This window comes from Apteryx rowi, unplaced genomic scaffold (genome assembly GCF_003343035.1).
Source record: "Apteryx rowi isolate R43461 unplaced genomic scaffold, aptRow1 scaffold_126, whole genome shotgun sequence".
Classification (NCBI taxonomy): Eukaryota; Metazoa; Chordata; class Aves; order Apterygiformes; family Apterygidae; genus Apteryx; species Apteryx rowi.
Window position 1 is genome coordinate 804,098 of NW_020447486.1, and position 212,848 is coordinate 1,016,945.

Genomic DNA, 212,848 nt, shown 5'->3' on the forward strand with positions numbered 1-212,848 from the left:
GGCGCGGCGGCGCCTTCCCCTGCCGCCAGCCGGGGCTCTCGGGGCAGGCGCGCGCCCGTCTCGGCTGGGAGCAGCACCCGGCGGGCTGAGCGGACCTCGGCGCTCCGGCGCGCTCCGTGGACATAAGCGTTTTTTTAAAACTTTTTAAAGAACTTGTTTTCTGGGATTTTTACAAGCTTCCCTTGTTTTTGTGTTGTTTTCCTGCTTCTCCCACTTCAGATAGCAACTACGCTGTTTTTCCTGGTGTTGTACAGGGATCTGAATGGAGTCGAAATTTTAAGTGTTACAGGAGTCCTCAAGTCCATCCACCTGTTAGAGTGAGCAGTTCTGGGTTTTGTTTTGTTTTTTTCCCTCCTTGTCTGTTGGATGTGATGGAACTCATGTTTGCAGAGTGGGAGGACGGGGAGAGGTTTTCATTTGAAGACTCTGATCGCTTTGAAGAAGACTCTCTTTGTTCCTTCATCTCTGAGGCAGAGAGCCTTTGCCAAAACTGGAGAGGATGGAGGAAGCAATCAGCTGGACCCAACTCTCCCACTGTCAAAATGAAAGGTGAGGTCACCTAGTTTCCTGGGGGTGTTCTTGCTATGTAGGAAAGTTCTGGGGCCAGGAGTTGGTGGGTGTAGAGATTTACAGAGGAAGTATCAAAGGTGCGAACGGAAGTCCGATGTATTGAGAAGACAGTTGTTAAACAAAGGTGGCAACTGAGAAATTTACCAGAGAATTTAAGAAAAAGTTGTGTTCTAGGCAAGTTATCATCTGCATGTTTTCCGTACTGTTGTAGTGCTTCTTGTCTGAATATGTTTCTTGAGCTTGTTCTTGAAAATCTGAAACCGGTTGTCTATAAAGAAGCTGCAAACTTGGCTGGGAATAATTATACATAGGTTCCCAGTTGCATTGATTGAATTACACTAAGGTTTCACAGAGGTTTTTACAACTACTACAGTACTAATGGAGAGGCATGCAAGCCTTGTTTGTATAGAGCAGTCTATTTTCCTTGTTTGTTTACATTTCTATKTTTTCTCTTAAAATAACAAACTTTCTTTTGTAGTAGTAGAGCAAGAAGGCCTTAAGAAGTGACCAAGCTACGGTGTGTCTGCTCCGTGAGAGTTGTTTTACTTCCTTTCTCCTGACAGTCATTCATTTCTGATAGCAGGCAGAAAATCATACAGTATTAGCTATTCAGAAACTATTTAAATCTATTGTATAGCTGCTAACTCTTTTTTTTTAATTGAATCATAATTTCTCTTTTATCCCGATGCATCTTGACCCTAGAATTCAGGTGGAATTTACACTGTGCAGAGCTAGGCATATAGTTAGTAGAAATTACACAAGCCCTTTCTCCTGTTCCTTATATCTCCTTTCTTTTCTTTCAGTCCAGTGTCTGTACTTTTCCTGTTACTGCTGACCTTCGTGACCATCAGCTGCTGTGTTAATATCTTCCTATTTGGAACTACAAAACCTCATTCTCTTCTGAATGTTGGCCTTATAAGAACAGAGAACTCAATTTATAATGAATCGTGCTGAAATCTGGCAGTGTTATGATATAGGCAAATACTCATTTGTCACTAGATTAGGACCAGAAAGTACTTTTGCATTAACCATTGGCTTTCCAGAACAGATTACATTTTTAATTATTAAGAAATTTGAGAACTGGTTGTAGTCCAGGATATATAACCTCCTGTGTCTCGGACTAGACACTATTAGACTGAGGGTAGGATGAAAATTAAAAAAAAAAAAGGGGGGGGGGGAAGTGCTGAATAAATGTCCAAGTTGGGTAGCTGTTTTAATATTCTGCTGTCAGGACACGTTGGTTTTCATAGGGAACATTCTAATGGTGTAAAGAAGGTGAACAGTGTTAATATTGTGCGTTTTAAAGCTATGAATCCTGAGATGCAGAAAGAAGGATTGGGCGCAGGGCAAGCATATAAACTATGTGTTTTGCTTTAGGTCATGTTGCATACACTGACTCCCTGGAAGGGAGCTGAAGTATCAAAAACATACTGCTGTGGAAAAGGAGACATCACTAGTTCAGCAGAGGTGTTTGAAACTGGTATGCGCAAGATCTGCAGATCAGATTCATGTTTGAAAAGGTGGTTGTATTTGTTCAACTTTGAGATGCTTTTTGCTGATTGTTCTTCACTGGTTCAGTGTACGATTACATGTTTTGCTGGGTCCTGCTCTAGTTCCTTTAGCCTTCTTGACTGAATTAAAAGCAAGCAGTGATTGCTCTCTCTGCTGTCATCCACTTGTTGCATTAACAGAAAAATGACTTCAGTAGATTGTGCATATTCATAATCCTTGTTGTCTTTCACACCGTATCGAGGTGCGGTTGTTTCAGGTTCTGCAAACTTGCATAGGCAAACTTGTATTTTTGTACTTGGTTCACATTTTTTAGGTATTATTTGCAGAGAGACTTAAGTCCTTTTTTATGAAAGTGCTTATTTTAGAAAACAAGGCAGATATTCCAAAAGGATATTGTTGTCTGCTTTACAGGCGTTTGCTGGCAATTCCCAGGCTCTGGTCAGGGTTATTTTGAGAAGTATGTGAGCAGGGATTCACTTCCTAAATAATTATTTATCCAGTATAAAAAGTCATATATGATATTATCAACATGGAACACTTATAGGTGTTAATATACACAGCATGTTGTCAGTGTGTCTTGCCTGACTAGGGGTCTTTCATCTTCTGGGATGGCTTTAGATTTCAGAACACCTGTACTGATTTAACTATTTTCAACACCTGTAGGTGATAGTGTCTTTGTAATTAGAAGAACAGTTGTTGATAACTTGCTAGATCCTGAGGTGGTCAGTTGTAAGGAGTTTTCTAAAATGTGATAATTCTAAATTCAGCTTGTGTGTTTTTATTTCCACAGTTTTACCATTTTGCGGTGGCCTGTGGTGTGGTTGTAGTAGTGTAGTTGCCTGTGCAAGCCAAAAATTGGGTTAGACACTGATTTCTTCAATTTTGAACACTAAAGGAAAACAAAAGGAATTATGTTCTTTTAGCCTTTTCCTCCAGTTTGGCATTCAGCCTGTGTTTTGATTTGGGATCAGTCAGACAAGTTATGTAATAGAAAGGATTTCTAGCTTTTTCAATTGTTTTGAAATTGTCCTTGTGAGCGTCCAATTCTCGTTAATTAGTTCAAAGAGAATTGTCCTGGGACTGGCAGAAGTGCTGTTGGCTTGGGATTCCTCCTCTTTAATAAAAAATAAAAATAAATAAAAAACAGGACAGAAACAAGAAAACCCCGCCACTACTACTGGATTTCTTACTTTTCACAACTTTTTATTTTCTTCTTGGTTGATTTTTTTAATATTATGATTGTGTTTGATGCAAATTTAAATATAAGGCTTGGGGTAGCTTGTTGCAAATACAGACAGGATTCTCTGCTAAGAGTAACTGAAAAACTGAGTTATTCACTTGCTTGTCAGTCACCCCATCGACTTGATAGAAAGATGATGATAGGTGGAGAAAAATGTCTGAGCTTCTCCAATATGATCCTTGGAACTGATTTATTTATAAAATCAAGTATCCTGAGTAGTTATATCAGAAACCTAGGATTGTAATTGGTTGGGTTTTCTGTCCTGATTTAATTTTCACTACCTGAACTTGTGATAAAGTCCTTGTAGAAGTCCTCCTAGAAAGGAGTTTTCTCTTTAGATGTAGGATCAGTAATGTTAAGGAGGAATGCATTGTGTCCGCTGTATGGATGCTCTTAGCTTTTGAGTCTGCTCTCAGTCTCCACTGATTCATTTATACTGATATCCATGAGGAAGCTTTAGCACGTACATCAGTTTAGATGATGCCTTTAGGAAAAACAGTCCTTTCCAACTTATTTAATAGTTTTGAGCCTTTATTTTAGAAAAACCTTGTTTTCACTTTAGACAGCCTTGATTGCTTGCTTTTCCCCTTTGTTTTTTCATTTTGAATGAGATAATGCTTGTAACTGATATTTGTCCATTGCCGATGTACATCATTGATTAGAAGCTTTCAAATGTACTAGCTGAAAATAAGGAACAGGCAGATAGTGGATTTATCACTGAAGTTACATGATTAGGTGTTTTGAAGAACAATGTCTTTGCAGTGTTTTTAGAACCAGTCGGTTCCCCAGATTGGTTTGTGACTCCTACTCAGCTTCTTCTAGATCAAATTACATTTCACCAATTTATTACTCTTCTACCAATGACTGCCCCCGTTTGCCTTTTCTCCAGTTTTCTATGTGTTTTTTGTTTTCCAGAAAGCATTATGAGAGCCATTATGGTCCCCTGACTTCCTTTTTCACTTCATAAAATACTTGCATTTTTCATTGGCAGTTGAAATAAGTCTAGTGTTTCTGCAAAGGTTTTGTTATCAATTATCTTCATGTAAGGATTTTTGTGACAGAGGTCTTAAAGTCAGAGTAAACATTCAAGTGCATTCATCCTCTCTCCAAACCCACTGTGGCTTTGTTTCTTCTTGAAAGTTCCAAAACTTTTTCCCACCCTTAGTCCCTTCTATTTTACAACTTCTTAAGAACAAATATTTACCAAACACTTCAGAGGTTGCCATAAATAGCTGTTAAGTAGTGCGTTCACAATTTTTTCTGCTCAGTTTGTATTTATTCATTCACACCAGCTTCTACTGGAAGCATGCTGATGAGTTGTGTTAAAACTATTTTCAATAGGTAGCTAGTGAAAAAGCTTGATCTCCTTCCCTCCCCCATCCACCCACCCCAACTGTAAGCTTGAACCATCACAAAGTGTGTGGCAAAACCCCTCAAACTAAACTAAGAATTGCAGGCAGTGATCTCCTAGAAAACATTCTTATTATCCAGACACAAATGGGTTATGGTAGCATTTAGTTGAAAGTTGTATGTTGTAAGATATAGTGCTGTAAGGTGGTAATAAGAAGTGCAAAGCTTCTTCCAAACTGCTAGGAATACTCACTTAGTAAATTTGAGACGCAGCGCCTCAAAAAAATACAAGCTATGGAGATGGACTGTTTGGCATAGAGTACAAAAAGCCTGAGGGGAGGATATGATCAGTTTAGAGAGAAAACCTGATCAAAGTCTGAACAGTATCTACAGTAGTAAAGTGACAGTGACTGATTTTCATTAATTAATAAGGACAAAGAATAAATGGCTTGAAGAGTAAAGCTTCTTCCTCGTGATTGCCAGTAACTACTTAATATATTAAAATTAACTCTAGCGCAAAAAATAATTGCAGAAAGCAGCAGAAATGCGTAGTCTCTTTCAAATTCATACTGTAGTCTTAGACTTTTGTTCTTCTCAGAGAAGAATGTTGGTGTCATCCAAAGTATCCTCTCTTTGAGCCTGATGAAGCTGAAAATGAAGACTCTGTGGTTTGCTGCCATTTTGTTACTGACAATTACTGTGTATTATAAGGCTAGAATTGATTTTTTTTCCTGCTTTATTTGTGCCTCTGATATTGGGAGGGAGATTATGTAATCAACCTATACTTTTGGGAGATACTGATGTAATGCATCTTTTTTAATGTAATATAACACATGACAAATCTGTTTTAGCTCAAGTGTAATTATAATTGTTGTAATATATCCAAATTCACTAATAACATTAAAAACCCCAAAATGATAACTGTTGAGCAAAAGTCATGTATAGCTGCTTAATGACTTTCTTTACAGAAGCAATAGAATTAAGAAGCTAAATGTAAGTGAGAAGATATCAAAAATGCTTAGGAAATGAGCAGAGATGAGGTGTCCAAAGAGAAATGGTCTTTGTGGTAATGTAAAAGAGAAGGCTCAGCTGCTAGCAGGAAATAGATTTCTCTACGTTTTCTTGCCCTAGTAAAGGGATTTCACCTATTTTTGAACTATAACCCAGTTTATATTATAATAGTGGTTGGTGATGCTGTTGGCCCTCTATACAGCAGCGACAAAAGTTCAAGTTGAGGAATGACTTACTGGAGTATCAGTGTTGTAATACAAGGTACAAAGGGGTGTTGTAGGTTCATTAGAGCTGAAGATACTGCAGACAAACTCTAGAGATGGTCACTTATTAAGACTGGCATAATTAAATACATTGCTTCAGAGATGGAATGGAGATTTCAGAAGATGTCTAGAAGTTTCCACTAAGCAAAAGGTTGCTTTACAATGTGGTGATACATCTATCTTTTTGATGAATGATGAGATGAACGGCTCTCACATTTGTCTCCTCATTTGCTTTCTACTGTGCCTTTTTGAGATAGTTGAATGTGTGTACTCCTCTCTCCAAGAATGGATATGGAAGAGACCATATAAAGAACTTATCAAGAAGAAGTTTTTTTTTTCCTACTGAGATTTTAATGGACCAATTCAATTTTAATTCTAATGTTGTCTCCTGGCCTCTTGCTTTAAATAGGTTTCTCTTTCCCCACCAGAAGTTTTGCACGTTCTTTCAGTTTCTTAATGTCACATCTTTTTACTGGGAGGCCTTCCTGGATTCCCTGGATTTTTGTTTTTGTGCTTGTTTTCTCCTTCCTTTCACCTTCAGGAGATCCTCATGTTGCGGGATGACCAGAGATTACAGCTGCTGTATTTGAATCTCAGGCTGCCTGGAGCTGTAGGGGTTATCGTTCTCTGTGGCGTGCCCAGCTCTAGGGAAGCAAGGATAAGGATCCAGGTTTGATCCTAGGCTCTGAGTTGTGCTCTTCCTTTGTTTCCTATCTCTTTTTTTGTCTTCCTCTTTCTTCCTTTGACCTGTTCTTAATTGCTAAAAAGTGGGGTTTATTTTTATCTATTTATTTTTTACCTGTAGATAGTTAGTTCTGTCTTGAGGTAAAAAACAAAGCGAAGATAAGACCCCTCAGTTTTTCTCTCAAGCTAAACTTCAGGATTGAAGTGTGTGGTTATCTGGACAAATGTAATTCTGTAATGAAACACCAGTATCTTTTGTTCATTGAGTATTTTACCTCAGGATAACTCAGGTTAAAACAGAGTCTTTTCTTTTAATGCTCAAAAATGCTTTTATTGCTTATGTTACTTCTTTGAATGCTAACAGCAAAAGTTATTTTCTTTGTTAAATTAATCTGTTTGAATTCATATTTTGTGCTCTAAGCAGGAAGAGCAACAAGAGACTAATTTTGTATATCTGAACCACTACAGAGTGTCTTGTGTCTGGAGCTATGTCCCCACTGCATGCCTGGGGTCACCCATCGAAATAGCAGTGAGAGATAAAACTGAAAAAAACTTGCTGCTGCTTCTGGAGTGTTGCTGATAAAGGGCAAAAGCAAAAGAGATGAGTTTTGTTTTTTGTTGGTTTTTTTTTTTAATGGATAAATTCTAGAAAATGGAGGAGGAGATGTAATTCCTGCCCTGATGAAAACCCTGGAAGATTTTTAAATTAGGGCTTGGTTAGCCATAAAGTGTGTCTTCATCACCAGGCAAATTACTCAATGTCAGAATCTGCATTTTCTGGGTCTGCTTTTGAAGAGTTAAGGTCCTATAACACGAGTGAATCTTTCTGACTCATCGCTTGACCAATAGAGATTTTTGTGCAAGTTGCTGAGGTCCAAAAAGTGATTGGAAGTGTCAGGAACCCAAACCCAAACAGGCTTGTTCAGTATGCGGAGATGGCCTAGTAGCCTCGTAAACTGAACTGAGCTGTTACCAGTTTTGTACGTACCTTGCTCTATATTTGTGTTGCCTCTAGTCTAAATGTAGTGGTGTGGTCTGTATGCTTGAAGAGCCATCAGTTAAATGCAATTTAATATGCAAGTTTAAAACTTTGAAATTCCAGTTCAGTTTGAGGAAGAGCAACAAAGCTATAGCATAACCCATGTACAGAAAAATAGCACCTTTCATACAGTGTATTTTTATTGCATCTTTAGTGAGAAAAGAACTGCAGGTATAAGGAAGTGAACTGATCAGACTTATCAAAATGTATTTTCTAATATAATATACAGAAAGTAAAAATTTTTCTTCACACTAGTCCTGGAAATAAAACTCAGATGTTGACTTGTGACTAGTCGTGTCCTGTCGCATCCCCCCCCCTTTTTTTTCCTCTCTCTCTCCGAAGTGGTACCTACGCAAATCAGTGTCTTATTTTGTAGTGTTGGGATAACTATGGTGAAATTGAAGGGAATTGTGAACGTATTACTGATACTATTCTTATGGACAGGAGAGTGGTTCCTTATCCATGTCAAGCTCTTGATAGTCCATGGCAGTGGAGTAATATCATTTTTACTAATATGCTGAGGAAAGGATAAAACAGTGAATGAAATGTTGAGAACAAGGAATATGAAACCCAGAAATAAGGAGTAAAAGAAAAAAAAAAAGAGAGAATTGAATGGCAAGGGTCATAAGGTATTCTTAAAAAGCAAGCAAATAAACAAAAAAGTTCTCCTCTCTGCTCCCCCCTGCCCTACCCCTAAAGTATACCTTTGGGGGAACTGAAATGGACATCGGTGATTTGGCCAAGATCTCTCAGGCCGGTTGTTAAATCAGGAACAGAAACCATCTCCTCTTAAGTGTCCGTTGTCCTAATTATTATAAATTACTTTGTTCCAGAGGAAGAAAAGAATGCACAGCTTCAAAAGATGTTTTACTTTGAACTTTTGGAGTAAATATTTGGCTATTTAGAATATTCATAATTAATTTTGATATAATACTTCTTGTTTTCATATCTTTAAGTAACATACCCAAAAAGTCAAAAACAATTTATTCCTTAGTTCTTAAAGTGTAGGAATGTCTTTAAGATGTCATTGGTTGGTTTAGACTAACAACTCATTTCTCTCACCTATCTAATTTTAAGTCTAAAATCTAGTAATAAGAGTGTCATGGCTAGAAGTAAATTTTTCAATTTTATTTTAATGTGCTTTATCTGTATTGCTCTCTCTTCCCTCCCTCCTCCTCCTTTGTTTCCCTACCCTACCTCCAAAAGTAAAATTCAAAATACACACATCAACTAGCTAAACTATTAGGCCTAGATTTTTTTTTTTTTTAAGATTAAAATGTCATGATGCATAATATACAAAATATTTAAAATATTAGTTCTAATTTTAAAATTCCATGTCACACCTTTCTAAGTTACCTCCCCTGAGGTTGTGTAGCCTTGGGCAATAACTGTAGGTTTACCAGCCAGAGGGTTCTCATTCTGCTTAAAACCTGTGTGGGTTTGAATACATCCTTTCTTCTTTGTTTCTTTATCTGCAGAAGGGCAATAACATTCTGGCAAGACTGTGGATGTTGTGCCTCTTAATAGTTGTGTAGCATCTTTAGCAGAAAATACTGAAACTGATCTTATCTGACCTTATTTTTTGATGGTGCATTAAACATTGTTGGCAAGGCTTACGAAAGCTCTGCTGTTTTCATTATGCTTAATTCATTTATATCTGCCTCCATACAGCTGGAAACTTATGTTTTTTGAAACGAATGAAACAAAGGAACTCTGTCAGGCTGTGATACACCTATTACTTAAAATCACCTGGAATTGCAGAAATTGAAAAAAGTGATGCTGCAAAAAGTGGTTTTAATAAAATATTGTTGCTATTATGAGTCATTATTAGTGTTTCTAGACTGTTCCAACAAAAAGTGAAAAATGTTAGTATTTAACAGTATAAGTTAGGAGATGGTCAAACATGCTTAATATGTATATATTCAGTTGGCAAATCTGTGTGCTGATTTTTCTGTATTTGTATAAAACTCTACTGGTGTGTGGTCAGCCCTGAAAAATTTCTGATGTTAAGACATTCTCTTTCCGCAGGAGAGAGAAACCTGAAAAGGGTGCAGGGATAGTGCCTCGAAACAAATTCTTAGCATCCCTCGTTCAGCTGCAAGCAGGGGACCTGTGTGTTATTTCTTGATGTCTCAATGTCTTTTATATCTTTCTTTTGTCCACTGGGTTTAGTTCTGTGGCTGTGAGGTATGTAGTAGAGCTTTCAAGCTTCTTTTTGATATAGGATAAGGATTGGTATATACAAGACAGGGAAAGGATAAATGGATAAGTTGGGGTGGGAATTTGTCCTCAGAAGACAGCTTATCCCTTCATGGGAGAGAAGTTGGATGCTGCAGTGCAGGAAAGGGAAGAATAGACTGGAGAGAATGAAAAGGAGGAAGGTCAGAGACAAAAAACGATGTAGGGAAAGATGGCCACTTCGCTTACAAAAATATAGATTGATGGTGTGATAAAAGAAATCTTACCCAGAATCTGTGTGTACGTAATGAAAATCTTTACAGGAAGGCATCCGGCTGTGCTTTTTTCTTGCAAGTCAAGACACTTATGAGGTGACTTGATAAAACAGTGGGCTGGTAAACATGTGGGCCATCAATTCTGTCTTCCTCTTCTGTTTACAGAGGTAAAACATTTAAATAGGCAACGATCACTCTTTGCCATTCAAAAATACTGGTAAAGATTAGTAATTTACTGGTGGAGCTCTGAGAAGAAAATACCAGTTTTCAAAATCATAACTGGTATGGTTCTTTGGGGCTTTTTTGTTTATTTTTTTTTCTCTCTAGATAAACTACTGGAAAAAGTTAATTTCAGCTTTTCTGTTCATTAGATCTAAGATCTTTAAAGATGCTGCTTTGAGCATGTCTCCCCAGCTAGAACTGAAGAATGGGAAAAGTGAAGCAGCCTTAAAGTAAATGTGGCCAAGTTACCATCTGTTTTTTTTTTTTTTTTTTTTTTTTAAGATATATTTATTAAAACAATGCCTACATGTAGCTAAACCATTGTTATTGGTGTCTTGTCAATGTTTGTGACAGAACCAGATTCCTCCTTGAAGTACAGAAAAGTTTGCTAAACCTGTGTATATTGAGTATTGTGTGACCTTATGGAATGTGTCCATGTCTTGTTTCTTGTGCTTGTAGGACTTCAGCTTTTCCTGTTCTCAGTATATGTTCACATTTGCCTGACTTTGTGTATTAACAAATTATGATTCTCAAGAACTTACTCTTTAATCTTTTTTTCTTTATTAAAAACACTGTACTGGAATTCTTAATTTGTAAATTTGCATCTGCCTCATCCTCTAGAGAGGATGCACAAACTTGAATCCTCATTAATCCATGTTAGAGGCTAATCAAATAGTTTGATGATGACTTGAATGCTTAAGCTCCATGCTTTTATGAAGCACTGATTGCTAATGAATAAAACTATTGGTAGCAATTTGACTTCTAAACTTCATGGTAGTCTTGCTGGTGAGTTAAAATGTAACCAACAGCTGTAACAATGAAGTGACAACATCTGCGAGTCTAGTACCTTTATAAAGTCTATAAAAGACATCATTTAATAATTCTCTGGAGTTGTTTACAGTTCCTGCTGCATATTACATGTGATTGCATTTGCTACCTCATATTTAGGTCAGTAAATGCTGAGATGGGAGAAAAAGGGAAATGCAGCAGTAAATCTGTTTAGCAGAGCTAGCTACAGAGGCCAGGTGAAAATATTTGTAGCTTACACCTGTACCTAACTTTCATGCTTGGCTTGAAGGGAGGGTGATCTTACACAGATAAGTTAGTTGTGTATGACCCAGACTGCCTCTGGAAATTTTCCTTGACTAATTGATTGCCTTTAAAGCAGTAGTGAGCAAGGGTCCGCTAAGCTGCTTAGCCTTCTCAAGGGCAGGGAGTTAGTTTTCCCTGGCTGGTTACAAGCAGCAAATGTTTGCAGAGTTCTGGAGATATTTTCAGAGGATGGTTGACTTTGCCTCAGTCTCATGCTGTTGGAGAGGTCTTATGCATCTGACTGAGCAGACTCGTGCAATGGAGTGTATTTAATCAATGCCTCACAGTTTTTGAGGGAGTCTTTCGTTATTATTTTTGTGCACTGAAAATGATAATGTGCTTGTAATTAGTAAATGTTCTGTAGCTCCTTGCTTGTTACATATATTCCTCAATGCTCACTTTTGGGACTTGCACACAGCATCTTCTCCCTTTGTTCCCTCCATAGGGGAGGGGGGGGAAACGGAAGGCAAATGTATTTCTTACTAGAGGAGGAACTTCCTCCAACTACAGGATCCCGAGAAGTGATCAGATGCTCTTAGCATGCGGAAAGGTGATTGTTGCGGCGGGTGAGAGCCCGTGGCAGGCCGAGGGCTGCTGGCTTGGGAAGCCCGCGCGGGTTGTCGGGGGCTGCTGCACTGCACCTCTGAGCTGCAGGGGAGAGCCTGGATCTGAGGGATGCCGCTGAGCGGACTTGTAACTTCTCACAAAGCACTAGACCTGGGGTTGGATTTGGGAAGATGCTTACAAAACTAGAGATTGAAATGGTGAGTTTTTTTCCAAAGCATTTAGGTATCCAACTTCTTTTGACTCCTGTCTATGAAACAGATCTTTAAACCTCCAATGATTTCCTGCTGGTCATATTAACAGACAATATCTTATTTTGCTTGCTGACAGATGTTTAATTTTGTGGGTTTTTTCCCTAGAGGTGAGAATGCCTTTTTACAACTATCAGATCCTTGATTACTCTTTTCAGACAATGGCTTTCCCATAAGGCCCAACAGAATTGGCTTGATCTCATTCTGATATGCTCAGTAATGCGCTGCTTCAGTGTTTGCCTGTGCATTTGTTTGGAGGACAAGTGATACTGCACTGGGATTTAGACACAGGAAAGAAGCTGGTGTAAAGATTAATTTTGCATGTAATTCTTAAGGATGGATACTGATGGTAGAGAGCAGCACAGTGAATAGCTGCATGGTGTTTTGTAAGGCTTCTTTTCAGCATTTGAGCATACCAATATTTCTTGATTGATGCTCAGTTGTGATGCAGTCTGACTTTTTTGATTTATGTTTATGTTCTGTCTCCTGTGTTTAGAAAAAATGCCTGGTTCCTGATGGTCTTTGTAACATATTTTTTTGTCATCAGGTACAATAGAATATTTTGAATTCTAAGACTTTAAAATACCATGCATGGGGCAAGAGTGGGAATAACTGGTAGCACTGAGCCTTCCTATAAATGAGCAGGAGCTGTTTGATCTCTGTGCTCTGAATACACAATCCAGGTTATGCAGTATGCTCTCTGCATGGAGTGAAAGCGAGAGGAGTAACAGTGCAGGGAGAATGACTAGCCTGAAGCTGTTCTGCTTCATCAACTGTAGAGTTATTCTGAATGCAAGCTGCCCAATTTGTCATGAAACCTTGGCCAGCGCTGGCATGAATACAGTGTTTTGTAGCACTGTCTGTCTTGCTTTACAAAAATCTGCTGTTCATTTTAGGATTTCTAACAGCTGTGGGTTGCTTGCCCTGGCTGCTCTTTTTTTTTAAGTGAATTTGTTTTTTAGGGAGGGAAATGGAAGGGCGAGATTGGATTAAGAATTTTCTTGCCTGAATTTCCAGAGGAGGTTATCAAGCTGTGAATGCTGCATTGCCTGCCTAATGTTCGTATTACAGTTTTGGATCTCAATCATGTTAGAGTGGGTGAGAGTTGAGAAAAGAGCTTATCAAAATTTTGCTCTTGAGATTTGGAGCTTATGAGGAGACAAATAGATCTCCTCTGGCTTGCCTGTATCATTCATAAGACATCAACATAATATCAAATACTCCAGTTTCATCAGCACAGCCCTCTGCAAAAGACTTTCACAGTTATTGGACAGGAGAAGCAATAGAGTTACATGGAAAACAGCTTTCCTTTCTGATCTGGATTTGACTTGTGTTTGGAAAAGTTCTGACGCTTGCTCAGAGCAGATGCTTTCTGTAGTTTACTACACATACTTTGCATGTGTTTGCAACAAAATCTTAGGCAGAACTTGTGTACATGACATCATTACACTAGAGTCTTAGGAATTTGAGTTTAGTGATGGAGCAACGTGCAGGTGTTTCTGTCCTGGAGTTCAGAAAACATGGATTTTGGTTTCATCTTTATTTCCCCCTTGGTTATTAAATGTAACATTTAGCTTTCCACCCTTGGCTTGTCCTGAAGTTCTAAAGACTCGATTCAAGTGTTCTTTCTAGAGATCTGGTTTCTAGTACACCAACAGTGTTGTAACTCTGATGCTTTAAGGACATAAGGCAAGGAAGGAAATCTCTTCTTCAACCACGAGACCTTCGGAGTGCAGAAAAAGTTTTCAGATGTGCAAGCCCTTATTCAGTTTACTAATTGCAAGAGGAGCTTTGAGGGAACAATAAAACAGCGAGTTATCTGTTTTGTGATTAAAGTTTACTTGGGCATATCGAAACTCTTTAGCTGTATTCACCAGTGGTGAAAGGAGGAATAACACAACAGGAGTGATTTTCTTATTAACATCTCATACTGCACTGAAGAGAGGATTCCTTCAATTTTTTTTTGTGTCTCAGAGTATTCTTGCTGACACAGGGAAACTGAAAATGAAGTCATGAGGGGTAAAAGCAAACAACTGCTCCAAAAAGTGTATTGAGAAGTGTGCCTCCATCTTCACGTACATTGGAGCTTCTTGTCTTGAAGAGATGTTTCTTGCTTCATTTTCTAAAAAGTGCAGTAGCAGAAAGCATCAGCCTTTTTCTTCTGACTCAGGTCTGTTCGGTAGTCCTAAGTGCCCTGGATATTCCCTGGTAATGCTAGTACTGTGTTACTCAGTTAACTTGTTGCAATTTTGCCGTATTGATTAAGTTGTGACAAGAGTAGCAGTAGCCTCTCTGGCTGCTTTTGCAGTAGGATTGTGGCAAACACTCATATTTTGTGGGTTGAAAGAATGTTTGAGAATCATTTTTTTGGAAGTTCCAAAACAAACTTGTTTTGGGGATGTCTGACAAGGTGATCTTGTGGGTGGCTGGTCTGGCAGTTAGGGTACGTTAAGGTTGCTGTCCGTGTGTCTCAAGTGCTCGCCCTGTGTAGCACAGGGTTAAGAGTTATGATCTCAGGGAAGAATCTAGTTTGGAAAGAGTACAGGAAGAAAAAGGAACCATTTTCTCACAAATCTGTCTAAAAATCAGTGGCAGTAGATATTACTTGTATTACAGTGTAATTTGCAGGCTAATATATGAACCTTTACTGATCATCAGTGCTGCTTCCTCTTTTCAACATTTAGTCTTAAAAGAAGGGGCAATGGAAGGTTTTGCTACTGGTGACATGGGAAGAGGAAGAAATGAAGAATTCCTACAGGGAAACTTGGGACATGGTTGTGGGATTTTTGGCATATTCGTACTGATTTAAACTCACGGTGAGTTTAGGACTCTTGGAGCTTGCACACAGGTCATGCATCTTCTGAGTTTTAATTCTCTGGTTGGGTATTGGGGTAGGATTATTAAGCTTAACCAGCTTTCTTTTCAGAGGTATTTTTTATGCTTCCTGAAGTCTTTTGGATGAGTTATCAAAAGTTGGCATGGTACTTGAACACTCTGCCATTTAAAAGATGTAACTTTAAAAATAATAGTATCTAGCTACAGTACTTTTTAACTCAGTCTAATATTGAAACAGTGGCCAATAAGACTCCACTTTGAGTAGGAGTTGAGCTCAGTATGTAGGATCCTTCCGCTGTTAGTTGCTTGGCTTCTTTAACAAAAATTGGTTTGGGATGCAGTCTCTATGCTTGATCTTAGCATGAAGGTGATGCTGTTTTTCAAAAGGACAGCAAAGTTAGGTCAACATTTTTATATATATATTTTAAAAGCTCTGTCCACATAAAGAGAGTGGGTGTAAGTAACCATCATGAAATGGGTTTGTCAGAAGTATATTTTTTACATAACTCAGAGGACCAGAATGGGAACTGCAAGACTGGACAGGTTTGAATTTACTGACACTTGAAAAAGCAGCCATCCACCCAAATCCACAATGTGATGGTTTTTAGTATTTTATGTTGCAAATTTTCCAGGGCTTGTGTGCAAAATAGAAACTTAATGTTACTCTTTGATGTTTTGATGCATGTTAAGGTTTGCCTTATGGAAAAAGTCATTTTTGCTTCCTCAAGTGTCCTGATCTTGGAGATAGAAGTCAGGATATATTTATACATTTAGCTAAATGATCTACTTACCTGATTTTGAAGGGAAATATAAATACAGCAACCAAAGGATAGTTTGAGCCACCAAATATTTTGTCTATATATGAGTGCTGTTTATGATGCAGTGTTAGGCAATTTTCAGAAGATTTGATTCTGTGCTATGACTTTTGCCGTAGCTGGCAGAGACTTTGGGGATGAATTGGGCACCTTCTTATGATAAAATTAGTCTTTTTTGCATTGGATAAAGCAATAAATAAACATTCTTAAAATCTGATTGTGGTGGTTTTAATGGAATTTGTGTAGTAAAAGGTGCTGCAGTTTGTCAACTAACAGTGAGGTTTCCAATTCTGGACCATAATCTGCACATCTGGGATTTGTATTTTTAACAGTTGTTGGCTATGAATCTCATTTCTCTTATCCAGTACATACTAGTGACAAAGTTTTGTTGCTTATTCATCTTCTCAACTATTTTGTACATAAAAATGCCACTGTGTGGCCTAGGACTGATGTAGGCCCACCCAAATTCTTCTTTTCCCTTTCAAAGTGGTCTTATATACCTCTGTATTTCCTGCCCCACCTCATTCTTCTCAGTATAGTTTCACTGCTGCAGCATGGTTATGGAAACCAGACAGAGCTGTATAACTCCAGGTGGGGAAGTAAGAGGTGTGAGAGTCCTAACACGGATCCCGTTACAATTTTAATACCATTGGTAGCCTTGCGAGGGTGGTGGTAGGGGAAGAGGAGGAGGACGAAAACAGCAAACAAGAGAAGCAGACCTGTTCCTAAACTTAAAAAATGTATTTTGTTGATAGCTTTTCTTCCTGGAAGTTCTGCACTATTTACAGGCACTAATAAAGCCTATGTGAAGGTTTAACAGGTGAATTACAGGAACAGAAAAACACTGATATTCTCTTTCATTCTTCTTTTCAAGAAGCCCTCTTCTTGTGTTCTCTGATCTGCTTCTACTTTCCCATCCCAGCATCTGGAAAACTTGTATAGATGTATTTCGCCAAGGAGTTTCTTCTAGAATCTGCTGCTCTGCATTTGTTATTGCAGCTGGCTTTGTTAATGCTGAGGTGCTTTGCAAAGCACTGCTTTGGAGTGGGTGGATTCCGCGAAGCAAATTGCTGAAACTTTATTCTGATTTGGTAGAGCAAATAATCCAGTAAGTAGTTTAGGAACCAGGAACAAGTATCCTCACCTCCGTTTCCTTAGTCTATAAAATGAAAATAAGCCCCTACATTTTAGTGATACTGTGGTTTGCTTTTTTTTTTTTTTTTTTTAATTTACAAAGAGCTTTGTGACACCCCCCTGCCCCGACACAGGATGGCTTGGAATTCTTAATTCTTAATCTGCAAGAGAGAAACGCTCGCTGAAGACAAGTAGGAGTCAGTACTCGAACATTACACTGTATCTTCAGCTTTTCAGGTTGCTTGGTTCTGTATACAGTCAAGCTAGACCTGGATTTGTTTTGTCTGGGGCAAGTGCTTCTTGTGTGCATTTAACTGTTGGGATCCGACACTGCAGCGTGGTGAATTCAGTTTGGGAGTCCAAATTTTTCCCTTTGTGGAGTGACTATAGCATAGCTTCATCACTCCTCCGCTTGCTAGTCTGGGTTTCTTTGCTTGTATTGCCTTTGGGGCAAGGAATTCATTCTTTGTGCCTATTCCATACTTGGCATCTGTACTGAGCTGTCATAAGAGAATCAGTTAGTTGCGATTGTGTGCGAGCGATTTGTGATGTGTGTGCATGACTGTTATGAACTACACTGGGACCAGCTGTAAGATTCAAAAAGATCATCTGCAACCAGAGTGCGATGATTTTTGGAGGGAAATAAATCTCTATTTTAAGAACCGAAGACAAACCTGGAAAAGTGCATCTTGAGTCAGATTTCCCCTTTGTATCTAGTGTGCTTTCTTAGATAGTCCACTCTAAGCCTATATCAATCGAATCTTTCTTTTACTATATAGTTTAGCTTCATAGCTGCTCCAGTGGTTCACCTGTGAGCCTTTGCAATGAAAGTTTCTCATGCTGTTCAATTTAGATTAAACTCTTTTATTCCAAACTGCTGTCCCCGCAACTTTGGTGCATTTTGGATTGGGTGTTTCAAGATAATTCTTCTGCTGTTTTAAGTGCTTGCCTGTTATCTCTCTCTTCTGTATGTTTAAAGTTACATTAGCTATTTCAGTTGCTTCTTGTATGTTAAGGTACTTAGTTTCTCTTTTGGAGCTTGGTGGTTGTGGTTCAGCACTTCGTATGTTCTGAGTGACGCTTACTGGGACAGAGTAAAGTTGCTGCAGTACCTCTTTGACCTTGATCAAGAACTCTGCCTCTCTGAAAATACAACTGTTCTCTTGGTGCCTGTATCACGAAGCTTGCATTTAATTGTGCTTAGTGCGATTTACTCCCAAGATCATAATGCCATGACTATTCAAGGATGCTCTTAATATTCCACCATTTATATATGTATCCTGTAGTAGCGTGTGTATTGTAGAGGTGTTGTATTTTTTATCATGTGGTATGATGTTTGAGAGTTGTACGGGACAGATAGTAAGCTTCCTTTCTCACAAATTTATGCTTGAAAACCACAAACCAGCAACCTGACAGAAATGTACTCTTACTGCTCACGTAGGCTGGATGGATGTTAGTTCAGCACTTCTGAAGATCTTTGCCTTCTGATCACTTTGTAGGTCTGGGATCTGCCTGGGCGAAATGTTAACATGACAGGAACTGGCTGGTGGTGGTGTGTCCGTGCTCCGTTGAATCAGTTCTGCTCTTAATTGAGCGCCACCTCTTTGACAAAAGAACTAAAGTTAATTGGCCTTGTGGAAGGAGCTTGTGCTGCAAAGTGCTTTTGAAGGAAGAGAAAATATTTTATTTTCAGACATTTGCAACACACTTTTGTTACACACTTTGTGTTTTATTCTCAGTTCAGAGATGGATATTTTTATTTATTTAAAAAATATGTAACTTGCTTTTCATAGGATGTTAATTACACAGAAAAATAGAAGGGGCAAAAAGAGGAGTATAAATAATGGCCTAAATACCCTGATTCTATTTTATTTGAAATTTAAAGTTAACTTTTGATTAAAGAACTTGGGTTTCATTTAGCAGTGTTCATCTTGGGAAACTGGTTCTTTAAGAGCATTCAAAGTATTCATCTTAGAGGAGTTCAGAGTTCAAGACAAAGGTAGAGTTTTCTGATCATTGTTGCAGGGCTTGAGGCTTAAAACATTGCTTTGGCATGTACTACTTAAAGACATCAGCACTGAGATGTCAACATTTTTAGAAAAGAAAAAAGAAAGGAAGAGCAAGAAGTAAAGCCAATAGCAGAATTTTGGAAGGAAATGGGCAAAAAATGGAAAGCAGTAAGAGACAGACCAGTTTTGAAGAGGTTTAATTTGGGTATGTTACTGTTAAATGTAATGCTTGCTCCTCTGGCCCGTATACAACAGTTCTGAGCGCTTTTTGGTTTCAAGGGGTGCTAAAGAGAGAATGTCATTGATTTGTCACTGATAGGCATTTGTCACTGATACGTGTCACTGATAGGCATTTAATGAAAATAAATTGAGTGGAGATACTTAACTTGCATCCTACAGTCACAGATTTATTTTTCTGCATGGCAAATCTTATAAACAGAAAAGTAATATTTACCATTTTTAAGATAAGATTTGCAAAACAGGTTTTTTCAGGTTTTATGCCCCCTCGCCTTCCCCTTATTCCTCCACCTCCCCTTTCACTGGTCAACATTGCATTCTGCTTATTTCCTGTTAGCTTTTCCGTTCTTACCTCTCATTTTGGCTGTTGCTACCAAAAGTGCTTCACTCTATTTTCCCCCACGTCCTTGTTCTATGTGTAGTTGCATTACTTTGTTCCACTCTGTTATGTTCTGGACTGAGGCCAGTGGTAGAGGTGGGGGGAAATGCGAGATGGGGACTAGGGATAGCTATAAAAGCTGTAGAGTCGTCTCTCAAAAGATAGTGCAGTTTAAGATGTCTTACGACATGGATTACTTGTTCTACTAAAAAATGCCATCCAGTTTCCCTTAGGGTATGTATAACAAAACCAAGGAGTCCTGTCTTTGCACTATGTTATCTTGCACTATGAGATTTGTTCACTTGCATTTGTATTCATTTACTTGTACGTATAGTTTATTTTTAGGGATATGTGTCAACCAAAGGTAACCCAATGGAAATAATGCAATTAGGTAACAAGTGCACTCTGTGCTTGGCCTAGTTGGGTTTGTTGCAGTTCCATTTAATAACTCTTTTGTATTCTCATAGCCCCTTTTTTGCTGATTATTCAAGCAGTTTCTTCTCTGTGTATTTGTCTAATATGCGAGCTCTATTATTGTACTGAAGAAATAATAGCTTAGTTTGAACATGATCTGTTTTTATGAATAATTGTTGGCCTCAGCATGTTATGGCCTACCCTATATTAGGAAAGATTAAGTGATGTAGCTACGCTTGCACACACACGTCGTTAAGCCCTGCTGTCATAGAAGTTGCTTTCCCTGGTGAAAATACATGTCTGTGTGCATAGCTTGTATCAGCTGAAGTTTGTGCGTGTTTGTTTTTTCCCTGCAAGAATAGTTCTGTATGCTAAAGTTTTAGCTATTACAAAAGTGTCATAAAAATCAGACCTGTAATTCACATGAAACAGTAGCAAAAAGGGTAAGATAGCCCTTATTTCAGCTCAGTGTTCCACATGGGAGTAAATAGGTGAGACATGACTTACCTGGAATGGTTTAGGTCTGCTTGATCCTGCCTCTTGGGTGTGGGGTGGATAGATTAGATGATCTCAGAAATTCCCTTCCAGCTCTGATTTTTTGTTTTTTTGCTAATCATTTAACCTGTAAGTCTCAATTGCTTGAGGTTACTTAGGCTTTTTCTTTGACTTCATTCTTGCAAGAGGAAACGTTTCCTTTTTTCTGCTTGGGTCATCTTGTCTGCTTCCCAAGAGCAGGCAGTGACCCTTGCTAGTTTTGCTCCACAATTTAAAATTATCTTCTCTGTCAGGTACATCTATCTTGCAGACTTGTCAATTTTTTATTACATCTTTGATTTCATTACTGGATTATTTTTTTTTAATATTAAGATTGTAGTCTTCCTTGCTGTCCTTATCTTTGTTGCATTCTGAGTAGAAGCTGTAATGCTTTTTCCCCTTTTCCTTGTTAGCAGACTTTTGATTTTTGTATTTGCTGAAAATGTGTTTGTGTAGTACTTGAGCCCTCATTTTTGTCTGTTTTTTTGGTAATGCCTTTTGTTACAAGCAGGTATGAGTCCATCAACTATGGCTGATATCCAGAGATAAACATTTGGAATAGATCTCTTTCTTTTTAGGACTCAGAAGAGAGCGTTCACAATCTAATTTTAGGCACTCAACTGGGGCTGTCCAAGTTGGCCAGCTTTAGGGAAGCCTGATGAGAAAAGAACCTCAGCTGTCTCCGAGGAGCCCCTCCGAGCTAAGTGTCTCTCGCTCCCTTTGACTACATAGGGGACTACTGCCTTGAAACCTAGAGAAGTTTAACTTCTTAATCTTGGTATTTACACTGTGTGGCAAGCTAGCTAGTATGAATTCACCCACCCTTAAAGTATCACTGAAAAAATATTTTCTACTTTTCAGTTATCTTCTACCATTTCTTTTCCATGTTTTTTTTTTAACTGAAAATTCAGCATTTTAAAGAGATTTGTGACCTTATAAATACAATTATTGTGTTTTAGATTATTTTTCCCCATCAGGTTTTACTGCTTTCAGCTTATTCTGAAAATGTCTTAGCTATCTGCTGTGAATGTCTGAATATGGCTTAAGGAGACAGCCATGCCAGTTAATTGGCTGCTGTTACTGCCCGTCTTCTGAGCGTTACTGCTGGTGCTGTAGCTGATGAAGCAGTTGATGGGTTCTGTGTGAAATCAGCCTGTTACCTTTGTTCGCTGTGTTAAAATCAAGCTGGCTGACTTGTACTGGAGCAGATGAGGAGGGCTCATGTTATCTGTTCCATTGACTCTCCTGTGAATAGCAGTCTTCACCTCACAAAGCACAGTATTTTTGATTTTTTTTTTTTTTTTTTAAGCTGTACACAAGGCCATCCTGAGAAGAAAAGGGGCTTTCTTTAGTTGTTCTTTTTACTATTGATTTCCATGCCAGTGTTTGAGTTTCTTTTTCCTGATTAGGTTTCTGAAAGATTAATGCTTATGTGTGTTTGGTTTCTGGTTTTATCCAGATTGTCTAATCTGTTTTGGTCTCATGATTTTTGTCCTAATTTACCTATATCTTACAGTGCTAAAAGATTTCTTCCCCATCCTTTCCCTGCAGTGTTTATACATCGTCACATTCCAGCATTACAGTTTGTTCCAAAATGCTCTGATATTCTGTCTTTTCATGCGCAGTTCTAAGGTGCTGTTTTTTATCCTCCACTCTGACTCCTTTTCCCACTTGTCTTTTTAACTTCATTTTGTCAAGGATGAGGAAAACTCTCAAAGTAACACGCCACCAGGTGAAGGGATGTCTTGTACTAGCTGCCCTCAGTGCCTTTCTGAAGGAGTAAATCCTAGAGACTCGGCAAATAGGGCTGGCTTCTGTATACTTTTGGTGGATCTCTTTGTCCCAGGGTCGTTGTCATCCGTGATTAATTTAAGACTGCAATGGCAAGGAGTTTTACAGCCATATAGCTGTATGGTTCTGAGCGAACAAAACATTGCTGATGGGACTTGTCCTCCCCAATAAAACTACCGTTTCCTCTCATAGCATGAAATCTTGGTAGATTATGCAGAAAAGCTAAGGGTCCCTGGCTCAAGGAGATCCTGATAAATTATTTTGTCCCAAGGAGCCCTGCTAATATATCATATGACTGTGAGARGGAGGCATGGGTCTCTGGGGAAAGGGGCAGCTGGAAGCAGCCTCCTGGCACAGCCAGGGCTGTTTATCCAGCCTGCTCCCTGCTGGGGTCTGAAAAGCACTTGGGGACAGATGATGGTGGGGAGTACACTACGCACTAGAGAAATTGTTCTCATGATGGTTATCCGCTTCAGACCTGCCTTTTTTGGGGTGCAGCACTCTGTGGGCAGGCAATGGGCATCTATGGCGCAGGTGGTTAAGCAGCCTGCAGTGGCAGGAAAGGAGTGCAGGGTTCCCATCTGAGGTTGAGCTCTACTGCCCTGTTATTGGCCCAAGAAGTGAGAGCATCTGAAACTCGTTAGATCAGGGGCTGCAAAGTTGCTGTTTGACTCGTCTGAAAGCACATAGGCTTCTTATGTGTAGTAGCACTGTCTCTTTCCCACTTGGAAGACAGATGTTTTTAGGAGAGATAATTTCAGTGATGCTTGTCAGAGTATTTTTCTTGAGTTAGTTTAGTTTAGCTTGCAAGAGAACAGCCACGTTGTGTAACAGAGACTGGAGGGTGATTGCAGCGGTCGTGCTACTGCTCCTCTTGTCACCTAGTAGCTGATTGTATGTGCGTCCTAGTCCATTGCAACTGTAAAGAAAAAGATTTTTAAGGGTAAGGCATCATGATAGAATAATAATCAGAACGCTTTTGCTCTTGCTGCTTTTCTGTCAACACCATCTGTCTCTAGCATTTCTGGCCTTCATACCCAGCACCAAATCCTTGTTTTTTATATAGTATCACTTTTTGGGATACTATCCCCATGCAGTCCAGCTCTTTGAAGAATGTGCAGTGATACTGAAGTTTTTTTCATTTTTTGTGCCTTTGTAAATGCAGGTTGTTTAGGTGTTATTTCTTTCCTAGTATTGTGTAAGGAAAGACATGGATAAAATGTCTCTGTACAAAAAGCACCATGAAAAGTACAAAAAATGTTTTCCCTTTCATCATTCAGTGCAATTTCAAATATCAATGTGTCTCAATTTGCACCTCCTATGGTATTTACTGCTACTGTGGTAACAACCATGGTATTTAAATTGAATGTGTTGCACTAATAAAAATAGGGTTTTTTTAGTGACTTGACAGAAGTTTTACACCTATGCCAATTGTCAAGATTGGGAAGGGGAATGACTTTTCCCCCAAGATCTTGTTTACCTGTTAGCCAAAGAGAAAGGGATGCTCCGTTTTCCATCAGTGTTCATTGTAAAGTCTGCTGCTCTCACATTTGTGGATGGGATTTTAGCGCTGTAAAGAAGAGGCTCCATCTTTAATGCAGATTAAAATTCACTGGTGTTGGAGAAATAATCCTGTGACAGTAAAGGACTGACTACATTAGTTGCCTCTCTATTAGCAGGGAATGCTGCCTAGTGTATCTAATTTCACTGTAATCAAAAATGTGGATGTTTGAAAACTGTATGTTCTTTCCATATTTATGTAACCCTTCCATTTGACAGGTCTGTTCAGTACTGGGGGAGATCTTGGCTGCTTCACTGCATGCATGTGCTTTCAAAGCCCTCTCCCTTCCTATCTGGTTCCCAGCTGTTGGGACTGGCGGGTGTCTCTAGGCAGAGAGTGAGAAAGCGCTTAGTGACATCAGGGCTTAAGTTTTCCTTTGATATGTTGCCTGGAGGCCGGTGGGGAGGGAAAGCTGAGGGCCAGATTGGTTTACATTCTGGCTTCCAGTGGTGTTTTAGAAGCTGGTTAGGGAGGTGAAGAGACATAACATCGAATATCTGAAACCGAGTTAATTAGGCTCTTGGCAACAGGGATTGGAAGGCAAGGGGAACCAAGGCTGCTGTACCGATGGGTCAGGAAGTGATCTCAATGAAGCAGCGAGGTGCTTGCAGATAAGCCAAGTCTGGCATTTGGTTTTAGAGTGTAATCTAGCTCAGAGCAGTCTATTCTCCTCCTTGGCAGAAACATAAAGTTCCCATCGCCTGATGACAAGAAATCGTGATCTGCACTTAAAAACGCACAAAAAGTGGAGTTAGTTTAGTGGAAAGGTGGTGGTTAAATTTGTTTGTGTAAAGCTCGTAGTGCGCTCTGAGGTCCTCAGAGGCTCAGTGCAGTCAGCATTGTATGAACATGTGAATTCCCAATTGCTTCTTTAAAGAACTTGTGATATAGATGTCTTATGAAAGGTGGCTGTGAGAAGAATTAAACAGCAAACGCTATTTTAAATGGAAGTCTTGTAAACTGCAGAATACTGTAAGTTACAAAAAACCCCAACAGTAAGGTTCCTGCATAACCTTTCCATTACTCTTTTGTGCGTGTACCTTGTTATAGTGCTTTATTGCATAATCACCTGGCATTCACATGCCATATTTTAACAGAAATATGTGAAAAATATTTGGTTACCTTAAGTCTTACCAAATGGCTTTAGTTTTGTCAGAAGATAAAGTTTGAGTACTGATGTTTACTAGGCTAGTGCAGCTGTCCTGCTGAATGACTGGGTTTTTAGGAATGTCTAGCCCCTGCCCTGTGGGGCTGAAAACAGACATGAAGTTGGCAGGTGACTATTCAGAAAAGTTCTGTGGTGCCATTCACTGATTGATCCTTGAACTTGGTGAGAGAAGAAAGAAAATGAAAAAGCTTCCTTCTCTGATCTCTCTAACTTCTCGCGAGTTTAGTTCCTCTAGTGGCTAATTGCATTTTGTTTCTTGTCTTGCTAGATGGGCTGGTGATCCCACTGGTGGAACTGTCTGCAAAGCAGGTTGCATTTCACATTCCATTCGAGGTGGTGGAGAAAGTTTATCCGCCAGTGCCTGAGCAACTGCAGCTTCGGATCGCCTTCTGGAGTTTCCCAGAAAATGAGGAAGACATTAGGTAATGTATGCTATTTCTGCTTCATTGATGTTTTTGGAAAAGTTCTGCTCACTAGAAAAGAATTATTGTGCATTTGATGTCCTGTATAGTTGCTGCTCCTAATATTTGTATGTCCAGGTTGTAGTGTGCAGATGGATTACTGTGGGATATGCCATGATGTGGATTTTTACTGAGAGGTAAGCTGCCTTGCATATGTCCCAGGAAGAGCACATGCAGGTTCTCTGTGTAAATTATACAGTATAAATGTACACCTTAGTTTGCCTGGCAGTAACTTGTTTGTATAGGTTTGCCCTTAGGTAAGTCTTACCCAGTATTCTTTCCAGTTCGGATCTGTTTGTTGCATGAGTCAGAACTTAAACTGAGCTCAGAAATTCTTGGGGAGGGCTATCTCGGTATGCTGTGCAAGCTTTTTGTCTGTGCCAGTTTGAGGCTCGAAACAGGCTGAGTACATAGGTGGTCAGACTGGATACAGCCAGAGAGTTGACCGTATTTCTTATGATTCTAAATAAATTGGGTGACTATGTAGTCAAAAATTTTGTGCTTCTAGATCTTTTACCAAAGTGTTTTGCCTGAAGCTTTTCTATACAGCATACCTCTCAAATAACTGTGCATCCAGAATGTTGTAGGAAAGTAGTGATTTTACATTCTTCCAGGAAACATCATCCTGACGATTGTTAGATGCATTCATCTAACATGCTAATACCGGTTGGGGGAGGTGATGCCAGTAGGTGCTGAAATAGTTAGAAAGATCAGTTGTGGAGGAATAGAACAAACCAGTTGGTTGTATATGCTATAGCAGTTATTCCGGTGAGCACAGAAGTGGAAAATCTCGTGTGAGCGTGTGGTAATTCATCTAGAAGTGCAAAGAAGTTCTTACTGTGGCATGCTGACACTGGACCTTGAAGTAATTTTAGTCTTTATATAAAAGTTAAATTTTACACCATGAATGAATTTGTATTCAAGAACATTAGGTTAAAATTCCTAGAAATGCCAATGGCTATACACAAACCCAATTAGAAAGAGACCAATGATTTTTGTGATTTGAAGTGTTATGGAGAAATGGCAAAAAAGAGGTGGACTTCATCTTAAAAGTGAAGATGATAAGGATTTGTCAAAAGCCAGGCCAACAAAGAAGGCAAGAGGATAAGAATGTGCAGTTTCTTGGAACTAGACTGATGTTGATATGTTATGTCTATTTCTTCTAGATTGTACTCGTGTTTGGCAAATGGCAGTGCAGATGAGTTCCAGCGAGGGGAGCAGCTGTTCCGGGTGAGGGCTGTCAAAGACCCTCTCCAGATAGGTAAGACACTGCAGCTCCATGTCTAGGTATTTCAGACTCCCCAAACCATATCTGCAGTGGGACAGCATTGGTGTGACCATGTCTCAAAACTAGCTTTTCTGGCATCCTAGACTAAACTCCCTGCAACGTGTATGCTTTGTAATTTCTTGAGCAAAATACTGTGTTTTCTTTCAGCCTCCATCAGCTGAGCTGTAAAATTGAATGAAAAGCCAAATTTGCAAATTTGATGCTTAATCTGATCTGAGCCTTTTGGAGAAAACTATATAGAATGCTTGTGTCTCCATAACATTTAAATTCTTCAGTGATAAAGAGAACTTGGCTTCCTAGTGATCTGATCAAATTAATGCTTTGCATAAAGTATATGTTATACAAAGCAGAGGTGAAGTTTGCAAAGCTTAGRTATTATTCTTATAGCAGAGGGTTGTATTTATAATACAGTTACTACAAGGGTAACTGTATAAGAGCAGAGGGAAATACCTGTTGCTAGACTGTGGGTTTTATCCCTCCTCTTCTTCACTCATCTTGATCTTTTTACTGTAATGGAAACTAATCTTATCTTAAACAAGAAACTGGACTCTGGATTTTTCATTAAACCCTTCAAGGTAAGGACAAATTCTGAGTTGGTTGTTCCAGTGACAGATGTTAGACAGGAAGGAATTAGGTGAAGACTAGTATGTCAGGTGGACCATGTCAAGCTGATGCGGATGTGTTGGTTTTTCTGCATGACAAGCAAGATCGAGGGAACATTGCTCAAAGTATAAGCTTCAGAATTAGGATGCTAGCTGACGTGGGAACTGAGCCCAGCTGTATAAGAAAATGGTAATGTAAAAAGTTGAACATTGTTCAGGAGAGAAGTTCCTATATTTACCTGTGATGAGGGAAGGAAACTTCTGTGGGCCTGTTCAGTTGCTAGTGCCGGTAACACCTAACTCTTGAGGATCAGTGGAATGAATAAATTCAGGTAAAGGACCCTTAACAAGGAAATGAAAGGAACTCATGCTGTGAAGGCTGGGGAAGAAGGAAAGGAGGAGAACGTGGTCATTGAGACATGCAAATTGCAAGAGATTGAACTGTGTTCTGAACATGAGGTAAAGCATCTGAAAGGACTTTATCTAGTCTGTTGCCTATGGCAGTAACACTAGCAGGAATTCTTGAGAATGGAGGTGAAGTACTTTCTCATACATACATCGTACATTGAGGTGTCTGTGAGACCAGACAGTGATTCTGGATCATCAGCAAAATTGAGCTAAATAGGATTAAACTGCAATCTGAGTGCATATATAAGCCCCTTGATGTCAGGGCTGAAATGCTGGGAGAAGCCTCTAAGGCATCTGCTGAACTTCAGGAAGGCAAATTTAAGAGAGACAAAATGAGTTAAAAGGAAACTGGCTGAAATTCAATAATTCCTGGGACACTAACAGTAGAAAAGAGCAAAGTATTTAACATACAGTGGTGAGGCTGTGGTCAAAACTTGTTCTAGTAATAAATTAAAAGGGCAAGGAAGAGGTGTAGAGCAATGTAAATGAACAAAAGCTAGAAATATTAGTGTAATACCTATGCTTGGGGGAGAAGGAAGGGAACAGGAAAAAAGAGGAGCTCATGAATGACGCCAGAAAAGAACTTCCCCAGTCCGCACACAGCAACTGGACTTCTTGACAAAGGAGTGTCTGTGTGGAAGGGAGGGAAGTAACTTTGCTTCCCTCTTGGTAGAGGAACTTAGAAAACTACCTAATGGCTTGATTTCCCCTCCTCTGCCCCACGAATAGCAGCTGAGAAGCTGGTTAGTATATATGGGGTAGATGTAATATTAGTCGTCTCCTCTAAGTGAATTTAAAGTGCATGGTTGCAATTTTGAGTTTTGTACACTGACAAGTGTCCTATTTATCTTTGCAGTTCTGTTTAAGATTTTTTTTAAAGATAAATATGTAATCTTAGTCATCTTGTTCAAATGCAAATCCATATCTATAGTTTCTGGACAGTAGCACCTCTTCACTTTTCATAGACCCACTTTTGTGTTCCACTGCACATACCAAAAGGATTGGCTTTTATAGACTTTTCCCTGCACATTCCCTTGTAGCAGTCATCCACCTGCCTCCTAGCGTTGAAGACATTGTTCTCAAATAGGTGTGCTGTAGTTGCTGATTTCAGACTTTTGTCTCTTATTCTAATTTTTCTTTTTAGCAATTGAGGAAGGCAGCAGCAGACCCAGTGTAGTTCTTGATTCTAACTTTTGCATCTCCTTGAATAGTGTCTCTAACTTTCCCGCTTTTTAAACTTTCTCCCATCTTGCTTAGAAAAAAGAAAAAAACTCCAGAATTGCCTTGCTTTAMTTCCTGTCTAAAAGCCTTTGTTCAGCTCTTGTTTTGCTGTTTGTTAGTTCTGGGAAAGCCAGAGAAAAAAGTTTTTAAATTGTATGCAGAGGCATGTTTATTATCACTGTTATAGGTGCAGCAGAACTATCTAGTATCAGTGAAGAAAGCTTGTATTGCAAATGTATTGCAGGAAGTATTTAAAATAGAGGCAGTGTTAACTCATAGGTCGCTTAAATGTTTTCATTCCAGTTGCTTACTGAGTGGCTTGTAGTGTTTCCAATTTATGCATTTCCATCTGAAATCATGAGGACTAATAGAATCTCAGCAAAGTGAATAAACAGACCTGAAATATCTCAGTAAATGAATTTCATGATAAAATAAATACTAAATGCAGAATGAATGAGTATACAGCAATGCAGCAGTCCTACAGTCCTAGAAGCTGGAGTTTAACAGTGGGATTCATGCCTACCTTCTAGGTGCTTTTCCTGAAAGGTGATGAAGGGGCTTTTTGTTTGTCTATTTGTAATCATTCTCTTTTTTAGAAAACTGGCATATGATCTTTATATTTACGCACTTTCCCACCCCCATAACTAGCTTTCTGTCAAGGCTGTGACTATTAATTTTTGGGGGGAGGGCAGTGCGAAGGGTAGGTCATGGGCTGAAAAACAAGCCGTCTCCATTTTGTGGGACCTGATTTGGGATGCAGGTTGATTATTTCCAGTTTTTCTGCTTGATCAAACCATGCATCTTAACTGAGTATCACAGAAGACAGCATGCTGCTACCCGTTCTTCAYGACATGATAAAACCTGCTTCCTGGGTGCAGCAGATAACTCCTGGTGCTCTCTGTGAATTATGACCATATTGTACAATGCGTGCTAGGCTTGACACATCCTCTGAAGCGCTGGTACTGTATTGGCGTATACTGGTACTAGGCTGGTACTGCCTGGCGTTTGTTCTGTGTGTGAGCAGAAAACCTGGTACTCGTATGAAGTGTGAGATGCACTTTCTGTGTAGCAAGCCTAAGTGCTTTCACAGAAGCACTAAACTTGCTCTGTGCATGCAATACATTTAAAAAAAAAAAAAAAAAAAAGTAGCCAGGGGAGCATGACTACTGGCAGAGCAATTCCTCTGGCCTGTGGCCTGTTCTCGAGGTCTCCTGGGAGTGGAGCTTGCTGAGAATAGGCTACAGATCTTCATTTTTCTGGTAGGCTGCATGCAGCTGCAGAATGAATGCTGCTGGTACATATGGGCAGTTAGTTTTTTGTAAAGTACTGTTGTGCTTGGGAGTAGATTTGCTGTTGATGACTAGTGGGAGCCAGGATTGAATGGGAGAGAAGCCCATTCTTTGTTCTTGCAGTTTCCAAAAGGTGGCCAGGTCAATTAGGTATGCAGTAGACATGACTCTTGCATTCGTGTTTAAGCAAGAGGACAAGAGCTGTGATCTGCCAGAGCAGGTAATAGTTGCAGTTGCACTGTAAATGAGTACAGTTTGGTGACCATTTCTTTAAGCAGTAGCATTGGGCTAAGCAGTCCAGAACAGTCCCCATTATTGTCACCTTTTCAATTTATGCAGCTTCAGCTGTCTGTAAGCTGTACAGTGAAGTGGATTGTGATATTTATCCTGATAAAAGTAGTCATTAATTTAATCCAGATATTTTCCCTGATGTGGTTTCCTGTGCCATCCCACAGTTGTTCAGTACAGCAAGATTGATGGTGCAAGAGAATTGGGCAGGGCTGCTTGAATTAGCAGTGTCACAGGCAGAAATGTCCATCATGCTACAGGGTGAGTTCAAGCTTGTGATATGTTGTATGGCAGCCCTTAAAAATTTCATCTCTTTGTCTCTTTTTAAAACCATTCTTTCTTCTTTGCATTTAATCAGTTAATTGTCTTCATGTGACTGAGAGGATCTGGATAAGAAGGCATACTTGTGACCCATTCTTCCTTAACACCTTTAGAATGCTGCTTTTTCTCAGTGAAACAGAATTGCTGCAGTTACAGTTTGTGAAATGCTTAATTCTCTTTTGTGAAAATTAGGACATCTTGGCATTAGTCTGAGATGCTTCTAGTGTAGCAGAAGGACTAGCTGAACTGTTTGGGTTGTATTATCCAAGTGTGGAGCATAAATTAGAACTGTAGCTAGTAATAAGCAGTGCAGTAATTCTGTGGTGAATGCCTTCTTTTGTTTTGATTCTGTTCCAATTGCTAAAATAGCTGAAGAATTTGGGTGGCATTATGTGTACTAATCAAAATAATCACCCACATCAGGAAGAGGATTTAAATCCTGGTGCACAGGAGAAATAAAAAGGTTAAACAAGGTAACAGCAAGTTTGTATTGGCATAGGGTTTATATTTTGAGAAAGAATTACTGCACATTGTTTTAAATGGGTTTTAATAGGTCATGTGCGCTACTGAACACCATGGTTATTACAATCTCACAATATCATAATAAAACTTAGTAACCTGGATTTATAACCTACTTGCCCATGCTGATGATGGAGAAACTGTTTCAAACATCTGTCCCAAGCCATATCTTTTTACCTAAGGTAGATTGTTGGACTGAATTCTGATTGTAGCTTTGATGTCCTTCGTGCTGTTTATGTTGCATTAAAACTGAAATTGAATCTACTGAAAAGGTTTTGAGATTGATATTCATTGCTACTGAAGAAAATTAACTGGTGATAGGGGCCTTAGAGACAAGCAGAAAATTTGTGCTCTTAATGGCCTTTTCCTGCTCCCTATGTTGTGCCTCTGGATGACCATTATTTGTAGAAGAAGCTGCATTATGAGTACAACTGGAATGTACTGTACTTGAGTTTACATGAAGCCAAGTCTCATTAAAGTTCTTTGTCATCCTGCCCAAGATGAGATTCATAAATCATTTGTTTGAGCACAGAGGAGTGGGCTGGATTCTTTTAAGTATTGTTGCAGAAATTTCCCTTTCCCATTGATTTTAATTTGAGCAAGAGTGGGTTTTTTTTGTTTGTTTGTTTTTGTTTTCAGAGTACCTGGTTTATAAAAGTTTTTTTTTTTTCAAAATTGCAAGGAGGTACATAATTTACAAGAAATAGTTTTATTAAATTGGTGGCTTCTGAAGCCACAAGGTGATGATAAGAGGTATAAGAGCTGCCTCCTTTAGTTCACTGCAATATTGTGAAAGTTGATTGAGTTGAAAATAGTTCTGAAGAAATGGCATAACCTGTTCTTCTGCACTGTTGCCAGTTAATTAACACACAAGTCATGCCCAAAGTATGTGTAGTCTAGCTGTGACCCCACCATCCAAAAGCCACGCCTTCCAGTGGTGGCTTGATCCATTCCTGCTTTACCTTGTTAAATATAAATTAATATATTAAAAGCTTGTCTTTTTGAACTTCTTAAAACATGTTACATCTCTCTGCTAGTGTGCTATTGTAGCTGATTGGGAAGAGACAGGTGCTGGAGACTAGCTCTAAACTAGTGGCCATTCCCGTGTGGATGTTGTTGCCAGGTTGCTACAAATATTATTGTTTTGCTGTTTACACTGCTCATACATGAATTTCCATGCTAGTTGAATGTGTCCTGTCCTAGGCCTGGCCTACCAGAGCAGTAACTTTGGACTTTTGAATTTTGACAGGCTTCCATCTGAGCGCCACTGTGGTACCGCCCCAGATGGTGCCACCCAAAGGTGCGTACAACGTGGCGGTGATGTTTGACCGATGCAGGATCACGTCATGCAGCTGCACCTGTGGAGCTGGGGCCAAGTGGTGTGCTCACGTCGTGGCTCTCTGTCTCTTCCGGATACACAATGTAGGCATTTAAATATTGTGTTGCTCCTCCCTAGGCATCTTCTCCTCCGAGTCTGTCTGTCATCACAGCTTCATGCATCGTGCACTCTCCTTAGGGAAGCTGTTCTTGGCATTCCTCTTCAGTTACAGATTGTGCAAGTGTGCGCTCACAGTTGCAGTCTGCAGTGTGAAATGACCAAGGCTCTAAGCTGCAGAATGTCCTTTGATAATGTGTGAATTGCTAAGAGTAGGTAAACAATCCTTTTTGGCCCCTTCCTGTTTCTCATTTAAATGCTAGAATAAGTCACTCTTTCTTCAGTTCTGCAAGGAGTGAAAGGTCACCAATAGTTAGTCTTTTATTAAAAGTCTTTGTAAATATGGGATTTAAAAGCTCTTTCTTTAGGCTGTTTGATCACTCAGAGTGCAGAGGCAAAGTCATTTTGATCACTGTTGGCCTTTATGTTTACCCAGTCATTTGTCATTTTGACTTGTGGATTTCAAACAGGTAGTTATGTTTATATTTTTATTTGGCTGTAGCATTGTGTGGCCTTGTATACAGTGAAAATGTATTCCCTATCCCAAGGAACTCCAAGTGAAAAACGGTAGAATCCACATGAGATATACAGGTTGAGCATTCAGTCTTGTGTGCAGATTTATCTCCTTAAATCTTTGAAAGCTGTAAGAAATATGTCTTAAGGAAGGATTAAGCCTGGAAAATTGAAAGGAACAGAAGATTTTCTGCTGTCACACAACATTTTATAGCTAACATGGTTATGATCAACTCCAGCTCCTAAATGAGTGCTAATTACCTGCTGAAACTTGCTAATAGTTTGTCAGTGGTATTTCACAATAGACAACTGTAGTGGACTTAAATTGGTAGTTGTATGAAATCATCAGAATATCAGTATACTTTCTGTCCTTAGTCATGGTAGTAGAGTTGGCAAAGACTTAGGTTCTGCTCTGAAATAGTTGTGGAGAGTGAGACTAGGAAGGAAACTTTAATTTGTAGTATTGGCACCCAGAAAGTTTGGAACCTGTGTAAGATGATCATGCCCCCCCATCCCCATCCTTTCTCCCACCTGAAAGATGATAGTGAAAGGATTTTCATGTTTGTGTATACTGATTGAGAACACCAACAAATTACATTCTAAAGGATATTGCTCTATGTAGACAAATCAATATCAGAAGCATCTGTATCATCAAAGTGCTCTTGCCTGCTTCCAAGTTAAATTTTAGATGTGTGCTGTTTGGACTATTTTTAGTCTGTATGGTAAAAAAGGTGAGGAAACTAGTTTTTATTATCTATGACTTGTTGTTTTGAGATAAGAAATGAGATTGATTTTAAGATTGAAGAGAAAATGTTTAATGGGATAAATGAGGTGGTTGTGATTCTGTGAAACAGCCCCCCACCAAGCTACTTCATTTGCCAGAAGCTTAAAAAATAATGTCCTATTTAAGAGGTTTGTTTGTGAAATCTCTGCCAGTATTTGTGCAATTGCTAGCAACAACAGATCTTAAGCACAGCTGTTAAAGCAGTTTCCTTGACAAGAAACTCTTAAAAACAGTTTTTATAAAACCTAGACAGCTTATTTGCATCTTATCTGCAACACTCTGCTGTACATAATTACAGAAAAAAATTGTGTCCGTCGAGGCCAAGAATGATGTGCTTTGCCACAGCCGTTGTTTGTGATGCTGAATCGTCCAGTGGGCACAGGTTATGTCTGACCTGTTAATGGCAGCATTATGTCTCCTTTTCTTTCCTCAGGCGTCTGCGGTATGCTTACGAGCTCCTGTTTCTGAGTCCTTGTCTCGGCTACAAAGAGATCAGTTGCAAAAATTTGCTCAGTACCTAATCAGTGAACTTCCACAACAGGTAAATGGGGACAATTAATAGGACTGACTTGTTAAATTCTAGTATCTTTATTCTGAGTGGATTTGTTGCAAGATAACCAGTTATACTATTTGATTAGGAGTTTACTGGCTTTCAGTTCTTTTCAAATTTGCCATTCTATTATTTGACAATTGCCTGTTGCCAAGTAAAAGATGAGAGATGTCTTAAAAGGAGAGCAAACAGTGCTGGCTGTTAATATTAGCGTAAATATGTGCTTAGCTTGTGGATATGAAGATCAAACACAAAATAAATGTACAGTGGTGAAAAACTTAGGTCAGAACAAATCATGTTGTTCCTTTTTTGTGAGTTTTGTTAGTTGACAAGACTACCCAGGGGCTGTGTTGTATATGTCTTAGGTGGATAGTCCCTAATGCACCCAATCGGTGATCTTTTGACTTCTCCCATGTAGCTTCTTGGTGATTCCCAAGAATCATTTGGGTTATGAAAAACAATAGAGAAAAACATTTTGTTAGTCAAAGGTAAAATCTTTCTTATTCCTCAAATATCTTTATTTTTCAAGGTCAGGTCATTTCTATCAACTGGTCAAAATGCATGCATCGGTTATTCAAGCATATCGAAGTGACTGTGAAATGTTTGCTTTAAAATTAAAAATATAAGGGCTTGGCAACTTTTTATTCTGATTCAGCCAAATAAAGCAGAGAAGTACTGCCCTGCCTGAATACCTGGCACATTTCAGTACCATGTGCACAATGTCTTAAGTAGAAGTTAGAATACTGTCAGCGTGCGCCTAATATTTATATTGTGATAGTATACTTGGGACACTAAGATATTCTATCTCTGAAACATCCTCTAAATTATCTCCAGAAATATTAAGCTGCTTAGGAGAGGAAATAGAGTCAATAATATGAAAATGATATAAAAACATGGCTTTTCTTGTTGCTGAGAGTTCAGTACCAATAGCGTGTGCATCTTTCTGCAGGACATGAAAAGGAAAAGCTTTTCTTTCCTCCTTAAGGACTCAGAGCTTTATGCCACATAGTTCGGTACTTTGTAAAGGAGAGTTTTAATAGGCTAGTAGTGGTGGTAGTTGTTTCCTGAATAGCATGTGAGTTGTTTGCCTGATATAATGCTTCATATATTCTGTGTCTGCTCCTTTTTGAAGGGTTTGTTTCTACTTCAGTTATTTGTACCAGCTGTGCACCCTGGAACATCTGGATAAATATATTGCTTCTTGCCAGATAATCTGATGGGATGCTGCCCAACAGAAAAGTGTGGATTTTATTGGCAGATGCATCTCAGCCTGTGTAATATAATTCCCTTAAAGGAAGGCGTGCTCCAAACTCTTCCAACAGTCTCTGAGATTTCTGAATGGAGATATTTTGATACCTTGGGTCCCTGTATTTTGACTACATGATGTAGAAACAGAGTGGGCTGCTCACATGATTCTATTTTATGCTTATTTCCAGCTGATGAATTACATTATACTCCAGTAATAGTGGTTGAGTTACTTCCAAGTGTGAAGGGATGGTGGTCTGCAGGAATGCAGCTAGATAAGAGGTGTTTTTCAAAATCTTTGTGGAAAGTGTTTTGCATTTCTATGAAAATGTCAGTGATGTTGAGCAGACGGAAGTTCTCACCCAGTTTTTCTCCCAAGACTGATCTCCCTTCTGGAACCCACTTTTTGTATTCCATTTAGGTATGCGTGTCTTGGCAAAAGTGCCCAAGGGAAAGTCTCTGGAGGTCCCTGGTATTTCAACTTTAAGGTGTGACTTTGCCTCGTCCCATGACTTTTTTGCTTCTTGGTGACTTAAAATATGTAGTAGTGGAAAAAGGTGCAAGAATAGCTTAATGCTGAGCCTGTTTCTTCAGGTGACTCAAATGCAAAATGTCCTTCTGAAGTGTTGTTTTTCTCCATCTGTCTATGAGATGGGTCCGTATTATTTGCAAATATCTGTCTCAAGGTGTATTGAATATTGTTTGCTTTACAGTATGATCTTCAACTGCAGCTGCTGTGCGGAGAGAGGTGGGGGGATATCAGATGTTATGTTGCTAGTCATTTAAATCCTAACCGTATCCCTAGCCTATTGTGAATGTGACTGCTAAAGACTAAATAGATCTAAGGTTGCAGCCCAGACTTAGTTTGAAAGTGAGGGAAAGAAAGAGCTTTTTGGTATTCATTTTCCTCCCAAAAAGGCCAGTTCAATCTACTCAGGGTTTTGCAGTCAGGTGTGAGCCTTCTTTGCTTATGCTCTGAACTGCCAGAAGCTATGACTGCATTAGTTTAGTGTTGAGCCTGAGTTAATGTATGTACTGTCTCTCTGCTATAAGCATGGTAAATGAACTAAAGTCTGCCTGCAGAATTATGTATAGATGTGATTTATAGTTTTCTCCTCCATTCCCATGAACTCGTTTTATAGAGAAATGATTTAGGAACAAGAAACAAAAAGCATTCAGAGTAAGTGCAGGAAAATGGTGACCTTGGCAGCAGTCACTTCCATATCTCTGAAAACCAGCTGCAGTATCACTCTCTGCTGGCAGCTCCTCCTCCTCAAGAAATGAGAAAGGAATGAATAACCTATGATGCTTTTATTTTCTTCTTAGGGTGTGGATGTAGGAAATAAGCTTTGCATAAAGGTTTGCTTTGAGAAAGGAGAGGAGAAAGTGGAACAGCTAGTTCTGCTATTGTATTATCTTTAGCACCCTCTACTGTCCTTTCTGAAAACATGACTATTAAACTTATCGGTGAAGAACTAGGAAAAGAAATTGTAAAAGTAACTGGATGTGTGTGTGTACATATTTATATATTTTATATATATATATGTATATACACACACACACATGCACACAAATAAATAGGCATATAAATATATGCATGTCATATATAAACATGCATGCATATACATATGTACACACAAATACATATCCGATATTTAATACTTGTGATATTATGAGCCCTTCAGTCATGAAAGTCCAGCTGGATCTTTGGCTGGATATAGCAGGACAAGAAATACTATGTATATTGAATATTTCCTTCATGTTTGCAGATTCTTCCAACTGCTCAGCGCTTGCTGGATGAGTTGTTATCTTCTCAGTCCACTGCCATCAACACAGTGTGCGGAGCCCCAGGTAACCTTGTTGAATCTTATTTCAGTAATCTGCGTCAAAGATAGGAAGCAGGTATTTTTCTGTTGCTTTTGAGTTTCTGAATTGATGGGTCACCATATATCTGGGACTGTAGGTAGAGATCAAGGAAAGGGGACAAGTACAGATATATATGTTTATATATGGAACAGCTACAGGAAACTGCTAGTGTGGTGGACTCCTCAGGGTGTGCAGAGGAGAAGGGAGCTTTGAGCACCGCACCCTTTCTAATGGAAAATTTTTCTGCTTAACTTGGTGTTAACCTATTGTAGTGCTGCATTACCCTCTTGATGAAGATTTTTTTCCTAATGACCAGTATGAATCTTCCACTATGGCTGCTGCCCTTTGTTTCATCATCTTCCACTACTGAAAAGAGTTTGGCTCTGTTGTATTTGTGACAGTTGAAGGCTGTTGTTAGATCACCCCTCACCTTCTTCTTGTTAGACAAAACGAGCCCAGCTTTCTCAACTTTTCTTCATCGGTTGTGTGCTCTGTGCCAACTGTCTTGATAGCTCTCTGCCGAGACCTCTGGTTTCTCATTATCATTTTTGAGGCCAAACTAGGGGACCCAAAACTGGATACAATATTCCAGATGCAACCTTACTAGTAGCAAGTAGAGGGGGATAAAATAACTTCCTTACATCTGGCAGCCATGCTTTTCCTAATATAGCCCAGTGTGCAGCTTGATTTATTTGTGATGAAAGTGTGTCATTAATTTGTATTCCACTTGACATTCACCATAATTTTCAAGTCCTTTCAGCTACACAGCCATTTGCTTTTCAACCTGTACTGATGCATGGGGTTTTCTGCCCCGAGTACAAAAGTTTGCATTTTTCCTTGCTGAACTTCATGAGGTTTCTGTTGGCACAATCCCTGAATTTCTTCAGGTCCCTGGTTGTAGCTCTGCCATTCAGCATGCCAACCTCACCTCCCAGTTTAGTGTTGTCAGTGGTTAAGGTAATGCCAGGATAGCATTTTGAAATAGTGAGCAGTTCTGCAACTGATAAAATAAACTGAGTAACATTGTTTATATGCTCCCTATAATCTCTGTGGCTGGGCACACAGAGAACATCTCTTCCAAACCTCCAAACTGTGTATGTGTTCTTTGTTAAGATCCCACTGCTGGACCCTCTGCATCAGATCAAAGCACCTGGTACTTAGATGAGTCTACTCTGAGTGACAACATAAAGAAAACTCTTCATAAATTCTGTGGACCCTCTCCTGTTGTTTTCAGGTAAAGTGTTTCCCATTTAAGGGAAAATGTAATATTCACATAATCTGTAAGCTCGTTCATTTAACCTGATAGTATGTACCCTTATGTGATGCCATGGAATGAAGGATGCTTAGTTTTGATGTCATCCTTCCAGACTGTAGTTTTGCATGCTTTGTCCAATGCTATTTTGGTAGAGAACGCTGTGTATTTGCGCAATACTTTACTTGCGTGGTATTCTCAAGCTTCGCTATGCATCCCCTCTTCTGTTATGCATGGTTGTCCCATTCAGCACACAGACATACTTCTGGATGTAGCATATACCTATGGGATTTTATGTGGCTGTGCTTGAGTTCATTTTTCCTCATCCCTGCACCTCTCTCTTATATGCAGTGATGTGAATTCAATGTATCTCTCTTCCACGGAGCCACCAGCTGCTGCTGAGTGGGCCTGTCTCCTGCGTCCTCTGCGAGGAAGGGAGCCTGAGGGAATCTGGAACCTGCTTTCCATCGTGCGGGAGATGTTTAAGAGACGGGATAGCAATGCAGCTCCTTTGCTGGAGATTTTGACTGACCAGTGTCTCAATTATGAGCAGGTAATTGAACCTCCCTGCTGTGAGGAAAAATGAATGACTTCTGTAAATCAGGCTGATCCCATGTGCCTTTAAATTCATGTCTGAGTTTGTTTATTTAATCAATCTAAATGCATTACAGGCATATGCCTTCCCACACCAAAATTATCTTATAGTTTGCTCTTGTGCTGATTCAGTGATGCCCCAGCAATACTGCATCCCCAGAATACCTAACCATTTTAACATCAGTGTATGAGTCTGAATTCTTTTTTAAGCAAACCTGATTTGATTTCTGCCCAGCCAAGGTGGTTTATTACAATAATTTTTCCAAAACAAAGTATACCACCTATGAGCTTTCATTTTGACATGCATTGAGTGGTAGAATTTCAGACTCTGATTATTTTTATAGAAAGTATCTTTTGGTAGGTTTGAGTCATAATCTGTTGGATAAATTTTTGATTCTCATTATGAAAAAGATGTCCTTTGATAGTTCAGGACACTGATCTCTCTCCATAATATAAGATGCAGTGAGAATTTCCTTATTATGCTATTGTATATCTCAATTTTGAGCAGAGGAAAGAAAATGTTTCACTTATCACATTTATTCACTTTTTTTCTCCAAATGTTAAGGCTTTTAGTAAGCAAACCTGCTGTGATTTTTTTTTTTTTTTTTTTTTTTTTTCTGTGGGGACATATGCCTTCTGGGAATGAAATGAATTTTGAGACCCTTGGTTCTCACAAACTACTACTTCTTTGTTGCTCAGTTATTTTGGAGTGAAATGAAAATGCAGTACTAGCTAGCTGTGGCTGTGGTATACAGATTCAGTAGCCTTGTGGTTAAAAGGTTAAGTGAGAGCACAAGATGGGACGGTAGCCAGAACACAGCTCTACTGAACATCCTTTCTCCTGCAGATAACCGGCTGGTGGTACAGTGTGCGAACGTCTGCATCACACAGCAGTGCTAGCGGGCACACGGGCCGCAGCAACGGCCAGTCAGAAGTAGCTGCTCATGCCTGTGCAAGTATGTGTGACGAGATGGTGGTTCTTTGGAGGCTGGCTGTCCTTGACCCAACTATTAGTCCGCAGAGGTGAGCACCAGAATCAGATAATCTGTAATGGGTGTGGAGTGAGTGCGAGACTCCTTAAAGAGTGGACTTCAGTCTCTCATTTATTTCTGTGATATGCAAGCACACTCAGGGTTTCTTCCTGTAGATGTCCTGTGATTGTATCATTACCTCATTAAACAAACTGTTCAACTGTTAGTCCTTCTGGCCTATGTGCTATGTAAGGTTCGAGAGAACTATAATTGCTTTCAACTTTAACTGATATTGTTGCTTACTTTTAGCAACATCATGTACTGTGAATAGTTAGTTGTTTTCTGAGAGAAAACAACTAATTTTTCTCCCTGTAATGTATGAGCATAATTCTGCATTTCAGCATGCCAGTGGAGAACATTTTCTGTGGATGGTTATACAGGCTACCAATAAATTTTAACACTTTTTAAAGCTTGAGCTATTCAGCAATGTAGTGGATTTTTGTTTAGCCCAGTTATTCACTGTTACCCATTTCAAGATGAACCATTTCTTATTTTCTGTGCTCTTAGGGAGCTTGTTCTCTGCAAAGTATTGTCAAGTAGTATCACAAGTATGTATTTTTCAGTTGCCTGAGGAAAAATTATGAGGCTTCTGTAGGTTTCTAAATCATGTTGTGCCTTGGTAAATCACCACCATTTTATTTGGCATAAGCTGAATAGCATTTCAGGTACTGAGGGCTCACGTTAAACATTGTGCTTGACATTGTAATAATATATATATTTTTTTCTACCAGGTCTACAAAGTGTAGTGTGCAAATTGTACTGTATTAATTTAATGTGCTATAAATAGTCAGAATTTTTTTCAGAACAAAGAAAGGGTGTTATTTTCAGTACAATAGCACGTTAATAATATTTGCTTTCTGTGAATTGCTGCATAACATTAATATAATGCTATATTTTTGTAAGGTACATCAGGAACACTAAAATGGATGCAGTTTCTGTCTTGTACAGTTTACAGTATGAAGTAGCTAAACATAGGTGATGAAAACAAACTGAAGATGGTAGGAAACTGGGAATGAGGCTTAAAATAAACACAAACATCAATCACATCACATAGAAAAACCATAAAAGCTCTTTGGCTTTTAATAAAGTATGAAGTTGTGTTATGTGTATTCACATTCCAGTTATCTGATGCACTTCAAATTTGCTCAAAGCCCCTACTTAAACTCATGCATAATTCAAATGCTCCTGCTTGATTTCCTATTCTCTTAGAGTTTGAATAGTCATCAGGAAGAAACCTCTTCTGCCCATTCTCACTACTCTTCCCAGTGAGCCATAAGGAAACTTGCTGCCTCATTTGTAATTCATTGCAGACTCTCATCCTCATGTTACCTTTTCTCAGTAGTTCCCCCTCCTCCTTTTTCCTTCTGAAAATCCTCTCCTTGACTAAGCCCTGCCAGTCTGCTCCCTTGTTAATTGGTTTCTTTAGTGGTCAAATAGAACCAGTCCATTCTTTTAAGCTCATTTTGTCCTTTTGCACCTAAATTGGGCCACCCTATTTTGATTTACTTTTGTGTTCTTTTGATAGGAAATCTGAGGATTGAAGTGTTGGACTTGTATCCCAGATCCCTGAAATCTGTGGCAGGAATAAGATGGCAGTTGGCTGAGACACTTGGTGCAGTGTCTAGAGATATCTTTTCCTCTTCCTGATTTAGATCAGCTAAACATGTAGTCCATTCAAACTATCTCACTCATATGCTTAGGCTCTAAGTGAGGTTTGGAGCTGGGGAACACAGAAATGCTTTGCTCGTCTCCTGGTAATATAGGGCATGAAACTAACTGCTGTAATAATTATATATAATCCTACCAGCTCCTCAGATTTTTTTTGAACATTAATTATATTTTTGTCTTGCTTGCTCTGTGCCTGTGGGTTGCAATAGTTTAGTCTCCTGAGGACAGCCTGCTACAGCCTAAATCAAATCATTGTGCCTCTAGATAGGCATATTTGGGTAAAACATAAGAACCCAAGAGGTAAATTAGGTGGTTCTGTCTGGCAGTGTGCTTCCATGCACGGGCTGTTTAGATTGCACTTGTGAAAGCCTTGATTAGAGTTGTTTGCAGTGCTGTTTCACCTCTTTGTTTTGTGAATGATTCTGACCCCCAGGGAGGAGCAGTCTGAGACTGCTAAGGCACCTATAATGCCTTTTCTGAGGCTCTTAACAGAGTAGACAGTACTTCATTTTTAACCTTCCTGTTTGTAGCATGCTTTCGTGTTGGTGCTGATGTTGTTTCTATATTCTGGGCCTGTCTAGGACTTGGTCATTAATATACCTGTTCCTTTTTCTAGACTTATCTTCTTACTAATGCTGTGTATATCTATTTTAGCAGAAGAGATTTCTGATCAAGAGGAGGAGGTATTCTGTGGGTTAGGAGGTAGTTTGTTGCTGATGTATGTTGTTTGCTTTCTAACCTGTCCTCTCACTTCTTCCCTTAGGCGCAGGGACCTTTGCTCACAGCTCAGACAGTGGCAGCTGAAAGTCATAGATAATGTCAAGAGGGGTCAGCACAAGAAATCACTGGAGAAGCTCTTCCAGGGTTTCAAGCCAGCTGTGGAAGCCTGTTACTTCAACTGGGAAGAGGCTTATCCCATTCCTGGGATCACATATAGCAGCACTGACAAGAAGAACTCATTCTGTTGGGTAAAGGCCATCCAGCAGAGGAGCTGCCGGTTGCAGTGTGCAGAAACTGCCTGTGAGACTGGTAGAACCCATGGACAGGAGCCCAGCGGATCATGCCTGCAGCCTGGGGACAGGCCACGTCCCTCGCCCCAGGAGCCAGCAGTTCGTCCAAAGGAACTCACTGGAAAACGGAAAGTTGTCTCTGAAACGCCGCAGAGGGTTCTGAGACGACTTTCAGCGGAAGGTGATAAAACTGTGTATAAGACTGGAGTGGGCAAAACCAAGTTGCCAGTGAGCAAAGGCTTGACCAGTAAACATAGTGGGAAACGCCGCATGAGCAGTGAAGACAGCTCTCTGGAGCCGGACTTGGCAGAGATGAGCCTGGATGACAGCAGCTTGGCTCTGGGGGCAGAAGCCAGCAACACGTTTAGTTTTGCAGAAAGCCCACTGAGCAGGAGCTACAGGGACACCTTTGAGGAGGATGGTGGGGTGTATTTCTCTGAGGGACCTGAGCCCAGTGTCAGGAGCAGTTCCACGGCCAAGAAATCGCCTAAGGATCCTGTGGGAGAAATGGGTAGTGGCGATGACGACCTGCCTTCTGCAGATGAGAACAGCGGTGGTGTGAGCCTGAAGCCAGAAGAAGTGGGGGAGAATGGTGCAGCAGGGGGAGGGGATGAGGGAGAAGAGGAAGACGATTACCAGGTATACTATCTGAATCCACAGGAGGTAGCCAAGGAAGATGATGACAAAGCTGAAGGAGGGAATGAAGAGGAGCAGGATATATTTGCTGGTATAAAGCCTCTGGAGCAGGAGAACCGGATGGAGGTGAGCTGGATCTAGTTCAGAACACTGTTTTGCAGTTTTCTTTATGTATTGTACACATCACTGTCTCACCACCCTCTCAGCTGGCACGCTTAACCTTGTATGTTTTTAAGTCAAGTGCTTAACTATAATATCATCATAACCCATTGTATCATAACATATCTACAGTCTTAATGTAGTGATATCACACTTCTGCTTCCCACAAGCTTGACCCCCTCCTGTTGCTCTGCTCCCTTCAAGTGTGTCCCAGTTTTGGCTCATACCATCTCAGATTCCAGGATTTATGAATGTAGGCAAAACAGTGTCTGCTTTTTCCCTAGCCTCACTCCTGGAAATGGCAAAACTGACTGAGCTCAAATTAAAAAAAAAAAAAAAAAAAAAAGACTGAGACATGCCCAGCAGGAAAAATTTAAATCCAACCACATAAACACAAATTCTCTGGAAAGCAAGAAACAGTCTAAATATGCTGTGACACATTCCTGTAATAACCTCAAAATATGTTTAGGGCTTGCTCCTATATAAGCAAGGAGCTGAAATGGATATGCATGGAAACAGTTACAGTAACTCAGCTTTGGTTTTAGTTTATCTTTGAGTAATTATCTGATCATAGCACTTGGAGGGAGGAGGGGACTTTTAATCATGGAAGATAAGAGTTTTGAGAGGAGTACTTAAAGGGATGGTGAGGAAGGTCCAGGCAAGGAGGACTCTCTGAGAAGGCCTGCTGCTGAGTTTAATTGTGAATTGTGTTTGCAGGGGCTTTGCCACAAGTGCTTTGGTCAGGTTACCTCCAGCCTGGGAGAGTGTGGTTCAAATATGACCATCTGTTCTTTCTTGCAGATCCTGTTTGCCTGTGCAGAGGCCCTGTATGCACATGGATACAGTAATGAAGCATGTCGCTTAACTGTGGAGCTGGCCAGGGACCTATTGGCCAACCCTCCAGATCTCAAAGTGGAACAGCCACCAACTAAGGTAGAGAGAGAGCTTGTCTGATATCGGGGGTTAGAGATGAGAAGGAATATGTAGGATGAGTGCAGTAGCAATCACAGGCATTTCTCATTTACTGTGATGCAGGGCCGTTCCTTGATACTCTCTTTGGGTTGGACTCCTCAGGTGTCATTAATGTGCCCAATCACTGGGGGAAGAAGGGGGAGGGAATAGAAGGGAGAAAATAACAGGCTATTCAGCTGGACCTGGTGCTTTTAGAAACTAAGTTTTGTTAAAAGCTCTTTCCCTTTTCCATTTGCTTCAGAGAGATGCTTGGTTTGGCTGTTAAAAGCTACAGGAAACAGCTCCTTTAGGAATATATTTTAAATATGGTGAACAAAACATCCAATTTAACATCAACTTCAAAGGATGTTTTGTTTAAAAGGTACCTTCTGCTGTGTGCTATAAGATTATACACCAGCCACAAAAAAGTCTTGCTTTTTGTGCAGCTCTGTGCATGTGTGACCTGCCCATTTTTTATGATTTTCCCCAAACTCTTAGTCTCCTCTTTTAAAATATGTGCCACTGGAAATGTTAGAAGCTTTGCTATTTCTGGATAGAGAGCTGGGAAGGAAAGAAATAAGCATAAGCTTCCAGAAAATCACTTGTAGTGGCACTAAGTAGTGTTTGCTGTATGGAAGGGTTCCCTGCCTTTGGAAGGGACAGGCATGCAACATCTGCCTGCGCAGCACCAGTCCAATAGTGGACATATGTCTTATCAACAGGCCATATCTTCCCCTGTGTTGTGCTGGAATGAGATGGGGGAAGGAGCGATGGTCATCTGTAACCACTGGGATTTGGAATTCTGCAGCAAAGGGAATGAAGTTTAAGTTTGTTCTCATCTTCCTTCTGTCTCCTGAAAGAGTGGGAGGACAGGCATAGAATCAATCAGGAGAGCTAGAATAAACCTGCTTCTAGACAAATGGGCCAGTCCTTGTCTTGCTGCATTGGTGCATAGGAGTTTCTGCAGACAGTTATTGTTCATACTGTCACAGCTGGGGTGAATTCCTTTCCTAAAATGTCCTGCTACAAACTTCTTCTCAAACAGGGCAAAAAGAACAAGGTATCAACCAGTAAGCAGACCTGGATGGCAACCAACACCTTGTCCAAAGCTGCTTTCCTGCTGACTGTGTTGAGTGAGCGGCTGGAGTACCACAACCTGGCCTTCCGAATAGGAATGTTTGCCCTGGAGCTGCAGAGGCCGCCTGCTTCTACCAAAGCCCTGGAGGTATGAAGTATTGCAAAAAGATGGTATCCATAAGTAACACTGTGCTACTTGAATGCTTATGCTCAGGTAGTTCCCATTTCAGCTTGTGAAGTTTGGTCATGCTTTTATAAGTTTTCTTAAAACTAGTTGCATTGGAACTAAATGGGTTGTGTGCACATCCCAAGCACACATTGATCTTCCTGGAACTTGATTGGAAAGATCGCTTCATTTGAAGTCATCTTCATCAAAAGGAAGCTCAGGCCTCATCTGCCAACAGGCATTTGATTTCACATGAATCTGTGTACTTAAAAATGTTTTAAAAAGTGCCAGCTCCTTTATGAACATTTTTTTCTTTGCAGCAGCTTACTTCATGTTATCTTAAATATGTTTCCAGATTGCTTAGCTAATCTGAAAAAAAAAAAGCCATTTGTAAACTGAATCATCCATATTTGCACTGCTTAAATGGTTTGAAATGTATTCCTTTGGGTGAACTAGTACAATTGTTTCATGTTGGAAAACTGTTGCTCTTGCTGATATTTCATTTGTTGGTGTATGAACACGTGTACAGTTGCAGGCATGTTCCTGTGGATGCTGCTTAATGATTATTAGGCTTCCTTATTTAGAAAAAAGAAGTGGCCAATTAAGATCTTGTCTGTGAGTTGCAGCTGCCTTCCTTTTGACTGCAGGGTTGTGCAGACTCTGGAAATGTGTATTGTTGCTAGGAATTCACCAAGTACACTTGTTATTTGGAGTATCTGTACTTATTAGGGTCTGATGAGATTAAGTGTGAGGTTGGCAGTCACCAGCTGCCTAAGCTGTTCTGGAGAAAACAATCACTTTTGCACGTTAAAATGGAGAAAGTGCAGGAATGGCACAGAGTTGTAAATGTAATGATCTCTCTTCTGGTGGCATGCTTGTTGCCACCCCATGCCCATTCGTCTGCTAGTCAGTCCCTCTTGGTTCAGGCTGATGTATTACTTAATGTAGTATGCTTTTTCCTACAATTAGGAGTGATCTCCTTTTCCGATGACTTATCCAACCAAACACTTCTTCTAATATTCTTATGAAGGCTGAAGTTTTTTCTCTGTATATAGTTTCAGAGAGATAGTTTGAGTTAAAAAGAGGTTGCATATAAATATGAAGCAAGACTTGTATTAGGTTTGAATGTCTGTGTTCAGTGTGGGGGGAGTGGTAAGGGTGGCTTGGGTTCTAAGGGTTGCTGTCATCTAAGAAACCAAGAAAACCTATTGCTATACTTTAACATCTGTATAGGGAAAAACAGTCAGCTGCCCACAGGGCCTATGCTGATGGCTGCTTTTTCTGCTTCCTTGTGGACACTACCAGGTGAAGCTGGCATATCAGGAGTCTGAGATTGTAGCCCTCTTGAAGAAGATTCCCTTGGGCACTAATGAGATGAATACTATTCGAGGAAGAGCTGAAGAACTGCGAGAAGGGACGTTATGTGATTATCGTCCTGTCCTGCCTCTCATGTTGGCTAGCTTTATTTTTGATGTCCTGTGCACTCCAGGTACAGTCTGTATTGACTTGCATGTGCAAACAGCATGTTCTAAGATTCCAGGTCTTGAGAGGTTTTCAGAAAGGAACTGTCTTTGTGTGAGAACAGCCTAAGCTTGATCTTTCCACACCATTACTTGCTTTTCCCTCCGTGTAGCTCTGGAGATATTTTTTATTCCAGTGGAATTGGCTCTGCTTCTGCTTATGTTTGAAAACAATCGGAAACTTATCATACTTCAGCCCTATTGGTGTGTTTGCAAAATAGTTATAAATGACTGAGTCTTCCTCTCTTATGCTGGCTAATATAAACCTAGTATTTAAGAAAGAGTCCAACAACCTGGGATTAGAAGGCTCACTTGATAGTATGCCTGCCTGGTTTGGAGCCTTCTGAGTTCAGAGAGAGAAGGGGAAAAAGACCAAAACCAGAGCTGTGGTCTTGAAACTGATATGAGGGCTGGGAATTAGACCACAGGAAGCTCTGCAAACTCAAAAAGCTGCCAGAAATGCCTTTTGCCCTGAGGTCCTAGTTTTGAAAGCTGAGCACTAATTCTCCTGTCTTTTTTCAGTGGTTTCTCCTACAGGCTCTAGACCCCCAAGCCGTAATTGGAATAATGAAATGCCTGGAGATGAAGAGCTTGGTTTTGAAGCAGCTGTTGCTGCTCTTGGTAAGAATTTTTGTTGTAAGAGAAGGCTTTCCTCATCCACTTTCTGCATGCTGCCTCATTTTGTTGGTGAGAGTTGATGGGTGGTTTCAGTTTGGTGCAGAAATAAAAGCGTTTGCATAGATTGTCAGTACTGTATGCAGTGTCCTGCATGCCAGGTTTGAGGTGCCTTTGCAAGGACGGGAGTAATGGAAGGGGGGGTATGGGGCAGGAACTGAATGTTAAACTAGTACGTTTAGCTGTTCTTGTTATTCTTGGAAGAGGTATTGGCTGGGCTTTAATTGAGATGGACACTTTCAGAGAACAAAAGGCAACCACCTCAGAAGAGGTTAGACAGTGGTAGTAAAAGACTAGCAGAACTACTCCCAGGCATTGTCATGTAATTTGGGATCTTGGTGTACTGCTGGATTACTGCCTCTCATTTATCAGCTTCAGCAACAAAACAGTGGTTATATATATTACTGTTATATACTGTTGACCGTATGCATAGGCCTGTTTTAGAGCAGCACATGAAAAGAAGGAATAGAATGGATTAAACAAGACCTATCCTCTGTTGCCTTGTCTCTGAAAGGAAGAAGATGAGTTCTTTATGGCCTGGGAATGCTTGCTTGTAGCATCTGCAGAAACTGGAAAAGTTTGTTTCAAGATGGAGTTCTGGGCTTGCCTGGACTCTTGTGGCATCTCTGGTTGCTCTGACAGTCATAGCAAGCTTAGTATTCTGGGACAGACAGCAGCTCCTGTTTATTCAACAGCTGTTTCTGAAGTGAACAGAAAAATAGGGAAAATTCTTCTTTCACTTATGACAGTGAGGTGAATAAAACAGTCTGAGGTATAGCTAATGCTCAGGACGTTGTGTAAGCCCCTTGAGCTCACTTGACTTTTCATCCCTCTCTTTTCGGGCTTGCAGGTATGAAGACAACTGTAAGCGAAGCAGAACATCCTCTGTTATGTGAAGGCACCCGAAGGGAGAAGGGGGATCTGGCATTAGCTCTGATGATCACTTACAAGGATGATCAGTCTAAGCTGAAGAAGGTCAGCATCCCTTTAAAAGCAGAGAGGGTGATGCAAAGTAAATTATGTTTGTTTTTTGACAGATTTCACAGTTTTGCCAGTGTGTATAAGTTGCTGTGTCATGTATTGCCTGCTGATTTACAAGCCATGTTGTAGTGCTTATATTCTCCCACTGATGCAAAATCTGACTGCATAGTGTGCATTGCTCTGGAAGAGGCACTCTTTCCATAGGCGGTTTAAGCTCCCCTTTGGAAATGCGTTCTCACTGCATTTAATGCTTTTGCTTACCTGCTGAAACAAGTCCTTTGTCCCAGGGGTTTTTGGTGTGCATTGTGCATGTGGTCTGGGCATTGACTTGGTTTTGCTGCAGGAATGCTGGCATGCAGAACAATATAACTAGCAAAGCCTTTGTCTCTTAATCTCTCTCACCTCTTCTGTATACAAGTTCAATCCACCTATCTCTTAACTGTTCATGCAAGAGAGAGAGTACAACTCTGTGTCCCCCCCTCCCCAATATCAAAAACTGCTAGAGTTTCAGGAAGGGTTTTATTAACCTTTTATATTCAGAAACAGTTCTACCCAGCAAGAGTTTATTTCTGACTTCTACAGGATAAGCTCTTTTACTACACTTTTCTCTGCTACAGGGATTAATAGAGAACGCCTGCAGTATCAGCTGTCTACAAATAAATCCTGTCACACTTGCAGTGTTCATTTCATGTGCAGAATGAACAGTAGAAATGGACAAACCCATAAAATGTTGTTCCCCAATTATGTAATAAACAGGGATGAGAAAGTTTTATTGTAGTCTGGTAGAAGACAATTTCTTTAGTGTCTGAATATCTAAAAGGCTCTACCAGTTTCTCAGTAATTGTAATTTTTAGATAGTGAGCAAATAATTGCAGACTTGAGCAAGAACATCTAATGACTGGCAGAACTAAATATGCAGCCCTGTTCTGTGCTTGATGTAGCAGAATTGCTTTTGTATTGTATGTGTTGGGTGCCTTCCTTGGGAAGCCAGTGGCTTTTTGAACTAAAAATGGGGCCATTACTGAGTACAAATGAATCTATGCTTCCCTAGTAATGCAGACCACATGGCTCTCAACTGTGCTTGACTGATCTTCAGCACAAGAAGGTGCCTGCTTTCTCTAGAAAGTAGACAAATATTTTCTTTATTATCCAGCCAAATGGAATTTATTTTCCATCAGGAAGCTGATTTGGTACTTTCCTTCCTTCCTCTCTCTCTCTCTCTGTGTGTGTGTGTGTGTGTGTGTAATGCCTGTTTTCCCACTCTCCTACTAAGTTCTTTTTTTTTTTTCTTGCTGTTAAAGATTTTAGACAAACTCCTAGACAGAGAGAGTCAAACACACAAACCACAGACTCTGAGTTCCTTCTACTCATCCAGCAAGCCTACAGTAGCAAATCAGAAATCTCCTTCCAAGCACGCTGCCCAGTCCACTGCAGCTATCCAGCAGCTTCCAGGGACTTCTGTCACTCAGCAAGCCAGTGTAAGCACTGCAGTCCAGAGTAGTCCTGAGAACTTTGTGGAGAAAAGTGCGCAGGGTAAGAGGTTCTTTGTAAGGGCTATGTTGAAATCCTTTGGTTATCAGTGCAAAAAGGAAACTTAAGTGCTTGTTTATCTTGGGAAGTGGTTGAAAGTGATTTATATTATTAGCACCTGCCTGCTTGACAGTTACTAGAATGTCATTCTCCCGTTACCTGCTTGGTCAGATCCATTTCTGTTGACCTTGTTGCATAGAAATTCGAACTACTTTTCAGGTTAATCCTGTGTTGGGTTAATTGTTAACTGTTTTTTGGTATACATAAAACTACTGTGACTGCATCTTTTAGCTTTGTATCACAGCATTTCAAAAAGTTTACGCACCAAGTCAGGTGCCTGCTTTTGAGGATAGTAACTATGATGGCTGAAGGGCATCAGTGATAAATGGGGTGTGTTTTCCTTCAAGATATGCCCCTGCTCCAGTGGCAAGCATCACATCTGGTGGAAAGCAGGTGATCTCTTAACTCTTCCCAAAGAGATCAATAGTAGTTTAGGATTAGCACAATAAGGTCGAGGTTGCTGGAGCACTGTTATTCTAAAACTTTGTCCTTAGTTGAAACAAACCTTCCAAAGCTTGAGTTGTTAAGCTTAAATGTTCTTGACCTGGTATCTGATGATATGTTTAATACTGAAAGAGAACTGATACAATCGTGCTTCTGAATAGCACTCACTTTTCAAAGATCCTGTGTCTTTTAATGTTTATACTTCTAAACTGGCACATCTGGTTTTAAAGGTACAGAAACAAATCATGTTTACCTTGTCACTGTCTTGTTTATGCAGAGAGCTCTCAGAGGTCCCCCTGCGAGCCAGTGGGGGAGTCCACTGTCTTGAAACAAGAGGGAAAGGTCCCCAGTCGTCTGGCCCTTGGCAACCGAGGTGGATACAATGGGAGATGCTGGGGTTCGCCCGTCAGGCAGAAGAAGAAGCACACGGGTAGGAATGGGCTAGTTAATACAGCCTGTAGTGCTGTGCTAGCCACCCTGCTGGGGTTTCAGTAATTCACCTGCTCTTTTATTCCACCTGTCAGCCTTTCCTTTATTACAGAAGCAGTTGATCGCTTCTGAGGTCTTTGGCCTGGAGGAATAAGCTTTTCTCCACAGATTTCCTCCTTGCTTCATGCTCATACAGAACTTGACCTTGTATGCATATTTGCTTCTTGTTGTTATACTCTGCCATATAGCTTGGCAGATGGATTGAGGGGTTGGGATGGTGTGAAGGGGGAAATAAAGATACTTACTGCTTGAATACTTCTGCTTTTTATTCAGGGAACTGCAAAATGCCTGCGATATCTGTGGCCAAACTGGCTAATTTAATCTTTTGTAGTTTGCAAAGAAGTTAAATGCCTGGCAGCTGTTAGGCTGACTGTCACTGGCATGACTGTTCTTACACAGGACTGTATGTGACCTGGGTAGGAGCTTGTCTGCTGATGTTGCTCTGTTGGTTTTGGTGTTGTAGGCATGGCTAGTATTGACAGCAGTGCTCCTGAAACCACCTCTGACAGCTCTCCAACACTCAGTCGGCGGCCTCTACGTGGGGGATGGGCAACAACATCCTGGGGCAGAGGACAGGACAGTGACAGTATCAGCAGTTCTTCAAGTGATTCACTGGGCTCTTCCTCCTCCAGTGGCAGTAGGAGAGCCAGTGGGGGAGCCCGTGCAAAGACTGTGGAAGTTGGCAGGTAATGAATAATGCACAGAGGCAACCTCTTGGCGTGATGTGAGGGATGTAGCATCTGTGCACCAGGAAGTACTTCCTTAGGAGAGCTTGTTTTGTTTCCTCTGGATCCTAAAGGCAGAAACTCTGCACCCCAGCTAGTGAACTTGGGGTACCTGTTGCTGTCTGAAAGGTTCCTCTATCTTCTTTTAGGTATAAAGGCAGGCGGCTGGAGAGCCATGCTCCTCATGTCCCAAACCAGCCCTCAGAGGCAGCTGCTCACTTCTACTTTGAATTGGCCAAGACAGTCCTTATCAAAGCAGGTGGAAATAGCAGCACGTCCATCTTCACCCACCCTTCCTCCAGCGGTGGGCACCAGGGACCACACCGCAACCTTCACCTCTGCGCCTTCGAGATCGGGCTCTATGCACTAGGGCTGCACAATTTTGTCTCCCCCAACTGGCTCTCTCGAACTTATTCCTCCCATGTCTCCTGGATCACAGGTTACAGCACAATTTTATTGGGAAGCTTGCTTTTGGACAGGAAGGAGGGGAGGGAGGTGAGCTTGTGCCCAAACATGAAAATGCTGATGTGCTGTGGTAGCCATGTAAGCCAGTGGCACAACCAGTGGTACAAGCTAGGAACTAGTGATTTACACTGTAGTGCTTGTTTTGGCATGGAAGATTCTGGTGACTTGTTTCTTTTTGTTTGTACTGCAATGCGCTTCAGTGCTTGGAGCCATAGACCCTTTCTCAGAAGCTTTTGGGAAAGGGAGGTGGCACTGAGACTGGTCTCCTTTGGGGGTCTGCTGAAGAGATGGACGCTTGTAAAGTTTGAATGTGCTCTTTGGCTGTGTTCAAAATTTCACTTTCCTTCTCCCTCTGTTTGCATCCAGTCCCACTGCCAGCTTTCTCCCTGTGTGGCTTCTAGAGCACAAAAAACACTCTCTGGAAAGTTCATGTTTTCCTGACATGCCAGAAAGCAAGCAACAGTCCAGGCTGTGGTTTTTGGGTACTAAAGCAGTTACAGCAATTTTCTCTCACTGCCTCAGGTGCATCTTTCACTTAGCTTGGTTAATAGTGCCCTCAGTCGCTGCTTGTTTATTCAGCTTATTCAGGGCTCTTGCCTATCCTGTGTTTTGAGAGGAAGAGCCTGAATTTGACTTAAAACCTAAGGGGAGCAACTGGACTCTGTTGCTGGCCCCTGAGGGAAGTTATGAGTGCATCTGCTATAGGGGAGAAGCTAACTGGCTCTGTGTTGGACATGGTCAGCAGTATGACAATCTTCTCTTTTACTCTTAGGGCAGGCTATGGAGATTGGTAGTGCAGCCTTGAACATCTTGGTGGAGTGTTGGGATGGACATCTGACACCTCCAGAGGTGGCATCATTGGCGGACAGGGCCTCACGGGCCAGAGACTCCAACATGGTGCGAGCAGCTGCTGAACTGGCACTCAGCTGCCTGCCCCATGCCCATGCCCTGAACCCAAACGAGATCCAGAGGGCTCTGGTGCAGTGTAAGGAGCAGGTGAGCATCACATGGGGGATGGCTAGCACAAGCTGATTTCCACCATCAAGAACATGCTTTTTTCTGTGGAACTGGCTCCTTTTTGCTGCTGGACAGCCTTAATTGCATTTCTGTGGATTTCTCTTGTCCTTCATGAATAGCTCTGGTTATTCTGCAGCCTTGTTTCTGTCTGTTCCCCATAGCATCAGTCATTTTAGAGTGCCTTTGTAGTTTTTTCCTGTTGTAGTTTTGCCTTCTGGCATTTCTGTTTTTGCACTTTTAACCCTCTGCTTTTCTTCCCCCTGCCCTCAGGATAATCTGATGCTGGAGAAGGCCTGCATGGCAGTAGAAGAGGCAGCCAAAGGAGGCGGCGTGTACCCAGAGGTCCTCTTTGAAGTAGCTCACCAGTGGTACTGGCTTTATGAACAGACTGTTGGTGGGACCCCAGCCCAGAGAGAAGGAGCCACTGGCTGCAGTGCCAGTGGTACACGGGCTGCCTCTGAAGCAGCACGTGGGTTGACGGACAACCGGGTGACCTCTGAGCCAACCACTGTGACAGTGGCAGCTGCAGTAACTGCAGCAGCAACAGTAATGCCAGTGATTTCTGTGGGGTCAACTATGTACCAGCAGCATACGATGGCAGGACCAGCTATGGCGCACACACACACGCAGGGCCTCCACCCCTACACCACCCTCCAGACTCACATCCCCTGTAACCCTCAGTATATTGGACACACCATCCAGCACATGCCGCGCCCAGCAGTCTTCCCGGTGCCTGGCTCAGCCTACCCGCAGGTGAGTTTTGCTTTTGGTTTGTTCATTTACAGGGAGTTGTGTGGCTGCTTCCAGTGGGGGTACATCTGACCGGGGAAAGCATGTGGCTGAGAGCTGCTGTGTCTTGAGTTCTAGCTTCTGCTCTCCCTAAGTGATTTGTGATATCTACCTTCAGCTCTCCAGCTCAGCTTTTTCACTGATAAGGAGCCTTCTGTGGGTATATATAAAGTCTTGAGAGAATATAAAATACAGTATTATGTCAGTAGCTTTTAATTATTATTGCTCTGTAGTTTCTCGGAACATGCAAGGCACCTGACAGAAAGCTTATCTTCTTGAGAACTTTCAGATGAAATAAGAACTACAGGGGGAAAACCAGCAAAGGATATTTTAGCCTCTGCCTGTCTTTGAAAGTTCTTGGAGTGTTTTTGTACAAACTGATTAGATTTAAAAGGATGAGGAACAAGCAGATGTAATAGTCATCTGGTTCAAGATCGTTTCTGTGCTGCTTTTTTCCTGTGCTTTCTCCTCCCTGTCAGATTGGGGTTAGTGTGTGAACATCATGTTTTGGATTTCTTCTAAATGGTCATAGGAAGTAGACATGACTGTTATTCATCTTCTATTTTAGGGTGTCCATCCAGCATTCATAGGAGCGCAGTACCCTTATTCGGTAACAACCCCGTCGTTGGCAGCTACAGCGGTGTCATTCCCTGGTGTGCCGGTTCCATCCATGACGCAGATTGCGGTGCATCCCTATCACAGCGAGACAGGACTGTCACTGTCTTCCAATGTAGCGAGTGAGTGTAACAGGTCCTGGGCTGTACGTAGCGTAGGTATGGTTACTGTGCCTCCTAGTTGTATCCCAGTCACGTCCTCCTCACTAACCACATGTGGGAACAGGGCTCTTGCACTGAAAAGTTCTGACCAAGTTCACCTCAGCCTACAGATGTAGATGTTCAAGGGTACTGGGGTTCCTAATGGGACACCAGGGAAACCTGATTCAGCTAGCGGGGCTTTAATTTCTGGCCAGCTAAATTTCCAGTGTGAGATTATTTTGGCCTCTCAGACTGAAGTGTTTCTAGACCTCCTACCCCTTCTGACCTCTAACGTATTAGTTTTATTCCCCCTCTTATTTTCCTTAGCAGCCTCTCCTTAGGGCAAAGTGAGCATAGATGATCTTGGGTAGGCTGTTGTGATCCCTTTGGGTAAGGATGCAGGAAGCAGGCAGCAGTCAAACTTTTGCTACAGTAGCATTAATAGTTGTCTTTCCTGACCTAAGAGATTGGAGATGCCAGTACCCCAAATGTGGAACTCCTCTACAGAGGACAGATGTTTTGGTAGGATCATGTCAATGGCAGTCTGAGTGATTGCATCCGTGTTGTGTTGGGGCTGTAGTGATGATGAAGACCCATCAGGTAGTGTGCAGCATTGGAACAGCAGATGTGTTGTTGACTGAATTGTGGGCATGTTCCCACTGTATTGGGGTGCTGCACCAGCAGACAGTGGTTGGACTCAGGCTCTCTGGAGATGCTGTGGTTTGCCTTGTTTGTATGTTTGCTTATCAGTGCTTCACACCTGACCACACTCTGGGAAGACTGGCATATGGGAAACCACTTAAGAGATGTGTTGGCCTCCCTCATACCCAGATTTTCAGGAGAAAGGGGCTTCCTTTTCAGTTATTTTTAAGTGCACTTTCTTTCATTCTAATGCTAAAAAGCCAGCCAAAAGCAGAGGAGTCCTGAAGGCCTCAGAATTTGAAGAGCATCCTCTGTTTGCTGACAGCCTCAGTCCTGGCTTGGAGCTGTGAGTCTTATCTGTCAGAAACAATTTTTGCATGCCTCCCAAGAGCTATGAATCCTCCAGAGCTGTTAACTCATCCTAGAGCACTTAAAATAACAAAAGGAAAAAACAACCCCACCCTTTCCAGTTGCCATTGTTTATAACTTGCATAAACTTTTGTTCTCCAGTTCTTAAAATATCGTTTCACTGTTCATGGAGTAGGTAGTCATGTGGTGACGTTCGAGCTTTGGCAACAGTTCAGCCCGTTCTTATGGGTTATTCTCCCTGTCCAACTTCAAATGCAGCACGGATTTTGCCCCAGTTTGTGGGCTGTTTGGCACTGTGTGTCAGCTTTGCTGAGGAGGTCAGGTGGATCTGTCCTTAGAGGTACAATGTTCTCAGGTATTCAGCTATGCACTAGGAAACATATTCTGGGGAAAAAAAATAAAAAACCAACCAACCAACCAACCAACACAGAGGTAGCAGGGAAGAGAAGAAATCAGAACATGGAGCATTGCCCAGACTGGTATAGCAGCACCACAGAGAAGCTGTGAAATAAAGGTCACAATGTTCACACACCTAATGGCATCTCTGCTCTGGAATTCTCAAGCACACCTTGCTTTTTCCTCTGTGTGCCTTTCTTGAGAGGAAATTTAGATAAACTTGAGTCCCTTGTCAGAGTGCAGTTTATTGGCTCAGTGTTAATTGCTTCCTGTAAAAGTTTAGGTAGTACAATGTAATGGATTTCCTGTGATCCCCTTGAATTTGCCCCCGTTAGTGTCTGCAGGTGTCTGAACCTTCTCAAGTTGCCTTGCTGTTTTTACTGTTGATACATGCTGCCAGTATTTGCATTTGCTGTTCCTTCTGAGGATCAACTGGAGGCTACCCTCCAGGAACACCCTTCCTACAGGGTTGTTGGGGTCATTGCTGTTTTACAGCAGAAGTGGAGGAACCTCACAATGTTGGACTTTGAGTGACTTAATACCGTTCTCATTCAATGACTTTTTTCAGCAGTTTCTCATTAGATGGAAACTGACATGCTTATTTCCTTGAACAAGAAGTCAGAATCAGACATGTCATTTAATAATAAGAAAGACGTTTGAGTTAATACATGTATTTACATGTAAATCATGGATGATGTGCATGTCTATGGGATACTGGAAGGAGATGGGCAAACATGTAATTGACCCATTTTAGCCCCTGCTTGCAAACAAAATAGAGATACTCGCAGCCCATTGTATTCGGTTGTAAATCCGTGGTTTTTGGTTGCTGTATTGTTCTGTTTAGGGGAGCAGAACAGTACATTGGCAGTGGGCGGCCAGGTGAGGGAGATGATGGCCCAAGTAAAGCTTCTCATAGGCTTGGTGGTGGGTCCTAATGCTGCTGTTTTGCTCTCTTCAGTAGGAAGTGTCCATGCAGGATCAACGTTCCCAGCGATTCAGGGGGCTTCCTTGACAACTCTGTCCTCACAGCCCAACTCCCTTGTTACAGGGGGTTTTCCTGCCGAGGATGAGCAGCACAGTCAGCCTGTGAGCCCCCAAGGTCTGCACTACCTCCACTCTGCATACCGAGTTGGTAAGGACAGCCAAGTGGGTTCCCATGGCCCCCTCAAAAGGGATTCAGGGCAGGGCTGCAGCAGCTTCTTGTTGTTTGGCAATTTCCTACTGCACCTATTGGGGGTGATGGCATCCTAGCTACGTGGGGAGAGCTGTTTCATGGTCATGTGATCATATGATGAGCATATCATGAAGCTGAAAATGGAGGCGAAGCACTAGAAGGTTGTACAGTTGCTGTTGAGAGCTGTCAGAGTAGAAGAGAAAGCTAAATGGGTAGAGCTGGGAAGAGTCTTGCCTTTCAGCAGGTGCATGTAAGGAAGCCTACATGGGGCTCTGAGGATGTGGTTGTGGAAGTTGTGACCATGTAAGAAAATGGAGTTCAGTTCCTGCTCCTTGTGGACTGTGCAGGCACAGCTCTAGTGTAATGATACCACTTGAGAGTACACCCTCTGTCCCTCCAGCTAGGTTGTGGAAGACTGGTGTGGAAGGAACTTGCATTTCATAGAAGGTGGGTATATAAGTAGTATTCCTTTCCCAGTCATACTGGTTATTAGGAAATAAACAGCCAGAGCCTGGACTGTCATTGGTATAACGTTATCAGAGTCTCAGAGTTTGCAGTTGAGCGTAGATTGCAGTAAGCTACTCATACATAGTGATGGTTAAACCCAGCAGATACTCAGGGAAGGGGGAGGGAGACTTCAAGATAGGCAAAGCCAGCACAGGGCAGCAAAGGAAAAGGAACAGCAAGAAGATGGAGGAAGGCTATCTGGAAGTTGCTTCAGTTTTTTGTTGAAAAGTAGAGGAGAAAGTACTTGTCAGCCAGCAAGGAGGCAGGTGTCATGGGAAACATTATAGTGGTAAGTGATAAGACATGAAAGGCATTTAATAGCCGGAATAACAGAGAAGGGGTGTGGGGTGGAGGGCCTGGAAGATGAAAACAGGCCATTGGGTTACATAGGGCTTGCTGGGCTTTTAAAAATGTTTAAAGGGGAGGATTTGTGTGAAGAACTGTAAAGGAATGAGTGAAATGTTTGCAGATTGGCGTACTGCAGCTTAGTGTGGGCCTGTTGTCTGTGCAGTTGAACTGGTTAATTTGGGTAGCTCCTCTGTTTCTAAATTTGGAGCAAAGGCACTGTATTCAGGGCATCTCTTCCAGTGCATCCTTTAGGTCCATGTGCTGTAGGTGCTCGTGGTCTCTTTGCAGCTCTAGTGAGGTGTGATGGTTGAGCAGATTTCCCAGCCTGGAGCAGATCCAGCTGTCCTTGCAGCTCCTCCGTGTGGTGACAATCTCTAAACTAGGCCTTTTGTTTCTCTGTGGGCTCTTTGCAGCCAGGGAATTTGCTGCTAATGAAGGGCAGGGCAATCAAATGGTGTTGCAGTGAGTAAGAGCTAGACTGAGTCCTACTGGGGCAGAAGTGCTGCTTGACTCTGGCTGCCCCTTTCTCACAGGGATGCTGGCACTGGAGATGCTTGGCCGAAGAGCTCACAACGACCATCCCAACAACTTCTCCCGCAGCCCACCCTACACGGAGGATGTAAAATGGCTCCTTGGGTTAGCTGCAAAGTTAGGTAAGGCTCAGAGCAGTTCTTCAGCAGAAATCTACTTGCTGGGATTTGGATCATGGGGGAAAAGCTCTCTTAAGACTGAAACTTCAAAGATTGGGTGAAGCCAGTGTCCTATTTCTGAGAGTGTTTCAGAAGATCCTTGCTGCTCTTTCATTCAGCCAGCTGTCCCCTTTCTGGGTTCTGTCTGCAAGTTGTTGAATTTTGAGGCTCTGGATGAAGTGCATGGGGTTGGACTGGACTCAGAGCTTGTATATCTTCCATTCTATAACAATAGCTTTTTCTTTTCCCTTTCCACTATCTTGTAGGTATTCCTCTCTTTCTTATGTATATTTATGCCTTCTGTGAAGACCTTTTATAGCAATAGGTGCTCAAACCACCAGTTTTTTTCACTTCTACTTTCATCTTGGGTCTTTTTTCTATCAGCTTTTTTTTTTTTTTTTTAATTCTTTCATCAGCAGTAAGAAGTTACAAAAACAGGTCTACAAACAGCCTGTCTAGTGGCATGGCTTCTCCTGCTATTGCTAGGGGAGGTCCAGTGCAGACAGCAGTGGAGAAATGTGAATATCCCTCCAGCCTCACCAAGGCCTGAGTGCTGGGGGTGCAGATGCTTCCTAGATGGACAGGAAGGAAACGATGGGAGGAGGTGCTGCATACTCTTGTCTCTGTAGTTATCCTGCCACATTACTTTTCTTTCACATCCTTTTTAAAAACAAGTGAACTGGAAATATCAAGAGTGGCTGAGGTAGTACCTGGTCTCTACTCAGCCCTGATGGATTTATGAGAATGGTCTCTTGCCCCCAGGAGTTTGCTAGCCCCTCTCTCCCGAGGCTGGCAGAGGATACATTACACTAGGAAGAAGGTGCTCCAAATCCAGGTTCTTGCTGGGTGGTTGCCTGACTTCTTGTGCGTCTTTAACACTGTGTTGTTCTCACTTCTCCTTCCTGTGCAGGTGTAAACTATGTGCATCAGTTTTGCGTTGGTGCAGCCAAGGGTGTGCTGAGCCCTTTTGTGCTGCAGGAGATCATCATGGAAGCTCTCCAGAGGCTCAACCCGGCTCATGTGCACAACCACCTGCGCACCCCAGCCTTCCACCAGCTGGTGCAGAGATGCCAGCAGGCCTACATGCAGGTAACATGCTGTCTGACTTCCTGCTTGTCAGAGCCTGCCCTGCAGATACTGCACGCATGTGTGGAGGGGAAGGGACCTTGGGGTACTGGTAGCTGAACTGGTCCATTGCCTGATGCATCTGTCTCACTTACAGGGTCTAGAGTAGGCACTGCTTGCCTTTATGGAGGCTGTGTCCAAAGGATGCCATTGTACTGATTCTTTCAAGGCCTCTTGCCCCCTTACTCACCCTGCAAGATGGTGTGGTTTTGTGTTCCCAGTCCTCTTCCTTTCTTGCTCCAAATGCTATCTATGCCTTTTAACGTCTGTACTTTTTTCTTTACCTTGTATGCTCTTGAGCTACCTGTCTGCCTCCTCTTAGCCTGTCTTTCTCTTCTTTCCTTGATTGTGGCCTGTCTTCATCTCCTCACTGAGCCCTGGCATGGCTGTGTAGTGTGCTAGTGCTAGCACTAATAGTGGAAGTGGCTTGGTCAGATACCAGTACAGATGAGATATTTCAGGATTTATTGAAACCAGGACAAGTGTGTTTCAGTGAGCCAGCTGGGATGCCAGAGCCACCTGTTCCTTAAAACAGTGCAAACAGACTGCCCCGCATGTGCCTACTTCTCTTGAATACAGGACAAGAACGGTAATTCTGCAGACTTACTGTCCATGTAGGATCAGCTGTCCTGCCACCTAGATGATATTCTGGGTCATCACAGCTGCATCATGATAATCACGGCTGCTTTGCTTGAGCTGTTTCTCTGAGCTGCATTAGGGAACTAGCTTTCTCAAAGGCTGGACCTGCAGTTTTGGGGCCTTAGCTGGCAAACTGATATAAGTGGCAGATTCTGACTGAGAGTGCTAGGTCTAGGGATGCTTTGTAACAATTTAGTGTAAGCCTTACTCCTGCCATACCCCTTTAGCAAAGGAGATGTCCTGTGAACATGCTGGGTCCCTGTGTATATCCTGCAGAATTAATGGTGTGAGGGTTAGACGCAGGTGGGTGATGGCAAAGACCTTTGGCTGACCCTTTTTGCTCTGGTCTATGCCATGGTCTGATGCTCATGAAGGAGAGAACAGCTGCTTCTGGTGCTGTGAGGGGACAGTCTCCTTAGCTACGTTAGGAAGTAAGATATAGCACTGCTATCAATTGAGCTAGCTCTCCTGTCTGTCAGAGCCTCTGAGTCCTGTGACTGCTGTGGGGTAACAGGATCCTGTGATGTGTCACCTTGGGAGCTCTTGAGCCCTGCTCTGAGTGTCACCAGTGTTAGGGTGGTGAGCAAATACCTTAAGGCTCTCTCCCTGTCCCCATCCAGTACATCCATCACCGGCTGATCCATCTTACTCCAGCTGACTACGATGACTTTGTGAATGCCATCCGCAGCGCCAGAAGCGCCTTCTGCCTGACTCCCATGGGCATGATGCAGTTTAATGATATTCTCCAGAACCTAAAGCGCAGCAAGCAGACAAAGGAGCTGTGGCAAAGGGTCTCTCTGGAAATGACCACCTTCTCGCCATGACGGCAGGCAGAGCTCCATGGACGTGCAGCCCTTCGTCCCGCATAGTTGTAGTTCCATTCACACCATCCTTCCTTCTGGTGTCTTTTTTATTTTAGTTTTAACTTGTTGGAAACCACTGATCTGATGTATTTATTCCATGACATTCCTCTCCAGCACTGTTGCGTGTTGGCACTCTGCTTCGCTCGCTCTTCCTCCTCCTTCCCAGTGGGCTGCAGGCTTCAGAAGCATCAGGAAACGAGAAGGAAGTTGAGCTGGCTGCCCTGTGGTGTAGTCACTGCTTTTCTCCCTGAGCCCCTGGAGGCTGTCCTGCGAGCAGTTTGCAGTGTGATTGCACACGTTTGAGGGGTGGGGGAGTCTGTCTTAAATATTTATTTTGGCATTTATAAATATGTAAACTTTTTTTTTTCCTTCTTTTTTTTGTATGGGCTTTTCTTACTCCACACACCATCTCTTGTTGGGAGAGGCTGGGACTGCTCTGTACAGCCAGTGCTCCCTCCATTCCTTTCAGCACCTCCTGCTGAGAGAAGCTGAGACTGGAGTAGCAGGGCCAGGGCCACCTCTGCGGCTTCCTGCAGCAGCTGCTGAGGGCAGAGGCTGGAGCTTGGGCAGTCGGAATCCATGACTGCACTGAGCTGCCTGGAGACTGCTGGAAGTGCTTGGGCTCTTCCTCAGGAGCGTCCCTCACTGGGCACTGCTGGCTCTTAGGATGTTCTGATCCTGGTCGTTCCAAGTTGTACAATCGTGTTTCTTTTGGCTGGGATATTACTCTCCTGTAATCGGTTTCTTATCCCTTGTCTCTTCTCGTTTCCTGATTAAACACTCGTTTTCTTAGACTGACTCTCTCCTCTATCTGCTATGATGTTGATGATCTGATGGAATGGGCCAGCTGTGTGCCAAGGGGAGCTCCTGTGAGAGCTAGTAGATGGCTGTCCTGCCTCAGGGAATAGCAGGACAGCATGAGGTAGGTGGCCAGAACTTTTAGGCAAGGCGCAAGCCAGAAATTTCTTGCCTGGCACCACTCTGAGAATGACATTCCTCTGCAGAGCCTGAGGTACATGTTGACTGTGTGGTTGATGCGCATGAGGGGAGCTGGTGTAAAAGGTAAGCCTTTCCAAACTTCTGCCAGCCACACCAGGTTCCCTTTCTGTCTTGACGTCAGTGATACCGCTTAGTAATGCAGAGCTTCATATTTCCAAAGTCTTGTACAAAACAGTGGCTGCTCACCCTTGATGTAATTGTTACATGTTATGAAGTAAAGAAGGCTTACGTTCTGCTCCCATCATTTTAGAGATATGCTTGGTGGAGTATGCGAGAGATCCAATGGGGACAATGTTGCAGGAAATTAATTTTAGAAACCTTTTCTTTTTATGCCAAGGAAATTTAAAAGGCTGTTGCCATCTGCAAACATACAAGCACAAAAACATCAAGGCTCTTTTAGTTGAAACTCAAATGATTAATGGATGCTAAGAATCTAATTTCTCTGTAGTAATGTATTTTGCTTTTTATTTGGTTTAGCCAATGACAATAGGGAGCTTCTAGTTCCTCTAAGCTAGAATTATATGCCTGTTTGTATTTGATATTTCCATTGACACTTAAGAAAAAAAAAAACCCAACTTTGTTGATGCCCTTGTTGGGCAAAGCAGATGAATAGGCTCCTTTGGTTTGACTTCTTGCAAGGCACAGGCAACAGAGTGTGATTGAGGTTCCTGTACTTCTGATTGTGCAACAGTAACTATTTAAAGATCTCCTTACAGCCCTTTGCATTGCTTGGTAAGTTGTTCCAGTGTCTAGTTACATGCTAATTATAAATACTGATGTTTGTAAGACTGTGTTAAGTTTTGTGGGTTTTGAACAAACTCCATGTTGATTATGAGCTGCCTGTTATTGGGCAAAACTCCTGACTTTAGAAAGGAGAGCACAGCCTGATCCCTGGGAAGTTTAGGATCCTGAAGCACTTCCTGTGTTCTCTGGTTCTTGCATTTTCAGAACTGGGCAAGGAGTTTGGAGAAAAGTGAGAGTTTTCTAACAAAGCCTAACCTTTTCCTTTCCACTGTTTATAGGAGAACAAATAAGGGAAGAAAGAAGGGAGTATCTTCTAGAAAGAAAGGAGCAGAGGGGAGATGGGCAAAAGCTGAATGTGCTAAATATCAGGAACAGAAGTGGCAGTTATTGCATTGAGGATTTGGACTGATTAGGGAAATAAAAGGACAGAGCCTTATCTATTAGAAGACTATGCTTACTCCCTGCGCAGGCAAGTTTTCAGGTTATTATAACTAAAATACATCAGGAGCCCCAGAGCACTGTCACCAGTATCTTTGGTTTGAGGAGATATAGTGGAGCTGTTTATACTGAGATCAGAATGGAATTTGTCTAGAAGTGCACTTGCTCTCATTCTTTGTAGTCCCCATAATGGCTGTAAGAGAAAAGAAATAGCAATGCACATTATCTTTTTACTGCATTCAAAACTCTCTTTGGTTATTTTACCCAGTCTAGTCCTCATACAGGTTCCATTGCTTTCGTGACAGACCTTATCAGAGTTGTCTTCCAGCAGCTGCAGAGCCCAAGCAGGGGAAGAGCCAGGGAATCTCACCTCAGACTGACATTGGCTGAACAAGCAACTCAGTGGTGTGAAGCACAGGTCAGCAGTTTCAGAAGTTTCCAGTCGTGTTCTCTGACAAAATTCCTCACAGTGAACGGTCAGAAAGAGGAGCTGTGCATAATTTATTCAGGTCTGTCAGAACACACTTTCAGTACTGGCTCTCTGGAACTGTTAATCTTACGTTGTTCCTGAGCCATATTCCAAGGAAGTATATCTGTGCAAGGGCAGGAAAGTTTAATGAGAAAGGAGATGTTTGGTTTTTTTCATGCAGTGTGGCTGGAAGGTTCTTGCGGTATCTTTCCTTTCTAAGGTGCAGAGATGAGATGAGCCCTGGTGGCCCCAGAAGCCCTAATCTATTATTAAATTAAAAAAATTATTACCCAGTGCAGCCTTGTTAGTTTGGTCGCTTTTCTAGGAGTGAAGAAAGTACCTAGGCTCAAAACTTCTGGAAAAAAATGTTTTAGTAGTAGGCAAGCGCAGAGGTCACAGTCACCTAGAGTTCCCTTTTGACTTTCATTTAACCCATGCATTTTTTTCACTTGAGAGTAAATGTTCTCCTGGCCCTTACAGAATATCTGGGTTTGGAAGGGACTTCTAGAGATCATCTGGTCTAACCACCCTGCTCAAGCAGAATGAGCTAGAGCAGGTTGCCAAGGACCATGTCCAGTTGGGTTTTGAATATCTCCAAAGACTGAGACTCCACAACCTCTCTGGGCAACCTGTTCCAGTGTTGAACCATCCTCTCAGTAAATCAGTGTTTTATGTTCAAGTGGAATTTCCTGTGTTTCAGTTCATGTCCATTGCCTCTTGTCCTGTCACTGGGAGAACAGTATGGCCCTGTCTTGTTTACACCCTCCCATCAGGTATTTATAAACATTGATAAGACCCTCTCTGGGCTTTTTCATCTCTAGGCTGAACAGTCCTGGCCCTCTGAGCCTCTCCTTGTAGGAGAGATGTTTCAGTCCCTTAATCATCTTTGTGGCCCTTCACTGCACTTGCTACAGTAAACCCATGTCTGTCTTGCACTGGCGAACCCAGCACTGGACACAGTACTTCAGGTATGGCCTCACCAGGGCTGAGCAGAGGGGAAAGATCACCTCCCTCAACCTGCTGGCAATACGCCTTCCTATGCAGTCCAGGATGCTGTTGGCTGCCTTTGCCGCAAGGGCGCACTGCTGGCCCATGTTTAACTTGTCTGCCAGGACCCCCAGGTGCTTCTCTGCAGAGCTGCTCTCCAGCTGTTTGCTCAGCCCCCCAGCTTGTCCTGATGTGAGGGGTTATTCCTCCCCAGGTGCAGGACTTTGCATTTCCCTTTGTTGAGCTTCATGAAGTTCCTCACTGCCCATTTCTCCAGCCTGTAGAGGTCACTCTAACAGCAGCACAACCATCTGCTGTATCAGCCACTTCTCCCAGTTTTATATCATCTGTGAATTTGCTGAAGGTGCATTTGGTCCCATCATCCAGGCCATTAATGACGATGTTAAACAGGATTGGCCCCAGTAGCTAGCCCTGGGTGACATCACTAGTGACTGACCTCCAGCTGGACTTTGTACTGCTGATCACAACCCTCTGAGCTTGGTGCTTCCGCCAATTTTCAGTCTATCTCACTGACCAGTTGTCTAGCCCATACTTCATCAGCTTGTCTATGAGGATGCTATGGGAGACAGTGTCAAAAGCCTTACTAAAGTCAAGGTAGACAACATTCACTGCTCTTCTCTCATCCACCAAGCCACTTATCTCATCATAGAAGGCTACCAGGTTGGTTAAGCAGGATTCCCCCCCCTTGTAAATCCCTGCTGACTACACGTCTGGAAATTTTTCCGGGATTAGTTGTGCCATCACCTTTCCAGGGATCAAGGTGAGGCTGACTGGTCTGCAGTTCCCCAGAGGAGCATATCTGCATTTGGCATCTTTACAGCCAATAAACCATCTGAATTGGAGTTGTCACCTGATGAAGCAACATGCCTATCAACAGGTAGGGCTAGAATTAGCTGTTTTTATTTTTATTTATTGTCTTTGATATTTATTTGGGATATGTATTTTCCTTCTTTCAGCCTCCATACAGAAATATCCTTTTGGAGAGCTGTTTTTTTTTTTTTTTTTTTTTATGAAAGCGCTTTTTTAGGTTTGTTTTTTGTTTTTTGTTTTTTTTTTAGTTCTCAAACCAGGTAGGGTTTAACTTTTATCAAGTCTAGCACTATTTCAGAGCAGATTACAGGCTTTTTGCTTTCCCAGCTCATTTAGAGCTAGCTTGGCTATCGCTGCACAGTGCTAGAATGGATGAAATAATAGTCTTGCAAGACCCAGAGTCAACAGAAAAAGCAGAAGCAAGATCCATGTCAGTGAAGACTCTTAATACTTCCTCCTGGTATGTTTAGGTTGTAACTTGACACAAATATGAAAAGTTTTCTGTAGGAGTTGGAAAAACCTGCCAATGTCTTACCTAGAAATTAGGCAGGCTATTAAAATGAAATGTCCAAGATGCACCTGGGTAAGAGATTGCCCAGACTGAAAAGGCTCCTCACAGTCTGCTGCTGATTGCATTTTTCTATCTATCTATCTAAATTGAAAAATTAAAAGGGCAGGTTGTACTATCAGGACTTCCTAGGAGTTTTGTTTTTTTTGAGGACCACAACTGTCCTATGACTTTGCTTTTAATCCTTGCTGATAGAGCAAACAGCTCTCAACTACACTTTATGCAGCGTATTTTATCTGCTATCTACCTAAATAATTTTCTCTTTCTTGGCCCTAATTTAAGCTCCATATGGCATGATTATGGAAAAAAATAACAGGAAAGAGGGTCCTCCTTTATATATATAAATATTTTTATATATATTTATATATATTTATAAAATCTCCCCTCCCCAAGTAAAATGTGGCTTTTGAACTTCTTCCTGCTTACTGTTTCCATTTTAAGGGTACTTGAACTTTGGGGGGGGGCATGTCAAAGAGTGGAATTAAGCTGGGAAAGTTGTAAGGGCAGATTGGGAGTATTCTGTGCTACAGTTTGTTTCAGCCTGTGCTTAGTAAATGCTTTTTCTCAGTGGTAACTTCCAAATGCAAGCTTTGCAATCTGTTGCAAGGTAACTTCACAGCTGTATATTGTTAATTGTTGGTATAAAGACAATTATCATGCTCTGTAAGTAGTGGATTTTTTTTTTTTCCTTTTTAGTGTTGCCTTTGTACAGTTATAGTATGACTACTTAAAATAATACTGTACTGCACTGCACAATTACTTTATTGCCATGAAGGAGATGTGAGCTATTGGGGAAAAATGCTACCAAAAAAAAAAAAAAAATCTATTGTATACAGTATACATAGCTGTAGTGAAAGTGGAAGGGTTCTCCACAATCATCTCCTCCAATTTTATACTTTATTTTGCTTCATTTAAGTCAGCCAGGAGAGGTTCATTGTTTGTTTAGAAGTTTGGGAGTTAGTTTGAGGGCAGTACTTTTATGCACTGTGATGGTGGCAACAGTTGTGCAGGGCTTTCAAGGGCAAGATATGGTTGTTATAAGTCCTGAAAAGCACCTTTTCCAGTGGCTTTATATTTGCAGGACTTTGGGAGCATTCCGGTTTATGATCCTGTTACCATAAGAGAAGTAGACTTGAGCTGGATTTCAGACTGCTGGGAGAGGTTTCACAAAATTACAGACATGCTGTTCCACAAGCATTTTGGCGCAACTGGAGAAGTTGATAAAGATATAAAGAAAGATGAGCAGGGGGAATGGAGTCTTGGAAGAAAAGCCCACTCTAAAATAGATTAAATCTATTTCTGCATATTCAAGAGTAGTGGAGACGAACGTGTTGGAGTACTCAATTACACTGTACATGTATTGTAGCAATACCAGCTTGTAAAGCATTTTTCAGAGATGAGAGCTAATGCCTAATCTTAACTCTGCGTTTACTCTTTGGTCTTCCACAAGCTCTTAAGACAAAAAAGAGAAAGAAACACTGTAAGTGAAGTCTTAGTAACTGGAAGGGAGGCAGCAGTACTCACTCAATCCATGTCCTACTGAATGAAGGGAGTTGGGGCAGCCTGCTGAAAACACTTGTGTGTGTTAGCTTCCACTGACTTGGTGGCTTGCTCACAGGTGCATGGTGTCAGCCAGGAGACACTCAAGATGCAGCAAAGGGATAAACATGCATGTTCAGTTCTATTTGTCATTCCTTTACTTGCCCTCTTAATGCTGACATAGCAAAATGACTGGGAAAATTATAGAGGGACTTTGCTTAGTGTGAGATCAAAGTATTCTCTTGCCAGCTGACTGTGATGTATAGTAAACAACAGGGCCAGTTTATTAGATCAGGTTCTTTGTTAGATTAATATAAAAGTTTTTTGTTTCTTTCTGACTTCCAGTATCTGCAAGTTTCTGCCAGGAATGTGTCTTCGCAGTGCTGTCAATTGAAAATTTTAGTTTTCAGGTATCAGGTTTCATGTAGAGTTGGTCCTTGCTGCTGCTTACAAAGAAATTCTCCCCTTTCCCTTAAAATGTCTTTACTCTATAGCTGAGAATCATACCCGTTGCCAGCATAGCCCTGTATTTCCTGTACCTAGTAGGAAGAGGGGGCAGCCTACTTTTAAGCATCTTCCTGCTTGCGTTCCAGAGGCCCTGAGGGCGCAGAATTTTCAGTTTCACGTGCTGAGCTTTCTTTGCTGAGGTTGGTATATATGGTCTGATGGCTTTCTGTAAAAAAAAGTTGTTTCTTACTGTTTTGCCAATTCTTACGTGTCAGGCATACTTCCAGTTCTGACATGTGACCTGCACTGACTATTACTTTATATTAAAACTGCAGGCATTTCTGATACCTGGATTGAATTACTCCTTTTTAAATGGTCAGATTTACTATGCACCAGACAGACAAAAATATTCTTAATACATTACAAAACTAAATTCTCAGGTAATGTTTTGTGCCTGACCCTTTCTTTGTCTTGAATATTAGCTACTTACTTACCACAAAGAAGTGTCTCTTAAATAGTGATGCGAGAAGGCTACAKTTATTTGCAATTTCCGGTATCAAAATGAGGTGTAATGGTCAGAAATATACTGTAAATGACTAATGCTTAGTCTCTGGTAATCTGCTTATCTCACTGGAAAAGATGTCCCTTGTTGGTCTTCAGATGTTTTAGAGCTTCTCTTAAGTTTAGGAGCAGGTGTCTCATTTCCACAGCTTTGAAGGGATGCCTGGCTTTGAAGGGATTGTTCTGCAGCAATGTACTTTAAGAAGGTGTTACCATATTTTAAAATGGCTCTTCATCAGCTAAATCAGATGAGGACATTACACATTTGGACCAGGCCACAGCAACTGATTTGTTTTCCATTATCATAAGCAGTAAGAACTAACATGGCACAGAAATGAAGGAAGGATAAACAGTCACTGAAAATGCACAGCTGCCCTTTGCTGACCTAATTGAAGAACTATCTATCTCTAGTATAGCAGCCCTGACATTTAGTGAGCCCCACCCAGGATTTATTGCTGGTACCTTGATTTTATTTTATTTTTTTGTATCTTTGAATCCAACTCCTCACAGATTTACTATAGGTTGAAGTGAAGCCTCAAGTCATTATGTAAGTGAGTGATAACCTGTAATGGATTAAGAGAAGCAAGGGAGCTTCTGTGCTTAATGGAGTATCATAGCATTGGTCCTGGGAGCCTCCTCCTGTGGCAGCATATAAAAATACCTGCTCTGTTCATGCTGTTTTTGTTTCTGAAATGCTTGGTGAAGTGAGAGCTGTAAGGCTATTTTATAATGCTGTCACAACTGTGACTAGTTAATATTTTACTAACAAACAGTTGAATGTAAAGTTGCTTATTACTGTAGGTCTGCTCCTGGGCTGCTGGCCAAGGCCACATGGTGGAAGCACACCTGGACAGGAGGTGCACAGCAAAGCTCTGTCGCTACTGAGTAGGAAATCCTAGGGCTGCAGTGGCTGGGACTGGCTCAAGAGTCATCATTAGTGCAAATCAGTAAGACTGAGTCTACTCCAGGTTGTGTGTGCTGTGCTGGCTTCTGCAAGCCTGTAGGTACATGTGCAGAGAAAGAAGGCTTAGAACACTGTTTCTGCAGCAGTAATAACATACAATTGTGGTTAAAATACCTTTGTTGCCTTCCCAAATTTTACCTGTAGGGCCTGGATAGGTTCTTCAGTTTTTCTTACCCCTTCTACCAGCCCAGGGTCCATGACATCACTCCAAACCATCACAAAGAAGAAAAATAAGTAGTACATTTATTGAATCCACTTACTACTACTTCTAGCCTTTATTCAGACACTTGTGCTCAGCTTCAAGAGCCAAGAATTTCTTCATTATCATTCAATGTGAATGATGCTATACATGAATCCAGTGCAGGACGTTGGGCTCTTCTCTGTAACAGGAGTGAGAGAGAGTTTTCTATTCTTTCTGTCCTTTTTTTTTTTGGCTGCACAAAATTACCCTTTCCAAGGGCACATGAAATAAAATACTATATTGCATACTATATACATTTACATACAATGGTAAATGCACCATTCAGAAATACACAATACCTAAGGCTCAATGGAAAAGCTTGGTTGAAGCAACCTCTCTCCTCTGATAGGAGAAAAGGAGCCTATGAAAGCTGTGGAAGTTGCCATAATCTTGTGTTTATATGGATCCTGCCCCTCTCTGGAACAGCAGCAGTCTTTAAGAAACATCTGTGCCTGGGGGAGGGAAGATGGCCCAAAGGACTTCAGAAGCCATCACTCAGCAGGAAAAAACATGTACAACCATGTGCTGGAGGAATTATTCTGAGAATAATAATCCAGCAATTGCAGGAGGAGGCAAAGCACCTTAGCATAGTTACTTGACTGTCTGCTGCAGAAGTAGCAAACTGCCCCTTTTGGATACAGGAAACCACTTCTACCTCTAAGCCTTCCCTTTACATCTGAGTGATACTTACTTTTACCTGGTTTTTGCCTTTCTCCTTGGATTGTTGGACTGCAGGGGGATTAAACAGATGCTAGTTATCAGCATACTTGGTAGGGGCCCTGGAGCTGCTGAAAAGAGAAAAATGTTGCAATTTTTTTGAAGCTGATTAGACATGGGGAACTGGCCTGTCTGGCTTCACCTGTATCAGCCTTATTTTACAAGTACCTGAGCTCTGGCCTCCCCCAGCTGCTGTGCTGCACTAACACAGCTTGGAAGTACTCTAAGGGGACAATGTTACTGCTTGGGGTCTCTAGCTTTTGAAATGGTTAAAAATCCCTGCAGAAAAATACCTGTTACCCAGCCATGTTGCCACATATGGCAACCTTTTCCCTAAATTAACAAACAAACACATTTTCTGCATTGATATCTGCGGCTCTGCCTCATCTCCCTCTGCCCCTTGACCAAGCTCACTGGACCCCATATCACACCAGCAATGCTGCAGACCAGGAGAGGTATCTGTTACCTCTGTCTGCAAGCAGGGCAGAGGGCTGGTGCAATTCCCAGGAGCCACGCACCATAGCACTGTAAGTAGTGATCACCACCACTGCACTCTGCAGAGGGAGTCCTCCTTCCATCTGTTGTTGCCAAATTAGACTACTAGGTAAAGCTGGGGTTCACTGGACTAGATTCCCCTCTCATTAAGCTGCTGTGCTTTTCTCAGCAGTGGGCTCACCTCTTAATTCTTTTTTAGTGGACTCAGGGGAGTAAGACATTAACCCTTCAGCTAGTGCCTGTTTCATACACTGAGCATTTTAAACATAAAGCGTTAATGTGCGCTCTCCTCCTGCTCAAAGCGGGGCAGGCATTTTAAATCCTCCCTGTAAGTAAGAGTCAAAGTGTAACACACCATTAATACTCAAGCATGTGATTTGCATTCCCTGCCCCAGGGCAGTGTCAGAGGCAGCAGCCCTTCCCAAAGGTAGGGAAGTGCTCCACATGTATGTATGTTCTCTGCTCCTGCTCATTTGTCCAGTTGTTTTGGCTTGACAAGAGATGGCATCGTAGCACGCATTAGAGCACCACACATCCCAGTGGCACTGGGGACAAGGGAGTCCCTCTCAGCTCCAGCTGGAATTCTGCAGTTCCTCTCGGAGCCAGGTTGGAAGTGGTTGTCCAAGTCTGTTCATCAGCTTGGATAATTCAATGTTGTGTTCCCGATAGAAGTCTCTTAGGAACAGCCGTGACTGTGTGGAAAAGACAGATAATATTAGCATGAAATAAAATGCTACTCTCACCACTTTTTAATCACTGTTCCATAGGTCATCTAGGACTTAGATGATGGTAGGAAAATCCAGGTTTGTTTGCTCATTGCATCTCAAGTTTCTACATCTCTTGCTGCCAACAAATATGAGATGGTTACTCACTGAGACATCCATATCAGGGTATTTTCTTCCTTTACTCTTTCCTAGGCATTTAGTCTTTCCTCCATCTAGCAGCTGGCACCAAAATCCTTTTGCTTCATCAAATCTGAAAAGGACACTTATCTTTAGCAGGTACAGCCACATGCCCAATTAGTAATAGTAGAAATTAACACTCTGTAGGTATTTTCCATTTCAGGGTTTAAAAACTGGGTTTGGTAGGGCTTTTTATGCTACTGGTTCATTTTTTTGGCACTCCAGTGCTTTGACAAGAAATCTTCTATAACCATGACTGTTTCAGCTTTATGCAAAATTTGAAAGGAAACTTGGTGTTATCATCTCTGCCCATTAAGCTTTCAAGAAAAAAAAATAAAAAAAAGCAATGTTTCACTACAAGTAAATTCTTTTAAAGCTCCTCTGTAATTGAGAAGTGTCAGAGAAGCCCCTGCATGCTTAAAGCCTAAGCTTTTCTCCCCTTGCTAAAACATAGGTTTAAAGCAATGTTGGAAACCATGTCTGTCATGCCCCTGAACAGGCTGAAGGTCTGAGCAAATACCTCTACCAAACCCTGAGGCAAGCTGACCAACACTGCCTCTTTTCTGACACTGGCTGAACAGGAGGTGAAACATAACAGCCAGTAATACTACTGTAAATAATCCACCTACCATCACCTCATGTGCTTTGACAAGTTCAGCCTGTAAGAATATTCAGCCATTTCTGTAAATCTGCCCTCCCCTGGGGAGCCTTGTGCCACCCATTTGGAAAACAACTGTAAGAGGAGAACTGACCTGATTCAACTCTCACTTTACTGTTAAAGTAAACATACACGTGCACACATACACATAGCACCCACTACCCTTAGCTAGCATAGGTTGTGATAACAGAAAAGATGTGAAAGCACAGGTTTCAGCTGCCAAGGGCAATATTCAGGATCTCCAGTAGATTTGCAGAGCTTCTACTGAAGCCCAGTATTGCCACAGTTTAGCTTCAGCTAGCACTAAATCTACTCAGACTAACTGCACTGTCGAGAGGCACACAGCAACACCTGAGCAATATGTCCTTCAACTTCAGTGCAGCAAGGTAGTGCATCTTCTAGCACTTCCACAGATAGCTCAGGGCACCTGTCAAGTCCAAGTCTTCTGCAATAAGAATTGACCCTCTACCTCAAAACTGTGGGATGAGTCCTGAATCTCCATCTAGGTAAAGACGTGAGTTGTCACACATTTTATCACACCATCTCTTGCCTTCTGCCAGATTCAAGGTCTAACACAAAGCATAAGGAGCTCTAATAATTCCAAGCACCTGCTCAGAAACCACAAAGACCCAATGGAAAACATAGGAATTACTGTTGTGGACAACTTCATGTTCCTCCACCACAGTGCCAAGAAACATCCACCTTCACTTCTGGAAAGACTAAGTTACAATTCCAGTCTTAAGCCTAGTACCTCATACTATCTGAACACAACTATCTGAACCTAGTTTTAGGGTTAGGCATAACCTCTGAAACCTTTGCAGGTTGTGTGGTCAGAGATAAGAAGTATTCTTCCAGCCAAGTGCTTAGTAGCACCATACTCTGCCAATAAAGCTTCTTTAAAATCTTTACACCCTCTAGTGCAGCTTTCAGTCCCTGCATAAGAGGGGTGAGACAGGGCTAGCAAGAGACAAACGCTTTCTCAGGGGAAGACTGCTGTCAAGCTGACGCTGCAACTGCTAACTAACTGTGCCATCTAGCTTGTAACTATTAGCTGTGTTCACACACACGCACACACAGAGCCACATAATGATTTCCTTACCTGAGGGCCTGGATGTAGTTGAAGAGTGGTGTAACACCCAAGAACTTCTGGATGCTGTCCATTACAGAGACAGGGTTGTGTCTCAGCTCCTGACCATCCACTATGAGAATCTGAAACGAGAACGGCCACCTCAGCCTCTGACAGCAGCTCAGACCTGAGACACTCGGGTGTGTCGTGCTGAAGGACACCCGTGAGCGTCCTGGTTCCTGAAACTGCCATGGCCTCAGCACTGAGTAACAGCTCCTGTAGTATGTACTGTTAGTTCTAGGGCAACATGGTGAGAAGACTGGGGGGGACTTGGCCTGTTTCTCACCAGAGACACAGAAGCTGTGATAAGGGCAACAAGTACCATAAGACAGTAGATCCCAACAAGCTTTCCTTAATAAACTTGTCTTTGGCCAAATTCTTGTAACTGAGCATCGAGGTCCAGCACTAGCATGAATTATAGTTGGTCTTTGGACATTTTATCCGTCCTTTCTAAGATGCCTGTAGTTATTATGCTAAATATTCTTCTGTAATGTATGATTATTCTCCCATTACGTGTATAATAAGCAATAACAGTATTTTGTGCTAATGGCTTACCTACTCCAAAGAACACAGTACAGAAACAGTAACATGAACTGAAGTCTGGGGAAGATGGGACCCTGACCCATAGCAAGTACCAATGCAGGGGATGGTGTGTCAGTGCAAAGGTACCAGGAAGAGTGGCAATGCTTTTTTTTTCCCCTCTATTTTTAAGCAGTGATCACACATTTCTTTGGTTCCATCATTCCTCACAGTAGTAACCTCCAGGAATAGTAAGGCAATGAGGCACAAGCCTTTGCACTTTATGCAGGAACAGTCTATGTTTACTTGCTTGCTCCAACTTCACAAATATAGGAGGAATGCAGTAACTTGCTCCTACCTCTTACTGGTTAATGAAGGAGGCAGGTTGAGCTGTTAGTTAAATTCGTAATTCTCAGTCACACACAAGGCATGAATGGCGGGATTAATACAATAGCTTCTGACTACACATCACACTGTCTTGGAGGAGTTCCTTCCTGCCACTGCTTCTCCTTGTGATGTGGCACCAGTTAGTTGCTCTTTCTGCTAAATATTCCCTGACAAAAAGCTGGTTTGCACTAGCCCTAGTCTGATGGTAACCAGAGGTGTAAGTCTCTGCTTTGTTTTCCCTTCTCTCTTTTAGTCTTGGTAGATCTATCATGTGAAGTTGAGGCTGCTGCTTCTCCAGAGAATAATTGACTAAATATGCGTTCAAGGCTCTGCTGGATTATAGACTGTCTGAGAGCAGCAGAAAGGAACTTGAAAAAATATTTCCAGACTCACAACACATTAGACAGTTTATAAATTTCTTGGGAATTTAGAAACTAAAATGATCTCTAGTGTATATTAATTGACTTTTTGCAAATGTACAAACAAAACACAGAATCCTGACACATCTGCAGTGAAATTTCCCCTCAGCAGAGGGCTAAAGGCTTCACAACATGGGAACTAACAAGTGGCCAAGTGCAAGAGCCTGTCCTTAAAGCAATAAAACCACAGCAAGTAGCTGAATACCCTCTGGGCCTGAAGAGGATCGCAGGGCTGCAGGCTGCCAAGATGAAAGGAAGGGAATGCTAACACTGCTCTTCCTGAACTTCTCAATACCGTGGAGCTGTCTGGGAGATCACAGTCTCCTCTTGCACATGTTTACTTTTACTCAGCAACCTGCAGATTCCGGGTCCCAAATGAGATTTTACAAATGCAATAAAGTACAAAACTGAAGTTTGCAAGCCTGATCCCTTATCGGCTCATACTAGAAGGAAGCAAGTGGTGGTTCTTGTTCCAAAAGACAAGACAAAAGGTGAAATGAAAACAGAATGAGAGAAAGCAATAAAGAGAGTTTTCCTCTCCTCTGCAATCAACACACAAGGGGCTCTGTTCTGTCATCTCAGCTTCAGGCCAGACTGCAGTGTTCAGTCCCTGGGTCCAAGGGTTTTGCATGATTCCATCCAAAGTCAGCAATGTCAGGGCATCATTAACCTGTTTCATCCTATTGCCAAACCTCCTACCTGCCCAGAGGGATAGTATGTTAGCCAACGCTCCAGATGAGTTGAATACCAGCCAGGGAGCAGGCATCGGCTTTGCAGGTTGCGCAGTTCCTGAGGGGCCTGGGATTTTGCAGAGATCACCTGGTAGAAGGTGTAATTGAGCGCCACAGGGTCGTTGCGAGCACGTTGGTGCTGAAAAACATATGCCAAATTAGGGAGCAGAAACACAAAATTCCACCTTTCCCCTGCCAGCATACACATCTCTGTGCAGACCCCACTGACTCTAAGCACAAAGACCTACCAATGCCTTTGTCCATAACTGTCCACACTCAGGGGCAGCCTGTACCACCTCCCTTGGCCTCCCTCTGGAAATGGATTCACAGCCTTCTGCCTCACCCAACTGGGATCTCTCCCTAGCCTTCCCCAGCAGAGTGGTGCAGGGAGCTCACCTGGTACCATGAGTAGGCTCGGTCAGCAGGGTTGATCAGAACAGTAATGATTTTGGCTCGAGGAAGCAGGGCTGCACCACGTTTCGGTACCACCTCTGTGTCAAAGTAATTGGCACTCTTCTCAAACATGAAGTCTGTGCTGGCATTGGAAGGGATGGGGAAGAATTCCATGTACCTGCCAAATGGACGGGATGCTAGTGAGCAGCACGGCCCGACAGAGAAATGGTACACAGCAAAACGATGCCCTCGCACCTCCTTGACAGACGTGGCTCACAGAACAACTGCACCTCCCCAGCAATGCAATGAGTGAGCAAACCAGTGCAAAGTTGGGGCAGAGGAATGACTTGGAAAGGGATGGTGGAGCGCAGGATAGAAAGTAGGAGACAATAAAAGGGATAAGGAATTATCTTCTTGCGAGTGCACTCCCCAAGTCCTGGTGTAGTGGCAGTACAAGGCTGAGGGTAGAGGACTAGTTGCAAGCTCCAGGTTTGCAAAAATATCTTTAAAAGCAGGACAGAAGAAGGTTTGCCCAAGAGTAAGGGTGCTGATCAGGATCAACTGCCTGCCCTGCCACTGACCTCTGGTTTAGACCTGGGTAAATCATTCGTCTCTTTGCACCTCAGTTCACAGCTGAGAAACTGCTCTACCTTACAGGATCTCGTAAAATTAATGAAACAGAAAGTGTAAGGTATTTGAGTAATGGGAGGGGAGAGGGGTAGTGGGGGGACAGAACACTGTAAAGTACCTGACGGCTCTGCTGAAATTTCCATCCTCAACACCAAGATTCTCCCCTTGCACATGATGCTATATTCAACTCAAGTTGGATGACTTTTCCAGGGGATGCACATGAAAGCCTGGGCTTTCAAGGCCTATCAGCTAACACAGCTACTCTGTGGTGCCGATTCACATTAGCTTCACTCAAGTACCACCAGCCCTCCAATATCTTTTCAACTGTCCTCTAAATGCTCAGAGAAGTCAGACAAGTTCTCCTGCAACTGTTGGGGAAACAAATCCCATAGCAGAATGCCTTACTGCCACACCGCCATCCCTCAGAGCTACGCTTTAGGGAGTGCAATGCCAGGGTGGACCCAGAGTTCATACTTCAAGCAAGAAAAGCCTTTAAAATTTCTCTGCCTGGAAACATAGTGGCATAATAGTGCCACAGTGACACTGGTATTACTCCACCAGAGAGAAACACTTACTTTATCATAATTGCATACTTGTACAGGTAAAAATCAGGGTATGCATGTGGCCAAAGAGACTCTGCAGTCGGTGTAAGGAATGCAGTGACATCTCTAAGTCTAAAGGGCCCAGAACAACAGCATGGAGGCTGTCCCCTGTCCTGTGTGTCTTAACTCAGAGACCATGAAGAACTTTTTTTTTTAGAGAGCACACCATTGTCAGTTTTGCATGTCAAAGGAGAGAAAATCTCATGATGGCTGTGGATTCAACAAAGATTCTTTAAATTTTTAAAGCTTGGGAAAAATCAGGCCTAGAATTCTTCTGGCCAACAGTCACTAAGATCAGAAACTACCAGTCCTGATCCTGGGACTAAGCAGATGGGTTAGGAGGAAAACAGAGAACATGCACTGTGTAACAGCAATGCAAACAGCTGGTCAGAAATGGAGAAGCTACTAAGAAGGCTGAAGTGGACAGGGTACATATAGGGAGACTCAGGAGAAGACAACATGAGTGCAACTTACCATAGAAGAGCACAAGAGTCAGGATTCTTACCAATCAATTCCTTTATGATAGTTGGGTCCATTAAAAAACTGGATTTCCTCAAAGGTGGATGGACTTGGAAAGTTACTGGTGACAGCTGGATGCATGGTCAAGAAGAAGTGCACAGCTGTTGTGCCTGCAACAGGAACCAGTTAACAGGACCTGGGTCATACACAACGCTTGGCTGAGCGAAAGGCTTTATCTACACCACAAACATCAGCCCCCCAATGGGCACACTCCTTGCCTGCATGGCTAACCCACCCCTTAACTCATGCAGGTTAAAACAGCAGTGATGCCGAAGCAGTTTGGGATCAGCAGTTCAACCGCAGGCTTCAACTCACACAGCTGATTTAGCTCACCTCCTTACCATGACAGCCATCATCACGTCAGCCATCTTGTGTTCTCTGCTAACAGGCACGTGAACATGGCTGGGCTACCCCCATCTCTTTTTCCTATGTAGCACGGCCACACCACCGTGTGGCAGGACCCACACCTGCCAAATGGGAGACGGCCTGGGTACTGTAGGGCAGTATGCGTTTGGGAAGGAGATGTGTTAGGGACGACATTAGTGCCCTCGGAAGGGAGTTCAGCAAGGGACGGCTTGGCCTGCCTCTGCTGCAGATGTTTTCCCTCAGCCAGCGAAGCCTGATAATTCTGCTCAACGCAGAGCTGCAAGGCTCCAGCAGGCCAATAAACCAGCTGAGAGGAGGGTTTTCTTACTGTGCCACTGCGAGCAGCCCAGGCCATGATTCAGGAGTGCCGGCGCTGCACACATGCCAACAGAGCTTCGCAGTGACGCAGGCAGCAGCTTGGCTGGGACAAGCCTCCTCCCACAGGCCAGGACCACTGTCTCTGTGCATGGCTGGCAGCTGCTTTTTTGCTGCACTACAGAGAAAGCCAAGGTTTGAAGACCTGTCTCTGGCTGAAGAGATTTTGCTCTCTTCAGGCTAGCAGTGACTCCTCGGGACAGTATTTCTGGATAGCCATGTAACTGCCAACCACGATGCCACAGCAGTTAGGAGGTGTTGACAGAGGTCAGACAAAAGAGGATCACTACCTCCTACTGACAGTGACATGGAGCATGTGGCGGGTACACAGATCTGTCGCAAGGAAAGCACTAGGGGGCATTCATCCTAACGTTGCTAGGAGCGCGTGGTTAGTCCTGCTGACAGCTTATGTCTTATGACAAACTAAGAAAGGTCACTGTTTCTCTGAGTTTGTGTGGAAAAGCCAAAACACAGCTCAGCAGGTAGGGCTTTTCCCTGCAAACCAGGACTGATACAAGCAGAGTGCTAAGGTGCAAAGTACCGATGGGCTTGCCAAATCTAGGGTAGAACAAATCTGAGACTCTCTGAAATGTCCTCTGTGGTCATTTGGCAGCTTGCACAAAGAGCAGCCACACAGATCTACAACATGGGCCTTTCCAGCTCTCCTTTCCGGAGGAATGAGATGGAAGCTGCAATCTATCTTTAGATAAAGTATTCACGTTACCAGTTTTCTGAGGTCCCACGATGAGGAACTTCGGAAGCCGATCACATGTTTTCTCTTTGGACCAGATATCCTTGTGCCTCTTATCGTCACATGGATTCTGCAGCACAAGTGATGGGATTAAGTATTACTGCAGGAGCTAATGGAAATGGGAGGAAAAGCTGGAAGGCCAGTCCTCTAGGGAACATGCTATTAGCATATGAAGAACACTTCACAACCACACTGCTCCTTTGGCAGGCATCAAGAAGGCTTAGATAAAAGCACACGGGAACATTTTAAAAAGCTCAGAAGTGACGCAGAAGCCAAAGTCCCTTTGAAAGCATTAACTACAGGCCTTGCCCTGTGCAGCCGTGCTGGGCTGGGCCACCATGGTAGTACAGCTCAGCATCTGTGAACTTCTGGCAGACAGACAACTCTATCACCTTCAGTTAATTTCATCTGCTCATTACCATGCAGAGAGCTCTGCACTGGGATGAAATGAAATAAGCATGTTTTTATTTAATGAACACGAATTCTGTGGTGTGAAATTACTTTAAGATTAATCACATTAACAAGCCTGCAAGCTCCTCCAGCACCAAACAGGGTCCTTCCTCACACACTTAACATTTCACATCAATCTTCAATTATCCAAATGCCTGCAAACCCTGCCAAGGTCCCTTAGGACAGCAATCTCTGTCCCTAAGCCTACTGTTCCCACTTCCCCATCCCTTCCACATTGCAATTTGGCACTTGCAGCCTCAGGCCACAAAGGTTAAACCTAGAAAGCTTATGTGTCACCACTCTGTGCTCTGGATCAGCAGTCTCACCGGACTTAAATGCAGGAAACCACTACCAGAGGTTAAAACTGCCTTCTCACCTGCCATAAGGGATTCTTCTCCTGGGGAAAGATTTCAAAGTACTTCTTTGCGAGTTGGACAGGGGGCAGCGTTTGCAGGCGAAGGTTGGTCCAGCACTGCACAAACTTGACCAGGCTCTCAAAAGTGTACAGTCCCAGACGGTCATTTCCGTAGTTAGACAGGTGGGTCATGAAGATGCTGATCTGCAAATAGGAAGGATGTGGGATACTGATAATTTGGATAATAGTATTGTGTCCTCCTGGCTTGATCCCACTGTCAGCAAGAGGCTGCTCATATCTCACTGTCCTTGCTGACTGGGCTGATGAATGTGCATCTGTCAGAATATGGCACTGCCTTGATGAAAAATGAAAGAAATCTACCTCTTGCAAAGCAGCAAGAACTCAGGAGAGAAGGAAGGACACACACCTCTCAGTAACCCCAGGGTTATCTCAATAAGCCCAGGCCATGAATCCAGCACAGTTTCAAAATCCCATTCAAGTGCCTCTGGGCCATCTAGGGGAAGAAAGGTTACTCAGTGACTCGCTCCTAATCAAAACCTTGCAAAGCTCCCTTCATGAGAAAGTGGAACCTTCCCTTCCTCCCCCTGAGACACGAAGTATATCTAGCTGGAGTGTCTGCTCCAGCTGGGAAGCAGGCCAGGGAGAGGGGCAGCATGCTGCAGACCAGAGCGCAGTGGCAAAAGGTACAGCTTTCACAAGGGACAATTTCCACAGGAGCTATTTCTAGGCCCACAGCTGGTGTCTAAGGGAATCTAGCTTTCATTCAGTTTGGAGCGGATACCTTGAATGTACAGGAACAATTGAAAATTCACACTTTAAAGTACAAAGAAGAGTATCTGGGGAACTGAATATGGCATATAAAGAGACACGACACTAGGACACTGTCCTAGGAAAGGACACCAGCTGGTAAGGTTTTAGCTCTCCAGAGGCCTGCAATGTGCGCAGCCCCTGAAAAATTTCCTGTCAAGCTTGAGGGCATAAGCCCTTAGGCAAAGTGGCACTAAGCACGCATGGAAGTCCCTGCCTGCACTGCAGTGCCCAGGAGTTGATGTTCTATCTTTGCCTTGCCAAGCCATCTCCTCTCTCAAGCAGATTCATTCTCCTCCTGTTTGCTTTTCAACATTTTAACTCTTGGAAAAGAGTGCAAAAGAGTGCCCTCAGCTTGAGTTCAGTGTGTGGCTTTGACGGATCCCATGAAATTGGGCATCCCACTGCCTGCAGCACAACAGCTCTTTGCCAGTCACAAAACCACATCAAGGCTAGAAGTTAGCAAAACAGAAGCAGAACATTAAGGCCAGTGGAAGGACGATTATGTGGATGACTTAGCACTCCCCGCTCCCCAGTGTCTGCTGGTGCAGGGAGGGGAAGAGGTCTCAGTAGCTGAAAGGGCACCTGCTGCTGCACAGCTCAGGGCTGAACCCTCGTGCTGCCAGGGGAGGTCAGGAGGCAACAACAGGCTTCACTGGCAGGGGGCAGCAATGGCCTTCCCACCCGCAGGAGGGAAGGGCAAGAGGGGGAAGCAGGAGACAGACGGTCTTGGGATGAAGTCATTTGCTGGCACTCAGGAGGTCTGAATTCAGTTTTCTGCCCTATGTCACCATGGACTAGTGTCAGTGTGACTAGAGGTATGGACAGATAGCATCTCTTAGTATCTATTTGTGTCAAGACAGTGTGGAGGTGTATTTAGTCCTGTCCATACAGTGCTTGCACACCAGGGTTGCACCACCTGAAGGTAGGCAACAGCAAACAGTTATGCTGGTAGATTATGCTTGGTAGGATGCTGGGACACATGGATGGGAAGCAGAGCTGAAGATTCATCACGTTCATCTGCCTGTAAATTCTTCACTTCTGGTTTCCCACAAAGCTGACAGAGAGGCCCTGCCGGACAGCCCCCGGTACCTACGCGTCAAAGAGCAGCGTGGGCTTGGTACTGTTGTGTAAGAAGGATGTGCTAAATACAACACAGAGCAAAGGACAGAAAGGTTTTCTATATAACCGCAGGGCCATGTCATTGACTACATCAGAAGGCAAGAGGATGCATCTCATGTTGTCTTTGGCTATTTCTGGGAGACGCCAAGAAGGTAGTGTGACAGCTAGCAGCTGGCTCATCCCTTTGACTTGCTGGTGAAACATTCAGAAGAAGCGTTTGCTGTATGAAGTGCCTAACTCACTGGCTTAAACCAAGTACTGCAGGAGGAAGGACACAGGTTGCCACCAAGGACACTTTCAAGATTTCCAGGATGAAAAATGCTGCATGTGACCCAGGTTAGAAACTATGTCTCAAGATTGACTACATTCAGTAAAATCTTCAGGCCAACCATTGCTCACCCAGATAATGCTGTTATCTGCAAACAGTCCCAAGCAATTGGACTTACAAGAAGGCAAGATAAACACAACTAAAGAGCTGTTTCCCTGTACTTCCGAGTGTGTAGTCAGGTCCTGTAATACACCTGCCCTGTTAAAACGGGCCTGGCAGCCTGCTCTCTGCCTTGCCATGGCTACCACTACCAAAACATAACCTAGATTTATGTTTGACATACGCTGACATAACCCATGTTCAAGCCCTGTCCATCCATCCCTCTCACTCGCACCCAGTGACCCCTGGGACTGTCTTGGTAGCGATGTCTCCCTCCTCTCCCCTTCTCTTGCACCATCATCATGCCATGATTTCCCCTCCTTAACACTGAGGAAGGATGGGAGAAAAAGGGCAGAGAGCCTGAAATACAGAAAGTGGGAGGGTAGGAGAGTCCTTGCAATACATAACAAGTAGCTGTGGGCACAGCAATAACCTGTCTAGTACATGGTATGAGCAGAAGTGTTTGTACGAAATCATCAAAAACATTCCCTTTGCTTCTGGGAAATACAGATAGGGCACATGGCAGCCTATCCACTGAGCATCAACAGCTATTCTCATTCCTGACTTCAGACCTTTTCACTAGTCAGGAGATCAAACATCATCTGTTTGCACTGTGGAGCGCATACGCACACAGGCTTGGAGATTCCTGACTGTGTACATTCCCTCAAAGGGAGCTGGAAGCACCAGAAAAGACTGAAAGAGACTGGCTCAAGTCTGCTACGGATCACTGCTGGGGCTGCAGGGCTGGCCAGCTTTCTATCAAGTCTGGGAGATGGCTTTATCAGCAAGGGGAGGAACGCAAGGGTCTGAGCTGCTGTGCAAACAGGAGCAATGAAGAGGAGCTGAGAGCACAGGCCTTCAGTGCTCACAGGGAGAGAAACTCCACTGCCACCACGAAACAAAACTAAGCACACTGGAAGCAGCTGACAGAGCCTGAAACCCTTCTGAAAGTCACCACGAAGAGCCAACACTAAATCTGACACAAGCCTATCCCACACCAGAGCACAATCTTCCCAAACGTTTTGGAATACAAATCACTGCCAGTAGCATAGACCATTGCATGCATATCAGCAAAATTTTAATGGGTAGCTCTACCCATTAAACTCTACGAGTTCCTTGGCACAGCCTCCCAGACCAGCAATGATCTCTGGATTATATTTTGGCAACTGACTTTCCAAGAGAAACCCAGAACTCTTAAATTTCATAGCTGTTCTTCTGACTATTATGAAGTGGGACAAGGTGAAAATCACCTTAGATACAGGAACCAAAACACAGAAAAGCACAAGTCTCAGCTGTTGAGAGAAGAAAGCAGTTTCTTTACATCTGACCAATGATATCAGTGATCCCTCGATATGTAATGCAAAGAACAGTTTTCCGCTTCCTGCGGAGTTTTATTACACAGGTGGATTTCCTTGTGTGTAACAATAACACTTCTGTCTCTGGCGATGGGGGCTAAATAGCAGCCTCCAGAATTGGAAGTACGAACCCCTAAACCTTTTAGCTAGGGCTGTAATGGACTCCTATCTTCTGCAGATCAGGCACCTAGGGAGAGGACATACACCAAAACCAAAGGCGGTCACAGGCTAACCTTCAGAAACACAGGGCCTGGTTGTAAATTACGACCTGTGTGATGCACCCAAAATGCGCTGCAAGGGTTTTATCAGTATGACAGCTCTAGGATTAGAGGCACTAAAAGAGAAATAACATGGTAAGAGTTTTGAAGTTTTGAGAAAAGAAGAGAACAAACATCATTATCTTTAGCAATGTTTATGAGATAGATGTTTTAAAAATCACTGCCTAAATCTGGCAGGGTAATAATGCCCATGCAGAGAAAGGGATGACAACAGGTGCCAAATCATCTGTAAAAAGAAACAAATTCTTGTGGGGAACTGAGAAAGATACTGTATATGGGATCAATCAAAAAGAGAAGCAGCTGCCCCTGCTGCAACCAACAAGCATGTTTGAGGAAAGCTAAGGCATGTTTTGTGAAGGGAGCGAGAGCTGGGGTTGGAGCAGGATACAAAGCATCATCTCCTAATTCTATCCTCTATGGATTTTTTAAAAATTAGAGACTTTTTGTCTCTTGCCACCTGGCTCTTCCTCCCAGCTTCAATGAAAAGCAGGAAACCCATGTGATTTACCATCCACAGCTGAGAACTGGGAAGGGGCTGCAGGGTTTTGAAGGCACTGCATTTGTTTGGTGATTTGATGGAGCTGAGAAGTGTTAAAGGGGAAAAAGAAACAGCTGTGTCAGATCCAGATCTTCCCTAAATGCCTTATGGTGACAGCTACATCACAGAAAAAAAATGCAGAAATTGTTTCAAGTGCATCCACATTGGAAGAAAGGGGAAAACACCCCATAATAAAAGCCCAGAAAAAGCAATTATTCTGAACAAAACTCATCAGTAAGTGTGGGGACAAGCCAACAGCAAGCAGATGTGCGTGGAACAGAAGGAGACAAGGAATATCTCACTTCTGATTCAGGGAGAAGCAGCAGCCTAGCTAACACCCACTCCACGCTGGGCCACGCTCAGCACATCACCCTGGCTAGTTTCTGTCTGAGGAGTGTTGCACTTGTCAACACTCAACACTGATGCTTCCTTGGCAGTGTGTAAGGTGAAGCAGTCTTAAGTAGCCAGTATTTCCTTGGCCCTCATTTTCAGATCTCCTTAGTCTCAACACTGGAGATACCCCCACTATGAAAACTTCCTGTATTGGGGTTTTAATATTGAGTCTCCCATAGGTATCTAGCCCTTTCCCACATCACACACCAAAGCTGAGACATCCATGCACTGATTCCCCTTAAAGATGAGCTTACTGGGTTCAGGAGCACTGTCAGGAAGAGTTCACCACCACGAATGCTTTTGTCCAACTCCTTCGAGCCGCCGGGATATTCATTGTAGAAGATAGTGTGAGTAAAAAGACCACAGGTCTGTCGAGGCAAAACCTGGCAGTATCAGAGAAAAGCAAAGTTAGGTAAGAGGCAAACACAGCACAGATCTGATGCGTCAAAGCAGCACTATATGGATCAATATAAAGAGAGTAAGGGATATAAGTAACATAGGTTCGAAGGACTCTGATATTCCTCTCAGACATTTACTCACCCTGCTCTAAGCAACAGTGCAAACAAGTGAATGGGATCTCATTTTAGTCTTGTTGTACTTGCTTTTGCTCCTCTTTCTCCTTTCAGTGCTGACCTATCCCATCTGAAATCAGGCACAGGCAGGCATTTGGCCAGCTCCTAAATGTCCTCTTCAGGAAAAGCCCTCAAGCTCAAGGAGTGAGGTACGTGCTCCTGGAGAAACAATGCTTTTGCAGGATATACTGATTTTATTAGCATTCCTGTGCTGATTCTACAACAGTGCAACCTGTCAACTCTCCATTGTACTGACTGATTGGAGAAGCACAGAAACTGGCTTTAGCCAAGTCCTTTCTCTTTGTTTGACTTAATGATTTTGGAAATACTGGTGGTATTGAGATCAATGTCTCTGATGCAAGTCATTAGAGTCTGTCCCTTGGTCAGGAAGTCTGTGCCCTCCCCAGGTCCTGTGGGCTCTGCTGGCCCAGCTGCACTCACCATGATTCCGTTATGGATGAAACCACGGCGGTACCGAGCAGGCCGCAGGTGTGGGTATTCCTCTGTGCTTGTTACCTGGATGCTCCACACGGATTTCCAAGCCTCGTAGAGTTGTGTGTGGACAGGATACACCCCAGAATGATGGGGGGCTACAGCATAGCCCAAGTCTGTGGGAATCCCATGCTCCTGGAAGCAGAATATGCAGCTTGATTTTTCAATATTTATTTAACTGTTATCCTTAATGAGGATTGGATTTACCAATAGCCTCCAAGTTGGAGCAAGGGGACAGAGTAGCATGAAATCTCCCTGGATTGGGAAACCTGAAATACTGCTTGTAAATCTTGCCTGTTGTGTCTATAGAAATAGGAAGGGTAACTGTATCAACCACCACGTTCAGCACTTTGTAACAGCTGCTGTACAAACAGTCTTGTAGCTTGCAGTCCGACAAATCGGATTAATACACAAGCATGAGGTCAAGCTCCTTGATTACTACAGACAAACTAATCAATGCTGTAAGTGACAGTTCTCACTCCCACAATACCTAGATTGGAGTCACTAGAGGAAGAAAGCAAAATTTCCTTAATTGATATAGAAGGAAAGGAAGACAAGAGCTGGGATCTGTCTTGAAGATAGAAATTCAAAGAAAAGCAGGCAGGAAGCAAGAGGCTGTTGACGCTGAAGATACAGGGCCTGGAGCTATCCTAAAATGACAGGAAATATCTGAATTTCATGGTTTTTAATTCCACTGTGTGGTTCTGGTAACAGTATGAATGATGACAGCTCTGCCTCGGTGATGTACAATAAAAACCAGAGCCCCTAAATGAAACAACAGCCTTTTCCTTCCCACTGTTTGCCTGTTTTACGTTAAATAAGTATAATTGTGTTCTGTGCTTTGTCTCTCTTTGCAATAGACCGCAGTGTTATTTAAGCAGGAAAAGAGGGAGACTAAATTGTTTCTATGACATTACAATTGTGCTCTGAATTCAGACTCATTCCTAATCTGTCATGGGAACAAGGAACAGCAGCCTGCCATTCCCAAGGGGATTACCATCAACAGAACCAAAGTAGGGGTGAAAAGGACACTTGTTTTCAGAGGAACATGTACACTATATTCAACTCTGTCCTGTAAGCCTCAAGCAGACATTGTCCCAGCAGGGCAGGATGTTCAAGGTTTCCTCCTCCTCTGCCAAGACCCAGGGAATTTCCCCTGGACTTCCTATATAATTGACTCCCTCTGGCATTGTTTTGGGAGGCCAGAGGCATGACTGTTAGTACACAGAGCATTTTATACTACTGACCAGGTGATTTCCTTACAAAACCACAGTGAATAAGGATGGAGCAGGAAATGCTCTTTCGCAGCCAGAGTTTGTAAGTTAATTGGATGTGGATGGCAGTGCTACGGTGAGTTCACACCTCAGCAAACAAGAGCCCTGGGATTTGCACCCTGGAATGTGGTGGAGGCTGCCCGGGGCCATGCAGGTGCCAGGAAGCACTTCCCATCGCAGGGGCAGGCATGTGAATCATGCTTCTTGCCTGAAGGCAGCGGGAGCCATGCACCAATTTAAACTTTCAGAGTTGGTTTTCTTAAATGCAGCTGAGTTGCCAGACTAACATTTGGGTTTGAACAGCTATTCCAGGGGAAGAAATATTTTAGGATTAGTACTGTAGAGGAAAAAAAGCTGTGATGTCCCTTACCACAGCAAACTGCTTGTTGAGCTTCATCTGCTCAGCCAGCACAGTGACATTGTGGAAAAGATGAGGTTGCATGTGACTCCACATGTGAGGGAACCACCAGAACTCCTTCCTGTGTTTGAGCAGCATGTCGTCCCCTTCATCTTCCTCATCTGTACCTATGAAAAGCAGAAAAGGAAGGGCAAAAGCAAAAGGCAGAAGAGGTGTTCAACGTTTCAAAGCAGTGGCTAATCCCCTGCAATGCTGAGCAGTTCCTACAGAGCACCAAGATCTCTCTAAAGTATTACACAGACACATGCACAGAGGGTACAGACAGAGAGCTACCAAAGGCCGCGAGTGTTAGAAGAAATGAATCAGATCTGTCAAGACCCACAGAGGAACGTGCCCAGTACATTGCCAGGGCCTTGTGTGGTTCCTGTGATGTTGCAGGCCACACACAGGCACCGGGACTGAAGGTGGTGCCAGGGACTTACCTGTGTGGTAGAATTTCCCTGAGAAGCCCAGGTTGAAGGTGAAATTTGGGACTAAAGTTCTCAGCTTATTCTGGGTGCTCAGTAAAGCCTGTTTGAATGAAAGGGAAAAAGAAATGTTCGCATTCAGTTGTTCTCTAACGTTTCTCTGTGCTCTGCTGGTACCCAGTTCAGTTCTGGGGGAGATACTGCAAGGGCTGGAGATAGGGCACTGCAAACTGTGGCGTGAAGCTGGGTAGCCAACAGCCACGCATACAGAGCCTTTATATGACATACAGTCTTGCCTTACTGAAAGACGTCACTTTACAACCACAACCACGTGTTGTTCCTCATTCATGCTCTCCAACCCAATGTAAAGAACCCAGAAGGTCTGTCTGTACTAAGGCAAGGGGACAGTAAATCTCACCTCCAAGCAATAGGTGCCTTAGTCTTCCCAGACTCAACATCAATACTCCCTTCCCCTCCTGGGCGGGCTGGGACCTTGCTGTTGAACTTCTCCCCTTTCTCTGAGCCTACAGATTACTGAAAAGCACCCTGTAGGGTGGGGTTGGACATGGTGCATAGTCAGAGGAAGAGAATTCAATAATATCATGAACAGTAACTAAGTGATCCAAAGGGAGGGGACTTTCATTTAGAGAGGAAAGGAGGATTTGCAGAACTACCCACGCAAGGAATCCTGCAATGGATAGCAGGAAGGTTTCCTGGATTCTGGAAAGAAAACCTGGGGGAGCCAACATTCACAGCCATGATATCTCCTACAGGCTCTCTCGCTCACTTGTGCCTGTTCTGAATGTCCAAAGTAATTGCTATAGCTAAAGGGAAGAGCCTTGCGTTACAACCACAAGACCCAGCAGCATACAGAATGAGACAGCAGACAGACTTGACCAAAAAAATAAAAATAAAAAAATAAAAAAATTCAGAGAGGCTGAGTATGTCACAGACAAGCAAGACAAACTAATTCCAGTCAAATTTATTCAGCTGGAAAACCATAAAAAAAGAGGCTCTGAAATGCACACTCTGTACTACCTGTGTACGTCAGGAAATGCAGCTTCCTATGGGAGCACTTCTTAATCAAATAGGGACCTGGCAGGAGGGCTGTTGGCAGGTGACAGAGATGGTCCTGGCCCAGGCAGTTATTTACATTTTAATAGCTTTCTAGAAAAGCAATGGCTCAGTGGCTGCACCAAGACGAAGGTGATGACCTCTCAATAGCAGACTTGGGCTAAATGTTAATGCACAGGCAAATTACCACATAGAAATGGAGAAAGCACAGACTTTTTATACTGTGCAGAGGACATGAGCAGATATTCCTGCATCAGCTACCCTTTCCCCAGTTCAGGGGGCACAAAAGAGTACAGCTGCGCTGCCTTCCCATGACACACCTGACTTGGTTCAGGCACATGGCTCCCTCCGTGGGGAAGCGCAGTCACAAACGCAGACTCTCATTCACTGTAGGCACCAGCTTTGTCACCTACCACTGAAGGACATCCTGACAAAATCACCACAATCACTAATATTTCAAAAGAGTATTGACCAAACACTGACCATCACATTAATTTAAAACTGATGACTTCCATAATTTACTTCAATCACCCATCCACTGCACCTGTATCTTGGAGAGAGGCAGGTGGTGAAAGAAGTTGTGCTTTCTGTCTGAGGCAGGTAGCCCATGGCCCTCACACCGCAAGATGGGAAGACGAGATGGATTATTTCTACAGTGCTGCAGACCCACTCAGTGCCGTTCAAGCCTGAATGAACCAGGTTTTCAGATTATTCCCTAGAGGAGCACTCAGCTGCCATTCTCCCTCTCCCTGCTCACACACCAGTGACATCAAATGCAGCCTGGGACAAATTTCAAACAGAGATCCCAGCTCCTCCATGACCATGTGACTATCACAGTCCCCACCCAAGAGTAATATTTTGAGAAATGTGTGGCACGTGACGCCTCCAGAACCTATCACGAATGCACGTAGTGCTTTTAAAAGGTGACATGCCAGCAGCCCTGATGGCTGGAGCCTTCTTTGCAGCACATGGTCCAGCACTGGCAATGGGAGGGCAAGCTCCCCTCACATCCCCTTGTCAACCCCAGGACACAGAGACTCATCCCGCACCAGGGAGTGCAGACCAAGACTTGTGCATCATCTATGGAGCAATGCCTGGTCTGCCAGCTGGGTGACAATGCTGCACCACACGTGGGACCGGTGGTTTGCACACATCGCCCAGCGTCACAGCCAGAAAAGGGCCACTTTCTTTACCTGCCTCCAGAGCTGTCCAGTCCTCTCCACTCCCCTCTGCTGCCCTGAAAGGCACATGCAGTTCCTCAGGCTCAGTGGGAAGGTTGAGGGAGGAAAGACAGTGGCTAAAAGGCTTAGCATTCCTCTGCTCCGAGGGAGATTTAAAGCCTGGCTTGGGTTACCATGACGACACATCTGTCAGATGGTAAATCCCAAATAGCTCTGCCCGGGCAGGCAGCAATCCTTTGTGTCTGGGGAGGGACCCAGGGAGAAACCGAGGGGGCCCCAGAAATTTTGAGACTATGGAGTACTTGTCACACTGCTGTCCTGGCAGGTTTATTTCTAATGAGGTGCTATCCCTGTGCTGATGCCAGGTCCTTTTCACAGTCACATCCACACAGTGTCACAGCAAAGGTCTGAATAAATGTCTTTGCCCTGCACAGGATAAAAAGACTAGGGTGCCAAATAAAATATTTGGAAATCTGTTTCAACAAACTATGCATTCCCTTCTCCCTAGCGTACTCGTTCAAACAGGTATGTTTAGTAAGGTGAAACAATATAGATGTGGGAATGGGCCAGGAAGACGGCACTTACCTCTGTTCCCAACTCTGATACCTCACACTCAGTTTTTCTTTTATAAACTAGGACAAATATGACAGTACTAATAATATCTTCCAGGTGAACTCAAGTGGCATTTCATTTATATCCATAATGTGCTCTGAGACTCTTAAATGAAAGGCAATTAAGAAACGTGGAGTAGGATATCCATTAGGCTATAACAGCCAGATASGCAAACAGATCTTCAGATCCGTATTTAAGAAATTCAGTTGTTCACATGGTACTGAACACAGGACTAGTATTTTAGCTGTCCCTAAGGGGCGAAGTTTCCTCCCCCAGCAAAAACTCCCCTCCCCTCATCCCTCCAAGGATTTCTGTTTTGTATTTCTTAATCATCTTCCATTCCAAAATCCTACCAGGATGCAGCCAAGCTGCTCCTTAGCTAGCCAAAAAGGCCCCTTCCCTGCTGCTTAACTCTCTGCTTGGAGCTCAGCAAGGCTCACCCCAAGCAGCAAAAGATGAGGTCTCCAAGGGATTCACAGAAAAATGTAGCTGGCCACCAGGGCTCATAAGCCACATCAAGGCCAGACCCACTTCACACTTGTCACAATCTATCAGAAAACACCCTCTGCAACCCTTGACCTGAATTTTCAGAGGCCTTTCAGTGATTTACTGGGACAGCCACCGCGCGGTCCCAAAGGACATTCCATCGCAGAGTTCTGGACACATTTAAAAAACATCCAACACTTCAGTCTCATATTTGGGGCCCATCACTTTAAAAAACGCTTTTTAAAAACCCCAAACAATCCTAAATATTTACTTTTAAGCAAACATTAAGGAAAAAAGTTAAAATCATGCCATTTGTTGCAGCACATCTGAAAAACTTAATATATTCTTACTGATGAATCTACAAAGATTTACAAAGATTTAATCAGTGGTCAATACAAACTCTTGATGCCATTCAGGCATCAAGATAGCATGGTACCCTTGGCGTCACAGTCATACAGGGCTCAACCATTCTCCGTGCAACTTTGCTTTTCTAGTTATGAAATGTTTAACTCCCAAGAGTGCTTGCAGTGATCTTAGCTATTTCATACAAACACTGAATATTGCCTCCCCTCTCCCACATCTCTCTAAAAAGACACAAAAGAAAGTGGGAAAACAAGGTTTAAAGTTAGATGTTGAGGAGAGAAGAATACCGTGAATTTAGGAAAGCAATGCATGGACAGATGAAGACAGAAAGGTGATACAAAAAGGAAAGCAGAGTATTTTGACAGCCCTTTCTCAAATACTCATGCAAAGCATACTAGTAACTTGCTGCAGCAAACACCTTCTTCATAGGAATGGTCCCCAGGGGAACTGGGCAGCACATTTTCAGAGGATTTTCCACAGTTTTCTCACAGTACTGTAGCACTGGCATAGCTCAGAATAGTGCCGTCAAAAGAGAAAGTATTCATGATGCTGGCATTTCTATCTCCCCTGTAATGCCAGAATCAGGGAATTAGAAATCGCTAAATATTCTCATTTTGGGTAAGATCATCCTCTACAATTTAGAAGGGCAAGAGCTGGTTGATCACCTTCACCAATAATAACCCAAAAAGAAAAGACTGTCCTTGATCATCACGTAGCTTGCTCTCAGATTCACTAATGATTGCTCACTATTTATGCCCTTGCTAAGATTACCAGCAAAGAGGCAAGAACTTGACTACTTCATCTTCATTCCTCATCGTTAAAGATGACCAGGAAGAATGAGAAAAGACAGATATTTTTGCATTAGAAACGGCTCTTCCTTGTTGGCCAGGCCCATGGAGGTTTGGAAAGTTCTGGGGATTATGATTTCAACAGGAGACTGGAATAATTGAGATGAGAAAGGATCCTCCAAGATTTTGTTTTGTTAATTATGTGCAGCTCAAATTCCTGGTGAACTTTATGGGGGAAAAACAATTTATTTGTGAAAGTTCCAACTGCTTCACTTCAATCAAGAGCTGCAAGTTCCTGCTCCAGCCCTGCGGCAGAAACAGGAACTCAATGGTTATCATCTTTAAAGTAAAAGTAAGCATGGTTCCTTCATTTTCTTTTTCAAAAAGAAAGCCATTCAGCCCTTCTTTGAGCATCACAAATAAAAACATTCCTCCTCTCATACAGGATGCCTACCATGGACATACACTGATGAAACTATATTCAGCATTTTCTTCTACTAGTCATTTTGTCTGGGAAGCTCTTTGAATGTGGACCTGCATACGGCAAGCAGCCCCGCTGGGACAGCAGAGTCAATTTTATACCTTCACGCAACATCCAATCTTCAGACCTCTACCCCAACCACTGTAATCTAAGCTTTAAGATAAGGAGCTGTGTGTTGAGATAACAGCCCTGAAACAGAGCTTTCATATAAAAGGCCAAAGAAAATGCCAGCTGTTTTATCACTATTATATCCCCTTCCCTCCCCACAGCGAGAGACTATCAACAAATCCATGTAGTTATTTCTCACCTTTAAAAAATAAAAATTCATTAACCTCTCGTGGCTCTGCAATCAGAGAGCTTCTTTTAAATGGATAAATCTGGGTTTTATCTGCTTTGCCTGAGATTCTTTGCTTACTGATCACAGATTATTCCTCCATTTCACCCTGTTAAAACCCAAACAAAATGTCTTTTGGAATTATCTTGTCTGGGGCTGTTTTTAACATCACTAAAGCAGTCTTTGTCCCCAAGAGCTTGGCAAACCATCTCCTGCTTTCTCCACAAACACCACAGAGATGGGAATCTCTGCCAGGTTGGACAAGCAGGACCAAGGTTTGCTTAGGACCAAGATAATACTATGATCCTTCAAAAACAGCTTTTGGAGCATTTCAGCATCTCAAAACACAGGGACATTGCAGTGAAATGATGAAAATTTCAGCATTTTCTTTACATAAGTATTATGAACAACTGTTCATTTTTCTGTATCTGCTTCCTTGCAAGCAAAAAGTTATGGTCAAATGTGGCTGTAAAGAATTATTAAAGAACTGAGCAAAGAAGAAGAATAATGAATGAAAACAGTAATAATGAATAAAAAGAAAAATAATGACATGCAATTAGAGTTGCTTCAGGTATGTAGCTCCAAATGAATCGAGAAGATAAAACTAGATCAAAGCAGGTTAAAAGGGTTTCCTCTTCCCCAAGCTGAATATGGGATCAAAAGCAGAACTTAAAATCTCAAAGACCAGAAAAAAACAGAGTTGAACTGGGAGATGTGCCTGGCAAGGATGTGGAAGAATGTAGAGAAGGTGTGAAGACTCCTAGTGAGGTGGAAGAGTGCTCAGGGGAATAAATAAAGGATGAGGTTCAGTGCAGGTAAGGAGGTATGCACGTAGAACATTATTTTGCTTTATATTTCTGCCCCAAATGTTCTGTGCCCTTGGCTTCATCTTGAAGTTGTTCTGGAAACATGCTAAGGCACCTGCTGTCACTCGCTTAATGGCTGGTAGCCAGGGAACTTGATCCAGGACCAGATCTGAGAGCAAGCACTAAATGGAAATTCACCCCAGGAGAAGAGAAAGGCTGGAGCCTCACACCTCCGGGAGTGACCTCAGTGTGCCTGGAGAAAGGGGCAATGCACTTGCCTCAAGGGCTATAAACCAGGACTGACAGGAAAGGTATAAAAACAAGCCCTTGGCTTAACAAGGCAACATATAAACACGCATCATAGACTTGGAAGGAGAATATTTTATCACATATTTTCAAGCAATTAGAAGGTGCTTTTAGTTTCTTACCTTCCTTCTACTTGTTTCTTCCTTTGCCTTTCTTTTCACTTCCCTCTCCTCCACAAAATCTCTCTTTCTGTGCCTGGCCTTTCCCATATCCTTCCTCTACTAGGTCATTGTATTACCAAGGAATTGCCAAGGAAAGCAATCGCCAAAGATGGCATGTCTTTTTCTCCAATCATGAGGTCACAGAGATGGTTCTCAGGGTGGCCTGGTCTCAGCATGTTTCCCCAGTGGATTTTGGGGCATTCCTTGCACAGGGATGGGGAGTACTGGTAGAGGAGATGGAAAGATGAGGGGACTGCAATAAAGGGTGAAAGAAAATCCTTCTTATTCCCAATTTGGTTATGTCCTGAAAGACTACAAGAGGGCTAAAACGTAAACTATAGCAGTTTACACTGCATGGATTGGCCTGCAGTTTTACAACACAACCTGCCTTTCCCCTTTGAAAGGTAGTTTATGGGTACAAATAGGTTTACAAAAGGAAAACTGCATATGCTTATTCCCTATATTAAAGAGGAGACAGGACAGACCACCACAGGCATTCTCTTCTTAAACTGAGAGAGGCAGCTACATGCAAACTACAGGTCCCAGAACACAAAATGCTCCATCTAAACCTGAAAAACTGTTGTGAGCATCACATACTGTGCCTCACCATTCTCACGGGCTGATTCTCTGTGTTTAAGATGAGAACAACTAGAGCAATCGACTGCGTCACATAAATTAAATTCAGCCTTGACATTCCTGGCATACCACACACACTGGAATTTTGTCTGGGGCCTGCGGTTATCCTGGGGACTTTACCTCTACATCAGACACCTTCATGCGAGTGCCCTCTTTGCCCACAAATATATCATCAATGTCGACGAGGATATAGCGATCAAGTGTGAGACAGAGGCGTTTGCCAGTCAGGTAAGCAATGGCATCCACGAAAATGAGTTTGTGCAGCCAAAAATTGAGGTTATTGCCAAAAAGAACCCGCTGGATCCCGTCATGCAGACCCAGGTCCTGCACCACTGTGGCATGCAACGCTTTGTGGGTAGCCAGGTGAGGAATGGACTCTGAGGACTTTGTGCTGGCCAACAGCACTGGCTCATATGTGCTGTGGTTTGACTGGAACACGGTCCAGTCGTCCCCGGGCAGGGGACCCTGCTCCACCTCATTAGCCCGGGTGACATAGAGCAGGGGAGCACTGGGATTGATGTGATAGTCCCGCAGCCCTAGGTTGGAATGGAGGAAAAGGGGGAAACCCTTGAGCTGCGCACTGAGTAGGCTGTTCTCGTTGGCTTTGAAAAAGCCTATAATCCCCACTCCGTACTCTACGCAGTATTTGTCCAGCAGCTCTCGGTTCCAGGCGTCTAGGTTCACATATTTAAGGATATTCTCATAGATAATAAGAGCGTAGCGTCCCCTGTCTTTGTCTGTCAGGGTGGGCATATCCCCCTTGCCAGGGGCGATCTCTGTCCTGTATTTAAACCGGCTAGATTCCAGGATGGCCACAATTTCCTGCCCCAGCTGGGAGTAAATGCTTTCCACAAAGACTAGCACCACAGGATCCGTGCGTGAGGTGTCCACAGACTTTGTAAGCCTCCAGCTGGCTTGTGGTGGGATCAAGATGCGGTGCTGGTTGCTGCAGTCACTGAAGGGCAGGGGTGGTGGCTCCTTGATTTTGGGGCTGTTAGTGACGTAGTAAGCCAGGATGCACATGGAGATCAGGCTGAAGGCAATGAGCAGCAGGATCAACCTGTGGAGCTCCAGCTGTCGCACGTGCCGCACTACTTTCCACAGCTGAATCATGGTGAGGCGGGCTGCCCACCCCCTCCTCACACACTGCTCCCACGTCGCCCTTGAAATCTCCAGTGCCACTGTGGCAGCACCCACCAGCAGCTTGCAAAAAAGCAGCAGCAGCTGCAGAGAGAGACAAAGCTAAAGCGAACAGCTACAAGGCTAGACTCCCAGGGATCTGCCATTTATCTCAAGTAACCATGGCCCTCAATTCCCATTGCTCTTTTGCGTGCTGCCTCCTATTCCTCTCCTCTCACTCAGCAAAGTCTTTTGGAGGAGGGGGTTTCTGAATCTCTTGTCTCCAAGTGCAAATCAGTTTGTCATCCTGTGCACAGGCGCTTTCAGCTCAGCCTTCCCAGGCGTCCTGTTTCTCAGCTAGCTGCTTCCCATTCACATGATGGCACCTTCTCTTTGCATCCTGCAATTTAAAAAGAAAAAGTCAATTCTTGGTATGGATTCATGGTATGTAACAGGTTTGAAATGGCAGGATCAGCAGGTGCCAGGTGGAGAGCATTACTTGCCTGTCAGCAGGCAGACCTGTCCCCTGGGAAGTGACACACACCATTTGTACAGGAGCTTGGCAGAGCTGCAGAACAACTGCAATGGCCTTTGTAAGAGAGGTCCAGGCAGTGCACAGAGACTTCGCATTGCCCTTGGGTGGGATTTGCATGAGCTACAGTAGATACGTACAGCTGGTGTACCTGGCCTACCCCCGCTTCTCTTTCTGCCACTGAACACAAGACATGGACCACTTTTATTCCTGCTTATACTTTAAAACTAACAGGAATAGGAGACAGACATTGCCTTCTCTTTCTTGACTTGTTCTCATACTAATGATGATGTGCGAGTCCCTGCCAGTGATTTCCGGGGCCCTTGGGATGCTGCTGTCCTGAACCCAGTAGGGCTCCTCATTTCCATGGTTCCCACCCTTTTTATGAGGCTGTCTCACTTGTCTGGGGAATCCATCTTCTTCCAGGGCTCTCAAAATACCGCTCTCGGGGAGGCATCCTCCCTTAGGAATCCACAGCCCAGGGCACAGGCTGCCCGATTCAGCGGCAGTGGGAGAGGAAACACCTCCTGAAACCTTCCTCACCTTTTCTCATATGCCACTGAAGAGCATGAAGCCAGTTTTAAATCACTAACAGCACAAAGTGAATTTGGGCTAGTCTCATACATGTGAAAGCACCTCTTGTTGTGAAGCTCTCTTACCTCCTGCTTTGCATTTATGACGGCAGACTATTTCACCATATGTTGTTATTTTTCCAGGATAAAATGCTCAGCAAAGCCAACAAACACCAAGCCATCTAAATGTAAACACCAGGGAAAGTAACTAAATTGCTCTTACTTTAAAAATAAAATCAAATCACTACGTAGTTTTCTCTCTCTTACCAGAAATGTGACCACCTACTGTAAATGCAGGAACAACTTCCAGGTGTGCATTACTTGGGATACAGGCACATTTTTAGGGAGCACCTGCTGTCCCTCCCAGCACAGGCAGATCCGAAGCTGGTGCAAAGACACCCCTAATGCCAGATGTTGCTCACCAAGTCAGTCGTGCTCGCAATAAGCTCTCTGTAAAAGTTTTTACAAAAAAAAAGAACCCCCCAAACTTCTCTCTCTCTCAAGATCCTTCTCACTCACACACCCATGCTTCTGCAGACACGTGCTCCGCCACTTAGGGTCCTTCTGCCCACCTACTCGACTGGCATAGCTTACAATGCCAGGAGGCACAGGAGCAACAATAACAAAAAGTAGTACTACCAAAACACAGCTCACCATCCTTTCTCCTTTCCTCCCTTTTTTCAGCCTTTTTGTCACGATCATTCTGACACAGAAATAATATTAGGAGACCTATTTGTCCTCAGGGGTAAAACAGACATTAGATTTGTATATAGTAAGTCAGGGTTTTAACAACTATCTACACCAGAAAAGAAACTGCTTCTTTGAGACAGATGCTTATTTTGTAATGTGTATTACTAAACAGAAAAAAATCTCTCTGAGTCAGGGAAAAGATCATTTCACAGATGAGGCCAGAAGTCAAACTCTAAATATTTCCACCAGGCTCTTTTCCAAGCTCTTGGTACAGCTTGAAGCACAGGCAAAAAGACAAGCAGACTTTATATAAACAGATACAGCATCACTAACTTTGTGTTGGAGGACAGAAAAGAGTCAGAACGCTTTTTACACAAGCATGATTGTTAAGTATTATCTAAATAACTTCTAAGCTACAAGCTTAGCAGGGCAGGGGCTGGTTTGTGTAGCGCACAATGAAACCTTAGCTCTGATGAGGTCCTCAGAATAGCTGTAGAGTATAAATGTAAAGTACATTACACCATTAATTTTCCACTGGAGAAACTGAGACACAGGAAACCCGATTTAAGGTCATACTGGAAGGCTGCAGAAGAATCAAGATTGAAAAAAACTCTTTTCTCCAGACTCAGCTGGATCTTGTTGCTCTCCAGCCTCAAATGCCCCTCTCTACTGAGAGCTGGCTTTGGAAATTTAGCTCAGCCAGTGACAAGATGCTATGTTTTCTTCAATATAGATGACTGATCATCTTTCAATTTTGTCTCTACATACTGTTAACCTTTTATTGGAAAAAGCACATGAGAGAGGGGCAGAAGTAACCCTGGGAGGATGTAAAAAAATGGAATTCAGATAGATTTTTCCTTTTTTTGTTACTGAAGTGACAACTGATTTTGAATGCCTAACTCTCTGGACTGACTGCAGGATATGGTTCATAATTCCAGTTCAAGTCAATGAGGATGACCAGTGAACCAGCTTAGTATCCAAAAAACCATGCACCATCGTTCAGAAGAAAGCAGGAGAACAACCTTCCCACATCCACACCAGGCCTTTCCCATCGCATTGACCCTACAAGGAAGGCCCTGATGTTACCAGCCTCTAGTTTGGCACTGGAGCTCCAAAGTCAGGTTGAACTGCAGAGAGACGGTAGTAAATGGAGCCACAGGTCAGGTGGAAAGATAGAGGTTGGGTAGAAACATCTAATAAATGCTGTATCTTTTGTATGAGGTGAGTTCCCTGTAAAACACACAATATACACAGCTCAATGCATACCAGTTGCAATGAGAAGCGGTCTTCACTCTACCGCTATGTAACAAATTCATATAAAAAACTACACTCAGATTCCTTGTACTCAATCTTAACTGAGAAGGCTGGAAATTGCAAGTCAATGTCTTCCCTAATAGCTCACGTCTTTTTTTTTTTGTTTTAATACCATTGGCTAAAATAGAATAATTAGATTATTCTGAAACATTCACTGTCTTCAGATGTATCACACAGGCAGTGGTTCTTGCAGGAGAAAATAATGTAAAGAGGGACTTATAAGATCAGGAGCCCATGGGATGCCTGCAGAGATTTCCAAGTAAGTGTTTCTTTGGTGGAGTTTGTAATCTAAACACCACTGTAACAGTAAGAAAACACAAAGCATACTGATCCATGGGAAAGCCTCGCAAAGTACTATATTACTTTTGCAACTCTCCATCCCCAAAACATCACCCTGAAAAACACTTCTCTTCCCTGGTTACACTCACTCACCTCTTCAACTTCATTTTCAGTGTTGAACTGAGTCTCTGTTTTGCAAAGAGCTGTAGCTTCAATCTCCTGGTTATCATTTTAAAGATGAAAATCACAAAACAACTGGATTATTCTGCAGAATAAGAGTGAAACCGGAGTTTAAGCCGGGCTGCCACACCTGCAGTGCCCAGCTGAGGGGCAAGAGGGAGAGGAATCCCCTTTGCTGGACACTTCTGAATCACAGCAGTGTTTGGATAACAATGACTCCATTCAGCCCTCTAGCGAACTTCCCAAACAAGCCCCCATTTGTTACACGGGTGAGCTCAAAAAAACAAATAAAAAAAAAGGCCTGTATCAGATTGCTGCTCAAGAATCTGTCAGCTCCAATCTCTTTAACAAGGCTTCACAGCCAGAGGGCATGCCAGCTGGCACAGTATGCATTAAGCTCTTTGGGGACCGCATCAGCTGGTTAAAAAAAAAAAAAAAAAGCAACACAACAAAAACACCAACCAAAGTTTATATTAAAGGTGAGAGAGCTGTCAGAAACCACTCATAGCCAAAATACAAATCCCAGAAAGATCTGCACTGAAAAAAAACCCAAAAAACCCAAACCCACAATCACACTGAAAATTACTCCCTCCTAAAGAAAAATACCTGGCTCCTTGTTTGAGATCAAACTCCTTGGAAACTAACACTTTAAAAAACTCAAGTTTATAGATAAATTCCAAACTCCTTTACTGCAAATTTGCCAGGATTACCTGAGTGCAAACTGTAGGAGGAGGCAGGCAGAAGGCACAGCAAGGATGAAGTATTACACTGGTGCAAGGACCCAGGTGCAGTGGGCTCCCGTCCTGCCAGGAAAGCATCGCTGGGTCAAAGCACCAACTCTAAGGTTGGCTATCTCGCAAATCACCAACATTCAGGCACAAGCTTTATATAACTTAGATGTTCTGTTTCCTAGTGATATACAGTGCTAATGTGAAAGATGAACCGTTTTGTGAATTATCAGCTGCTAAAACCACATGGCAAATGATGTGATATGAAAGCAAGATAATAATCAGAATTGTGTGGTTTTAGTCTCTGATAGGCAGAAATCTCCAGTGCTTGGAAATTATTACAGGGAATCAYTACAAATGCTTAAGACCAACACTCGTCCAAAACCAGTGACCAGAATGTGTATGTACGTGTGTGTGTGTGTATATATTTATATATAAAAAATATATGTATGTGTGTATATATATATAAATATATGTATGTATGTATATATGTATGTATGTATATTTGGGGCTGATGGTATGTTTGTGCCCAGGGATATAGAAGATAATGGATGTCATTTGACACCATTATCAAGAATTTCTGTCATGCATGCTCTCTTACAGCTGAGCCACAGAAGGTCTTACCATTCTAAAAACCAGTATCACGAGTACATTTCTCCAGACCTTTTATCATGCATAACATAACCCAACTTTGTGGAATGCACAGTGGCAGGGTCTCATCTTTGCCTAGAACAGCTCTAGTTCAGAGCTCTTCTACACCTCTGTGCAACGGTTGTTGCTTTGGGCCCCAGAGGGACTGCAGTAATTGAGTTACACAGTAATCAGAGAAGGAATCTGATTGATTTTCCAACCCATTCCATTTTAATGGTGTCATCATGACACAAAATTCCTCATTTGTCTGCTTCACTGAGAGATGCTGCAACCTCTCCCCTGTCTGCGGTGATATCTATGTGCCAGGCCCCCAGGTGCAGCTCCGCTCTTGTGAATGTGAAAATCTGGTAAGCAGCGGCAGCAGAGCACACTTAGCCACGCTACAAAAGAAGCAGTAAGCCCACGAAAGAATGAACGCTGGTTGTATTCCACATCCCGGATAAAAAAATAAAAAATACTGTGGGACTTACAGTCACATTGTAATGTAATTGCCAACCAAATTCATTTGTGGGCTCCAGGCACGTGTTTCAGCTAGCACCCACTGCCAGTCAAATCCTGTGGTGAGATACTACCCAAAGAATACCCAATGCAGATCAAAGAGGCAAGAAAAACTAATGGTGCCTCCCCTGCCCTGACAGATACCCTTGCAGACTCCCGCCAGCTCTGTGCTCTGCTCGGGCACGTCCCCATGCAGGGATAGGCCTTTTTCAGTACAGATCGGTGGTAAGCAGGAAAGCTGCCAGCTGGCCAGCAGGTTCCAAACGCGTCAGCCTCAAACAGGAGGAGAAGAGCTGTACAACGTAGTAGTAATTACTCCCCGCCCCAGACAGGTGTGTGACTTCACACCCTCTGCAAGAGCAATCAACTGCAATCCATGCTAAACAGGTCTGCGTGAACTCCTCTCAGCCCAGCACAAAGGAAATTCAACTGCAGACTTGAATCTGCGCTCCTGCCAACATAACGAAGTTGGGGGCAACGCTAAGGCACAGATCCTGGAGAGGTGCGCACACACGGCCCAGGCCAGCTCCAAGGGGGACTGCACCAGAGCCCCATGACTCCTGCAAGGTTTGTGCTATTGGGATACATCAAGTCAAGCGCATCCCTTCCACCAACAACCTAGTTTGCAGTACATCCCTCTTTTCTTACTCATTCACAGCATAAAAAAGAAACGACAGGTTTAGTCCTTCCCCTGCAAAGGGCAGGCAACCCACTAAGAACGTGAAACCAAGCCTTTCCTCCGACCAACAAAAAAGCCTTTCTGATAGAAGATTCCAGGCAATGTGGTTTTCAGTTCCCTGCCTCCTCTCCGTCATACTACAGTCACTGCTTAAGGACATTACAACTAACTTGACTGATCTTCAAAAGCAAGGGAATTTCAAACTTTTGCACTGACGTATTCCCTCAGATTGAATGCCAGCACCACAAGCCCCTACCTGTTTCACTGTCTTGGAACAGGACAAGTTTAGGAAGAGAAACAGTTGCTCACTTGCTCTTCAGCCTGCCTAAAGATCAGATGTGCAAATGACAAAACTGAAGAAATGCTAAAACAGGAAAAAACCCCTTCAGCATTCAGCAGTTGCTGATGCTACCTACTTAATAAAAATAATATGCAGCTTGACACCTGCACACATTTACTGGAATGAAAAGGAAAGCATGCGTGTATGCTGGCATTGGGAGGGCTCATGGAGGGCAATGCTCTCCACCAGCCAAAGGATGCCACTACTCTGCGGCTGCACGGGCCTCTGTAATGCTACTGCTCACATGAGAGAAAGGGGGCACTGTCCTCACAGATAGCCAAAGGGACATCTCCACTTCTTTATTTCATATGCTGCTTAAGCTCTAATATCCAGATATCAGTCCTCCACAAAAACTTCATGGTTTTATTCTGGAATTGCCTTTCCTTCTGTTTTCTGCCTCCCCTGACATTTATGCCTATACGCACTCAGACCCAAACCCTTTACCCAAACCAGGTAACTACATGGGAGATGTTGACGCCCATCTGCAGCCACTAGGAGCCATGGGACGGAGAATTAGCATTAGCGCAGATTTGGAGCCTGCCACATAGGGAGCCTCCAAGATGCTCTCCAGTCCCACCCAGGTGATAAGTGAATACTTCAGTCACCCAAAATTGTGGGAACATACCATCTTCAGCCTCCTCCCTATATCAGCAATCAACAAGTATGCTTTATCATGGCAAAACATCTTCAACTAAGCTGTGAGAACAGGAAATAAATGCAGTTCCTTCCACATTAGATATGGACAAGGATCTAATCTCCATTCCCTCATGCACCGGCTATCACAATTCAGATAAATGATTCTGTTGTAGAAAGCAAAATGTCTTCTCTTCTGTCTTCTCCTAAGTAACTTAATCAAGTAGGGAAATAAAGTCAAACTGCAGCAAAACCAAGAACAACTCGGTGTCAGACAGAGTTGAACTGTCTTTATATAGAAATGCAAGGTATGAAACTTTATCTGTAATAGCTATGAGAGCAGTCCAACCATTCTTCCTTTGAGTTATGCTTTAAACATTTCACCTCAGTTAGCAAGAGGCTGATCTCATACGCTCAACTGCTTCCTCCTGTCAGGGAACCTGTAGTAGCTAATTTTTTTTTCAATCTATTTTATCTAGGAACATATGACAACAGGGACCATCTACAACAGGTTTAATACTGTTACACTGAAAGCTCGTCCAAGTCAACATCAGAAGAAAGCTGCAAGTATGCTCTGCCAAAGCATAAAACCCCAGGAAAGGTTGTGCTTACCTGTTATTGTGTAGTTGAACCTAAGATTCACATGGTCTGAATTTGTTGGACTTGTAAAAGAACATGTTCCCCGGCTGTGCACAGCAACTCCCTGCCTGCCTGCCTTCAGCTTAGGTCTTCTACTCAAAAGACCTCAATCCAGTGTGAAGTTAAAGATATGTCTCCCATCCTTTTTAGTTTCCAACATTCAGTTCTCTAATACCTTGGTATGACTGAAATAAGTAAGTTTTCTGGACTCGAAAATCAAAATATTCACATTTTTTGCAGGCTTGGCTATTGCAAGACAGCTTTTAACACCTTGCAAACTCACTTTAGAAAGAGGTGAAAAAGTGATTTCAGAAAGCGATGAGCGTGGCCTAGCCAAAGCAACATGAGTAAACAAGCAAAGGGAAGGAGAGGGCTCCGGGGTAGCTCCTGGGGGCTGTGGGAGCGTGGTGGAGGCCGCTCTGCCTTGCTGGAGCTGCAGCTGGGGAGCTGGGTGGCTGCCCGCTGCGCTGCCAAGCCCCCGAAGCGGGCTCTGGGGCTCAGGTGTGAGAAAGGGCTGCTGCAGGTCGGGGTGACCGAGGCTCCCAGGGCTGACCTGCCCTCGAGCCGGGGGCAGTGTCACTCGGAGAAGGGGTGCCCGGGGCAGCTGGAGGGGCCCCTGAGGCCTGGCTGCCTGCCCTCAGTCCAAAAGCAGGAGAGGAAGAGGAGGAGGAGGAGGAGGCCCCAGACAAGGCTGGCCAGGGCAACCGGAGCCTGCGGGGATACTTACGGCCCCGACAGACCCCGCAGCAGCTTCACACGCTAGCAGGAGTCTTCCACGCATACAGGGATGCGTAAGAGACAGCAGGAAAGAGTCTGCTAGAGGAACAGGGTGGTAAAGGGTTGTAGCTATTGTTAGGTTTCCCTGTCTTAATGTGGGTGGAATTATTTAATTTTTCTCTCAAACCATCTGTGTTTGTAATTGTTACAAAATCAGAGCAACAGAGGCCAACACACGCTTATTTCCACACCACAGCTTGCACTGTGCCATGTTCACTACCATTTTTAAACAGGAATTCCAACATCCGACCTGCTGTTCCCCCTCGTAGAGACCTTGCATTTAGACAATCAGCAAGGACACATAAAACTCATGATTTCAAAATACATATCTCTCAAATACATTAATTCATTTAAAACAGTCATTGTAATTACAAGTCACTAGTTCTTCACTTTCTTCCCATTTTATAGCCTTAATTGCAAAAGTGGGTGCTACATTCTTGCATTTTTAATTAGTCAACTGATTACAAGTAGAATTCTTTTCTACTATGAAGCTGCATCTTTTAAATATTCCTTCATGCAGGGAAGGATAAGCTCAGGACCTCATTAACCTCCTAATTAACAGAACAGACAAACTCAGGAACAAAAGCAGCCGTATTTGCAATCGAATCAACCGTCTGATAATAGTGAAGTTTTCTTAGTCGGGAAAGCTCAAGCATTTTGAGCAGACTGCACATCTCCACCAGGAACTACAGCTGAAGACAAAAGGATCTGGGTGCTGAAAACTGTTAGGTGCCCAAATATGGGCTGTGGGGACTAAATCAGCTATCTTCAAGATATTTTTCCCAAACTTATAAGTAATAAACTTCACAATAAAATTAAACTACTGAAAGTCTAATTCATTTTTTATTGTTAACATAGAAACAATTTTGTTTTGAAGCAACAACTTGTTTTTTACATGAAGAAATTTAAAGTCTGATTTTAGATTCTGACAATGAAAAAACATATGCTTAACCTCCATGTCAAAATTAATTGCATCACTCTTGTGAGCCAGCCTGCAAGCTTGTATAAGTATCAATAGGATAAACTTAGTTATGAAATTATTACTGTTTCACATACAGCAGTAAGATATTAGGTAAGATACTATCAGAAGATTGTCATAAATGCATTCGGAACACAGTTTATTATGAAACTTAATCTAAAGCAACAAAAAAAATTTTTTTTCCCTCTTTCTTAATACATGTTTAACCAGGTTCAAATAAGTGAATTGAAACCAGAAAATCTCCCAAACCTTTTTTCAAATCAATGATCAAACTGCCTTGCACTCAGTTGGAACGGAAAGAACAGAACTGCCAGAAAAGCGCGTTTCTCCAAAGGCAGAAAGGGGCATCAGGCTGGGCCATGGTGTTCGGTCTCACCAAGGGAAGCAGAACCCATTTCTCCTAGTCTAGCCTGGGTAGAAGGTATTACAAGGTATTCAGCCTATAAAAGGCACTGCAAAAGCGGATGACTTCATCCACCACTTGCATACAGCAACACTACCACCCACCAACATGTACGTATACTAATATGGTGGATCCTGTGCTTTTCTGCAAGTGTTTTCATGGTAAGAGCTATTCCAGAAACAAGGACACCAAAGTGCTTTATAAACAGTAAGCAGATACATCTCCACGTATACCACCAAGAGCTGGTCTACGCTGGAAAAACGCGAGTCATGCCACCGCAATTACCACCAGTAGTGCAGCTGGGCAATGACACAGCTGTGCAAATCTGGTGCTACTACCAAGCACCAGATTTGCCCATAGTCATGCGTTTTCTACCACTATACCATCCAAACTGAACTGAACTCTACCTATACTGCCAGGCTACCTTATGGCACTTGCTGTAATACAGACACTAATTTTCACAGTCCAGCAATTACCTTAAGATAAAACAGGGCTGCTCTTCAACAGCATACAGAAAACAGTGAACAATAACTTAGTGAAAAATTCTGCACTCAAAATGGTAAGGAGAATTTATTACTAATCATTGTATAAAGAGTTAATGCAAACAATGCTCAGCAAAACACTGGCAAATATACTCCTTATCCTGCAACATGCACCATCTCACATAAGAAGCATGATCCAGAACGACAAACACACGAAAGAAAATGTACAGACAGACAATTAGTCAAGTAAACAACTTAGAAACGATTGCTGGAAGAAACAGGTTCGCAAGAAGAGAGAGAGGGAGGGTGAATTTGGCAGCAGAGACTCGGAGACTGTTCCAGGAATAGGAGGAAGCATGAAGCAAAATGCAAAGCTGAGAGTAGGAGGAAGAGATAAAGGGAGCAGTGCACAGGGAGTCAGAGGGGAGTAGGAGAAAATGACAGCTCACATTGCTTAAGGAGGCAGAAACATAGTGCCTAAAGACAGAATTTGCCCGAGACATTCGGTCTAGCATGCCTACTTTTAAAAAACACAGGTTATTTAATAATCAAAAGAAGCAGGAACTAAAAGGCTTAACATCTCATCTTCAAAGATGAGTTTCCAGCAGAAGCACACTAGCATGCTTAGAGCTTATGTATTTAATGCTGATGGGGGAGCAGCTCATACAGTCTGCAAGCCTAAAATTCACTGCAACAGGCAGTGCAACAGGCTGGACGCACCATAGCAATATTTCATCTGTATCTGACTAAAGCCACTGCTGGTTAGGTTGTGAAAAACTAATATGCTTGCAGGACTGCCTAACTGCATTCACCAGTTTCCTTTGCGCAGGGAGAGGCACACGGGGGAAAAGGCAGTCAAAGACTTTGCAAGTAGGCAAGAAAGTTGCCTTCACTATGTTATTACAGTACGTAATACTGTAGGCCATTTCAATTGTACGTCATTTCCCACAGTGAGAAGTAGTATTAGATGGGTGCAGTAGCTGAGAGTGTAGAGCACCTAAATTAGAGAATACCCACAACAAAATGTTATAAATGCTTAAATTTCATGATTAATGTTGAAATCTGAAGTCCAAATGTGCTAACAGTGATGAACTGATCTCAGTGAGGTAACAGACACTTTGTAGTTCTCAGATCACTTAACACTGAAATCTTGTGCACAGTTATGATGGGAGGCAAATAACCACATCTCAGGCATTCAAGTAATTCAAGCTTGACTTTGCAGCAACACTATAAATAAATAATTAATGCTTTTTACTAGCCCCAGATTAGACTAACACTATACTTTCAGACAAGATTTTTTCTTTGTTTTCTACTCAACATTACTGCAAAGGGGAGAGTAAAGGTAGTTTGGATGGCCAAACCCTAAATTTTATCTTCTTCAGTGTAGCCAAAACACAAGAACTAAATAATTTTGAGCTAGACAGCAACTTTGAAGAACCTATAATTATGTTACTAAAAAATACCCAATGCTAAACATCTTTTAAAATTTTAAACATTAATTTTAAAATTAAATGCACAAACTAATTTAAACTCTAATTATTTGGTCTACTTAATTCTCACATAATTAATTTGGTAGCTGGAATGTAAGCACTACAGCTTTTTGGAAGGCATATGCTGTTTTCGCACACAACAAAGAAATGAAGCCTCTACTCGAATTGTAAAATTCAGTCTTTGTTATGGAACTGGGCTTGTGTCTTTGTAATAATCTGAAAAGCTTTCACTGTCCTCCCAGGGTCTATACCCCGTTCCTCCAAAGTATTAAGTGGCTTGCAGAATATCTGTGATGGGAAGAGTTAAGGAAGGTTCATGGTCTTCATTCAAAAAAACCTGCTGGCATCTGGATACCTGTAGCAGGAATCTTACCCATTGCTTTTATGCCTATTTTTGCCCAAATTCCGCTTTGCCTGCCTGTACCTTCCGAACCAATTCGGCTGGCACGAGGGGCGGCATTGCAGAGGCGGCTGCCTGCCGCTGCAGCGCAAGGCAGCCTCGCTCAGTGCTCGGGAGCGCCTGCCGGGTGCAGGAGGATCGCCTGCGCTCCCGCCTGGCTCCCGTCGCAGCGGGAGGGGGCATGGGCGAACACACGCGTTCGCCGGCATCCCTCGGCGGCACGAGAACAGATGTGCACATCCCCCTCCTCCTCAGCCACCCCGGGCTGTCAATTTGACAAATGGATCGGTAATTCCCGCTCCAGGAAACCTACTGCCGCAGCTCTCATTTTCAGCCCCTTGCCTCCCCCGGCTCAGAGGGGCAGCCCTTTGGCAGCAGGAGCTGATAACTCTATCCAAGCGGTGCCAAGAGGYGTGTGAAGGGGTTGTCAAACCATATGCTCCTCTCAGTCAGCTCCTCCCAGGAGAAGACTGGGGGTCTGCTTTCTAACTGCTTCCTGAGCACATACATTGGGGACCCAATTTCACTCTCTTGTCCAGGCACAGGTTTTCCTGCATATACAGAGAGGGAGACTCCACAGAGGAGCTGGAAGTGAGGGCTTCAGTTTCAGGAGACCAACATCTGGAAGTGCCTTCCAGAGGAACTTCAGGGCAGATTTTGGCTTCTCTCCCCCCTGGAAGAGTCATAGAAGGGAGAGAAGGAAGAGCAGCATTATCACAGCAGACAAGACAAGACAGGGTGGAATATTAAAATCAACTTCCCCTTTGCTCCTTGGTCTACAAGCATCCACTTTTAACTTGATGTATTTACACATTTCCTGAATCCCACCTGTAAAATGCAAATAATGTTACACAGAACAACTATGCGCAGTGATGCCTCAACAGCACTTTGAGATGCCCAGGACTGTATCAGAATGAATTGTTACCCTAATGTTACCTGTGTAAAGCACAAACTTCGAAACAGTGATAAAGGTGAGATTGCCATTGCTTACTGCTCTACTGTAAACACTCCAGACAATGAGATCTGAGACAGACAGAAGATGAAAAATCCTCTAGCAGTTCTCAACTTAAAAAAAAGATTGTAACTTGACTTTTGTTTGCTCACAGTATARAAGACATCCCATGAAAATGGTGAAAATTCTTTTCCCCTCCATCGTATTTGCCAAGCTCTCATACATTTCTTTCTTTATTTCTTCCTTTACTGCCTCTATTTGTATCAAACACTGGAACTGTGCTCATTCAACCAGGGCCACCTCAGAGGTTAAACTACTGGCAATGGCATTTAATTTACTGTGAAGCAGGAAGAAGGGTGCATTTATTCTAGGTCAAACTGCCTATATGAAGAATCACTTTGGACTTTGCAAATGCTAAGAATACAAACAAGAGGAGATCCTCTACCTTTTTTTAGAGAGAAGTCYGCTTTCCTTCATGATCCTAAATAGACTGATGCCAATCAACCAATTTACCTCATACACACTGAACCAACGCCTTGAATCCCTAACTACCCTACCACCTGAGAAGAGACTCCTCAACTTGGGTACCCCCACCCTGTTCCTTGTGGAAATCCAAAACAGAGCAGTTGTACATATATCAATGGGGGACACCAGAGGTCTGTCCTGCCTGCTCTCCCTTTTCCCTCCAGGGATAAACATTTGGCCTTCTTAAAAATACATTCTGCACTTGAATTTTCAGTGTAAAAATGACGACCTACTTTGAAATGAAGCACACAACACGCAGTGGCCACCAAGTACCAGAGAATGACTGAAAGTCACAACCAACTAAAGCAAAAAGAGAGGCCAACTTCCCTGTTTTGTTTTTTTCAGTTCTGAAAAGGAGGGTCCCTACATAATCTCAGCTCATACACAAGGGATGTGAAAAAGCATGCCTATGCTTCCTTCATTGTATGACACCTAACTTTACAACCTTTTGTTTGGAAGAAGGCACTACATTGGATTTAAAGCAACTTCTGAAACAGTAAGCAACAAAAACAAATCCCTTGGAGGAATATTTTGTATTAAAGATGGCTYCAATACATAGCAAAACATTCCCATACCGGCGGTACTCTGAGTACAAAGTGTGCTCGCTCTTTGCCAGCCCTTGTGCCTGGCTTGCTGGCTCTATAGTGAGTTTGTTATTGCCCTAAGGGAGTATTAGATAATGAAGAGCTCTGAGTTCTCCTTTTGCTTCATGCCTGGGCTCATCCTAATGTGTATAAGTAAGCTTAGTTTGCAGACTTTCCTTCTCAGCTGCTTCCCCCTCTTCTTTTCCAGCAACCCAGCAACATTTTTTTTTTTTTATAAATGAGCACTACCAATTGCCTCTCTTGAAACAAGCTTACTGAATCCATCACCTTATTTAGAGTCTGCTCCAGAGACTAAAATGAGGATCCCAGCGTCAAATGGACAGGAGTGCTTCAGCTGCATGGGGTGACTGTCACGAAGCATCATCAGAAAGCAGGCACCCGCAGAGGACAACCACTGGGGTACCTGCTCCCATCCTGTACCACGCTACATGTGGCACATGCTGCGCCACTAGCAGGGGATGGCTGTGCAGAAAGAGGTGCGACTGCACAGACGCAGCCACACGCGTTGAAGCAGTAACACCAGACAGCGTCATGCAACCAGACCTTCACYGTGGTTTCAAGCAAATGGCTGCATCCATTCATGAAATGCCTCTGACATGCCATAACACTTTACTGAGTGCATAAAATGGTTGTTTTAGGATGAAGGATAGCAGCGGGGTTAATGAYGCTAGCTCTATAGAGGCTTTTCTTTCATTACGTTTCTGAGAAGTCATGGAAAATAAACAGACCTGATGTGTCATTTCTGGATGGTTTAAAACAATGGAGAACATTTTTATTGAAAGATTATTTGTATTTTTATAGTCATTTCTTTCAAATAATCAAAGCAGATAAGCTATATAAGGGATTGACTGAAAATTACAACAGTGAAGAAAGACCCCAAATTCCTGGCATTATCAGCATATCGCCTTTGACATGTTACTTAAGCTCTGTGTGTCGGTTAAACACACACACCTGGCAACATGTACTTCCACATTATTGCTTTGAGATTCTTGAATTTAATGGCATATAGAAAGGATAGGTCTTAATATTACTATGATAACAGGGAAGAAATTCCATTGCAATTTTAGATAACCCAAAACATAACACATCACTTAGCAGGGAATAACACCTTTCCTCATCCTTTAACAGCTGAAGCTGGGGAGTGAAGGAGGACAGAGGAGGGAATTGAAAATCACATCTCCTGTTCCACATAGCCACACTGTAGAGGGAAGGTTTAAGACAGCAGGAGCTACATTTACACAGTTATTTACAAAGCAGCATATCCATCTGACTGCTTTTTTTTTTTTTTTTTTTTACAAGAGTGAAAAAAACAAGCCTCTTAAGAAAAGAGGCCCTGTGAGAAGTTTCTGATCTGTGCTCCAAGCTAAGCTCTTGCTTTATACAACTGCAGTGTTTGGCCATGTTGCAGAAGCATCAGTACTATCTGCATAAACTTGACTAATTAATTAAAGAACATTTTTAAGGCCCAAAATCCTGTTTAAGGTGCCCTGACCAGGAGAATGGCAGCTGCATCAGAGATCGAGGATCAAGAAATTTCTTAATGACCAAAAAAATGTTCTAAGTGAATCTTATTTTCCAAGAAGCTCAAAACTGAAATTCCAATGTATTGTCACCCAAAGGCTTTTTTACTAGTTTTGGGGGGGGGGGGGWTTACTTAAAAAAAAAAATCTATTTCTAAGCTTTCGAACTGCTAAATATTATATTAACACAGCTAGCTCTGTTCTTAACATGAAAATGAGAATTTAGATTGCTGTATGAGAAACCACTAGAAAAATATAGCTGTATTAGTACTCAGGAACAGAAAAAACACGATCTGTTTTTTTTAATTTTCCATCTGTAACAGCTCTAATATTTGCAATGATTTCATCAGTTACCAATAGTGCTGATATCTGCTCATCATTCAAACAATCAGATATCCAAGAAATAAAGTGACTGACTAAGAAGAGTCAAGGGAGTATCTATTTATAGTGCAGCATGAGCAGTAGCCTAGGAGAAGGTGTGCAGCTATAACCAGCTTCCTTGTACTATTCAAGCACATTTGTGTGCCACCAGCTCCTCAAGGCCAGATTTCTTCTTTCCTCCAGCACATTTTAGAACCTGAATTTAACCCAGCTGTAAGGTTAGATGCAGAGACATCCTATCAGGGAGGGAAAGGGAGACCAGAGGGAGGAGGAGGAGGAGGAGAGGGAACTAACGTAGAGCTTAATGACCGAGGAAGGTAGCAGGCATATCAGCGCTAGACACAAGCCCTGCCAAGTCCACTTAGTGCGCTGCCTAATGCAATCATTGAGGAGCAGCCCCTCCATCCRCCTCTCAAAGCACTGTCCTTGCAGATGATGACTTGTTAAATAAACAGTCAAATACCAGTGCACGGAAAAAAAAAGATGTTTCCTTGTACTTACCTAAGGGTAGCAATTAGATAAGGAATAGCACAGATAAACACACAGATTCAAATTTCCTACCTTTAAAAGCCATGTCTTCCAGTGAAGTTCTCTCTCAAAAGGGGTCCTGTCTGATAACTCTGACAGTCAGCAACCCAAGGAAGCACACGGAGCCAAAGGGAAAGCAAGGAAGAATAAAAAGCCTGAGAGCTGCTCTTCACAAAAATCATATATTAAGTGAGCTGGCCTTTCCTGAAAAGGGCAGCTGGGCTGCACAGTCGGTAGATGGCTGAACCATTATTAGCAGCAGGGATGCCTTCCCTTCCCCCAGTGTCACCAAAATCTCTCAGATCATGTTGTGAACCTAAGGACGCTGGAATTTTAAGTGCAGACAAATGGAAAAATGTAAATAAATTCACACTAAAAAGAGGACATCACTGCTAAGCATAATAAGCAGCATTAACCACTAGCTGGTATATCATACTGCAGCTACAGGTGGGTGGTGGGCAATGCACAGTCCAAAAGCACAATCCCCTGCTTCCCAGGAACTATCTTGTCCTGGAGCTCCTCTCTGAAAAGCTTCCATGTCACTCTCGGAAATCCCAGGAACAACGAAAGGAAAGTAAGGATACCAGTGTGCAGAGGAAGGCAGAAAAGCATGGTCCAGTATTCAGACAATCAYGGCACACGGCAGACTTGCGATGCTCCTTCAGGGTGGGGATTCACCGATCCGTTCCTCGCCCGCCGTACACCCTGTGCCTCTCATCGCAGCAGGGCGCTGAGCTCCATTTGCACGGCAGACAATGGGATCTGGCAGCGGTTCAAAGGCATTTCCAGGGAAGTGACTGAGCCAGCTCGCTGCCAGCTCGGCTCGCACAGAGACGGGGATGCAGAGTCCCCCGCTTCCCTCCCCTGCCCTCCCTCCCTCCCGTGACAACGCGGGCAGGTGCTGCACCACGGGCAGCAAGGTCTCCTTTTGTTCAGAGGCAAGAGGATCAAGAAGAAAGCCAGAGGGGTGCTGCCAGGGAGAAGTACAGCACAGAAAGCCACATCAACAAGGTAGAGGGAGGTGGGGGAGAGCGACGGAAGGGGAGAGACAGAGAGCAGGAGGGAGGCAGGCAGAGGGAGGGCAGGCRGGAGCGGGCAGGAAGGAGCCCCCGCAGACGGTGCCTGCCGCTCCTGGGCTCCCTGACAGCTCGCTGCCAGAGTTTGTCTTTCGAAGCTGTCACAGGTTTATGGTTGCCTTCAGACACGAAGCTGACAAGATGAGGGAAACTACCCTCAGCAAATGTATTCAGCAGCAGTAAATTGCTTCTCTTGCCCTGATGCGGCTCACAGTTTCACTCCGGGAACTGATCTCATTATCAGGAAAAACAGCCAAACCAAACCAAAAGCATACCAGCTAAGTACACTGAGGCACTGTTACTGGAATCCTGAAACAGGCATAAATCTGCACGTGGACACAGAAAAATCACTTTCTTGTGCACCAAAAATATTAACATGCTAGAACAATAAATACATAAATCTGAAAATATGTTCTGTCCCTATCTAAATGTGTTTGGCGGTGGTGGGGCAGCTGTCCCCTCTTTGAATCCCTGAAACACTGGTACAAGCAGGGTTCTCTATGTTGAAATTCAATAGGAAACGGCATTGCAGGAGAGAGGAGGCAGGCAGGACGCGCTGGAGGCAGCGAGGAGGTTCTCGCCACGGCACTGGGCTCTGTCCTCTGAACACGCAAAGCGCTAGGTGTGCTCAAAGCTGTATTCCCTCCTGCAGTCAGTGTTTGGGAGAAGCAGGTTTTCAGACAGGATGACACACTAGCACACATTTCTACAGAAGTTATTTTAACAGGAGCTGACAGCGCACTGCAAACACTTCTGCAATAAGACACTGAAAACTTAATGCAACGGAATGTTACAGGATATTAAAGAAGGCTCTGAAAGAGGCCTGACTCTGACTGATTTAGTTGCTACCTCTATGATAAGGCAAAGAAAGCACCTTTTAAAAATATTCTCCTGACAGTAACAAGTTAAAAAGAAAAATGGAAACAAGGGCCAATTATTAGACCCTTGGGGTTACCTACTATGTTTTTACCTGCTTTTGCAGTATGCCTAGCATCTCACAGTCAAATTGACCAGGTAGCTGCAGTAAGTCTCCTCTGTCTGTCTTAAAAAATGTTTCTTTTCTCTGCCTCATTGCTGACAGGACAAGAACAACACCCTGAAGCTAGGGAAAAAAATGGTTTAAATTGCTTATTATGATCAGATCATTCCCCTACTAAATTAACAACAAACCCAACCCAGAATGGGTATGTTGTTATGTATTCTTCCTGTCCTATAATGGACAATGATTTGCTCAACACTGCTTCATCATGGAAAATACATTTCAAAAACATAAGAAAGTATTCATGTGTTTAATATTAAAGCTGAAAAGAGCATCGAAATCTTTCAAAAAGAAAAGCACATATACATTAAGGCATTTATTGCTAAGCGGTGAATAAAAGACAATTTGCTGAGGGATAAGGATTACATGCAAGGAATCAGTGCTGCTGTCCTAAAAAAAAAAAGCTGAATAGAGTACCCCCTAAAAATGTGGGTTCCACATCTGATAGAAGAGACAACTCTTTATTCTGCCTCTTTAAAAAAAAAAAAGTTCTCCCAGACATGTCATGCTACAAGGCAGCACTGCAAGGCTCCAAGCCTCTTTACTTTGTCCATTGCAGAGGGATGATAGTGACAACATTTTTTGTTTACACTTAACCTAAAACCATTTAAATTTTTAGCCTCTGGCTGCCATCTATGCCAGTAAACAAATCTTTTCCATTCAAGCTGCTTATGCAAAAAGCAAATTTTGGAAACCTCTCAATACTCCACTAATCACAAAGAAAACAGAAAATCCTGACTCTCAACAACACAGGATTAATTTTTAGAATAACCGAGATTTTCTTGACGAGTTTACATCAAACACAAAATACATCTTCTTCCAATCTACAAAGTTTTACAGAGGTTTCAGGTTTATTGGACACTTGCTGAGAGTCTTTTCAAATGTACTCAGCTGGAAAACGCTAGACAGAATTACTGTTGTTCCACATACAGGAAGACGATTAACTTTTGCTCACTGCCTAAAGTCCAAACTTCAGTATCTCTCTCAAAGGCTAGATCTTGTCTCCTCCATCCTCCCTGCCCAAACCTCCCTACCTCCACTTCTCCCCCTCCAAAAAAAAAGATTCAGGAGAGAAGCCTCCCCCCCAAACTCTCCTTCCAGAACTCCTCCATGCTGTCGCCCAGATCTACGGCAGGCAGATAAAAAATTAGGCCACCCGCTTCCTCCCTGGTAAGCGTCACCGAGAGGCATGCACACAGTTACCCCCTCACACCAGCAGGTAGGTGTAGTGAGATTTCAGTGATATTTTCCTAAGCAGCTAGTCCTAACTATCCAGGACGCAGCTCTAGCACAGCTCAACTTCACGCAGTGGGGTTCCCTTCACAGAGCCCTGAAAATAAAGCGGAAAATCCTGCAGGTTACTACCAATTAAAACACAGGTTCTTCGACTGCACGTAGTAAGTACATCCTCCTCTCCCCGGCAACTTCCCCTGTCATGAAGATTCGGGTAACCATGAGGTCTCTCTGCAACGTCTGAGCCTTTAGCAGGCTGCGATGTACCAGATAGGCCTTTCTGACACCGTTACATGATCTTTGTGTTCAATATTCAATGTACTTTAATCACTGTAGTGCGAGCCGAAGTGCAGCTCCAGAATTACACAATGTTAAAGCAGTGGTTTTCCACCAGGGTCAGCAGGAAAGCTTACCAAGAAAACCAAGCCAATCATCAGTAGGTTTAACTCACTGTACAGGTATCAACATCTTTCTCTCCTCTACTTCTAATACTCACAATCTGCTTTATAGGCACTGCAAAGCCCAGCTGAAAACCAGAACCAACTATTAGGAGAAAGCAAGGGGACTTTAAGAGTCTCTATACCTAAACTAAGAGTGGTAGCTGCTACAAGAATATTAACAGTGTTTGCAATATTTCCTCTTCACCAGCATCACACTGTGTAATGGCATAATTCCTAAGATGTTGCTTAGACCCAAACCTCTCACTATGCTTTATTTCAGTAGCTTAAAAGGGTACATGAGCAGCAAGGTAAATAATGTTGAAGTAAATGGCCTTAGTTTCTAGATAATCCAATCTTGAAAAGTTAAATAAAAAAGGAGCAAAATCCCATCTTTCCACGTAAATCTCCTAAGAGATCTATATTGGAATGCTGACTTCCTACCCCATACAGACCTGTTAATCCTCTCCTAGACGTCTGTGATATTTATTGGGCTGTACTGCAAAATGTTCACTTGGACCTTTAAAATGACTTCAAATGAGGACACAAAACAGATTTTTAATGCCACACTGTGCCATGCCAGACCACACCATACCATACTATGCCATGCTGGATGGCCAGACATAAGCTTTTCTGTTGCACAATTTTCAAAATTCCTCAGCTTTAAGACCATATTAACATTGATTGCATTTGTGACATGAACAGGCCTAAATGGTTCTTGAACKACCAAGACATAGCAAGGCACCCATTTATTTAGTTTACATTCTTTGAAAAATTTTCTTGGTCAAGTCTGGATTCTTATTTGTAAACCACCGCGGCATAACAGCGCTGATAGCCCTATCCCCGAACGATCTGTAACCTCCAGACAGAAACACGTAACAAATCTAGCACAATTTACAGCAACGTGCCAGACAAGAATTTCTCACCCAGCTCTTTAGTCTCAATCAGACACAAGCCTCCTCTGCGCACAGTGCCCTTCCCCCAATTCTTTCCCCGTTTCATTGATTCACTTCATTTTACAACTTCGTGCAGGTAGAAACAAACAGGATATGCTGCAGCCAGTGCCATAGATTTTGTAACTCTCTCTGGGGACAGTAAACACCAAACATATTTGTGCGCAAATTTATTTCGAAAAACACTAGGAAAGGAAAAACCCCTTCCCACTCCTCTTATGCTCACAGATAAAGCTGAAGCTCAGTTTAATACCTGCATCACTGCCTATATGATAAATGCTAAATTAAGTCAATAGACATCAATTTGATCTTAAAAATGGTACAGAAGTCTGAAGGAGATCACCTCTTCCTAGATTCTGCCTGAGGGTGTTTCATCTGTCCCCTTTTCAGCCCCCGCACAATTTTAACCAAGGATTTATGTTTCTGGCAACAGTAAGGGATCATCTCTCACCCAGCCTTCCTCCAGTATAGATCACTATTGAGGTACTCTAACAYTACACTAAGCAGCTGAAAAAAATTGGATTTCTTTTCAGTTCCTTCTAKCCTTCCTCCACCAAATATTGGTACCAGGAATCTAGATTACCTTAGTTCTTTTGGAGGAGATACTTGGATACACAACTTTTCTGGGGATCACTGAGGGAAGAGGGAAAAATTCTCATCCTCTTTAGCAACCATAGGAGGGATAGGAKAAGACTGAAGCAAGCATTTATCCCAACATCCTTCAATATTTGTTTGTTAATAGAGGAAGAGCTTCCTGGTCTGAATCTCCCCTTTAACTGAGGTAAGCAGAGATCCACTCCATGGCACAGGGAAGACTACATATAAACCCCAAACCAGCTTATCGGCATAACAAGCCATACAAATGCTGCCATAACTGTGGGGAGGGGGAAGATGAGCCCTTCAGGCAGYTGAAGGTATGATCTGTTCAAACCTAAAAAGCACATTTTCTTTGCAGCAGACTTTGGTAGATTTCTAGCTGGTTTGAATGTTTATGTTGTCAATAGTGAAATCTACCCTACCTGAAATTTAAGTCAAAGACAACTATGTCATATTAGCTTTTTTGACCTGCCACTGAAACAGAAAACAGAGTGGATCTTAGAACGCCTAGATGTAGCTGACTATGGGATTAAGGGAAAAAATGTTAAAGGTTTGTATTCCTAAAAATATACCTCTGTCTCTTAGATCAGTTGACAAGYGAGACACCATCCATCCTGTTTGGAATGAAGTGCCTTTCTGAGATGACAACAATTTCTGGGACTAAGAGAATCACGTGATGGGAAACTCCTTTCTTCCTCTTTGGAGAAACAAAGGGGCTATGTCATGGGCACCAGTCATTGCATCAGAATCTGAGGGATRACAGGATACAGAGCAAGCAGCCTCTCCTTTCTGTCATCTGTCTCATTAAGTAGCTGGAGGTGGCAGGGCCCCAAGGGCACCAGCAGCTGTTATGGCCCTGACCAGGCTCCCCTTGGGGCCTCCACCACCCCCTGCCCAGGAGCCCCATTTCAGCTCAGCCCTGGGCCTTTAGTCACCCCCGAGCTGCGCTGTGCAYGGGCCTGCCTGCAGCCCTGCTCCAGCCCTGCCTCCTGGGCGGACCTTGGACCTGTGCTGTATGTAGCTTGTCTCCTGGAAAGACTCTTCGTATGGATGCTGTAGCCTTGTCTCCAGCCCTGTCTCTGGCCCCAACTCCTTGTGACTGACTCCCTGGATGGCCCCTGAACCTGGTTCATCACTCGCTTTGCTTGGGGCTGTCGATGGACCCTGCTACCAGCACCCRTCTCTGCCCACTGTGCTCAGCCCGCGTGGGACTGTGCCCTGTCAGAGRGGGCACTGCCCGCACTGGGGTCGCCCCCGGCTCACCTTCCCTTAGGGACAGCCAGTCCTCACGGYTGGTGCACAGTGGTTGCAGGAGTGGATTTAAATATTAATGGAAACAATATTCATCTCTTCGGGCTGATGAATGGACAGGTTCTTTCTGGGAAGCCTTCCCAGTTTTCCATAATCGCAACCTAAGTTGAYTTCCAAGCCTTTAAGCATGGTCTTAGCACAGGTCTTGGCAGTTTCACCAGTGTCTTAGCCCAGTAATGCATCAATAACTTTAATGTCAGACAAAGAAAATATAATCTGAGAGACTAATACTGTTTTGTAATATATAAGCACATGAATCACGACTTTGGTTTCATTTTGTTGAAGAAGGTGAAAGAAAGGAGGAACATGTGTTTGCATTCACAGGAGAAAACTTAATGATAACAYGTTACTTTTCCACATTAAAGTAGAAAAAAAGCTCTTAATGTACTGAACACACCATTCCCCAACCACAAGACTATATTCATTTAAAATGCACGCAAGAAGGGTGACAAGGGCCAGAGATAAGCCATTCAATTGACAAATAGATGATATATTTAAAAGACAGAAAGTGCCTCTTCCACAGCACCCTAAGTCATGCCCTGCTGTTTTGTAATTAATTTCTTGTCTCTGTTCAATAGTGCTCAAATTTCTTCATCTCCTAAAAGATCCTCAAAGCACACTTGGAGATAAAGCTAGTATGGAGGAAAGGATAACAGCAGTAGTAGATGTTATGCAGGCTAGCCTTATCTATGCCTTACGTTTACAAGTGCTTACAATTTGAGACACTTCTCTTTATATATATCTTTTATATATATTTTTGTATTCATCTTTAATATTCAACAGGCTCATCTTCAGGAACAGACAAGCCTTGAAAAATGATGCAAATAATAACTGGCAAAAATTCATCCCTCTAACTTGCCAGTTCTCTTGAACTTCAGTCCAATAAACCAATTAAGATGTTTAAGACCAGATCCTGCCTGAGCACTGGAATTTCTCTCTGTTGCATAAATGCTGCATGACAGGACCTCACTAATAAACTTAGATCAATCCTACAAGCTCCAGAGGAACTGGTTACTACACCTTGCCCCAGACAAGGAGATGAAGAACTGGTGACTGCAAAGAAATGTTGGCAGACAAGTGTTTAACAGATCCAACTGGCAGGACAAAACAATAGACACAGGTAGGAACTGAGAAAAAGATAAAATATAATGGAAGAGAAAAGGAATAATTTGTACCTCTGTTTCAGCTATGACTGAATAGATCTGCAAGATCATGTTAGCTCAGGCAAGTAAAGGCTTATGTAAAGGCTTCTTGAAAAGTAAGCTGCTGGCATTTTGTGGCTCTCCCTTTCCCCTTTTTTAATAATTTAACTGTGGAATATTCTTGGCATAGGCCTCTCATTGTAGGAAACATTAAAATACTATTAACCAAAATGAAAGTATTGCTAAAACAATGGCTGAATTAATCATGGGTAAGCCCAAAGAAAGCCCAAAGTACACTGTTAAATTAGTGAAGACAATTTACAGTTTCCARTACCTTTACTTTTATGTACAATCAATCAAATGGGTACTGCATGGCCTATCTGCCTATATATTCTACTTCATGGTCCCCTCTTAAGTAATTTTTCTGTACTTGAGTAATTATACACAGTGATTAAGAGAGCTTTCATTTTATATCACTTTTTTTCTGTCAGCTCTGTAATTTTGCTACCATTTCTACATTTCTGGTCTCTTTCCCCATTGCCTTTGTGTCAATGAATCCAAAGGTGCAGTGGCAGAAGATAAGATACATATCAGATTTATTGTGGCCATACCTGAAATCAAAGATTCTTCTCCATTTGCTGTTCTAGCCTTGATGCCATGTATACATTGACATTAGTAGAATGTATAAAGCATACCATTAATGATACCTTCATTCCCTCATTTAATATAAATATTTAACTTATTAATTTTTCACACAAAGTGGCTATGGAATAAGACAACTATTCAAGCTGGACAGGATGCTGATTTGGTCGTTATGCCCATTCTACTCTATCACAGACTTTTGTATAATTTATTCTGTTTCTACTCTTGAGTTTGCAAAAGTATTCCTGGCTTCTATTACCATTCTGTTCCCCATAATACTTTRTTACTGGTACAAAAATCTTTGTCATGTGTTTCAAGTTATTTTGCTCCTTTACTAGTCTCTGCAGATTGTAGCTGTACAGTTGACATCAAAAAGGTTACAGGAGACAAGATTCACTATTTTAATCACACTGGAAGAGCGACCTATGAAAAGAGGGGCACACTACATAAGGTCCTACTTCTTTTCCGACCCTCTGAAATTCTTTTATCTGACCAGTGCCTGAAGATCCTTGTCTATATGTCTCCAGAAAAAAATCAGGGCTAGGATTGAGTGAAAGAGAAAATGTAGAGTTGCAGGGTGAGCGGGGCTGGAAAGCTGCTGCCAAAGGAAAGCRGGGGCTGCGTAGAGTCCTGTGTTGGTTAAAATCATTTGTCTGAGCAACGGTGGCAGACTTGTCTCTGACTTCCCAGGAAAATTAGGGTTAGGGTTCAGCTCTGGAYTGAGAGAAAGCATAGAGCTGCAGCGTGAGTAGGGCTCAATCCCTGTTTTAGTATATCCATCTTTCCTCACCACCTGAGTTTCAGCATTAAGTACTASCCCTCTGCTCATACGAAGCAAGCTGAGATACCCTTATAACTGAGAACACTCTAGGCATTCTGGTGAAAAGGTATTTCATTCCAGCTTCTCCAGCGCACACACACAAAACCAGATCACCTCTGCTGTTCCCAAGCAAAGACTGTAGGAACCTTTCAATTGAGGCAAGACACGACTACATCATCCCTCTTCTACAGCACTGACTGTAGAAACTTCCACTCATAAGGCAAGATTGGCGTTTTCAAAATATTGCAGTGCCTGAAAGCCATAAATGTCACAGAAGCCTGAATCTCTGAGTTTTGCATCAGGCACCTGGACAGGACCAGTGCTTTGTTGCTACATTAGAGTACRGTATTCAAGTATATGTCAGTTCATTACCTAAACACACTCTGTAAGAATTACTTTCCCTCACTATTCATCCAGACAGAACTGAGSGAAAAAAGTAGGACTCCGTCCCTTCAACACAGAAGACCAATCCAACATTTCTATTTTTAATTACATTTATGATATTTCCTGTGGGCATAAGTCAGGAATGCAGTTCCAGTATGCTGGGAGCAACATAAATATAGTCATTCCCAAAGGGAACTTACAGCTGTTATGCATGGGTCAGAGATTCTGTGAAAAGTAAAATCTGAAACGTAAAGCTTTTCAGCCTGCTTCCTTCCCATTCCTTTTCAAAGTCAGTTAATGGATACTGAACAACATTGCCTCGAATACTGCCCGCAAGTTATGCAAGTAGTAAATCTATTTAAATAAAATAATATTTAGCAATAAGCAAACACTCCTTCCTATCTCACTCAGGAATTGCAWCAGAAATTCGTTTCTGATCCAAATTAACTGTGCTGCCACTTCATACTGACGACTGTGTGACTGAAGACAAGCAGCACGGAATTGCTTCCTCTGCAAATCATCCTAAGCGGGGAAGGAGCAGTGCAGCTTTACATTGCTGCAAACAAATCTAGCTTCCTTCCTCTACCTGACTCCTTGCCTCTTATTTTGACACGAGACCATTTAAAGAGCATTAAGTGAGATTTTCCCTCACTAAATCTGGAGACGTCAGCCCACAGAAAGTCAAAAGATTCTGCACTTACCTCTGATCACAATCGGGGGAAGGAAAAACACTCATCAGCTGCTTCTCTCTTAGAAACAACGTTTTGTTTTAAAATAAAAAAGAAACAAGACTAAACAGTGCTTCTCTCTGCCTTCCCTAAAGTTAGCCTTCATCAGTGTTTGTAAACATTTACTTAGCAGGAGCACCTTCGCTCTCCAGAACCAAGGTAATGATTACACTACACGAACCGGGGCATGAGGACAGCGCGGGGCCCTGACAACAGCCCTGCTGGCACTGACTAGACGGTGACGTAGAGCTGCACTTCAGCAGGCTGGAYTGGGCAAGAGTGAGAAAGAGTGGGGTGAGAGGAGAAATGACAAGTGCAGGAGAAAACCAGGAACCTGGATTTAGAGGTAAACCACAAAGAATAAAGAAAGCTGACAGAACAAGCAAACGTGGTGCGAGCTGAGAACTGAACAAGCAAGCAGAGTCCTAATGGGATTTCTCACATCTCTTCGTTAATACTGYGGCCTTTGAAACGGCCAACAAAGCAAACTACAAGATGCTGCTTCTTTAGTCTTGGCCACAGCTTAATCAGTTCAATAAAACTTCAGTTGTGTGACAAAGTCTGCGCAGACTATTGCCAAAGCATATAAAAGAGTCGGGACCATTAAGTACCCTGTGAAACAAAAACAAACCACCAAAGGACGGAGCTACACCCTTCCTCCACCCCTCTACCTGGCTAGTGATCACACAGATGAAGGTACTTTGTGAAGCTAACTGAAGCTCGGGAAACTTCAGCGTACACACACACACRCGCACACCTACACGCACACCCACACCAGCTTGCCAGTGTGAGCACCTTCAGCGGAGCTGATGAAACCCAGAGAGCTCAGAGCAGAGCAGCGACGGGGCCAAAAGACAAATTTTGCCATACCTGTTGGACAGCCCTTCCCGGCAGCTCTTCTGCACCAGCTCTCTATCAGACGGACACACAAGCGCTCTGCTGGAGCTCTCCCACTCACAGAGGCCTTGATTCAGCAAAAACTCTGACCTTTGAGTTTACCAATAATCTTTAATACCTCTGCAGCAGATTAGCAAACAAATAAGCAGCACACTTGTGCTGTTGGTAAATATAACCAAGTGTTCCTAGCTCCTTGCTACTTAAACTGCAAATTTACAGCAAGAGCCAAACTGTATTTTTTCCAGGAATATCAGAATGATGGTTGCACCACGTAAGCATCAGTTTAGAAAAATGTACCTACTCTTCCTCAGCCTTCCTCCATATACAACCTTCCTCTTTTATTCTGAGCCAGAATCATTACATAGCTGCACAAAATAGTTATAAGAAGGCAAAAGGAAAAAGCCTGCATCTCTGGCCTCTACAAATCCTAACACATCAGAGTAAACATCAAAACAGTCAGATGCGACAGCAAAACAACAGCAACTAAACCACAAAAGGGGTGAATGTTTGTCATCACTGTAAAAAATAAACAAGTATTTTTCACAGAATCATGATTATCTGGTGGAACTCACTAAGCAAAACAATCATATCAGGWGGTTAATTATTGTTATTATTATTTATACTGTGGAACTGCATAAGACTTCCATGTCTATTACCCCCATGGCAGTGGGCAGGACCCAGACAAGCTGGGTAACCAACTTCCAATTAATGGGATTTAACTCCAGTTCCCCATAGGGGCAAACTGTCCCCTGAACTTTCACTACAAAGTGTCTTGCACCTTCTGATGCCAACTATTTCCAAGGTGGGGATTCAGACTAAGATGGAGTATCACTCTGGTCCAGCTGTTTTTACTCTGCAGAATACAGCAGACATGAATAAAACCTAAAAGCACCAACCTAATCTAAGCAGATGACAGTCCAAGGCCATGAACTCAGAAGAGCAGCAGACGGGGCACAACTGGCACGTAACAGGGTAGATCACAAATGCAGAGGACACATGCAAAGAGAAACATGGGTTACAAATCAGGTTTTCTTCAGCTTTTAAAAATGCAACTTCCTCACACTTACAGAAGCTTGGAAAAAGTTGCATCAGTGAGGAAAAATTACTCCAGCCCTTCACAGTCCCACAGTTTTCCACTAAGGCATGTCACAACTGACAGAAGTAGAAGCTCAACAGGGAAAAGAGGAGAGGGCAAAATTAAACACCAGTTGAATGGGATGACAAGAAATTTAAACTGAATGCAATAATGGATAAGTAACCAGTGACAAAATACATGGAACAGAGTGATATTATCCAAAAGAGATTTTTGCACCACTGGTATATGACTGGAATTGGTCAAATCTGATTTCATTGTAAGATTTATTATTTTAAAGAACCTTACGCTAAAGGGGTGTTTAAAGCAGCACTAAGGGATGACACTGCTGTATTTCCACAGAGAGCCAAGTCGAGCGGCAAAAATCGTGCCTAACAATTTTCCATTTCCCTCCCCCATACCYATTCATCTGTCTGCATCGCCTGTGAGCAGCAACCAGAATTGTATGTTTGGAAAGCCCCTAGCACAAAGTGCACGTTCCCTCTATTATCACAGCTGCTAGACAACACCTTCCAAATGCGAGAAGGGAACAATATATTTCATCTCTAGGCATCAAAACATTTACTAATGGAATGAACCTTGCCTAGTGCACAATTAAGTGATTTTGGAAAGATGTCATTAACTCTAGGAGCATCATATCTTTTCCTGTGTTTGTATTTAGTTACAAATTTACCAGCCATAACAATAGAGTGAGAAAGCTGTTGTAGCGAGCAGGAACCTGGCCAGGCTGACTCCTGAAGGTGCTCCTGTTAGTCAGGGTGYGTGCCACGGGAAGACTTGATAAGGAATGACATTTGCATTCCTGACAATTTTATTTCTTAAAACACCAGCCAAACTGGAAGTTTCATTTACTACTCTGGAAAAAAGGCCAAACCTAAATGTAACAGATGCTGTCTGGAGTGCCCATGACACATGTGAGAGCGTGTGTGGTCCCCCTCACTCTTATGAGATAAATCAGCTTTCTAGAAAATGAGAAGGGTGCTTAGTTTTTCTAAGCCCTGAAACCTTAATATTTGCACTAATCAAATATAACAGSGTCCACTTGGTCAAAAGAACAGTATTCGTATGGGAGCCCAAACGTAAGCAGACCTATTTTCCCACAAAGATTTAATCCTCAGTCTGGGCAAATGTTCCAAATAACACTAGATGGACAATAATTCTACTTTATATGTCTTTGTAGTAATTACATCAGAGAAAGATGGCAGTTCTGAACCACTTAGTTTAAGAAGAATTTAAAAAAAAAAAAGCACAGTGAAAATACACAATGATAAAGCAACACATTGAGAAAACACAAAAAGTAACCCTATAGGGTCTAAATATAAGAATATTTACAGGGACATGAACAGAGAGTAGAAAGCCCTGCTTAGTAAATGGGGGGATTTTTACTTAATTTCCGTAAAAGAATAAAACAGAGAATAAGAAATACAGGAAGAAAAATACATGAGGTTTGCATTTCTTCCTGGATACCATATACTTCACAAGATTGCTGAAAGAGCTGTGTAGCTTTACAGCTCAAAGCTGCACAAAGACCACACATACCAAAGGCAAGTGTGATACACGGTGGGTAGGGGCAGGAAGGAGCAGGAAAACTAAACAGGAAAAAAAGGGGAAAACATACATAGAGAGGGAGGAGAAAAGGAGCAGATCCATGTAGGAAACAGTGAAATCAAGCAGCAATTATCAGAAAAAGACACTCTTGGGAAGTGCAAGTGCTCAAGAAAGAAGCACCATGGAGAAAACTGCATTCCCTGGCACGATCTCCAAGGAAGTGAGAGAAAAGGAAACTAGGCAGCAAGGATATGCTTGAAACAGTTAATCAGGGACCTCTGCCATCAAAGTAGATTATCTTAACACATATAGCTCCTCTATGGCTCATTTATGTGCATCCAGCAGAAATGGTTTGAGAAGGGAAATGGTTTGTGACACCCAGTGAAGCTGTTAAGTGAATGCGTATTTCTTATAAGGGAAAGGCAAGACTATTTTCAAAGTTCTAGAAATGATCTCYTAACTTATTCCCCTCCCTCTTGTACAACGGGTTGCCTTCAATGTAAGACACTAAAGAAATTTTTCTCACAGAAAGGTTTGAGGAAGGAGCAGTATCAGTCAGATAATGTAGAGCTAACAGCTTCGTATGCTCCTCATTCAGCCAACGCACTACTTCAGATCCTGCATGTCCTTCTGTGGCATCATCTTGTCAGCAGACAGTAAAGAAAGCCTTCCTCCTCATAAGTCTATCACTCCATGGACGGCAAGTGGCAGGGTCCAGCCTGCCATCAGCATGGCTGTGCTCGTTTGCATCTGCACTGCTCTGAAATGCCCACGACCCTGATGGCTCCAGCAATCCCATTTTTCAAATGGGTTATGCAAGCAGCCAAGGGTTAAAACCGTAACGCTATCTGTCTTTGCCTCTGTCCTCTTCTGTCCTTCAGGAGCAGGTAGCTGTACGCCTCCCAATAAGCAAAAAAGCAAACCAATTGCCATCAAGGCCAATGGGGAAAAAGGTATCAGTTACAACTGTCTTCCCAGTGTTGCAGTCTAGCAACTAAAACCATGCCAACTTTATGATAAGACAAGGAAGCTGAACAAAAGGGCAATGACTATAGCCAAAATATTAAGAAAAAAATCTTTCCTTATTCTTTTTCTCTTACTGCTCTCAACACACAAGTAGGAAGTAAATAGCTTTCTCAGCTGATGAGCTTCCATTGATAAAGATCTCTTCTTTTTGGTCCTGTGGAAGGAAAAATTAGGATCTGTGTATTAGACATGCATCTTAACAGAGTGGCAGTTCCCATCCTGCCACAGAGCCACAGCCTCCTGACAGCAACGCTCATTGAGATGCTGGTGCTGGGCTGAAGGAGCAAAGTTCTGCCTTTGAACCTTTCACCCCGTTCAGGCCATTTACACAGTTCTGCCTGTGGCTTGCTCAGGCTCCCCCTTCCCATACCATTCACAGTTAATAGCATGCTGAAGAACTACAGGCCCTAACTTGGTACTAGTCTTTCCCTCATGCTAGTATATCATGAGTCACGCTGAAAAAGCGAACCCTCATCTCTCCTGTACCAGTCATAAAGCCACTGTTATCTTAAGAAAAAGTATGTTTTTACAAAATTAGCAAACAAATTATCAGATTGATGAAAAACAATGAAATGTTAGGTTTCCAGACAGCCAGCTTGAAAACACCTAGAAGCCAGATTTCCACAGGAATGAATTTAATGCCAACAGAATACTATATAAAGGCTTTGTGCCTAAATGGTGATACCGAATTTACAGTGAAGTTGACAGCTACCAGGGAGATATTCAAGAGGAGGGTCATTTATTTCCCTCATTTTATCCCTCCTTTAAATATGGCAAATAAAGTCAGAGGCTTGCTGACCTTAAGTCCATGCAATTCCATCTCTACATTTTTCATTCATCATTGTCAATATTTGATCTGGATTGTGTTGTCTCTTCAGGCTCCTTATGCTTCCTTTTATCTCTGTCTTTTATTGTAATGCGAGGTACACTCTGCATTACAGAGGAGATTCCTGCAATATCTGAGAAGGTGGGGAAAGAAGTCAATAAATTATAAACACCTCCTCACTTAACCCCACAAAGAAGCCTACAATGTTAAAAATTGACCATTCCCAAGTTATGATCACCCCTCCACACTAAGGGGCTAATTCAAATTAAAAACGTTCATTTCCATAAAAAGAAAGAAGCCAATAAAGCCAATAATCTGCATCCAAATAAAAGGTATAAAACACAAGTTTGATACAAGTATAAAGGGACACTGCAGTGAAGAAAATGGAGTTGTGCCCATAATTCAGTTCAAGCGTACTGTTTAAACAGCCTTCCTTGTATGCAGTTTCAGGGTCACAGTAATAACTTCCAAGACGCCCAGCAAGTGGCCATAGCAGAACYAGTTGTACAGAAATAATACTTAATGAAAAGAGATATTCCATCCCGTAAACCCTTTAAAAATTACAGATATGGGCTTTCTTCCTGGATGCAAAAGGGCAAAGCTGAATGAACTCCAGATCTGGAAACAGARTAAATATGGTATCTTGAAGCCAAATTATGAAGGGATAAAGCTTGTTAGCAGATTTGCTGTATCCACACCTGCTTAATGAGGTGCATTTTGCCTTTTTGAATAGGTGAGAGGAAGGAAATGTGCATATGTGGAAACACAGAAAACAGCTAAAAACAATTCCTGCTTTCAGAGGGAGGAGGGGAAAGAAGAAATCAAAACTTCTTACCCAATTTACCTTCCACCTGCTTAGCCAGTGTTCAGCCCCAGTTTCAGCTCAGCCAATGCTCAGAYGCAAACACCTATCTTTAGGATCTTTTCCACACTTGGAGGTATGACAGTTTGCTCTCTCTTCCCCCACAGCTTTCTCAAGCCCTGCTCCTCACTGCTGCTGCTTTCCAAAATGCCTCTGCACCAGTCGCTGATGGCAAATGCTGCAGGTGCCGTCGGCTGGTGAGGAGCGCGCAAATGCTGAACAGCCTGTTCCCTCCTCCCAGGGGGCTCCTAACTGCCACCACGCTTGGCTATAAAAATGCTCAAATCCTCGCCAAACCTTGTCATGCAATCAATTGGAAACATGTACCCGAGCCTTCCACAGAAGTCTCTGCTTCCATATGAGCTTGTTTGGAAGAACATTTAAGTACACTATTTTAGCTCTGCCTCCCACCCTCCCTTCTTCCTTTATATTTCCTGGGACACAGAGGTAAAACAACCTGGCACACAAATCCATTTGAAAAGAATGTAACTGCTGTAGCTGCTTGATCCTGTTGTTTATTACTGCTTAGAAAAGCTCTTTGCATGAACCAGCTATTCTTTTTTCCTTATGTTCCATGAGAGAACACTTAAAGATTGTGCCTATCTGAAGCAGTAGCGCAAGAACAAAGCGCGAAGAGGAAAGGAATACCAATCCTTTTAATGCTACAGGTGCAAGGACTCGGCCATATCCTTTTACTTGGTCTTTTGAAGTCAACAATTTGACTGTGGTTGAATTGCCAGGAAGAATAGCATCTGAAAAAGGTACACATGATCAACCAACCTGAGTTCAAGGAACACCATAAATGCTTTGAGATTAGCTAATCAAAAAAGCCTCGAGATTCTCCAAGACACCGGGTTACGATCAGCGAGAAGTGTCAGTGCTTAGAGATTGACTCGGGGAAGCACAACTAAAGCAGCTCAGCGCAGCATTGTTTGCGAATCACTGATCCCAAAAGGCACAAAAGCAAAGCAGTACCAAACACTCCTAACGCAGGCACTCAGCTCTGTGCCCTGCCGCTGGAAGGAAAGCCCTGCGGAGAGCTCCACAATTTTATAGTTCACATAAACAAGTAAGGGAGCTTTTGTGCTTAAAATGAAATGAAAATTTCTGCTTACTTCTTACTTTCTCTTCAGATCTCAAGTTAAAAGCTCTCTGCTGCCTTCCTGCTTTCTCTCCCCCCTTTTCATTCTTTCTTTCACAGTGATTTGAGCTGAACCCATCAGTGATTAAATTCCATGTGTTGTCATGTAAACATCTGACTTTCCTGGCTTGCTGGAACATCAGTGAAGGCTCCCCCTGCCACTCCTCTCACCCCCAGAGACTGATACATACACAACTCTCTCCAGCATCATTTCTGAATAAGGCCACACTTGTGTTTTTGAGAGAGGCATCCAGCCAACTGGAGGTTTCTTTATGGCTTCACTAAGTGCAAAGCCTTTTAGACACGTAGACTGAGCCAAAACCCTCACCTATCGTGCCCTTGTGGGACCAGTGATACTCTCCTACTACTTGAGAAAGAAAACACATGAACTGTCAATTTAAAAAGCATATTGAGCAGTTGAATATTATCACCATTGGATACTATCCAACAGCATTTCAGTAGATGAAACACAGCAAGACCCAGTGTGTAGGACAATTTTTTCAAGACTTTCGATCAAATACTTTCTATTTTAAGGCAGGTGAAAAACATTATGCAGAAGAAGAACCTTCAGCTGGAGCCTTGTGCAACGCTTACATGTCAGCATGGAAATCTGATCTAATGTGCGTCACAACCAGCAGAAGTGTTTCCATTGAATTCAACAGGCACAGAGTCAGGACTGAAATTTATGTTTTGCAGGTATGTGCACATATACTTAAGAGTATAAACACCATGGTGTACAGTATTATAATGATTTTTTTGGCATGGAACTGCCTATGCATTACACATGAATTACAGCAAAGATTTGTTTTATAATGTTAAAAAAGTCTTTCTCCTTTGGGAACCAACCAAAACCCATTCTTATCTCTGTAATAACACAGATTATCATCTCACTAATCTTCTCCCCTCCGCAATATAAAAAGAGAATTTGTAAAGTGAATGACTAACTGAACTCCTTCCAGTTAAGTCTCATTCTGCGTAGGTGTGTTGACACTTCTAAACTATATTTTTCTATTCATTTCTTGAAAATGCATGTTTCTTTTGTTTCAACAGATTTTCAAGAGACAAAGTCAGCAACAATCCCCATCTGAGTATGTCATAAATCAGCAAAAATGTTGTGGGAAACTGCCTTTTTTATCCTAACTGCACAAACAGAAATTGCCTTCACTCAGCCTTATTTATCAGACCACCTTCGCACACAAGCCTGGTGAAGTGCACAAACCATGCCCTAAACAAATCCATGCTCCTGGGGATGTAGGCAGTTGCAGATTATAGGACCCTTCATGGGAAACACTTTCTTTGCTTGTCTTCTCCCTTCAACTTAATTACCAGTCCAACCTGAACTACAGTATAATAAGAGACAGACGGAAGATCATTTCCCAAACAGCAGCACTCCGACCACTTGGCACTTCTAACCACTATTTTGTCCAAGCAAAGATTCTGCTCTCTTATCTGCACCCAGACTCAAGTCTGACTCAAATGTCAAAAGAAACAAGGAGTTGATTAAATAAAATAGCATTTAAGTCTTGTGTCCACAAATCAATAGCAAAGCTCTCACTAACAGAAGGTATCATTTTTCTGATTTATGGGACAGGGAAACTGAGCGACAGAGCACAACTGTGGATATTCACTGACCCAGTCAGCAGCAGAATCAGGAATTTAGATTCCTAACTGCTGGCTTTTTTCCTCTGAGGGAAACCGGAGCACTATTTTGTGCCTGCTCAGAAACACCTGATGTTTTGCACAAGGCGGACTGGGCAAATAATCTGTGCAAAAGCTGTGTTTCTGAGGTGGCTGGCAGAGCAAGGACTTGGAGCSTGGCTCTATCACAGTTCTCTCGTCCAGGTGCAATCCTTCATCATCACAAATAAGACAAAATATTAAATACATGGCACCTTCAAATGGGCACCAAAGGGAGCAGGCAGTCATTTGATGCAAAAACAGCTTCCCAGTAAAAATGGCAGTTTTTCCTTTCTTCTAGCACCTTCTTGTCAATTCCAGCTCAAAATCAGTTACATATTTTTCCCCACTTTAGGATGTCTCACATTGCATCACAAAATTAAGGAAAACATTTTTCATCAATGACAAGACTGATACCTTCTGACCAAGCAGAACAAGAATAGTTAATTTAACAAAATCAGATTTTACAGGTTATCAGAGCTGTGTCTTCTCTGTTTTAAATTGTGTCTGGATTACAGTTTTCTGTCCTTTTTGCTGCCTTTCTGGTCTATCTCAGCTGGACTCAAGCTAATAAGTGTCTCATTAATGAAATGACTATGCCAGGGTACTGGCAGATGGTCTTATGTTCCAAGCACATCTTTCCATTCCCTCCCTCCCCAAAGTCCTAATCTATACACAGTGTAATCTTCACAAAAACATATGCTCCCTGACAGAAAGCTTCCCTTCCATTATCTCCATACTCTAGGGTATTGACCCCTGAAACCTCGGGGACATGAAGCAACTCTCTTCCTACTCAAGTCTCAGTTCCCTAGGCGCCTGAACACACTTTCATCAGGTCCTGGCCAAAGTGCTTGACACAAGACTGAAAATCCATGCTAATCTCCATCCTTAGTACTGTCCGTATTATATCCCATTCCTAAGCAAATGCATATATACATATCTATCCATATAAAAATAAGTAAAATTAAAGTAATATATATATAGTATTTCTTACATGCAGTACTTTGCCACTGTTTTATTTAACAGGTCCCTATAACTGTACATAAGCCTTCCTCTCAGCTGAAAAAACAATGTAATCTGTTATGTTGGTTATCAATAAATCTTTCGTGCAACACTTCCATTTAAATGTTGAGCGAGTCAGTCACTAATTGGGTATCTCATATATCTTAAAATAATCAATTTATATAATCTGTTGGCTCCCTCTCCCCTATCAATTTAATCAGATTATTGTGACTGATGAATTCATTAGTATGGYCATCATATCCTGAGAGCATAGCAACTTCTAGAGAGAAAGTTTCAGGAAGGAAGAACAATTATCTCTGTTTTTCACACATGCAGAGTTATGAGCAGCGGAATAAATGAACGCTATCAGTTTTCCAGTTCTGGGAAGGGCTGCATAAAGGTCATTTCTATGTACGTAGGATTAGCTTGGCCATCTTTCCTGGAGCTCTTCCGAGAAAGCTAAGGGGGTGATGAGCACAGACAGGCCACCATGATGTGAACGGTTGTTTCGGCTCTCCAAACTGATTCTGAGCCGTCTGAAAATCCTTTCTTTCCAGAGGAAAATTTCATTGTCAGTATCATTTCCATATTTAATCCCAACAGTACTGAACATCTTCCCCCCCTGCAGATATGGAGAAGCACCAACAGAAAGCAGAAAAGCTTTCCTTGAATCTTTGCCCCCTCATTTTAAACTTGAACTAAGACCTTTTCTCATATTCCACAAAACTTTAGATCACTCCCTGTTTGTTGTAGGGAATTACGTAAGCTTAGCAATTTCAAAACTGTCTATCTTACAAAAGGTGAAAGAGTTAAAAAGCACATTCATGTTCTAGACTGAAACAAACACCAGTAAGTAAAGTACAAACAGTGGACAAGAAAAGGGAATGAGAAATATTATTTACTCAGTAGTAAAAATAGCATAATAATACCTTATATTTTTGCAGCTTTTGTCATCCAGAGATAAAAAAGCCAAAGTGCTTTGACAGCACCCCTTTCCAGTCCTCCTGAATAATACTGTAAAGGAAAAGAAAATAGAAGGAACAYGGCACCTGCCAGGAAAAACAGCAACTGTAGAAAAGTATACAAGAACACTGTTCGAGCACCCAGAAGCTGTGACTGCCTGAGGAGGGTGATATAGATGACATCCACCCGTGCTGACTAGTTTACTAAAACTGTATTCGCTGGTGAGACAAATCTGCATTGAGCTGTAACTTTTCAATCTTTCTAACAACTTCATAAACCAGATTAAAAATATATTACTTAAAAATGTGTTATTCCTAGGAAAGAAAATTCCTAGGAAGAAAATCTACTGTGTCTACTTTTTCCTGTCCACTGGAACAACATCCAAGATGACACTGAGCATTTGAGGGTCAAGAAGGATCTCAGTGAGGGTCTGTCAACTGGGGAACTCAGAATTCAGGTGAGGATTATTTCGGGAAGATGGCCAGCCTGGTAAGCAGCAGTGAGTAAACAGCAAAGGCTACTTGTTGGACATAGAAATGCATAACAGGCTTCCAGGAACTATACACACCATATGTAATTAAAGCAATTTATTACAGTTATGTGACTTCACACATCTGCAAATGTGTTTTCCCCTTTTTAGGCTCAGAGAGATGTGCTTATTCAGGCAAATCAAAAGGAAACATGTAATCGGTTTTGAAAATACCAGAACAAAGCATGAGAGTGGAACATTTGATATGGCATTGTCTTACAAATGCCTCCAAATTCCTCTCTGGTCACTGCGTGGGCAGCACATTCCCAGGACAGAAGTGGGGGTGGGCGGGAGAAGGGGACTGTAAAGCTATTCRTGAACTTCATTTTGTCTTTTCCCGCTGAGGTTCGTTAGCAACCTCCTGGAGCACTTGGGAGGAGAGAGAGAGCTTGTTCCGGCAGGAAATGCAAGTGCAAGGAAACTCGGAGGCCAACCACACTGGGGAGGCTGCACCGAGGGAGCCTGGCCTCTTGAGGAGCTGCCGACTCCCTGCCCACGCCAGCGCTTGTCCTTATGCTGCTCGGGCCCACTGCTCTTGGTCAAGTTACCTTCCACTCAAGGGGAAAGTTAATGCATAGCAATGAAGTGCTCATAAACCAGGCAACCCTTTCSCCAGGCCTCATGTAAGTAAAAATAAAAGTCACTTTGGCTTGATTGCCCAAGCTTTCATTGATTCCCATGGAAGTTCAGAGAAGTAGGCAGCAACTCTTTGAAATAGATCTGCAAAAAATCTGCATTCACAGCTCTGCTGACAAACAAGGCCCACCGGCATCTAATACTGGAGAAAAGGAAGTATTCACATATTGTATCATTCATCGTGTTATGCTGAACAGAGGAACCATGCTATTTTCTCCTTGCTACAGGAAGTATCAGGAATTCCCCAACAGACAGCATGTTATTTTTGACATGTGAAGACATTGGTAGAAGTGGAAATTCAGACCTCCAGTTTACTAGGAAAGGACCCTGCCCTTAGATTTGTCCCTCAGCAATCTTCTGCCAGCAGATGCTCCTTTGCACCATTCATCAGTCCCCTTTGCAGCACGTGGCAGCTCTATAACCTGGCAGCAAGAGAAAGGAAGGCCTCTGCGGAGCTCAAAAGACAGACACGGATTTTGAAGCTGTGGTACGGAAATAACGCACAATTGCTGACAAGTGGTGATACGCCCCAAGTAGCTAACAGATAGCTGTTGTTGTAGGCTGGCAAAGGAYAGGACAGAACTGAATAATGCCTAGGTGGTAAAGGGGGGGAAACAGCTGGAAAATCTGGATCTGATAACTGGTTTATCTGAGCAGCCTGTTGTTACTCCAGGTATCCCCCAGAGCAGAAGGATGTGGAAAGGACAGAGCTGTGATTTAGCTCAGACCGCTTTCAAAACTTCCTCCCTACAGGAGGCATCAAAAGCATATTTATATACTGTAGCCTACAAAGATGTTCAAATACAGTATTTGGGGTCTGCTGAGTTCAGGGCAAATTCCTGTCCCATTTTTAGACCAGCAACATCTGGGGAAAAAGAGGCAGATGTAAGATGAAGAATAGTGTAGAGAGAGAAAATTACTCTGCCATGTAAGAAGGGAACAACTTAGCAAGCAAACGGAAACATCATAGAACGACAAAAGTCACTCGGTTCTGATTACAGTGGGTTATAAACCAGACTACATTACATTAATGAGGTAGGAGAAGATTTGTTATATGCAAAGGAGTCTAATAAGAACATTTTCCATTAAGAGGAAAACATAATCCAATCTGTAGGGAAACAACTTTCAAATTATAGAAATGGTATAAAATACAGACTAAAAAGATTCAGGAAAAATGGCACATAACATTGACGCAAAACAAGCTGTCAATAAAATCTGATAAAATCCTAACAGTGGTGAACAGCAAATATGTCTATTTGAACTAATCAAATGTAACAATAGGAAAAGATTTTAAAGATTTGAAGTAGCAAACACTGCACTATAAAGAAGCACAAATGGTGGCACACCATTTTTAGATTAGATTTTTAGATTATTAAGCCTGACTTCTACAGCTTGCAAATGAATTGAAATGGTGGATTGTTTTTGTGCTGCACACAGCACCCAGAGCATTCACAGAGCACCCAAAACAGCTGGCACCTGACCTGTGATCAGGGTTCCTAAATACTTTGGCAATACAAACAAATTGTAACAAACATAATAGTTTAATATGTATATATTCCCTTCAGAAGAATCAAACTAAGAAGAAACATTTTGGTGCATTAAATTTAAAAAAAAAAAAAAAAAAAAAAAAGGAAAAAAACCCAGACACCTTCACGAAGGCATGCAATGCAGTCAATAAGAAGTGACAGTCAAAAATGCAGTAAAACGTAAATAAGTTATATTAAGATGTACAAGGAATGTAAAGGTAAATAGTACAAGAAGCATTAATATATGCTCTCCACTGTGAAACACTGTTCAGTTCTCACCACTTTATCCTAAAATAACAGAACAATATTGAAGCCATTGAAATTGCTAAAGGAAAAACCTAACATAAAGAAACTCATCTGAAGTCTGACTTTTGTTTTCAGTCAGACAGGGGATAGGTTTTAAGTCTAAAACAGTCAAGAGGACAGAGTAGGCAGATTAAGAACTATTAATTTGGTTTCCTAATATAAGAACAAGGGAATACGCAATGAAACTCCGTGGCAAAAATTTGGTTGATTTGAGATTATATAGTTTCACATTGTACGCAATTATGCAGTAGTACCTACCATGACAATATAACACTGGATGTCAAGAGCCAAGAAAAGTATGAAACATTAATATTTATAATAAGCACATTTAAATTAATAACAACAAAGATCACAAAAGTCAGAAACTCTCCTGTTTCAGGATACAACGTTTTTCTACTCCTGCAGATTAGCAATAAACATCTTCTAGGAATTGTAACATAACTGTCTTCCACAGAATTCGCTCTTGAACAACAGGAACTACTGTCAGCAACGAAAGGACACTGAATCCGGATGGACAGATGCGTTGATCCTCTACTGGCAATGGGGAAAACATAACAGTAGTTTCTTTTCAGGAAAAGTTTGTTATTTGTATCACTGTAACTATTAGAACTAGTAGGGATGAAGAGTGTTAGGAAGGGTGCTGCGCAAACACAGAACAAAAAAGAGCTTATAATTTAAGCATAAGAGAGACAACACAAAGACATATAGGCAAAGCTGCAACAGAAGGTGAGACAACAGTAGTCAACAACAGTGGTCTAACTTTTTTTAAATTGTTTTTTGGTAGACATTGCAAATATTTCTAGAGAGACCTTCCTAAATAAGAGGGGCAGAATGGGARGAAAACATGCAGATGACACTTGGATAATTTATGAAGTGAGGGATAGAGTCTGTTATCATGGACCTGAGAAAAAAATTTACATATCCACACTGAATTTGAACTGCTCATTCAGATGGGGGACAAGCTATATAGTGCCACATAAAGGAAGACATATTACTTATTTTTGACAAGGAACAGTGGTGGATATAAAGAAAGGGACAATATGGTCCAAACAATGGGTCAGGAAAGTGATCTTGGCAGCAGCTCTCCAAATGACAACGACAGCAGCAACACAGCATTTATTGAGACAAGAGAATGAGGACCTGGACCAGTTTTTTTCCTCTTAGAAACATAATGTAGGGAAAAAATAGATATAGTCCAGACATACAGACCTATAGAAAGTTCAATACTGATAACAGGTGATGGGCTTGAGTGAAGGGTGGTGATCAAAAAGAAAGCCTTTTTTTCCTTTAAGCTGTACTGAAAACGAGATCACATATAAAATGGGGAAAAGTACGGTTTCAGATTCACAACTCCAAAATACTCCTAATAGCAGCAAAATCTATTTCTTACTATGTGAAGAGCAAATAGCTGGGGTCTCTAATGAAAGGCCTGACCTATAAAAAGTCACTGGGTTTTGAGAGAGTCCTCACTGAGCCTTGCTGCTCCCAGAGCGCGCTGTGGCACCCACCATTTTTGGGCAAGTATTYGCTGTGACAATGGATGTAGGTATCAAGATCACACAGTGATAAACGCAGGAAAAGAGCCAAAGTACAAAGACCTTCCYTCAACCTTTGTAGGGAAGGTGTGAAAACAAACAAACAAAACCCCAAACACATAAATTAGAACTAGACAACAGGTTTTCAGACAAGAACTGAACAGCAATCTCAGTATATGAGCACAAAATTGTGATTTTGAATTTAGTATTTAAGATACTGAACAGCAACTAGACACCAGAAATACCCAAGACAGTTAACAAGAGGTAACAATAGTTATTGCATAGCTCATGTTAAGCATGTCTCTGACAAGGCGAAGGAGTGTTACGTGGAAACACCAGCAGTACGTTATGTCCATCCCACTCAGCTGGAAGAAAATGACCTCTGAATGCAGAATATAGTTGAGCAGTGAAGGGGGTTAGAATAAGAGACTAGTTTTAGATTTATATTCTGGGATCTCTCCATTACCACTATTAAGATATTAAATATTTAAACAAAGCTGGAAAATAATCAGCAAAACTTCAGCAGCAATCAGTTCCTGCATAGCCCTCTGGATCTTCTAGCACCAGACATTAAAAAAGTGATAGATTATGAAAGGTGTTTCAGGAAGCCTTACCAATATAAATCTTTTATGATTTTCCTTGAAATTCTCTCCTAAGAAAAGTAATACCAATCTAGAAGCTGTAATTTTTTCCTAACTGCCTCAGTCCTGGATTCRCACACCTTAAAATTTCTGCTGTAACTGAAGGGTAAGGACAGACATACCTGAGATACCTTGAAAATTGCCAGTTTGGATACTAGKACCAGGGTAGGTCTGGCCTCTTTGAGTGCAGCGATAACTGCTCGAGGAGCTGAGAGGGTGTGTATATGTACATAAACACATGTAATATGTTCAAAAACAGAATGTACAGCTTTCCTTTTGCAGGAGGACCCAAAATAGAAGTTACTGAGAGTGATGGAAAAGGTAGCTTATCATCCTTTTCCCTCAGAATTAAGGTTTTTGATAGAAACCTGTGTTTCTGCTGCCATCTATATGACCACTGTGCTCACCAGGGATTTAGCCCTTGCAGATATCACCACTAGTCTGTGAAACCCTCAACGTCTAAATCAAAGAATTGTACACTGAATACATTTTCAGGTTTTGGTTGTTTTTACAGGTTTTTCTCTGACAGACAAGAAAGGTTTGCAGTTCGTGAAATCTGAATTTAAGGAGCTCATCAGCAGGAGAAAACCAACAGGCAGGAAACATTTCTCACAGCTTCTGCCTGGAGACCTTGAGCTCGCTGCTGTATAAGCCGTCCCCTTCACACTGCAATCCCTTTCAGCTCATTACTTGTGCCAGCAACAGAGGTGCTGACCGCCACCAACAGCGTCACCATGGCCTCCCGGAGCTGATCCTACGGTGAGGACAGGCAGACAGAGACCAGGATCTTTGCTGCGTGCCACGTGTTGTTTACCAGCACTGCGGACAGTTGGTGTCAGGTAGGGACAGCTTTAAAAACAAAACCCTAAAACATCACCATCAAGAAAAGAAACACTCTAACCCTGTGCTTGCATATGTTCATGTCTTCAGCTGTTCCACCTTCAAAAGGAGCCAGGGATCTCGCGGGTAAGTTGTCCCACCTCTTCCGGCTCCTTTCTCAGCAGGAATGGCTCCCTTGGCCCAACGTCTCGCGGTGCCAGGGCACAGAGAGGGGTGGCTGCTCTGAGGGAGGACGAGCCGGGGCGACGCCAGCGCAGGCAGTGCCCTTGCTGATGGGGCACAGGTTCCCCATACGTGAACATGGCAGGCAGAGCCGGGTGCTGGCGACGGGTCCATCGACAGCCCCAAGTAAGGCGAGTAATGAGCAAGGGAGTCCAGGCAGGAGCAAATGGAGAAGGGACAGGAGACAAGCTAGTTACAACCTTGGACCTTGTCGGTCCGAGGACCTTGTAGGACCAAGGTCCACCCAAGACACAAGGCCAGGGACAGGGCTGAAGCTGTCTTCAGCCCACAGTGCTGCCCAGGCCAGGATCGAGGACCCAGACCCAAGATTTCACACAGCTCCGAGACCCGCAGGCAGAGGGTGCCCAGGCAGGAGCCCCTTGAGAGGCTGCTCAGGGCAATGGAGGCCCCTGGGTGCCCTCGGGGCCTGACACTTGGCTGGATTCTGCAACCCCTGACTGCAAGGCTGGGTACATGTGAAGGAAAAGACAGACGCAGAAAGGACTGCAGTATCAAAGGTGGTATATAATCACACAGTCTGCTGTCCCCAAGGGAATATACACAAAATTACACATATCTGAAAGCATTTTTCCCTATTAATTATGCAGATATATTCCTGTCCAACAGTGGATTTTTTTTTTCTTCTTCCATTTCAGCTGCACTGGAGTACCCTCCTGCAATTGCTCTTTCAACCCATACTGGCCCCTCTATACCAGTTTGATTTCTACTCAACTTTATCTTAAACTTACCAATTTATCTGAAACAGTACTGCACCTCAAGCAATCACCTTTCCAAGTGCTCCAAAAATATTCTTGACAACACAGGCAATACAATTGCAATGGGCTTTTTCAGTGCTTTGCTATTGTCTCTCACACACCCTCTTAAAGATAAGGGAAGGGGAGCCTCACCTACAAGAGAAAGCAGTTCTGCGAGTTAAAAGGAAAGCGAATAGTGAGGTGCTGTGACACGAGCAGGGTACAGCAAACCTAAACAGAAGATAAAATCTGCAGGACCAAGTCCTCCCATGAAAGCAGAACTGGGCTTGTCTACACCGATACTCTTTAAAATTTCCTCTGTTTCACTGCTGCCAGAGCCCGCAGGGGTTGCAGTGTAAAGTGCTGCTCTGTACCAGCTTCCCAGGCACAACCTGTGTATCTGTACACTGGAGATACTCATTTCCCTGCTGCCTGGGATTTCCTTGCTTTAAAATGCCTGATAACCGTGGTTCAAAATTTAAAAATGCAAGTACAGACTTCTCTGTGTATGTTGGAGGCAAAATCCAGGCTCAGGAGTTTCATTTCACATGTTTAATTAGGCCATGAAGAAAAATATTATGGATGCAGAAAAACAGTAGATTCCATTACATTAGGCCTTCTACAATTTCTGTTAATTTCTGCCACATAAAACTGCCACGGTTATTAAATTTTCAAATAAAAATCATACTCCTAAATTTTCTTTATTGTCAAATGGCTTAAAAACATGCAATAAGTACACAAAGTTGCTATCAATGTTCAGCCAAGAGTTACAACACACTGACCTCTACCTTAACTCAACATGGCTCTAACTTCAAAGCCCGGTTAAAACTATTTAAATACCGACATTATTAAGCATAGCAGACATGCCGAATACTCAAATGGAGCCAGCATGCCTTATGTGAAACCCAATGTCTGCAGTTCCTCCCCCTTATTTCCCAGGATAAGCTTACCTGTTCTCCGTCCGGAGCAGGACTTTCCTGTCACGCTCCTTCTGACAGAAAGGAGTGGTGTTTCCCTGCTCTCTCATCCTTGGACTACTGCCTTTTATTTCTCAATCTCATCTCCTTTTTGCTAACTGCAGTGGAGGCTAAGCACATAGCTTCTTTGTTTAAAGTCACAGGCTTGCACCTTACCCCTAGCGGCTCGGCAGGCACCTTCGCAATTTGTCGGCAGGAGGAACTGAGAGCTTCACTGAAATCCAAGCGTGGCTTTCCTGTTGCACCGCTGCCGAAGGGGAACGGAGACCCCGGCTACCCCATACTGAGCGGGGGGGGCTCCGGGGGCTTTGTATCTGACTGCACCTGCTTTTGCCGTTTTAAAGAGACTGTAACACTGCAGAGATCTCTTTAAATAAGTAGCATATAAGGAATCTGCAAATATTACCTACAGAAGGATAAAACATCCCCATAAAGCAATAAAGGAATTTCCTGCAATCATCCAGAAAATTCACAAAGAATAGAGATCCTGTAAAAGGCTCTGTCTTGTAAGAAGATAGGCAAGTGGTGGAAAAGCCCAGGCTGCCGAACCCCGTCAGCTGAGACTTTCTGGAACTTGCATTATCTTTTTCTCCACAATATGTTACTGATCATGCATACTGATCAACACAGTACCAAAAACAAAAAAAAGTTAAGAAAATTATCTGCCATCAGCAATGTTTTTAAGGAATAGCTGTAGTTGAACCAATGTTAAAGAGTTTAACTGCTTAACTATTACACGTTTAACATACTTTAAAAGTAGACTAAGCTTTCAACAAAGTCTCTTGATCAAAGACTGCCATTAGTAACATTTGGATTTCAACAGTATTCAGTGCTATGTACCGCTGGTATGGGTGCTAGCAAAAGAAACATTTATTGGCCTTAAGAATGTCCAAGGAGCAGAACTGCAACACCACATTCAAGATGCGGTTACAAGGCTGCACAGTCAAGAGTGGAGTCCTAGCACAGCGATCTTCACAAGAGTAACAATTTCTACTCTTCTGCCTTCTGTCTCTCGAAGAGTCCTGGCGCAACTATGATACCCAGACTAAAACTTAGCACCATGCTTTGTGTAAAATTTTCCTTCTGGTCCTTATTGCTACGTCTCATGCACCTTGACTTTGTCCTGCAAATCAGCACATGAAGAGATACACTGTTCACAAAAGCCCTTTATTTCACAGTCTGCTGGCTTCCAAGGCACAGTTTTTTAACCGAATTATTATTAAGGTTTATGTCAGATGGAAAGTCATGCATCAAATTCTTGTTTCCAATTAAAAACAAAACAAAAAAACCCCTGAAGACACGTACTTTCTAGGATGAAATTTTCAGAATTTTCTTGCACCTAAAACCCAAACAGCTTAGGGTTCTAAGGAATAAATTGCTTTTAAAAATATTATCCTTGAACATGACTTTCTGTATGTGGGAAAGAGAAAGGAAGAATCTGAGCTTAAAGTGTTTGTGTTTTATGTTCAGAAGTTAACCAGTCCTCAGCACAGGTACTGAGTCCACCACTAGTTCCCTTTTCTGCCTCCAGGGTAATATACTTCAGTCCTACCTACAAAAGGTACATGCAATAACTCAAAGATCAGACATTCTTCAGCTTATGCACCAGCAAAGAGCTGCTTTTTACAGCCACTTTCTCCGCTCCTTTCCTAAGATAATTCAGCTGCTGAGTGAGGCTCTTCTCCACCAGTGCAATAATCTGTTTTACATTCTGGATACTCACTGGGAAATCTCAGAGGAACTGGGAGATGGATAGAGAGAAAAAGCTGGGTATAAGAGACGACTCCAGCCCAAATATCCCAGATCAATTACTGAAATAGATCCACTGCATTAAAAGCCTCCTGTTTCTGAACCCTTCCTACAAGCCCTCCGGCACACAGTTCTACTCTAACATAACCATGGGATAAATTCGAAACAGTAGGAGGGAGAGGAAGAAGGCAAGGGAACTGAAGAGAAGAATCCTAAACATAAAGAGTTTACACAAGGAGAGCTAAACATGTCACAAACATGATAGACCTACAGATTCAACCCGGGAAGACAGATTTCTGGTACCTGATCTGCAAACCATTGGGAAGTCTTAACTACTACAGTCATTCTTAACATGGCAAAGCCTTGTACAGCAAAGCTTTCCATAGCATCATCTGGAAATCTTTGAGTACTAGCTCATCTTACAGCTGCAAAACCTAACTTCTTTTGAAACCCAGAACACATACTTGGTTAGGAAGCATAACACAGGGAGGGACTCAAGGACTTGCACACAGGTTCAAGCGGTCTCTCTGTGCTTCCCTGCAGAGTACTCCAAGAACCTTCTGAGATCGGCTCAGGGTTGAAATCTGCATTTCCCCCTCTTTCAGACATGCTTTTATCCCCCCCTCAACACACTGTACAAATTAATACTTTGCCAAGAAACTTGCAATATATCACCACAGGGTTAATTTCCTTTTACCTGCTAGTATCACACTTTCAGCGCAGAGCGCTCCGCTTGGCTGAAAGCTCAAAGGGCATGAATAATACAAGAGGACTCCACTACGAACACCATTAACGGCTCAAAAAACCTTCATTGGGTCTCTCACCACTTCTCACTTGCTGAATCTTAGATTTCCTTCAAACATTGCAGCACCAGCACTAAATCAAACCCAGAGCGCTGTCCCATCTCGCCCCTCCCCACCAGTAACGCAGCCGACGGCCTATGGGGACACAGGAGCCGAAGGGGCGCAGAGGCGAGCTGCCCCGCAGCTCTCCGGGCTCAGCACCCACCAGCCACCTCTGAGGTCTTACGCTCCAAGCAAACCATCCCCTAGGAAACTCTGCCTACAGGTTGGTATCTCACGGTACTAACCACAGAGCTTCGGCTTGATTCACAGCAGATGCCCAGTTAGCCTAGGACTAACAGCTCTCTGACAAGTCCAGCCTTTCCACGTAACACACCGCATGTGCAGGGACAGACGTAAGGACAAGCCACCTGCCACGCTGCCTGCCCTCAGTCACTCCTGAGCCTCTGCAACTTCCGCCTTCGGCAGGGAAATATGACACGCTTTGTTGAAGTTAAATCCCTTCAGCTGCCTTTGAATTACATAAAGAGTTAACAAAAGCAAGAAATAATTCTAGTATTTGGAAAAAGTCCATTATTTTTTTCAAGGATGGCTGCAATCCAGCTGAACTATTCACCCTGAAACATAACATGGACATTAACTTTCCTAGATGGCCCACATCACGTTAAGTTTGGGAAAACTTGGCAATGAAACGATTTGTCGTTACAAGAAAATCCAGCCAGGTGCATGCACAGAGGGAAATGGTGAGTCTAAATGTTATCACATGAGCCACAAACTTGATACATCACACATCTATGAAATCACATATAGTTCTTCATTGAATCATTCCAAATCAAATCAGGAAAATGCAACCAGAGTTACAGGAAATACTAGGATCTTGGGCAAATTGCCTCCAATGTCTGCTCTCAGTTATACTATCTGTAAAACACGATTGATGAACTTAACCATTAAGTAAATGCAAAACATGATTAGTTCAATTTTTAAACAGAAAAAATAAGGTAGTGGCTTGTTTGGTGTCATGTGTCAGATGTCTGCTTTGTACTACATTACAATTATAACAGAATTTTTGAATGCTAGAGAAGCCTGAAAAGCAACCATTTCCAGGCACAAAAATTGAACACAGAAAATCCTTAGATTTTCATATACATACTTATGACTTGTACCAGCTTTCCCTGCATATGTAAACTGAAATAACCTAATACATGAAAACAAACTGTGAGGATTTAAGGAGGAATGTCTTATCCCATAGGTATGAGACTAACACTGCACATGAGGAGGAAAAAAAAAACAAACAAAAAAACCCTCCTCTGCGCTTCAGTTTTCAGTTACTTCAGCAAAGCCTGCATAAAAGGAATTTAGAGTGATGCTCCAAATAGGCACCAAGGAATGATTTAAATAAAAGATGGGAAAGCACATGTATTTTCTGTGGTAATAAAACAATTTTAAAAGAAAATGAAAGAGAAGGGGCTTGAAAGAGCACCAAAGATTCCAAGACTGGCTGGAAAGGATTTTTAAAAGTGGTTTAAAGCTGTGGTTTGAAATATTTATTGTCTGTGGAGGCATCTGTTCCAGCCTAGGGAGGGTTAGCTCAAACCTTCTTCTGCAAGCTACATAAACAGAGTTCCATGGAAGAAACCACTAAATGACTCTTCTGTACTAAACATTAAAAATTGTAATACAGGACATACGTTGAAGTTATAAAATGCCCTGTAGCTCTTTAGAGGTATAAATTTGCTTTGGCCGTTATATTACCTAATGAAGTGCTTTGAAATGAAAGATGCTATATAAGTGCAAAACATTAATGCAATATGCTCAACTTAATTTGGACATGCCATAGTAGGATGGCTCCTTTATTGAGACATCTGCTAGGAAACTGATTTGGCCAAATCACAGTGAGTGATAATGAGTGCTGTTTAATCAAGACAGTATTAACATAAATTTTAACTTCTGTCAAGTAGCTTAATGGTGAATTACTGAATGTTAAACAGACATGGAATTTTATATTCTGGTCTTTCAGTAAACAAGTTCTCAAGTAAGCTGGAAGTTATAGTTTCTTCAACGTGCAGTCAAAAAGACTAGATAGAATCAGAAAGAGTTGAACTCAAGCGATGCAAGATTTGAAATCATAGAGTTTATTTTCAATTTAAAAAAGCTTCAGTATTGGAATGCTCTTCATTTTTGAAGAAGGAAAACCAAATATGAAATCTTTAATATAAACATATCCGGATGTACTTTTTAAATTAGAAATTTATAAAACATATTTTTATTAATTTCCACCTTTTGGGCACATGTGACATTTCTGATTGGATGCTTGACCCTGACCAACTTTTTACATTTTATACAGGTAAGGATCAGTAAATTTCTGTCCTTTGCACTGCAGAGATGGCTGTAAAAAAAAGTGCCTTTCCCTGATAACCAGGTTATGTGGTTTCATTCATTAGCCATTGATTTTGCCAATCAAACACCTGCTTATCATTCAGTCAGAGAGAAATTTAGCACTTCTAGCATCCTGACTCAAAACTACTAGAAACTAGAATACTGACGGTGAAGAGCCATCACACACTCTCATCAAGCAGAGGCTTTTCCTGCAAAGGCGTAACATAGTCACAGATACTGCTTTTGATATTCACTCTAAAGGAAGGGAGATTCCAGAAACCAGTATTAATAATTGACTTATCAAAATGAAAGCATAGCATTTTAAACTATTCCACAACATAGCGAGTCTGTTAAAAGCAGAATAGCATTTACTTCCAAATTCCCTAGTTTCAATATAAAGGTGTACATTCCTAAGAAAGGAAAGACGAGCAAAGGAGATAAAAAGCATCACAGAGTTCAGTACCACAAATGATCTGCTTTGCAGGAAGGGTAACAGTTTAATTTTTAAGACCAGGAGACTAGGGAAGAAGCAAAATAAAACAGTTGCAAATTAGGCTTGCATTAAGCACCCACGTAAGGGGAGACACTTTCTTAGCTATGGATCAAAAAAGCCAACCCAGGCAAGATATCAAACCATATGCTTCTATTCTCACCCATCTCTAAAAAGGACAAGTTACTGATCTACAGAAATACTTTAAAATTTGAAAGCTTCTGAGTCCTCCAGGCAGCAGAAAATGTTGAGACTGGTACAGTCAACAGCATGTGCTCCAGTTGGAAGGGGAGTGCCTTGCTACCCACAAGTGGTATCATGGCTTAACACAGCCCAAGCAGTGGCATGCATTTATTTATTTCAGTGGATCAATTAAATATATAACATTTCCCTTCCTACAATACTAGGATGAATGTTGTGACAGAAGATTAAGTTTTGTAAAGTGATGTGCAACACACAAAAAGTGGTCTATGAGCAGATGAATATAAAAATGTACATCTGGTTTCATGCTGTGCATGAACACATGCACAAAACCAGACATGGGTCCTACATGATTACAAGAGCACATGCAAAGCGCTAAGACATTAGTTGTTAATGTTAGTCCCAGGCCATTCACTTGCAGGCACAGCTTTGGGAGAGCCAAGATTTTCAACACAACAGTTTTATTAACACTAAAAAAACGCAATTAAATAGGACTAGTTCCTTCCACCGTCACTTCATAATCGCATCCACTCTGCCAGGAGTCACACTCTCCCCATCCTACTCCTCTCACTCTTGACCTCTGCAAGCTGAAATCTCGATAGGGGACAAGAAGGCCAAGCTTCTTCCACAGGTCTAATTCTCAAAGCAACAGCCACTTTGAGAGGGGGGAAAAAAAAAGTGTGCGCTGTTGCTGTGGAAACAGAGCACGAAAATACTGCTAATAGATCAAGTAGCTCTCGGAGGATCAAGCACACTGCAGAGCAGTTACGGGAACTTCCTCTGGCACGCAAGAAGGGCTAGGACAGGGAGTGCAGGCAGCCCAGATGTCTCCACCGCTTCCCCGATTTTACTGGATCTGGGCCAGCTTTTCAAAAGCGAGTCAGTCCCTCACTGCACTCGGTGAGAAAAGGTATCTTGTTGGTGAAAGCAATTACCACCCCGCGAAGGCCTTGAGCTGGGAGGAGGAGAAATTGCAGAGCTTGCTTAAATTCTGGATAGGTTTATTAATACAGAATCCTGGACACGGTGTTTAGCAGAGAACCGCAGAAATGCACGGGGCTGTCCCAAGAGTTTACTGACTGAGTTCAGAAGTGATGCTGGTGAATGGTAAAGGAGAAAATGAACCTACATCCTGCTAGGTAGTAGGTTCCTTATTCCCTAACAGATGAAGGGGAATAAATAGAATATGAACATGTCATTAAAGACTGCACGATAATTAACACACAGCAATGGCTGAACTAAGACCAACAGGCAACCTCAATATCAGACTATTCTAGCTTTTGAATGACTTTAAAGTAATTTTTGTGCCTAAATCTATAGTTCTGTTTTTCTCCATTCCTTTTGAGATCCCTGAACTGTATAACCTGTTCATAACCCTGAACTACATAAACTATAAGAGCTGATGCAAGAGTCTAATACAAATACATCAAAGAGAACACTAGTTAAGAGCAGCATTAATGAGAGCATCACATACACAAAAGCTGGCTGCAGGTTTGTCAGGAAAAAATGGAATTACCAAGTGCCAATGAGTGAACATTATAGAGTTCCTCCTACTATCAAAGATCAGATGAAACCAGCAACCAGCAGCTATCTGCTGCTCTAATACCGATTTTGCCAGGACATTTTAAACATAAGATGGAGATGGCAGGGGATTCCAGCAGGTCCGAAATTTGTTTAACTTATCAATGCTACCAGATATTCATTCCCCCAACTCTGAATCTTCCACCCTTCCCTCTCATCCCCGCAAAATGTCTCATATTAAAAGAAACTAGCCATTGACAAGCTGGAAGAATGACTTATTTTACAAGGGTGTTGTGAAGCTTAATTCATGTTTGTAAAAGCCCTTTGTATTGTGCCTTTCATCTACTGTGGGAACCTCACGGTATTATCAATAAGGTCTTTTCTGCAGCAGAAAGGCTTTGCTAAAATAGCTATACTAGCAAATCTGCCTAGCAGAGATGTGGTTTACACAGGGAAAAAAAGGTCTTTTGCCAGAACAGCTAGTACCAGTTCCCAGTAAAAGAAAAGCTATACTAGCAGAAGCACATTTTTGGTGGTATCTAACTGAATCTAGCATATGGGTATCGTATGTCAACGAAGGGTGATTTCTGCAGAACCTTAACAAAACATGGTTATACTGCCAAAACCTTGAAAACTAGCTCAGGCCTACATATTTTGGAGGCCACAGATGAAAGACATGCATTTACTACTTTTGCAATACCAAGTTTCTGCATTCATTTATTTATGTGAATTAGCTAGAAGTAAGGGCCCTCTGTAAAGAGATTATCTTAGCAGCAAAGATATTTGACTTCAGTATTTTTTAAAAGATATATATTTTTTGTTCCTTTACAAAACAAGGAGAAAAAGGAACAAGAAGAACTAAAATAAAGCCTTGGTCAAGTCCATTTTACCAAACAGAAAAAGACATAGTATTAACAGCATTAGATTTAACGCTTACATGTGATTTATACTGCTGTAAAGAATATGGACTATGGTACAAGAAACCAGTTCATGTGACAGAAAGGAGAGTAATTTTTTACCTGTACTATTATTACTATTTTCTATTGAAACTTCCAATTTTCTCACTCAAGTTTAAAACAACATCAGCTATCTAATTGTTATTTATCTCCTAACAAAGGTGGAGAGGTGCCATCACATCAGGTTCCCAGATGACTAGTTGCCCTTTTTTCTAGACATGTTTAGTCTTATTCTGAGCTTCTTAAGGTAGTCTGCGGGTACCAGCAGCAGTGCGTTTACATTTTGCCTTTCAGTTTTTCTGCACCTTTCTAGAAGCCTGCACCAAATCTCATCACCTAAGGGCTTGTTTACACAGGGAAAGGAAGAACATCTGTCTCACTTCTCTGAAAAGCTTTCTCCAAAGAGAAACCTGTACTTATTTTAGAAGGGAGTTTCTCCACATCATCTACTGTATCAGAGAGTTTTCTAACACACATGGCACCAAAGCTATGCAATACAGTGCAAGTGCTATGGCAGAACCATATTTCAAATCTGTGGCAGGTCACAAATTAGGTAAATATTTTTCCACAAACTGATTCAGGTCAGGCGTGCTTGAATCTGGACCAGAGCTCAAAATCCAAAGACAGAAGTTGCCAGAGATAAGGGAAGTAAGTTACTTAACAGTATTGAAAATTTGTTTTCCACATGAAAGAAGGTTTCATTACCACAATTGAAGCACATGTATTTTGTTGCTTTCCACTGAAAAGTAAAGCTAAATCTGCTTTGAAGTGAAACTAAACATGAAACCCCATATTCTCTGTTACGGGGCAAATTAGAAAGACTAGCTACATAAATCAATCAGTAACGTATTATTTACCAAAATATCACTGTAGAATCCACAGCCCACATATCAGAACTACTCAATGCACTGTTTTGTTACAGCTAAGAATTATTTACGTGACATCGCAAACTATAAGCGAAACAACAGGTACTAATTTATAATCCTTACATGTTCTCAGCAACCTTTGCTCAGTCACTGATGTACCTCTCTATCTGGCATGAAGAACAGCACTGGCCTAAAACAGACTCGTCAGTTCTGGACTAGGGTTAAAAAGAACAAGGTCCAAATGAGGGCTAAAATACATGAAATATTTTCCACATTAGCTAAGCCCTAGACCAATACTGAAGCACTAAAAGGCCAGGCATTCTTGCTTCCAGTTAAGAAGCACTTTCTTTTCATGACAGCATAAAACAGTGCTGGATTGGGTTTCCTTTTCCCACTAGCATCCATTCTGCATGTAAGCAGCTGTCCCTAATCAATGAGAGTTAGATATTAACACTTTATGTCATGTGCAAATTTATGTCATGGCCTTCCTTCAAAAACCATAAAGACATTACATYTAGCACTGTATCTGTGCTACAGACCTGCTTACAATCAATTTGCTTTATCTACAGCATAACAGCCATGTACCATCCTCCACAGCAGTACTCCCACTGATATCACCAGAACGTTTGCCTGAAGAACAAGGACAGAATAGGGCCATTAGACACATCTAGCTGGAAAAGTTCATTCCTGCCCTTTGGCTACTCAGCAGGGGGGGAAAAAAAAAAAAAAAAAAGCTTTAGCAAGGCTATCCTGCCCCAGTGTTTCTTCCTATTTCAGTCACTTCATTGCTTTTCTTTTTTTCCTTTCTTCCTCTTTGTCCCCTTTCAATTATCATCCTCTTTTTGGCCTCTATTCATGCATCCCTCAGTTTCTTCCCCAAAACAGAGCTGACAAATTTGCAGGGTTCAACACATAACCTTGCTGTATGCCCCGAGTCCTGACTACGCAGCACGGCTCCCTTCCCGAGCATGATGCCATGGCAGTGAGCATTAGCTAAAGCATTTGGAGCAGAAGTCTCAGAAGAAACATGTGGAGGATGAGGCCAGGCTTCCCAGTGGAAGGTCACCTACTCTGAAACGTCCCTCCATCACTGCCAAAGATATCCCACATTTATCATTCTCAAGTTCAAGTACACTTCAAGGCCAGCTTTGTTTCTTCCATTTTTCCTTGGGAGCAAAGGCATATACTCTGGCTGAGGCTTTCTTCCTCTTAGCTTTATGAAGTTATATAACTGCTCCAAAGTTTCTGTAGGGTAGAAATGAAATTTCCAGGGTAGAAATGACAGTTACGTGGCATGATCAGCTGCACCGTTCTACACTGAAGCATGAAACTGCCAGTGCAAAAGAAATGCACAGTTAAACGACAAGAAGCCCTCTTCCACTCCCTGAGCCAGTGCAAGCAGCCCTGGACGGTACGGGAAGACTGAAGCTACGTGTCTTCAGCAAGCTCACACAAATGAGTTTGAGGTGTTGCTTTTGAAATTTGATCCCCTTCATGACTTGTGTCCTGAACCACTACAATCAGGGAACAGTCTAGGGCAGGTTAAAGATTTAGCAACCAAGGAGTATTTACATCTTAATGATGAACTTCCTAGTTCTGGCACTGGTCCAACAGCATGGAGGCTCACTGACTTTCAGAGCATGGTGTGGCTTATTTCCTCAAACTTTATGGGGACGGGATTAAGGATAAATATAGAGGAACGAAAGGTTTAGTTTTTTGACACGTAGTTTTGCAGCTCCCAAGTCATCTGTATAGATGAAGATTAGACTTGGAGCTAATTGCACTTACAGATATTTACGTTAAAGGAACAATACAATTTGGAAAAAAGCATACAGCAAAGGAGAGAGAGTAATTTTGCCTGGGGGGCTGTAGTGCTACCAAAATACAGAATTTCTTGCATTTTAAGTAGTGTTTAAAAAGTCAACCATAAACACATGAAAAATTTTGCAGTAAAAAAAACAAATAGAAAAAGCAGAACTCTGAAAGAGAAATCAATCAGCATGTCTAGGAATTTGTTTGTCCACACTATTTCTTTGAATGTGAAATACAGGCTTCAAATGCAGCTGCACCTATTTCAAAATTCACATCTTCAAATATATATCAAGGCAGCATAACAGTCTGCTTATGCACAAGGTATCTAAGACAAATCACCAGCCCTCACTGAAGAAAATATATTATAGATGCACTGTTTTGAGAATTAATTGCTTTCTGGTCTCCAAAAAACACCACTGAAACTCCAGTTTACCCTCATATGTTGAAAATAACGTACCTGGATACATTTTTTATTACTTCTTTCACAAAGGAAAAAAAATCACTTTTGAGCAGAAAATGGGCCTGAAAAATGTTACCCTGGACTGAACATGCAAGACACTTTAAATGAAGGTGCTTCCTCCACAAAAATTTTAGTACTTCTAACACTACACTCCAACAAACAATTCTTTCATAAGAAGGCTTTCTTGAAGCAGCTGCAGACTGTTAAAACAACCAGCAGAAGATCACAATTGCATGATATGAGGCACATTTCACCCCTCTCTCTGGAGCACATGTCAGAGATGGTGTCTCACATAGAAATCGGGAATAGTACCTTTAAGCCAGCAGACAACCCCACTGTATGAAAATCTGTAATGTGATCTTATAATAGCTGATCCTGAATTAATTTTAGAGTCCTAAGATTTGAAAAGGTGAAGAAAAAAATCAGTGCTGGGTAAATTTCATCTAATCATCTGAATGCCTCTATTGTCTCTTTGGTCATGCTAAAGTTTGCTTTGTTGTTGTTTTTGTCTTTCCTTTTAAAATAGCCTCCTGCAGCTCTAAGCTAAAGATCTTCCTGGAGCTTCTAAGCGACAGCTGCAGTATCTTAGCCATCTGTTTAATTTATATTTGCTAATGCAGCTCCTGCTGTTTTCAACTGACAGTTTTTTTCTCTCTTATTACCCCCACACGGGAAATCATTGCACTTGCCAAAGTTTTTCTGTAGTCTCAGATGTCAGATCAAGTCTGGAGACAAAAGGTGATGAATGAGGCTCCTGTGCACCTCCCTTTTGTTTTATTAAAATTATGAAAATTTGTAAGGGGGTTTTATGTTATTTCTTTGAAGAACAATCATGAACAAAAAGGAAGGAAGGAGTACAGAAACAAAGAGGGAGATAGTAAAGGGAAATCCTACCCCCTCCTCTCAGCACAGCAATTCTGAGGGGAGGTCAGGGTGGAGGCTCTCCCAGATACTCTCAGGAGCAGAATATTCATTCCACACCCATTCCCTAAAGCTATGATTCAACCTCTTCAGTCACCTGTGCCCACCTACCACCAAGCTAAGGGTTTGTCTGACTACTGACTTTTCTTCACTTCTTGCAACCAACATGCCTGCTACCTGTTCTGGAGCACGCTGGAGCTCAGATGCATTCACAAGTCAACGGGAAGTGGTGGAGCACCAAAGCCCAGATGTTGCAGTGCCAGCAGTTAGTGGCATCCTGTAAAGCCTCCTGCAGGAAGGTGCTGAGTCTGAACTCTGCAGTACTAAAAGACACTGGATAAAAGCACAAGCTGGCTCTTGAAACAGCAGTCAGCCTTATACAGTGCAGTGGCAGCAGAGACGTTACTGTCCCAACAACTCCCCTAAAGCATGATAGCAAGGAGATTAAAGAGTCTATCCCTGCTGGAAAGAGACATCAAGTTTAACATAAAACTTCAAACTTAAACACAGATACCCCTGTCCTGTTTAAACCTATGGTAGCTGAATCACGCTGAACTCTACAATGTCTGTCTCAGGAGATGCAATATTCATGTTACAAGACAACACCACCTTCCAGCACTGATTAGCCCCAGCCCAGCAACAGGTAGACACATTAAACACAAAGAGCTGCACATAAACCAAACCCACAAGACACATGGCATCTCTTCCTTTCCAAAATGCCACTTTCAGAAATCTTTACTAACTGCAGAGGCACACGGCAACATGAAATGGGCAGTTCCCAAAGGCCCAGAAGTCTTGTGCTTTCTGGTACCTGACAGAGCTGCTTATCAGCAGCTTATCTGATAAGGAGGTTGCAGGGATGCACGTATAGGGAAATGCTTGGGAGATACTAGTCATAACCTCATATCAGCACTGTTTCCAGAACACGGTGAGAAATTAAATCTATTGTTCTGACACCACACCTTGGAGCTGGCTCCAACAACCATGAAGAATGCTTTAACTCTTCCACTGTGTCAAGGCCTTGTTTTTTAACCAAAGTGTCTTCTCTCTTGCAAGCTATCTCGATTACAAAAGAGGGAAGAGAACAGAAAAGCCATCTAGCAAAGGAAGAAATTAAGACATCTGGAGAAAGAAGGAGACAAAAATACAAGAGGAGGCTTTTCTATTCTGGCAGTAAGGTGTAAACCATTCCTACCCAAATTCTCTTTTCAAACTTCCAGTGCTATGTCTGACTTAGTGCCTCCCCCTGCCCCCATCAGCCAGAGAATCACCCCCTGTGCACCCTGAATACAGCAGAACCTTTTCCAGCATTACAGATCTATTACTCTGCAATTTAAGAAAGCCATGGGTACATGATACATCTATGCTTGGGAAGAGCAGAAATATGAATGCAGCCCATAGGATGGAACCTGTGAAAGCTTCCTATTCTGTGTACAGTCATCCTGAGCTCTTGATGAGTAGAGTCTCTTGAAGCATAATGAACACTTTTGCTTTTTAATGTACAGCAAGCTAGTGTCAAAAATAATTACTGGTGCACTTTGGAGATGCTTAGTGCTGCATCTTCATACCTCCATCCCCTGAATAATTGTAGTACAAAAAGTTCATCTTTGAAGAGCATATTGGACAAAATAGAAAAGCTAAAAAAACCCACCATGCTTAGAGCAAATATATTAATAGCTGCACTGTACCTAAGGACGTTACAGCCATTTCTCTCCAGAAGATTTTGTCCAAGAGCCAGACAAAGTGACTGTCAATTTTCTGTCTGTATCGCAATCTTTCCATCTGTAAGCAGGAGTACACGTTGATGTACTTCACTATAGTACTATCATACAGTGCTGGAATCCACAGACCCAGCACAGATTCAAATGCATTTAGAGCATGGTGCCAATACTGAGAAAAAAAATTTTTCACCTCAAAGAGAATACAAGCTTTAAAGTCTGAAAATTCATCACTACTCAGCTTTAATTGATAACTCGTACTTTATATTTCCTAAGTATATTTCACTCACTTTATATTTCATAAGTAGCAAGATCAAGAAAGCAAAAAGCATTAAAGTCTAATAATGTAGAAATAGATTACTCTCCTCAGTCAGAAAAGATCTCTGCTTTTTATGTCCTTCACCAACATATCAAACCAAAGACCCACAAAACAAGAATTCTCTCCCACCATCCTTGTCTATCATGCTAACCAGGCCAAAATTATCATTTATTTCAATTTCCTTCTTACCTCAAAAAAGTGTGAGTGCAGTCTGAAAAAGAGCTGTGTTGCACCAGATGCAGATTCAGTAAAAACACCAGGAACCTGCGGAGAGGGAAGAAGATTGTATAAATACACATATCTGACTGTGTAAGGCAGCTAAATATTCCAAACTGGAAACATTCTCTGATAGGGGTGTCTGATCCACTTGTGATTCAATACCTGAAGTACTGCAGTTTTCATTCAGGAAATGAAAGTAAACTAGCTCTGATTCTAGCTCTCTGACTTCAAGACACTGTTGCCTATCTGTTAGAGCCGCAGGAGAAGGCACTCGGGCCTTCATGATTCTGCCAGCCAGTAACAGAAGTAACTGACCTGACTAGAAATTACCCAAAGTTGCAAAGAAAAGAAAAACATTAAAAAGGAACTATGAGTTAGGCATAAAGAACTTATTTTTTCAGCCATATTCATTTGTTTTCTTTCTTTACCTTTGCATTAATAAGAATTATTGTTACTTTGACGAGCCTATGATCACAAGGTCCTGCAGAAAAAAGGCCTCAATCATCTACCGTTGCTCAGTCCGTTATGCATTATTGTAATTGTTAGAAAAGCTAAATCTAGGATTGGGAAGACCATACGATTCCAACTGAAAGGAGAAAACTAGTGAACAGTGAGCTCTTCTCCAAAGTGACCAAAAGGTGTCTTGCACAACAAGACACGCTACTTCTTAAGACCTGGCATAGTAAATCTGGCAAGACCATGTGCAAAAAGCAAAAAATTTCTCGGTAAAAAGAAAACAGATTTTACAACTAGCAAACAGGTTTAATTTTTTCTCTGTCAGCTACCACAGCCCAAGGATACAACAATACTCTTCTACACCTCAGAAGCCATCACAGCAAATACTAACATTGCTCCCTGTGGGACGCTACACCACATTCAAGTCCTGTTTCCAGGCATATGTACTTCTTTTTGGGCATCTTTTTGCTACTTGACAACAGAAGTTTATCAGAATATATGAGGTGAAAAAAATCCTTCCCTTTTTTAGCTGGAATAAAGTTTGTTAGTATTTTCCACAAAATACCTCTGTTGTCCAACTACCTAGTACACGCAAACCACACAGGCCTACAGACTTTCCTAGAAGTGGAAAATAAAAAAAGTGCCTTTGCTGTTCATACTACAGAGATATATCTGTATAGACAGAACAGATGCATCAAACTGAATGAGTTTGAGAAGAAAGCCATTATTCAAGGGTAGATGAATTTTGCAGCTGAGCCTGGTACAAGATTATCTACCCTCTCAATCTTTTCCATAAATGTTGTGAACATTGAGCATCCCAGGAGAAAACATCTGAACTAAACACTTTATTCTTAGCTTGGTCAGACACCACTTGATACGGCCTTCAATCAAGCATTAATAAAGTCAGCCAGTTCTCCATTAGCCAGCGTAATGGGGGATGGGAGTACCCAGATAACGGAAGAAACCTGAGCACGCAACCCCAGCTGCAGAGAAGCAAAAGCTCAGAGGCTGCCCAGTATCGTTGCACCGTACTTCGCAGGGCTCCAGGCTCTGGAAGGGCTCTTAGCTGGGGTACAGAGCCAGAACTGAGCTAGCCCCATATGAAACCCCAGCCCTTAAATCTCTCAAAGCAGAAGGGATAGTACATATAACCTGTTACTGTTGCCCCACTTATCACTGCTGGAAAACTGCTGCTATCAGCAGCTCGATGTCTTGCAGAACCAGAGCTTCAGGTCAGGCCTGGCTGGCTCAAGAAAGCCTCTAAACTTGGCTTCCCAGCAAGCCATATTCTGGAAGCACAATACAGGGACACCAATGGCAGCTCTGAAGAAAGCTGGTAAAGCAAGCTGACATCTCTATTAACTCAGGGTCTGAGCCACTCAAAAATAGATGTACTACTTCCAGGTCTGAGCCCAAGATTTCTGCATGGATAACTTGTAACCTGAATAATCTGCCCATGGAAAATAAAAGGTTAGCTGTAACAATTAAACGGCAGAAAGGCCAATTTTGGTGCCTACACACTAGTTCAGAGGTAAAAAATTAACCTATTTTGATTATGAAGGCTATCTGCAACATCCCCCATACAAGGTTTGAAATTCTTTCATCTGAAGCTTTGCCCATGGATATTCCTCTTCTCTCCCAGTATCCCCAAGCATTCCCCAAGAGCCACTTCTGCCAAGAGTATAAAGATGATACTTGGAAGGAAATCAGATTTGGTTCTCTACGCTCTCCAACATATACAAGTAATATACCTACTTAGTTAAGCATGACTGTCCATATAGACACAGCATTTCAAAAAGGCAAAGAATTACAGACCACCCTGAACCATAACTCTGAGCTCCAATAAACAGGTGACAGCCTTCCCACAACAGGCTAATGCTAGTTCACTTTGAAAACAGAGGCAACAGCTTTCAACAAATTCCAGAGAATTTCATTTCTGAATTTTACCTGTCAGAAAACCAAGTTTTGCCGCTCATCTGCACTTTAGGTGCCTAGACTTAAAAACAAACAGGCAGATGCAGCTGCTCGCAGCTGATAAGACCTCCTGCTACTGGCATCTATTTATATCCATGATCCAGAATAACAAATCCATGTACTTTAAACAACTGAAACAACTACTAGGTAAAATATGGAAATGCAAAGATGGGACTAGAAGCCACCTTCTTTAGTGTATAAAACACTTCTCCCATAAGTAAAAAAAAAGAATACATTTGGGTGGGATCCCCACTCTCTCCGAATAACAGCTGCCAAAATAGAGATTCTCAAAAAAACAACCTCCAAGTCAGTACATGACAGCAACTCCTGACAGCACCTTGATGGTTCTCATCCAAACGCTGGGGCGAACACCTCTCCCAAGGCAGTTAATGCCTTTTGACTGTGTTGCATAAAGCAGCTTCTGCTGCTTGGTGTTGCTCAGGAGCAGAGGCAAGGCAGGATGAAGTATGGGAACAGGGTTTTAGTGTTCGTGAACAACATCACACAATGCCTGATTTGTGGGGTTGTAATACATAGGTGGAAACACAAATTCAAGGTCCGAGGATGGAGCTCTGCACTAATAAGTAAGAGGTATTTGGTCCTATGGGATTAGGGGCAAGAGAGAGAGAATATGAGATAAGATACAAGGGGACGGGACAGAAGTGTGCTTCCACCTATGTTAGCTTGGCCCAAAAATGACATTGCTCCTGCACATGATATCCAACCCAACTGAGCTTGAAAACCTCAGCGTAAGAGGACATTCACGACTTGCAGGTACAGTTGCTATACTACACAGAGATACTAGTTGTAGAAGAAACTACAACTTTTCCTACTACTCATCTGCAATATAATATTATGTAGCGCTCAATCAAGTATCAAAAAGCCTACTACAGGGTTGATATGGGTTAATAGCATCAGGGTGCAGTTTCACAACCAGCATAAGTCAGTGTTAGTGGCTACCACCAAAAAAGATGGTCCCATATCCTTGGCTATTCACAGCACACTGATCCAAGTAAGAACTAATACACCAAAGAATGATTATCAGTCAGTCAGATTTATGAGCTGATCCAGCTTACCCTACAAGCTGCCTGATTGCAGAAACTGAAGCAAGACAAAAATGCCATGACTGTGGCAGATGAGGGCAACACTGACCTTTCCAGGAGAAGCATGGTCTGAGATCGCCTTTCACAAAACAGTATCTTTATTAAACAGACTAAAGGGGAAGGCAGGAGATAGAGGAGTTACCCATAACAATACAATATAGAGGCTGGCTACAGTTAGAACATCTTAGTCCATTAGATCATATTCTTCCAAAGCTACTTGTTTTTTGAGAAAATTCTGTTTTTGGACATGCATTTAATCAACCTTCAGTCAATGTGAATACTGCATGTGTATGTTATCTGAGGGCAGGTAATAGTCTTAAATCTGAAGAATCACTATACTCTTGAGTTACTGGTTATTTCCTTCTAAACTTTTTAAATGCAAAATGCTAACAAACTTTGAATGCGTTTTAGGAGTGAAAACCCTGAACCAGAGTGAAACACATGCAATATTTTCAAAAGCTGTCTCTAGTGTGTCTCCCTGTTTCTATTACAGTGTCCATCTGCTACGAAAAAATGTTAAGCTTTATTTAAAATAGAAGCAAATACCACTTTCAGATACTACTACTTCTACTACTCTCCTATCTTTCTACACATAGAATAAAAATCAAGTATCACAGCTGGAAAAGAGCAATATACAGCCAAAAAATAACTAGATTGGGGCCGGGGATGGAAGCAGGGGGATGTATTGGTATCGAGTGCTACAGCTCTGGAAAAAGACTAAAGGAGAGGATTTCACAGCGACAAATCTGAAATAGCCAGCAGCTGGGCTTTAGGCATATACCGCACAGCTCCATGCGATTACAAGGGGCATCCCTCATGTTGCACCCAAATTTGACTCTGTCCCACACTACCCTGCTGCTCCTAGCCTTCAAGGTAAATTGACATCAAACACCTACTCAGGAAGCCAAGGTTAAAGGGAAAGGTAATTATGTTAAAGAGATTAATTCCACTTCTTGTCATGCTTCCTGTGCTACATTTTGTTTTACAGTTTCTCATTTTGATTTTGTGTTCTAGATTTGGGTTATGGCAAGCCTACAGCAACTTCAGTTGCTATGCATAATGTAAAATAAATTAATTAACAGCCTCAGGTCTGAGAATCCTATGTTCCACAYATATAGACAATGCACACACCAATACTATATGTATGAGGTTTGGCATAAAAATTCATGCAGAAAATCTGTCTCAGACACTACCACGGTAATTTTAAGTATGAAGTGTGCCAAATGCAACAGAGTGACTGTGACAGGGCTTACATACAAAAGCAAACGTGGAGTACCTGAGATTGCCAAGCCATTCAACCAGGCTTTGACACTTTTTGCAGTCAAACGCTCACAAGTGTTTACCAATTAGTAAAATCTCCCCATCCCAGAGGAGCAGTAATACCACACATCTGAGTCTTTTAACTAGCAGCCACATGGTTTATAGGGCAGCAGCTCTGCCAGGTGAGGTGAAATGATCTCCTGTAGCACTGACCTAGCACAGAAACACATTTCGTCTCAGTTGGAAATTGTTCTTACACAACCAGTGTTCTCAATACTCCAAACAATAGCTTAGGTACATTAAATCATAGATTTTAATATTTTAACTATGGATATGGCCTCTCATTCCTCACACACACAGTATGTTGATTTAATTATATACCTGTAATTCAGTTTACATTTTACAGGAGGCAAAAGGTAGAGAGATTCCAGTAAATGACACTTGAGATAAGAGTATGAGCAACCGAAGAGTACAATGTTCATTCTTTGCATATAGACCAGCCTATAAAAGGGCTTAAAAATCCACTCAACCAGGACAGGTAGGAAGCTTTGGCAAAAGCTAAAATAAAGTTAATTTTCCAGATGTTAAGTTTATAAAGATAACTTGCAAAGTACCAATCAGTGAAGACCTGTCTTCCTAAATCCACGGATGGACAGTTTCAGGATCCTGCTTGCTCACAGTTTTTTCCAAGCTGCAGCAGTTGAGGCTGAACAAAGCCTTGTCCTTTCTTACCGACTTGGGCACAGCGATGAAGCAGCAGGCAGGAGGGAAACCGAAGCAAACGAGGTCAGTTCCCTGTTACCCTGCCTGGGAAAGCGCTGCACAGAAACACAGACACTATTCACTAAGGAAAAGGTGAAATAAAACAAAACATCCAGCAAACTGAAGGAAGTTTAGAACTGCATCTTCCTCCAGCTGCCTACATGTAAATAGCAGCCAGGAGGCTTTAGGGCGAGATAAGAAAATTCTGAATGTGGGTTTCTGCAGAGGCAACTGGCAAGCTTGTTTTTCTGGCTACTGTTTGGATGAGAAAGGAAGAGGAAAAGATGATGGTAGCAAAAGAAAAGCACAGCAGGGAAAGATTGCAGGGAAGAGCAAACAGACATAGGGGAGAGGTAAGCAGTGGAAGGAAAGGGGGAGACAGATATGAGTCCCAGATAATGTGRGGAAAATAATGAAAATAAAATTTGCATACTCTAATTTCCACTAGAGACAACTGAAGTGAAAGAGGAATAAAAAAAAACAAACCAGGGAATTAAAAATAATAACCACCTGAAGAGCAGTCAAATTATCCAACAAATTTTCCCAGTGTTAATATAATGATTCATTTGATCAATATTTTTCTGCAAAATTCTTAAGTTCCCCAAGTGATAGAGCACTATTTGTCAAAGATATTATTTGACAGATACCAAGAAAGGTAGAATAATACATTAGACAAATTTATTTTACTTCTGATCAAACTAGCTCTAGCATTAATTGGGATGCTATTTAAACATATTAAACAAGGAGTTAATGGCAATCTGTTACAAGGGTTTAATACAGAATTCTGTAATGCAGAATTATTTCATTTCTGTCAACCACAGCAGGCATGTCAGTAAGATGTTCTTCAGCCTCCCTGGTTGCTGGATACAGTTTCATCATCTGCTGATGTTCCTCGTACTGCAATTTTTTGTCCACAAATGTGTGTGTGTAACATTAATTCCTAGATTCAAAGATGCTGGAGACATGGGGCATGAAGGACTGCCCATATCCAAGGCTTCCTGTGCTACGTTACAAACTCCTCGGGATCCATGATGCTTTATTGCAGAAGACACTGTGAAAGAGTCGAACAAATTCACACATAGGGAAGTACTGACCGAGTCCAATGGAAGAAAACAAAACTGACATTTTGGTATTCCTTCATTTTGCTGGATTTTCAAATCCAGCTTATTAAGACTCAGGTGAGAGATTTCAGAAAGACCACAGATTCAGAAAGCTGGGATTTGAATAAATATTTGATGCAGAACAGATTTTGGTGTTTACATTTTGCTTTTAGCATTTATATTTTATATAATGTAAAGGATAAACTGACATCTACAGTGTTTCAGGCTGTTGCAGAATTAAGACAATCTTGCATTCATGCAGAGAGAGAACATGAGAACCAGACTACTTAATCAAAACTTAGGACTAAAGGTGACTCTTCAGGGTTTCCATAGTGTTCGTGGCATTTTGACTCTCTAGAATTAATCTAGGCAGTGGTACACTAGTCATTCGTGTCAGCAGGAGTCAACCTACAGAAGAGCAGAAAAAACATTACAAGAGAACCACATGTACCAGGCAGGACCACTGGATTAGAGTAGCCACCACCTTAGTGCCAGTTTCTGAAATCATGAGATATTTCTGGGTATGATAAAAAAAAAAAGTCACCTTTGGTGATTAACAGTACTAACCACAGTATATTCAGGCAGATCTGGGAACCCGTAAAAAGCCTAAGTGACAGTGTATAGAGGAGCACAGAACTGCTGTTTTGCAGCTCTGAATCTAAAATGAGAGGGGCATTAAAATTTTTTCCATGAATAATTTAACCAAAGACCAGATGGAAGGAAGCTGAGAAGCTACCAGAAGTGTGCAGTCTATACTACTACTGCTACTTTAAAAAAAAAAAAAAAAAAAGTCAGTCCAATTCTCATCACGGAAAAAGAAAAACAGAAAAGGTCGACCTCAGTAGGGAGGAAAACAAGGAGGTATTTCAGAGACCAAATTGACTCTAAACATATCCATGTTGAAACCTGGAAGATCTTTTTTTCAGAAGTTGAAACCTGTCATGAATACCCAGAAAAACTTTTGAGGACCTCTGAAATTAGCATAACAAACCTCACAGAGCAGGAGAGAAAGACTGGGGATTTCATCTCGTGCAAACTCAGAAATAGGTAGGAGCGTATTCTTCTCCATACAGAAGGCAGTATCTAAATCAAAACAACAGCAGGATAACAGAAGAGAGACACAGCCCAAGCCTTGATGCTGATGCTGCTTCAGCTCCCTTGAAATCCCCACGCCAAGACAGACGCTCACCCTGCCTCCATCCCTTATGAATGGAAACATGAAGCCGAGCATCTATTAGGAAGCTAATCCCAAACTATGGTATCCTTCGGTGTCCCAATGGACTTCTCTCCTTTTCTTCCTTGCCATACCACTTTCCCTCAATTCCATCTGACATGAATGATGCAGTTATTGCAGAAAGAAGCTGCTCCAGCTGTGCATTTTTGAAAATCTCATTTTTCCAGTTCTGCAGCCAACCAGTTTCAAACTAGAAAAATCTGCAAAGCTCAAAGTCCTGCATATTATTTCATATGACTAAAAATCACAAGTAATAAGGGGTCCACAACGTGTGCATCCGCCTAGGGAATCCCTACAGAGCTTTGGAGACAGAAATGTTATGACCTTTACAACTAATTAAAGAGCTGGGATGGTATAATCATATATGTGTAATATATTTATATTATTATTTATATTATTTTGTATACATCTGTACACACACACCCCTTCTGATGCACTAGTTACAGATTTCTCTTTTAACACCCCAGTGGCCGAACAGCTAACATATCAGCATTTGGACATGGCTTGCACAGGAAAAAGCAACCTCACAGTAGGAAAACTCCAGCAGGGAGACAACAAGCCAACAACGAACAGGACATGCAGCATCAATGAAAACTGAATTCTTAAGAGGGTAAGACAGATGCAAAAGCCATTGGAGGTAGTATGGAAAGATGTATTTGTTTCGTAAGTTCAGGAACAAATAGAAGGCTATTAATATCTTGGAGTGGAAATATTTCAGTCCAATGTTTTGAAAAGATGTACTGAAAGAAAGAATCCGCAATCACTCCTCAAGCATAACACAGCTGTTCCAAAGCACCCAAAACAGATTTCCACATATGACCTTAAACAAATCGGAATGCTACCTGCAAAAGCACCGTCAGCGTAATTCCCATGCCTGCACGCTCCTGCCATATCAGTTCTAGGAGCACTACTTCCAACTACAGCAGAGCAAAAAGTGGCAACCTTCAACTTTGGTTCACAAGATTTGCAAAACTGCTGAGTTCTTTTTTCCCCACAAAAAAACCCCCAAACCAACAACATTTGTATTCTATAAATGATGATGCACAAAAAATTGAGTTTTCTTTTTGGAAGGAAACAGAACTTATAAACCATATGGCTGACTAATATTTAGTTGATGAAAATCAGAAAAAAAAAAAAGCAGGAATGCCAAGCATGTGAAAACAGCAAGTAACTGAAGTAGTTGTATAAGGGCTTTAGCAAAAAACTCACAAAAATATTTTCCCTCTCCCAACAAGTATATGTTTATGGAATGTTCTAATTGGAAAAACATCTGAATTTAAATTCTAAAACCATAAACTTCACTAAACATTACTTCCAGAAGTGAAATCCACACACCTACCAAACCATGCCAGGTATACGTGTCTCCCAAACCCTAGTACAGTGGTCATCAGTCAAAACAACCCCTCCAGTAAAAAGGACAGTCTTAAGCCTTTCAGCATAAACTGAAAATTCTCCTGATCCCTTGCAAATCTGTAGTTATCTTGCGTGAAAAGTAATAAATCACAACAAAAGAAATATTTTCTGTATAATTTTACAGTGCTATCATTTTGATTTTTCTGCTTTGTACTTCTATTGCAGGCACTCCAGCAGCCCCCCAACGTCACATTTCAATCCTGGGCCTGTTCAGTAAGATCCTCAATTCCACAAATCTGTTATTAAAAGATACCTTATTCAGAAGGCTGTTTGACACCATGCTAGTAATACGAGAGTAAGTAACCAGCGCAAATGGGGACTGCTATAATCACACTACAAACAGACTCTCCTGCTAACTTCAGCATTGCAGCCAGGAAACCTGGCAAGTCAGACTGCTGCAAAGAAATTCCACTTTTCATGTGATGTAGTACTAAGATGAAGTCTAAAAGAGGTATATACAAGAGAAACGACTTAGACTAGAGCACACATTGTATCCATTCACTCCTTACCTTTCCCCTTCAGTTGCAGAGTTGCATCACCCCTTGAAACACAGCCATAAGGAAGAGCAAGAGCCGCATATGAATTTTCCTTTCCCGGAGTGCTTTGGGGAAGCACGAGCACGCACTCAAGTGAGCATTCGTGCCCCAGCCAGCTTGAGGACAAGGCTCTGCAAAGTCCTTAAGACCTTCTCACGGCTGCTGATCTCATCCAAGGAGCTGAAAGAGCATCTCAGCAGGACACTGCCAGCCTCCTTTTCAGTTCCCTCTCTCTGACTGCCAGTCTCTGGCAAGTGAAATGTCAAGAACCAGGCAGGGGCGGTATTTGGAGAAGGAGGGATAAGAGATTCTCACCATCCATCAACCTCAAAACCTATTCAGCCGACAACTTGAATGGAACTGGCATTTCATTCTCCATGGTAACAAGAGATGGAAGGAGGATGGAAAAAGAGAGAGGGACAGGGCAGACCCAGGAAAAAATGATGCTGAGGAAGCAGGGAGAGCTGTAAACTTTGCAACTTCTCTTTGCTTTGCAAGTTGCATGTAGAAGAGGGAAAAGCCCCTTCCTTGCTTGCACAGCCCGTGAGACAAGCTGTCTCGCACTCACGAGGTGCCCTTTCTGCGAGCAGCGTGGTGACGTTGGGGGAGGAAAGCCCTTATTCTGCACGAGTCCTCCCAAGAGGAAAGACAAATGCCTCCCGAACACAGGGAATTAGGGAAAGCTGCAGATTATGGGTAATTGCCTCTCAGTAAACAGAACTGCATTAAAGGGAAAAGATACTGCCGTTCCCTGAACAGTACTTCATTTTTGCAGATTGAAGCCACTGATGCTGACTCAGTCTGTGTGCTAGCATCGACCACAAATGGCAGTGGAGAATAAGCATCAGCCCTCTTTGCCTGCCCTGCACTTCACATGGAGGTAAACATCTGAATATTACCTCTACTAAGCTGAATCACTTAGGAACACAGAGATATGGGCTACTTCTTCTTTTTCAAGGAACACTGAAATGAAGCACAGAAGCAGCTACAAACTTAAAATTCGGGCAGCACCTTTGCCAAGCTCAGGGGAGCCCCTGGTAGTTCAGTACTTATTAACATTTCAGGCCTGGCCATCTTCTAAACTTTTTTCTGCTATTTTACATTCATAACTTGAGCTGTCACAGCCAGGACGTGCACAACGGGGAAATTACATTTGGATTCATGCACATTTGTGTTCCAAGCCGGCCCCATGCAGCTCCTGAAAGAGTCTCCAGCTAAAGCACTTATGCAAGATAACCAAACAAAGGACTGAAAAGCTCTGCAAATCCTGGCTGCTGCCACTGCCATCTTATTTCTTTCTGAATCCTTTGCACAGATTCTTTCCTTAAGGACACATTTAAATCTCCCTCCCCCACCCAAATGCACCACCTCTCAATACCTAGTTTGTTCTCACTTTTTGTATTGTGTACGGAACAGACTGTTGTGTGGCACTTCTTTATGGCCCTGTCTATACAGAGAGCTTTTTGTTAAAGGTGACACACAGAGTTGTTTGGAGTTCTCCCAATAGTCCTCATGTGTCAGCATGTATGTTTAAAAGATGATTTCTTTTTTAACCACCAATTTTCTTTTTCTTTGTTGTTCCTATTTGAATTTTCAACATTTAGCTTTCAGATTCTTACGTAAGTTTTTATTTACTAGGCATGACATCACAACTCATGTATTATGTTCTGCAAAAGCATCTTCTACAATTTTGCACAGCTTTGAAATGGTTGGTGGATAAAGCCTGCAGCCAAGTGGACATGGACATATATTAGTATGCCATATGGGCTGTGTGTCACAACTGGCAAATAAAAACTTATATAAGAATCTGAAAGCCGAATGTCCAAAATTCTCACATATTCAAGAAAATATGTTCAGTTTTCTCCTTTGTCTTCCAAGACTCAGGATCCCTGGAACAACCAAACGGCACCTGGGAGGAAAGGAGCCTCTTCTCCGAGGAGGCCACTTCCTTTCCCAGGCCACTTTCTACTGCTCTCCGACTCATCTGCCTGATGACAGTGCCCTTCTCTAGGTAGGGCAGGGGCACATTTACCTTCTGAAATGTACTCAAGGTGCATGGTCTACAAGCACTTTCCTTCTTTCCCGAGTAAATTAGCAAGGAAAAGAGGAATGAGATTGTCCCATGCTTGCTCTCCCAGTCATAGCCAGCCAGCTAAACTGGGAGTGACACAGATCAGTTGAAAGATGACAGTCTCCTGCAAATCTAAATAAGCAAATAAATGCTGTGAAATGTATCCACACAATCAGATGAATTCAAGTCATTTCACCTACTTTTGAAGGTACTTCAGAATTCCAAGGAGACGTTTTCATCTTTCTTTTAAAATATATTCTACCCAGGTGTATTAAGATGAGGCTATTTAAAATTTAAAAAAATTATATTTTTTCATAGAAAAATCTCAGTACTTTGTTATTTTGCTTTGTTATGGCAATACAAAAAGGAAAGAAGCTATTTTTGCCACTTCTCATCACAAAAAAGGATCATCTTCTCTGAACTTGCTGTTCACTGAGTTTCACCTTGATCCTCTTGAAGGTTTGAAAGCATTATTGTTTATCTGTAGCTTAAGGAAGGGATTTTCTTTCTCTCTGAAGTTGATTCTAATGTACTTCAAAGACTTGCCACCTACTAATATCATCCACTTGTCTCTCTGTGATCCAAAAGCTACACCAATGGAAATGGAGAACCCTCCTAAATCCATTCCAGCAGCATACTTTAGGCAAGGGGATGATGATACTACCAATGTTACTGATATTCAACAATATGCCAGAAAGCATTCCAAGAGCAAAGAGTCATATCAACCGTATCGTCCTATTGTACAATTTCCTACAGCCGCCAGAAAGGGAATGTGGATGTCTCTCACCACCGAGATACATGTTTTGGAAAAGAATCTATGGTGAATAGGCTGAAGCCAGCATTACAAAGGCACCCTGCAGAGAGGTGCTGAAGTGAGGAGAGAAGCGTGCCCACACAGACTCAAGGTCTCATCCAGCTTCCCAAAACAGAACAAACAGTACAGTAGAGCCAACATTCAAAGGGCTGCCCACCATGTGTGCCTGTCATGCAATTATAAAAGCTGGAATACAGCAATAGCTTCAGGCTGGCTGAGAACGAAGCTGACTTTGGTTCTGATCGAGTTTGGTGGTCTCCACACAGTTCTCACATTACAAAAGCTACCATCCCAACCGGCTGCAGTTCTCAGAGCCATGAACCAGCGCTGAGCCGCCCTAGTGGGACAGCATTGACAACAGCATGTCACAACAAGCTATATCGCACCTGCTCTGCAAATAAACAGAATTTCGGTTGCCACAACTAAATTCACTTTAATGTTTTTTGAAGTAAATATCCACTCTGAAAACCTTTCCATGCCTACCAAGAAAATTAACCAAATGAAGTGACTACACTCTAGCAGTGCTATGATTTAGCAGCAGAATATTTTACAACTACTATTCCCTACACTACCACAGTGAAACTGGGAGATCAGCAATTCTGTTCTGCATTAAGAAAAAAACCCCAAACTTAGAAAATGTGCTAAGTTTTAAGTATCCATCCACCTTACCAACATAGAGGCCAACCCAGAATTTAGAGCATTCAAGAGAAGATGTCTCAAGAGATATTTAATACAACACGGAAATATCCCCATCCCAGACTGACTCACTTGACATGTGAAAACAGTGGAAATCAAATACTCTCCTGCTCATGAGCTTGAGGGCAAGAAAGAGCTCAGTCGATCAGATTTGCCATATCCAAAGGTACTCACAGAGGGTGATACTGTGCAATAAATTAACACAACAGGAAAAAAGCTAGCTAAGAGCCAGAGCGGTGGAGGGACTGGCAGAGCAGCCATGCCTAATACCCACAGGAGTCACTGTTTACTAAGATGCGTTTTTGGTCCTCAGTACCCTCTTATTTCATATAAGCCAGAACCCTGAAGTCCCAGAACAAATGACACTACAGAAGGAAAAAGGACMTTTATCAAGTCGATAAGACTCGCAAGTTTGGGAATCGCCACCCAGGTCTGCAGCTACCCCAAAGAACAGCAGAGGCAAAAAAGAAAACCTCTGTAAGCTTCAACATGTCTAAAGCTAGAATTCCAATTCTGTTTTTTTTTAAAAAGGATTTTGTACTTCTGGGATTAAAGAACACACTAACTTATCATCACCATCTCCAGAATTAATATCTATTTTGATTCCAGGTTAGAAATCAATCAAAATCACAGAACTAATTTACTCAGTTGTTAGGATAACAGCTTTGTAGATTTTGTCAAAAAAAAATCACGCACTATGAGAAAACAGCATTTATTTTTGGGTTTGACATTCACAATTTCATCCCAACTAAGCAAAAGGTAATTCCTAAGAGACGTGGCAAAATAAATTACAGATTTACACTCATGAGCATCATGAAACATAACCCATATTTTAACTGATTGAAATGCAGAAGTGAGAAAGAATAAGCAAAGAAGATAGATACTCGATTACAAAGATTCAGAAGACAAAAATAAAAATGACTGCACATGATTCTTTCAAAGCATACATTAAAAGTGTTTCTAGAAATAAAAAAAAAAAGACTAAAAACATCATTAGAAGGCATGAAAAAAACTTCCAAGAAGTTTACATCTCAAAAAATTCAGAGGACAGGATTCTGGAAATCCAAAGCATCTTGATTTAATCTTGACAAACGTGGCTCAAATATCTCTGAGCTATTTTCAACAGAAGGCATTTCAAGGTAGGAACAAATTGGCCAAAGAATACACACACTGACTTGACCTGATTACACAACACGTATGTCATCAATAAAAGAACACACTGTACCACTAAATTAGCAGTCATTTCCCACTTTATACACCCCACCCCAAAAGGGGAGGGATGGACTGCATGTGTGCAATTTTATCAAGGTATATTCCTCCAATGATAAGCCAATTTATATTAAATCCATAGTTTGCTACCCTAAAGTATGCCACAAAATTCATCAAAGCAGAGTTGATGAAAATCTCTGTGCAACATGCACAAAGCCACCTGGATCTGCTACCCAAGGACTTGCAATAGCACTAAATATTAATGACATATGAAGAGGTGAAAGCTGTCAACTAGATTTTTGTGAAGGAAGAGCTTTTATCAGAGTATTAAGGCTTATACATTTTGAACTCTGAAATTTCACTTCTGCAATAAAGGTTTTCTGTGTTTCACATACGAACATTTCCATACAAATAAATACACATTCCTCTAAACCGAAAAAGTTTACAAGGGCACGACTGGTTGTTTTCACTGAGTATAAACCAGACAGCTGCCTGTAAGTGGAACCAGGAGCAACAGATGCAAAAGAAATGTTTTTTTTCTGTGCAGATGTTTTCCCATGATTTAAGAAAAAGTTCTACTTCAAGAAATGAACAAAACCATATCCAAATCTACATGGTCAATAGCTTTAATGTTTAAATTTACGTAAGAATGATTGGTTTCTTTTTTCTCCAGTTACCTCTTGATTTTCCCCATTTCATATAAGATTAAAACACCTGCAAAGGTTCTGCAGGGCAAATTAAGCATACAGTGATACCTCTGCAAAATAAAAGCTATCCTTTAACAGGCAGCAGAGGGGTCAATGTGAATGAATATCAGCCAGCAGCTTCTATTAATAAACAACAGTGCAAAAAAGAAAAAAAAAAACCACTATCACGTGATTCTAAGAGCGATCAGAAAAGTTAAGGCTGCACGATATAAGAAGTGAGCTTGTCTTGCAAGATAAAGAAATTAGATACAGGAGTCACATGAAGGAAGCATGTCTAAATGTCTTTTTATGTCTAAATTTCATAACAAAAGTGAAATATAAGTGATGCCCAACATAGCTCAGGACACAAGACATTACTTAAGGCACAGCACTACGCTATGCCCTAAAGGTCTGTATCGGTGTAAATGATGCAAAAGCAACAGTCATTTTGGGGTGGGGGGAAGTGGAGGAAACATATCTTAATCACTTTCTTATTTTCCCACTAAGTCAACACCTCAACAGCTTAACTATCCAAAAATGAACTTGTCTCTGACGAAACTGATTCTATTTAATTCTGTATCATTCTGCAAACAGGCAGATATGATTTTGAGCAAATGGCACAATATACTTCAACCTTACTGCTGCTACTAACTGCTCCCACAATTTCTGTACTGCTTTCCAGTCTTATACGCAATGATTCCAGCTGGTACAGAACACAGAGAAGCTTCCTCTCCAGCGGGCGAAGGGAAAAATGCAATTAAACTCTTTTCAGCACGCTAGCTGACCAACAAGTCGCCTGTACCACGATTCCTAAGACATCAAGATAGTAACACAAGGAAGAATCACAAATTACATGTTTTTTGCTCATCCCCACTCCCGAGATATCAAAGTAATGGAAGAAGCAGCTGAGGCACCGATGCAGATGCGACCTCGGAGGCCTCAGGCACCAGCAAATGGATAACTTCTGCAACTCTCAAGGCGACCTAAGTTCCCAGCTGGCCGCTCCTCTTCCCCAGTGTAATAAGATGTAACATGAATTCAGCTTACAGTATGATGCCATATTTTGGCTAGAAGGCATAAGAGATGTGATTTAACAACGTGTTAAATTGGAGCGTGGCACCTGTGCCTTGCTCTCAGCCTGCTTCATTTCCCCCGGGGCCGCGCGGCGCCTGCCGCCCCGGACTGGGCAGCGCAGCCTGCCTTGGCTCTTCCTGGGCAGAGCCACAGGGCACCGTCCCAAATCTGGCCACAGCCCTTCAGCACTGCAATAGCAGGGTGGGGGAGCAAAACTGCGTTTCAAATGCTACCAAATGCTTCAGTGGAAATGCTTAAAAATCCCTCTCTGTTGCAGAGAGGATACTGATCAAACACTCGCATTTGCGCAAGGTATCTCACTGACGAACACAGGTAATACGACATGTAATAAAAGGGGATAAAGTCTTGCTTCCCAAAAAATAAAATCAGACTGCTGATTTTACCAGGAGAAAAAAGGAAGTCAAAGCTCTCACTAATAGCTTTTTTAAGTGTCTGATTTCTAATGCTAAAAGCTTCCTGCACTTAGGTTATGAACTTGGAAGGGGGAATTACAAAACAAAAGATATATTACGCATATTTTCTCGCAGGCATATTAACTTCTGCCTCCTCTATGAAGATAATTCATACACTGAAGTTTCGAGCATTTCAAAACTTCATGATCTTTTGGAGCAGCAGTAAAGGAGACATGTTGCTGAAAGCATCTCATATTTTCCAGGCTGACCTTGTGTTCATTGCTTCCCCACACAAACAAATGCCAAAATACCAGACCCTTTCTTCCGTGCTGCCTTTTCTCTCCCACCTCCCAAGTTTTTCCCCCCACTCCCAAATATTCTGTGACTGCTTGGAAAAATCTACTATATTCCCATCCCCTCAATCCATTCCTCTGTAAAATAGTTAATCTTGAAAATACAGTCCTGTCACCTTCCTTTTGCAGGTTTCTGCCATCGCTGTCACTATGGAAACAATCAGAGCATCAAATATGTCACTAAGCACGATTTATAAAATATGAAAGCACCAAAGGTAAAGACTCTGCACAAAAAACAATCAAGACAAAATTAGCCCGTTAGCATGGAAACACTGGGTTTAAAAGATTTTCAGTTTGCATGAATTCCAAGGGCAATGCCGCAGCCAGCTACGGCCAAGGAGAGAGCTGCCAGAGCAGCATCACGCATGAAGTCACACAGCCAAAAGCTGCAACGATCTGCCAGAGCAAAGCGTTTAAATCATCCCTTTTGCATTTCAAACACAGAAATACAGGCACTAAAGAAAAGTAAGCCAGTATATCCCAGATGTTCCCAAAAAATTAAACCAATACGAGTAATATTGTAAGATGCAGAGAAAATGGCATTTGTTTCTTTGACATTTAAAAACAGTTAAATTAAGGAAGGCCATTACAGGTTGCATTGCCTATATCTCAATAGCACATTCAGTCATCTTCCCCTCTTCCCTTTCTGTTCAGCATCTTCTTTCATTTCCACATCAGAAGCAAAGTCAGAGCCAATTATTCTTAAGCTTCCCAAGCAAACAACAACTTAAAAAAAAATCTTAGAGAAACATCAACTGTAGAGCTTGGTTGGACAGCTAGTGCGTTGTGGCTTCAGCAATGCAAAAACAGAGTGCTTATTATCGCTGTAGGACTCGGTTCATCCAAGCCCTTCATGTGCAGGAGGAGTACTCTTCCCCCACTCCCACAGCTCGCCACATACTTCACTCTGACATGCTGACTCAATTATAGCACACGGGAACCTCCAGGGAACAAACACAGATTTTTCAGACAACTCCCTCTTCGCCACACACATTCTTTGTGTGCTGTTTTAGAAACTCATTTCACTGAATGTTTTGCCTTTCATCACCCCATTATTCTCTCTTTCTCTTCCCTAGCTACAGTACTGTGATGTACCTCCTGCATGTAAACTGCTTTTCCTCACCTATACCGGCTTAGAAAGTAAGCCACTATTCTACCTCAAATTCAGTCACTGAGGTTAAGATAGAGAAAGCGAGAGGAAGGTGGAACACAAGTCGGCTTAAGAGAAAATGGCAAGGGAACAGCTCAAACCCAAGTGAGAGCCTCAGGGTACTAGGAAAGGGCAGGAACCGTGATGCAGCTGTGGGGGGGGCACTTCAAAATGAGGTATATTTGTTAAATACATCAGGGAGCCAAAAGAATAAACACGCACTTTCCTTAATAAAAACAAGGGCAAATGGTAAGCTCCAGGTGCAATTTCAGACGGGGAGACAGTCTGCCAAGCAGTGAGCGCTGGACAGGTGGGCCTGCACAACACTGCTTGCTGCCTTTCGCACTTGGCTGAAGTACTTCTGCATATCTGCTGCCCTCAACATCATGCATGCACAGAGCAAGTTCCTGCTTCCTTACACTCAGATCCTCCCAAGTGGCTCAGTAAAAGAAATAGTCCACAGGATTCTTGACTTAAAAATGATTTTTTGACTGGATATTTTACAGAGAGTTGAAAATTTGTCAGATCATTTTCTTTTTGCCACAGGACAGGCCACTTTGTCAGAAGCTCAGGTACTCTACGATGGAGATACTCTCCTTTGGTCACTTGAAACATATGCTTTTGATTCCCCATTTCTAAAATATGAGATTACATGCTTTGGCGGAGATTTCCCCTATCAGACTGCAGGAGTCAGACTGGATAAATTTAGAAGGGAACTGTAAGGAGAAAATGACTGAAGAATTTGTATTCTGCATTATCAACATGGTAAGGAGAACAAAAGAAATTATATATTGCAGGACTGAGAGGAAAAGTAGGACAGAAGATAAGACAAGCTGAATTAACAACAGCCTTCTGTGGGAGCTCTGCTTCCACCCCAAACTATCTTCCAGATACACAGGATAAATTTCAATACATTTTTTCCCCGGTAGTTAGTGATGGCATTAGTTCCCAATATCAGGAAATTTAATGGTAGCATGAAAGATACTGATTCAGAGTAGGAGTCCATTGCGCTCTGATATTGGACATTTTGAAACAAGCCGCTCCCACGTTTTTAAAGATTTGCAAGAAATCCCAAATTAAAATATTCATGGAATTAGAATTTGACTCACATTGTACTGCACAAGTTTGTAGCCTCTGTCTTTGCCTTTTTTCTTTCCATCAGTCATAAATACCCAGTCCCACCGATTCCCATTTATATCTCAGCATTAACAACAGACACAGCATGACACTGAGCTCCACAGACAAATTTGGGCATAATAAAAAGCACCACCTGTTAGTGGCTTACATTTGTTTCTGCTCAGATCTGTTGAAAAACTCTTTGTTCTTGCATAGATAAAGAAATGTAAAAAAAGGAGTTTTTAATTTACTATCCTAAAGGGATTCACTATTTTCAGGATATGTTATTTCGTATTTGTCACATTTTCCAAAAAACAGTTCAAACTTTCAAACTTAAAATCACATTTCACTGTGCTGCTTCTCATTTCTGTAGGTACCTCTGTATCTATCTGTTTCTGTTGTATCCTTTTCACTTCCTTTAAAGGGACTACAGACCTGCACTTTGAAGGCCAGGTAACAATACTGCATCAACACAGTATTTTCAGTATTATCATCTAATTGTGCATTTCAAGGTAACGTAGTACAAGCCTGAGACCCGAGTTACAATAGGCTGATCTGATCAGTCTGATGCTAATTACAATGTGAGCTCCAGGAAAGACACCTCTCAGGACTCTCAACAGCTACCAAAGTCAGTGTCACAACACTGACTTGAGAAAAATCTAAGTAACAAACATTACAAACATCTGCATTTACAGTAGGACTTCCACTGGATCAATTATGCCATTCAGAAAAACTTGGGAGATCATTAGCAAAACTCCTTCATATACAAGACATTCAGAAAATATAAAGAACAGCAAACTAAGGTTAGTTTATTTCTGAATAAAAAAATACACACCATGGTTTAAGGCATCTTAGTTTACTGCCTATTGACTACATACCTTTAAACATTTAATCTCAATTTTTTTCAATGTATTCATGCAAAGAAGTCTTCAGCTTTCAACATGGCAATCTTCTCTCAGCCCCCAGCAACCTCCCTCTCAAAAATAGTGCAAGGCAGAAGGACCATTTCAAGTGGAAGTATTTTCTTGTGATTGTGGATATATCAAAAAGCGAAAGTTGATTTACCAGATTCTGAAATGAGTAATTCATATCAATGAAGGAAAAGGCCCCTAAAAGGTCATTACATTACTACAAATGCCATTCCCTAGACAGCCCTGAGATTGGTTATTTTCAGCTTCACTACTTGGATATAACTTTCAATGACCCTCTTAACAGGAAGGATCTTAGAAAAAACAAAACACTAAACTAGTCAAATTTATGGAAGGAAGACCTGGGCAACTGGGGACAAGGTTAATGTTACCAACTTCCTATCTCAGCAGAAGTATTTAGGGCAGGGGAGATGAAGTCCCTGAAGCCTGGTGCATCAAGTACATAAATACTCAGAAATACGACTTTCTTTGGGTGATTAGATGTACCTCCACAGTTAATCATCTAACACAGTGTTTGCACATTTAACCAAAAATATTTGACATCACTTTTTTAGTTGCACAAGTTGACCAACAGACATTAAAGGCTGATGAAACCAAGCATATCTGGATCTTCACAAGACAAAAATTGGTATTAGAGAACCTAACAGTTTCATTAGCAATTATCAGCATGGCAATCCAGTACTAGTCTGGAAAGAGAGGAGTTTCATGATCTGTGATTCAGTTGAAGGAGAAAGAAGAGATTTTTTGGGTGTTGCAAATAAAAGGGCATATACAGGAATCAAAAATAGGACTAAGAGAAGCAAGGGTTCATTACTAGTCTTTCAGTGGTGTAGCCCTGTCTAACGGAAAAATATACCTACGGTCTGAAACAGATATGCAATTAATCTTTTCAGGTTGTTCTTGCTTAGTATATCCAGCAAATAAAATTGTGTCCATTACCTCTTCCCTCTTTGCTTATCTGATTTGTGAACTAAATGTCATTTTCTTATTCTGGGCTCTTGGATTTTGTTCAAATGGATTAATGGCAATGGAAAAGCAGCAGTATAGGGTAGAAAACAACTTGCTATTTTATTTGCCTTTCATGTTTTCATGTGGCATTCCAACCTGGAAGAAACCTTTCATACACACACGCAAAGTTCACAGGTACAAACCACAGACAGAAAGGAGGGAACAAGCTACTGCACACACAGTATAATCCAGCCACGCGTGTGGGCTAGTCAGGTACTGACTCAGTACCTGCAACAGACTGAATTTGCTCCAGACATTCTGATACTCTAAAACAGAGCACCAATAAGGCAAATAATCTTCAAAGGCTTTATTTCTTTTGGCAAATGACAGTGATTCTCAGTTGCACAACAGTCTTCTTGAAAGAAAATAAATGATATCCAAAGCATCCTGCTGATTCTGTGCTGCTCAAGAGCCAACACTTACACTCCATCAGAGCCCAGCAGGCTCTCTGGAAGAGCCGCATGCTACCAGAACAGCAGCAATCAAAATGTAACTTTGGACCCAAGTCCTCAACCCTCACAGTATATCCTAGGTACTTCAAACACCCCTTCACTTTAATATAAGAGGTAAATATAGTCTGCCTTAGAAAAAGTGAACAAGCAGTCAAGAAGATAGGGGAAGATTTAATTTACTGTTCAGTAAATGCATGAATTCTATACATAAATTGCATTGATGACACTTGTGACCCTTTTCTTTGGCATAAACAAACTAGTTACTCTGCTGACAACTTAGAACCTCTAAATCCAAATGAAGTTTGCCATGCATGTATAGAAAGGACAAGACAACAATCACGACATACATTTATCACATTTTAATGCACTTCTGGAAACTGTTCAGAGATGTTCAGCTATAAGTACAATGCAAGAATTCATACAGAACAAAAAAGAAACGCTGGAAAGCCCAGTTCTTCACAACTGTTGGCAAGAGGCTATTCCCATACAGATGAGGAAGGACTGCATTGCTCAGCAATTTTTCAGACACAACGCACATTCAAACCTACTACTTTGTGGAATTTCTCCTGCCTTTCCTACTTCATGGGAAATTCCACCTCTGCCAGACAATTCAAGGGAAACTGAACAGCAAATTCCACTAACTCAAACTCTGAGACAGCAGCTCGGCTACTGTGAGTCACTGACAGCTGGGAACAATCCTACCAGCTTTGGAGAGGCACCAAATTCAATGCAACATCCACCCCCTTCTACTCTACTCCACAAAAGCCAGCAAATCTGAAAGGAATCACAAGGATGCTACTGCTTACTGGAGAGGGAGATGTGAGTCTGCTTGAAAAAATCCCTGACCAGGAAAAGCCTGCTTCAGGAAGCTGCTGACACTTCAGCTCCATGTGCCTAAAGCTCCTCAGCAGAAAAGCACTTTATGTTCAAACCCATCATTTCAGAAATAGAGGTCTGAACCTTTGCACTGCGTCCGAGTTTCTGGTTTGACTGAGAATCTGAAAAGGGGGCGTAGAAGGCTTTCCTGCAGTGAACCGTTATGTACTTACAGCCACCTCCAAACCACCAGTTGAGTGGGCATGGGAAATGAAGAGCAGCATGTAGTGTGTTAATGCAGGGACTCCAAAGATCCCTCTGCAGATTGCACATACATCAAAGAACGTGACCAAGCCTCCCTCAGTCGGGAACTGGAGCACAAAGAAACAAGCACCACACAATGTCAGGATGAGGCATCAGCTCCTTTCCCTCCCCAAATTTACAATGTTGAATCCAACATTATTCCAAAAGAAGAACCATTCTGTATCTCTGGCCTCATCAGGCTGAAGGAAAGCCTGCTGCAGTTGGTTCCTGAAAGAGCCTCAGACTCTCTGTTCGTTCCTCCTAGGCCTTCCCTAACTCAAGTGTCACTAGCTCTAATTTCTTATTTTACTTCTGTCTATCATCATACTCAAAAGCATGCCTGTGAGCTGGAATGCGCCTCACTATAAAACTGCTTGATCAACAGATCTGACTTGTGCATGTTTTCTTAAGCCTTATCTCTAAGGCTTATCTAAGGCTGAGTATCTAGTCATACTCATATATATATATATACGCACACACACACATCTACACATATATAAAAATATACACAAATACACACACAAAGGTTTAAATAGAAAGGTTTTTTTTTTTTTTTTTTAAGAATCCATACCTTCTAGAGGACAACCACAAAAATACAGATATCCTCAGTAACTCCCCTGACACTTTTCAATATATGAGCTTTGCTTGCTTTTAGGGTCTTGTCTGCAATAGCAAGTTTTAGTGGAGAAAAAAAAAAAACAAAAAAAATCCACGCAATGCTGCCACCAATTCAGTTGTACCACTGAGTCTCACATGATTTAGCTGCTCAGGGTAAAAAGACCAAAGATGCTCAGCCTCAAGAGTACCATGGGAATAGCTGAAGTAGACTTTATTGGAAATTATTATTCTCTACAATCCCCCAGGTATAGAGAATTATTCTTCATGATTATTTAATAAAATTAAAGCCTCATAATTATGACTTCTTTCAGGCCATATCCTCACACCTGTCTGCCACCTCTGGCTATTAAGCTAACTTCTTGCTTGCTTGCAAATCTTTCTGTACATTATATTCCTCATGATTGCTCCTTGCACTTCCTCTGGCAGAAGAAACATGCCAAGCACAACTGGAAACTAATTCAATTCATTTTGCTGTGACAAGTATCAGTCAAGGGCACAGTTCTGACACACAGAACTAGTTTATGAGTTGCATCTGCATCCAGTATACTACTTATTTTAGTGTCCTTATGTCTCCTAGTCAGGAAGGCTTTTTTGATAGATGTTGTAGAGCAAAAGAAACACAAAACAGTAAAAGATCTTGCTCTACTAGGCATATTTATCTATACAGAAAAACAGTAAGGGAATCTTTCTATACCTTGCTCTTGCCTTTCATGATTTCAAAGGTATACCATGAAGTTTTGCAAGACACTTTTGAAATGACGAAAGTTTAAAAAAAAAAAAAGTATAACACCTGCTGTACACTAAATTCTATGAAGTATTCCTATAAACTCTAAAACAGGGTTGTGATACAATACTTGCACGTTAATATGGGCTTTTGATATCAACTCACAAATCTTCTGAGACAGGATGAAGAGGCTCCAGATCAGATCACGGGCAAAGAGCCAATGAAAGCACTTTGATTTTGAAAACAAGTGGATTCAAAAAACCAAGCCAAACTGCAGTAAGAATTTTTAATTACAGAAAGGGTACCTTCTGACCTCGTTCCTTTTAATGAATGCCCATAACCCTCCCAAGAAGTGTTTCACAGCTTCTTACAAGACAAGACAATATTTAAATTGTGATTTTAGGTAATATAAACATATGTTATTAAATGTATTATAGAAAAATCACAATTCTCTGAAACAGTATAATATGGTGATATTTCTATTAAAATCTTTACTACAGGAAAAATTAAGCAAACAGTAACAGTAGCTGATAAAATTTAAATCCAGCTATTTCAGTACATTAAAGAACTAGATGTTCAAGTTTCGTCAAGTGTGAGTGAGAGTCCAGCTTTCTAACAGAATATACAATATTTGCTTCTAATCTTGAAGATTCTAAGATATTTTTCTTTATAAAGTCAAGATATTTACTTTAAACACTTTATTGGGTATAAAAAAGCCTATTAGACTACAACTTGGAAGTTTCTAGAACATTTTATCAGTGACTCTTTCCAGTTCCTAAAATATTAAGCTAATGACTCTAATGCAGCGTTTTTATAGGCTCAGGTAGAGAGCACAAGTATTTTTAAACACAGGATATGTATAAAGCAGACTCTCTGCAGAAGACCAATATACACACAACATCTGACAGCGTAAAGATTTTACAGATGCTCCTGAACAAGCCTTATGCGTGACATTGCCATTTGTGATGCTTAAAGCAGTCAAATGAAACACAAACCAATAACAACTTAATGGTATCACATATTTACTTTCATCTACCCTTCCTTAAAGTACTGATACTCCCTTACAGACACAGGTTTTTTTGCACGCAGACGAAACATAAACCCTATTTCACAACCATAAAGCACTGTGATGTTTTTAAATGTTCTCTTCTGTGCTAATGCTCTGTTGTTTTAAACTGCTCAATGCAAATCAAAAATACCTGCAAGATGACCCCCCCGCGCACACACACACTGCACCTTTGTGTGTCTTGCACACGGGATTTCCCCGACTGAAGGGAAAGCTTTCTACAGACTCCTGCTCAAGCACCAACAGCGCCTTCTTGCAGCAGAGCAATGGGATTAAATTCACCCCCCTCCCCATCTCATAAGTAGCCTTCTCCATTTGACAAAAACGTGTTTTCTTTTTCTTTCAACTAATGCTCAGGTACCTCTGTTACTTTCAGAAGATACCTGATGTGTTACACATCAGATTTTATAAAGAAACCCACACAACTATGTGCAGTCAAGCAGTCCTCTCAGCCCTGCCCTCCCATGGCGGTCTCTGGGCAAGTACCATATCTTTATTACTGTTTATTTTCAGGGTCTCAGAGATTTCCGCTGCTCTAAATTCAGATCTCTACTCTTGTGCTCAAGAGGTGAAACATGCTTAACCTTTCAGCTTCCCTGGTCTGCTGTGCTGCAGAGCGCTATGCCATCTACACTAAACCAGAAATCTAACTGTGCTTTGATGGCTGACTCTCACAATTTTATGAGCTGATAAATTACAATCTCCCCATTTCAAACCTGGATACAGTTTACTGTGACAGGTATGGTAAGTCTAAATTTATCAGTTCCTGGGAATGTAAATCTACATCAAAAGGATGGAAGTTAAGCATTTACCTTTTCAGCAGCACCTTTGTTCAGCAGCCAGCAGGCAGAGCAAAAGCCAACAACGCCTGGCTCACAGGCGCTCCCTCCACCTGGGGGAGGGAGAATAAAATGGGTCTCGATTAGAGAGACACAGGAAAAAAAGATCAACGAGTACTTTATTTTATATGAGTACCAAGACCATTGCACCCAGACTCAGCAAACAATCACTTTTATTCTAAACACAAACTATTCAACAAGATAGTGCACACACTATTGTGCCTTGTTAAGAGCCCAGCAACTAATATCTGTTAGTCACTGAAACAGATCCCAAATTATATATAAAATCAAAAGCAGGAAGGGAAAGAATAAGCCAAGAAGTTCTGGGCTTGCTAAAGAGTTGACAGTCCCCCAATAAGAGAGTTACAACTTCCACGGCTCTTAATGTAAGCATCACAGTGCTGAAAACCCTGCTTTAAATTTTGCATGAAGACCTTTCTCCATAATGAAAATGATAAAACACACCCTCAGCTGAAGTCCTCTACACTGGAGCTCAGACAGCAGCTTAAATCCTTGTATGGTTTGTATATAGAGAAAACACATAGAAATGCTAGGTATCATCATAAACTAGCTTTCTCTTAGTGTTGCTTGGAAACTGAGGTTCAAGTTTTTATGCTTTGCAAAGGAAAACCCCCAAACTTGTACACTTCCCAAATTCTTTACATAATCTCCTCAAATCAATCCCAGGGCTGCCTTTAAGCCAACAACAGTCAGCCAGCAAGTGCCAAGCATGGCCACATGCTTCCCTTCACAAGCCAGTGACTCTGGCAGTGGCTCCACGCGGGTGCTTCCTCGCCGCCTCCTCCTCCTCGCCCTCTGCCCTCACCACACCAGAGCCTAATAGGCACCAGTCTCTCCTGAAAAGAAGCAACCGGCACTAGCAGCGGATCCGAACACATGTCACTGTTTCCCCTACCGCACAAGCCACACATTCTCCTTTCTCTCAGATGCAGATAAACTGACCTTCTGGCTGCTATTTAAGATACACTTAGGTCGATTAAGGAACAATTCCCTGCCGCCTCCCTCTGTTTTAAGAGGGTTTTGCTCCTGCTCTTACCGTCCCACCACTTGCAGGTTTCCATAGTTGACAGAGTCTAACACAAATAGTTAACTCAGTCTGGGAGCTCGCTCACCAGCACTTGTCTAAGTCCAACAGAAAGAAAACAGTGCAACAGCTGTGACTGGAGCCTCTCAGTATCAGCCCTCTCCCGTGTATTTGCAGCTACAGCTTTTAGGCAGTAGGTAGCAAGACAGTGCTCCAGAAAGTCACTCCCAAAGTTTCTCCACCTTTCTCCTCCCCTTTTATACATTTATACTGTTTATTTTAATGCTCCTCTTTTAAATATATTTTTCTAAAGAAAGACAATGTCTAGGATTAGCATCTAAACACCTTCCTCTTCCTCTCTATTTCTGTTATGCCACTGGACTTAACCATCTTGACTGGTACGCAACAATGTAGATTCACAGCAGCAGGAAGCATGAGGGAAGCAAAAATAAAGAGTTAAGAGAGGCTGCCAACTTGCCTTAATACCTCAAAAGCAAACATAAATTAGAAGGGTGAAAGAGACTTATTAAATTATCCAATCTATTTTCATCTGAAAGCTGACTCTTTGATGTTAGACTATTTCCTGAATCTTTCTACCAGTTATAACATTTTTTCTTCCAACTCTTCTGTCGGGGAGGCTATCCCATACTTTAATGTACTTCATAATCTCATTCCCTGGCTTCCAGGTATGTCCCTTCTTACCTCGCTAAATTAATTAGTTTCTATCTTTCAAGTATGTGCCTCTCAAATATTTGTAGACTGTTATCACTTCTCTCAACTACACTTCTAGTTATCACTTAGCCAAGGTAGGCATATTTGCCGGTCAGTCCTTTTGGTCTGTACTCATTCGTTGTTCTTCTCTCAGCTCACTTCAGTTGGTTTACATCCGTCTAGAAACAAGATGTTTGGGCCTGCACACTCAGCAAGTTAACTCTCTCAGTTGTTTAAGAAGGAACTTCTCTATAATGTGGATAGCCCAAAGTCATATTAATTTGTTTCTTGCTGCCATGATGCATCTGCAAACTCATTAATCTGCTGCACAGCCACCCCCAAGGCTCCTTGTCAGTACCAGTGCTTTTCCAGCTTCACTCTCGCCCTGACACACACACAAATTTCATGTTAACCTCTCTTTTGACTGCACTAGTCTGCACCCTCTCCAATGCCTCCCTGCAAAACAGCCTTACCTAATTTCGACACTCTCCCTGTTTCTAATATCTCTAGTTCTTCTGTGTTACTGTCCCCTCTTCATCTACATTTGACTCACCTCCAACATTCAGCATCTCTTATTAGTTTAATTAAGGAAAAAAACAGTTGTAATAAAGATGATAAAAACATAACATTTCTCAGTAAGATACAATGACACAAGGTCCCCACGTGGCTGGATATGATGTTCAGCACTACTGTGAATGTGTTTACATCTCTAACTTTCTGTTGCAAATTTCCTACTCTCAGCCTAATTACCTAATGTAAAAGGACAAAATCACAACAGACAATCTGACATATCTTAAGCCACGTATGATACACTGTTAAGCCGCCAACAGCAGCATCAAAAGAAGGCATTTATCTCCCTTCCTTCTCCTCCCTTCCACACCCTACCCAGCTGCACAGTCGCTTTGTCAGGCTGCTTCTGCTCTATTGGCATATACTGTGAGGAGCCAGCTATTTTTCCTCTTTTTATTCAGTTCAAAGATGCACAAATACTTATAATGGTACCATTACTGATGTTATGCAGGGACAAGAGAAAAGTGAGAATGTGTGAGAATTTATGCCACTGAAAAATACCCAGTGGATACCGGTCTTGTGTTTGCAGTTGCAGGCACCGCCTCAACATAGGAAAGCAAACCTGAATTCCTGTGAACTGAGAAGTCTGTAAAAACCCAAAGTCTTCTCAAGAACAGAAGGAAGGAGAATCATTTTGAGCATGCGCAGATTGAAGATTTCTGCATAGTTGAGGGGACAAGATGAATTGAACACAAGGTAGATCTGTTAAGGAGCCGAATTCTTTCAGGGATTAAAAATAACTATGGGCTAAAGGAATACAAGAACACATTGTTTATTTGAACTTTGCCAAAAGATTTTGCGAAGCCCTTCACAAAGGGCTGCTCAAGTCACTGTGCACGCAGGAAGAACAAAGTACTGTCACAAGCGGGAAACTGGCAAAAAGAAAGAAAGCAGGAATCCCTGATCAGTTTTGAGCGTGGAAGAAGGGTATTTGTGGAGTTCTCAAAGATTAGCATCTATTTTCTTTCAGGTTGTTGTTAAATATTTGCAAGAGAAAGCAAACTGAAATAAAATGTCAACTACATACAACTTTTAGTGAGGTTGATAAATAGACCGGAGATTGTGGATTAGTTTAGGAGACTGTAACAGAGACAGCCCTTGGCCAGTTTGGGGCCAGAGCAACACGAAAAATGACAAGGAAATAAGAAACAGAAAGAGGTCTTTAATTATGAGCTATAAATTCCCTGTGGCAACTCTATAAGAATATATGTTGTGTGTCAGTGCAAATAGTCACTGGATTAGTAGTATTAAACAGTGGTTAAAAATAAGACAGTTAGGACAAAATAATACTGACATTATATACATTAACATTATACTTTCACCCTGAATGTCTTTCAGTCCACCTTGACCGAAACAGTATAAAGCAGAAAGAAAAATGCTCAAGGAAATGCAATGAAAATTATCGGGGCAAAATATATGCATAAATCTGAAGAGAAGCTATACAGAAATAAGTTCAGTACCCTTACAATCACAGGGAACAGGCCTGGAAGGAACTTTTTTCAGATAGCATCAGTGACACCTAAAGCATTCCTGACATGCTTGCCTGTTATCTTTGCTAAAATCTTCTATGACAGAGCCTCCACAAGCTCCCTAGGCAATCCAGCCTACCACCTAACTACTTGTGCTGTTCAAAAGTTTTCCCTAATGCCTACTCTAAATCACCATTTCTGCAATTTAAGCCCTTTACTTCTAGTCTTATCCTGCGTTAACATGAAGGACAGATTATTCTTTTTCTCTTTGCAGCACACTAAAAAAATCAAGTTATTTTATCTTCTCCAGACTGAATAACCCTGACTCTGTTATTATTTCCTTGCAGGCCACATTTTCATTGCTATTGCTTTCTCCTGAACTTCCTAAAGTACGGCGCACAAAAGCAGCTGCAGCATCCCAGCTGACATCTTTCCAGTCGGCAGCAGAGGGAAAGATTACCCTACACACACCAAATGCAGGGATCCTTCAGAGACATTATTTGCATTGTTGACTCCTGTTCAACCACATGATCCACTACAACCCCTGCTTCACTTCCACAAGCCTACTACTTGCCAAAACAAGTTGTTTACTTTAAGCAACAACAACCTGACTTTTAATTTCACTGTGTGTTTTATATAAAGTGGAAAAGAAGAATTAGGGGAGAAAAGCAATGCAGTATTGTGAAATGTAAGCATGCAATTTATGTAATCCATTATCAGAGCAATATTTTGGTAAGAGCTAGTAATATATATAAAAATAAAAGTCATCTTTAGTTACTACAAACACAAGGGAGATTGGCATTTATCCTTCAAAAAGCAGAGAACTTTTTTTTTTCCTGATCTCATTGCCTTCATTGCATTCAGTGGGATGTGTGGATGTGTGGGATCTCTTAACTGCTTTTGAAACTGTCACTCATAATTACATAATTGTCCATTGTGGGGATTTTATCACTTCCTCCAAAACATCTGGTCATCAGGTACTACTGGAAGCAGAACACTGTATTACATATATCACTGTTGTGACTGGACACAGCATTCTCATCTTCTCCTTTTTTTTCTTCTCATAAGTGCATTTTATGACTCAAAGTAAGCCAAAAAAGAAGACTGGCTTTTATGATATTAAGAAATACAATATCAAAGAAACAAAGTTGAGAAATGACAGATGGAAATTCTTCTCATATATTTTTATGCAACTACCTATGAGTTCTGAAAGCTACTGGACAGTATTTATGCCAAGACCCCAAAATACCACCTGCAGTTAAAACAGGAAGCTGTATTTTCTGACCAAACCGTTGAGAAAGCATCACATCATTTTTGTTTCAACTATATTCTCATTGCTATTTACATTACAGCACACACCAAAAGGCTTCAGCCAAGATTAGGACTGTCATATACTATGTATCTATCCAAACACATACACAAGCACACAAATACATCTGTATACATAATCATTATTTCTGTATATCTAATAAAAGACAGTCCATATCCCACATAATTTTCAAAAGAAACAGAGAGGGCAGACAACTATTAGAAGGGACATATCATCCTGATTTGACAAAAACAGGACTGAGGCAGCAATGAAAATAAATTGCCAAAGTTCACATGAACAGCAGAGCAAGGGAGCCAAGTCAAAATTTCTAATTCCAGTTACAGCGTATTAGCCACAAAGCAATCCTCCTGCTTACCTTTCCCCATAGCCACCAGCTAACACTGACGTAAGATGCTTGCACCTAACACTCCCTGCCATCCCTGGCAGTGCTAGCGCTGATCGATACTGAACAGTTCTCCGAGAACCAGAAAGGAATGCTCTCCTACTGCTACATCTGGGAATTCATTCGTTACTGGGCCAAATTTAAGAACCCCGTATCACTGTTTTCGTTCCTCGTTCCCTGACAGTTCATACCAAAGGCCTACACACAGACATGGTTTCAGCAAGACATTTATTTCACACCTGAAGTAAACTAAGAACATAGTTACTGTGGTCCAACAACTAGCAGTTGGTTGTTAAGTCACGACAGCTAGAAAATTGCTTTAGTTACTGCACCCTTAAAAAAAAAGTATCAAGGAATGCTGCTAGAACAGTCAATAATCATCATCATCATCATACCTTGAGTTAAAGTACAGCACTTCTATATGTCAACAAAGCTCGAGAAATAGAGGATTAACTGAAGAAACAGCACCAAACCACCACAGGCGCTTGCTTCTGTACTTGAATAAAGCATGGAAAAAGAAGTAACAGTGGCATCAAAAGTGAGCATATATGAAAATCAGAAACACTGTAGGAAATGATGGAAAAGAGAACAGCTGAGCCAAAAACTAGGTTAGAAAAAGACATCTCTCCAGAGCCCCAACAAATCCATTACAAGACGCTAGTGGGATGTTAAAAAGCAAGGGACTTCTGTAGAGATGTTTAGCCCTCCTTTATGCAACACAGTGTTATAAGTTATATACTTACCGTGGAGAGTAACACAGCACACTGAAACTAAAAATGACTGCATACTGAAAGAAGCTGCAAAGACAAGAAAGCATTTGATCAAAGATGCACACAAGGCAACATATTAGGGAAGGTTACGAATGATGTGAGAAGAATTGCTATGGATTCATTTCAAAGAATAGGGGAGACTCCATAGAGAGGAAACTGGCAGAAAAGAGCATCAACATTACACTGACACAGTTTAGTAAAAAGCCTAACACAGGATTACAGCAAAGCACAAGCTGCAACAAGCAAACAAAAGAGCAAAGTACTGATGTGTGTGGGGGCACACAGCAAAAGTATCTAACCAGGTACTTTTAGGACCTATTTTGTTCATTTTATATTAATGATAGCTTTCTAATCACTTTATGTTAGCATCACACAGCAGGACCAACCATGCATGTAAGAGCTCAGGTTGCTCTTAACATATCTTTAAGCTGAAGCATATGACAAATTTTTACAGAGGTACTGAAGAATCCCAGGTCTTGTTCTCTCACCAGCAAATAAAAAATATGCCAGTCACGCTACAGATTATACTTTCTACTTTAATAAAGCAAGCAAACTACTCCCACCATGTGCCATGTGTTAAGAGCCAACTCCATTTTTATTACTGATACAAGTACTTCCAGTCAGAGGGCAATAAAATATCAGCAAAAATTGGCCAGGAATGGCTAACTGAGACAAATCATAAACTCCACCACATCTGCAGAGTACTGCAAAAAGAGGGTGGACCATGGGCCTGATCAACTCTTCTGCTGCTGCAGATCCAATCTGCTGTCCATACTTCTCACCCTTGAGTGACATTATAGTTCTTACTCTCATTCTGCATCTCTCGCATACAGCAATATCAAAATGATTTACAGAAGAAAACAAAAGAGTCCTCCCAGCAAAGATAAGCTAATGTACATGAACAGTTATATGCCAGAGGGATTTTCTGGCTCATGCCAGAAAGAGGAGTAAACTAATGTCGGCTAAAGACAGAATCCATCCCCTCTATCTAAAAGAAATGCTTGTACTCTATTAGTACAACTAGATGAAGCCTAGCTATATAAATAAAACCTCTCATTTCAGCTGAGTCTTCATGATCTCTCTGGCATCCCATCACCTTCTCCTCCTCACAGCAAAACTCTCAGGAGGGCCTTTGATACAGTTTTTTCATAGCAAGCCTGTTGCTGAAGTACATCAGACAGGAATGCAAGTCTGTTTTTATTATCTACTCTTGGCAAGTTACCATTTATAAACAATTAGGTTGGAATTAAAAAAAAAAGCCAGCAACAAACAATAAAGTTCTGAAGGAAATGCTCAAATAAGTACTTGCAAGTTAGCATGGTTTAAGACTGAAACCTATTGTCTCGAAATCAAGGGGACCTGCATTCTCGTTTGAGAGCCTGACTGACGTGCTGGATGACCTCAAGCACATCGCTCGATCTTTCCCACAAAAAAAGTCTCCTTATACAACCTTCCTAGGTATCTCACTTTGATAATTAAAAAATAAATATACTGTAAATCCTCAGTCCTATTATTACTACTACTGTTACTATGGGGGCTGAAACTGTCGTCAGCAAACAGGCACGACATAATTTAATTTTCTTCAAATATTTATTATGCGACAACATAGCCATCTGCTTAACACTCACTATATTTAGTTTCTGTCTTAAAAATCACAGAGAAAGAAAATACCAGCTTCTGCCTCTCACTTCTACACATCCTTTCCAGCCACACATGCACTAACACATGGCCAATATCAATTCAACCATAGCATACAAGAAATCACAAGAAAGCGGATAATCTTTCGGTTTGGATCAGAACAAATTTATTCTCCAAGACACCAAAAATAGAATTCCTAGTTTTATATGTAACCAAGGCTAAAATTTTAATTTCAGCTTTGAGGACAAAGAACAGGATATGAAGAAAATGGAGGAATAAGAGTAGACAGATGGCAATAAAGCACTGTGCACAACAACCATAGGCTAAAAGAGGACAATTATAAGAATATTACATATCTATACAGAAAATATAACTCTTTAGCAGCATTAATTTCATTCCAGTACATTATAAAATAAATCATCATTCTTAACTAACAAGTATTATACAAAGGTGCCTTTGGCTTCTAAATGCATTCTATTAGGACAGTTTTATGAAAAGGCTTTTCTTCTCTCAGTTTGCAAAGTATTCTCCCAACAGCCTACATGCAAAATCTTTATCTAACGTGGTTCACATCATATCACTGAGACTGAGATAATACAAACCAAGGAGGTAGCAAGAAGTCTTACCTAATTAATACACAGTAAGCAAATTTTGTGATGAGAAAAAACAAAAAAAACAGAAGGCACCATGTTTAGCATTAGGCGAAGCTGTGCTGATCTCCTCATTTTACGCTTCCCTGTTCCCTCCTCCGCAAGCCAAGTGCATGAAGCCGATCTAGGGCAACCACTGCTCTTCTAGTCCCGAGATCACGAACAGCTCCCAGCGCACCACAGCTCCTGGCAGCTGCATCCCTTACCCTGACAGTCCTGGCCCACCAGCCTAACTCCAAATAACCCTGCTCAGTTCTGCCTAAGAGTACGCCCTGATTTTCTACTGCTATTTATAAACCATGATATCACATCAGGTCAGTCACGCCTCTCACAGGGTCCAATATATCTAACATTGCAACAGAAAAGTGCATGGAGCTTAGGCCAAAGAAACTCTAATGCACAGGTGAAAAGGCAAATGCATATGCCAAATGTGTAAATGCAAAAAAATGCCTAAAGTTATGATGCTTGGTTTCCTTTAATCAGTTTCTTTTTAGGTATTTTATTGTTGACAAATCTTTCTCAGTTTTCACACAATCAAAAGATAACATTAAATAGTGGCACACTGATATCATTAATTAATTTATTGGTATTTTATGTTTGGATGGATAGCCAATAATAATTCCTTAATAGAGAGACAGTATTTTATCCAGCAAGCAAGCATGTTTGTTGACTTGTCTTTTTGCTCATGAAATGTAAATTCCAAATGCATGAAGCAAATGATTTTTTTTTTTAAACTGGGACTTACAAAGAAAAACAACAGTAAGGATCTAAAGATTATCTTTTTGCACACAAAACAAAAAGAAACCTAATCATTTGGGAGGACAGACATAATGACTGTTTTAAAATTACTTTTGTGTTTGTGGTCATAACCCACCAGTTCAGTTTCTCTCATTCTAGCTTGTGGTATTACATGTTTATTCAGAAGCAATTTGAACAGAAAAGATACGGTTAGCTCTGCCAAGACCTGATATCACAACAGAGCATCAGTGCCACAAACCCAGAAACTCTGAGTCAGGGTTGCTTCGTACTAGGCTAGCCCAAAACTTCAGGTGTGACAGGGTAGGACTGGGCAATACAAGGCCTTTTTATACGTGCAAATGACAAAGTAACGCCAACGGGCTCCCTGAAAAGCTCTCAATCAGCCTTATTCAACTTGCCCTTTACAATACCTGGCCAGCAGGACCAAAACACAGCTGCCCACTTCCGACTCACACTCTCATGGAGCAAGGGTTGAGCACAGACAACTGCAGAGGCTTCCAACCTCTCTTCAGTTTTTGAACAAGGACAAAGGTTTAGACAAATACAACAGCAGACAGACTTCAGTCCAAAATGAGATAACACTGGATTTTGTTTAAATGGAACATGATCTGAAGGTTGAAGATGTACTGCTGTATGCCAGAACCATGTACAAATAACAGCTAGATGTATTTGTTACAGCACTTGAAGATAATCTCCAAAAAAATTCGCCATTGTTCCTCAACCTCATCAAAAGCTTGTATTTATCTTAAATATCCTGCCTAGATTACAAAATATGTTTCTACCTAACGTTTTATCACCAGTGTGATCATCTGAACATAACACCTTGTTTTGAGTGGGATCTTCATAGTTGTTTTATGGTCTGGCAAGAATTATAATTATTTAAAGTACAAAAATGTCATTCTGAATTTGGCCTGAAACTCACTCACATCAGTATCCTAACATCTACACTGTCTAGTCCCCAATATTTCCAAGAATAGCAGAAGACTGCCTTGAAGACAAATTTGTAGAATAATCCTCAGGAAAAATAGTCCTTCTTAGCCCCTACACTTAGAGATTACCTTAAGATAAAGGCAGGTGTCTGTCCTTTCCAAAAGGCTTTAGAAGTTTGTTTTCATTTGCAGGATTTGTCTATATAACAATTACTACTCCCATAACACAGAAAGATTACCTCTGAACTCCAATAAATTTTAGCACCAGTGATGTACTGCAGCAGTGAATTCCACAAACTAATTGTGCACTGAATGAAATATATTTCCTTTCTTCAGAACTGAATTTGTTACTTTCCAATATCATTGACAGTCTCCCCTTCTGCCAATGGCAAGCTACCTAGTCCTGAATCACTACTCAAAATGAGAAATTGTCAATATCTCCTTTACAGAGAAACTATTTCATAAATAAAAAGAACTCTGCAATGACTGTAATTCTTAGACATGCTGTAATCTGTATGAATGTTACTGGCGATGCATAGACATCTGCAGCTGAGGTCATGTTTCTTCACCGCAGCACTCTGCGCAGCCCGCAGTACTAAACCTTCCATATCCCCATACCGGGGCTACAGAGCAGAACGCTGGGCACCTCTCACAGCTCGAAAAGCACGGCCTAGAAACAGCAGGACCACAGGCCCACTGTGAAAGTAACATCATCACCAAGAACCATAGTAAATACAGAGTTTTTAAAGGGCTGCTGGCTTTCTTGAGTATGTGTCAGCATAATTATCACTGCCGGTTACTAGAGAGGCATTCTTCCCTTGATGGTGGGAACAAGCGTAACAGCTGTATGAATCAGCTGCTCGCTGGAGTACTGTTCTTCCGAACTTGCCGTCAGACCTCACTCCTAACTGCGGGATGTGAAGATTGCCTTGCTTCCTGCTGCTGATTTACAGAATTAAGAAACTGGCATGTATAAAAACAGGTCAAACAATACCTAAAAGTTAATTAAACAAGATAATCAGCTAACTGACAAAAAGGAAGAATTATACTAAACAATCCACTTTTAAATTCTGATATGGCAATTTGTCCTCTTCATCCACCACAAACTGTTAGGGAGGGATGAGTAAGGCATTTCTGTATCCTTTTGCCTGTCATGAAGTGCATCTTCTATCCTAATCTGGCCAGAACTACTGACAGAAGCTACAACCAAACCTTAAATCAGTGTACTCGATGGCTTCCCCTCTAGGATCTGAAAGCTTTGATAGAACATGTACGACCCTCTGCCCAGTTGAGAAGCCTTGCATAGACAGTAATTTACCTCTTGCAATTACAGGTGGCACAAAAACTAAGCTCACTCTTGAAATAGATTAAATAACTTGCTGTCCTTCTTCAGAGGTACTGTTACCTGATTTCAGTTTTTCTTGTATTGACAACTAGAAAACACGAACCAGCATATAAATCCTGTTAGAGATCTGGTATTACTTCCCTGATGTTAGCCACAAGGGCTTTACTAGGGGTTGAGCAATTCCTTGATTTATGAGAAGAATGATTCCGGATGGATCAACAGTTGTTAAAATATTAAACTAAAGGATGTCTCCGATATGCCTGATGATGAGATCACCACTATTTCTGAAATGACAGAAGCTCATGTAATGGTTTGAAGTCATTTGGTGCTGACAATGACCAATAACCAAATACCAATGACAATGTTTTCTTAGGAGATATGAAAAAGGCCTTTCAGCACCTCAGAGAGGGGGTATGACCAAGTGTGCTCAAATTGGATGAGCCAAAGACATTCAAATTTGTCATACACCAGAAGATCAGTGAAACAGTCACTATTTTTTATGAGTTTTGACATGCTTGTCTAATGTTAAGACATTAAATATGGATATTTGTTGAGCTCCTCCTTGTCATAATGGGCTGCAAATGAAGAAGGTCCCACTTGCTTGACCCTTAGTTTCCTCTCTTCAGTAGCAGAGGTGTAAACACTGCAGTAAATTCAGTAAATCAACCAGACAGTCCAAAGTGACGTCTACTTGGAAAACCATCATTTTGGCAGGTCCTATGAAAAACCAATAGCGTATGACCCATGCACAAACATTAAGATGACAGAGACCTGCCTTGTATGTAAGCTACTGTTTTTCTGTTCCTCTCCTGTTCCTGAGGAGAATTCAATTTAACTATCACCAAAGAGTAATCTGTGTTCTACTCAACTCACCTTTTTTTTTAATGTTTCTCTGAAATAGTACTGGAAAATAAATGAAAAGTTACTTGCTAATTAGGGATCCAAAGGGGGGAAGAGCAGACACAGCAGGCACCTTCCACCGGTGCATGTTATTCAGATGAGATAAAAGGCAGACCACTCTACAAAAGAGCCTCAAGCAAATATCATTCTTCCATTTGATCCAAAAAAAAAAAACCCTCCTGGCACAGATGAACTATCTAGAGCTTTAAAACAGCTGAATTTAATGCTGGGCACAAAGTGAAAATTTTAATTAGAAATCAACATCTCAAGTTCCATTTAAAGACATTCAAAGAGCACTTGTTCACTTCAATTTTCCCTCTTGCAAAGGTTTCTGTCTTCCAAGCCTGAACCTTTCCCTGCCTATTGTGTTCTTTTTTTAATATGAAAACCATGTATCCACCAGTTTTTTCCTTTCAGTGTTGCTAATGGAGGCAGTGGAACATGACTCACATCCTGTTTGTTTTTGTTTTTTTTTTAAATCCACCAGCAAAATCTGTGCTTGTCTCCCATCCTAGCTTTCTGCTGCAGCACATCTGAAGCCATGTCCCACAGACAGCTCACCCAGCCCTTCCTTTGCCCCTTCGTAGTGAATTTCTACAACATTACAAGAAAGGCAGACATCCCAAACTTTGCATGCAGGTTGCCAACAGCAGTCTTCCAATAAGGCAGCTTTGCAACAAAACAGAGGCGAATCACAGCTTCTTTGTTTTTAGCACAGAACAAGTGGTCAACTGATTGGATAAGCTCACTGATCTCTTCAACATGAAGACATGGATTTACACTAGGCAATATGGAAAAAACAATCTGCTTTAATTATAGTCCCTAGTGAACTGCTGTTTGCACAGATGATCTTTGTTCAGGACTGATTAAGAATGAAATACCACATCACATGACTGCTGAGCTACATCAGCAGTTTTAACATATATAGACTACTGTAACAAAAGATACTCAAGTCTACGGAAAACACAGCAAGTCTACTAAGAGCCCCTAAATTTAAAACCATACAAACCTAAGCTGCAAAAGCAGCCATCCTCCAGCAAAAAAAAAACCCCATGGTGTTCTTGATGTAGAAAACAGTAACAGAAACTAATTACTCTTTTTCTTTGTAATAAAAAAGGAACCTGAAAAAGTATTATTGCTGAAAAGATTCTGCGGTAACCCACTACTGAGATAAAAAGAGAGTCATACCTCTCTGAACTATAGCCTCAGTTCTGAATCTAAAATGTTTCCTTCAAAATTGCTCACAGTAACTTGTTTTGTGCAAAGACTTACCGTGTCAGCTATTATTTTAGAATATACTCTAGAGATGCAGCCTTCTTCACAGACTAGACAAACTCGAAGTGATCAAAGTTCTGGGTTGTGTGGATAAGTAGAGGATGGATTAGGAGAGGGGTTTGATCATCATTTATCCTATGATCTGCGGGATCTGCTGCTCCTGTAGCAGTTTCCTGCCTGTTTCCTTGCTCTTTCTGTAACAGTTTTGTGGCCTGAAGAACACCTGTGCCACTGGGGCTTTTTCTTGCAGCTTTTCCCTAAAAGCAACAGGGCAGGGAAAAGAGGCTGGCTTGAGAAGGGAAAAGAAAATACCTCGTCTGGACGAGAAGACTGCAAAAGGAAAGAGGAAATTATTGACTCATGAATTATATATTAAGTTGTTTCACCACTAATGTCACAGGACCTCCCATCCTCAACCTCTCCACTTCCTCCTTTCTTAAAAGCACTTACATATATGTGTTTTTCTCCCCGTATTCTAGCAAAACTTAGCTATCATTTAAGCCAAAACATTAATGCTATTGTCACAGAAGAGAAGACCAAAGGACAAAATACAGGAAGTAATTCAAGGTATGACTTTTTGCAACTCATTCCCTAAAGACAGGGAAAAAATATCCTAGCAAACACAGCAAGCTGAGCTCCCAAGATTTAATGTTTCAAGGCTGGAAGTTAAGCTGCACATAACATGCTATAACATCACTGAGGAGAACATATAAAAAATCCTTGCTTAAATCACATTGTTGGGTTCCAAAACACTAACATCAGTAGATAAAAAAAAACCCCTTAAATCTGTAGCATGCTTTCTTCCTTATAGTACTTACAATAAAACAAATGTAGATGGAAGAATTAACAGAACAAGTGTGAAAAAATGAAAAATGAAAAGCTTTCTTCATCTATGCAAGTCATAAACTGTCATATTTAAGGGGAATGCATTATGGCTGTATAGACAATCTTAATTCTGGTATATTACAACTTATTAATGTCTGTCTTTACAACCTTCAGAATATCTGAATGTGGGTGTGCATGTGCATGCATATACCTCTTCCTGCATCTCTCCTCCTGTCTGCAGTTTCCATGTTAAACAAAAAACCTAAACCAGGAATTTCATCACATAAGCATCATGCTGATAGCACATGGGCCATCAGCAGAGCTATCACCATCTCATCTGCCACACAGCCATTTTGAGCTAACCATAAATTATAGCAACTTTAGGCTGTTTTCTCGGTGTGGAAGAACTGTAAAAAGGAACAAGCATTGCCAGAGGTTTTTAGGTATTTTCTGACAGCCACGTCTTGAGATTTGGAGACCTGATTTCCATTTGAAGGCACAAGAAGGTGCCACCATCCTTCCATCTACTTCTTCCTACCTGTACCATAACTATTTCACTTTCTTTTCTCCTCCAAAACCAATCTCTCCCATCTAATCTGTTATAATCCACCCTTCTCAAGTTCCTCATCCCATCCTTGCTGTTCACCTACCAGTTCCCTGTCTAACATTTCTCTCTCTGGCAACATAAGCTGAGCCATGCTGTACCCCCTTAGCGCAATATCTTCCATTTATAATTCCCAGTCCTCTAGTTCAACCTCAGCATGTCCATCATCTCTTTGAACCCCATTCATTTACTAGAATCATCCCTCTTTTTTAAACAGTCATAATCTCTAGCTCCCACAGACCCCAGTTCCAGTTTCCATCTCCTTTAGGGATCCTCATGGGTCTGTTCATACACCGGCCAGCTCTAGCTCATAACCCTGGGATGCCCCCATCCAGGAGCTTCCTTCTCTCCCCTCCATATGAAAGCTGCAGAGCACAGACTACAGGATCAGTCCCCAGCTCTGGTGACAGCTCCAGCGCTGACTATACTGAAAGGGCAGAGACCTGCGATTCATGGGAAAAATCGAGCTCAGCCCCAGGCTCAAGTATGCTCATTGTGGATGGGATCTTCAGAGTTTCTAAGCATTAAGCTCTACAAAATCTTAAGCATGCATAAGCTACATTTTTTCCCCTGGCATCATATCTCTGAGTGAATTTTCATGGGATGGGAAAAAAGTATTCCATCTGTAATGCAATATCAACAGCCACTTATTTTATTTATATATTTATTTATTTATGTATATACACTTACATTCTTCTTGATAGCCACAAAAAAACAAAATAATGGATATCCATTTTCATCATAATTCATATTCATTTCCCTATCCCACCCATCCACATCAGTGAAAAAAGCACCAGACTTGATATCAAGATTCTCTAGAGCACATACACAAACCTGCTATATTGCTTAGTTAAGTTACTGATTCTCTTAATACTTATCCACCTACCAAAACAAATGGTGAAAATACTTTTCTCCAGGAAGGGGAATTGCAGTGTGACAGTAAAGGGTAAGACTACAGTAGAAAATGCTGCAGTCATTGTAAGCACTAGCCCAAAAAACCCTCAATGCTTCTACCATCTTCTGATGAAAATTTATGTGACACAGTGCTGAGGCTGACTCAATTCTACCTATAAATACCACAAATACTTGCATCTCTTGCTGAAAAGTAAGCCCAAAGTTTTGCAGGCAAAAGTAATGTATATCATATGCTTTGAAAGCATATACAGTGGTTTAGTAAATGCTTATCTTTACTTGCCCATTGGATGAAAAGGAAAAAGAAAAGGAGAGAGCAAGCAAAGTACAAAAACCTTTCAAAGAGAATTGAATTCCTCCTTTTCCAATTTGTGTACATGTGTTGGGAGGGTCTTTTGATGAAACCTGTGGCAAATCAGCACATGGTATTTAACTGTGGTGAGCAGCATGATGTGGTGTGAACAAGAGCTCAGAGGGCCAGGAAATAGCGCTTGCTGACAGTCACTTAAACCTGTTAGAGGTAGAAATCTTCACAGGAGCTCAGATCCACAGACATCACAGCTCCCTCTATGCAATGATCTTTCCTGGGATACAGCTGCTCTTTGGAGAAAAGTCAGTCCCACAGCCCATGCAAAGTCATAGGATGAACAGCTCTTCCGTACAGAAATAAACTGCATTAGAAAATGCAGCTTTTTATTAGAACTGGCTTTTGGGTCTCCTACTGACAGCTGACATCGTTCTCTGAAGCAACGTAGTAGAATGTCTAATATCTGTAAACTACTTTAGCTCTCATAGTAACAGAAGAAAAACATTATGTTCACTGTTTAAATAAAACAACCAAGAAGTGCTCTTACACAAATTGCCATGTCAGATACCACAACTGGGTGGCAACTGGTTTGTAATCTCTGGAACGGGGCCTTATAGTCCCAGCACTATCTTTCAGAAAAATAGCAGCTGGCACACAAAGATCAGAAATGTCAATATTCATTAAAATCACATTCCAATTTGAAAATTTTAGAGCAATATGACATTTTCAGAAGTACTGGGCTTTAGAAAAAAAGCAGAGTTGGCCTTTTCCTGGAAAACCCAGATGTGGTATTGTGGTAAAAGCCAATGTCCAAGGGAGAATGAGGGTCCCCCATAGGTGCTCTCAATCTCGCCACACACATACCCCTTTTTTCACAAACCAGTGTGGATGGTCAAAAGGAACTTGAACTATCTTGAACTGTTAAGTTGATACACTTCACTGGACTTAAAAGTAGAAAAATACGGTAAAGGTAATCTTATGACTGCCTGGCTTTTGGAAGGGCTGGGGGCTCTGATGAATGTACTTATTGCTGTAATCTTGAGCCAAATGCCTAAGGGTAACTGCTATTTCAAATCCTCTAAAACCTTGAAAACAGATAATCCATTGTTTAAAGATTTTAACTAAAAAAAACCCAAGGCTACAAAGCCTCAGGCAGAGAGAACGATGAAACACTAGACAGGAGAGTACTTTGCATTAGTTAGCTGCCCACATATTGCTATGCTCTGCACACTATTCAAGAAATAGCAGCAATTGGACCTGTGAGTCAGGAAAGAGCTTTTTGGAAGAGGAAAGAAAAAGGGGATTCCCCTGCCCAGTCACATGGCTACACGCTCCCAGATGCACCAAATGCCAAAGGTTTTAAGCCTCAGTAGTGATTATCTATGCCCAGTATGAGCTACATTAAAGAGGCACAGAATTTTTAAAGCACTTGGCACTTGCTCTGTGGTAATGAGGCCCCTTTAATAAAATGCCTCAAGCTGAATATTCAAAATATTGCAGCATTCAAAAATCAGTAATCACTTATAACTTTCTGCAGCTAGTACATTTAAAGCATGATGATGCTGTGCTACTAGCGTAATGGGAATGCTGACCTTGTGCAGGAAGTTTGCCAAACCAAAAAAATGCACTGTATGACTCGCTCCCCAGGAGAGAGATACCATATCCGAGCGACCGCGACAAGGGAAGAACTACTTCATTTGCTGCTGTCATTTACTGGTTCCCAGACTTTGTCATTTCCAAAAATAACAAAAATTAGCAAACATTTCTACGAATTTTCATGTGACATTTCCTCACCACTGTTTAAGAGGGTCTTGGGTGACAACGACAGGATAAAAAAGCCTTTTGCACCAATACCACCAACTCCTAACCAGACTCTGATCAGTACTAACCAAAAGTCATTTCCATTTTTTTCTCATTTTATTCTCCTATTTCTCAGCTGTAAGCCTGGCCTTAGAGCAAGAAGAAAGGGATGAGAAGTCTCCTTACATTCACAGAAGGAATTTCAGTGCAGTATGCAACCCCTTCCTATACCTTTACAAGAAACATTTTCTCTCTTTCTTTTCCTCCATGACAAGTGGAATAAAGCTAGACTGTAAGGTTTTTCTAAAAAAACCCAATGTTACCCAAGGATATTTTGTTGTAGGAAATCTAAATTTAAGATCTGAGTGTTAGATTAGATCCTAATGTCAGTACAGATATGGTCATCCTTATTTGCATTTGGCCATGAGTTCCTTCATCCTATCCTGCTCATTATGAAAGTCCTGGCATCTGTGCTCACAAGCTTTTCGGCCACTTCCCCAACTTTGTCAGCAGTTTCATAGCTGAACTGGAAGACAGCTGTTGTAAAAGGTCATGACTACAAAGGAAGATGCAATTTCTTAAGCAAATTCATACAGTCCCAGGAAGGTTTCAGATATCCCAACAGAGATACAATAGCAGAGGCTGGATAGCATGAGTGCCAAAGGGCTGTGAAGGGAGTACAAAAACAGTAGAGGTCTCAATGACTGTTTTCAAAGTTGGTGCCATCAACCCCCTCCTGGCAGAGTAAGGACAGGGTTACTAACTCACTAGGCCACGAAGACCAAACAAGCTCTGCATCTCTAAGCAATGCTTTCTCCAGATCAGGATGAAGCCTGATGATGGGGAAAAAACAGAATCTTGCCTTTGTGTTGTTTACACTTCACATCTGTATGAAGAGGTGCTTAACTTTTTTAACTTTATGTATTTTCTAAACTATCGAATACAGGTATGAGACTAAAAGGTTTACAGACATCCTTCAAGAGCAACCTTGATTCCAAGGCAGACACTGTATCAATTTCCACTACTTTGTCTGTCAGCACTGCCTCTTGCTGATCTTCACCCCTGCACAGGATGTATTTCAGGAAGATATAATTGCAGGAAGGGGAAGGGGCCTTAGCACTTGCAGTAATTTCAATCCCCAAAGATCTGTCCAGAATAGTATCATGGGTCAGACCGTCAGTGGCAGGGTGCTGGAAAGAGATGCTGAGGAAAGCAAAGAACCAGCTTTTTTTTTTTAAAAAGAAGTTATGAAAAAACAAAACCAAGAACCTTTCTGTAGAAACATAAACAGCTTTCTGCTGCAACATGTCCTGTCTTTCTGGTAAACTGCACAGCAATGTAAAGATAATGCAGTGCTACTCATCAGAGAAGCTGGAAAGTGCTGGAGAACAGCTCAAAAAATTCAGTATAGAACCTGTGACCTTCGCTCTGCTCTGCAACTTGATCAAAGTGACAGCTTTCCTCTTCCCCTGGATGCATCTCCTTTAGAAATGACCATTGCTACGATTTCTTCAATCCTTCCCTTCATAGGAAATGACATAAAAAATGATATAAGATGATATAAAAATCAGTTTTTATATCAATTGCATTATCACTGTGCAATTAAAAGTGGAAAAGAACAGGAGCCTATGAAGGGATGCAGTTGCTAGATCATGGTTGCTGGGAACACAGCTTGTCTGTCGTCATGTTGCCCATTTCAGATATCCTTTTGGAGTTTGTTATTACCACTGTTACTTAAGTCTAACCTAGATAAATTTGACATCTAAAATTTTGCTGGGCTCATTCAAAGAAAAGTAGTGTAGGACCTCTTTCGATGACACCAAGTGAAACTGTACTTTTACGGTGATCATTTGGCAGGCATTTACGTGAGCATGCCTCTCCTCTTCTCAAAAGGAAGCAGCCCTAGCACCTCACCAACCCACTGTAACCGCAAGGCACTCTGCGGTGTGTCACCACACGCATCTGAGCCCGAGTGGGGTTCCTACTGATCAACTGAAAAATAATCCTTCTTTTTCCCTGGAAAAATGAACATTAACATAGCAAAAAAAGAGGGTTGTTCTGTTCTCACTATTTTAATTTTCCCATCAGTTTCCTCATCCTGCTTGCTGAGTGGCTGTGCCAATACTGAGAAGAGTCAGGATGGGACGGGACTGCTCTTCTCAGTGGTAGCACCAGCTTAAATGCAAACCAAGAGAAGTATGTTCGAAAGTCATCTTCACCTGTTTGCATTTAGCAACGGGAAAAAAATAAGACTGATATACAAATAGGATAATTATACAATCGCTGTACAAGGTGCCAAAGAATTAAATGTAACAACCTTAAAGAAACATTATACTGAACATGAACTGCAATTAGGACAACCCCTGAACATTACCTTGTTCTTAACCTCCTCACATACACAATGCAAGACCAAAAGGGACCTCCAGCTCTGTCTGCGACCACAGGCACTCTGTCCTTAAGTGTGGTTACTGAGGAATTTGTATTTAAAAGTAATGCTGGGAAAAGCAAACGAGTATTTTGTCTGAGGTAAAACAAGTTTTCCTGCAGAAAGCTCTGTGTTTATATGTCCATATGGACCCAAGCCAAGGAAATGTGCCATATTCTATGCACCATCACATGATACTAAACTACAGGTGCTAACACATGATAGCATGTTTTCATGATGGCCTTGACTCAGGGGAGTAAACTTACTCATATCATGTTTTGATACAAGTGGCCAGATCTGAAACAGGAACAGAAAAGAAGAAAATGGATGAAAACCTGCAGACAAACTCTAAGTCAGGAGACAGTGACAGATCTCTGCTTATAAGGAAGATGAATATGAGTCATCCTAGGGTAAAGCACTCGCAGTGTGAGCTAAAGTATGGCTGACTGAATCCAAAACATTTAATTAAAGTGGATAAAAACAATGAAATTAAAAGTAACAAATTAAAATACGTGATTTGTAACTGAAGTAGAGAAAAAAATGAAAGCTTAATATTTCTGGGAAGATGTCTGGACAATAAATTAGAAATGGAGACCAGCCATTTATGCCAGGCCTCAACGCTGAAATGAACCCATCTCTTTGGAGCTTCTGGACTCAGCCAAGATCCTACTTTATCCCAACTGAAAGACAGATTTGATATTGTGATAGCTCATACTGTTCTCCTGAAAGAGGACACATAAMGCTGATGAAAAAGAAAGCTAACTCCTCATCTCCCAGCAATCCTCAAGACATGGCGCTCTGCAGTGATCAATGCAATCTCCTCACCAATTCCTGCCTGTCCTCTCTAGTATGCCTACACCCTAATTTAAGGGCTAAGTGGTTCACTGCTAATAACATGCCAATGAAATTCAGTTCTGTATCTCCTCAACTGACATAAATGTTGCCACTTCCAAGACATCCCTACACCTGGAACCGACTCCTCAGAAGAAAAACACACACAGGACACAGGTGACGACAGCTGGAAGAAAACAACATTTTAAGGAGTCGGCCAAGACATCAATCTTTTCTCCAAGGAAAAATTCTGCCTTTAATTAGATGGCACAGAGTCCCAAGTCCTACAGTGCCCCTGGTTCAACTTGGGCCATCAAGTATTAAGAGGTATTCAACTTGCTATGAAATTACATTATTCCTCTCAAGCAATGATCTAGAAATAATGTGCCGCTATATTGGTCCATTTCAAGTCTGAACTCATAATTCACTGGAAGTTAAAATTTCCAGCTTGTGCAGAACAGAAGTCTGTCTCTTTACAGGCAAAAAAAATGATGTAGGACATTACATGGCCTTTTGATACTCAGCTTGCTTCCAGAGCCAACTACCTCAACTTTTAAGACTTTGAATCCAATGAAGATCTGTTCACGACCTGGTCTGAGCTGTCTGGTAAAAGCATAGCTGGTCAGAGTCACAAAAAGGTTCTGGTTACCAAAAAGGCACAGGGGGACCCTGACTGTGGAACAATTTAACAAACAGGTAAGGGCAAAGAGACTGTTGAAGGTTGCAGAGCATGCTGTAACATTCAGCATTTGCAAAAACTTCCAGAATTACTGACAGTAGCACAGAACAACTACATCAGCATTAACAAACAAACAAACAAAAAGCAATTCAGAGAAGAAGTGTCCTAAAAGTGGGAATGGTAGTTAGGAGCAGCTGCTTAGTCCAGAAGAGTCAAATTCATGCAAATCAATTATCACTGAAGTTATTAAAAATGCTACACTGAAAGAAGTCCTGGATTAGATACAAATAAATGTCACTCCGGGAGGCATTCAACTTATCTACCATTAGATGTCTGCCCTGTTTTCTACTCTTCCTACATCTGAAATAAACACTGTCGGTTTCCTTTACATTCAATGCAAAGACAAAAAACTACTTTAAGAACATGATTCACCTCACCAAATATAGGCATCTGCTTTAGGATAAAATGAACTGTGCCCTCAAACACCCTTAATATAAGGGAACATACAGTGACTAGATTAGATGTGGACACTTCAGTTGTAGATCTTTACGTACAGTCAGATGAGTCCAGCTCTCAAACATGACTAATTTAAACATTCTAAAAACCCTTTCTGACATGAATTTTCCCATGCCTTCTAAAGCACTGAATAGGGCCAGATAGCTAACGTAAACTCATTTGAATAAGAAGCTCTTAAGACAAAAACAGACATTTATAAAATGTTCTGGGGTTCTTTTAACCTTTTGAAGCAAATATAAAATTCCTCTTCTTTTCTAAATTGATCTCTATTACTTAGAGTTTATCGCAGCTAGGGCCTGTCATCCCACGGTTTCCTTTGAGGAATTTAAATGAAAGTGATTGAAAATTTAAGAGTTAAGATCTGTTGAAGAGCTCTAAAAATCCACATGCAAACTCTGATTTCACTTCAGAAGTACTGCCAAGCAAATTAGCATTAATTAGGGACAAGCTGAAAGACCACCAAAATATTAGGCTAATGGAATCATCCAGAACCATAAGACCAAAACGATCAAAGAAAAGCAAGTTGCTCAGTCATATAATCTAACGGTCCTGACAGGTAAGCCTCCCAACATGAACTGCTCAGAGGAACGCCATATTCTTAGAAAGTTTCTGATGCAAATGAAATGCAGAATGCATGAGACTGGAGCAATAGTGAGGAAAGGGCTAGGAGCTAGGGTTGTAAGTTTTAGAAGAGAGCAGAGGGCAAACTAGAACTGCAAAAAGCAGAGATTAAGGAAGGAGGGAAAACACTGTCATTTCACTGTCCCTCTTTCCTGCCAGCCCAGCTCCCAAAATAAGTGCTGAATATGGAGGAAAATTACACACCAATAAATAAAAGCAGCACTGACCCCTAAGCCTGGTGAGGGCTACAGCCTGTCAATATGTCATTTAACATGTAGAGCTTGATGTTCTACCCTCTTCTCCATTGTGGAAAGCCTTCGCCTCCGAGGAGCTCTCCGAGAGCCCTTGTCTCCTCCCGCCAGCGGGAATCCCGGGACAGACAGCGGTAGGGACGGGAACACCCTCCGCTGTCTCCTGCTTTACAGGGAATGCCGAGGATAATCTCTTCCTCAAATGTGGGTGCTTCCAAAGGAAAAAGAAATCAGAATAATGCACTAGAGTTGGGGGAGAAAAGACAAGACAAGACTAGTGCAGTATGGCTGTACTCTGACCCCACCAAAAACCTAGATCACACTCCCTCATTCCCATCCCACATTCAAAACACCCCGCAGAGCACCAAGGACGGCAATACGCAACTGTGGCATGACAGCAGCACACAGCAGAGACCTGCATCAGCCCCACGCACTGAACAGAGGACAAAACTTGTCTCTCCATTCCACCTTTCTTCGATCCTGGGGGGGGGGTTGGTATCTAACCACAGTTAGTTTTAATGTTTAACTTCATGATTTGTTTTTAATGAGGAAAATTATATTCAGTTCATGAAAAGACAGTGTGCAGTATTTTAGGCTAAATTAAGGTATTAACATTTTGGCCCGAGAGCAGCTGCAAACACTGTTGATATTAAATGTCTACAATCCCAGCAGGAGGAACAGCTTTGGTTTCATACGGATACAACACACTTGAAGAGACAGGTATTTCTAAACATCGTATTGGCATGGTTAATACATATGCAGGTGTTGGGTGAAGCTGTTCTTATTCATTTTGCACTATTCATTCTACTCAACAAATTCAAAAGCAGACTTGAGTCTATACATAGAGATAGACCATGACCATTTCCCTCCTTGTTGGCAGAGCTTTTGAGGCTGCTTTAAAAAACAAGCAAACACCAGTTCCCACGTCAGTGAAAACGGATCTTGCAACATTACCCAGTATAAGCTACAAATATTTTGAGAAGGTCCGGGCTACATTTTACAAATACATCAACCACCTCACACTCACTGGTAAATCAGTTACCTTACTAAAAATATTAGAGCAGGGAAGAATATGGTGGAAGATATCTTCCTGATGTAGAGGATTAATTCATCATTCCCATCTAGAGATTTCTACAGCATTTTTATTAGGGCACATATGGATTGAGCCTAGCGATCTATATCATTTCCTTTCTGGATATTGGTTTATATTGAAAAACAGTCCCCAAACAGCAATTGCCAGAGGCCTGAGACCTTCAAATATTGCTAGGCAGAGAGAACAGTTAGGGCTCTGATATATGCGCTACGGTAAATCTCCTGGTGGCGATTTAAAGCATAACCRCGGCCCGCTGCTCTGCTGGAGACTCCAGCCTCCGCAGCAGGATGAGCGGAGCAGAGAGCGCGTCTCCACCTTCGCTGCCGCACCGCGCAGTCTGGCACCCGAACTGAAACAGGCGAAGCCGAGGCACGCGTCCCCTTCGGCTGTTCCCGCCGCGGGGGAACCGCCAGCATAAGGGCAGGGTGCACAGCTCGGAAAAGCACCCGCGAGACTTGGAGCGCCAGCGCGCCGAGGCCAGCAGCGAGCCGCACCAGCGCGCCGTGCCCACAGACCGGGCTGTTGCGGGCCAGGGGTGAAGCGCGTTGGCACAGGCATAGTGAAACGCACAGCCTCACCTTTTTGCGTTATGTTCAATTAACCAAAGCAACTATATTCAGGAAAGTCACCGGAAATTTTACAAAGACAGCTGATGCCACTCTGGGCCTTAAGAAAATAAGCTCCCAACATTAGGCTTGCACTAATTCTGCACTGTTCAAAGCCTGTCTTCACAGGCAACAGTAACTTAGATGTATTTACGCTCAGCCACGGAGACTGGAGAGGCAGCTTGAAAGAGAAAAACTGAACTCGGCGACCCTGGGCATTAGCGACAGCTACACAAAAGCCGGAGGAGCAGAGACGCGGGAGCATCTGCCCTAATCACTTGCAGAACGGGGGCAGAACCGATGCTGGTGCCCGATGCCAGCGCCACAGACGGACCCGACCGCCCGCGCGCTGCCGCGGCCTCGCTGCCTCACACCCACAGGCTCCGCTGCAGCTGCCTGTTGAGCTGGAAATCTGATCCACTGCAAAGGTTGCTGACAGCCAGAGGCTGTTCCCTTGTCTATAAAATATCCTGTAATAAATTACATTACAGACTGGGGAAAAGGATTCAGAAGAGAGAGGATTAAAGCACAACCTTATGAGAGCTAAATGAGACCAATTAAAAGAGATTTGCTACAAGTGCTGAGGGATTTTGACCTGAGCTGTAATCAGGGATGGATACGCATTCCTTTAAAACAGGAAAATGAGTGAGAGATCATGTGTAAACAACTCTGCCAATTAAAAAGAAACAGATTAGCTTATCAGTGCAGCTCTGCTCAGAGAACCACCGCATCTTCCAGATGTACCACAGAGCACGCTGAGATCGACATTTAAACCTTCCAAACCAGGCCCAGAGCTGAGGAGATATGCTGTGGTTCAGGACACAGACAGAGGCCTCATCTGCATTTCGATATTTTTTTGCCTCTTTTTCAGAAATAATAGGATTATAAAAGCTAACACAAAACTAGGCTCAGGCTTTTTTTTACCAGGTCATCTATGTAAATGCTGATGGAGATCAGACCACAGGTTAGGCATCACAACAGTAAAACATGCCTCACACAAAAGCCATGGAGCAGAGAGCATCATCACTGCAACTGCTGGATAAGGCTGAAAAAACACACAGCTTTCCAGCACACCTCRTGCACTGATGAACACTCGTGGGTATTATTCCACACCTTCAGCAGTGATTCTCAGCTTTCTTTGTATCGCAATCCCCATTTTGCTGTCAGAACGCCCCACGACTCCTCCTTCCTCGCAGTCAGCAATACCAAAAGACAATATTGGTCCCCCGGTATCTGCCCTGACACCAGGTTTGAGAACCGACACGTAGCAGCAAATTTCACTTCTGCAACTGAAGTGAAAAATCTGACGTGGACAAATGTACCACTACTTCTGCTCCGCGCCCTTGCTCTGAAGTTCATTCTCACCTCCTTTGCAAATTTCCAGTATTTCCTTGTTCAAAATCATATACATTAAAAAAAAACAAACAGTTTTACAAAGGCTGAAAAATATCAAGGAGAAAGAAAAGACACATTAGGAAACTGTGTTAGAGAAGAAGCAGCAAGGAGAATAACATGAAATACTTAGAAAGGGAGCAAAAAGTAAAAGGGAGGAATGAAAAAAAGAAAGAGGAATTTGGGAAGAAGAAGAGAATTTAAAAAAAAGTAGCAAACATATGCACCAATAACACTAAGAGATACGTACATGTTCACAGCTGCTGACAGTGGAAAAGTTTTGGAGTATTTTATGTTTGCCAAATTCTAGCACAGAGTTTTTCCACTGGCTCAGATCTGGTCTAGCAGAGTCAGGCTGCTTTCGGGATCAGTCTAGCTCTCAGAACAGCGTAATCGCTTTTGGGCAGCGTGAAGTACAAACTATGATGTTTTTCTAGGTCCAACCTATTTTCTCCCGCGGGTTGGATCCATGAGCCCCGCGCTACGCAACCAGCTGCACCGAGCAGGCCGGTGCAGGGAGGCCGCCGGGGCAGCCGCAGCCGGGAGGGCGCCGCAGGTGTCTCCGCGCCCGGCCCCGGTCCGGGCTCGCTGCGAGGGCGGACGTGGCACAGCCCCGAGCCAGCCGGGCCACGGGGGCACCCAGCCCGTCGCGCTCCCAGGGCGCCGAGCCGCACGGTGGCTGCCGAGTTTGTGATCGCTTCTGGCTGTCTTCGAGCCACAGCACCCGTGTCCCACCGCACCCACACCACCCGCACGCTTCCACCACCCAAAATTTCCCTGCCCAAGTATGCCGGGTAATCGAGTTGACTGCATCTAACCCGAAAACTTCGGCAGGAGTTTCAGGTTTACCTCTTTGCCATAAAAAGCAAAGCTACGCCTCTTAACGAGGACGCGCGCACAGCCAACGATCCTGAACGCTTGTTTGGCAAGGTTTGCCACACGGGATCCCAGTGTGCAGAACCGTAACCGGAGGCTGAATTCGGACGTGTGCCATTCGCCCGCTTCTGACTCGCGCTGCAACACGGGCTTCCTTGACTCTGGCCCGAGCAAGCGGGGCAGCCTCGCGCCCTACTTGTCACCGCACCGCCGCGGGCGCCGCCGCCCCGAGGGAGGGAGGAAGGGAGGGAGGGAGGGAGGCAGGCGACGGGCGGCTCCCCACCTCCACCGGCTGCCCCGGGCCCCCCCCGCC

General features: G+C 42.0%; 2 protein-coding genes across 12 annotated transcripts; one reads left to right on the forward strand and one right to left on the reverse strand.

Moving 5' to 3' along the window:
- Positions 1 to 38: 38 nt before the first annotated feature.
- ZSWIM8 (zinc finger SWIM-type containing 8) lies at positions 39 to 63,902 on the forward strand. 3 transcript variants are annotated; one of them, XM_026055791.1, is made up of 27 exons: positions 464 to 549; positions 1,948 to 2,050; positions 25,397 to 25,550; positions 26,756 to 26,850; positions 32,775 to 32,947; positions 34,691 to 34,798; positions 37,822 to 37,903; positions 39,032 to 39,152; positions 39,522 to 39,723; positions 40,612 to 40,787; positions 43,227 to 44,235; positions 45,070 to 45,201; positions 46,265 to 46,444; positions 47,768 to 47,951; positions 48,505 to 48,603; positions 49,508 to 49,632; positions 50,940 to 51,171; positions 51,950 to 52,102; positions 52,625 to 52,847; positions 53,036 to 53,325; positions 54,124 to 54,347; positions 54,639 to 55,121; positions 55,726 to 55,894; positions 58,278 to 58,451; positions 59,882 to 60,001; positions 60,948 to 61,126; positions 62,422 to 63,462. In XM_026055791.1, exons 2-27 carry the CDS (start codon positions 1,951 to 1,953, stop codon positions 62,623 to 62,625), a joined length of 5,391 nt encoding a protein of 1,796 aa, XP_025911576.1. In that variant the 5' UTR covers positions 464 to 549; positions 1,948 to 1,950; the 3' UTR covers positions 62,626 to 63,462. The 3 variants fall into 3 exon arrangements, with proteins under 3 accessions (XP_025911575.1, XP_025911576.1, XP_025911577.1); XM_026055790.1 differs by lacking the exon at positions 1,948 to 2,050 and having other exon boundaries at positions 39 to 549; positions 62,422 to 63,902; XM_026055792.1 differs by lacking the exons at positions 464 to 549; positions 1,948 to 2,050 and adding an exon at positions 25,668 to 25,726 and having other exon boundaries at positions 25,461 to 25,550.
- Positions 63,903 to 67,350: 3,448 nt separating this feature from the next.
- Positions 67,351 to 205,626, reverse strand: NDST2 (N-deacetylase and N-sulfotransferase 2). Of its 9 annotated transcripts, XM_026055797.1 has the most exons (18): positions 161,254 to 161,273; positions 158,821 to 158,895; positions 102,576 to 102,668; positions 101,839 to 101,950; positions 99,490 to 101,322; positions 97,300 to 98,698; positions 89,967 to 90,054; positions 89,497 to 89,651; positions 87,802 to 87,987; positions 87,043 to 87,171; positions 81,869 to 82,051; positions 81,016 to 81,112; positions 79,537 to 79,660; positions 77,803 to 77,977; positions 77,375 to 77,545; positions 75,324 to 75,433; positions 73,537 to 73,639; positions 67,351 to 73,356 (listed from the first exon to the last, which is right to left on the reverse strand). In XM_026055797.1, exons 6-18 carry the CDS (start codon positions 98,290 to 98,292, stop codon positions 73,231 to 73,233), a joined length of 2,640 nt encoding a protein of 879 aa, XP_025911582.1. In that variant the 5' UTR covers positions 98,293 to 98,698; positions 99,490 to 101,322; positions 101,839 to 101,950; positions 102,576 to 102,668; positions 158,821 to 158,895; positions 161,254 to 161,273; the 3' UTR covers positions 67,351 to 73,230. The 9 variants fall into 9 exon arrangements, 7 of the variants coding, with proteins under 7 accessions (XP_025911582.1, XP_025911579.1, XP_025911585.1 ...); XR_003251912.1 differs by lacking the exons at positions 158,821 to 158,895; positions 161,254 to 161,273 and having other exon boundaries at positions 67,351 to 72,240; positions 73,020 to 73,356; XR_003251911.1 differs by lacking the exons at positions 158,821 to 158,895; positions 161,254 to 161,273 and having other exon boundaries at positions 67,351 to 71,591; positions 72,144 to 73,356.
- Positions 205,627 to 212,848: the final 7,222 nt, after the last annotated feature.

Excerpts from the sequence above, each read along its gene's own strand:
- ZSWIM8 (XM_026055790.1), top strand. The coding sequence starts at position 372 with ATGGAACTCATGTTTGCAGAGTGGGAGGACGGGGAGAGGTTTTCATTT. Across the intron at positions 25,551-26,755 it reads GAAAATGAGGAAGACATTAG|ATTGTACTCGTGTTTGGCAA; the intron begins GTAATGTATGCT and ends TATTTCTTCTAG. Across the intron at positions 61,127-62,421 it reads GCCAGCAGGCCTACATGCAG|TACATCCATCACCGGCTGAT; the intron begins GTAACATGCTGT and ends GTCCCCATCCAG.
- NDST2 (XM_026055798.1), bottom strand. The coding sequence starts at position 98,292 with ATGATTCAGCTGTGGAAAGTAGTGCGGCACGTGCGACAGCTGGAGCTC. Across the intron at positions 90,055-97,299 it reads TGAAGGTGTCTGATGTAGAG|GCTTTACTGAGCACCCAGAA; the intron begins GTAAAGTCCCCA and ends TCATTCAAACAG. Across the intron at positions 89,652-89,966 it reads AGGGAAATTCTACCACACAG|GTACAGATGAGGAAGATGAA; the intron begins GTAAGTCCCTGG and ends TGCTTTTCATAG.